Here is a 279,804-nt window from a genome sequence, read left to right on the forward strand (position 1 = left end):
ATCCAATAATGAAGCATCTGGGCCTGGAGCTTTCTTTTATATAATACATATTATATATATATATTTTTTATTTTTTATTTTTTATTTATTTATTTTTTTGCCTGGAGATTTCTTTGTGGAAAAGTCTTTAACTGCACTATCAATTCTTTAATCAATGCAAGGTTCCTTGGGTTGTCTACCTTTTTTTTTTTTTTTTTTTTGGGTTGTCTACTTTTTGAGTTACCTTCTATTTCAAGAAATATGTCCATTTCATCTAATATGTCAAATGGATGGGCATGAAGTTGTTAATAATGTGTCCTTAGTATTCTTTTATCTTTTAACATCTATATAATCTGTAGTGATGTCACCTGCCTCGTTCCTGATTTTGTTAATTTTTTTCTCTCTCTCTTTCCTGACTAAATTGAGTTTTATCAATTTTCATTGATGTTCTCAAAAAACAAATTTTGATTTGATCTTTAAAATTTTTTTCTATTATTTTTGTTTTCTATTTCATTGACTTTCATTTGATCTCTGTTATTTCCTTTCTTGTGCTTACTTTGGGTTTAATTTGCATTTATTTTTCGATTTTCCTTGAGGTGGAACCTGAGGTCATTGACTTGAGATCTTTCTTATTTTCTATGATAGGCATTTGATGGTATAAATGTCACCCTCAGGACTGCTTTAGTGACATTTCATGAGTCCCCTTTTGCTGCACTTTCATTTTCATTGAGTTGACAACACTTCGTAATGTCTTTTTGATTTTTCTTTGACTCATGAATTATTTAGGAGTGTATTACTTAGATTCCAAACATTTGAGAATTTCCAAGGATCTTTCTGTTATTAATTTCTAACTTAATTCCACTATGGTCAAAGAATATAATTTATGTGACTTGAATCCTTCTCAACTTATTAAGTTTTGTTTTATGGCCCAGAACATGGTCTGTATTGGTGAATGATGTGTATTTGAGAGGAGTGTTCTACAAATGTCACGCAAGTCAAGTTGGCTGGCAGTATTGTTAGAGTCTCCTATGTCCTTGCTGGTTTTGTGCCTGCTTGTCTGATTAATTGTTGAGAGAGGGTGTTGAAGTCCTTGACCAGGACAAAGAATTTGTCCATCTCCTTTCAGTTCTGTCAGTCATTGCTTTGTGTAACTCTGTCATTCTTTGTAATTAGTTGGCGTGTTTGTTTGTCAAAATGAGTTTCTTCAGGGGCACTTGGGTGGCTCAGAGGTTGATTGTCTGCCTTTGGCTCAGGTCATGATCCCAGGGTCCTGGGATCATCAGGCTTCCCCAGGGGAGCTTGCTTCTCCCTCCGCCTATGTCTCTGCCTCTCTTGTGAATAAATAAATAAAATCTTAAAAACAAAACAAAACAAAAAAAATGAGTTTCTTCAAACTGAGGAGTGCTGGCAGGGAGGGGGTGGGGGAAGGGATAATTGGGTGACAGGCATGAAGGAGGCATGTGATGGAATGAACACTGGGTATTATATGCAACTGATGAATCACTGAACTCTACCTCTGAAACTAATAATACACTATATGTTAACTAATTAAATTTTAAAAATACAATTTTAAAAATAAAATAAAGTTTCTTGTAGGCAGCACACAGTGAGGTCTTGCTTTTTAATCTGATCATCTCTACCTCTTAATTGGAGTGTTTAGACCATTTACATTTAATGTATCTATTGGTGTGGTTGGGTGTGAGTTAATCAAATAATCTTATTACTTGCTTTCTATTTGTCTTACCCATTCTTTCTATTCATTTCCTCTTCTTCTGCCTTCTTTTGAATTCATCAAGTCTTATTTAGTCCCGTTTGTCTCCTCTGTTGGCTTTTCAACAGTGACAGTTTATTTTATTTTAGTGGTTGCTTTAGGGATTTTAACTTATCACAGTTGGTTTTGATTGATTTTTCTCCTCCTTATGGGTCATATTCTATTTCTTTACCTGTTTGAACATTTTTGATCAGATGCCAGATATTATGATTTTTTCCTTGATGGGTGTGGGATGTTTTTATATTTCTATAAATATTCCAGAGTTTTGTTCTGAGGTGCAGTTAAGTTACCTGGACATGGTTTAGTCCTTTCCAGTCTTCTTTTTCTGATTTGTAAGGCAGGTCTGGAGCAAGTGCTCCATTACTTATCCAGGGTTAATTATTTCTGCTACTGAGACAAGACGTTTCTGAGTACCCAATGCCCCATGAATTATCCACTTTTCTCGTCTGGTTGCTGGGCACAGACCCTTTTTCCCCTGTATGAGCAGCCAACATTGGTCTTTCCAATCCTTTACAGTAGCTCTCTTCTTAGCCTTGGGCAGTTTCTGTTCAGGCCTGAGCCCTGCACCCTGCTGTATGCTAGAGGAGCCCCTAAGCACATCTCTGGGTTTCTCTCTCTGGGCACTCCACAAGTCCTCCTTCCTGCACTGGGGCCTGGGAATTCTGTCAAGAAAGCAAGCTGGGCAATTGTAGGACTCAAACTAACTGTTTCCTATCTCCCTGGGACCACTGGTTGTTCACTGCCTAATGTCCACAGTCCTGAAAAACATCGTTTTGTGTATTTTTGTCCTTTCCTTTTCCCCCCTCCTTTTTGGGTTGTTTCAAGGCAGGAGGATAAATCTGGCCCCTGTTACTCCATCTTGGCTAGAAGTGGATGTCTGCCTTTTGATAAACATTCTTTGATAGACAGAAACTTAAAATTTCCAAGTAATGAAATTTATTGAGCTTTTCCTTTATTTCCCTGATGCTTCCATTGCTTGTGAGCTTAGAAAATTTTTCTCAGCATGAAAGCAGACAAACATGCATCTACATTTCTCTCTAGTTTTAGTTTTAACCATTTTTTTTTCATACTGAACTCTCTAATTCTCCTGGCATGTATTTTGGTATTTGGCATGGAGTGAAAATCTCATTGCTTTTTCTTCTTCACATGCACATCTGATTTTCTCAACCTCCTTTATTAAATATCTCACCTCCCCCCTTTCATTGATTGAGATACTTTCAGATGCTTATGTATATATGGTATTGTGCCGATAAGTACTGTAGAATTGGAACAAATTTTACAACCACCAAGAGCAGAGGATGTGGAGTTGTAATTCATTGTCTACAGTTGAGTCCTCACTTAGTGGCTGTGTGACCTTGGGACTTGGCTTAACCCATTCTGAGCTTTAATCTGCTCTTCTGCAAAATACAAATGATGAGAATATTTGTTTCTTGGGTTTGCTGTGAACATTGCATAAGGCAAAGCAAAAGAAGCTTAGCCGGGCCACGGGTCTGCAGGGAACACTCAGCACATATCAGCTACAATACCTTCATTTTGGAAATCTGCTCTTAATTTTCAAAATTTTTTAGCTATTCCTGCCTATTTTCCCTCTTCTATGAATCTGAGATTCATCTTTCCAACCACCTCCCCACCCCTGGCTCACCCTTCTCTCCCAAATAAATCCTATTCGAATTTTGGTTGAAAATCTGGCAAACCTATACATTAATTTGGGAAGAACTGATTTTTATAAACTTCCTACTCAAGAACAAGTTGTATTTCTCTCTCTCTCTCTCATTTTTTTTCAAAGTTCATTTTTATGTTTCTCATTAAACTTTGTCCTTCTCTTCCTACAGACCCTGGACATTCCTAAGAGGGTTATTGCTAAGTATTTTACGTTCTTTGTTTTGTTTTGTTTGAGAATAATATTTTTATTTCACTTTATCTTCTTGCTGGTCACTGCTACAAAATAATAAAAAATGTCTATTTAAAATATGTATTTTGCATCTGGCTACTTTCCTGAGTTCTCTCATTTATTCTGAAAGCTCTTCCGTTGACTCTCTCGGGGCTCCTAGGAATGTGGTAGTTTGGTTTCCTCCTTTCCAGAACTTATACATCTTATTTCCGTTTAACATCTTTCTCATTGTCTTCAGTTTCCAGTGTAGGGCTGAAGAGTAATGGTAAAAGCAGGCATCCTCATTTGGTTCCTGTCTTGGACTGAAATGCCTTCGTTTTCCACCACCAAGCGTAGATAAAGGAAGTGCTTATTTATAGTTTTCTATAGTTTGTTGAGCTTTTGTTTTGTTCTGAGAAATAAGGATTGATTTTTGGCAAGGGCCCTCCCCACCCCCCGATGTTTAACAATTATGAACTATTTAAGATACACCAGAAGGTATAAATAAAAATAGGAAGAACCTGCATCTACCCACCCACAACTTGGCTGAAGAAATAAAACACGATGAACCCTATCTCAGTGCTCTGGGTCGCCCCTTCACAATAAAATCCCCTTTCCTTGCTGGAGAGGACTATCCATCTGCAATGTGTGTTCCTGACATTGAGGCATATATAATTTGTTTTCATAGTTTAAAAAATGTTATGTAAGCAATTTTCCTTCTGCAGCTTACTCATTACCCCCAATGTTAGATTTTTAAAACCTCGCCAGTGGTTGCACTGAGCTGTAGGTCCTTTTTTTTTTTTTTTTAAATTGTGCTCCATCCATTTGTGAATATACCACAATTTACGTAGCTGCTGTGCTCTGGATGAAGGCTTGGACTTTCTGTAATTGCCAACAGTGATTGATCTGTGCCAGGAGAGGAACTGGCATACCTCCTTGAGCTGACCAGGTGTAGCCAGCCATCTCTGGACACCTTCTCCCAAGTTTAGGTGTCCACCATCAGGCACACCGAGTTTTGCTCCACCTGCTTGCCACCTCCCTCCCTCCTTGAGCCCTGGGGGAGGCTTGCAGATAAGTCTCCTCAGAGCAAGGACCTCCTCCTCCTCCAACCACATTTCCACCATAACACCACAGACACAGGGGTTGCAAAACGTTCTCTGTCGCTTTGGGCTTTGGATGTGGCGTGCAATCAAGGCCAATGTGTTGTATTTACTTGTCATGCCCCTTCCTTCTCCTTCAATTTTTTTGAGGGGTGGGGGGCAGGGAGTTTGTAGACCACCGACAGTTTTGAAGAGTCTAGGCTGTGGTCTTGAAGGAGGTCCCACAATCGGATTTGTTGGGTGGTTTCTCCATGATTAGAATCAGGTTGAACTTTTGGGCTAGAATATCCCTCAGGTGGTACGCCCTCAGTGCGATCCCTTGCTGGGCTGTCCATCTGCTTCTCCATTTCCAAGGTACTTTGTGCTTTATAAGTCATCGGCTGGGTGCCCTCTTCTCTGCAGGGAGACGGGATTTGGTGTCCCGCTCACTATCCACACTCGTTTCCCCCTAGCTGGTCGTGACCCTCGCCTTCCTCCACTGTGGCACCAGTGGCTGCAAAGGGGAGCCCTTCTGGCCCTGTCAGTCATCATCTGCTTGCAGCAGCTGGCTCACTTCTGGAAACATGAGCCCCTCCTTCCCCTGACCAGAATCTGTCCTCTGCCCCCTCATTTGTGTGGGCTGGCATCTCGCAGCGGTGTCACTGTGGCCTTTCACTCCCTACTTCCCCTACATTCGTTGACCATCGGGGCTCTTCTCTGTGAACTCCTTATCCCCTTTGCTCATTCTTTCCTTTCAACCGATTGCCTTTCTCCTGGTGGCACCCAGAAGTTCCTTATATTCGTGTCCAACACTGACCTTCAGCAGGGATGTGCCACGAATGCCCACGCCCAACACGGCACAGATATGAGAAGAGTTGGCAGGCCGCAGATGGAGGCCCTTGTCTGGAGCCCCCACCACCAAGCTGAGACTTAATAGTGACCCAGCTGGGGGCACTGCCTCCTGGAATTCCAGGTGGGTGGTGGTGAGGTGGCCACTGACAGAGCCCCGTGTCCCCCTGGGGAAGCTGAAGCCACCTGCCCTCCCCGTGGCCCCTCTGCCTTTGTGGCCTTGAGCTTCATGTGTTCATTTGCCGGGGGGCCCCTTCCTGCTACTCCACAGCCCCCATGAAGCCGACGAGACCTTTGAAGCTCAGTCACTGGGACCCTGGTTTCTAACCCAGAGAGATTCATGTTCTTAAAACTTTCTTTCCGCCTGTGGAATTTATCAAGGTCTTGTTTTATGGTTTGGAGGGTTTACACCTGGTTTAAGAAATTCCCCTGTTCTGACGGCTTTCCAGTGCTCTCCTGTAGCTGCTTCTTAGAGTTGGAATGTTCTCCTTCTCAGATTTAGGTCATCAGACATGGGGCAGAGGGCTGATTTTCTGTGGCCAGTTTGAGGAGGAGGTGCTCTGTTTTATTTATTCTAATCTGTCCCCATGATTCCCCTCCACTGTGCCACAGTAGGCGTGCCTGTGGCCCCGGGCATAGGCCGGTCCTCCGTGTCCATGTCTGTGTCTGTGTCCGTGTCCCTGTTTGTCTGTGTCCTTGTACCTGTCCATGTCCATGTCCCTGTCCATCTGGGAGCCAGTGCCTCCTCTCACCTGGTCTGGGTTTCTCCACCGCCCCCTTTCCTTCCCACACTTGTTCGAATCAGCGTGAATTTCCATGAGTCCCTGTGGGAATATAGTTGAGTTGCCCTGAATTCATATATTAATTTAGGGATAATGAACAGTGTTAAGATATTACTGCTTCCTCTTAGGGAACAGATAACCATCTCTAGGTATTTGTGCCTTTTAAATATTTTTTAAAGATTTTTATTTATTTATTAGAGACAGAGAGAGAGGCAGAAGCAGGCTCCATGCAACTTTTAGATATTCTCAATAAAGTGATTTTATTATCTCTGTAGTTGTCTTGCACATAGTTTGCTAGATTTATCCTTATTATCATAGTTTTTACATTTCTGTTGTACATGGTATTTTTTTTTTGCACATGGTATTTTTAAACACTGTCCTCCATTTCTCGATCCTTCTATCTCATGCTCTCATGCACCCACAGTGACCTCTTAATTCTAATAATTCAGGATTGCAGGTTTTCTTATTTTTTTGCCTTTTTTTTTGTAGATAATTATTTGGTTGTGCATAGTGGCAATTTTTTAAGGCACAAGTAGGTAAAATAAGATTCTTTTTTCCTTGCCCTCCTGTCATCTTCTTTTTTTTCCTAAGATCTATATATTTATTTGAGAGAGAGAGAGCAGGAGGGAGAGGGAAAGGGAGAGGGAAAATCTCAGGCAGACTCCGTGCTGAGTGCAGAGCCTGATGTAGTGCTCCATCACAGAACCCCGAGATCATGAACGGAGCGGAAACCAAGAGTCAGATCCTTAACCAACTGAGCCCCACCCCGCCCCCCCCCCCAGGAGGTGCCTCTCCTGTCATCTTTTTTGCGTTTTTTTTTTTTGGAAGTATCTCTTTTTTTCTTGACCCAAAGTTCTGGCTAGGGCACCTGGCCAGCGAGAAGGAAGCTGAGAAGCTGACTCTTGCAGCATTTCCCCGGGGACAGTGATGCTTGCTGTAAGTGTTTGGAAGATGCCTTCCTTGGGTGCAGGAAACTGACTTCTTTTCCCAGTTGGCTGAGGATTTTCTGCACCAGCTGTGTTCTGTTTCCTCTGAGCTCCCCCCAAGCCCCTGCTCCGTCAACGCCTCAGGAATCACCACATTGGGGGACTTGCTAATGCAGAACTACGTTCGTGTTAGGGAGGATGATGTCCTTTAAAGAAATTCTTAGCACTTTTGGTGGCTTGGTAGCTCCATCTCTCTCTTTTTTTTTTTTAAGATTTTATTTATTTATTCATGAGAGACACAGAAAGAGAGAGAGAGGCAGAGACATAGGGAGAAAGAGAAGCAAGCTCCCTGCAGGGAGCCCGATGTGGGACTTGATCCCAGGACCCCGGGATCACGACCTGAGCCAATGGCAGACACTCAACCATGGAGCCACCCAGGTGTCCCAGCAAAACTAGTCTTTGACTCCTGAGCTTGTGCATTCACTTGGAACTCCCATTATCTTCTCTTTCCCTCATTGACTCCAAAGCTTCTCTTTTTTTCTGGATTTCGGTTTCTGGCTCATTTTTTATTTATTTTTTTAAAAGATTTATTTATTTATTCATTCATTCATGAGAGACACAGAGAGAGAGAGAGAGAGAGAGAGAAAGAAGCAGAGACACAGGCAGAGGGAGAAGCAGGCTCCATGCAGGGAGCCCGATGTGGGACCTGATCCAGGGACTCCAGGATCACGTCCTGGGCTGAAGGCAGGTGCTCAACCGCTGAGCCACCCAGGTGTCCCTCTAGCTCGTTTTTTAATTTCTTGAATTAGATGCTTAACATTAGTGCTTGGGGTCCATCCCCAGAGCTTTCTCCAGGGACCAGTTCAGGCCCAGGCTGCCTACTGGTGGCCATTCAGCGGAGCCTGGCCTCCCAGGTTTCTGCCTCCAGGCTGGCCTCAGGTGTGCTCACATTTCTAAATATATGCTAATAAGTCACCTGCCACAGTTAGGTCCACTGGGCTGCAGGGCCTGGTCGATGGATCCCCGTGCTAAGCGCTGGTCGAAGCAATGCCTCTAAAGCTTCACACGTGCTCCCCGTTTGCAGGAACGGCCTATCACCAACTCCTGTCTCTCCCGCCTGACTGGTTCAAATCTGCTCCCAATCATTCTGATCCTCCTGACCTGTCAGCAGCTGAGATGTGCTTCAAAAGCTCCCACTCAGATCCCAGACCTCTTCATGTTGCCTGCGGTTGTGGGTTACTAGTTAGTTCACAGGCTCTGCCTCTGCATGACTCCTGGGAGCTGGTCCTCCTGCCCCTGCACTGCTGGGCGCCCCGGGGGCAGCTGTTGCCTCTCAGAACAAGGCGCTGTGTGTGGGGGTATGGGACTGGTGGCGGGGGTCCGTGGATCCCACATCTGCTGTTATGTTAAGGTGTTCGTCCTTGAGTTATTGCAATAAAGCTCGTTGGCCATTAGTGCATTTCTGTATAGGTGCACCGTGTGGGGCATGGGGGTGCACATGTGTGTGGGAGGTGTGTGCTTGTGAATTTGTGAGTGTATGTGGGGGGTGTGCCCCCACATGGGATGTGCATTCACATGAATGTTGGGGTGGGCAGGCGAGTGCACATGCACTCTGGAGAATCACATGGGGCGTGGATAGGTGTGCTGGGGTGGGCAGGCATGTGCACGTGCATTCTGGGGAGTCACATGGGGCGTGGAGAGGTGTGTTGGGGTGCAAGCACATGCACATGCATTCTGGGGGTTCGACTTTGCTTTCGGGGTCCTGCCACCCCATGCAGACTGCAAGGGCGTCCTCCCTCTCTCCCTCCACCCTGCAGAGGCTTCTCGGAGGGGGTGGGTCCGGCCTCCGAAAGCTTCCTCCATGAATACTTCGCTGTGCAAGGCTCTACGTCTTCATCCAATTTTTGTGATTTATATTTTCCATAATTCTGTTTGGTCAGGATTTTCAAATTTATTACACAGTTGTGCACTGTGTTCTCTTATAATATAGAAAGAACAGTCTGTGTTTGCTGAGTCTGCTCTCACTGAAATGTGCTTTCCTGCTCCTTTCCTCTGGGGGCGAGAGGCCCTCAGGCTGTGTGCACCCCCTTGTTCTGAACCTGCTCCTGCCCCCACATTTCCGGGGGACGCCTGTAAGGTCTCTCAGTGTGTTCCCGCTCCCCTTCCCCCAACCCCTCCAAAGACAGAGCTCTTCTACCCCAAACTGGCTTCGAAGCAGAGTTGGGCAGTGGGGGAGCGCTCACGGGTGGGGGGCGCTGAGGTGGAGATCTGGGTCATATGAGCTTGCAGGGGTGGGGGACCGATGTGGAAGCTGCTGGCAGAGCCGGGGCCCAGGGCTGGGTTATCTCCCCGGCTGACCCCTAAAGGGAGCACCCAGTGTCTCTTGGCGCTCCCACCCACAGGGCGGCCACCCTCACAGTTCTGTTCTCCCTCACCCGGCGCTCAACCCCCAACCCTGGGCCCCAGTCAAAGAGCCAGCACACGCTCTGTGGAGGGGAATCTGCCAGCTTTATTCACAGACCCCCGGAGATGGGGGCAGCCAGGACAGAGACATGTGGGGTGCCTGGGGGCAGGCTCTCCGCCCTCAGGCCGGGGGGCCAGACGCTGCCATGGGGGCAGCTCAGGCCGAGGGTCTCTGCCTCTGGGAGCTTCTGCGGCTGCTTCACTTCCAACGCCCACCAACTTTGCCCTTGGCCGGGGCCCCGGCCTTCTTGCTACTGCAAATGGAAGCGAGTTGACCTTCAGTGACTGGGTATTTGGGACCCCCGCCCAGCCCCTCCTTGGCCCGCGGCAGACCCCAGCCCCAACAGCTCTGCCCACCCAGGCTGCTATCAGGGTGAAGTGCCCTGTCTGGCCTCAAAGCCACGGGCACACATTCCAAGCAGCAGCGACTCACCTGTACCTGGACCGGTTGGGCCTGGGCGCATTGTTCCAGGATTGTTAGTGTGGTTAGGGGAGAGACCAGTGAGCCCAGGACACCCCCAACCCCTGCCAGGAGCTCGGGCTCCAGAGGCCACACCTCGGGTAGACCCTGAACCTGCCAGGGAGTCCTTCCCTGCAGATGGCTCTCATTGTCCCAGTTACTTATGCCTGGAAAGAACCTCCCAGGTCACAGCCACAGGGGCAGGAGAGGCTACAGTCATCTACCTTGGTCCCTGACTCTAGACCAGTGGGCCGGGCCTGGTCGACTCAGGGCCTGGGAGGCCTCTGTCCCAGTTCCTTAGTCACCAGTTAGAGCTGGATTAGAGAGCAGGAGGTCAGCACCCTGCAAGGTGGCCTCCTTAGCAGCCTGCCATGTCTGTCTGAGGCCCTTTGCACACCAGGGAGCCAGGAGAGAGCTGGGTGCTGGGTCAGGGAGCCATGGGTAGGGGGACAGGGTGTGTGGCTGCAGAAGCTGAACATTTGGGGCAACTTCTGGCAGTCTGGAGAAGGCCACCCAATTCCTGAGGATGGCTTCAGGAGAAGCCCTGGTACCGGTGACCATGCCCACGACCTGTGTCCTGCAGGGGTCAGCTGAGAACCTTTACACGAACACACATGCACATGCACACCCGCAGAAGGGCTCTCACGAGGCCTGCATCAGCCACACACAACAGAGCCCGGGATGAAATGGGGGTCACCTTCGCCTCTCCCCCTGGGTTGGGGAGCCTAGCCCTGGGAGCAGCGAGGGGGCAGGGGCCAGTGGAGGAGGGAGAGATCTCCAGGTCCATGCAGTCCTGGGAATACTGCACTGTGTGAGTGTGGACTGGCTGAGCGACCAGGCTGGGAGGCAAAATCCCAGAGCAGGTAGCTGGGAAGCACAGGCCCTTGTGGGTGAGCACGGTGCAGGCTTCTTGAGGTCTTTCCCAGATGCTGTGTTCATAGGTCCCCCAGACCCCGGGGTGACCTCGTGGACAGAGCATTCACTATCCTGAGGAACCAGTGGCTCCACCAGGATTGCAGGGAGACTGATGACAAAGCCCAGGCTCCTGACGGCCTGTGCCGCTCACCTCTGCGGCAGAACAGCATGGGGGTGTCCAGGAGATCCTTCTGGAGGGAGCCCAGAACCACCCATATCCCTGAGGCCTATGGCCGGCCCTCCCCACGGTCTGCCTCCTCCTGGGCTCTGGGGTGAGGACAGAGCAAGAGGAGACTGCGGGTCCCAGGGTGCACGGCCCAGACACGCAGGCTCCAGTGGCCGGCTGGTTAGTTTTGTTACTGCTCTGCGAGGGTCGGCTGCCATCGGGATGGGCTGAAATCACCAGCCCCGTGGCGCCATGTGCCCGGCACAGAGCAACAGGTAGGAAGGCTACTTACTGCTTCTGGGCCTGATCGATGCGGCTTCTGAGATTGGTGATCTGTAAACAACACAGGTGACTTACCTGACAGGTCCTAGTAGGGCCAGGCCGGTTGTGGCCAGCACGGCCTTCTTCATCGGAGCCTTGCTGCCACACCAGGGCCACTTGCTCCCTTACTGTGTCCTGGCTCCTCTGCTTGGAAGACACCAGCTCTTGGCCCTTGGGACTCTTGCCTCTGACTTACTTTTGGTGGCCCGCACTGGAGACCCCGGGGCTGAGACACACAGCAGCCGTGGAGCTGGCCACTTACCTGCAGCCTGCGGCAGGATGTGGGGCAGGGGCGTGGGGAGGGAGGCCAGGCTCACAGAGCCCCTGATTCCAGTGGCTGCTGAGCAACCAGTCCGGTGGCCCACTTGCTCCTTTGCCCAACTGCTCCCTCCTCCTGACATCCCAGAGGAGAGGCTCAGGGGGAGGCAGGGTGCTTCCCCACCTGCCTGCAAAGACGGCAGGTCAGCCTCAGAAGCCACGGGCTGCAAGGGGTGGGGAGGAGGTGGGGGCAGGAGGCTGACCTCCATCATCTCCACGCCCACCGCCACCGCCATCCTCAACGAACCAGGTTTGCCATGCGAGAGGCTCACCGTGCATCGCACACCACGAGCCTGGTCCAGGGTGGACTCTGGCTACTTACAACTTGGCCAGCATCTCCACTCTGGCCCGCATGTTCATGATCTAGAAAGACCAAGATGGTTAACAGGCTGGGCGGGTGGCTGAGGCTTGGGGGCCTTGCTGTGTGCTGGGCCAGGTTAGGCTGGGGCCCTCATGGCTCTTCCAGCCCCCCGAGGACCCACTGTAGGTCATGCACAGGTATGTCAGGAGGCAGTGGGTCCCTGACCTGACCCCAGAACCCAGAGTGGGGTGGTGCACAGGTGATGCCCACTTCTGCAAGTCAGCCCTCCCAGGGGACCCTTGAGAAAGGGCTGTGCTGCCCCCGAGCCTGAACACTGCTGGGCCACGGGGATGCATAAGCCAGGATTCACTAGTCCCTGGACGCCCTCTGTCTTGGTGGCCTGTAAGATCAGCCATGAGAGATGACCCTTGCGTGTGAACTGTCTTCCACCAGGGACCCTGGAGGACATTGAGGAGTTGGGGGGACCATGCCTCTGATGGCGAAGCTGGTGGTGTCTGTGTTTGCACGGAGCAAGTCAGTTACTGGAGGGCCTCCGAGGGGACTGTGTCTGCCTCGGACCGCTGTTCTGAGCTCTGAGCCCCTCCCAGGCAACTCTATACAACCATCCCCCTGATGACTCGGTCCCAGACCTCTTTCCCTGCTGTTGGGTGGGGGTGCGTGCCACCCTTCAGCTCGCACTGACCAAGGAGGTGACAGCACAGAGACCCGAGCCTGGGCACCCACCACCACCAGGAGCTCTGAGGGGGCCGAGGTCTCTGGCCAGCATGGCTGGGACCTGGCTTTGCAGAGAAGGCTGTGAGGGACACCACCCCGGTGCTGGAGAAACCTGGTGCAATCCTGGGGTGGACTCTCCAGAAGCCCCAGGTGATTCAGAACCTGGACCCCGAGGCCACTCGGCCCTCTGCAGCCTCCTGCTGCCCTCCAAATAGGGCTGATTGCCCTCAGAGGGAGCCCCCAGTCCCGGTCCCCGGCAGGAGAGTGGCCTTAGCCAGGCTCCATGGGGATGGCCATCGTGGGCTTCTCTCAGGCCAATGTCCCCTGTGGGTGGCTGAGCCCATGGGGCCTGAGGTTCAAGGCCTGATGTGTCTGCACTCACATCATATTTCTGGCGCTTCAGCTTCTCCCCAAACTCAAACTTGTCTGTTTCCAGTTGGTAGAGGGTGTCCCAGAGCTCCTTGGCCTTGTCCCTGTAGGGATGGCAGGGGTGAGCCTCGGGGAAGCCCTGGAAGGCAGGACCCAGGCCAGCCACTGTCCTCCTCCAGCCACCACAGGGAGGCTGGCAGGCTTGGAGGACACTCTGGCCATGCCCTGGGGCCACCCCCCACTGCCCACAGGCTGTGACACCCGCCCTACCTCAGCTTGTCCTCACTGAGGTGGTCAATGTTGAGTGGCTTGCGTCTCTCTGCCAGAACCTTCTTCTTCATCTCCCGGGCAGTCTGCTTCTTGCCTCTCTTCTGGTCAGCCTGAGGGGACAAGGCAGAGGGGCCTGGGCTCAGGTGGGGAGTATTGCACTGCTCAGTGGCGGTGGCTGGGGGCACGGACAGAGGCCGGGGCTCCAGGGCCCATGCTCACCTTGGCCAGGTAGCTGCTGTAGTTGGCGCCCATGGAGGACAGGGCTTTCTTCTTCTTCAGGTCATCCTCGGCTCTCCTCTTGGCATCCTCCTCCTCCCTCCGGGCTTTTTCTTCCTGTGGAGACCCCGGTCCCCAGGCCCTCAGTGCTGGGCTGGAATGTCCCCCCACCCCAGCAAGCTTTAAGGACCCACCCTGGGCTTAGCACTTTCTGGAAGCTATGCAGGACATGGGGAACTTAGCCCACTGTGTCTCCGCTCATTGGCTGGTGTCGGGATGCTTAGGAGGAGGACAAAGGAGGACAAGGAACCTTTCTTGGGTCATTGTTCTGGGGTCTGGGGTGGGAGTGGGGGGGGGTGGTGGGAGCTCACCGCCAGTCTGTTCTGGCGCTCTCTCTCCTTTTCGGCGCGGATTCTCTGCTGCTCGGCTCTCTCTGCGCGGCGCTTCTCCTGTGGCCAGAGGAACAGGTTGGTGAGCCCAACCTTGCCAACACCATCACCCCTCCTCAGAGAACCCAGCACCCCCACCTCTGCCTGGAACTGCCCGCCGCACTCACAATCCTCTCCTTAAGAGCAATCAGCTCCTCTTCCTCCTTCTTGCGTGCTTCAAAGTGGCTGTCAATGAGAGCCTGCAGCTCCATGAGATCCTTGTTCTGGCGCTTCTTCTGGATGTCCTGTGGTGGGGACAGAACCCTTCTCTCAAATCTTATCCTGCCAGGCTCATCTTCCCTTTGTTCCAGCAGAGACACCCTGCCTCCTCTGGCCAACATGAAAGCTGAGGGCAGCAAGGGACCTTTTGTCCTCTCCCTGTCCTCATGGCTGCTGCCCTCCTCGGGGGCAGGAGGCTGCTTGACCCCTTAGCTCCAGGGTAGGAATGGTGCCCTCCCTGTGGGTGAGTCCAGGCCCTGCACAGCCCTGAGGTCATCAGCACCCCTGGGATGGACTGGCTCTGACTTGGCTCTGTTGTCATCCTCAGAGAAGTTCTGCATGAGCCAGACAGAGAGGAAACTGGTGAGTGAGGTATTTTATTAAGTAGACGGATGGATGGATGGATGGATGGATGGATGGATGGATGGATGATGGATGAAGAAAAGGATGGGTGGATGGATGATGGGTGGGTGAGTGGGTGGATGATAACTAGATGATGGATGGATGAGTTGGTGGATGATGGATAGATGGATGGAGGGATGATGATAGGTGGATGGATGGATGAAGGATAGGTGGATGGATGGATGGATGATGAAAGACAGGTATATGGACAATGGATGGGTAGCTGGATTGATGGATGGATGGATGATGGATGGGTAGATGGATAAGTGGATGGATGGATGGATGGATGGATGGGTGGATAGATGGATGATGGATGGGAAGACAGATGTCTGACACTGCAGAGGTTTCCTCTGGTCCAGAAATAAATTAAGGCAGAATTGCCGGCAAGCAGGAAGTGCTAGCTCTGGCTGCTTGAGAGCAGATGACCTTCACAGGCTCCTAGTGTGGAGCCTGTAGGGAGGTCGGGGGGGTGGAGGCTGTGTTGATCTGGGTCCCACAAACTTACATCGAAGTCCACTTTCTCCCCTTCTGGGATCTTAGGAGCAGTGAGTCTGAAGAAGAGAGAGAGGCTCGTGAGTAGGGGCAGGTGGAGACCCTATCAGGGGGTTGGCCCTCCTGCCCTCTTGCCCGGGCACCCAGCTGAGGGCACACTGCCTGACCTTTGTTCTGGTCAGGTGTACACCCCACTGTCCCCAAAATGGCCCGACCTCTTTGAGAACGTTCCAGTCTCTTTTCATGTCCTTCTGTTTTTGATAACATCTGGACACGGAAAGGGCCGTTTCTCCCACATCTGTCTAGGAAGGGCACTCTCACTTTCTCTCTCACACAGATAAAGAAATGCAGCTAGGCCGGACCAGAGGCAGGCTGGTCACTGCAGGCCCCCAAGGGCTGTTGGCCTCTGCAGTCAGGAACAGCTATCTGGACGCTTTGCATGTCTCCGACCCATCCTGAATCCTTCTTTCTGGGGACCCAAAGGAAGGGGGCTGGGTCAAAAGCAGTTTGGGGAAGAAATGAGCCCCCCAGATCGGGCTGGCTGTAACCGCCGTCAGCCCCGGGCCCTGCCCCCGTACATTCCAGATGGAGCAAAGAGTTAAAACAACAACACGGTTTTTCAAAACAAGCCACAGAAGAAAGTGGAACTGAATATGGACCCAAATGCTGGAACGGGAGAGGCTTTCCTAAGCTCAGAAGCATCAGAAGGTCCCGCTAGGGGAAAGATGGCCAGACGACTCCACGCAAATGAAAAACTTATGTATGTGAAAAAAAAAAAAAAAAAGCAAAAATTGAAAGGGGAAAAAAAAACCCCAACCCAGACTAGAAAAATATTTTCAGCAAGCACAGAGAAGACTTATATCCTTGTGCAAACCGATGGCTGAGAACACGTGGAGACGTCTCTGCCGTTAGATAAATGGGCAGGAGGCGCGCGCTGCCAAGTCTTGGGAAGAAAGGCGGCCAGTTAGCAAGCGCGCGGGAAGGGCTCCTGGCCATCGGAGGCGTGCGAACACAAGCGGCCCTGAGAGGCCCCCCTCATCCATCAGTGTCCCCGGGCGCGGCAGCGCGGGGCACAGACCCGCTCACGTCCACGGCGGAGCCCGCGCTGGCACGGCCCCCGTGGAAAGCAATTTGGCAGCGATCGTCAAAAGCCTGAAGAACGTTCATACTCTTTGACCCAGTAATTCCAGTTCTGGGAATGTGGCCTAGGGAAATAACCCGAAAGACGGAAAATGCTTTCCATCCAGCATTATTTATGATAGTAAAATATTGGGGAAAGCCTTAATGTCCTGCAGAAGAGGAACGGTTAGAAAAATTATGGTTTGTCCAATTGATGGAATATTATGTGGCCATTCAAAATATTTAAGAAGACTATGTAAAAACACGGAAAAATACTTATGAATAGTGCTAAATTTTAAAAAAGCAGAATTGAAGGTTGTATAGACAGTACGATGTTTGAAAAACAGCTCAGAGTTTAAATCTTTTTTTCCGAGCCCGACGCACGGAAAGAGTAGGAAGAAATAAGGCTTTTATTCCTCCCTGCTCCTTCCCGCAGTCTGGCTGGCGGGCCGGGAGAGTTATAGACGACTTTTTTTTCTTCATTGGACTTTTACGTATTTTCCAAATTTTCTTTAATGAGGTGTTTTATTTTCATAATGAAAACACAAACATTTTTTTAAAACTAGAAAATATCTGGGACCCAGCAGCTTTATTTAAAATTGCTGAAAAATAAAGTGCAATGGATGGAAATGTGCCGGCTGTGCCCTCGACACGCTGCCGTGTCCGTGGACCCCCGAGGGTACCCCATGTGGGAGCAGACCCCGGGCGTCCTGGTGGGCAGCGCAGGGCGCAGGCGGGATGCTCGGAGGGACAAGGGGGATGAATCACGCCCTGTGCACTTGCAAGTGCTCATCCAACACATTAGATTCAGAATCGTGAGGTTAAAAAAAAAAATCTCTGAAATGCTCACAAGTGGGTAAAGCAAGGGAAAGACCCTCCAGACAAGGAGACGGCTCCCCAGAGCCCCAGGGCAGTGAAAAATGGCAGATCCACCAGTGGTTTTGTTCTGAAGGGGCCACTGGGACCCTCCCTCCACCTACCTCTCACAGCTGTCTCTCAGCTAGGACCTGGGGGGGACCCTACAGCAGGCAGGCAGCGGTGGGGGTCCAGGAGCCCAGGAGGGAGCTCTGCGGCACCCCTCTCTCTGGCTTGTCTCACTCAACCCCCTGTTCCCCATCCCTCCTTGGCCTCCTCCTGCAGGAAGTCCTCCTTGCCCACCCTGGACGACCAGCCCACAGCCACACCTCACTGGGCCCCCAGAATTCATTTCTACTTCTCACTGGGGATGCGGCACCCAGGTGAACTCTGCTCCCCACCTGTGGGAGAAGGCATAAGCTGCCCCCAATGATCCCATTATCACCACGCGCCTTTGTCGGACCTCTAGAGCTTTAAACATCAAATCAAGGAGCAGAGACGAGGCTGCTCTCTCTCAGGGGTTTGGGGTGTCCTCCCCACAGAACCCAAATGTGTCATCTTCCCAGATGATCTCCTCCAGTCTCCCTCTGTCCTCCCTGGTGTCTGGACCTGCCCGGGCCCTGCACTCACCTGGGTCTTGGCTTCTCCTCTGGTCACCACAGCGCCGACGTGGGGAGAGGGGAGAGAAATCAGGTGAGCCGGGGGGCCTGCTTCTGCCCACGGGCTCCTGGGGACCTCCGGCTAGGGGCTGGGGGCTGGGGGCTCCTGCCTGGAGTCCTGCCTGCTTCCCCCTCTCCAGCTGAACCTACCACCCATGCTCCTGTTCTGCCAGCAACAAGAGAAGGTCCCTGTGGGGTCCCAGAGGAGCTCAGGGTGCACAGACTAGGATGTGGCGCAGGAGGGGGGATACGGGAGGAAGGAGGTGCTGGAAGCCAGAGGCACAGAGCCCTTGGGGGCCAGGCAGCGGGGGCTGCAGGGGTGGGGCCATGGGGGCCAACACCAGCTGGGGTAGCACCCTTCTTCCCTTGGTGCCCTGGCCGGGACCCCATCAGGGTCCTGCCCGTCTGGGGACTGGGCGGAGGAGCTGGCCGCTGGCTTCTTTGAGTCTCCATGGGGGGTTGGTGGAGCCCACCCTGGGAAGCCGAGACCCTCCCTAACACTGGAGCCTTGGGGCTGGGGGTGTGTGGTCCCTGGGCCTGATTCCTGGGCTTATTGGGTGACCCAGTGGATCTGGAACAACCAGCGTGCCCGGGGCCGTTGAGGCCTTGCTCATCTCAGCCCCAGGCAGAGGGCCCGGGGTGAACCCTCAGGTGGAGCCCCCCACGGTGGCCCACGGGGCCGCAGCTGAAGGGGCTCCCAACCTCCCAAGGGAACCTTAAGAGGCTTTTCCTCCTGAAGCTCCTGGGGGGCCACAGGGCATCCAGACCGAGGACCAGCCGCCCACCTGCCTGCATGGGCCTGGCTGCCTCTGAGCACCCCCACGCCCAGGCCTGGGGAGGCCCCGCTGGCCAGCTCTCGGCCTGGGCTCTGCACAGCTGAGCAGGGTCTTGCCCTCGCCCTCAGTCTCTGCTCTCCACAAGGCCCTCTGCCCATCTGAGAACATGGCTTCGACTTCCTGCATGGCCTCCTCTGCCCTCGGCAGCCCAGGCGTGGGGCCGGGGTCTGGCTGCATATGCACTTGGTGTATCCCCCTCGGCCGGGCTTCCCCTGGATGCACAGGGGCCCACTGCAGGCCCACAGACGGCGCCTTGGCCATTTTGTAAGTGGGCTTGATGTCACCCTCTCCCTACACCTTGGGGGGAGGGGGCTGTGACCTGGGGAAACTGAGGAAGAGAAGGGGTGTGGTGGGAGCAGGAACCCCAGAGCAGAGGGGCAGAAGGAAGGGGCTGAGGTGTGTTTGCCCTCTCTGGGGGCCTAGCTGGAGCGGGCCCCAGGGGCAGGGGGTAAGGGGGGCGGTGCCACGCTGCAGAGCGGTGGCCAGCGGGGGGCAGCCTGGCATCCCCGCCTCCTGCAGGCCTCAGGGTGGGTCCCGGGGTGCCCGGTGACATTGTAGCCCCTACCAGCCAGATCCCTGGACACCTCTGCCTGCACGGCCGGGCGTCCACCCCACAGCACTGGGCCAGCATCCCCTGCATCTTCCAGGTGGCCTCTCTGGGGCCAGGAGAGGGAAAATGTCAGGGTGGTGTGCAGGGGTCGGGCCCAGCCCAGAGGCCCCCATGGCCCCACTGAGCGGAGGGGCCCTGACTGGAACCTGCGTCTGCCCCACTCCACTGAGGCTCGGCCCACCCAGGGGCCTCCTCACACCCGGGTGTGTCTGGCCCTGGCCTAGGTGGTGGGGAGAATGCCTCCTCTGCACTCAAGGCCCCTGGCTGTTCCAGGTCACTGCTGTCCTGCCCGAGGTCTCTGCCGACTCTCCGCTTCACCCCGCTTGGCCCTCATGCTCCCCTCAGCCTTACCCCTCCTGACCCCCCTTCTCTGAGGTGCTGTATGGGGCAGGGCAGAGGCGCCCACTCTGTCTCTCCTCCTCTGCTCTTCTCCACCCGACCCTGTTGGTCCCGAGGGTCCTGGTGGACCTCAGCACCGTTTCTGGCCCTGGGCTCTGTGCTCCAACTCGGGACTAGCCGCCCCCGCCTTCCTGCTGGTGGCCCAGGAGGGGCCTCACCCCCACAACCCCTGCATGGTGCATGTGGCTGGGGGCCTAACCTCTCTCACTGTGCTCTCAGCCCATGGGAAGGTGGGGGGTCAGGTAGGGAGCAGGAGGGGGGCGGCAGGGGGCGTACCTTCCTGGACCTCTTCTGCAGGAACAGCACCAAGGGATGGCGGGAGGAGAGAGAGAGAGAGAATCACCTGTGAGCCTTGGCAGGGGCCGTGGGAGGGGCAGATGCAGGCGTCTGAGTGCAGCCACACTGTGAGTAGGTTACACCGCCCCTCTTGCTCCTGCGTGGCCCGAATGCCCGCTCACACCCACACGTGGTCACACGTGTGCACAGGCGCCCACACGGGACTGAAGTCATGGCACATACCTGGTTCATGAACTTCATGGGGAAGGGAGGGCACAGAACAAGAGGCAATACCACGCGTGGGTCAGAGGTCAAAGGAGGAAGGATCCGAGGTTAATGGAAACACCAGTCATCATTCAGGAGGGTCAGTGGCCGAGGACAAGGGGCAGGGAGTGTGCGGGAAGCCAGTGAGACATGGTCAGTGTTGGCAGGCAACCCCCCCAATTCCATCCCTGCCTCGCTGACCTGATGGGGAACCAAGGTTCAAGGGTAGATCTGAGGGTCGTCAGGGTCCCTGCCTCTCCTCAACACCCAGGAGGGCCTAGCAGGGCCTGACAGCCTCTGGCTGGGGCCTGGTCAGGTGGAGGGCAGGACCTACAACCCAGGGAAGCAGACCCAGAGGGTGCCTCGCTTCCTGCCACCCCGAGAGCAGGGCCCACCTGCCCTTCCTGTCCTGCCTCCCAGGGCACACAGACGTGGGTGCCCCCCTCAGCTGCTCTGCTGGTGACCCCTCTGGTTGTCCACCTGGATCCCAGGAGCGGCTCACAGAGCGGGTCGAGGAAGATGGCCAGGGAATGACATGGTCCCTGTTGGGGGCCGATGGGCTGGTCCTTCCATCAGCCTGTGTTCACCTACCATCTGGCCTGGGGCCCTGACCCAGTTAAGGGGTCAGATTTGGCTGTGGGCTCTCAGTTACCCACCCTGGGCTGGAGGCAGAGGTTCAGGGACAGTGAGGCCAGGCCCGCCCATCACCAACCAGGGTCCCTGTGCTGGGGCATGAGCTCCGTCTGCAGCCCAGCCTGAGTCCGGGCCATGCATGGCCCTCGGGGACCCTCCGCCCCACCCCTGCTCTGGTCAAGCATTGGCCACGGTTAGTGGGTGCTGTTAGGGCCACATGTGGGAGTTCTCTGCTGGCTGGCACCCCGCTCCTCCCTGCCCTCTCCCCCACCCTGCGTGGGTTCCAGCCAGGCCCTGAGCCCCACATGGGGACCAGAAGTCCTGTGTCCTCATACCTTCTTTGTGGACTTCTGTAGCTAGAGGGGCGCCGGGTGTACAGGCAGCAGGAGGAGAGAGGAGAGGTTAGGCCAAGGGCACACTGCATGTCCTTAGGGGGTAGGGGCACAAGGGCCAAGGGTGCGGGGGTGGGGGCTGGGGTCCTGGACCCACTTACCTTCCTCCTGGGCCTCCTCTGGGATGGGGGCAGTGGGCATGGGAGGGGGAGAAGAAACAAAGACAGTCATTAGTGGTGCACCCGTGGTGGCAGGGAAGGAGGCCAGCCCCCGGGAGAGGGGACAGCTGGTGTGGGGGGGCCAAAGGTGATGAGCCCAGGAGACCTGGGCCTGGCCCCCGCTTCAGTCCCGTGACTACTCCTGGACCCCAGGATTCCCACCCCTCGCTCCCTCCTTGGGCCTCAGGACCCTGCCTGCCCACCCCAACGGGGGGTGCCTTCTTGGGAGGATCTAGCCAAGTCCTGCTCTGCAGGTGATGGATGTGAGGATGGACGGGACGAAATCCACTGTCGTAGGGAAAGCGCAGGGACGTCTGGGCAAGCCACAGCCTCTGAGTGAGCCTGGGGTGACGTGGATGCTGAGGGTCTTGGAGGAAACGGGGGCAGGGGGCCCTTCCTGCCCATCACATGGACCTCCCCGGGGAAGGGGCGGCCCCCCAGGACCACATGTCCTGCTCAGAAATGAGTCTTTCCACCTTTTCAGCACAAAAAGAAATGTTTTGCTCACGTTGTTAGGGTAGCCAAGTGTTTTCAAAATATTTTCAAAACATAGCACCCAGAACGCCTCACGGCCGAGCCCTGCCTGATGAAGTTGCGTGAAAGCCTCCCCAGGGTTGAGCGGGTGCCAGGGATTCGGGGGGAGCTCCCACCCGCCTTGAGAACCACCTCTCTGTGCAGTTCCCAGGTGCGGCGGCTCTCCTGCACCCCACACCTGCCCGGGCACGACCAGGAGGCTCCCACAGATGCCGGGCCACACGAGGGAGGGGTCTCCAGATGAGCCCGGAGGTTAGGGCCCCAAGGCAGGGATGCTGAGAGACAGGGGGACACAGAGGCAGCGGGACACAGGGAAGGAGAGACACACAGGGTCTGCACAATCCGGCCCTTGGTATTAACGAGGGTGAGTTGGAAACCACGTGTCAGCTCTGTCCACACGGCACTACCAGGATGGGGATTAGTGAACAATTAATTAATGAGTTTGTCTAGTAGTGGATGAGGAGATGGGAGATTAGCAAGTGGCATTAATGATGGGGAGGACAGGCAGGTAACCCAAGTACGGGCTCCGAGAAGCCTCATGGGGGTGAGGCCGTGACCCGAGCAGAGTGGGGCAGCCGGGGTTGGGGTGGGGGACATGCAGAACTGCCAGGATTACCTTCTTCCTCGTACTGCTCTGCAAGGGGATAGAACACAGGAGCTGTGTCAGGGGGCGCCCCCGGGATCCCGCTGCCCTGCCCCCAGGCCTCTGAGGATGGAGCCTGGGGGGCCTCGGGCTCTGGAGGAGGTAAAGCCTCCGGCGAGGCCAGCGGCCCGGTGGGGTGGAGATGGGGTGCGGGGCCCAGTGCCTGGATGGCCAGGTCCCCAGGGAAAGGTCGTGGGGCCAGAGACCCCTGGCCTGCTCCCAGACAACTGTGGAGGGCAGGTGGGGTGTACGGGGTGGGGTTTAGACGTGACCACATCTGGGGATGTGTCCTTAGAGGAAGAGGGGTCCTCTTGCTCAGAGGAGGTTGGTCTAGCGCAGCAAAGCTCAGACTTCCTTCCAGGGTTCCCAGGGAGGACCGTGCTGACCACCGTCAGGCGGGCCTGTCTCGAGTGTGACTTTTCCTTGGGGGTTGGGGGCGGACGCAGAGGGAATATTATTTGACACTTACCCTCGACTTGTTCACTGTTGTGGGGGTCAGGGGTGGGGGGAGAGAGAGAGAGAGAGAATGGGTGAGTGCAGCTTTCACTCAGTGGCCTCTGCACACAGCCCAGGTCCAGGGGCGCACGCAGGGCGCGCAGGGCACGCAGGGTGGGTGGTTCCTCGGGCGGGTACTCACACTTCCTCGTCAGACATGGTGGCGGGACTGTTTCTGGGGGGGAAGGAATGGGACCAGAGTCAGAATGGCCTTGGTCTGCAAGTGTTGGAAGGGGTGAGCACTGGGCGCCGAGGGCTGGGGGTGTGAGGATATCCAAGGACAGGGTGGAGGCCAGCTCTCCGGCCTTGGGCGGGCCTCCTCCTCAGGCCCCCCCAGGCCTCCTCGCCGCACTCAGATCCCACCCCGCCCCCCTTCCTGCCCTGGCTCCGGCCTGGAGTTTGGAATCCCGGGGCTGGACGGGATATTGGAAGGTCGTGGTGTCCACCCCCACCCAGGGCCGACATCCTCTCTATAGCATTCCCCGAGGAGGGTCATCCAGAATGCATGGTGCTTGTCCAGCCTGTTTTGGACTGCAGAAGAGTCCTGCTGATGTGGCTCGAAACCTGCTGCTCGATGGTCTCTGCCTTTGGGCTGAGGTGTCCGGGGTGGGGGTGGGGTCCCTGGCGGCCCCTAGATCACAGTGTGCCGGGCCTTGCCGAGTCTTCACACCCTGCCATCCCTGTGACAGCCCTTCCTGCTGTGAGACCGCAGCTCCCTTCCCCACCTGAGGGTCTCCTACGGGGACCCCACGTCCTCCTACGTGGGTTCCCTGGGGTCCTCCACAGCCCTGGGCCGTGCCCTCTCCCCAACTCTCCAGAGTGCACCACCCCGCCACAGAGCAGACTGGACCCTGGGCTCACGGGGCCGGGGTCTGAGCTGTTTCTGCACGTGTCCCCCAGCCCAGGGCCCTGAGCAGGAGCGGAGTGGACAGCCCCCTCTGGCCGGCCCTCCTCAGCCTGCGTTCCCAGGCCCCGTGGATGCTCTTGAATTTGTCAATGTCTGCAGGGAAGCTCTGTGCCCGGGCCCTGCGCACGTGTGCAGGTGCGGCCGGCGCCAGGCCCCTGCGCTCGGGGACCCTGGTTCCGTGAACTGGCCACCGCGCACGCCTGAGGCGGTCCGGGGCCTGGGAACGCTCTGAGCAGCTGCATCAGAATGTTGGCCCGGGGCTGAAAACACAAAGTTCATGACAACATATTGCAGCTCAGTTGAAGACAATAGCTGTGCCCCCCCCAGGGAGCTTCGTATAAGAAAAACACAAGCTCATCATCTAAAGATGCATTTACATCACATCCATCGCTAAGGTGGGAACAGTTTTCCGAAGCCTCTGTCAAGAATGTTAATTTTCCCAGTGCAGTTTAAGCTCTAGGCAAAATTAACCCCCGGATCTCTGCTCCCCGAGTCCCAGCCCAGAAACGGCCGGGCTCCTTCCCGAAACAGGACTCTGCTGCCCCCTCCAGTTCCAGCCTCCTGCCTTGTGTGCCGCTGGGGGTCTCAGCCTCCTGGGGGGCACTGCCACAGCCCCTCGTCCCCCACCTTGTCCCTGACCCAGCCCGGGGCCTCACCCTGCTGGCCCCCCTCAGCCCTGGCAGGGCCCTACACCTGTCGGCAGCCTCAAGTGGGGGCGGTGGTGGCCCGAGCCCAGGGGCCGGTTATTTTTAAGGAGCCAGTGGCAGCTGAGATGTCCAGAAATAGGCACCCAAATTAGCCAAGACACCTCTGTCCAGAAACCCAAGACGCAGGGAGGGGGGCTGTGCGGGTGGCCGGCACTCAGGGCTCCGCAGGGCCAACTCACCCCGCGCCCCTGCAGGTGTCCCAGGCCCACCTAAGCTCCCGCAACTCACCCTCCTGCCTTCTGGGGTGCAGGCCAAGGGGCCACCCAGAGGACCCCGTAACCCCAGGCAGGGTGCCTGGAAGCCCCACAGTGTGGGCAGCAAAGCCTCACTCGCACAGGGAAGCTGAGGCTTGTCCAAGGTCCTGTCCCCATAGCCGGAGGGAGCCCTGAAGGCCACACCACGGAGCAGCTCTGTCACCTCAGCTCGCTGTCTGTCAGGGAGGGGTCAGGGTGGGGTGTGCTTGCTGGAGGGCAGGGGACAGCATTTCGACAGCTGGGAAGGAAGTCAGTTGTCCTTTTCGTGCTCTGCCCTCGGTGAGCGGTGGGGTGTGAAAATAGCCCCTGAGGTCAGAGCTCCTCGGAGACACGCACCCTCCTGCCGTCCTCCCCTCTTTCCCAGGTGACACAACGGTGCGGGGGACGGGGGGCCTTGCCCTCACTGGCTGTGGGCCCCAGGCCGTGTCGCATCGGCCCTCGTCCTACCCTGAGCTGGCTCCTTGCCCTGATGCCCCCCACGATGGCCGAGGGCGCAGGGAGGGCGGGAAGTCCAAGGAGCAGGGGCGGGGCCTCTGGGCACACGTGCTCCCCCTCCTTGGGCAGCTGTACGGATCCCAGGTGCCCATTGCGTGCCCCCCCCGGCCCCATTCACTCCTGTCCTTGACCTGTGGGAGCCGTCCCCCAGGTCCCCCTCACCCTCTCCTCATGGAACCGCTTCTGGGGCGAATGACGCAAGACCCCTCGTGTTTGTCTCCACACATGGTGGGGTTGGAGGCAACGACCACATAAGGCCCAGAGCTCCCGGCTTCTGCGAGGAGCTGGCCCGGCCCCCCAGCTTGCCGAGCCCCAAGGGAAGGCCCAGGTGGCCCCGGGGGTCGAGCCAGGGCATAGCAGTAGGCGGCCCTCGGAGCTGTGGGCAGTGCCCAACCCGGGCTCCTCATCTCCCTCCAGCCTGCTGCCCCTGCTCCCTCCAGGGAGCCCCCACCTGCCTCCTCGGGCCTCCCTCGCTGCTGGGCTGGATTCGGAGCTGCGTCCCCCATGTTCAGAGAATGTTACCCTCCATGCCAGCACCCTTGGGACCCTGGGGTGGCTTTGTGGGTTCTCTAAGCTGTCACGCTCAGAGCTAAGACACATGCAGACATGGCACCCTGAACCCTCAGCACCCCGGGACCCCAGATGCGTGTCTAGTGTTGGGCCAGCCCTGCCCAGCCCTGGGCCATACCAACCTGTGGCTGAGTCTGGAGAGAAGAGCTCCCTGTGGACAGGACCGGCTCAGGCACTGCCCGCTCGGCTCACGCCCTCATGTTATAGTGACATTTGATCTTGCCCAGCAGCCCATTGGCCAGGGGCTGGGTGGCTGGGCTCGTGGAGCAGGCGGGAAGGGGCTGTGCCCATGTAGGCCCCTTACCAAGTATAGGAACAGCAGAGGAGGAGGCCTGAGGAGGCGAGGGTGGGGGGGACATGTCTGGAGAAGGAGACAAGGTCCACCCTCCTCCCCCGGGAAGTGTCAGCTTCTATTTTTACCCCCCCACCCCCACCCCGACAGAGGGCACATTCCTGATGGGCTGAGGAGGGGTGGCAGGAGGGACTAGGTGGCCCCAGGGACACAGCCCAAGGCTCTTCTGGGTCCTCAGACTGGGGCTCTTACTCCCCAGCCCAGCTGCCCTCCCCCGGAGATGTCCCTACATGCCCACCTGCCTCCCCCATCAGAGCACGTGGCCTGAGGTCTCAGGGACCCCCATGGAGTAGAGGGCCCTGTGAGCCCCCAGCCAGGCCTCCAGCTGTGCCTTGCTTAGTGACCAGACCTGGGACATGCAGGACAAATGGGCGAGATGGTAACAGCCCAAGTAGGATCTCCAGCACTGAGGGTCCTCCCGAGCCCTAACCCAAGGCCAGAGCTGCACTTCCGCCATCAGTCTGGCAGCTCCTCGTGTCAGGGTCCAGACCCCGGGCCTCTCTCCCCACGGCCAGGTTCAGTGTGCCGCTCACAGGCGCTCCACCATGTCCCCGTGGAGCCTGGCCGTTCTGTCCTTGGGACTCCAGGTGGCACCATCCACCCGGCAGACATGGTGCCCGGGCCTCGGATGGTCCCTCGCTTGCTGGCAAGGCCACCAGCTTCAGTGGCTCTGCCTCTCGGATTGGGGAAACTGAGACACAGAGATGGGCCAGAGCCATTGGGCACCTCAATCCAGACCCAAGGGCTCTGGGCGAGGGGCTGCCAAGTATGGACAGTGGGGTCTGTGGGATGGCTTGACCCAGGGCAATAGCTGATGGGCCAGCCTGGGCCTGGGGTGAGCCCTGGGCAGATGCAGGTGAGGCCTCTGCCCTCTGGAGGCTTGGAGTCAGAGACGTCAGTGTGACCGGCAGGAGACTCACCGGCCCCGGTCCCACCTGGCTCTGTGCCCCCTCTGGGTCCCCAGAGGCTTCTGGAAGATTTGCGTGGCACCTCATTCAATCCCTACAAATTGGAGATAAGGCCACAGGGACCCAAAACAGGAGAGGCATGCCCAGAGTCACACAGCGAGGAGGGCAGAGACCCTCTCCTGCCCACCTCCCTGAGGTCTGGGCTGCTGGGGACACCCCTGCCCTCCTCGTCTGAACGTGTTCCTCACATCTGATACTCTTCCCTCTGTTCTCTCTCCCTGCCCAGGTGCTCAGATGGACAAGGGCTTGGAGGGCTTCTGGGCCAATTCCACCCAGTGGGACCTCTCAAGGGTCACTTCTGGGGAGGGCTCCCCAAGTGGCTCCCGGGGGACCGCTGTGACCACCTCCTCCGCGTGGTGGGGCTTCCCTTCTCAGGTTTACCAGCTTTGCTAGCTTCTCTCACTCTGCTAGCTGAGAGCTGAGGACACCCCGGCACACACAGACACACACACACACACACACACACACACACACACACACACACAGATGTGGGCACACACAGGTGGGGACGGTGTGTTTGGGGGCCTTGGGCCCCATCTGCAGGCCGTGCTGGGGCTTGGCCTGAGAAGCCCCGGGCACAGCCAGCCCCACTCACACTGCCGGTGCCCTGCTCCCGGGGGCTGCCGGCCGCCCCTCATGCAGGCCCGGCTGGGCATGCCACGGGCCCTGCAGTGGCCCTGCTCGGCCAGCAGAGGAGGGTGGCTGCCCGTTCAGTGGCCTCGGCCTCTGGCAGGTGCTCTTCCGTGATCAGGCTGAGCCAGAGAGCGGGCGCTGAGGTCAGAGGAATAGCACAGGTTTTATTTTGGTATCCGTGACCTCCTCCTCGGGGCACCAGGCCCGTGGTGCCACGGGACAGTATAGAGCAGGCACTGCTGGACAGGCCGCAGGCCTCCGAGAGCCTTCGACAGGTAATCCACACCCCGGTCCACCTGGCCCGGCCAGGCTGGGGTGAGGGGAGAGAAGCAGGGCAGGGGCCTGCCCAGGGGGCTGGAGGGGGCCTGGGGACCTGGGCTGGAGGCAGGGGATGGGGGTGGCCCAGCTCTGGTTGGGGCAGATGACCGAGCTCAACCCCAGAAGGGGGTTGTCTAGGCGGGCCTCAGGGACAGCACAGCCCGGGGACAGTGGGGGTGGGCTTCTGGAGCTGGCAAAGCTGATGAGGCCGCAGAGCAGGGAGGAAGCCAGGAGAGAGCGAGGTGCCCCCCGACCCCCCGGCTCCAGCTGTCTTTGGGGGTGACCCCAGGGTGGGAGAGCAGGAACCCTCGGTCAGGGTCCTGGCCCCAGTTTGTGTGGATGGACTGGCGGGTCCCAAGGGCTCATGAACCGGTCCTGGGCTCCCATGCTGGTGCCAGCCCCACGGGCTTACGCTCTCCCAGGCCCCAGATAGAAGCTGCTGACGCAGCCCTTGGGGGACGATCCTCCCACAGCCCTGTGCCTCTGCCACCCCACACGCCTCGGTGCTTCTGCACCATCTGTAGACCACTGGTTTGCTCTGCCTTCCGTGCATGGGGCTGGCACTCGGTGGCTGGCACTCGGTGCCTGACTCAAGGAGGCTGGGGCGATTGCGTGGGGTTCTCAGGCGGGCAGGACCGATGGCACAGGGGCAGTCCCTGAGCATTCCAAGCCAGGTACCCTTCGGGCAGTGGCCCTTCTGATCCTCTGGACCCTTTGGGTGGGCGGACCCTGACTCGAAGGCTCTGAGAGATGGGGGCCTGACATCGTGGCAGCAGTAATGTCAGTGGTACTCGGAGGAGACAAACTGTGGGTGCTCCTCCCCGAGGCTGGACCAGGGTACTGGCTGGCTGGCTGCCTGGCACCATCCACCCCACCTGCCTTTCATCCCGTGGTGCCATCCATTATTCTGGTCCTGTCTCAGTGCCCAGGAGTGGACCTTGCATGGCCACCTCTGCTGCTGCCCTTGGTGGATGTCCCATCCAGCAGAGTGGGAAGGGAGAGAGGCATGTCGACTGGGAGATGCTCTCCAGTGGCAGAGCGTGGCCCGGGATGCAGTCTCTAAAGGGGGCCGTGGGTGAGAAGAGATGGTTGTGGTGGCTTCGTGGAGTTTTAACACTCCTGACTTGTCCGTATTTACAGCATCCTCGGGGAGACAGGCAGATTGTGATCCCAAAGACTTCAAAAACAAGACATATGAACAGAGCCAGGCCTAGAACACCTGCTCTTCGAAGGAGGTCCCCAGATGATGAGGGCAGCAGGGCCCAGGGCTCATGAGCATGGCCCCCAACCTGTCTCCTCCTTCACTTCTGACCCACTCCACCCCCCATTTGTTCCCATATATCCATTCTCACATTCACTAGCTTCCCTCCTCCCTTCCACTGTCCATCCAACCAGTGTCCAGCTATCCCTCAGCGCACCCACCTAGCCAATTGCCCACCCACTGTCCATGCGGCGAGCACTGATCCAACTGCTTCTCCGCCTCTTCTCCCACCTGCTGTCCTCACAATGATTCTTTGTCCATTCACCTTCTGTATATCCACCCATCTGCCCATCCATCTAGTCTTTATCTACCTAACCATTCCTTGCCCAAGATTCATCCACTCGCCTTTCTCTTTTTTTTTTAAGATTTTATTTATTTATTCATGAGAGACAGAGAGAGAGAGAGAGAGAGAGAGAGAGAGAGAGAGGGAGGGAGAGGGAGGCACAGACACAGGCAGAGGGAGAAGCAGGCTCCATGCAGGGAGCCCGGTGTGGGACTCGATCCCAGGTCTCCAGGATCAGGCCCTGGGCGGAAGGCAGGTGCTAAACCGCTGAGCCACCCTGGCTGCCCTCCACCAGGCTTTCTATTTATACATCAGTCCATCTACTCATCCATCCCTCCACCCCTTCACCCATCCATCAACCTACACTTTCATCTATTATCCACCCATCCATCCATCCATCCATCCAATCATCCATCCATCCATCCCTCCACCCATCCATCTCTCCACACACTCATCATCCACCATCTACATCTGTCCATCCACCAAATCTTCATGGAGCATCTCCTGGGTCCTAGGATGGGGGAGAACCCCAAGGGGGGTGGGTTTTTTTGGAGGGAGCACAGGCTAGGGTCAAAGACCAGAAATGCTCACTGGTGTAGTAAAGTTTAATCAGGGCAGTCAAGGGGAAAGCATCGCAGGTATTCTGGAAGAGGAGGACTAGACCCCAACCATCACGTGGGTCTCAACATAAGCCACCACACACCTCAGATCTCAGAGTCTAACATTGCAGAGGGTCATGGGATGGGACAGAGTGTCTGAATCTGGAGGCCAGAGGTCTGGGGGGTAGCATTGTCCAGGGTGGGTAGGGAGGGCTTTCCAACCGGGCTGGCCCTTCTCCCTTGTCAGTCTTCAGTTAGTGAACACAGAACCACCATTTGGAACACACAAACTTTATTGCACTAGAAGGAGGAGGCTGCAAGCAGGAGGCGGGGGGTGCAGGGCCTGAGAATGTGGTACGGGTGTCTCTGTCTCTTGACCTGGAGGTCCCCCAGCAGGTGTTCTCTCTCTGCTCAGCCTGGGCCTTCCTTGGGAACCCTTGGCCTCTGCGGGATGGCTCCTTGGGTCAATCACCAGTGATAGTCCCTTTCCTGCTCCTGCCATGCCAGGCAGAGTGGGAGGCAGGGTGGTTAGAGAGTGGGAGGGGAGAGAAGTCAGGTGGTTGATGAGCAGAGGGGCGATGATTGTGGTGGGTGATGGAGGGGCGCGGGCAGGCCAAGCGGGCCATGACGGTGGCTCTCATGGCAGGGCCGGGGTGGGCGTCTGGTGGACTCTCCCCTGCAGACGTGGACGCTGCTGCCAGAGGCACCTGTAGTCTCAGGAGAGCTGAAACACAGGTGTGGGTGGGAGCGTGAGGCTGCGGTCTGGGGAGGGGATACCCGTCATGCCCTCCATGCCCCCAGCCCATTTCCGTAGGCCACCTTGCCTACGCTCCCCCCCGCCACCCCCAGGGGCAGCCTCCCTGCTCCAGACACAGAAGCCCTGTGTCTGCTTCCACCGTGGAAGCTTGTTTCCCGATGCTGGGCCCCGGGGCCCCGGGCCTTTGCAGAACTCAACGTGGAGGGAGCTCTGCCCATCGCCTGCTCGCCTGCTAGCCTGGCAGCCCCAGAGCTAGACCTGGCGTGCCCCTGGTTCCTGGGGTCCTGGGCCCCCAGAAGCAGGCACAGCCAAGAGGGAGCCCCAGGCAGACCCCTCAGGCCCCTCCCCAGGCAGATCTGCTCCTGCCTGACAGAGCCAGCCCCCACAGGGCGGCAGCTCCGGGCCTCCTTCCTCCCACAAACCGGCTGGCCTCTGGCTTGGCCCAGACGCCATTTGTCAACGTCCTTGCAAGCACGTGGCGCCCAGAAACCAGGGCGGGAGGCTTGGCCAGGACCACCCCAGCCAGGATGTCTGCGGGAATATCCCATTTAGCGTAGCTCAGCGAAAATTGCTCCCACCTCCCGGCCAATCTACCTCTGATGATGCAGCCTCAGCTTTCCTGAGCCTCTGGCCGCCACCCTCACCGCTGGCTCACAGTGGACGAGCCTGTGGTCAGACTGGCGACGGCGCGGCGCCCCTCACGCGTCTGCGGGCAGGCGCTCTTCCTGCCCTGGTGGGCCGCCGGCCCAGCACGTGCCTCCCCCTTGCAGCTTGCCCGTGGGTCTCACGGCCTAGGCTGTGCACCCAGGTGGCACCCTCGTCCATCACCCACTGAGTGACTTGGGCCTCTGTGACCTCCTTTCTAAGCAAGCCAGAGGTGGAGCCACCCCACAGACTTGCTGACACAGACAGACTTGCTAGGGACACACCTGGCAGGTGCCAAGGGCTCAGGAAGCAGAGCTTCTGGTGGTCAGGTGATGACCCTGTGGCCTCAGGTCCTCCCATATAATGGGGGAACCACATGTCCCTCACGGGAGGGGTGCAGGCAGTGAGGGGGACTAGCCTGATGGCTGTCCCTCTCCTCTCCAGGGAGTGACGATGCTCATCGTGGCTGGCATGTGTCCCCAGGGGCCCTCTGGACCCCCACCACCCCTGCTGCCCAAGCCAGGGAAGGACAACCTGCGTCTGCAGAAACTTCTGAGGAAAGCCGCCCGGAAGAAGATGACTGGGGGCGGGCCCCCCACACCGCTGGGGGCTTTCCGCACTTCCCTGTCCCCTGTGAGTGAGGCCAACCATGACCAGGAGCCCACGGCCCCGCGCCCTGCAGAGGCCCCACGGCCTGTGGCCACCCTGCCCCGCTCCCCACGCAGCTCCATCATCCACCACGTGGCGTCACCTCTGCAGAAGTCCGTGTTCCCCTTTAGTTTCACCCAGTGCAGGAGCCTGGCCGCTCACTTCAAGGCCACGGGGCCCCAGCTGGTGACCCCGACCCTAGATCCCACCCAGGCCCCCAGTGGCTTCACACAGGTTTCAGCCCCTGCAGCAGGTGTCACCCACGTCAGCCACGTGCACATCCGGCTAGTGCCATCTCCACAGGCTGGGACCCCTGAGCCCTGCCAGACGGCCCCAGACCAGGGACCCGGTGGGCAGGACCCAGGCATGACCCCGTGCCCTCCTGGGGCCCAGCCCCCGGGCCCCACGGCCCACACCCACTCACTGCCTCCTGAGGCCCAGGCTGTCTGTCGCCGGCCTGAGGCACCCCCAGGCTCTGAGACCTCCGTGTCCAGAGAGGCCGGCACCCAGCCTGTGGTGCCTGTAGCCCCTGCCTACCGCTCCCCAGAACCCTCACCTCACAGGCCAGCCTCTGAGGCTCCCAAAGCTGAGCACTGGGAGGAGCCCCCCATGGCTGGCCCCACCACAGAGGCTGAGCTAGTCTCCAGACCCCATGGGGCCTCGTCCCCTGCCCCACTGTCAGGCCCACACCCGTGCCCTGTCCCAAAAGTTGCACCCAAGCCCCGGCTCAGTGGCTGGACACGCCTCAAGAAGCAGCTGATGGAGGAGGCAGAGGTGTCCTCGTTTCCAGGCCCGGAGCAGAGCCCAGAGCATGGGGAGCAAGAGGTGACAGCCCCCATGGGCCTGGTGTCCCGGCCCCCCGCCTCCAGGGCTTCCAGGATGTGGGACGCGGTGCTGTATCGCATGTCGGTGGCCAAGTCCCAGAGCAGCCCGGCTGGGCCTGGGGAGGGGGCTGGAACCCTGACTCGCCTGGGCCGCCTGCCCTTCCTGTGCAGGCCACGATTCAACGCCCGGAAGCTGCAAGAGGCCAGCCGGCCCTCCCCTATGGTCCACTCCATCCCAGATCTGACCTCCAGGCCCAAGAACTTCAACCGGACGGCGGCTGGCTGGAGGCTCCAATGAGCGACCCGGGCAGCACCAGGGCCCAGGACCACGGTGTGGACGGAAGAGAGAGGGGGTCCAGCTGGGAAGCCATGGCCACCAAAGAGGACACCAGGGCCCCACAGATGCTGGGTAGCCAGGGGGGCAGGTGAAGGGATAGCAGGAGGAAGGACCGCAGTGCAGGGGGGCTGGGGCTGGGACAGGTGGGGTGAGGGTGGAGGCCCATTTCCAGAGGCAGGGTCTGCCCTGGGGTGGAACCGGGGGTGGGCTGATGGGGTACAGGCTCACATGAGAGGGAAAGCACGTGCCATGGTGAGGAGGGGTGAGGATAATTTGACTCACATGGGTGGCCCTCAGCCTAGGACTTGGGCAAAGAGGTACAGGGTGGGTGCCCAGGACTCCTGAGGGCTGTAGGCAGGTGGGGAGGGCCTCTAAGCATGACATGGACTCTGAGGCCTGATAGGGCGAGGAGCATTCTGGGGCTCAGCTCTGCGGTGCCCCCACCACCATGAAGGACTGGGAAGGGATTTATGTTCACTGTGCAGAGTTCTGGGACCAGTCAGGGTCGGAGCTGCAGCTACATCAGTGGCTTGACTGATGTTTTAGGGAGCCAGACCCAGACTCTTGCCAACAAGGGGGCAAGGTGTGAGGGGGCTCACCGTGGGGCCGAAGCGAGGATGTCTCGCTGTGTGTTGGGGCCCAGCTCCGATGGCCAGGTGGGGAGGGTGTCCTCAGTCCCAGGGCAGGAGAGCCCAGCAGAGTGGGTGAAGCAGTGAAGGGGACCCCAGGCTTCATGCAGCTTTGGGGCTCCCTGTCTACTGTCAGCTGGGGTCTGCCTCAGGGCAAGGGCCAGGGGCTCTGATGGGTCAGGAGCAATGGAAGAGGGACATGGAGGTGCCTGGGAGTGGGACGCAGGAGGGAAGAAGCAGCCAGTAGGCAGCCAGCTGTGTCACCCAGGGCGTAATGGGTGCTATAATGGATCCTGGGACCCAGGCCACTAATAAAGTGTGTCTAACCACAACAGCTGACCATGTTTCTTCACCAGGTGATGGGCAGGGCGGTGGAAACTGGAGTAGACTCCCACTGGGAGAGTGAGACTAAGGTTCTGGCCCCTCGAAGACCCAGACCGAAGCTCCCAGGACCCCTTTCCACCCACCTCCTCTGACACTAGTCCTAAAGTGGCCGGGATGAGCTCATCTGCCTCCCAGGAGGAAGTTGGAGTGTCCCTACACAGTAGAGCTGTGTATGGCTGAAGCCAGCCACCCAAGAAAAGCATTCAGTTTGGTGTAAGACCGGGCTTGGGCAGGGGAGTCTATTGGGCAGGGAGACCAAGCCAGGCTGGGGTTCCCGCCAGCTTCGAGGCCAGGCATTCGGCCCCCACAGGCCGCCCTGGCAGCCTGTAACAAGCAGGCCCTGTCCATACTGCCACGGTCTCAGAAGGGCACATGTCACACACACAACGCCTCATGCTTGGGCCACTGCCCTGGACTCACCAGGAAGGACTGCCTAGGGCACTGAGCCCTCATCCACGAGCACCTTCTCATACTTCCCATGTCCAGTGGCCACGAACTTGTATCTCTTTCCAGATGGGGTGCTCTGCTGGGGAAGGAGAACAAAGGTGAGAACAGAAGGGACATGCTGCTGCCTCTGGGAAGCCCTCCCAAATGCACTGAGCAGAGACCCTCTTTACTCTCAGCTTTTGGGCCTGCCCTCCCTACATCAACCACATTTAGACCCTACCTTAATTGTCGATGATGTCTTGGAGCCTCCTTTCTGCTCCCAGAGGCTTTTCTTGCTCATGTCTCCAGCTACAATATCCTGGGGGCAGAGGAAGGACATGTCACAGATGCAGGCCTTTGACTGTGGGGCACTCGAAGCCCTGATCCTCTTTCCTGCCTAGCCTTGTCCGACTGGGGCCTGGGCCTGCCCACCTGCCTCCTTATGGGAGAGCCCAGGGGAGGAGGTAGGAAAGGAAAGGTGGCACCATCTACTTGCCCTGGGCCAACCAGTTTCCCCACATGACCTTCCACTCTGGGGGCCACTGGGGGCAGCCTGGTGAACCCGCCCCCCAAAAGTCCTAGTGCTCTGTCTACCCACATGTCAGCCTAGACAGTCTCAAACTTGCCTTACCAAGGAGACCCTGCCTGGCCCTGGGATGGTTCCTACCTTGCAGGAGGCAGCCTTGGCAGTGGACTGAGCCTGCACCTCTCCTGTCTCCCATCGGCTCTTGGTGCTTGCCACAGCCATGCTGGGCAGCTCAATGGAGGGCTGGCGGACTAGCTTGGGGGTCCGGCCAGCAGTCTGCAGAAGAGAAAGAGCCCAGGACCACTTTAGCGAATAGCCACATGGGACATGTCAGAGAGGCCAGTGTGAGACCCTCCAACACACAGACAACTTCCTCTATATCTTTGTATTTCCATAGAAGTGCTTTCCCAGTGAAGGGCTAGAGCAGGGCATGCTGAAAAAAAAAAAAAAGAAAGAAAGAAAGAAAAAAAGCATATTCCTCCATTTGGTGTACTCATGAAACACCCTCTTGATCTGAAAAGCACAGGTAATATGGTGGTTTAGGAGACAGATATGCCACTGTCATGCTGCTCATGGCAAAGGGCTGGAAGAGCATGGATTAAAAGGAGAGGTGTTGGTTGGAGAGAGGGATATCGGTAGGATGGACAGGTGTTGGTTGAATGGAGGGGTGTAAGTTTGAATGAGTGGTGGTTGGATGGAAAGGTGTTGGTTGGATGAAGGGGTCTTGGTTGGATGGAGGGGTCTTGATTGAATGGAGGGGTCTTGGTTGGATGGAAGGGTCTTGCCTGGATGAAGGGGTATTAGTTGGATAGAGGGGTCTTGGTGGATGGAGAGTGTAGGTTGGATGGAGGGGTCTTGATTGGATGGAGTGGACTTGGTTGGATGGAAAGATCTTGGGGGATCCCTGGGTGGCGCAGCGGTTTGGCGCCTGCCTTTGGCCCAGGGCGCGATCCCAGAGACCCGGGATCGAATCCCACGTCGGGCTCCCGGTGCATGGAGCCTGCTTCTCCCTCTGCCTGTGTCTCTGCCTCTCTCTCTCTCTCTCTGTGACTATCATAAATAAATGAAAAAAAAAAAAAAGATCTTGGTTGGTTGGAGGGATCTTGATTTGATGGAGGGTGCGGGTTGGATGGAGGGGTCTTGCCTGGATGAAGAGATACTGGTTGGTTAGAGGGGTCTTGGTGGTTGGAGAGTATAGGTTGGATGAAAAGGTCTTGGTTGGGTGGAGGGGTCTTCATTGGAGGAAGTGGTCTTGGTTGGATGGAGGGGTCTTGCCTAAATGAAGGGAGTAGGTTGGAGGAAGGGGTATTGATTGGATGGAGGGGTCTTGATTAGATGGAAGGTGTAGGTTGGATGGAGGGCTGTTGGTTGGATGGTGGGATATTGGTTGGATAGAGGGGTCTTGGTTGGATGGGGGCAGGATATTGGTTGGATGGAGGGTGTAGGTTGGATGGGACATGGGTGCATGAATGGAGGAGGGACCCAGCAGAAGAAGAAAGGCCTAAACATACCTCGATGGCCTGGGTGTATTGCTCCAGCCGCTCATCAATCTTGGAGATGGGCAGGGCTGGCTGGGACTTCTTCACACTGTTACTGGAGGGTAGGAGAAGGGTTACACCCATGCTCCCTCACTTGGCTTGTACACTCCACCCCAAGCGCCTACCAGAGCTCCCTCAGGGCCCTGGATCTCTGGCCCCTGGACCTCTCCAACCCTCTCTTGGGGAACCCCAAGTCCTAGTCTGGAAAGCAGCAGGCACACCTCTTCCTGATGGAGCGGTTCAGGGACTCGGTTCTGTCGACGAGCTGCAGAGGGCAAGCAGAGATGTGAGCCTTCAGCCAGAGCCCACCACCTCCCTCCCATTGCCCCAGTGGCTCCCATCTACCAATCCAGCCCTCCACTGATTCATTTCTCAGGGTTGTGCTGAGTGCCTGGCTTGAGGGGATAGCAGAGAAAGAGCAAGATGTGCCTATTCCTGGAGGTGATGTGTGGCTGCCTCTCTGGGGCTGTCATTTGGTTGTGATTCTGGGAAAGAGGAAAAGGCAGCAGGCTCTGGGGCTTGACGTACTTTGGTGCTGGGGCTCAGGGGAGGCGAGCCCTGTTCAGTAGAGCCCTCCAAGACCAGGGGGCTGGGTGTCCTGGGCTGCTGGCATTTCTGGTGCTAGGAACAGAATATCTGAGGTTATATGATGAACACCCCCTTTGCACCCCTCCTGCCCCCCCACCCCAGGACCTGTTGGAGCAAACATTTTCCCTCCCTGGGCCGCAGGCCCTTTCCAGCCCTGACATGCTCTGGCTCTCGAGTTATCTGCAGTAGGGACTGGTGAGTCTGGAGGAGAGTCACTTGATCCCAGGGCCAGCAAGCCCCTCTACCCTCTGAGAATGGGGGTGCTACAGAGTCCGGGGCTGGGGGTGGGCCCCTTTTCTAGGCCAGCCCTACAAGGCCCACAGAACACATAGTCATGAGAGACACAGACCCAGCCCACCCCAAGGGGAGGTCCCACCACCTGCTCATCTGCCTCCTCAGCTTCTGCTGGCCCCAGGCTGCCCTGGATGGTCCCCTCTGGGCTCTTGGGATCTGTCTCCTCTGCTCCCAGCCCCTCCTGGAGCTCCGAGCTAGGGCTCAGGTGCAACTCCTCCAGGGGCACTCTGGCTGGGCTCTGCTCATCACCATCCTGGTTCCCGCAGGCGTGCTGGTGGGGCCTGGGGAGGAAGAAGGAGGCAATCCCATAGAAACTCATTCAGTTGCTTGCCTCAAGTCCCTTCCTGTTTCTAAACCTCAGTTTCTCCATCTGAAAGAGGCTGGTCAGACCAGCTGAATGCCAAGGAATCCTGAGACCCCAGCCTCACTGGGGAAATGGGTCCAAGGATATTCAGAGGCAGCCCTCCATCCCTGGGGCCCTTTGGTGAACAGCGCCCACGGCCCCAGCTCAGCCGCGCAAGACTTTCTGTCCACTGTGGGCCACCCGACGTGCAGGATCTCTGGACAGGCCCCAGCCCCCGGCCGTGCTTGTCCGTGTCCACCTGCTGGCCTCGGCCCCCACTTGGCCTCGGCCCCTGCCCTGCTCCGTGAGGGAGGCAAGTAGCTTGAGGAGGATGGGTTTTACACAGGAGTGGGGCGGGGTCTGTGGGAGGTTTCAGGGCTGGTCAGCTGGATGGCAAGGCAAGGGCAGAGGTCACAGTTAGAATCACACCCCTGAATAGAGGGGCTGCCTGCACTGGCCATGCCTGCCTGTGGCCAGCGTGGCTCTGCCTTTGCGCAGAACTGAACCTGGGTAAGAGGGGAAATTCTCGCATTTTCCATGATTTCACGCCCCTTGGGGTTGGTGCCAGCCAAGACCCAGACCCACCGCCCAAGGTGGGTCAGTCCGAGCCAGCAGCAGGCACACAGAGGGCCCATTCAGCTGCGGCGGGCACCAGGACCGGGCAGGTGTGGGGCGGGGAGGAGGCCTGCTTGAGAACCCAAGGGTTTGACAGAAGAGCCAAAGTGCCCCCTGCTGTTGGGAACGGCTGTGGCCTGTGGAGGGAGAGGAGGGAGCCGGGCTATAGCCAGGGACACCAGTGTACAGCCCGTCCTTGCTGACCCCAGACCCATCTTAGAAATGCAGAGTGTGCACTGATTCCCAAAGGCAGATGGGGGAAACTGAGGCACAAATGGGGACCGGTGGGCAGGGGGTCGGCCAGGACCAGGGCCCCAGCGAGGTAGCTGATTCCTGGGGTGTGGGAGCTTGCTTGTAGGGTGGAGGAAGGGTGGTGTGATGATTGGAGGGGTCTGAGCTAGAGCTCGAGGCTCCTGAGGGGCCTTGAGAGGTGGGAGGTGGCCCAGAGACGGGAGAGACATGGGTCTGGTGACACTCAAGGCAATGGGGACCCTGCCCCTCAAGCTTGAAGCTCCTGAGCAGAGCTTGGACCCTGCCCACAGTCAGGGGCCCTAAGCACGCCTGCAGGGTGTGGGGAGCACTCGACCCCTGAATCGGGGTGGGGGTGAGGCTCAGGGAGCAGTCCCCCATCCCTGGGCCCCAGGGGCGCTTTGGCCCCCACCCCCGCCTGCCCCGTTCAGACCAGCAAACACGTCTGCACATCTGGAAAGCTTGTCCCTCCAGGCCGGCTCACAGGCCCGCACATCTGGAAATACCTGCTCCCCTCCGTGGGAATGGAGATCAGCCAGCCCCGAGGGAGGAAGGGGCGGGCGGGCGGCAGGGGCGCAGAGCCTCCATTACGTAAGTGGGCTGCAGATGTGTGCTGATGTGGCAACACCCGGCCCGGGCCGCAGCTGGTCTGGACGGGGCCCAGGGGCCCTGGGGAGCCCAGGAATGAGATTTCCTCCCCAGCCCTCCCCGCAGCCCCTCGGCCCGCCGCCCCGCCGTCTAGCTCTCTTCCTCCCTTCCCCCTGTTCCCAGCTCCAGGGCATTTTGCGGGGCTGGTGGCTTTCTCAGGCACAGGTTGGGGGCTTGGGGGAAGCCCCTGCCTGGCAGCCCTGTCTCCAGACTTTGGCCCCCACTTGCCTGTCCTCCTCCTGCTGCCCCTCCGGACTTTCGCCCCAAGGGGGCTCCCCACAGTTGGAGGTCTCCCCGGCCCCCCAGTCCTGTGGCCGCTGCTCTGGCTTCTGGGACCAGTCGCTGAAACCCTCGTCCTCATCTGGTTCAGGTGCCTCCGAAGGCTTCAGGCTGAGGCTGAAAAAGTAGTACAGGGTGCTCAGAGCTGGGCCAGGCCCCGAGGGGCAGCGCTATTCCCATCACCCACACCTGCTCCCTTCCTTGGACCCTGGGCTCCAGGGCTGGGGGACTCTATCTGCTGGAGGCAGCACCCCATGGCTGGGCTGAGCCTCCCCATTGTCAGAGAGTCCCTGAGGGCAGGGCTGTGTCTCCCCCACAGTCTGGAGCTCTCTGAGGCCAAGGTTGTGTCTTACCCTCTTACCCAGGACCCCCCAGAACAGGGCTCTATCTCCCTTATGAGTTAAAAGTTCCCAAAGAGCTAGGCGCTGCTTCTCCCACCAGTCTAGGGCCTGTTAGGACCTGGGCTATGCCTCTCCCATCAGTCTAGGGTCCCCTGAAAGCTGGAATATGCCTCCCACACCAGTCTAGGGCCTCTCAAGAGCTAGGCTAAGTTTCCTCCATCAGTTGAGGGCCCCCCCAGAGCTGGGCTGTCTCTTCCATCAGTCTAGGGCCTCTGAGGATTGGGCCATGCCTCCCCCATCAGTCTAGAGTCCCCTGAGAACTATTCTATGCCTCCCCCATCAGTTTAGGGTCTCTTGAGACCTGGGCTATGCTTCTTCCATCACCTCAGGGCTCCCCAGGAGCTGAGCTATGCCTCTTCCATCAGTCTAGGGTCTTCTGAGAGCTGGACCATGCCTTCTCCATCAGTCTAGGGTTCTTGAGAGTTGAGCTGTGTCTCTCCCATCAGTCTGGGTCCCCTTAAGAGCTGAGCCATGCCTCTCCCATCAGTCTAGGGCCTTCTGAGAACAAGGCCATGCCTCCCCCATCAGTCTAGGGTCCCCTGAGAACTATTCCACGCCTCTCCCATCAGTCTAGGGCCCCCTGAGGGATGAGCTATGCCTTCCCCAGTAGTCTAGGGCCTTCTGAGAACTAGGCTATGCCTCCTCCATCAGTCTAGGGCCTTCTGACAGCTGGCCATGCCTCCCCCATCAGTCTAGGGCCCCCTAAGGGATGGGCTATGCCTCCTGCATTAGCCTAGGGTCCCCTGAGAGCTATTCCATCCCTCCTCCATCAGTCTAGGGTCTCTTGTGAGTCAGGCTATGTCTCTCATCAATCTGGGGACTCTCAATAGCTGGGTTATACTTCCCTCATCAGTCTAGGACCTTCTGAGAACTGGGTCATGCCTCCCTCATCAGTCTAGGGCCTTCTAAGGGATGGACTATGCCTCCCCCATTAGTCTAGGGCCTTCTGAGAACTGGGCCATGCCTCCCCTATCAGTCTTGGGTCCCCTGAAAGCTATTCCACGCCTCCCCCATCAGTCTAGGGCCCCCTGAGGGATAGACTATGCCTTCCCCATTAGTCTAGGGTCTTCTGAGAACTGGGCCATGCCTCCCCCATCAGTCTAGGGTCCCCTGAGAGCTATTCCATTCCTCCCCCATCAGTCTAGGGCCTCTTAAGAGCTGGATTATATCTCTTTCATCAGTCTAGGGTCTCTTGCGAGTCAGGCTGTGTCTCCCCTATCAGTCTAGGGCCTCTCAATAGCTGGGTTATACTTCCCTCATCAGTCTACGGCATCCTGAGAGCTGGGCCTGCTTCCCCCATCAGTCCAGGGTCCCCTGAGAACTGGGCCATGCTTCCTCCATCAACCTAGGGTCTCCTGAGAGCTGGACCATGCCTCCCCCATCAGCCTAGGGTCTCTTGTGAGTCAGGCTGTGTCTCCCCCATCAGTCTAGGGCCTCTCAACAGCTGGGTTATACCTCCCTCATCAGTCTAGGGCCTTCTGAGAGCTGGGCCATGCCTCCCCCATCAATCTAGGGTCCCCTGAGAGCTGGGATATGCCTTCCTCATCAGTCTAGGGTCCCTCAAGAGCTGAGTTACACCTACTCCATCAGTCTAGGGTCCCTTGAGAGCTGGGCTATGCTGCCTCCATTACTCTAGGGCCTTCTGAGAACTGGGCCATGCCTCCCCATCAGTCTAGGGTCCCTGAGAATTAGGCCATGCCTCTCCCATCAGTCTAGGATCTCTTGAGAGCTGAGTTATGCCTCCCTCGCTTAGTCTAGGGTTCTTGAGAGCTGAGCTGTGCCTTCCTCATCAGTCTAAGGCTCCCCAAGAGCTGAGCTGTGCTTCCCCCCCTCAGTCTAGGGTCCCCTGCCTACTGGGCTGTGCCTCCTCTATCCCCCTGGGGTCCCCGGTCTTGCTCTACCCCCTTAGCTGAGCCCCCAGGGCTGCGGTGACATGCTCCTTCCCCAGGAAGCCCCTGCACCCAGTCCCCGCATGGCAGGCCTGAGATCTGGCTCTGGTGGGCCCCCCTCTGCCCCCAGTCCCTGCCATCTAGACGGAGGACCCGGCCGGAGGGGCCATGACCGCTGCAGCACCCCACCCCGCCCGGAGCTGCTGACTCGGAGAAAATGGAACAAAACAGCGGCGGGAGGAAGGGGGGCATTATTGTAAAAACAGCCCAGCCCGGCCGCGGGGGCCTCCTGGGCCCAGGGAGGAAACGAGCCGGCCTGCGGCCCCGCCAACTTGGACGCAGCCTCCATGAGTCACCGGCAGCAGGGAGCTTGGGCGGGGGGCTCCGGGGCCAGGGCCACGCAGCTGGGGTCAGTGTCGGTCCAAGCAGGGGCCGGGGCCACGGGGGGCGGCCAGAGCCTGAGTCAGCGCTCTGGGAGGCGGGCTGGGAGGGGTGGCCGCACGTGAGTCCATCCGGCCGGCCGGCCAGCAGGCTCGCTGGCGCCGGGGGTTTTGGGGACCCTCACCCTGAGACCTCTCCCCACTCCTGCTCCTGGGCTGAGCCCCTCCATGGGCTCACCTGCTCGGGGACCCCTGACCCGGGGCCCAACCACCAGCACACTGCTCTGCCCACGGGTGCAGGGCCAGGCGAGCTGGTTGGGTGGGGGTGGGGGGGACAGCTTACAGGGTCTCCTGCTCAGGCAGCTCGGGGGACTGGCCGCCTCTGTCCTCGTCCTGGGCCCGGAGCTGCCGGTCCCTCTCCCGGCGGCGCCGCTCCCGGGCGGCCTCCTCCTCATCTTCCACGCTCCACTGAGTGGTGAGCCTGGGGAGTAGCAAGACACAGTCACACCACTGCCCGCACCCTGCCAGTCCGGTCCAAGCAGGACTCTCCTGTCCGGGTCGTGTCCTTAAGGCAGATGTCATGTCATGAAGGTGCCCTCGGACCCAGGGGGCAGCTCCCAGGGCTCTGGAGGCCTGGGGACGGAGGGGCTCCTGTGTCCAGGCAAGCCCAGAGCCACCCAGTGCTGAATGAGACCCCCGTGTCCCCTCCACCGGCCAGGTTCCTTCAGCCTCATCAGAGCCAGGACCCAGACAGGCACAGTCCTAGGGCTGCAGAGGGCATGGGACAGGGCTGTTGGAGGGGCCTGAAGGCTGGTGCCCCACGTCCTACCTGAATCAAGGGACTGTGGCCTCGGCCAGTCAGGTGGTGCCAGGCCGGGCTGGGGTCTGGCCAGGGGCAGACCCAGCGAGGCAGCCACCTTGTCACCCAACCACCCCAGCTGGGATGCTCCCTCCTGCTCCCCAAGGGCCTGGCCTGTTGGAAGAAGGTGGCCCCTCAAAAGGGCCCAAAACCCACAGAAAAGGCTGCCTCCAGCCTGAGCCTGACCTCTCTCTGGGCTGTATCACAGATGAGGAAACTGAGGCCTGCATGAGAGAGCTTCCTCTCCCAGTGTCTGCTGACCTCATGGATTCTCAGGGTCCCTCACTCAGGACTGCACGAGGTGGGCCTGGGACCCTGGCCCTGGCCCAGCAGCTCTCATACCCTTGGTGTCCCGGGAGGGAGCTCCCCAGGCCTTGGCCACCGACATGGCCCTGTCCCCCCAGTCTCCCTGGACCCCAAGAGGGGAGTCCTGGTCTCTGCTTTTGCAGGGGTCTCAGTCCTCTCCTGCCGGTGTCCGCTGCCTGACCCTGCAGCCTGCTCCTCCTGCCTTGGCCAGGATGGCCGGCTCCATGGTCTCAGCAGCCCTGCCAGCCATGATCTAATCTCTCCTCAGTCCTCCCAGACAAAAGCCAGGCCTCTTCACGCCTCCCGCTTTGGGCCCACTCTCCCCACCACGGCCCCCCGGGGATCCCAGCCGTGCTCAGACCTCAGCACCCCGAGTCTGCCCACCCTCACTCCTCAGCACTGCCTCTGGCTCCCACCCCTGGGGCCCCGGGGAGCCTTTCCTGCCCCACACCTGGCTCCCATCCTGCTCCAGGGCCTCGGCTCAAAGCCATGGGGCCATGTTTTCTGGAGAGGTAGCACCCAGGGTGCTCTTGACTGTTGGGGACCTGGGGTCCGGGGCCTTGCCCACCATTCACACCGGCAGGCCCTCTGAATGGAGGGTGGGAGCAGGTGGGTACAGGGGGAGCTCGTGCTAGGTCTCTGGCTGCAGGATGGAGAGAGTGGGCCCAGTGGCCTTCTTGGGGGGCAGCCCCGGGGGCACCCTGGGAAGGATTCCTGGTCCTTCCTGACAAGATTGGGCATCTTGCTCCCTTTGCTCCCATGTCTCGGCTGCAAGTGCCTATGGGCATGTCTGTGTCGGCCAGTGGGCGGTGCGTGGGTGCTTGTGCATGACCAGGCGTGGTGTGGGTGGCCCCATCCGTGTACTTATGTCCACGGCCTCAGGCCCGCCCCATGCCCACTCTTAGGAACTCCCATGGGCGGTTTCTCCTGCTCCCCAGACCCTTCCACCAAAATCTGAGCACAGGCACCACACTGCGTCCCGTCACCCCTGACACAGATATGCACAGCACCTCTGGGGGCCACTGTATGGCAATGTGTCCAGGCCACAGAAGCCCCATGCAGGCTGGTGCTCTGCAGAGACTCCCCCACGGACACGCACCGCGTCGCCGGGCCTCCCTCACACACACAGACGCACACGTCCTCACGTGTCCATGCTCCCAAACGCCCCACAGCACGTACATGCTTGCACACCCTCAGATGTCCACCTGCACACACAGACTCAGAAAACAAGGCGCGGGGCAGAATGGCGGAATGGCGGCACCCTGGTTCCTGGTGCTCCTGCCATCGCCCCAACAGTGGCCCGGGAGGGAGACTGAGGCATGTTTTCTGAGAGCAGCATCCCTAAGGAGCCGGCCCTCCGAGGGCCACCCTTTGCCACCTGCCGTCTGCCTGTGCTTCCCTGAACCTCCCCAGGGCAGGGTAGGGGTGCAGGGTAGGGGTCTCTGGGTGTCTCCCCCAGCCCCACGCGGGGAGACCCAGCGGCCTGAGGACAAGGAGTCCTCCCCCTCGCCTGCTCCCTCCGCCAGCCCCAGGATGTGAGTAATGCAGCCCCTCCTGGCCCCTCCCGTGACCTCACCCTCACTGTTCCACAGCTGGGCTCCGTTCTGGGAACTGAGAGGGGGCGGCTCTCCTGGGGTGGGGTGGGGGCCTCTGGCCTGGGAAAGGCGCCCCCCTTCCCCGGCCAGCAGCCCAGACCCCTTGGCAGGCTGAGCGGAGCTGTCAGGACACCGGCGATGCCCCCCCTCCGCCCCCGCCCCATGGCCCCTGGCTCAGCCCGAGTGCAGCTGTAAGGGATTTGCTGTTCCTTAGCAAATGCAATTAGGCTGTTTCCTGTGTCTGTTCTGGCTCCGAGCAGCCAAGGGTCCAGCCCCAGGGGCTGCGAGTGGGGCTCCGCACCCCCAGCAGCAGGCTCTGCCACGGGGCCTCGCCCCACTCACCAGTGTGCGCAGACCCCGGCTTCCCCATTCTGGGTGGGGGTCCCCAAGTTCAGGGGCTGCCCCTGCTGGCCCCCGCTCGAGGCACCAGCCCCCTCTCTCCTCCCGCTGCAGCCCCTCCTGTCTCTCTACCAGGGTCCAAGGATGAGATGGTCCTGAGCCCGCCTGGCCCTCCCTGCCGTCTCACCTCCTTCCTCCTCCTTCCTGCCCCCCTGCCCCCCCTCCGGCCCTGCGCCTAGGGTTGGTCCCAGCTTGACTCTGCCCCCTGCAGGCGGATTGTGGGTCACCCCACCTGTCCTGGTGCCTAAAGGTCAGCCCAGAGTCATGGGGAGAGCTTGGCAGTGGGGGGGGCTCCCCGCCAGAGGAGTTCTTCCTTTAGGCCTACAGGGGACCCTCCTGGCCGCAGGTGTCCCCCACCACAGCGGGTAGAAGCTAGGAAGTGGGACCGGCACCCCACGGGGAGCAGGGAGCACAGGTCTCCGGTGGCCCGCCTCCCCAGGGTCTCCTACACTTCCACCGGGGTGGACACTTGCAGTGCGACTGGTCCCTTGAGTGGCCAGAGAGCCCATGAGCAAGGGACAGAGTGAGGGGCATGAGCTCACGGAGAGGCCTTCTTGTGTTGGCTTCCAGGGGTCCCCAACAACCAGAGAGCAGGCCCCCAAGGGCAGAGGTCGGGAGCCCTGTCAGGGAGCTTGGGGGAGGGCAGCTGTGGCTGGGCCACTTGGAGGGTGCCCCTTGCTGGTCAGGCAAGGCAGGGTCCTCCCTGTAGTGCAGGGAGGATCTGGGATCTGCAGGTGTGGCACTGCCAGGGTGCTGGCTGTCACTCATCCTCACAGAGAGGCAGAGGGTGCACCTGTAAGGGGGGAGAGCCTGGAGTGGGTGGGGCAGTGGGAGGGGCACGCTGCTGCCCCGGGCCAGGGGTGCGGGTATGGGTGCTGCAGCTGCCGGGAACCTGGCTTCTCCACACCCCACCCGCCGCCCCTGGCTGGGGCCCAGCCCACCCTCCCGGCCATCCCCCTCCAGCAGCACCTTTCTGGGTGTGTCTCTGCCCCGCTGGGCATGGGGAGAGACAACCTCTTTCCTCGAAGGCACAGCCTGGGGGGAGGGGGCCGGTAGACACTACCCCCCCTCGCCCCCGGCAAGCCCAAACCCTGCCCAGAGGGAGCCCAGGAGGCCACCTCGAACTGAGGTCTGAAAGATGAGCCAGGGAGAGGGTCTGCAGAGGAGAGCCGAGAAGGCCAGGGGCCCAAGAGCTCAGTGTGGCCACAGCCAGGGAGGGGCAGCTGTGGGCAGCTGGACAGGAGAGTCTCTGAGTCCCCAGGGGACAGCCCTGAGAGGTCCTGATCAGGCCTTCTGATTAGCATAGGGGGGCAGGAGGGGGGACGCAGGCGTCCTGGGGAGGTGGCGTGGGCAGACAGCAGCCTGTAGAGCTGCCACGTGTCTCCATCTGCCCCGCACCCCAGTGAGGGCTTGGGCAAGCAGAGTGTGGGGTACATGGGGACTCTCAGGGACATGGTCAGGAGGGCCTGCCAGTGAGCAGGGACCCAGGCCAAACTGGGGAGAGCCCGGGGGATCAGAAACCCCTAAGGGAGCTGGGGAGGCACCATCAGGGAGCAGGCCTGGGGGGCAGAGAAAGGCCTGGAGGGCCCCCTTCGTGTCTCCCTCCTCCCCCATGCTGGGTGCTCCTAGGGGTTAGAGCTGCAGGGATGGGGATAGCCTGGGCCTTCACCCCACCCTGGGGCATGGGGGGAGCTTGGTGTCCCTGCTGAGTGCCCCATTCCACCCTGCTGCGCAGTCAGCCCTTCCTGACTCTCCCCTTCCTGACTCTCCCCTTTATGGTCCCTCCCAGGAGAGGCGGGGCAGGGTGGGGGCAGATTAGGTCTCTGGGAGACCTCCTGAGGAGGTCACCTCAGGAGGAGGGGCGGGGCCAGGGCATGGCTGTGGCTTTGGTCTTTCTGACATCCTTCCCAGGGTGATACTCCAGGTCCGGCCTCAGCTCCCCAGCTATAATAAGGGGTGCTGACATTGCCCAGCCAGGTGTGGACTGAGACCCCTCTCTGGGCCACCCTAACTCCTGCTTCCTCTTGGGGGTGCTGTTGGCAGACCTGGGCCCCCCAAAAGGGAAGCTGGCCCACACCCCACCCCACATCCCTCCTGGCCCTGCTGGCAGGTCACAGCTGCAAAGCCTTCCCAGAGGAGGGGACATCTGCCTGCAAAGCTGGCTTCCCCACCATCCCAGGGGGTTGGTACCCCAAAAGGCACAGGCCAGGGGCACAGGCTGATCCAGGAGACATGGGGCTCAGCAGCACCCTCTGGGAGCCCACAGCTGGCCAGACAGAGGCCAACCCTGTGATGACATCCACGTACCACACGTGCCAGCCCAGGGCATCATACAGCAGCCCCGAGAGCAGGGCTCTAGCTCCTTCCCAGCCCCTGGGGAGATTCTGGGCTCTCCGAACCCTGCCTCAGGGGAGAGGGAGCAAAGGTCCAAGCAGCCTGTCTGCTGGCATCTTTCCATCCACATGAGCCTTGAGCCCCCAGGCAGAAGGGGTGTCCCCTTCCCACCACGAGGCCGGCCCCTCCTTCATTAGTGTCCTCTCCATAGGGCCCTGGCCGAGCCTCTTTGTCCAGCAGCCCCTCCTCTTCCCCCGGTAGGGCAGCACTTGGGGGCCTCTTATTTGGGGGAACCCCGAGCTCCCCCACATAGCCCCCAAAGCCAAGGAATCCCCCTTCTGCCCGTCTTTCCTGGCCGACCACAGGGGCAGACTATTGAGGGTAGTGCTCTGTGGTCACCAGGGACCCCTCAGGAGCACTGGTGCCAGGCCCTGCTCCACCTGAGATCCCCATCCCTGGCCTCAGAATGCCACCTGGCTCTCACCCCACTTGGGGGGCACCATCACCCCTGCGGATGGCCAAAGACTGGGGCTGGAAGGTCTCCTCCCAGGAAGGGGAGGCAGCACCCACAGCCACCACAGCCACCATCTCCAGCCTCCCTCCCTGAGCTAGCTGGGCTCCTGGTCCCCCTTGATGACACCCTGATGTCTACAGCCGGCTCAGGTCTGCAGTCCAGCCCTCTGCGCATAGGCCTGGGCTGGCCTGTCCCCCCATGCGTCCCTCCCCTCAGCCTCTGGCTCCTCCCCTCCCTCCCTGAGCCAGCCCTCTGTCCTGCCAGGTACTGAGGGCCCACACACAGCCAGGTCCCTGCCCTCTGGGACCCTAGGGGCCGACCCCAAGCAAGGCTCAGGGACCACAGAGGAGGGCCCCATTCTGAACCAGGGGGAGTAGCCTGCAGGAAGTGCCCCCAGGGCAGGGGCGCCCATGCCTGTGCCCGGCCTGGCAGGACGGGGGACGCGGTGGGCAGACAGACGCCCATCAGAGAGGGTGGCGCAGCAAATTGGCACGCGGGCGTCCCTACCCCTTCCTTCTGCTCTGTCGCCCCCCACCACCCCCTAGGTCCAGATGTAAACCCCACACCCCTCCCAGGGCAGCATGGTCCCAGCACACCCCACGTGGGTGCCCCTTGGGAGTCATCTGTCCCTGTGGCCACATCCTGCTCCAGCCCCGCCAGGCCCCAGCCCTGCCCCAGGCCCCTGACTGCTGCCTGGTCACTGGCTACCCCCCCCCGCCCCCCCGCCATCCTCACGTGTGTGAGCTGCCCCTGCTATAGTGTCCTGGCCAGACCGGTCCCTCCCGTGAGTGCCCTGGGCAACGCCCAGACCCCAGCCTCCGGCCACAACCGTCACCCCAGACCAGCCATGTGCAACTGCCGGGACCCTTGAAGGCTCTGGGGGGCCAGCCTCCCAAGGCCAGTCAGGGCAGCCGCAGCCCAGACCCACCCATCACATCACCGGCCCCCAAGGCATCCAGGCTGGGAGGGCGGACCCTCATCGTCCGCTCCAGTGGCCCAAAGGGAAGTGGGGACTCACTGCTGCTCGGGGGCCCACACCCTGGCAGACGGCTCCAACCTGAGGGAGATGGAGTCTATGTCCCCAAAGCCTTCCCAGGGGGGCTTTGCCCGCTCAGGAGTGGCTACAGCCTGGCTCCACAGAGCACCGACCTGGGGGCCCCGAGGACCTCTGGACCCCAGGCCGCTCTCTCCCAGGCCTCCCCTTGGTGCACAGAGGCTGGTCGGGGACCGTCCACTTCCACCCCACAGTAGGGGATCCAGAACCAAGCTTGAGGTCCTGCTGGCTGGTCCATTACCTCCCTGTTGCTGGGCGTCCTACCTCCTATGATGTGCTCCGTGCTCAGCCTCTTGCCCTGGACCCTGTGGGCCTGGGGTCAGAGGTCCAGGCCCCGCTCTCTCCAGGTGAGGCTGCTTGTGGGACTCCGGCGTGGCTGTGAGCGGCACCAGCCCTGTGCCCCTCTTCCCTCTGCCCTACGCACTGCGCTCGCCACGCAGTCCTCCTGCGAGTCCCTGACCACAGCGCCGCAGGGGTCTGGGCCAAGTGTCCCGGCTGCCCAGGAGGCTGCCCGGCCCCGGCCCCGGCCCCTCCCCAAGCCGCATCCTTCGCGGCAGCGACTCGCCCCTGCCCCCTGCCCCCTGCCCCGCCTGTGCGGTGCTCGGGCCCACCTCGGGGCCACACGGCAGACTGACCGCGGGGTGCTCCCGCCTCACCTCCGGGTCCGACCCAGGCTCCTCTCGGCGCCGGCCGGCCCTCCGGGGGAGCCCGTCACTCCCGAGCCAGGCTGGGCGGCCTGGCACGGCTCTAGCACTGCTCATGGGCCAGGCTTTGGCACGTTCCGGGACACGCGACCGGTGGCTGGCACCAGCTAGAGCCTCTGCCGCCCTCCCCCTCGTCCTGCCCGCTCGTACCCGGGTGGTTCTTCCTCAGCCCCAGGGTCCAGCGCACGGCGCTCCTCCTCAGTCCCACCCCGGGGTCTCAGAACCTGGATGCCCCCACGGCGGGAGTCACAGCCTGGCCTCCAACAGTCGGCTGCGGGCTCCCAGCTCTGCACACCCCCCAGCTCTGCCCCCCGGCTCTCCCCCCCAGCCTGCCCCCCAGCTCTCCCCACCCGGCTCTGCATCCCCAGCTCTGCCGCCCCCACCCCGGGCTCTGCACATCCCCCACCCGGCTCTGCCCCTCCAACTCCCCCCCCCCTCGGCTATGCACCCCCAGCTCTGCCTTCTGGCTCTGCACATCCCCCCAGCTCTGTCCCCCCAGCTCTGCACCCCTGGCTCTGCCCCCTCCCCGGCTCTGCCCCCCCAACTCTCCCCCAGCTCTGCCCCTCAGCTCTCATATCCCCCCAGCTCTGCCCCTGGCTCTGCACCCCTGGCTCTGCACCCCCAGCTCTGCTCCACCTGGCTCTGCCTTCCCCAGCTCTGCAGCCCCTGGCTCTGCACCCCTCGGCTCTGTCCCCCGACTCTGCCCCCCTGGCTCTGCACCCCCAGGCCCCGAGTGTGCGGAGCAGCCCAACCCTCCGCCTGATGCTGCTGGAGCCCTGGGTGCCCTGCCTGCCCCCCACCCCGGCCCCTCCTCTGAGGTGCTCCTCACTGCCGCCCGCCCCCATGGAGCATCTGGGGAGTGCTGGGGGTGGGCCTGAGGAGCCGGGGCGGTGCCACAGGACTAGCCTTGATCAGTGTCCTCGTGCCCCCCCCTGCCTTGTGTCCTGTGATTCCCCAGAACCCTCTCCCACCTGCCCCCCAGGCCTCAAACCTCCCTGAGCCTCAGCTCCCTAGGCACAATAATGGGTACACGGGCTGGCCTTGGGATGGTGTACTGGCCGAGGTCGGGTAGGACTTGCCCAGGTCACTGTCCCTGAGGACCCTGCCCAGAGCTGGGGGCTATGTGACCCCTCACGACTGGCCTGTGGCTCCTGCGGTTGCCCCATTACAGGAGAGGATGCAGAATGGAGTGGGGTGGCATCCGACCTGGGGCTCCCCCAGCCGCCAGGGAAGGCACATTGGGGTTTTAGCTCCATGGCTCCCAAAGGCTGGCGCAGGGTGGCAGGAGGGTCGGGTGGGGAGAGCGTGCACCCCGCTGTGCGGCCCCAACCCCGGTACACGAGTCCCCCTCTGCACTCTCTGTCCTTCCTCCCCGTGGGGGTTCTCTCTCGGCCCTTGCTTGGCCTCTTGGCCTTCCCTCCCTCCTTTCTGGCTGGTGCCTCCTCCCATCTCCGCGGTGGGCCAGGAGTGGGCAGTAGACGGGGCCGCCCCACCTCCCACACTCAGCACCCACACCACCTGGCCGTCGGGGCCTCCTCCCCTCTGCTGCTGGGGACAGTGGGACAGATGGTGCAGAGTGAACAGCCCGGGAAGGACAGGGTGGGAGGGGACATGTGGGAGGAGACACATAGGATGGACACTGTGGGAGGGGACACATGGGAGGAGACACATGGGATAGACAGCATGGGAGGGGACACTGTGGGAGGGGACACTGTGGGAGGGGACACATGGGAGGAGACACATGGGAGGAGACACATGGGATAGACACCGTGGGAGGGGACACTGTGGGAGGGGACAGTGTGGAACAGACAGTGTGGGATGGACAGTATAGGACGGACAGTGTGGGAGTGGACACGTGGGAGGGGCTGCCGAGCCTCCACAGCACCCACGCCCCTGGAGCACCCCATGTCTGCCCTGTCCATCCCTTCTCTTTGTTGTTTTCCCTCCACTTCTCCTTCCTATTGGCCATCATCCCATTCCCTTGTCCCATCGAGTCCTGTCTCTTCTGTCCCCCTCCTATCCCTGTCTGTCCCATTGTTTCCCACCCCATCCCCATCCTACTCTTGTCCCTGTCTCCCTCCTATCTTGTCCTGTCATTCTATTCCCATCACTGTCCCTGTCCTGTCCACATTCCATCCTGTCCCCATCCTACCCCCGTCCTGTCCCTATCTGATCCCCATCCCATCCTGTCCTGTTCCCATTCCATCTTGTCCCTGTCCTCGTATTTACCTCTCCCTGTCCCTGTCCGCATCCTATTCGCATCCCATCCTATCCTGTCCCCATCCCTGTCCCCATCCTGCCCTATCTAATCCCCAATCCATCTTGTCCTGTCCCCATCCCATCTGTCCCTGTTCTTATCCTGTCCCTCTTCCTGTCCCCATCCTATCCCCATCCCATCCTGCCCTGTCCCTGACCTTTTTCTGTCGTTTCCCTATTCCCGTCCTGTCCCTCTCCCCATCCCTGTCCCCATCCTGCTCTATCTGATCCCCATCCCGTCTCTGTCCCCATCCTATTCCCATCCCATCCTGCCCTGTGCCCATCCTATCCCTGTTCCCATCTCTTCCCTGTCCCTTCCCTGTCCCTGCACACCCTCTTTCTGCCCTCATGGGGACCCCTCGTCCCTCACCCCCTCTTCTTTGTCCTGCTTCACTCTCTCACTTTTTTTCTCTCTCTTTATCTCTTCCTCCCCCCACACCTGCTAGGAGGTATTTTGGGAGCGTCTCACAGCCTGCTGGGCACACGGCCCCCTGGCTCCCAGCCTCACCTCAAGCCCACCTCAGGACCTCTCCCTTCCTAGGTGGGCAGCACCCTCCCCACCTCGTTCTCACCTTCCAGGGCCCGCGAACCGATCCCACGCTCTCCCTGTCCCCGGGGGCTGCCCAGGGCTTCCCCCAGCCCCAGCTCACACTTGCCCCAGGACACCTGTGTAGGTTGGACCCCAGCCACCAACCTGTGCTGAGCCACTCTGAGATAGACGAGGTGCTCCTGGGAGCCATGCCCTCTCCGGCCACCCTTCAGGGCCCAGGAGCCACAGGGTGCCCTCTCGAAGCTCCGGCAGGGGCTTGGCGGGGGCAAGTCCTCAGGTGCCTGGTGCACCCAGGCTGCTGCTCGCTCACCGCCCTGTCCTGCTCCGGTTCGCAGGATGGGACTGCAGCCTGAACCTCAGTGCTCTGGGCTCCGGCCCTGACGCCCTGCCCAGGGGGCTGGGCCACTCAGTCCCCGCACCCCCGCGATGCCAGCTCGCCGGGGTTCCTGGCGCAGCTCTGGCCGACAGACTGCCTGGTCCCAGGGCAGCACCACCCACCAGACACCCAGGCTCTGCCAGGGCGAGGGCCAGCCCCCCTCCCATCTGGGGCCCTGGGTGGGCCCGAGGCAGCCACGCCCCTTTGGACACTGGTTTGGAGGCCTGGCTCCCCCCCTCCGCCGCCACCCGCCCTGCCGCCACCGCCTCTTTGGGCTGGCCCATCCTTTGCCCTGCTGGCCACACCAGGGTCCCCAGAGGCCTCCCAGACCTGGCTGCCCAGGGTGGGAGGCCAGGCACGGAGACTGCCGTCATGCCTGCGGTGGATGTGTGCCCAGAGCGACGGGCAGAGGGGCTTCACCAGGGCTCCCCCGGCCCACCGAGCCTCTCCAGGGGGACTGGGGTCCCGAATACCAAGAGACACTGCAGGGTGACCCCTGCAGCCCCTTCGGTCTGTGCCAGCCAAGCCCCCGCTCCACAAAGCCAGGCCCCCAAAGACCATTCAACCAGGTGGGCGGCCCAGAATCCGGGAGGTGAGGGGCTCAGGGTCCCCTTGCTGCCCCCAGCTCACTCCTAACATCAGCCTGGCCCAAGCTGTCGATCACCCAGGGGCATAGGAGGGAACCGCGTGGGGAGGGACGGAGCCGGCCTGGGGGCACTGCAGAGGAGGGTCCCTGGCCGTTCCTGCCACCTGAAGCGTCTTCCTAGGCTCTGACAGCTGGTGAGGACCCACATGGGCAGCCACAGAGATGGTGCCAAGGTTAGAGGGTGCTACGGGTGGGTCCCCCCTCCTGGGCCCGTTTTTAATGGACTTAAACTGGATTCAATTTACACCCGGCCCTGCTGGCTTCCACATGAGCTTGTCACTAAGAGACGCCGCACCCTGCCCCTGGCGTCCCCCTTCCCACCCCACACCCAGGCGGCCCCCCAGCGAAGTGGGGAGATGGTGGGCGCGGGTGCCCCAGGGCAAGTCACCAGCCTCACTGAGCCTGGCTTTCTGTCCGTCAAATAGGCACACAGGGCCGTTTGCCCGGGCTTCAGGAAGCGCGGCCTGTGAAATGCAGGATAGGTGCTGATGTCAGGGAGGGTGGCAGGGATGCCAGTGGCCACCTGGCCACCTGTGGGTGGCTCACACCTGTGAGCGTCACCATGTGAGTTGTGTGGTTCGCTCACCACAGCTGGACCGGACCCCCTGGTGTTATTCTCTGGGAGACTCTCTCTCGCCTGCCCCCCACCTGGCCCCCCAGCCGCAGGACTTCGTGGGGAGCTCAAAGGGATGCTTCCTTCTCTCTCTGGCCCACTGGCCTCTGCAGGGCCTCTGGGTGCCCAGCACTTGCTCCCCCCGTGGACTCTATGACTGTCCTCCTGGGCCTCAGTTTCCCCATTTGTTAAGCAGCACTGATGAGCCTCTGGGATTGACCCGGGCACCACTGAGTCCTTTCTGGAGGGGGACCACAGCAGTGACTGCTGGGAGGACACATCCCAACTGGGCAGGAGGAGGAGCCCTGCCCGAGGGTCCCCTGGTTAGCAAGGCCAGGACTCAACAGGTGTGAAGCTCAGGAACTGACTCGCAGGCTCACCTCATGAATGGACAGGGTGGGGCTGCAAGGGAGCATGGCCCGCGGGGGCCCCATACCCAGCTGCTGGTCCCAACACCGAGGGGTGGCCCTTGGGCCGTGCCTGGGTGGGGCCAGGGGCGAGCTGTCACTCAGGGTCTGAGGGCCCCAACCAGACAGAGCTGAGGGGCCCAGGGCTGCTCTCAGCCCACCTGAACACCTTGTCTCTCCTCCCTCCCAGAATCAGGACGTGGGTACAGCTGGGGATGCTGACATGCCTGTCCCTCCCTCCAGGAGCATGCAGTCTGCAGCATGCTCCGGGCCGTCGAAGGAGAAGCCAAAGCAGGCTGCATGGAGGAGGCAGTATTTCAGCTGGGCCTTCGATGCCTGGAAGGGTAGAGGAGGAGGAAGGGCATTGCAGGTGGCTCAGAGTGATGTGATGAGCAGCCTGTGTCATGGCTCTGAGCCCGCCTCTGGCCTTTTGCTTCTGCTCTCTCTCTCCTCCTCTTCCAGGTATAGGTACCACCATGCCACTGCTTTACAAAGGAGGAAACTGAGGCCCAGAGATGCTAGGGTCCTGGCCCAAAAGCCTGAGATGCTGGAGCCAGGGGTCCAGCCCAGGGACGACCTGACTCTGAGGCCCAAGCACTCACCATGGCCCCGCAGCACCTCCCATGCAGGGCTGGTGCTCTAAGGGGGCTGGTGAATGTGGCCGCAAAGTCCTGCGTCATCATCTGTAAAGCAAGGGGTGACAGGGTGGTCGCCAGGGGCCAGCGGGAGCTCAGGCGAGGCCCAGGGAGCAGGGCTGAGGACCCACTTCCCGCAGCGGGCCTGGGCAGAGGCCCCCGGACCAGGGGAAGGTGCCCGGGGAGAGCAGCCCTGCCCAGGCCGGCGGGCGGGTGCGCAGGAGGGAAGCAGAGCGCACAGGGCCGCTGGGCGGGAGGACGACACGGCCTCCTGCACACCCGCGCACCTGTGCCACAGCCCCCCGCCTGCCCGGGGTGCCCGGCCCTGCCCGCCCTGCCCCCGCCTGGGCCAGGGCACCTACCTCACCAGCTTCTCCAGGCCCCGTTGGCTGGAACTCCTCCTCAGGAGGGCCGAGCCGCTCATGCTGCTGGCGGCCCCGCCGGCCGGCGACCTGGCCTGACCCCAGCCCTGGGGACGCTGCTGCTCCTTCTTCAAAGGCCGCCGGCCTCTGTCTGCTGGCCTCCCCCTGCTCCTCCTCCTGCCACCAGGACCCCTCTCCCCCTCCTCTCTCCTTTCTCTCCCGGCCCCCGCCTTCGCGCCCTTGTCTGTGTCCCTGGATCTGCGCTGTCTCCCCGTCTGTCGTCTGTCGTCTGTCTGGCCGTCTGGGCTCTCTGGCTGACGCCCCCTCCCCGTTGGCTCGCCCCGTCTCCCTGTCTGTGGCCTGCTCTGTCCACCCTGGGCCCTCTGGCCCCGGTAGGGGCGGGGGGGGGCCTCCTGGGCCGGCTCCCCGCTAGTTGCCCCCCGGGCGTCTGGGTGCCCGTCTGTCCCCGTCTGGACGGCCTCACGGACTCTGTGGGTCTCTCCTTCAGGACGTTTAGCAGCTGCTTCCCTTTTGTTCCCCCCAGCCCCCCTCTCCCCCCTCGGCCTCCTCCCCCTCCCCCTCCCCCTCCTTCCGAGACTAGTAAAAATGTCAGAGAGAAAACCCTCCAGCCCCGCAGCCCTGGGGCTTAGCAGGACCTCAGCGGCCTGGGACGGGCACAGTCTCCCCTCGGCGGCCAGCGCCCCGGCCTCACTCCACTCTCCCCCTGCAGCTCATCCCCACCACTTGCGGGGCATCCAGCCCCCCCCATCTGCCTCTCCATCCCTTTGTGCCTCTCCCCTCACCCTGGGCCTGCCCTGGCCAGCCCTCTGGCCCTCCTCTTGTCCTCGCCTTTCTGGATCTCTTGGGTCAAGCCCCCCCTGCCCTGCCCTGCCCCCCCCAGCCTAGCCCTCTGCTCCCTCCCTGCAGGCCCCCAGACCCTCCCTGCTCCCACACTCAGACCCTGTCTCCTCTCCTCTCCCTCTGTGTCTCTCTCTGCCCCTATCTCTGTGCCCCTCCCTCCCCCTCCCGCCCTCCCCCTCCTTTCCTCTCCCCTCCCTTCCTCTTCTCCCTCTCTCCCCTCCCTCCCTCCCCCTCCTTCCCTCCCCTCCCTCCTGGTTCTCCAGTTTTCCCCTGTTTATGCCCAGCTCTCTGCTCCACTTATCACCTCGAGGGGGAATCCTCTCTGCTCCCCCAGTGGGGAGGCTGCTGCCCCCCCCGAGCACATGCCTGGCCACACTGGAAGGTCAGAGCAGAGAGACCCCCAAGGCACAGACTAACACGGCCTGCCCTGTTGGGTAGCAGAGAGCACGCTCCCAGGGTGGCTGGTGGGCACAAGGTCAGTATGGTGCCCTGGCCGGCGGGCCCCCTGCCCCCTGTGCTCTGGCCAAGGCCTGGGAGGTGCAGCCCAGCCCACTGTTCCTCCGGTTGGGCTTAGTCGCCATGACTCACTGGAGAACGCTCGCGGGCGAGTGACCGGACAAGGCGGGTACTGGACTCATGTCTGCAGGGCGTCACCGAGCCCAGCTCAGTGCCCAGCAGTTATGTCCAGCAGCTTGCCCGGCTCACAACCCTCACAGCCACCGCACCTAGGTCCTGTGTGGGGAAACCGAGGCTCAGACAGGTATCCAAGTTTGCAGAGCTGGGGCTGACGGAGCCGGAACCATGAGCCCGTGTGCTGACTGCCTGCCCAGACCGCCCTCCATCCCCCATAGCACAGAGGAACGGCCCCTCTCACTTCCCCAGCTAGCATGGCCTCAGGCTAGGCCAGGGGACCAGGGCTGAGAGCACCTGGGGGATGCAAGGCTGGACCAGGGGAGGCTAAGGTCAGGTAGGCAAGCGTTGCACCCATAGTCACTGTGCAGGCCGTGCGTGGCGCAGTGGCAGCCACATGGGCCCATAGCTCAGATCCGCAGTGACTCAGGTGGTGGCTGGCTGGCACAGCCTTGTGGGGGTCACGAAGTCTGGCTCTGATTCCTCCCTCACCCTCCACATACCAGGTGGGGTCCTGTGGCCAGTCCTGGAGGGGAGCTCACAGCTATCCCCTCCCACAACCCTGGGGGCAGCCAGAGAATGTGGGGTTGTGCCACAGAAGCAAAGGTGCCCACCAACCATCCCCAGCATCCATCCAGAGCTGCAGATGCCTCAAGATTCTAGTGGAACACAGAGGAGGGAAAGGGGAGCAGGACCACCAGGTTGGCCCTCAGGTTGAGCCAGATCACCCAGAGGAGGTGAGCCTGTGCCTCATTTCCATCTTAATCTGTGCATCTCCCCCTTGCCTCTTGTTCTTGGATCTGGAATCCCAGTCAGAGAGAGCCAGAAGGAAACGTGCCAAAGCATAGTTTTGTTCAAAAGAAGGAAAAATTTCACCCATCACCCATCTATCATCCATCCATCAACTCATTACCCATCCACCCATCATCCATTTATTATCCACCCATTCATCCACCCACCTATCTGTCCACTCCCCATCCATCCATTCTCCCATTCATCATCTACCCATCCACCCATCTACCCATTAACCAACCATCCATCCCATCCATTCATTTGCTCACCCATCCATCATCCGTCAACCCTTTATCCACCCACCCATCCATTCATCTATTCACCTTCCATCTATTCATTCACCCATTCATCATATATCCATCCATCCATCCATCCATTCATCCATCCATCCATCCATCCACTCATTAACCACCCACCCATCCATCATCCATCATCTATTCATTTACCCACCCATCCATCCATTCACCCATTCATCATCTATCCATCCATCCACCCACCTACCCACCCATCCGTCCATCATCCAACTATCATCTACCTATCCATCCATCCATTTTCCATTCATCATCCCATCCATCTAACTATCTATCCACCCATCCACCCACCCATCCATCCATCTGTCCACCCTCCATCCATCCATTCATCATCTATCCACCCATCTATCTATCCATGCATTTATCCATCTATCCATTAACCACCCATTTATCCATCAACCATCTATCATCCATCCATTCGTCCATCCATTCATCCATTCACCAATTCACATATCCATCCATCATCCATTTATCATCCATCCATCCATCCATCACCCATTCACCCATCCCTCCATTCATCATCTATCATCTATCCATTCATCCACCCATTTTCCATCCATTATCCTCCCATCCATCCATCCACCCACCCACCCATTCATCCATCATCCATCTATCCATCCATCCACCCATTCATCCAATCATCCATCCATCTACCCATTCTTCCATCCATCTGGCTATTGATCCAGTCATCTGTCCACCCCCATCCATCCATTCACTCATTTATCATTTATCCATCCATCCATCTACCCATTAACCAACCATTCAGTCATCATCCATCCATCCATTCATCCATCCATCTACTCACCCATCCATCCATCATTCATCTATCATCTATCTATTCATCCATCCACCCATCCAAACATCTGTCCACCCCATCCATTCATTCACCCATTCATCATCTATCCATCCATCCATCTACCCATTAACCAATCATCCATCCATCACCCATATATCACTCATCCATCCATCCATTCATCCATTCACATATCCATCATCCATCCATCCATTCATTCACCCACCCATCCATCATCCATCTATCCATCCTCCATTTATCCACTCATTCATCCATCCTCCCTATATAGTTATCTGTCTTTCCATGCATCATTATTAATCCATCAACTTCTCAGGATATGTATCCATTCAATCATCCATATAAACACAATATATCCTTCCATCAATCCATTCAAGCATTTATCAATACATATATACCCATGTCTATTCATCTCTCTTTACATTTCTTCATTGAGCAAGTATCCACCCATCTATTCATCCACATACTCATCCATCCCTCCATGCATCCATTCACTTCCGACACCCACTCATCCATCTGTTTATCTAAATGTCATAATACATATAAAACACTTAGAAGAACCACTCAGCTAGCCATTCCACCCACTGGAAACATAATTATCACTAAATATATAATAATTACTCTTATGTATATATTCAACCACCAATTTGTATATCTATTTGCCTAGCTATCCAACCAGTGAGCTGTTTATTCTTTAAAACATTCTTCTATCTCTCAAAATATTTTTTGTCCTTACTTTCATTCATCTCTCCAAATATTTTACTACTGATCAATCATATTCACACACACATTCAAATATCTGTCCATCCATCCATATGTCCATCCATCTTCCCTTCTAGCAAGCCATGTATATGTGCATAAATTCATACGTGTTTATCTTTCCATATATATATTTGCCCATTACTTTGCCCATTAAGCCATTCAAATGAGTTAAAACTTAAAATAGTTGCTGCAACCTAGTAAGCCTTCCATAAAGATCACTATTATTTTTATCTATACTTTCACTCATCCGTATCTCATCCAACTATCAATTTATTATATTTATCTTATTATAACTCCATTTATAACAATTTATAACATCATAAATAACAATTTATTATAACTCCATTTATATTCATATATTTATTCATCTATCCATATATTTTTCAACAAACTTATTGAACACTTACTGTACCCACTTTTTAGGTACTGCAGATTTAGCATTAACAAAACCATGCTCTCACAAGGCTGACAGTTTAGCTGGAGCAACAACAAAAATAAACAAATAAGTACATACTGTAATATATCAAATGGTGATAAAACTATAGTTTTATATAGATAAAACTATAGATAATGGTGATAAAACTATAATTCAGGGCGGGAGGATATGGAGTCTTGGCAGAGATTGATATTTTATATATGATAGTCAAAGAAAGCCTCATAGAAAGGAATAATCTTTTCCTTATTTGAAAAGAAACTTGAGAAATATTTAAGATAGCTATATACACTGGTAGGAGGAAGTGTTCTAGAAAGAGAGAAGAGTGAGTGTAAAATTCCTGGCGTAGGTGCTTCTCTATTCATCAATCTGCCTCTTCAATAGTTTATCCAGCACCAATCATATGTCTGTTTACTATCATATTTCTATTTATCTATCACTTCCTGTATTTCTCAGTCTGTCCATCTAAAAATCAACCCATTAACCATATCCATCCACATGTCTTGATAAACTTCTATTAGTCTATCCAATCATTTATTTGTCAGCATTCCATCAATTTACCCATCAGCGTACCCATACTTCCATTCCATATGTCCATTCACCAGTTAATCCATCCATCCACCCACCCATCTATCCATCCCTCTGTCCACCCATCTACCCATTCACTCAACCAATTATCCAACCATCCATCCACATATCTATCCATCTGTCCATCATCCAGCTATTCATTCATTCACCCATCTACTCATCCACCACCCATCACCCTTCCACCCACTCATCCATCTCTCCATCCATCACCCACCTATTCATCCATCCATCCATCTATCCATCATCCAACCACACATCCATTTACCCATCCATCCTCCCATCCATTCACTCATCTATCCATCTACACATCCATCCATCTCCATTCATCCATCCACCCATTCATCCCATCTACTCATCCACCCGTCTATCCATCTCTCTACCTATATCCACTCATCCATCCATCTGTCCATCAATCATCCAGCTAGCCAGCTGTTCCTTCCTTTAGGCACTTTTCTTTCATTCATACTTTTCTCCATCATAAAGTCTTTTAGCTTTTTCTTTCTTCATTTGTGATAACCTTGTAGCTCAAGAAGATAAAAGAGAAGACAAGCTCTTCATGTCCCAGTAGGCTGAGCATTACAGCAGAACCTAAATAGAGGCTGAAGAAGTAGGAATCTGTCTTCTTGCTCAAACATTCTCAACACACACACTCTCACAAAGCAGTATCCCAATGAAACATGCAACAGGCAGTGGAGCCCAGGTGTGGGTGGGAAGAGAGGGTAAGGAGGTGGCCTCCATGGCTCCTGAGGTGACCCTGGATAGAGAAATGTCCCTGACTTACAGAGAAGGCAGCCTCCAAATGCCCTGAGCCCTTATCTGTCTTATGTGGCTCTCAGCCCAGCAAAGGGAGAGGGGCCAGGGTAGTGGGGTGGTGGGTGTTGTGAGGAAGGTGAGATTGGGTTGGGGATGAGACTGAAAGACTGAAGTTTCTTTCTAGGTTCCTCCAAAATCAACTGGCTAGATTCATCTGTCCTATTTCTCTTTTGAGGGCAGGTAGCTGGGGGAGGAAGAGAAGACACCCTTTGGTTACCTCAGAAGCAACGCCACAAAAATAGCCAGTTACATCCAGGAAGAGGCATAGACATCTGTGAGAAGTGGGAAGGAGCAGCCTCTGAGATCCCGCCTGACAGGCACAGAGCAGGGCAGTGACCCTCCCCTCTTCCTCCCACACAGCTTGTGCACAGCTGAGGAAGCTGAGGCTTGAGGTGGGCGGAGAACCTGCTACTTCCCCCCACTCCTGTCATACCCCGTACTCCTGCTGTCTTTTGTGTGTCCACACAGCTGCCTGTACTGCAGGCTCCAAGGCCCAAGTCTCTCCCACTCCTGCCAGGGGATGTGGGTGCCTCAGAGGGCACCGTAGGCAGGCTCTGAGTTCCCAGATAGCCCCTCCTTCCCAGCCAGTAGGACGAGACAGTGGTCCCTACCCCACCCCACCCACTCCCAGTTTCCCAGCTTGGAGGCAGTTAGCAGATGGAGTTTGGAGACAGTTGGCCTGGCCTCAGGAAAGGATGAGGGGCTTTCCTCCCCACCTCCCACCTCTACCTCTTATCTGCCTGTGTCTGGCACCACACAGCTATACTGGCCAGCAGGCTTAGGAGGCCTGATTTCCTCAATTTCCTAATCTCCTGGCCACCCTATACCCCACATAGGCCCTCAGCCCCTCTCTCCAGCTTCATGGGAGTGAGGTAGGGGCAGGGGCTGAGGGCCAGTGGCTGTGTACTCCCACCTACCAAAGGTTTGAGAACTCCCTTTGCTGGTTGCCCTCGATCCCCAACCTCCAAGAAGGTGTTAGAAGCCCCTGGAAAGAGGATTTCTTGGGAGAGAAGCTTCTAGAATGAATCAGGTTATTCTGACATTGCCATGTCCCATTCCTATCTTTGGGGAGGTCCCTGGAGCTGTCTTCTTAGCTATGCCCTATTCTGGATAGTTTCCAGGAGGCACCTCCTTCGCCCTGGTGGGAACCCGCAGGTGCAGAGCCATCCACAGGGCTATGTGGTGTTACTGAGCGACTCCAAGGGGCAGCCCAGGCACCCTGGGTCCCCTGAGGCCTTGTCAGGTCCCCAGGACCCTGATTGTGAGCCTGCAGGGGACACAGGTCCCCCAGAGAGGGTCCCTACAGGCCAGCATTGTTAGGAGACACACCGAGCTAGGGCCAGCCAGCATCCCTCCAGGCTGGGGACAGTGCCTCTCAACAGCACACTCAGCCCTTCTAAGCCTTGGTTTTTCCCTATGAAGTACCTCACTGGCTATGAAAAGAGCTGATGAAGTCTGGCACACGGGGAAACTGAGGCTCACTTGTCCCAGAAAGAGGTGCTGAACGTGGTCCTGGGACCCCGTGCCTCTCCCCCAGGCCCTGGGAACTCAGACCCCAGGAGATCACAGCCCAAGTTCTCAGCCAAGCTGCTGGAACCCTCATCTTCCTGACCCAGGGCTCTCCATAACTCTGGCACCCTCTGAGGGAAACTGAGCCAGGGGCAGGCTAGTGGGGTCGTGCATTGGTCCACATTGCCACCCCGCCTGGTGCCTGCCCCTTTCTGGTCCCGAGACATTCCTGGCACTGCCCCCGTGTGGCTCCTGTGTTTTGTTTTTATGAGAAGGCAGATGGGGACCAGGGAGGGAGGGGCCAGGATGCAGGGGAGGATTTCCGGCTTCCTGAATCAGCAGGGCTGGGGGCTGCAATGTCCCGGAGTGTGGTGTGGTGTCCTCTCCCTGTCCCCCACCTAGGGAAGGAATGTGACAGGACCCAGATGGAAAGCAGGAGGAAGCCAGTGACCTCCGTGAGCCCCTGCCCAGGAGGAGGCATCCATCATCTGGGTTGAGCTCAGCCTCCCCCTCTCTGAGAAACTTCCGGGCGCCTGAGCCCCCTGACCTGGAGGAAGGAGGAGAGGAGGCCCATCTGGGCGTCCCAAGGCCTGAGCCTGCTCTGACTGCTGCTGTCAGGTCTGGCCCCTGGGCAGGGTGGGGGGAAGGAGCCCCAGGGTGCCACCCCTAACCCACCGCCTTCCAGCCTGCCACCAGGGCCCGGTCCTGGTCCCACCCTCCCTCCTCAGGGGGTGCTCCAGAGCCCTGCATCCTGGCTCTACCAAGTATCATCCAGCCTCCCTGGGAGGGCCAGTGGGTGGACGGGCCACCAGGACATCTGGCTTCTTGGGGGTTTCTGAGCCGTGGGGTCTTGCCGCTCCAATGCCACAGGCCCTCCCCCTCTGCCTCACTCTGTGGTGCAGGAATATGAAATCCAGGGCATTCCTAGCCTCTTGGCCAACTCAGCCTCTCCCTTCCAGCCCTGCCACCACCTATAACCCTGAGGGGACCTGTGTCCTCCTCTCTCCTAAAAACCCTGGAGCCCAGAGGGCAAGCCCAGAGAGTCTGCAGGGGCAGACAGCCCAGCAAGGGATTCTGACTAGAGTGGCCCCGAAGGTGGTCCCTGCCCTCTCCTGCCACGTAGCTTTGCACATGGAGAGTTGATGAAGGTGGCATCCCTGAGTCACCTGGGACCAGGAGCCATGTCCTACCCAAAAGGCAGTGGGGGTTAGGAGCCTAGGTGGTAGAGAGACAACTGTTCACCCAATTGCTGTCCCTGTCAGGGTCATCCAGAGCTGGAGCAGCCCAGCAAGCCTAGGTGGGAGAGGGCAGGACAGGGCTCCCAGGACAGAACTAGGGTTCTCAGGACTGAACCAGGGTTCCCAGGACAGGCCCAGGCCTCCCAGGACAGGACCAGGGCACCAGGACAGGACCAGAGCACCCAGGACAGGACCAGGGCTCCCAGGACAGAACCATGGTTCTCAGGACAGGACCAGGATTCTCAGGACAGGACCAGGGCTCCCAGGACAGGACCAGGCTTCCCAGGACAGAACCAGGTTTTCCAGGACAGGACCAGGGTTCCCAGGACAGAACCATGGTTCTCAGGACAGGACCAGGGTGCCCAGGACAGGATCAGGGCTCCCAGGACAGAACCATGGCTCTCAGGACAGGACTATGATGGTTCTCAGGACAAGACCAGAATTCCCATGACAGGACCAGGGCACCCAGGACAGGACCAGGGCTCCCAGGACAGAACCAGGACTCCCAGGACAGGACCGGGTTCCCAGGACAGGACCAGGGCTCCCAGGACAGGACCAGGGCACCAAGGACAGGACCAGGGCACCAAGGACAGGCCCAGGGCTCCAAGGACAGGACCAGATTCCCAGGACAGGACCGGGATTCTCAGGACAGGACCAGGGCTCCCAGGACAGAAGTAGGGTTCTCAGGACTGAACGAAGGCTCCCAGAAGAGGCCCAGGGCTTCCAGGACAGAACTAGGGTTATCAGGACTGAACGAGCATTTCCAGGACAGAACCGGGACTCCCAGGACAGGACCGGGTTCCCAGGACAGGACCAGGGCTCCCAGGACAGGACCAGGTTCCCAGGACAGGACCAGAGTACCCAGGACAGGACCGGGTTCCCAGGGCAGGACCAGGTTCCCAGGACAGAACCAGGGCTCACAGGACAGGACCAGGGCACCAAGGACAGGACCAGGACTCCCCGGATAGGACCAGGGCTCCCAGGACAGGACCGGGTTCCCAGGACAGAACCAGGATTCCCAGGACAGGACCAGGGCTCCGAGGACAAGACCAAGTTCCCAGGACAGGACCAGGGCACCCTGGACAGGATCAGGGCACCCAGGACAGAACCAGGGCTCCCAGGACAGAACTAGAGTTATCAGGACTGAACCAGCGTTTCCAGGACAGGACAGGGTTCCCAGGACAGAACCAGGGCTCCCAAGACAGAACCAGGGCACCCAGGACAGGATCAGGGCACCCAGGACAGAACCAGGGCACCCAGGACAGGACCAGGGCTCCCAGGACAGGATCAGGGCACCCAGGACAGGACCAGGGCTCCCAGGACAGGACCAGGTTCCCAGGACAGAACCAGGGCTCCCAAGACAGAACCAGGCACCCTGGACAGGATCAGGGCACCCAGGACAGGCCCAGGGCTCCCAGGACAGAACTAGGGTTATCAGGACTGAACCAGCGTTTCCAGGACAGGACAGGGTTCCCAGGACAGAACCAGGGCTCCCAAGACAGAACCAGGGCACCCAGGACAGGATCAGGGCACCCAGGACAGAACTAGGGTTATCAGGACTGAACCAGCGTTTCAGACTGAACCTCCCAGGACAGGATCGGGTTCCCAGGACAGGACCAGGGCTCCCAGGACAGGACCCAGGACCCATGACAGAGGCAGGTCTCACAGGCCAGTGTGGACCATGGGAAGTGACAGATGCTCAGGGAACCTAGGGTATGGTCACCAAAGTTGAGCTGGAGGAGGCTTTGGAAACCTGGGGAAGGGACAGGACAGCCAGGTAGTGCTGGGAAGGTCGGTCTGACACCTGGTGGGACTGGGAGTTGCTGGGAGTGCCGACCTTGGAGGGGAGTGAGGCCAGCATGACCGGAGCAGGCCTCCAGTGGCCCCCAGGGGGCATGGATTTTGCTGCCCCGTGGTAAGTGGTTCCACGGGGGGGTCTGATGGCTTCATGGAGAAAGAGCACGGTGGGCCATGGCCTGGAGACCCCCAGGAGAGGGCATCGTGCCAAGCTGGGGAGTGGGCCGGGCTGTGGCCAGGGTGAGGCCTGTCTGTGGGTGCAGGGCAGGGAGGACCCAGCACAGCATGTCTGGCCCTGGGGGGGTTGGGGTGCACACGGGGCCTCAAGGGGGTTGGGGTTCCAGGATTTGGACACATCAAAGCCAGGATCCCTAGGAACAGGAACCCCCCCGCCCTGGCACCATGTGGACTTTGGCCTCTGCGCACGGTGTGGGGTCAGGACCCTTCTCAGCTCCACCTGGGAGGCCCCACGGAACCACCCTGAAGCCCAGTGGCCCTGCTCTGCTCTGGGGTACCCCACGGCCCGGCAGCCAGAGCGAGGAGAGAGCACTGGGACCCAGACCACAGGTGGATGGAGTAGGGGCCCACACCCCACCCAGGGCGGGTTTTGGGGGGGTGCCCCATCCTGGGACAGTCCTAGAGGGAGATTCCATCCTGGGTCATCTGAGGGAGGTGGCCCCATCCTGGGACAGCCTGAGGGAAGTGGCCCCATCCTGGGTCATCTGGAGGAGGTGGCCCCATCCTGGGAGAGTCTGAGGGGGGTGGCCCCCCACTGGGTCATCTGAGGGGGCAGCTTGCTGCCCAGTTGTAGGGATGTGGCCTGACCTGGCCAGGTGGGAGGGGCGATGTCCTGGTGCAGGCAGTGTGGGGTGCTCTGGGGGCAGATCTCGTCTGAGTGCTCCAGCCCCATAGACCCTGCCCAGCCTTGGCCTTCCCAGGGGCTGCTGGGTGGGGGCTTTCCAGGCCACGAGTCCCCCCCGGGCACTGGGACTTCTCACCACCATGGACAGGAAAATCCCCGGTTCCTTAGTCACCTTGTGAAATGAGAACCTGCCTCACCCTGGGTCTCGGTTTCATTCTGACACCACACTGCGGGGATGACGTTTGCGGGGTCCCAGGTTCTAGGGCCTGGGGGCAGCCGGCCCTTGTCCAGCAGGGCTCCTGACCGAGCCAGCACAGGTGCAGCCCCGCCTCCCGCCTGCCCAGGCCTCGGCCAGGTCCGCGCTGTCCTGCTTCTCCTCTGCCTGCAGGACAGCTGGGAGCGGGGGGGCCAAGGATGGGGCCAAGGAGGGAGGCGGGGTGCCGGAGCCAGACTGCCCAAGCCGTGCCCTTCTATGGGCATGCGGTGGCTGGAAGAGCACGGGGACGGGGCTGACGTGAGGAGCCATTTCTGAGTGGGGCACAGCTGTTTGTCGGTCGCCCCTGGGCAGGACACAGTGAGCTCCACGGCCCCACCCACCCCAACGACGGGTCCCCCACGAGGGGCCCCCACAGCCCCAGCCTGGCACTTGCACCCTGACCCCCGCTGCTCTTTCCAGAAGCTGCTCGGCCTCCCGCCTCCCCCTAGCGCTTGGTCCCCGAAGCCCCCGAGCCAGGGCGCCGTGGGGGTCAGCGCAAGGAGAAGGTGACCATCCGCCCCCCGATGCACGCGCACACACACACACGCGCACGCGCGCGCACACACACACACACACACACACACATCTTTTCCCTCATTATGAATAAAGACATTGTCACAGGATCAAGTACCTGGCCACCAGCCTCCAACAGAGGAGCCAGGGTTAGAATCCACTTAGCAAGTCAGCCCTGAGGCTGTGGGGAGCCCCCCACCGCACCCGGCTGCAGAGGCCTGGTCCTGGTGGCCCCCCCAGGCCTGCCCAGCAGCTGCTCTGGGGCAGGTGACAGCGGTCCCCGCAGGGCCCTCATCTCCATGCTTGTGGCTCTGGCCCGGGGCGCCTACTCCTTCCCTTCCGCTTGCCTGGGCAGCATCCCCAACTACGGTCCTCCAGGCCTGGGGGCCTCCACCCCCACCTGCCCCCCCCATCTGAACATGGCTCTGCCCCATCGGAGCCCCACCTGTCCCCAAGACGCTGCCTCTCATCTCTGCTGGCATCTGCGCCCTGGAGCCGTCAGACCCCCACGCCTGGCTCAGCGGGGATGCCACCCGCCCGCCCGCCAGCAGCCCTCCTCGGTGCCTGCACAGGCTGGCACCCAGCGGCGGCTCCGCGGGCCCTCTGCCCGGCTCTGGCTGCGGCGGCCCAGGTGGGCCTTCCTGCCAGGGCACAGCCTCAGCCCATGGCCCCCTCGCGTCCCATCTCCAACCTCCGAACAGGCACCAGCCAGCATCCTCAGCCTCCTCCATCACCGAGGTAGGGGTGGGGAGGAGGCAGCTTGGGGGAGGGAGCCCGCCTGTCCTCAAGCACAAACTTTGAAGGTCTTGGGGAGAAGCATCCCCCGTTGGGCAGTCCTCCTGGCCCCGGGCCCCTCCCTACCATCCCCCCCCACCTCCTGCCCTCAAAGCTCTGGCCTGCTTGTCCAAGGCCCCATCCCAGTCCCTGCGTCAGGTGTCCAGGTGTCCCAGGGACTGGTGGGCGAAGCTGGCCTGTCCCACCCAAGCGCAGCTGCAGAGGCATCCACTCCCCGCACGGTGAGATGGGGGCCCAGGAAGGCCCCTGCGGCCCCTGTGCCACCCGGAGTCCCCCCATGGCTCCATCCACCGCCAGGTTAAGCGCTCCTGACCCCTGCCCCCCGGCCCCCATGTAAATGCAGCAACTTCTGTGCACCCGAACAGACCCTTACCCGGCATCGTTCTCTGCCAACAGCTTTTCCTGCTCCTCGGAGCTGGGGTGGCTCGGAGCCTCGGCCATTGGGCTGGCGTCGGGCCGATTCGCACCGTGCGTGCGCCCTGTGGCTCTGGGTGCTTCCTCAGGCGGCTGGCCCCAGAGCCCCCACCCCCAGCCGGGTTTCACTTCCCCCTTCCGGCTGCAGGTTGAGGTTTGAAGCACACTGGGGCTGAGGTTGGGTGTTGTTTTTTAATTTGTTGATGCAAGAGCAGAGAAAAAACCAACCATCAGGAAGTGTTAAGCAAGTTGCAGGGGCAGGGGTGACAGAGAGGGGCCCTGAGAAGGCAGCGATGGGTGCAGGGGCTGGGACAGTGTCCGATGCCTGTCGGGGAGCGCCCAGGCCTTCATGGATCCCCCCATAGTCCTGGCCTGGTAGCTTCTTTGTGTAAGGCTGGCTCCCCATGAGCACTGGCCAGTTCTGGTCCCAAGCCTCTGCCTTAAGCATCTTGGCCTCCCTGTATGGACTGTCCTGGGTGCTTGCAGAGCAGAGTGTAGATGCACTGACCGCAGGCCCCCCTGGCTGGTCTGAGCTCTTCAGGGACAGACAGCTGGGGACCTGCGGGAAATGGACCCGCCCCCCGCCACGCTGCACACCCCACACCTTCTCTTTGCATTTCCTTTACTTTCCTGAGCTGCTGGGCTCCTCGCACTCTGCTGCCCTTCCCCTGACCCCTTCACCCCCAGATTCGGGGAGCTTGTGGCCCACCACACCGGGCAGTGTCACCAGGCACTGGAGGCAGGGGAATCAGGAGCTCCCCAGGGAGGCCGTTTCCACCTGCCACTGTCCTCAGCTGTTGGGGGTCCCAGACCAGGGGCTCAGAAGTCAGTGAGGGGTGGTGGGCGGTGGTGAGGGCCAGAACCCAGAACCAGCCGTGGAGGCATTGCACACTTCTCTGGCAAGCCGAGCTGACCTGGGGCCCCCAGAAAGGAAGGGGGGAGCACCGGGCCATCCAGCCACACCCTGGTCAGCCAAGGGCCTGAAAAATTCAGCTGGAAGGGACTTGCAGAGTTCTGCGGGCAAAGGGAGGCAGAACCAGGACAGGGCCCCAGAGGGTGCATCCATCAGGTGGGGCCTGCCTGGGGGGCAAGCTGATGGGTGGCTGCGAGCCCCCTCACACCCCACTCCAGGAGGCCTTCCTACTCACCCCAGGGACTACAGGGCAGGGCTTGAGACCCAGACCAGGCCCAGGGCCGCACAGGTAAACCCACAGGGCCCCCAGGGACCTCTCAGCCTGAGGCCTCTCCTGTCCCCTCTGGTGTTTCCAGGGGTCACTCGCTTTCCAACCTGGATGAAGATGTGGTAGCTGGATGTCCATCTGCATGGGGGCTGGGCCTCAACATCCTGGCCAACATCCCCAGGGACACAGGCTGTGCCAGGAGTCCCCCACTATCGAGGTCCCTTCCTGTGGCCTGCAGTGAGGTTGGCCCCACACCCCAGCTGGGGAATGTAGGGGCCTTGCTAGGTGGGTGAGGGCAGGTGGAGGCGGGCACCCCAACATGTGGCTTCCCGACCCTGCCATTTGCTGCCTGAAAGCTGGACCAGCGCCTAGACTCATGGAGCCTGGGATGAAAGGAAGATGTGGGGCCTCTGGGCCAAAACTTATGAAGAATCTCACAAGGGAAACAGGTGCTTGAAAGCAGGTGCAGGCTCTTCCAGGTCCACGAGTCCGGCTCTGCCTTGATTGGCCTCTGAGGCCTGGCCTCACCTGCCCACCCGCCTGTTTAATCTCCTCTCAGACCCTTGGCACGTGTGACCACCCCCCAGCCCTGGGAGCGTGCCGCCCTCCTCCCTGCCTACCCCCACCCCACAGACCCAGGGAAGCCCAACCCCCCCTGCTGGGGCCAAATGCCTAGGGGGACCCCCTGGCCCCCAGGACCTCAGAATAGGCCCCGACTTGGGAAGGAGGTCCTTGCAGGTGAAGTCATGAGGGGGGCCTCACCCGATGTGGCGGTGTCCTTATGGAGATTTGAGTCAGACTCCCTCACAGGGAGAGGCAAGGTGAGCAGGTGAGCACGGAGGTGAAGGCAGGGGTGCGGCTACAAGCCAGGGAGCCCCTCCAAGAAACCAGGAAGTCACCAGTAGTGGGGGATAGACCGGAACAGACTCTACCTCAGTGCTTCAGAAGGGACCCACCTGCCTGCACCTGGAGCTGGGGCTTCCAGCCTTGGGGACTGGGGTCGGGGACAATCCATTTCTGCTCTGGCCTTGGGACTCCAGATAGCCACCCAGCCCCTGCCTCCCCACCACCTGCTGGGGGCAAAGGGCAGGAGGCAGCTCCCTTCTCCAGGAGTGCCAGGTGGGGCCTGGGGGTGCACAGGGTGCCGCAGCGGCTCAGACACTGCCGCTTCCTCCCCAGGGTCACCCAGCCTTCCCCCTGCACCCCACAAATGGCAGAGGGCATAGAAGTCAGCACAGGTGGACAGTCATCTGGCCCACAGTCTGAGCTCCAGCTCTGGCCCTGAGACCTGCTCTGCAGCTCCCCCAGAATCCTGGGTCACCCTGCTGCCCTTGGCCCTCTTCCTGGTATCACCCACTGGGCCTCCCATGCCTCCCTTTACAGGCAGCACCTCACCTGGCCCTCATCTCCACTTGGCCCGGACCAGTGGGCACAAACAAGGGCCAGGGCATCCCGGGGACCCAGCGTCCATCCAGACTGGCAGGACTGCCCGTGCCCTCCGAGGAGATGGTCTGCCCAAGACACAGATCCTCCATCGTTTGTCTCCTTGACATTGTTCAGAACCACAAGAGGGTGGTGTAGAGAGGATGGAGATCTTGTCCCATCCGTCCTCATGCCTCCCAATCTGGTGCAGTGTCCAGTGACACAAGTGACCCAGGGCATGATCAAGTGAAGCCACAAGCCGATCCAAGGCTGGAGCAAGCTCTGTGGGCGGCAGGGTGGGTGCCAGGCAGGCATCTCGCACCACAGGTGCTGAGCCAGGGAGCACGGGGCCCTGAGAGCCAGGCCAGGAGGGGGGTCTGTGCAGGGCGGGCAGCACAGAAGGACCTGGGGGCTTCAGTGACTCCATGCTGTTGGTGAGACGCCAAGGCCACTGTCTAGGGGCAGCTGGGTCCATGGGCAAGGTGGCCTGGAAGGCCCAGGGGCAATGGGTCCCTGAGGGAAGGAGGGTCAGGACCACACGCTCCAGTGACACTGGGTGACAAGACACGAGGGAGGGCATAGGAGGGTGGACAGAGGAGCGAGGAGAGGTCAAGAATGGGGAAGGGGTCAACACGCAGAACAGGTCAGGCCAGAAATGGACAACTGATCGGTCGGAATCGGCATCCCAGCAGAGCACAGGGGTGAGACAAGGCCCTTGAGGCCTGAGCTCAAGCCACTGTGGGTGAAGGAGTGTCACCACGTGCCAACGTCCAGGGCCAGATGGCAGGTGGCAGAGGTCAAACCATGGGCCTTTGGAAAGGCTGGGCAGCGGGATTGGGGATGATTGGGGCAACTGGCACTGCAGGTGGGCACGCGGGGCAGTGGGAAGGGTGCTTTGAGGGTTCAGGAAAGAACACTGAGCGGGTAAATAAATATGACCATGTGGAGAGGAGAGTGTCGTGGGCTCTCCTACATGTTCAGGCCTGGGGGCACAGCCAGCCGCACAGGAGCTGAGGGCTTCGCAGGTGATTGAGGTCACACGGGCTCACCAGGGTGGCCCTGATCCAGGGTGCCCGGGATCCCTACAGAAGAGTGATCAGGATACAGACACGCATAGAGCCAACCCTGTGAGGACCCAAGGAGAGCACAACAGTCCATACACACACAGAGAGGCCCCAGGAGGACCCCATCTGCCTGCACCTGGACCTCGGGCCTTGGACTCCAGGACAGGGACAGTGAGCATCTGTGGCCACGGGCATCTGTTACTTGGGGAAGGGGGACCTCAGGGGCTCCACCTTCACTTTAGTCCAACCCTGGGGCCATTGTGGGTGGGGAGGAGGCCCTGCAGCTGTTCCAGGACCCCACAGTCCCTGCTGGCAGGGGAGGGGCGGGGAGGGCCGGGGAGACTGGGAGAGATCCTGCGAGGTCCAGGGGCCAGGCTGGGCACACACGCCAACAGGAGCTCAGGGGCAGAGCCTCACTGGCCCCCGAGACTTGTGTCCAGGAGGGAAAGGGCAGCATGTTGTAGGCTCCTGCCTGCCATCTCCAGGATACGGGGCAAGGGATACAGGGCAAGGCAGCGAGAAGTCAGGGTGCCCAGGATACCCTGGGGGTCCGGGTGGTTGGTCAACCAGCTCAGGCATGAAGCAGGGAAAGTCTGGGTGGGACACGATTCGGGACATGGATGCCCCGGGCTGGAGGCACTGCAGGAAGGCCAAGCGAAGGTGTCCAGGGCCAGCGGTGTGAACGCGCTGGGCTCGCACAGGCAGGGGTCGTGGGGGGACGGGATGTCTTTCCCCTACTCCAGCATCCTGCAGACGAATCACCAGGGGCTTCCACAGACATGAGGCAGGTTTGTTGTGGGGCTGCCTGGGGTGACTCTGTCCCCTTCCCTCCATCACAGCGAGCTGGGTCCTGGAGTCCTGGTGTGAGGAGCACGAAGAGGCTACAGGTGCAGCCTGGGGATGGATGGAGACGGGGACTCTGAAAGGGAGCTGGGGGCAGACAGGTTGGGGATTGGGGACGCCAAGCCATGTCCCTCCTCACCCAGCCTCGGTGAGGCGGGTGTCTCCTTCTCCCATCTGACAGCTGGGGACCAGGTCAGGGAAGGTGAGATCCCAGAGCTGGGGCCCCTGGGGCCAGGTGAGGGCGGGAGCGTCACCACTCAGCATACGTGCCCCTGGGCTGTGGCCACTGTGGGAAGGGGTGACAGGCACTGAGTTCTGACTTGGCAAAGGCAGGCCCAGGTCACTGGGGTGAGAGGATCCTGGAGGGACCTGGCAGGTGGGGTTAGGGGTCAGCAGGGAGGGTGGGCTGGCATGTGTCTGCACCTGCAGTTGCCTGAAATCCCCTCCCAAGTGAGGGGCGGGTGCAGGGCCGGGGGCTCCTCCCCAAGGCTGGCCTTGAGGGATTCAGAGGTGGAGGGTCCCAGGTGACCGCAGGTGGGCACGGTGGGCAAAGCTGTCTGGAGGGTCTTCCTGTGGGCAAGGCCCCTTCTCGGGACAAAGGCTCTGCATCCAGGAAGGACGTTGGCGAGGAGATGGGGAGAGGCTGGCGGCCAGTGTGGCTGAGGGGGGCCCCACCACTCATGGCAGCAGGAAGCCAGGGGAGCAGAGGTACATGGCTTGGGCAGTGGACACCCAGACTCTTGTCCCGTCCCCTCTGGTAATGGATGCCCAGGCCCAGACGTGCCAGGCCCTGGGGGCCAAGGGCTCACAGAAGCCTTCTTGGAGGAGGTGACATCAAGGAGACCTGAGGGTGGGGTGGGGGCAGCCGAGGGACAGCCCAGGGATGCTTCCAGGCCGGGTGCTGAGGCAGCTGGTGTCTGTGAGCCTGGAGACGAGCCACGGGTCCCTCCCCACCTGGCCGCTGTGGGGCGGATGCTCCCTTCTCCAGTTGTATAGTGGGGGAAACTGAGCCCAGCAGCCTGTCAGGAGGAGTCGGGGGGGCGGGGAGTCCCCACTGGGGGCAAAGGCAGATCTGGGCCCAGACAGAGCGTGGGCTCAGGGACCACAGAGAGGAGGTCGCAGGGGCGCGGCGGGCTGGGGAGAGGGTCGGGCTGCGGAGGCGAGGCGGACGCTCGCTCACTCACAGAGGAACTCTGGCCCCAGGGCCCCACTCGGGCTTCCCCTTGGCCTGCGGGGCTGGAGATGAAGGGGGCCGGGAAGCCCCACTGAGTCGTGTCCCCTCCTGGGAAGCCCCTGAGCCGGGCCAGTCCCAGTCCTTCCAGCTCCACGGGGGCACCGCCACTGTCCATCCCCGTGTCCCGGGGTAGCCCCCTCACCCCCGCTGCCATACCCCTGTCCCTGCGGGCCGGCCCTGTGGTCCCTGCCTCCGCGCATGGGCCACGCCCACGTCTCCACATCCCATGTCATCTGTTCTCATGGTTGCTCAAGAATTTCATTGTGTGGAAGGTCAAAGAGAAGTTTCACATTGTAGAAAGGGTTTCAAACTTACAGAAAAGTTTTGAGAATAAGAACAGTACAAAGGAGACCCACACCCTCACCTACCGACTCACCCGCCTGGCTCCTGGGCACCCGAGGACCGCGTGCCTGGCCGGCTTCCTGGAGGCGGTGCGGGGTGTCCTGCCCGCCGGCGGCGCAATCTGTTTGGCACAAAACTCCGCTTCTGTCACACCTTCCGCTCTGCATCCTTCTCACCTGCTCCTCAGATATCATTGCTGAGCTCAGGCCCTCCCCCACAAAGCCCTCTGTGCGGGACGGTGTCAGAGACCAAGGCCTGGGCGCTCCTCAGGGCCAGCAGACGCAGAAGGGGCTGTGGGCCCGAACCACCCCACACAGGTGCGCACACACCCACCTGGCCCACCCATGCCCTTCAGCACTATGATTCCAGGGCCACCTGTCGTGGTCCCCCACCCCCACCCCACCTCACTGGTCACAGTCCAGCCAAGGTCCCCCCAGGGTTTCCTGGGGCTGCGTCTCCACCCTGCATCACCCACAGGGTGAGCCAGGTCTCCTGACCTTTGCCGCCCTCCTCCTCCCTTTGGGGGGTCCTTCCTGGGCAGCCCACCTCCAGCAACAGCGTGGTCCTCCCACCCACCTGCCCATCGTCCTGGTCCTCATCATCAGGGCATCAGTACCTGCACCCAGAACCCCATCTGCAACCCGGACCCTGGCACCCCACAAACCCACAGCCGAGAGCCAACCCCACTACCAGGCCCCGGCTCTGAGCCCCCCTCTCTGGAGAACAGCCTGGGCCTGGGCCTGGGCATCCCATCTGCCCCATCCATCCACCAAGTGAGGGAACTCGGCCTCTTAGATGTCTCCCCATCCACCACTACCCTCCCTCCCTCCCAGGAGGTGGCCCTGGTTCCTACGCCCCCTCCCACCTCCAGCCTCACTTCGCACTGCCTGTTCCCCACCCCACAGGGATCTTTCTAGAACGCAGAGCCCTCACTGAGAGCCAGGTGCTGGGCCACGTGCTCGCTCGGCAGAAATCCCCGCCACTCATGGCAGCAGGAAGCCCCGTTGCCCGAGGCTGTGCATCTGCAGGCCCTTCTGCCTGGGGCACCAGGGCGGCCGTGCTGATGCTCGGTGGTCTGGTCCCCCATCGCCTCACTAGCTCAATCCCGTCTTCATTAGAGAGTAACAGACACCCACAGATCCCCTTCCCACCCAAACCCACATGGACCACCTGGCCCTGCTCAGACACCCACCCTGGCGGGGGGGGGGGGTCTCTACCTGGAATTTTAGGTTTGACGTTTCCTTGACTTTAAAAAAAAATCATTTCTCCATGCAATGAGTCTTCCCAAACACAGTGAGCTGAGTCTCGTGGGATCCAGGGCCCCAGGGTCCCTGCCTCCCTCTCCCGGTGAGCGCGGCCCCTGGACGGCTGCCCAGGTCACTTTGTCAGGTCCCTGATGGGGCACCGCCTCTATCACTCTATCCAGCCACAAAAACCTGTTCCTTAAATTCCCACCGTTGGCCCCGCACCAGATGCACCCCAGCCCGGAACATCCCTGGGTTCTCTCCACCCCACCTCTGGGAGCGGGGGCCCAGGGATGGACTAGGCTGGACCCCAAGCTTCAGGGTCTCCGAGGAGACCCTTCCTCCTCCTGAAAGGATGGACCCAGGTCCCAGAGCTGCAGGGGGCCTGGGAGCAGAGGGGCAAGGTCGCAGGGCAGGCTGATGTGGTCCTCGAGGCGACTGACGGCCTGGAGCAACTACCCTTCCCATGTCCGGCCACTGGCATGTCCCTGGGCGAGGGTTAGGGCAGGCAGCCTGGCCTCCCCGAGCGCCCCTCCAAAGATGGGAGGAACCCTGGCAGGTCACCGTGTCATTCCCGTGGCCTTGCTGCAGCAATCCTCATCAGGGCCTGTCAGGGACATCGTCCCTTGACGTGTGAGGCAGACCAAGGCCTTGGGGAGGAGTGGAAGCCAATGCAAGCCCCCCACCCATGGGCCTGCTGGGGGGGTCATGTTGGCCTGTCACCTATTGACAGGAGGGAGTGTGGACCCCACCTATTGCCAGGAGGGAACGTGGACCCCAGTTCAGAGCGTGTCATTGCTCCGTGGTCACAAGCCACCCTGGGAGAGCTGCCTGACCTGGGACTGCACCCCCCGTGGGAGGAATGGGAGCTGCCCACAGTGCATGGCGGGGTCATGCCTGCCCTGGCCCCTGGCCTGGAATCATGTCGGATGGACAGGGTCTCTGGGCCTGGAAGACCCCCTTAGGATGACCGTGCAATGGACAGATGATCTCCTCTCGAGAACTCTCACTTCGATGGGACGCAGGCCATCTGCCTCCAGGCCCGCTAGGTTGGGTGTGGTCAGGGCAAGCATTGGGGGACACCCGGGGAGCTGACCACTCGGCTCAGACCATACTGCATGGCCCCAGGTGCAGGCTGGTGGATTCCAGTCCTGCGAGTGCCCCGCCCCCAGCATGGCCTGCAGGCCCGGCGGCCTCCCCGCTGCCCTTACCCCGGGCTGTCCCCAGCACGCTGCTGTTTGCTGGGTGCCTGGAGGCCATCTGTGGGCTGTGAGGCTGGGCAGGACCAGACCAGACCAGTCACGGGGATTGGAATCCTTTATTAACCACTGAGACGAGCCCTGTCCTCCCTCCCTCTGCGGGGGGAGGGCCACACCGGGCAAGAGGGTGGCAAGTGGCCTAGGACTCAGTCTCAAACATCTTCTTCCTGCCCTCCATGCCAGACTTCTCCTCGATGTTCTTCCGCCAGTCACCCACGTCACGCAGGTCCCGCTCCTGGGGACAGGTGCAATGGGGCTTAGGAAGGCACTGCAGGCCGCCCTTGGCCTCAGTTTCCCCCTCCCGGGGCCCAGAGCCCAGCCGTGGTGGGGGTCTGCTCAGTGGGCTGGGGAGGCGCCGCGTACCTTCTCGGTGTCCTCCTTCTTGACCTGCTTCAGGTTGGCCCTCAGGTCCATGCACACCTTGTGCTTGGAGCCCAGCAGCGCCTTGAGCATCGCGTCGGCAGACATGCGCACCCTCCTCAACGGGGGCCTCTTGAACTTGCCTCTCAGGTCGAACAGCTTCTGGTTCATGTCCTCCAGCTGCGGGGCAGAGGTTAGGGCTGGGTGGGTGGCAGTGGCTGCAGGGCCCCCTGCTGGTCCGGGGAGCCCCTCACCCGTCCACGCCCACCCCATGCCTGCTTACCTCCTTGGTGCTCTTCTGAACCCTCACTTCCATGTCATACTTCTCCTCCTCGGCTGCGTCGATCTTGGCGTGCAGCTGTTTGCAGAGCTCCTGGGGTGGGGGCAGCAGGTGGGGTGGGGCAGCTGTCCACCTGACCTCCACCTACCCTACCGGCCCTCTTGACCAAAGGGGAAACTGAGGCAGTAGGCCAGAGCACCGCTCGGGGAGGGTACCTGCACTTCGGACATGGAGCCGGGCAGGTGCAGAGGCGGGCAGTGCTCAGACAGGTAGTTCTGCTTCTCAGACTCACGGCGACTCTCTTCTTTCTCCAGCTCCTGGGCGGCAATCTGGAGCATGACACTCTAGAGGGGCAGGGAGCGGGGGCAGGCGGTGAGGGACTGTGGTGGCCCAGTCCCACTGGCACCCTGGGATGGCCCTCTCCAGGGAGCACCTACCTTCAGGTGCTGTCTCCGGGCCGTGATGGCCCTGTTGCGTTTCTGCAGGGGAGGGGGCAGGAAGCAGAGTCAGGGCTAGTTGGGGTCCCTGGCACCCCCACATCCCTCCACGCTTGCTCCACCAGGCCTGTGGACCCTGCCTGGATGCAACTGAACCGGGGGGGGGGTCCCAAGGCCCTGCTGGGGGACCGGGCCCAGGACACCTGTGACCAGGTGGCGGGTGAGGCTTAAAGGCTCAGGGAGGTAAAAGGAAAAGGGGCGGTACCTCAGGGGCAGGGGGAGGGGCAGGGGATCCCTGCAGGGCCCAGGAGGTGGGGGGCAGCCTCGGAAAGAAGAAGCGATTCTGGTGACCAGGCCCCAGCCCCACATCCCCTGCCCTGTGAGACGTGGGTAGCCACTTCCTGTTTCATTGAGTCTGGGTGGCTGGGTGGGGCACTCTCACGGGGGAGGGCTGGGCAGCTGCCCCTGTGCTCTAACCTATGACCTATCCCAAGTCAGGCAGGTCCCATCCCCTCTGTGTTTCATGCCTCCCCCCCCAGCAGGTACTCACCTCCTCACTGTCCCGGGGAGGCAGGGGGGTTAAGGGGAGAAAAGAGACAGGTTAGGGACATAGATGGGACAGTATGATGGGGGAGTGGAGGGTGGTCAGAGCCAGCCGGGGAACTGTAGAGACCCCCGCCTGGTGGGGAGGGTGGGGACAGCAGGGGGCCCCCAGCTTTGGGCTGCACTTACTCCCCCATCCTGAAGTCCTGGGCTTAGAGCCTGTGGGAGAGAAAAGGCATGGGTGTGAGGGCCATGGCCCATCCTGCCCTGGACGCTGGTTATCCAGGTGGGGGCCACCCTGACCCCAGCCCTCTGCCTGTTGCCCTGCCCCCAGCTCTGACCTCCTTGGAGGCACCGTCTTGGGATTCCCAGGGTAAGAAGAGGAGAAAGTGTTCCTAAAATGTCCCAGGCGGGGCCCGGGTTGTTGCAGCTGTCCCGGGGGGGCGGGACGGGCCAGCACAGGTGGCCACGAGAGCCTTCCCACTATTTTTAGCTCTGCTCCTTCGGCTTTGGGCCCAAGTGCATGCAAGAAAGTGCTCCCCGCTTTGGCCTGGGGTCCCTCGACCCATCAGATCTCCTCCCTGTGTCCCACCCAGAAGGGAGGGCTGGTGATCTGGAGGCTGTCCACGACCCCTGGCCACCCCCCACCCCAGCCACCTCCCAATGCATCGCCATCTGGCTCCAGGCTCCATGGAAGCCACCCCCCCTGAGAGGGCTGCTAGAGGCGGCCCCCAACCCCCAGGACCCCACCCTGGGTCGTCCTGGGAGCTAGCTCAAGGAGTGCCTGTCCTCGGCCTGGGCTGGCCGGGCTGGCCTCACCTAGTGTCTGGGCAGCAGGGCCGGGAGCGAGGTCAGGCCGGCAGCGGCAAGTTGGGCTGGTGGGCCCAGGGGGAGGGGTATAAATGGCCTCCCCAGGCTGGGCCCCTGCTCAGAAAGGGCATGGAGCCCTCCTCAGACCAATGGGGGCACAGGGGCCTCCCCACCTGCCCAGGCCGCCCGGCCCGGCCCAGCCGCGTGCTGTCGTCCCGTCCAAGAAGTCTTGGTGGGGGGGGGTGCTGAGGCTGGGCTGCTCTATTTAGAGCTCAGTGACATGTTCGAGAAGCCTCCCTTGTTCTTGCAAGGAGCCCAGGGTCAGCTGTACATGGCCTTGCTGGGCCACTGCAGGGCAAAAGCTCGAGGTCGACTGAGAGGTCACTCAGGTCCTGAGCCCGGGGCCACTCCTCAGTTTTCCCTCTGCTTCCCCGGGGGGGGGGGGGGGGGGGGGGGCGGGGTGTGTGTGTGTGTGTGTGTGTGTGTGTGTGCCCGCGCGCTGGGAGCAGCCCCCGCAGCTCACTGCTGCCTCTTAGCCAGGCCAGGTGCCCCAGGCATGAGCCTGCCACGTCCTGTCCTTTCTCCAAGCCGGCCCCAGCTCCGGGGCAAGGCCTGAACCCCCCAAACATGGCCCGTGGCGGTGGCCAGGGCCTCCGAGTGGGGGCTGCCCTCCCCCGGCTGAGATCCGGTCCTCCTGGGAGCGGGAGGGAGGGTGCCTGGACGTGCAACCGGCCGGAACACCCTGCCCTGGGGTGGTTCCTGGCTCACTCGGAACCCGTCCTTCAACCCGGGGATGGTGGCACCACCCGCCTGGGAACCTCTCCCTGACCCGAGGGGCCTGGGGCCTGCCTGGCTGCCCGGGCAGGCCCGGCGCTGCTGCCCTTCTCACCCTGGCCCGGGCCTGCGCCCCCCGCCCGGGGCCCCCACCCAGCAGAGACATCCGGACAACCATGACTTGGCATCCTCTGAGCTGGGGGTGCGTGGCCCCAGCCCTGCCGGCCTCACGGGCCGTGGGGAGGGTCAGGGGGAGCTAAAGCCGTCCAGATGTGTGGGGATTAGAGCTGCATTCCTGGCCAGGGCTGAGCCCCCAAGGCCCGAGGTGACTTCTGAAGACATCTACTGCCCCCTGCCGTCCGCAAGAGGAGGCCTCACAGCAGCCGGCAGCCGCTGGAAGGTTTGGGGCCCTGTGGGGGCTGCAGCGGCCCCTTGGGTTGGGGTCCTTTCCCTGTACTGTCACCACCCCCAGGATACCTCCTGATTTCCCCCTGGGTCCCCGCGGGGCCGGCTGCAGCCTGCCACCCAGCACGCCGTCCCTGACCCTGCAGCCCCACTGACAAAGAGGGCTCACCACCTCTTCACACCCTCCGGTTGGTGGGGCTTGAGGGGACTCCTTCACTCCACCAAGGGGTCAGAGGATCTGTGGCTGAGGCTGGAGAGAGTCCTCCCCCCCGCAGCAATGATGACCCTCCTGCGTGTCCCTAAGGGCTCCGGAAACACAGGCAGCCACAGCAAGAGCAGGCATTTATTACAGCGGAGTGGTCCCCCGGGGCAGCCTGGACAGTACCCACACTTCAGCCCAGGGGTGCGTTCAGGAGCCGGGCAGGGGCAGGCGTAGGCGGGGTTTCAGGGCCAGGGCTCGGTCCACCTCCCCAGGGAGCTGCAGGTGGTGCCACTGGGCAACAGGCCGCCGGGCATGGGCCAGCATGTCTGCCCAGTGCTGCAGGGGCTGCCCGGAGGCCCGGGCGCCGAGCAGGACCTTGCCCACACACTCAGCCCGAAACTGTGGGCCCCGGGCCCAGACAGCCAGCACCAGATCCACGCTCTAGGCGGGGGCAGGACAGGGGGCATGCAGGAAGAGAGAGATAGCTGTCAGTTTGGCCCCAAGGGGGGGGGGGTGTCCTACACACCCCTTCCTCCAGGCAGCCCACCTGGATCTGGCTAAAGGGCACCAGGAAGGAGAAAGCTTCGTTGAAGTAAGGGGAGGCTGTGCCCTTCCTAGACGATGTCCTTCTCTTCTTCCACTTTCTCTGGTTCAGCATGAGCTGGACCTTCACGTAGGGGTCTGGGCAGGTGAAAGGGATCAGAGGTGTCCCCGGTGTGAGGGCCGAGCTCAGGGCCCCCTCTTCATGCGGGTGTGGGGGCAGGTATGGCTCTCACCTGCCAGGCCTGGGCTCAGGCCTCGGGCCTCCAGCACGACCACGGTCAGCCGGCCTGAGCTGGGCATGTACTGGAGCAAGAAGCACAGCTCCCCCCACGCCTCAGGCTGCAGGCGGTAGGAGGTTCTCAGGGCGAGGGGGGACAGTGCTCAGAGTGCCGGCGGTGAAAAGGGGTGCAGGCAGTGATAGGGATGCTCAGGGTGCAGGTGATGAGGAGGGGCTCAGGCTGTGGGAGGTGAGGGGGGCCAGGGTACAGGAGGGGAGGGGACTTGGGGTACAGACAGTAGTGGGGGGCTCTGGGTGCAGGAGGTGAGGGGCACTTGCAGTGCAGGAGGTAAGGGGGGCTCAGTCTCCCCTGAGACACACAGGCCAGGGCCAGGCCAGAGCCGGGCAGTCAGTGGCCTCACCTCCACAGTGCCCGGTGGGCCCAGCTGGTACCAGTGCTCCAGAACGTGGTGCAGGTCCACGGTGCCCAGTGGCAGGCTGAGCTCGCCCAGCGGCTCGTGGGCAGAAAACCGCTTAAAGCTCAGCACCTGCACCTGCAGGGTGGTCTGGGACAGCTCTTCCTGTGGCACCTGCGGGCAGGCTGTGAGCTGGACACCCTGTCCCCTCCACGGACCCTGGCCCAGGCTTCCCCACCGGCCCTCCCAGCCCCAGACGCACGTGGAAGCAGCAGGTCTCCTGGAACATGGGGCAGAGCGTGTCACGGTGCACCTTCGTCTCGTGCCTGTGTCCTGCCTGGGTGGAGAGGCTGACGCGAGCGTACGGATCCGCCGTGCTGCCAGGGCCCCAGGCCCTCAGGTCTGTGGCCTGCTTGAGGCCCACTCTGACCTGGGAGCCAGAAGTGGCTCAGCCCGGGGCCCTCCCCGGTCAGCCCCGCATCCAGTGCCTGCCCGGCACCCAACACCCCTCCGGACACCAGCAGACCCTCTGGGCCAGTCAAGGGGGCCCCACACCTCCTGGCTTCCGAAGTCATACTCCAGGGAGAGCTGCAGGCGCCCCCAGTGCTGGGGGCCCCCCTCCAAACTGTCCACATCCGGCTGCACCTGGAGTGTCGGTAGGGAAACATGCCCCATGCTGATGGGAGGCGCGGGCAGCAGTGCCACGTCCCCAGCTGGGCCACACAGAGACTCACATTCCCAGCTCAGGGCCTCCAGGATCTCCCCAGATCCATCTCTTGCACCACTGCCTTTCTCAAGAGCCTCCTGCAGCTTCCCATGGCCCGTGGACTGACCCCTGGGGCTGGCACTCAGGGCCTCCGAGCCTTGGTCCCACTTGCCTCCCTCTTACCTTTGCCCACCACTTCCCGACCAGGAGGTCCCTCCCTGCCTCTGCTCCTGGGCAGACCAGACCATGGCTGGGGGCTGAGCTCGCCCCCCCGACCGTCCTGGGCCAACCTGAGCCCCCGAGGCCGGTTCCTGAGCCGCCCTCTGGGACTGCCGAGCCCGGAGCTCGGCACTGGGGAGCGCCGGTGCCCAACTCCTCACCAGGTGGGCGCTGGTGGTTGTGCCTTGGGGACTGCTCAGGCCCACGGCCTCTCTGTCCCTGGGCTTCTTCCTGTGACCATGGTGACGCCGGCGGCAGCAGCAACAAATGACACAAAGGAGGCAGGAAACCGTGAGGACACCAGCAGCCACAGCGACAGCAATGAGTGCCCAGCGGGGCCCTGGCGGTGGGCGTAGAGATGGAGCTGAGATGCCTCTGTGGGCAGCAGTTGCCCCCACTGGGCCCGCCATCCCCACACCCCTCCCAGGGGGTCCCACAACTCACAGGGGAGCCCAGAGATGAGGTCCGGAATGAGCCCAGGTACAGCCGAGGTGCCCTCCGGGGCCGGGGTGCTGCGGGCACCTGGGGAGCGCCCCATCTCGCCTCCCTGCTGGCTGGGAACAGACAGACAAGGTGGCCAGCTCCCCTCTGGGGATGGCCCCTCGGTCCCCGGCCCACTGCCCCATCTGCCCAGCGACAGCGGGCCCGGGGTCTGCCCGGGCAGGGAGGCAGTGCGGGGTGGCCAGGGGCAAAGGCTCTGAGCGGAGCCAAGGGGAGGGAGGCGCTGGGCTCTGGCCAAAGTCCCGGCTTGGCTGCCACAGGCCCAGCCTCCTGGCCACCTCCCCAGCCCCCAGCCCCCAGCCCCAGCCAAGCAGGCCAGGCCTTCTCATTAGGGAGCCTCCTCTTCCAGGAAGCCCCCTCCTTCCGGGCCTCTCTCCCCCAGGCCCTGGGCCCTGCCTGGGGGCTGTCACCAGGGTCCCGACTCGTCCCGGGCCCTGACCTCAGGCCCGCCATGGTTTGTCGGTCACACGGGTGGAGTCACACAGGTGGAGCCTGTTCACACACGGCAGCCCCTGGCCCGGGAATGACAGGGGAGCGTGGAGATGGGGGTTCTAAGGGGCCAGGGGCTCTGCTGGGGTCATAGGGGCACGTAGGGGGAAGAGTGGGGGTGGGCTGCTGGGGAGAGCTTGTCCAAGCAAGCCTGGGCTGAAGATGCTTCCCCGGCACGGGCGCCGCGCCAGCAGCGCCTGGGGAGCAGGGTGAGGTGGGGGCAGGTGGGGACAGGGTGAAGCTGGGAGAGGCCAGAACATTCCTTGCAAACTGACTCAGCAGCCTGCTGCCCAGACCTGCCCACCTGCCGACCTGCCACCCTTCTTGCTGGTGGGAAGGAAGGCGGGCCTGGTGCAGCCTACCTGCCTGGGGCCCGGGGCGGGAGCACACCTGGCCAGGCTGGCTGCTCCCACCCACAGCAGGGACTTGGGATTCTGAGCAGGGGGCTGGATGCCACAGTGGGGGTGTGCTGGGACCCCAGAACCACGGGAACAGGACCCCCCCATCCCCAAGGCTCAGCTCCTCCTGGCCTCCCCTCCTCTGGGGAGCACGGAGAGCCAAGGTCACAGTTCCTCCTACTGGGGGCTCCTCCTCTTCATCCACAAGAGCCTGCTACCCCTCAACTCCCTCCAGGAATAATGGGGTATTGGGTCTGCACCCCACATGGGGAGAGAAAGGCTGGGCCAACGGCAGTTCGTTGGAGGAGCTTTAGCTCAGAGAATGCCCAGGAGTCCTGCTCCCAGGCCCGGCTCTATCACCCCTCGGAGGGCTGTGTGCACATCCTCCCCGTGGGGTCTTTGGCCCAAAGGTGACAGCCAGGAGAGGAGCAGGAGGCCAGGGAGCCACAGCCCCAGGAAGAGATGTCAAGGCCCCGCATGCAGGAGGAAAGCGCCCTCAGAGACAAGGCCCAGGCCTGGTGTAATGCCCACCGTCGCTGTCTTGAAATTCGAACCATTTTAAACAAAAGACTGCACGTCTTCTGCGCGGGCTCTGCAAACGATGGAGCCCATGCCGCTTGGGTTTCCTTTGGGTGAGCCCCTGCCCGGTGCAGGTGTTCAGGGACACCCACAGGCCGCCGCCTCTATGCCCCCGTCCTCAGAAGGACACTCAGGTCTGCTCAGCATCCTGTGGCGGCAGGTGGAGGGCCCCGGGGGGCAGCGGGTGGCCGGGGGGCGGTGGGGGGGAGGCTCGTGGGAGTCCTGCAGGGTCCCTGCAGCAGGACGCTGGAGGCCAGATTCAGAGCCCCCAGCTCCCACGTGGAAGTTACAAGCAACCTTGACTTTCTGAAACGTCAGAGCCCGTGTGTATTCTGGAATTAAAATAGCTTCACTGGAGACTTTTACAGTTGAGAATTCCAGGTACGACGTCAGCACAGAATCTGTGTGTGTGCGTGCATGCGTGTGCATACCTGTCCATACTGTGGATGGGCACGCGTATGTGCACAGGCGAGGGTGCCTGTGCCTGTGTGTGCCTCTCCCCTGCCCCTGGGTGGCAGCCTGGGCAGGCACTGACTCACGGAGATTTGGTGCTGCAGGCCTGCCGGGATTCCTGGGCCATCCCAGTGAAGGGGGACCCAGGACATGCCTGAGAGCAGGCCCCGAGGGCCCCAGGATGCTGAGAGTGCTGCCCACAAGCGCCGCGGGAACCCAAAGCCTGGGGACGAGGCACAGGGTCCCTCAGGACCGCCAGGTCCCCATGGTGGTGAAGGTTCAGGCAGACACGCTGCCACCAGGTGGCGCCCATGGCTCCGCTGGGCCCAGGCCGCAGGTGGCTCCCCGGATCGCTCCAGGAATGGGGAACCAGCAGGCAGATAGCCCCGGGGCGGCTCTCGGGGGCCCTGTGCCCACTGCCCGGTCTCCTGCAGCAGTGGCTGAGCGGCTCTCCCGGTCTGCGGCTGCCTGGGGCGGCGGGGTGTGGGGGTGGGGGCAGGAACCATCCTGCCCACAGCTTCCCGGGGCCACCTCAGCTCCAATTTCTGTGGCCCCGCGGGGACATCCCTCTAGCACCAAGGATCTTTGTCCCAGGAAAGAGAGCCGGCGTCCCTCATCAGGGGACTCCCTGCCCCAGACACCTGCCGCAGGGCGCTCCCTCCTGCCACTGTGCAGATGCAGCCATGTGGCTCCTGCGGGGCAGCGCGGCCTCCCGGCCACCTCCCTGCACCGACCCCACTGATCTTGCTGTAACGGTCCCTCCCTCCCATCCCCATCCTACTCACCCTTCAAGGCCTCCGTGAGCCCACCTCCTCCAGGAAGCCCTCCAGGTCACTCCTTGCCCTCCAACGCAACCTACCGGGTGGTTTGTGCTAGACTCCCCCCACCCCGGCCTCTCCCACTCAGGAACCCCGGTTCTCCCAGGCTGAGGGGCTCCATGTCAGCTAGGGGCCTGGCACCCTTGAAAGCCAAGCCAACCGCTCCCTTTCATCTTCTAACTAGACTCGATTGTACTATGGGAGTGAGTTTCTGTGGGTCCTTCTCCCGGAGAAGAGCAGAGCTCCCCCAGGGGTTGGGGTGGGAGCCCCCCAGGTGTAGCACACTCTCACCTGCCACCTGCACTTCCTGCAGCCAGCCGGGCCTCCAGGCCTTTCTGTCTACCCCGGGCATGCGAGGGCTGCACTCGGAGCGGCGGCCAGGCCTCCAGTGAATGAGAGAGTCTTGAATGGGGGGCGGGGGTGAGAGGCAGGGCTTCGGGGAGCCCCACCTCAGCGCCAGAGCTGCTGGCCCTCAGAAACCAGGGAAGTCCCGTGGGAGGAGTGTCCCTTCTGAGACCCGGACACAGGCGTCCAGGCTCCGGGACCTCCAGGGGCACCTCCAGGGACCCTGGGGTCCCTTGGGTCATCCCAGAGGCCTCACGAGAGGGTGTTATGGCCTATTTGGGCTGGACACTGGGAGGGGTGGCGGGAGGAAGTTCAGGCTGGACTTGGGTTGAAAAGGTTCTACACCCCAAGGGGCGTGCACTGAGTCACCAGGACTGGGTTTGGAGGAGCATAGCTTTCCAGTGCTGCTGGAACCAAGCACACGGACGGGACGTGGCCGGACGGGACGTGGGCTGTGTGTGCTGGGCAGGGCTGGCCGGGCGGTGCGTCACCAGGCGACTATCTGAGCCTGCCTGGCTCCGCCAGTGCCCAGGCTTCTGGAGGTCACTCCATCCCTGCCTCTGCCTCTGGCCGGCTGGCCCCATCCCCAGAGGTCTCGGTTCCTGTTGGGCCAGCAGGCCTGGAGACCTTGCCCACCTCCCCCTGCGCCTCTTGCTTTGGAGGACCCAGCCGGGCCTGTGATCTCAGCCTCTGCTCCACTCTGGCCGGTTCGTCGGGTCTGGTCACTCCAGCTCAGCTCCCTCCCTGGGCCCAGCCCAGGGTGGCCCTCCCTGGCCAGGGTGTCTCTCTGAACCCATTCCTGCTGCGGCCAGACACGGAGCTGGTTAATGCTTAACAGGACAGCGGGTGACACCGGGCCGCCAGCCGGGCTAGTTGAGCAGGACTTCCGGGAGGGGACACAGCAGGTGGGAAGCAGGCGTGCCTGGCCCCGTGTGGCTCTGGGGACACGTCCCCTTGTATGGGGCTCGGCTCTTTCTCCGAGTCCTACCCAGGGACAAGGATTTGGGAGAAGCGGCCAACATCTTGGGGACCAGGAGCCGGGCGTTGGGGGGCAGGCGGGCACCCGTGCTTTGGGGGGCAGAGGCAGCGCGGGCCACACGTGCTGTGGGGCCGTGGTGTGCACTGAGCCCATGTGCCCCGCGCGGCTCTCCCCAGCCCCACTGTACCGTCTTTGTGCCTTTCCCAGGATACGGGCGCCTCCATGGCGAGACGGGCGTCTGAGGTTCCAGGGCAGGAAGGGGAAAACCAAACAGAACTGGCAGCCCCCGGCCAGCCCCGCGGCCCCCGAGACGGCGGCTTGGCAGCCAGCAGCCACACGGAGGCCCTGGCGGGGCTCCTGGACGGGGGTGCTTCCTTTGAGGTTGCCTGGGGAATGTTTGAGGTTGGAACTCATGGCAAACGCTGGCTCGGGGTAGCCGGGAGCTGCTGGCACAGAACCGTGAGACGTGCCAGGACAGCACGTGTGCACCCTGCCCGCGCTGACCCCGGCGGCTGTACCCCCACTCTGCCCAGCCCTGGGGTGCTCCACTTGCCACGGCCCTGTGCGGCGTGGGGTCCCCCGCGGCTCTCAGCCTGCGTGTGCCCTGGTGCTCTGGGTCAGGCTCTCCATGCCCTCTTCCTCCGGGGAGCCGGGACCCCATCATCTGAGTCTCCGGGAGCCTGTGCCCCACTCGGCCCCACGTCCCTGAACACCCGCTCTGAGGTGCGAGTTCCTAGAGCTTCCTCACTCCCTCTGGGGGTCCCTGTGCCTTCTGTAAGCCTGGGTTCCTGGGGGACACGAACCCCGCTCTGCAGAGTATCTGGGAGTTGACTCCCTGCTCGCCAGGAAATTGACGGGACGCCTCCCTCGTCGTCCGACCACATGGGCAGAGCATGGAATCCATCTACCAAAGCCCCGTGTCGAACACTGGGATCCTCTGCGACCCAGGCATCAGTGCCCTCCGGGGACCACTGGCACCCCTCCCCACAGACTGCCTCTCCCACGGGTTCCAGGACTGTGGTGGCCAGGGCCGGCTCCCCCACGGCTTCAGCTAGGCCCCCTTCACTGGCTCACTGGGGGGCACCCTTCATGAGAGCAAATCCCTGGGGACACAACCGACCACCTTGGCTTCTGGCTGCCTCCTCCCCTCCTACCCAAGGTCTGGGCACGGGGACTCTCCGTTCTGCGGTCACCCGTACCCACCCGTGCGCCCCTTGGGTGCCTGAATCCCCTGCTGACGCATCTCCCGTAGGCCCGAGTGCCGGGCAGGCCTGGTGGCCTCGTTGCTGTGGTTTGGACGCCTTCTGCTCCTTCCACCCCTGCCTCTGCATATCACCCTTGTCTCTGGCTATGTGCGCTATTCATCCGTGTGCTGGGCCGTCTGCCTGCCCTGCTGCCCGAGTGTCTGGGACGCCCCCTCCTAGGCCTCCCAGGAGCTGCACCTCCACTCAACACGCCTGGGGTCCTGAACCCCCTTAGCCTACCTATGGAGTCCCCTACCCCATTGCACAGTGTGTATGGGTTCTGAAGCCCACCAGTCTGAAAGCCTGGGTCCCATACCCCATTAGCTACAGTATAGGGGTCCTGTACCCCATTAGCCTGAGTGGGTCCTGAAGCCCTTCAGTTGGAGCCTCTGGGTTCCCATGTCCTCCCCCCGACCTCCGCAGGCTGAAGAGCTGAGCTGCCCACACCCCAAGCTTTAGTGTCCATGGTCTGGTTGCCTGTCATCTCGTGGACTCTGTTTTGAGGCTCTGGGGTCTGTACCCTGTTCCCTGGACATCGGGGTGACTTCTGTGCCATCCAGCCCTCTCAGCCTGTCCGAGCTGGATGGTGTACCCCATCAGTCTGGGAAAATATGGGCCGGGAACCCCACTAGTCCTGCATCTGGGTGCCTCTGGACCCCAGCCACATAACACCCGGCTTGTGAGCGTGGGGTTCTGGGAGGTGGTGGTCTCCTGCTCTCCTGTCTGAGGGCCTGGCTGCCCAGGCTGGGTCACCTTGGCAGCTGGGTAGGCTGGCATCCCACCACCTGAGCTCCGTGTGGCTCTGGGTAACCGCACATCTCAGCAGCCTGCTCTCCCGAATGGACAGGAACTGGGTACCTACTGCTCTAAATTTTGAGATTCCACTACCTGCCTCTGAATAGGGGTCTGGGCCTCCATTCCCAGGTCCTCCCAATCTGGCTGCATCACTTGCCTGAAGGCTCGGGCCCCGGGACCCATTGTTCTGAGGCTCTGAGTGTCCGGGCAGCCCTACCCTGCTCCTCCCAGCTCCTCAGTGACAGGACTTCAACCGTCACCCAGACAGAGCTCTGACCCCCATTTCCAGGGCCTCCGGGCCGGCCTCCCCCAGTCACTGAGCATTCCCAGGGTGCCAGCTCCTAAGCTCTCTTCTCCAGCTGCCTGAACCCCAAAGTCACCAGAGTCCCAGGCTGCCTAGCGCCCACCCACCCACCTGCCTCTCACATAGGCCCACTCTCAGGGTCCCAGGCCCTGTGTGTGGACACCTGCTGCCCATGCATGGGTGTCTGGCACATGGGAGCCCATTCAGGCTCGTGCTGGCATCTCGGTGTCGAGCTCCTGTGCAGCTCTAGGCAGGCGACTCTGCTGTCAGAACATTTGGGAGGCTCTGTCCGAAGCCTTCACACGTCCTGGGACATCTGAGGGACACGACCTCCCACCCCGTGGAAGGGTCTGGGTCCTGGCACCCCTGATCATGCACAGTGGATGCCCAGCACCCTGTGTATGTGAGAACTGGAGACTTGCCCTTTGACTGTGGTGTGTGAGCTCTGCAGCTTGCACCCCCTCCTGAGTCACACTCATGACTCTGGATTTTGGGGTGCCCTGTTCCCCTCTCACCAAGGCTTTCAGCAGCATGTACCCTCCGCGGCCTACACCCCATACCTCACGTAGGCCCGTGTTCCCGGGTCCTGGGCCCCACCAGCCAGTTCCAAGTTCTACTGCGTCTTTGGACGCCCGGGGCCCATTCATGGGTGTCCGGCCTGTGTGAGCCCATTCATCTTGTCCCAGCGCCTCTGTGCCCTATTCATGCGTGGCTCTGGGCAGGCTGCACCCCGTCCGCCCACGTCTCAAAGACAGTCTGTGCTTTGTCGCCCCAGTTCCAGGAACAGCTGCCGCGCAGCCAGCAGGCACATTCCGGGGTTTGGCCGAGGGCCAATGCAAACCCTGGTAATGCTGGCACCGGCAGCAAGCGGGGGCAGGGGCGAGGAATGACCGTAGGGAGGGGAGAGCGGGGACCCTCGGTTTGGGAGCCCTCGATCAAAGCCTTCCGTACATGGTGCATGTCCTGGACAGGCTGCCAGCAGGAGTGGCCGTGCGCACGTTCCAGACCCCTCTGCCGAGCCCGCCGTTTCCTGCCGGGAAGGGTGGGGGCGACCTGGCTGCAAGACATGTCCACCTCAGCTCGGGGCAGGGTTGGGGGTCCCGGGCCAGGGGTGGGGGCCGAGGCTGCTTGCAGGGGTTGCCATCTCTGGAGGCAGCAGACCCCGACCCCGGTCGGCTGCCTCCCTATTTGGGAGCTGTGGGGCCCATGGGGAGACGGGCCCTTTTCTCCGGTGCCCCCCCCTTCCACCGTCGGGCTCCCTGCAGCTGACCTAGCACTATCTCCGTTGTCTCCCTGCTTGTGTCAGGAGTAGGAAAGGAGTGTGCCCGTGATCTCTTCTTGCCGAGGGGGTTCCTGGGTGTCAGACAGTTGTCCCAGCTTCCCAGGGGTCCCTGTGCGAGCCAGGACCCAGAGACGCCCCCTGGTTGGGTCTGCGAGGGGAGCACAGATCTATGTTTTCTGGGTGTGAGAAGAGTCGGTCCAGGCTTTCTGATTCGGGTTCCCTGGGTCGGGGTAGGACTGGTTTGTATCCTCTGGGCATCTCTGGGTGTGCTCCTCCTGGGGATGCCTCTCTTAGCACTTAACACCGGGTTGGAGTGTCCTGGCTCTTCCACACTGTCCTCCCCTCCGTCCCTCACTCCCTGTGGGCCCTGGTCCTGCCCCTACCCACTCCAGCCCAGCTCAGGCATGGCCGCTGGCCCGGTCCCCACCACCACTGCCACCCCCCAGCCTTCCCCGGAGATGTGGCAGGCCCACCTGGGTTTCCGGCAGATGCACAGGACCCTGCTCTCAAGCAGATGTGGGGAGGTGGCAGGGGGACCCCAGGATGTGGGGACCCAAGCCCAGGGGGCAGTGCGGGCCATGGGCTGAGGCTGATGGGGCCCTGGGAGGGCTTATAGACAGGTCTGCAGCAGGTGTACCCCCTTCCTATTCACCTCTCAGGTTCCTGAGCTGCAGGTGGGACAGTGAGCGGGGCACACCGAGCCTGCGGTGGCTACATACCTCACCACTCACAGAAACCCCACGGTCCATGCACAGACCATGGACAAGGGCAGTGACGCCTCATAACAGAGACACGGGAGCCAGTGGTCCCTACACAGCCGTGTTCTGGGCCTGCAGGGCCTTCGGGGTGTCCGCAAGGTGTGTTGGGTGCTCCCCAGCCTCCCTCCCAGCACACGGCTGGCGCTCCACGGGTGATTGTAGGGAGGCCTGGTTGGCCCAGGACCCTCCCCACAGGTCCCCAGGGCTGCCATCGCCGGTGGCCTGAGGCCCCTGGAGCGCGCAGGCCCTCGGAGCCCCTTCCCCGGGTGGCAGGGTGGCGGGGTGGCCGGCCGGGCCGGATCAGTAAGGTTCCAAGCTCCCCCTGCTGTCCGCAGGCCGCTCCTGGAGGCCTGACCTCCCGCTCCCGCCCGACCCCGTGCTCCCTCCCTGCCGCCCGGCCTGGCTCCGCCCGCTGCCCAGCCCCGCGGCCGCCCTGGCAGGCGTGTGGGCGCCCCCTTCCGTACGCACGTCTCTGCGGGCCCCTTCAGCCGGCAGCGGCCAGACCCTCCTCTCAGAGGCCGCCCCGGACCCCGAGCGGCCAGAAGTCTCATCCTGGGCCCCCTCCCCACAGAGTTCCCATTTGGGGACCCTCTTCCTGGATATCAGCCCTCCCGGGGGGCCCTGCTCTAAGCAGAAGCCTCTGACCGGAGGCCTGCCCAAGCAGCCCTCCACCCTGGGACCCCTCCTGCCCCCAAACAAGCTCAGGGCCCTGCTGGCGGGGACCCTGGAGAGTCGGGTCATCGCCAAAAGAGGTTTGACTTCCAGATCTCAGGCCTCCCTTCCAGCCCCCCAGCCAGAGGGCCACCTGATGTCCGAGACGTGGAGGCATCAAAGGCGAGGGATGGAGGCACCATGTGGCTGGGAGGGAGGGAGAGAGGAACCAGAAGGGCACAGGGTCGCTACCCAGCACCCAGGCCCTGGGACCAGCTGAGACGATGGGGTGGAGGAGTGGCTCCTCGGGGGCAGGTGAGGTCACGAAATGGGGAGTGGCCTGCGGCAGAGGAGCAGCTGGGACGAGGGGAAGAAGCTCCAGCCCCCGGCCCACAGGCCCACTGGCCCACGGGATGGTACAGAGGGGCCTCCCCTCCCTTGGTTGTGAGGTGCCACCCTGCACCCAGCCGGGGCCTCAGAACCTGCAGGCTGCTCTCAGGAAGCACAGATGACTCCCCTGGCCTCTGCACCAGGAGATCTGATGCTCAGAAGGCCACGCCGGGTGCCCCCCAGGCTACCCCATAGACAACTCGTCCTGCCCTCACATGGACTCAGACACATGAGCCTGCTCTGGGGGCAGGAGTCCTGGTCCCACAAAGACCCCAGGCTCATGCACACCCCACTGCCTAGCCGGATGGTCACACACAGACTCCTGCAGGCACTGCCCTGGCCCTTGGGCAGATGGCCCTCCAGCCAGGGCATGATTGGGCACTGGCTTGGTGGCCCCGTGTTCTCTGGCTGCCTCTACCCCTGCTTCTAACCGCTGGACCACAGGCCTGGCCCCCAAGGAGGCACACAGGGTCTCAAGGGGGAGGCACCCGGCCCAGAACCAGCCTTGTCCAGTGGGATGGGGGAGAGGCCTCTGCTGCCCAGCCAGTCCCCAGCCCTGCCTTCTTCTCTCTGACCCACGAGCACCATGGCTCGTGGCTACATCTACAGGTGGAGAGCCCACCCTGGCCCCAGTCTGTGCTTCCAGCTCTTTTGCCAGCCTCCCAGTCCAACCTCCAGCCTCCAGCAACCCCCTGGGCCTCCCCGTCCTTGTGGCCCTCCTCGGCACTGGACCTGGCCAGGGGCAAGAGACCTCTCCACTGACCCTGACCTTGGAAAAAGGAGCTCCCAGGGTCCAAGCAGGCCCACCCCACAGAGCAGCCCCTCGACTCCTGCAACTGGGAGTCGGGGCACGGAGCCCAGGCCCACACTGCGGCAGATCAGGGGTGCAGACAGCTCCTGGGCAGGGGTCCTTGTTCTCAGGATACTCTGAGACCTAAAGGACTGCGGGGGAAGGAGACGGGGATGGGAAGGGTGGGGGCTGCAGGCTGAAGGAGTAGCAGGTGTTCAGCACAGAGGCAGCAGCACAGGCCCATAGACCTGCCTCTGGCCGTGGGAGCCCCAGGGATCCAGCGGCACGGCCCCTTCTGCACCAGGAGCCCCTGACAGGTGCCCAGCTGCCCTCCCTTTTACCCCTCTGCTCAGCCCTGAGCTGGCTTTGCACCAAGATGGCACAGGATTTGCTCCACCCAAGTGAGCAAAGGGCTAGTTCCTGCTGTGGAAGCACCAGCCTGCTGTGGCTACAGGTTGGGGATACTGTGTGTCCCAGGACAGGGACCCTGGAGGGCTGGGGCCTGCCCTGGAAGGGATGTCCTCAGACCCCAATGACCATGCCTTCCTGTCCTCCCTTCACCCATCCATCCCCTCTTGCCCTTCCCCCCACATCCTACTCCCTGCAGTCTTGACCCAGGCTCACAAGAACCCAGCTCCTGAAGCCAAAGAAGTTCTGGAAACACAAATCTAGAGGATGAGCCAGGGTGGACATGCCTGAGGTCAGCTCGGGAGTGAAGCATAAGTGGTGGTGCCCAAGGACTCTGCTGGTCTCAAGGTCCCCAAGAAAGGGACATGCAGTTCTCCCAGGAGCTTTGGGCCATGTGGATTGGGGGCTCCTGAAGCCATTCCCCAAGACCTTACTGGGGGAAGATGCAAGGGGCCTCATGTGCTGGAGGGACCAGACACTGGGGGCACACTCAGGCCACCCCAGTGGCAGGACTCATCAAGATGCTGCAGAGCTCCGAGGCCCCTGGACGTCTCTCCACGCTGGTGAGTGGGGTCAGGCCTGAGGGCCAACCAGAGGATGTGGGAGCTCCACTGACCAGCCCGAGGCCCTGGCCTGCTCAGCAAGAGAGAAGGCAGGGGTGGCCACGGGATGGGGGCCCATGGGCCACAGCAGCTCCACCCACTGCTCAGGCTCTAACCTGAGCAGGGCCAGGGTCCTGTACCTAAGGGGACCCAGGTGGGACATAACAGGGTCCCACAGTGTCCAGGCCAGGCTCTGGAATAGCAGAAGATGCCAGAGGCCAGGACCCTGGTGCCTGAGCCTGCCTCTGACCCCAGTACCGGGCAGAGCAGCACCCACCGCAGGGGCCTGCAGGCCAATGAGGGAGATAGAGGCGAACTGCACAGGCCTCTGTGATGGTCACTGACTCGTCCTCATCTGCAGGGTCTGCTGCTGGAGTTGTGGGGCCCACTCTCACCCCCTCTCTGGGGCTCCTGGGTCCCAGGGTGTCTGTGGTGGGCTTCAGGACCCCGTGGACATCCCTGGGAATGGGAACCATGTCCTTTGGGGCCACATGGGGAAAAGGGGTCCCTGAGACACATGCTGGCCCCCCCTCACAAACACTTAGTGGTCCAGGAGAGCTCCCGGCCACCCTGCCTGGGCCCGGCCCCCACGCAGATCCTTGCTCCCCTTGAATCCTTCTAATGGGATGGGCCCAACTACCCCAAAACTGCCAGGCCCTCTTCCCCTCGGCCTGCCCGTTCAGACAGTGCATTGCAGCTGGAGAATCCTGCACACAGACCAGAGTGCTGACAACATTAGGATCCCAACCCAGATTCGGTCACTGTCAACCAGCAGCCCCTCGATTCACTGTCCAGATGAATTTCAAGCAAGACCCAGACACACATCATTCGGCCACAGGCCCTCCGCTCTCCATGGCAGTGCCTCCCCTCCCACCATCACATCTGGAAGGTACTCTGGTCATCCTTGTAGGTCCTCACATTTTCCCATGTGCCTCACAAATGGGTTTGGGGTGACTTCTTCACATCTAGATCCCACAGAACTCATGTCCTACCATGTCTCTGGGGCCCCCTGTTATTAGTAAGTCCCCCGTACAGTTCTCATCATTGAGTTTTTGAAGGAAGAAGTTTATGTGTCTTACGGGGTTTCCACCATCCCAGATATTATGGATGTTGTTTCCACACTCTGCATTTCTCATTAGACCTGATTGATTTGAGGTCAAGTTTTTCAGCAAGACTGCCTCAGAGGTGGAAGGCACATGAGGGCTGGTGTGTCCCCTCCACTGTCAGTGGGCGGGGTGTGGCCAGCTGGAGCCACCTGCCATCAGGTTCCCCATCTACAGTTGTCAAGGTTTTAGCAGCTTCTAGTGAAACTTTGGGACACTTGCTGACACTTGGCCAGCAAGCCACAGCAGCCATAGACCAAATCCTGCTCACCACTGTTTTGTAAATAAAGTTTTATTGGAACATGGCCTCACACATTTGTTCACATACCATCTATGGCTTCCTTCGTGGTACAATGGCAGCAGTGGGCTGGGTCCTAAGATCCCCCCTCACCCCACAGCTCCACTGTCCAGATTTCTGGCCCTAATTCCCAGAAGTTGAATACAAAAAAAAAAATCACTCTTGTGCTTCTGTTATTTGGCGAAAAGGGTTTTGCAACTATAATTAGGCCGATCAGTGTGACTTAAAAATAGAGATTCTTCAGGTGGGCTCAATCTAATCACACAAGGCCTTTAAAAGCAGAGTTGTTCTTTAGCTGGTGTCAGAAAAGGGCATCAGAGCAGTTCTCAGGGAGACTTGACATGGGGTAGGAGGCTTCCCCAAGACTGAGTGATGCCCCTGCTCACAGCCAGCCGGCACACGGCACTCGGCACCCTGCGTCCTGCACCTACAAAGGGCCAAATGCTGCCGACAGCCCGACTGGGCTCAGAATAGGTTCTGACCTTGCTTCCCACCTATGAGGCCCTAAAACAGAAAGTCCATCAGAACCACCTGGACATGTGTCCTTCAGGATGAGGCCGTGTCAGCTGTAGGGCCACTTGCTTTGCGGGCATGGGGAGTGAATGCAGAGCTGGCTCTGAGCAGCCAGGGCCTGCAGAGCCCAAGACATTGACTCTCCAGCTCATTATAGAGCAAACGTGTCCCAGATGGCAGCTTCTCTGCCTTGGCTTTCCTGGTATTTCCTATGTGGTGTAAGGAATTACCACAGACATAGTGGCTCCACTGAGACAGCACCCTGATGCTGTCCTCCCATAGCCTTCATGGGTCGGCAGGCCCAGCATGCCTTGCTGGGCTCTCTGCAGGCAGGCGGCTGGCTAGGGCTGTGTTCTCATCCGAAGGCCCCACTGGACAAGGACCCACTGCAGTTGTCGGCTGAGCTCATGGCCACGAGGCAGAATGCTAGGCAGACCTGTGTCCTCCCAGTGAGCCCGTGGCACAGAGAGGATCTCCCGCAGAGAAGCTTCTGGGCTCTGACCACAGAGAAGGCCTAGAGCCTTCTCGAAAGGCTCGCCTGAGTGGCTCGAGTCCAACAGGAAGACCTCCCTGATTAACCCAAAAGCAACTGCTTAAGGGCCTTAGCTAACTCTGAAGAATCTCTTTGCCTTTGCCCTAGTCCTGGCGGGCAGCGAGTCACCGGCCCGGCGTGCATCCAGGGCGTGGTGCATGCCTTCATGACTCATGGGGTCACCACGAGGTGTGTCCCAGTTTGCTGTCCCCGTTCTCTTCACTGGTGCCCAAACTGCCTGTCTTTGGCCAAAGGGAACCCCTCCCCATTGACCAGTGAGTCGTCCTGAAGTGACACAGTGGACTGGACAATAACCGTGCATCTTGTGCAAGTGTTGTCTGGTCCTGGAACCAGCCATTTCTCCAAGGATCCTGAGAGCTCTCCACAGGGATTCTTGTGCGTGTTCAGAGGCCCCACTTTGGACAGCAGAGTCCTCAAGGCTGCTGATTTGGCCACTGTTTCTAGGTCTTTTGGGAAATAGAATTGGGAAATTCATGTTTTTTTCCAACTTTTTTTTGTTGTGGTGGTGGTAAAATAACACATAGCATAAAACGTACTGTCTTCATCTAAGCCACAGCTCAGTGGCTCTATGCACATTCACACTGTTGTGTGGCAGTCCCTGCTGTCCATCTCTAGGACTGTCCATCATCCCAAATGGAGACTCTGTCCCCAGGAGACACTGCCCCCATCCCTCCCCCAGCCATGTGACCACTGTCCACTCTTTGCCCCCAGAAGACACTAACCCTGTCCCTCCCCCACTGTGACCACTGTTCACCCTCTGTCCCCAGGAGATAATGACCCCTATTCCTCCCCTGGCCCAAGTGACCACTGTCCACTCTCTATCTCTGTGAATCTAGGGACTCCAGGGACCGAATGAGGGTGTAATCTTGCAATGTTTTTGTGACTGGCTTAGGAAAAACATATTTTTAAAAATAAAATACATTCTGGAATCACACTGTATTTCTAATTCGAGTGTGGGATTTCAAGATTTTTCTTGACTCCTTAAACTGTATATTTCAGTCTGTCTTATGTTGGAAATCTTGTTTCCTAATGGCACTTAAAACGATTACACACATACAACCCACTGTGACAGATGTCCTCAAATGACTGTGTTTTAAAGTGTCTTGAAATAAACTTTCTGGATGGTTAAATCACCAACTGGATGGCCAGCCCAATTCACTTTTTCTCACTGTCTCTCACTTGGGGACTTGCTTTTGCCACTTGGGCTTTCTTGTGGTTTATTTTTTTTTCTTGTGGTTTATACTACCTCACACATTTCTGTGATTTGAGATCACAGTGGACACAGGGCAAGGCCACCCCCACTCCCTGGCTCCTTTGGGCTGTTTCCTCTCTTGCCTGTAGGAACTTCTAGCTGCCTCCTGTTTAAAATGTTGTGTTTTCACACCCCAGACCTTTGGTAACACAACGACTGCTGGTGCCCCTGTACTTCCCACCGCAGTCCTGGAGGTCAGCTGGCCACACCATGTGGACCTCTCCCTCCTTCATCTACCACACAGGACTCAGTGAGTGTGGGACCTGTGGCTTATTCATGTGGGGCATGTGGGGCACTTCCAATTTTGTGCTTTTACCCCGTGTGGCCATGCCTGGGCTGACATAAGTGCTTCATGCACATTTTGAAGCTGTTGGGATTGTCCTCATTCAGAGTGGACCTGGTCCCAGATAACACCTGTGTCCTTGGGCCACAGTCTGGATGTTGCCTTGTCCCAGGAGTACCCTGTGGCTCTCAATCACTGTCTTCTCATGCATTTACCCAGAGCACAGCACTTACTCCACATCCTTGGGCCCAACACCAATGGGTACGTGCTTTCCGGTGAGCATTACACATGACACATAGATCTTCCACTTTGCACCTTCTCTGTGTCCATCCGTGTGCCTCTACCTGACCTCCTTGTTTCTGACCTGCCAGTCCCTCCCTCCCTCCACTGCTCCTGCCCAGGAATCTGTCCATATCCGCAGCCTGTCCCACTTCTCCTTCCACACAATGTGGGCATTCAGATGCATTGCTGTCGGCTCCACCCATTGGAGAGGCTTTCGTCCTCCAATATCTTTCATGGCCACCTGTGACTGGACATCAGGCAGCTGCCATGTGTTTCGCCTTGCACCTGCACCTGAGCCAACCCTTCCAGAAGGCATGCTCAGGCTTCCTCCTTCTCTTTTTCTTGGTCATAGGGGACTGCCCTGTGGCCACAGGCATGAGCTGGGTTGGGAGGCACTATGGTGGGCGACATGGTGGTCTAGACTAGTTGGTCATGTAGCTTACATGTGCACTCTGGTTCTGCTTGGGGTGGATCTTGGAATACCATTTCCACCATGGATTTCTGGTGGTCCTATGACGGATGTGCACAGACAGCAGAACCCGTCCATCCAGCTCACATGGGCAGTTCTGTCTCTGGCAGCAGCCGCAGCATGCAGAGGCTGCTTCTCAAAACATACATGATTCTGGGCTGTATCCCCATTGCATCTGATTCCTTGGTTGACACTTCGATACCATAAGATCTGGGATGCCTGGGTGGCTCAGCGGTTGAGTGTCTGCCTTTGGCTCAGGGCGTGATCCCAGAATCCTGAGATCGAGTTCTGCATCGGGCTCCTTGTGAGAAGGCTGTTTCTCCCTCTGCCTATGTATCTGCCTCTCTCTGTGTGTCTCTCGTGAAGAAGTAAATAAAGTATTTTTTAAAATACCATAGGATTTGTGGGACTGTATGCTTCAACAGGCGAGGCTTCTCGCTCTGTAGCCTGGGCCTTCCCCAGGGCCTGTCTAGGCTGGCAGCCTTCTGTGCCTCCCAGGTTATGGGCCAGAGCAGAATTCCCAAGTGTGGAATATGTTTCCTCCAGAGCCCAACAGAGAGGATAGGGCACTGTTCACATTCACTCAGATCAAAATGAAAATAGAGAATTTTACTTTTAATAGCTCTAGAGTCACCTGGTCTGAGTGCTGACCCATCACCAAGATGGACCCATACACCCCAAGACCACCCTTCTCTGTGATTGCACATAAAGAAGTTTCTACATTCTGCTGGGAGGCAATTAAGGAAATGAGCAGGGACTTGTAATTTATAGCAAAATGGAGAATACAGGGCTTAAATATCTCCACACACAAAATAGCCACATGGGAAACTGATCCTTTTAAACACTACAGCTAGGCTTTCCAGAGAACAAAGGCAATCCCCAGAGAGTGGGGAGGAACTCAGTGTCTGAATGGCCAAGAACATTGTTTTGACCAACTCTGCTGCTGAGAACAACTAGAAAAGCTGGGGGTGGGGGGTGGGGAATGCCCTCAAAGACCTTTTCAAGACATTAGAGAGCTTATCATGGTTATTATCTGTCCAAGCCAGAACAAAAGAGGGAAGGAGAGGGGGGTAAGGTCAGCCTCTGGGACCACTTTTTCTCTTTGGGAGATAACACTTTCCTGCAGCAATTTCTGTCACTGAAATTTTGAGGAGTTGAGGAGAGCTACGAGTCGTCTTCCACAGCGAGAAGGACAGTGTCTTAGAGACACTGACAGGACCCTGTGCCACCCTCAAGGAGGAAGAATGAGCTGAAGTGGATTCACCCTTTCAAGAACTGAAATCCCACTTGGAATCAACTCAATGCTTGCCTGAACTTAAATGATTCTCCTTTGTATGGTCACCCAAGAAAACCCTCTCTGGAGGTGATAATATCCTGCAGAGCTTCTAATTATCTCTTGGATTTTTTAAGCAGCAGGCCTGGTGCTCTATCAGAAGTGAGCACACATGGCAAAACATGGGGACTGACTGTGAACAGAAGTAAAATAAACAATAGGAAAAGACCCACGAAAGATTTGGAGCTAGAAGTGTCTCTAACATCACTACTAATAATCCTCAGATTGTGATGTGCAAGAACTTAAGGAACCAGGTGGAGAAATTTGGCAGAAAACTAGAAATTATGAAAAAGAATCTAATGGGATTTCCACAAAAGAAATCCCCTCAGTGGTGTTTTGATGGATCTAACAGCAAATTAGATGCAGCTCAAATGAGAATTCTTAAACTGGAAGAAAGACAAAATGACTTTTAAAAAACACAGAAAGGAACAGAAGAGCTATACAGGACATAATGGAAATATCTCACATGTAATTGGACTTTGGAAGGAAAGAGTGGCTAGAACCCAAACACTATGTCAAAGACATCATGGCTGAGACTTTGCAAAATGGACCCAAGCACCAAGTCACAGATTAAAGAAGCCCTATAAGCTCCGAAACAAAAACAAAAACCCCACAGCTAGACATATTACAGGTACTAAGGACAGAGAAAATCTTAAAGAGGGCCAAGTAAGAAAGATAAATTACCTGAATGGAAGCAACAAGTAAACTGTCAGCCACCTTCTCAGCAGAAATACTAACAAAACCCACAAAAGATGGAGTGATTCCATCGAAGACTGAAAACAAAATCTACGGACCTAGAATTCTATACTCATTGAAAATATAAAATATCCTTTAAAAATAAAGCAAAAAACTCAATGACAAGAAAACACATAACCTGATTTAAAAATGAGCAAGAGACCTGAATAAACATTTCTCAAAAGGAAACATACAGATGGCCAACAGATAATGAAAAGCTCCTGGGCATCACTCATCACCAGGGAAATGCACATCAAAGCCACATTGAGCTATCACATTGCACCTGTCAGAATGACTAAGAATATAAAAGACAAGAAACAACAGGTATTCATCAGAAAGGATGTGGAGGAAAGGAACCTTCACGCACTGTTGGTGGGAATGCAAACTGGTGCAACCACTATGGAAAATAGTATGGAGGGTCCTCAAAAAAATGTAAAAATAGCAATACCATGTGATCCCCAATTCTACTTCTGAGAATTTACCCAAGGGAAATAAAAACAGGATTTCAGAGAGATCAACACCCATGTTCATTGCAGCATTATTCACAACAGCCAAGAGATGGAAACAACCTAACTCTCCAATGGCAGATGAATGCATGAAGAACATGTGGCACATGCATACAGTGGAATATTATTTGGGTTTTAAAAAAAGAAAGCAGTCCTTCTACTTGTGACAAGATGGATGAACCTGGAGGATATTATGCTCAGTGAAATGAGTCAGACCCAGAACAACAAACACTATCTAATCCCACTGAGATGTGGTATCTAACAAAGTCAGTGTTATAGAAACAGAGTTGAATCCTACAGTGTCGACTACAGTAGGCAAATATACAATCAAAATGATGATATGTAAGAAACTTTAAAAATATGACCCCTGGTCAATAAAAATAACAGTTAATTGAAATAGATTCCCAAATGACTCCAAGTTTGGATTTAGCATTCTTTAAGCAGCTATTATAAATATGTTCAAGATTTAAAGGATAGTCTTAATACATGAACATAAAGGAAAATGTTGAAGAGGAATTAAGATTGTATAGAACCAAACAGAAATTCTAGAACTCCAAAGAACAATGCAGAAATGAAAAATTTACTGAATGGCCTTACTGGCAGTATGACTACAGAAGACAGTATCCGTGTAGTCAAAGACAGACCAGCAACAATCATCGAGAGAGAGAGAGAGAGAGATCCAGTGACCTATCAGAACATATCAAATAGTTTAGTGTAAGTGTAATTGGACTCCCCAAGAGCAAATAGAGTGAGAAAGTCACAGAAATAAATATTTAAAGAAAACTGGATGAAAATTTCACCAATTTGACAAAAAACATTGACTTTTAAGTTGAAGATCAGTCAGGATATTTAAAAAGAAAATCATATCTAATGATACATTACCTACCAGGGCTAACAGTACAGATTATGTCTGATTGCTCACCTAGAACAATGCAGGCCAGGAGACAATGGAACGATATTTAAAAAAAAAAAGATTTTTATTTATTTATTCATGAGAGACACACAGAGACAGAGACATAGGCAGAGAGAGGAGCAGGCTCCTCGCAAGGAGCCTGATGTGGGACTCAATCCCAGGACCCCGGGGTCATGATCTGAGCTGAAGGCAGACACTCAACCACTGAGCTACCCAGGTGCCCCTGGAATGACATATTTGAAGTGCTTTGATATACACACACCTGTCAACCAGAATTCTGTATCTGGGGAAAGAAGCCTCAAAAATGGGAGTGAAATAAGAGCTTTTAGATAAAAGGTGAGAGGATTTATTGCCAGCAGACCTGCATGAGGAGAAATACTAGATGATCCTCAAGGATAAAGAAAAATGACACTAGAGAGAATCTCAGTGATCCACCTGATGAAGACTAGTTGTTGCTTAGGGATGGATTGGGAGGGAGAAACAGACACTAAAAGGATGTGAAGACATTTGAGGGTCTAATGTATATCAAAAGTTAGCAAATTGTACACTTTAAATATTCACAGTGTAATGTACAGTAATAAAGCTCTCTTTTAAAAGCTCAGGAAGTTTTATAATGGTAAGCTCAGGAGATCTGTAAAAGTGTTTTCTGACTCTGAAAATGTTGTACAGGACTTGACTGGTGAAAACCAGTGAGTAAATAATTAATTACAAGGTACAACCAGATATTCAGGGCAGCTTAGTCATGGTAGCCCCAAGCTGGAAACAACTCAAATGTCCATCAACTGTTGACGGAACAAATAAATCTGCCATAATCGAGTCCAATAATGACAACAGATCTACCACTGAAACACACACCAACACGGGTGAATCCTGCAGACATTATTTTGAGTGAAGGAAGCCAGATGAAAATTAATACCTATGAAATTAGAGCAAACAAAACTCATTTATTGTTGACAGAAGTCAGATCAGTGGTTGCCTGGAACAGACACACGGGAACTCGAGGGTAGGCAGTACAATGTGGATTAACTGCAAAGGGACATAAGCCGATTTCTTGGAGAAATGGAAATGTTGTATATCCTAGTAGAGTCAGAGTTCAGTGAGTGTGCCTATTTTAAACCAAATCATGCTCCACAGACTTAAAGTCTGTGTATGCGATTGTATTTAACTATATCTCAACAAAGTTGGCGAAGTGCATCCCCACAAACAGTGAAAACATTATGTATGAAGCTGGAGAGCATCTGTTATTCAGATCTAAATGGCTCCTGAAACTCAGTAAGGAAAGAGCAGGTAATCCTACTGAAAATTCAGTAAGTGACCTGAACTGGCACATCACAAAATAACATTTCCAAATTTCATAATTATATTAAAAATGTGCTATTGACAGTCGGGGAAATGTGAATTGCAAGTATAATAATATGACACTCCCTACGTGGGTGATAATATAAAACTGAAAATGCCACATGCTAGGAAGGATGTGGGGCCTCAGAGGCCCTCCTACGCTGCTGCAGTATATCCATTTGTGCAAAAACAGAGGGTGATATTGTTGAAACTGCCACTTGAGTACATCAAAACTTATCAAATATTGATAAGTTCATATATACATGTGCCTATGTGCATATGTACATATATATACACTTATATATGCATGCATACATATACACAGATGCAATGCATGCACATACATATACAACACATGCATACAAGTGCATACATATGTACTGTGTGTACATATATGCACGTGTGCATGCATATATGCATGTGCATGCAGATTCATATATACACGTGCCTATATAAATGTACATGCATATACATATACATGCAGGCACACATATTCTGCATGTACAGCACACGTACACATGCATTAGCACATATGTATGCAAATGTGTGTATGCATCCATCCATACCCACACATTCCCACACACATGTACATATATGCCTCTGTGTGTGCACACATACTATATGCACACATGTACACAATGGATATGCAACCATATACATGTGCACGCACATGCTTATGCACACACATACATGTACACACGCGCATGCATATATACATGCACACACACATGCATACACACATCACGTATCAGAGATATATGCTGGCTCATTTGCATCCTTCATAATGTATGCCTCTGTAACTCACTCACTTTCATTGCCTTGGAGTACTCATTGTGTAACTATCCACATTTATTTATCCACTCTACTATTGATGGATATTGGACGATTACCAAGATTTTGGCAAAGATGGTACTGGGATGGTATCAGAATAATATGCATCGGGACAGCCTGGGTAGCTCAGCGGTTTAGCACTGCTTTCGTCCCAGGGTGTGATCCTAGAGACCGGGGATTGAGTCCCGCGTCAGGCTCCCTGCATGGAGCCTGTTTCTTTCTCTGCTTGTGTCTCTGCCTCTCTCTCTCCTTGTGTCTCTCATGAATAAATAAATAAAATCTTAAAAAAAGAATAATATGTATCAATGGCTAGCAGTTACTAGGTAAGCAAGAAGAGGTTATGGTTGCACGGGGATTCTGAGACATTTCTGGAGTGCCAACCATGTCCCGTGACTTGACCTGAGTGAGGATTGCATGACAGTTTCCTCTACAACCCTTTGTTGAACTGCATACATGTGGATTATGCATTCTTCTTCATACTTCACCATATGAATGGATGAGTGCATGATGGATGAAGGTACATCTATTGTTTGCATCCTCAATATTCTAAAGATGCCTGTTATCCCCAAAAGGACCTAGAGATTAAATGCAGTTTGGATCAAAATTCTCACTGACGTTTTGTGGGAATTGATAAACTAATATCTATGAAGAAATGTAAAGGGCTAGGAGGACCAAAACTCTGGAAGAATGAAAAGTCAGGAGAATGTCCCCAAGCAGACATCAGAGCACACAACTAAGATAGTATGGTATTGGCATGCACATTGAATGAATACCAATCAGAAGGGGGTAGAATGGAACTCCAGAGGCCAGGCCATGCGTATTTGAACAGTAGACATAGGGTGATGCTGGCGCTACAGGACAATCACTCTAGCACGTGGTGCTGGGACAAGAGGGTATGCATGTGGATGAAAAATATGCAAACCATTTATGTAGGTCAATGTCCCCAACATTTAAGAAAGACTATGGGAGAATATTTTCACGACCTAAGGCAAGAAAAGCTTTACTTAAACTAAATTTGAAAGGAGAATATAATCGGTTTATTTTACTACATTTAAATCTAGTTAACTCTCTAAGTTCCACTCTAAGTATCCAGACATCATAAAAAGGGGTTTAAGGAAAAGCCACAAATTGGACAATGTGTTTGGAACACACTTAAAAGCAAAAAAGTAGTGCCCAGAATAAATGGTCAACTCTCGCAAATCGGTAAGGAACCAGAAGAAATAACGCAATAGAGAATGGGCAAACTATTTAAACAGCCATTCTGCAAGCACGGAAATTCAAATGGCCGTTAAATGCCTAAAAAAGATATTCCCCTCATGTGTAATCAGGGAATGCAGATTAAACTTGCTCTCATCAGTAGACATCTCTCCAAAGAAGACACACACGTGGCCAACAAGCACGTGGAAAGATGCTCAGCCTGGTCAGCCATCAGGAATGCGCAAATCAGAGCCTCCATGAAGAGCACATTGCACCTGCCAGGATGGTTATAATCAAGAAGGAAAACAGCACAAGTGCTGATGAGGGTGGGGAGGAATGGGAGCCCTCGAACACGGCTGCTGGAGACACAAAGCAGTGCAGCCGCCGTGGGAAACAGTCTCATGGACCTTCAGAGGTTAAACATGGTGCTACTGTATGACTCAGAAGTTTCCGTCCTAGGGGTCTACCCAAGGCAAATGAAAGTGTACCTCCACACAAAGACATGCACACGAATGTTCACAGCTGTGTTGCTCACCAAAACCACTGAGTGCAAACACCCGAATGTCCATCAACTGATGAAAGGAAAACAGAATGTTTTGCGTGTGCATGATGGTGCATTATTTGGCCACTGAAGGAAATAAAGCCCTGACACACACTACGGCTTAGGTGAATCTTGAAACCCTGTGCTCAGTGAATGAAGCCAGTCACCAAAGACTGGCATTGTTTGATTCCCCCTCCCTCTTGTACAGAAAGTCCAGAATAGCCAGTATGTAAACACGAAAGTAGGTGAGTGGTTGCTGGGGGCTGCAGCGATGTTGGGGGTAGCAGCCAAGGGGTACGGGATCTCTTGTGGGGTACCGAAATGTTCATGGTTGCACAAGCCTGTGAATATATGAAACTCCCTGAATTGTGCATTGTATGGCATCTGGATTAAACCTCAGTAAAGCTGCATGAAAAAAATCATGCCAATCTACCATTACTCCATTCCAGATAGGTAAAGACGTAAATGCCTGGTGGAACCAAGCTCCATGTGGGGTGCAGAGGGTCAAGAGCTCTTGCCCTCTGCCACCACAATGGGAACTGGCGCAGTGGTTTGAAAAACAGCTGGGCATCACCCAGAAATGTGAAGACGCACCACCCAGATCAGGATACAGAACAATGCTGTCACCAGCCTCCTGAGGGTGATCTACCCTCCCACCCTTAATGCCTGTTGGCCCTGACCTAATCCTGATCCCCGTCGCTGGTCCCTTACAGAACATCCTGACACATCAGAGACGCACCCACGTGGCTGCGGGGTCAGTGGCCTGCTCCCTGCTGCCGCCGGTGTGCGTACATCTCCAGGTGTGTATCCGTTCCCACATTGAAGTTCATTGGGATTGTTTACAGCATTTCGTGATTATGTCGAATGCTGCTTTCAGCGTAGGCTCTGGGGCTGTTTGGGTGAGCATCCTCTGAAAGCTAGGAGCTCTTTCATGGCTTCAGCTGTCGTTTCCAGCCAGGCTCCTGGATTTCCTCCTGCACACGTGTGGTTTAGGGGTCAGGGACCCTGGATCTGGAGTGAGTAAATGCAGATTGTTCCCCTCTCTGCGGCTCTCTCCTACCTGGTGTTTCCTCTCTCACCCCAAACTCTGCCCTCAGACACTTGAGTTCACCAAGATAGAGACCCTCAGGACCAAAGGCCCCCAGGCCTTGCCCTTCTGTTGAATCCCATCAGGCTTCTACCTGCTTATGGTTCTCCCAAGTTCCTTTAGGAAGTCAGAAGATACACAGTCTGTCTATGGAGAGCTAGTCTGGTTGAAGCTACTTGCAATTTCTGGGGCCAGGTTGCATGGAGGCCTTAACGATACAGTTGACAAGCCCGATCTAACACACCCATGTAGTACTCTGTATCCGATGGTTAGAGAATCACCATACTCCACAGGCATACATTTGTGACAGGTGATGACAGGTGAGCCCACTGAGTCAGTCTCATGTATCTCACTAAGTCTGCATCACAGTGACCCCAGTCTCTGATCATATTACAAGCCAGTTAGAAAAACAAAACCAGAGCATCTAAAAGGCATTTTTGAGCCTGGAAAAAAAAAAAGAGATTCTAAAATAGCTGGAGAGCAAAGAATAACTTATAATGGAAATTAGATAGAGCTCAGCACAAAGCAATTATAACAACAGAAAACGCTATGAAAGAGCCTCAGTCATGTGGCCGGCGCTGTGCTGTGCTCAGAAAACTGGGCACTCTCCGCTGGAAAGGACTGAGATCACCGGGCTGGTAACTGTGCGTATGAAGGAGAAGACAGCAAATAACCACCCTCCCAGAATTTGAGGGAAACATTTTTAAAAACATAGTAGGAACCAATGACATTGAAAACAAAGATGTATCAGAAGTGCTCACAAGACCCGAGGGGGATGGGGGAGAGATGGAGAGAGGATAAACCTACAACATCCCCAGAGACAAATACAGGTGCATCCAACATTTTACAAAATCACAAAAGAATGCTATCAACAACTGCATACACACTAATTTGAAATTGCATTTGGGATGAACAACCTTCCAGAAAAAGAACATTAAACCGATTCAAAAACAATAAGACCCAAATGTACCTACAGCTTGGAAGATGTGACATCAGAGGTAGAACACACCATAAAGAGGAAAGAAAATCAAAGAACAGAGGTCCCAACCTCACAACAGGGCCTCTGGTGAGGATAAAAACGAGTAGGTTTTACCATCCCTTTTATGAGTCTAGTGTAACTTCAATACCAAAACCAGATGAGAACTGTCAAGAAAGAACTACAAGCCAATCTTATTTTAAATGCAAAAATCCTAAGTGAAATGTCAGCAAATCATGTTCCGGAAACGTGTAACAAACTCCCCGACCAATGTGGGTTTATTCCAGGAGTGTGGGAATGATGACGTTAAAGACAGCAGTAATGGAAGGTCGTGTCCAAAAGGGGATTCAGAATATTAATTCTTCCAGTCCATGAGCATGGAATATTTTTCCATCTCTTTGTGTCTTCCTCAATTTCTTTCAGAAGTGTTCTGTAGTTTTTAGGGTATAGATCCTTTACCTCTTTGGTTAGGTTTATTCCTAGGTATCTTATGCTTTTGGGTGCAATTGTAAAGGGGATTGACTCCTTAATTTCTCTTTCTTCAGTCTCATTGTTAGTGTATAGAAATGCCACTGACTTCTGGGCATTGATTTTGTATCCTGCCACGCTGCCAAATTGCTGTATGAGTTCTAGCAATCTTGGGGTGGAGGCTTTTGGGTTTTCTATGTAGAATATCATGTCATCGGTGAAGAGGGAGAGTTTGACTTCTTCTTTGCCAATTTGAATGCCTTTTATTTCTTTTTGTTGTCTGCTAAGGCTAGAACTTCTAGTACTATGTTGAATAGCAGTGTCAATGTTACCCAGGGCAATTTACATGTTTAAAGCAATCCCTATCAAAATACCATGGACTTTCTTCAGAGAGTTGGAACAAATTATTTTAAGATTTGTGTGGAATCAGAAAACACCCCGAATAGCCAGAGGAATTTTAAAAAAGAAAACCATATCTGGGGGCATCACAATGCCAGATTTCAGGTTGTACTACAGAGCTGTGGTCATCAAGACATGTGGTACTGGCACAAAAACAGACACATAAATCAGTGGAACAGAATAGAGGATCCAGAAGTGGACCCTCAACTTTATGGTCAACTAATATTCGACAAAGGAGGAAAGACTATCCACTGGAAAAAAAAGACAGTCTCTTCAATAAATGGTGCTGGGGAAATTGGACATCCACATGCAGAAGAATGAAACTAGACCACTCTCTTGCACCATACACAAAGATAAACTCAAAATGGATGAAAGACCTAATTGTGAGACAAGATTCCATCAAAATCCTAGAGGAGAACACAGGCAACACCCTTTTTGAACTCGGCCACAGTAATTTTTGCAAGATTCATCCATGAAGGCAAGAGAAATAAAAGCAAAAATGAACTATTGGGACTTCATCAAGATAAGAAGCTTTTGCACTGCAAAAGGGACAGTCAACAAAACTCAAAGACAACCTACAGAATGGGAGAAGATATTTGCAAATGATGTATCAGATAAAGGGCTAGTTTCCAAGATCTATAAAGAAGTTATTAAACTCAACAGCAAAGAAACAAACAATCCAGTCATGAAATGGGCAAAAGACATGAACAGAAATCTCACAGGGGAAGACATAGACATGGCCAACATGCACATGAGGAACATGAGGACATGCTCCACATCACTTGTCATCAGGGAAATACAAATCAAAACCACAATGAGATCCCACTTCACACCAGTGAGAATGGGGAAAATTAACAAGGCAGGAAACCACAAATGTTGGAGAGGATGCAGAGAAAGGGGAACCCTCCTGCACTGTTGGTGGGAATGTGAACTGGTGCAGCCACTCTGGAAAACTGTGTGGAGGTTCCTCAAAGAGTTAAAAATAGACCTGCCCTACGACCCAGCAATTGCACTGCTGGGCATTTACCCCAAAGATACAGATGCAGTGAAATGCCAGGACACCTGCACCCCAATGTTTATAGCAGCAATGTCCCCAGTAGCCAAACTGTGGAAAGAGCCTCGGTGCCATCGAAAGATGAATGGATGAAGAAGCTGTGGTCTATGTATACGATGGGACATTGCTCAGCCATTAGAAACGACAAATACCCACCATTTGCTTCGACGTGGATGGAACTGGAGGGTATTATGCTGAGTGAAGTAAGTCAGTCGGAGAAGGACAAACATTATATGTTCTCATTCATTTGGGGAATATAAATAATAGGGAAAGGGAATATAAGGGAAGGGAGAATAAACGTGTGGGAAATATCAGAAAGGGAGACAGAACATGAGAGACTCCTAACTCTGGGAAACGAACTAGGGGTAGTGGAAGGGGAGGAGGGCGGGGGGATGGGGTGACTGGGTGACGGGCACTGAGGTGGGCACTTGACAGGATGAGCACTGGGTGTTATGCTATATGTTGGCAAATTGAACACCAATAAAAAATAAATTTATAAAAATTTTTAAAAAGACAAAAAAACAAAAAAGGGGATTCAGAATGATGCCTGATGTCTCGTTTGGGGGGGGTAGGAGTCTGCTCGCCGAGCTGTCAGAGGGACCGGGTTTCGGCAGTGAGCTTCCATTCCTGGGAGAAAGACAACACAAAGCAAACCAGCAGATGGGGATACCTGCCCTGAATACAAGTACAACACCCCTACGCTGTCACACAGCGTCCACCTCTGCCAGGGGCCCTGGCTCTTAGCAGCTACTGGTTCAGAGCAACACCTGCTATGGGGGGTTGGGGGTTGGGCAAGGTCTGTTTTCTCTGTCTCTACGTGCCTCTCTCTCTCTCTCTCTCTCTCTCCAGTTACAAATACAAGGTAATTCCTGACAACACTGCTCTTTCATACACATTTTAGGACCAGCTTGTCTGGTCTCGTGGGAAACTCTTAAAATTGAGCAGAATTAGGCAGGTTGCAGATGAGTCTGCAGACAGTTAACCCCTCCTAGTGCGAAGTCTTCATCATTGGGAATGTGGGTTCCGTCCCTCTGCTAATTAATTTCCTTTCAATCTCCTGACACGTTGTTTATAATCATCTCCACAAATGCCATAAACATGCCCGTTAGGTACCCTTTTTGTTACTATTGTAAATGATGTATGTAATTTTTAAGTGTATTTTCAGATGCCCTTAGGTGGTAGAAAGGCATTTCATTTTTGTGGTTGTTGTATATTGGTCTTTTATCTAGGAACCTTGCTAAATTCTCTCATTTTGTTTTTTTCCCCCTGTACATTCTCTGGGTGTCAGTAGTAATATCCTCTGAAAATGCTAACAAATTTCTTCTATCCTTTCACATCCTAATCCTTTTTCTCCCTTCCTTATTGATCTGGTTCGTCTGTAGACTGGCAAGGCTTTCTGCCAATGCTGAGGAACAGACGGTGACAGTAGGTATTCTTGTTATATCCTTATTTTGAAAGGGATATTTTTAATATTTGTCATATAGTATTTGCCATAGATTTCTGGTGACTGTTACCAAGTTAAAGAAATTCCTCTTGGTTTCTTTTTTTTTTTAAGATTTTATTTGTTTATTCATGAGAGACACAGAGAGAGAGGCAGAGACACAGGCAGAGGGAGAAGCAGGCTCCCTGCGGGGAGCCCGATGTAGGACTCGATCCCAGGACCCTAGGATCACAACCTAAGCCAAAGGCAGACACTAATCACTGAGCCACCCGGGTGCCCCAATTCCCTTCAGTTCCTGATTGGTTATGATATTCATTAAAAAAAAATAATGATTAGGTGTTGAATTTTATAAGGAAAATTTCCACAGCCTGTAAGATGATTATACAGTTTTCCTTCTTTTTCTGTTAATGGATTTTCTTGAAACACGTTTAGAATTCAATGTATTGCTTTTGACTAAGTAATATGTTCACATGACTCTAAACTTAAAGGAGTATACGGTCAAAACTCCCAATGGCCCGTTTTCCCTGGCCACCTCCGCATACCCCCTTCCTCCTAGAAGACTCCTATGTCCCCAAGTTCATTTGTGTCCAACCTGAGAAACTCTGTACAGTAAAGGAACATTTTAAAAACATTATTCAGATTCCTCTTTTCTATGCATACTGTACTAATTATTCTGTGCCATATTTTTTGGTTTTGCTTAACAAGTGTCTCAGAGATCATTGCCCAGAGTATATATAGGGATGCTTATTCTTATTTCTAGTGTAGCCACATGGTGCTCCAATGCACAGGTGGTCCATACATACCTAACCAGCCCTTCAGGGATGGACGTCCAGGCCTGGTGGACCCCCACTAGGGTGCGTGGTGTGCACTGATGCCTCTGTACATGCTCTGTCTGCATGTGTGCAAGGACATCTGTGTGACAAACCCTGGATGAGAACTGCTGTGTAAAGGTTATGTATGTCTGAAATTCACCACATTTTATCAAATTCTCTTCGCAGAGGTTGTTTTGATTTATATTCCCTCCAGCCAAGCACCTTGGACCTCTTACCCCATTCTCTTGTTGAACAAACCTGTGTGCATGTTAAAGGCTTTGTTTTGTTCTCATCTGATAAGAGATTGATGGTATCTCTGTGTTCTCATCCACATTTCTTTTTTTGTCTTTATACATTTCAGCCAACTATATTTCCTTTCCTCTGAATTTATGCTTATCTTGGTTATCAATGTTTCCATTGGAATCTTTTTAAGAAAATTATTTATAGGAGCTCCTCATACATTAGGGAAATGAAACTTTTGTGATCGTAACTCATTCTGGGTTTGTCAGTGCCCTTTTGACTTTGCCTATTTAGGGTTTTACCTACTGAAACACTTAACAATTCTTTAACTTAATCAGACATAAAAGAAAAAAATGTAGGGAGCCAAGTTCATGAGTCTTTCAGGGTTTTGGCTTCTGGGTTTAGTGTCACCCTTGGAAAGCCTGTCCCCACTCTGAGATGCTAAAGTGACAAACATAAAAAATAATAATGAGGACGATGATGGCTAACTCACATCTAGTGACTCATCTGGGCCAGACCATTTATTCCGGGAGGTAATTCTGCCATTATTCATCGAGCAGATGAGGAATGGGAGGCACCGAGTCGTGACTTTCACAGGCTCACAGAGGTCATGCCTGGCCCAGCCAGGGTTGGGACCCAGACCCTCCACCTCCAGACTTCTCATCCACTCAGCGACACTGCCACCCACTGTCTGCTGTGCTCCTTGTAGAGTTCCACTACTATTAAACCATCCATCTATCTGGGATCTGTGCTTGTGGACGTGAGGCACACATTCCTCCCCTGGCTGTGAAATAATGGTCACATTGCCACTTCTTTCAACACTCCATCTTCCTCTAATATGAAATGCCTCATGACCTCAGCCTCCACCTTGTCTCTCCTTTGGTTGTGCTCTGTCCGCAGGGAGCTCAGTGATTCCCGTGGCCTTAAATTCCATGGATCCACAGACCTCATCCCAGACCTCTTGCCTGAATTCCTGAAGCCAACTCTCAGCTTCATGGTGTGGGTGCCCCTCCCTCAAGCCCCACGTGCTCCCACCCCAGCCTTCTCCTTCCTCTGATGTCCGCAGCTCCCTTGGGGGACTTGCCAAGTCATACACCTTAACCGCTCCTTGCCTCATACCCCACTCAGCATCCATCAGCAAAACCTGTTCTCACTCAAAACATACAAAATATATCGAAACAGTTATCAGCAGCTGTGCCTTATTTCCCTCCAAAGCTCCAAGCAGGGTCTGGTAGAAACTCCCACCACCAGCTCCCGGCAGGCCATGTCTCTGTATTGAATGACATTCCAGAGACAGGAAGGTCCCTGTGACCAGGTCACAGTGCCACTTGGGTTGAAAGCAGGAGCCCCTGAAGTTCTGCTCTGGTTCTAGAGATTTCAAACTAATTCAGATCTAGTGCTCAAAGGCAGAGATGTGACCCCGCACACACTCATCTTCCAGTAGGCTCAAGGGTGTCTTGGGTCTATGTTGAGGGGATGAATTAGGAGGTGAACTTGAGGCCCAGGAAGGCAACACTTGCATCAGGGCTGGCTACTGGCAGGTTAAAACGCCTCTGAGCACAAAGGGAGTGCATGGATGCCCCCTCCCCTTCCTGCTTATCAGAAACACACTATCATCTGCTGGCACAATTTGCCTTCTATTTAGTCCATAAAAATTCATCTCTGTAGTCTTTTGCAACAAATCTCAATTAGATCCCAACACAGAACCAAGCAAAAATTGGCTTCACCACTCTAGAAATAGTTGTGGCCTACATGTCAAAACCTCCTAAGGAAATAAAAAGGAGAAGAGAAACAGAGTGGCTGAGATAAAGCAGCAGGAACCAGGTTCACCCTCCATCATGAAACAAAGAAGCAAAAGTCCTAAAATATGGGAGAGGGGGATGTTTCTCAAGTATGGAATGCCTGGCAATTGCAGGCAATTGCCTCTTGAGTGAGGCAAGCAGCATGTGAGATCAGGAGTTGCACCAGCCACCTACCTGGAGAGAACTTTCAGACCATGATGGTGGTGTGAGTGGAGCCTGACAGCAGGAGTCAAGGGAGGTCAAGACCCCTAGAGTTTACAGGAAAAGACCAGGAGGAGGGAGAGAAAACCCAGAGACCAAGTTTTCAGCTATGATGGGGGCATGTACTTGGGGAAACCACCCAAAGTGAGAAAAGGACCATCCAAAAGAAGATGAAAGTACAATCATCAGAGCTCACACAGTGCCAGGAATAGCCAGTGCCCTCCCCAGCCAGAGCAGATACACCTCAGAGCTGACAGGGACCTGGGTGGAGTGCCTAGAAAGATTTTGCCTCAGCAGCAGGACAGGATGAGCACTAGACTAACGCTGTTCTGGTTCTGTCCAACAAGGCTTTTGATTAGGACCCAAGAGGACCAAATACAACTGCATCTTAGAAGAAAGCTCAGGAATGTTTGTAAGAGAACAAAAATATGTAGCACCCAACAACACAAAACCCACAAGACCTGGCATCCAATCAAAAATTACCAGAATGCAAACAAGCGGGAAAATATCAGGAAAAAAAATCAATCTCTAGAAACAGATTCAAATGACAAAGTGAAGAAATTTATACATAGAATATTAAAACATTTATTGTAATTATGTCCTATATGTTTGGGAAGGTAAAGGAACATATAAACATATTAAAGAGATAGGAAAGTTAAGAAAAGAAGACCCCTCTTTGGAGGTGGAAGAAGGCAAAGTACAGTCTAAGACAAAAACGAGAGCAAATGAGAAAATGTTGGATTAGTAAACTATCCACATGAAACTTAGAGAGAAAATAGACTAAAAAAATGAGTAGAGCATCAGTGATCTTTGAGACACCTCTAAGCAGGATAATGAATTGCATGTTATATTGCATAAAATTGAAACCCAAAAGGACAGGAAACAAAAAAAATATTTGAAGAAATATTAACTGGAAGTTCTCTAAATAAATCCACAGATTCAAAAATTTAAATGAATCCAGGCACGATAAACATGGGTAAATGACACCAAGGCACATAAATTAAAATTGCTTAAAACCAACAAAAGGAAAATTTTAAAGACATCTGTAGAAAAATGACAAGTTACATATCAAGGAATAGAATAAGAATGACAGTAGGCAGTGTCAGAGACAATGCAATTTAGAATATAGTAGTACAGCCATCTTTAAAGCTCTTAAAGGAGAAAATGAAAATCTGAATTTCTAGTTTCAGCAAGAATTCCTTCAAAAATGAAGACAAAGAAGATACTTTTTTTCAGACATAGAAGAACTGAAAGGGAGGGTCCTGGGTGGCTCAGTGGTTAAGCATCTGCCTCCGGCTCAAGGCATGATCCTGGGGTCCTGGGATCAAGTCCTGTATCAGGCTCTCTGCAGGGAGTCGGCTTCTCCCTCTGTGTCTCTGCCTCTCTCTGTGTCTCTTATGAATAAATAAATAAAATCTTAAAAAGAAAAGGACTGAAAGGACGAATAACCAGCTGATGTGCATAAAAGAAAATTCTTGAAAGAAGTCCTTTGGGCAGAAGGAAAATGACCCCTGATGGAAACCTGGACCTACACAAAGCAGTGAAGAGTACCAGAAATTATATATATGGAGGTAAAGAATTATTCTATTGAAAAATGTCTTTACAAGATAATTGGCCTTTCAAAGTAAAAATTGCAACAATGTGTTGTGAGGTTTATAATGCAATCTAAGTAAAATGTATGACAACACTAGCACTGAGGCCAGGAAGGGCAGACAAATAGAAGTAGCTACTGTGAAGCTTCTACACTGTGCAGGAAGTAGCATAGTATTGCCTGAAGGTGTAGAGTAGTAAGTTAAAGAGACACATTGTAAGTCTTGAATTGACCAGCAAAATAACAAAACAAGGAGTTACAGCTAAGAAGCTGTCAAAGGAAATAAAATGGAATCATTAAAATACTCAACTGGAAAAAGAAGAGGGAAAAAAAGAACAAAAACCTATGGGATAAAGAGAAAACCAATAGCAGGATGATGGATTTAAATCCAACCTTATCAATGATCACATTAAATATAAATGGTCTAAAATCCCAATTAAAAAGGCAGAAGTTGTCAGATTGGATTTAAAAAATAAAAGCAAGACTCAGCTGTATGCTACATTTAAGAAAGTTGCGTAAAATGTTAAGACACAAATAGATTAAAAGTAAATAGATAGGAATATATATACCATGCTAATATTCATCAAAAGAAAAGAGAGCTGTTTATATTAACTTCAGGCAGGGGCACCTGAGTGGTTCAGTTGGTTAAGTGTCCAACTCTTGATTTTAGGTCCCATAATGAGCTCAAGGTCATGAGATCAAGCCCCACATCAGGCTCCACACTCAGTGCAGAGTCTGCTTGAGATTCTCTCTCTCCCCCTACTCCTCCCGCTGCTTGTGCTCGCTCTCTTTCTCTCTCTCTCTCAAAAAAATAAATAAAATCTTTTAAAAATATTTTTTAAAGCTTCAGACAAAGTACATATTGAGCAAAGCATACTCCCAGGCATTAAAAGGTTATTTCATAATGACAAGTGGGTCTATTCATCAAGAGAATATAATATTCTTAAATGTTAATGTACCTAATAACAGTGCTTTAAAATACATAAAAGAAAAACTATTGGCACCAAAAGAAGAAATAGACAAATCAACAACTATGTGAGGAGGTATGACAGAGGAAGTAAGCAGAAAGTCAGGAAGGCAGTGAAGAGGCGATCACCACTGCCAATCCAACCGACATAACTGACATCTATAAAATATCCCACCCTGAAAACAGCAGAACTCACATTCTTTTCAAGTACACATGAAACATTTACCAAGATAAACCATATTTGGGATCATAAAACTATTCTTAATAAACTTAAAAGGATTCAAATCATACAGAGTGAGGCCACAACAGAATTGAATTCTAAATGCCAAAGAGAACAGTATGTGGAAAATCCCTAAATCCGTGTGTGATGGGTGGAATTCTAAGATGAACTCATGACCTGTGTCCTCCAGTGTGACTCCTGTGATGAATTTTATGTTAAATGGACAAAGGGAGGGGCACCTGTGTGGCTCAGTGGTTGAGCATCTGCCTTTGGCTCAGGGCGTGATCCGGGGTCCTGGGATGGAATCCCACATTGGGCTCCCCACAGGGAGCCTGCTTCTCCCTCTGCCTGTGTCTCTGCCTCTCTCTCTGTGTCTCTAATGAATAAATAAAATCTTTTTTAAAAAATGGACAAAGGGATTTTTGCATATGTGATTAAGGTTACTGCTCAGTTGACTTTAAGATAAGAAGATTATTAGGGTGGGCCCCACCTCATCAGAGTTCCAAGCAGGAGATCTGAAGCACAAAAGAGAAGAGATTGGTCATTATGGAGCAAAGGAGCAAGAACCTGACAGGAGCTGTGGGGAGCTGAGAATAGTGCCAAGCCTGTGGCCAGTCGGGAGGCACAGTCTTCAGTTCTCCAACGGCAAGGGCCTGAGTCTGGCCAGCGACAGGCATGAGTGGAGAGGACCCTTGGCTCCAGGTGGGGGCACAGGCCACCAGTACCCTAATTTCAAGGGTGCCCTGCCCAATCCTGGGCCACAGGACTGGATAAAGATAAGGGGTGTGGTTTGAAGCCACCATATGTGTAATAGGTCGTGTTGCAACAGAAAAGACAAGCAGTACAGAAATTAAGTAACATGCATCAGAGAACTCAAAAGGAAAATTAGAAAGTGTTTCAAATGGATTGAAAATGGAAACACAACATAAAAGTTCATTGGCTTTGGGAGGCCTGGGTGGCTCAGCATTGAGCATCTAGGTCGTGATCTGGGGGTCTAGGGATCAAATCCCACATCAGGCTCCCAGTGAGGAGCCTGCTTCTCCTTCTGCCTCTGTCTCTGCCTCCTCTCTTTCTCTGTGTCTCTCATGAATAAATAACTAAAATCTTTAAAAAAATTCATTGGCTTTAACATGGATGGACCTAGAAGGTATAGTCCTGAGTGGAATAAGTCAGAAAAGGGGAAATGCCATATGATTTGACTCATATGTAGAATCTAAGAAACAAAACAAATGAGCAAAGAGGCAAGAGATAGGGGAGGGGATGAGGGACAGGGAACAGAAGAGGTGGGGGATGGAGGAGGGAATGAGGGATGGGGAGAGGGAGACGGGGGCGGGGGACGGGACTGGAATGAGGTGTGCACTCATCGTGACAAGCACTGAGGAGTGATGCATGAAATCGGTGATTCACTATATTGTGCACCTGAGACTAATAAGCACTGTATGTTAACTATACTGGAATTTTTTAAAAATGAATTAATTTTGGCTTAAGTCATATGAGAAAAGATGAGAGTTCCCCCAACTCAATGACCTCAGCCTCCCCTTGAAGAAATCAGAGAAAAAGAAAAATGAAGAAAGGAAGCAACCAATGTGAAAGCAGAAGTCTACGAAACAGGAAACAGAAAATCAGTGAAGCCAAAGCTGTTCTTTTTAGAAGATTAAACAATTTAATCAAACTCATCAGATTGATCCAAAAACAGTGGGAGCAGACAAGACCGTCAGCACCTGGAGAGACACCTTGGCTGGCAGCACAGATGCAGCTAAAAAACACAGAGTAAGGAGAGAGGAGGATGACTGCCTTCCAGCCGTTCCACCTTGGGCAGAGATGAGCAGACCCGCAGTCGGCCCGAGCAGGTGCACAAGCCCGCTCACCTCCAACCAACCTGAGAAATTGAAATCGTAGTTTAAAGCCTTGTGTCGAAGGACGTTCCAGCAACAGACATCTTTGTGGAGGATTGTACTGAACATTTAAGACAAAGTAACATGCATCCCACAGAAACTATTCCAGGAATTTGAAGAGAAGAAAGCTCTGATCCCATCGCCAGGCACAGATGGGCATTATAAGAAAAGAAACGACAGGCCACCAATGGAAATGCACAAATCCTTTTTTTTTTTTAAGAATTTATTTATTCACGAAAGACACACAGAAAGAGGCAGAGCCATAGGCAGAGGGAGAAGCAGGCTCCTCGCAGGAACCCCGATGTGAGACTGATCCTAGGACCCCTGGATCATGACCTGAGCCAAAGGCAGACGCTCCACCATTGAGCCACCCAGGCGTCCCTGAAATGCACAAATTCTTTTTTTTTTTTTTTTTTTGAAATGCACAAATTCTTAACAAACGTTTAGGCAATCAAATCCCAAAATACATTAAACGGGTTATGTGACCAAGTGGGGCTTATGCCAGGCTGTCTTAACATTTGAAAATGAAGGAATTTAGTTCATCATATTAACAAACAGACTAAAAGATGAAAAAGCATATGATCATCTTCAAAAGTGCAGGAAAAGCATTTTGCGAAGCCTGCCCTCCATTCCTGATACAGGTTACCAGAAGACAGGGGCTAAAAGGGGAAGTCCCACCGCCTGATGACAGCATGCATGAAAAACCCAACAGATGACCCTGTGCTGAGTGTGGCAGGACGGAGCGCTCTCTCCAGCGGCCAGGAGACAGGGCGGGTGCCAGCTCTCACCCCTGCCGTCCCACGAGGTCCTCAAGGCTCCCTGGTGTAACCAGGGAAAGGAAGACAGGGCATCCGGGGCAGAGAAGAAAGAAATCGTGTCCTCCTTATCTGAGGAACACATGATCATCTGTGTAGAGACCCTACAAAATGTGTGAGTCACTGGAACCCACCGGTGAGTTCAGTGGGGTTGTAGGTTAGATGGTCAGCACACAAACCTCAGCCGTATTTCTCATACTAGAAATGAACATTTTGAAACCGAGGTTCTCAGATGCCTTTTACAAAAGAATAGGAAGTAGAAAACATTTGTAGGTAAGTTTGACAGAAGTCTGGGACTTGTACTCTGAAAACCGTAAAAGACTATAAGAATGGAGAAGCCCTACCAAACGGGCACAAACAGAGTCCAGGGACAGAAAGGCGCCCCTGGGACCGAGGTGCCAGCTCCTCCCAAACTGAGGTAGAGTTAACACAATCTGAATCAAAACCCCAGCAGAATTTGGGGGGTTTTGTAGAAGGTAACAAGCTGATTCCAGACTTTATATAAAAACGCAAGGATGTAAGGTAGCTAAAATCACTCTGAAGAAGGACACTGGGGACTCAGTGATCTGACTTGGAGCCTTGTAAAAGGCCAGCCCGCGGGGTTCCGGGCAGCATCAGAACTGGACCCACACACGTGAGTCGACTGGTGTTCCTCCAAGTTGCCAAAGCAAACCCCTGGAGAAGGGATCACTTTTTAAACAGAAGGTGTTAGGGGTGCTTGGGTGGCTCGGTGGTTGAGTATCTGCCTTCAGCTCAGGATGTGACTCCGGGGTCCTGGGATCGAGTCCCATTTTGTTTTTTTTGTTTTTTTGTTTTGTTTTGTTTTGTTTTGTTTTTGAAAGCAGATTTGTAAGTGGCCAATGAGCAGCAGAAAAGATGCTGAAATTCACACATCGTTTGGGAAACGCAAAAGAAATCCACAGGCCACGGAACTCCTGTTAGAGCCACTGACTTTGAAACCAGGGCCCCCGCAGGTGCTGGGGTGGGGGTGCGTGGAGCAGCGGAGTACCCCACACACCCCGGTGTGAGTCCAGAGCAGGGCCAGCACTTTGCAGACACCAAGTGGATGTCTTTAAAAATTCCCCACCTCTCCCACACGACCCAGGGGTCCCCGATGTCCGACAGGACAGTCAAAAGCGTGCACCCCCCACCAAGCCTGGCATGTGGCAGGTCATGGTACATGCGTGTTCTGGGATGTTACCCGTCAGTGAAAAGTACTGTGCCAGTGATAGTGGTGGGAGTATCAGCGCCCCAAAGACGTGCATGCCCGAACCCCGGGAATTGCGTCCAGTTTCTCCTACCCGGCAAAGAGGAAGCAAGGTTGCAGATGGAATGACGGTCGCTGGGCAGCTGACCCTGAAACAGGGAGATTACCCCGGATTATCTGGGTGAGCGCCGTAATCACAGGGTGCTTAGGCGGGAGGGATGCCACGGGACCACTGGCCGCCGTTGCTGGCTCCAAGGATGGAAGTGGGCCACGTGCCAAGGAATGTGGGGCCTCAAGTGGCCAGAAGGGACCAGCGGCCAGGGTGTCTTTGGAGCCTCCTAGGGGAGCAGGACCCAGTGACACCCGGATTTTGGCCCCTGTGAGACCCAGTCAGGTTTCTGACCCCCAGGTTTGTGAAGTAATATGTTGTTCTGAGGCCCTGAGTGTGAGCTCATGTGTCACGGCGGCAATAGTAAGCTGACAGCGATAAGGTCAGGGATATGGACACATCACAGTCGTCATTCTAGGTGCAAGAAGCCTGACAGCAAAGATGGGCTAGTGCTGTCTGATGACACCCACACCAGCCAGGAAGCACCAGACGGTGGGGGAGGGAGGAGGCCAGAGGGAGAGGGTTGATGCGTGGCTCACTGGGGACCAGTGGGGGCCTCAGGGTGCTCACCTCCACCCACCCCGGCCCTGGAGGTGCATCCCTGGGCGCAGCTATGGGTCAACTAACTTGATGAGTGATTAGACTGACTTTAAAGAAGAGGATTACATTCAGGTCAAAGGGGCGTCAAATGCAGTGGTGCAAGAGGTGCAGGTGCCACAAGCCTGGTGTTGGGTGGTTCAAAGGAAATGCGCTGTCGATCTGGGCTGGCCCCCCCATGTCAGGGGCTGGGGGGCTTCTCTGCATAGGGGGGCAGTACCTCAGGACAGGAGATGGCCCCGGGTGGGCGTCCCTCAGGGAAAGGCTGCAGGTGAGGCAGTGGCCAGGCTCAGCAGGGGTGAAGTGCACAGGGGGCAGGGCCCTGGGGGGAGCCACATAGATCTGGGTCCTGCTTCCAGGGGCACCAGGGACCATGGTGAGACCAGAAGCACTGGCCCCAGGAGTGTCGGGGGCTGGGGAGAAACACCCTGCGACGGGCACTGCCTGGAGGGGAGACCGCTCTGTGTGCCCCCTTGGTGGTCGTGGGGCTCAGGCTCAGCAGCCAGGCCCCCAGGCAGCCCTCCTGATTCTGGTATCAGATGGTGGCCATGCCTCGGTCTCCCCACTGTGAAGCGAGCCTCTCACCAAGGAGGGGGGTGCGGAAGCGGTGCTCCGCTCTGGTGAACTCAATATGTGTGCAAAGTGGTCTCCCCGGCAAGTCGGGGACCAGCCTGCGAGAGGGACAAGGAGCCTGACCCCCTTCCCCAGCCAGCCTGGGGACAAGCAGACTTTCACTGTGAAAACGGCGGGGAGGAGCAGGGCCAGGCAGTCGGGACTGTGGGTCACCTCCACAAGGACCATGGCCAACGTCCAGGCTCAAAACAATGCCTGCCACCACCTCACAGTCAGAGCAGGGAGTCCAACGTGGGTGTCACTGGGCTAAAATTGGGGCAGCCCCCCTGGAGGCTCTGGAGCAGGACTGGGGCAGGCCTTGGGCAGCTTCTGGAGGCACTGCCCTGGTGGCATGTGGCCCGTCCCCGACACGGGCAGCAGCCAACTGTCCTCCGACCCTCCCTCTCTCTGGCCCTCCTGCCTCCCTCTCATCAGGACCCTCTGATCATGGTTAGGGGACCCCCCAAACCACCCAGGATGATCCCCTGGCTCATGGTCCCTCACTCAAGTACAGCCGCTAAGTCCTTCCGTCCTATGGAGCCATGTCCTCACGGTTCTGGGGATTAGGGTGTTATGCTAGTCAGGGTTCTCCTATCAGCTGTCTGCCTGTCATTCTGTCTACCTACCATCTGAAGAGGAATCGGGTCCCAGGATTATGGAGGCTGGTGCATGCCAAGAGCTCCTGTGGGCAAGCGAGTTCTAGTCCAAAGGTGGGAGGAGTTCCCTCTTCCCCAGGGGAGGCTCAGTCTTTTGCTCTATTCGGACCTTCAACTGAACAGGCCAGGCCCACCCACCCTGTGGGAAACCATGGGCATCACTCGGTCCACCAATTCACGTGTCAAAATCTCATCCAGAAACACCTACATAGACACACCCAGAATCGTGTTTGACCAAATGTCTGGGGTCCCCGTGGCCCAGGCCAGTTGACACATAAAATTGACCCTTACAGACATGGGTATCTCTTGGGGCAGGGGGGAGGTGCACTATTCATCCCAGCACAAGGACAGAGGGACTGGGTGTCAGGAAGGGACAGAGCAGGGCAAGTGGACTGGGGGTCAGGGATAGGGTGAAGCAGTGCTCTTGCTCTGTTCCCCATGGGGCCTGGACCACACTGGCTGCCGGGTAGGTCCTGAGACCTTCCATGGTGTAGGGGGGTGGGGAGGAGGAGGGAGGTCAGAGGTCCCAGCAGGTGGGGGACAGGCAGCAGTGGTCTGCACGGGGAGGGGGGGAGCCTGCAGCGAGGCCCATGGGCTGTGGTCACTTGGAGGGGCTTTCAGGAGCCTCCGTGCAGCAGAAAGGCACAGGCCCGTGGGCAGGGGGCCAGCGTGGCCCAGAGAGGGGCTGCCTCCCCAGGTGGTGCTACAGGGTGAGCATCGGACAGGGCAGGTGGAGCCCAGGGCTGGGGGGAAGACCAGCTCCCCCACTGCACCCCCACCCCCACCCCAGAGAGCAGACGCTGCCCCGCCCGGGAAGGAAGGAAGTTGCTGGCTGAGCCTGCTGACCACGGGAAGGCCTCTCATCACATGCTCCGAGGTCAGCAGGGCCCAGTGGGGCCTTTCCAGCTGCCCCGTGCCAGGCGCCCCAGGACCCCGCAGCCATCGCGGTGACCTGTCTCCTTCTGACTCTGTCTTCCCTTGCTGGGCTCTCCCTGGGGACCCTCCTCCCTGTGTCACCACTACATCCCTGCAGGCTGGTCCTTCCAGAGACGAGCCATTGCCCCCACCCCACCTCCAACTCAGGGTCAGAGGCGTCTGGCCCCCTTCCTGTTGGCTCACCCCCACCTCCTCTGCTCACTTTGGGGCCTTCACACTTGCTGTCCTGTCCCTTGGCTTGGACGCTTGTCCCTAGTGGTCAGGAGGCTCACTTTCTCCCTGGGCCATCACCCTAACCTCCCACCTAAGCTGTGATAGGCCCCCGGCCAGAGCCCTGTGCCCCTCCCTCGATTGTTCCTACACCTGCTGCCCCTCCTGACTTTGTACATCCATCACTCATGCCCACGGCCCCACACCCCCAGGCCATTGACTCCTGGAGGGCAGGGCTTGGGTTAGGCCCCCTCATCGCACACCCCCAGCACCCACATGGTTCCACACAGGTACCTCCCTGGTGGGGCTGCTCCATCCCTGGGCCCCCCTGCAGACACTGTAAAACTCCTGAGGGGAGACCCCACACACAAGCCAGCCTACATAGAGAAGAAGGAGCAGGTACTCCCCAGGGATCCCCCAGAGGCCTCTGCCCAGGGCCTGGGCCTCACCCTGCCCTCCTTTGAGAGCTCTGAGTAGGGACACTGTCCTCGAGGCTCAGATCAGTGAGTGGAGGGCTGAGGCCAAGGGAGGGTCAGCACCCCCACAGGCGTTGCCTATAAACAGACTCAGCCCCTTACTTCAGCACTTGAGGCTTCTCACCACACCCCTTGACCTTCCTGTCTTGCCTCCAAATCTGCAGCCCCCCACCATCCATGCCAAGCCAGGAGGGGCTGCACAGAAGTCACCTGCCCCCTCACTGGGGCCCCACCCAGGTACCCTTCCTCTGGGGTCTCCACTCACCAGCCAAACCCCTTCCACCCTCAGCTGCCCTTCACAACCTCCCTGGCCTCAAGCAGGGTCCCCACACTTCTCCCATGCTCCGTGGCTCCTCCCTTCAGCCGGTGGCCAGACACGCACCTGGGGAGCAGGGGTGCAAGAGCATGTGGCTCCGGGGAGCAGCATGTAGGCTGGTCTGTGCAGGGGGCCGTCAAGGTCCTTCCCTGTCTTGGGGTCGGTCCTGGGGGGTCCCACGGTTGTCCCTGTGCTTAAGGGGCAGCTGTGGCTCCCGGCAGGACATGCTTCCACGGGGGTCTTTGCCTGAGTTAGGAGGTGAGCTGGAAAGAGGAGCATCATCGGTTAGAAAATACAGAGAGAGGTCAGAAGGAGGTGGTCCCCGTCCTCGTTCAGTCGGAGGGGGTGGGCTGTGCCTGGAGCACCGGGCACTGTGCCCCATCCCTACAGGGTACGTCTGTCATGATCCCGTGTTATGGACAGGAGGCCAAGGCCCATCCTCCCTGTCCCTTCGTTCGTGGACTGTCTGAGCCAGCGGCGCCGGAACGTGGCCCCCAGCACCCCGGCTGGGGGTTTACGGAGGAAGAATCAGGGCATTGTTCACAGGACACAGGGGCCACCTGCCCCCGCCCACTCTCCCTGCCCTCTGAGTCACTGCTCCAAAGAGAGGGGGCGTTGCAACCCCAGACCCGTTTGTCTGGCTGCCTGGGAGGGGCTGGGCGCCGCAGGGAAGCTGGCATCCCCCGGAGCAGGCAGGTATTGACCGCCAGCCACCGGCCCGGCCCTGGGAACAAGCCCAGCGGCCCTTCTGGCCGTGGGCAGAGGGTGGAGGGCTGCAGGGCTGATAACGTCTGTTCCGGGGCAGGCCGAGGCAGAGCAGGTTTTCCCAGCAGCGGAGGTAAGCTGGGACCTGGCCCCCACCCACCTGCGCACCCACCACTGCCAGGCTGTCCCCTGTGGCACCCCCTGGCCCGATGCTCTGCTGCAAGGACATCTCTGGGTGAACTGAGGCAAGATGGCCTGGCCCCCTTTCCAGGGGAAAAGCCAGGGCCCCCAAGAACAGCTGGCCCAGAGTGACCTCTTCCCAAGAGAGAAGCGAGCTGCGGCCAGCTGCCTGGAACATAGTCACTGGTCACATCTGGGGTGGAGCTGGATGCGGATGTTGGGGCCGTGCCCTCCACAGCATCAGCCTCCAGCTGCCGAGACACAAGTCACACCTTTGTTCCGTGGGACACTCAGAGGCCAAGAGTACTTAGGGGAAGCCACAGGCATTGCCCAGCTCTTCCTGACACTCACAAAGCTGCCACCGACAAACAAGCAACCCGTCCAACCCAGCCCAGTGGACTTGGGGCAGACAGTACATCCGTCATGCCCATCCCAGCTCAACCAGCCTGCTCATGCCACACAACCCAGAACCCCGGCCCCAACTCATCCTGCCCAGGCCCCATGGCTCGATCCCACCCACCCAACCCAGGCCCGAGGCTCCATCTCATCCTGCCCAGGCTCCATGTCTCCATCTCACCCAGCCTGGCCCCCGTCGCCATATCCCATCCCTCCCAGGCCTCATGGTCCCATGCCACCCACCCACCCAGCACCCATGTCTCTATCTCACCCAGCCTGGCACCCATGACCCCATCCCACTCACCTAGCCTGGCCCCCATGGCCATATCCCATCCAGCCCAGGCCCCATGGCTCCATCCCACTCATCCATCCTGTCCCCATCCCACCCACCCAGCCTGGCCCCATGCTCTACCAACCCCACTCAGCCCCCATGGCCCACCTTCTCACAGCCCGGCTCCGTCTCCCCACATCCAGCCACCCCACCTGTCCCATCTCTAGCCCCTCAGCTCAGCCTTCCTCAGGGCATGCTTCCCCTTGCCCCGGGCTCCAACATGGCCACTCAGAGGCACCGGGCTCCAGGGTTCAGGCCTCTGCCCCTCCTCTTACCTGGTCCTTGGCCCTAGCTTTCATACATGTGCCCCTGCCCCCGCTCCCCCGTCCCCCGTCAGCCTACTCCCACGACCATCCCTCCCCAGCCTTGCCCTGACCTTGCCCCTTGTGCCGAAGGACCTCAGGGACGCCTCTACCTGCAGGTCCACCCCGCCAGCAGCATTCACTCTCTGGGCCCCAAATAGAGCGACTTCTTGCTGTGATGTTCCCCATATTGACAAGTGACAACGTGGGGGGTGACAGGACCTCGCAGGGCAAAGGGGCATCCTGGGTTACCTGAGGGGGCCTCGTCCTTACTGGGTGGGGGGATGGGCAGGAGAGTGAGGGCAGAGGGAACAGGCTGGGCTGCGGGCTGTGAGGGCAGAGGAAGAGGCCAAGCCAAGGACTGTGGGTGCCTCCTGGGGACCCTGAGGCAGGAACTGGCCCTGCGACACTCCTGCTGGCCCCCAGAGCTGGAAGGGTACACTCGGCCACCCAATTAGTACTCGCTACAGCAGCCATAGGCCACCAACAGGCAGCTCTGTTTCTCCAGTGACTCATGTCACAGCCAAGCTGACATCCTTATTTTCAGGAGAAGCAGATGAGGAAACAACGAACGCCACCCTCATCCTCTTCCTCACCTTCTGCATCCACACTCCTAGTGTCTGACAGAGGATCCCTGACCCTGGGCCTGGCCAGGCCTGTCTCCCAGTGCCCCTCCCCCTAGAGAGCCCCCCAGCCACTGTCACAGTGCAGGCTGCCCAGGTCTCTCCTTCCCCAACACCCACTGCTCTAACCAGACCCTTGCCCAGAGCCTGCCCAAACCTGCCATCACCTCCACCCCTGCAGGGGGAGGGGACCTCCTCCCTGCACACCCAGCCCGGTTACCATCATCAGCCTGGCTCACAACCTACCTCAGGTGCACCCTCCCCAAGAAGGCTTGCCTGAACCCAGTTCTCCAGGAGACAAAACCAAGAGAGTGTGGACACACACAGATTTCATTCAAGGAACTGGCTCTCCGTCATGGGGGCCTGCAGGCTGGAGACCAGGGAAGAGCCCCATATTGCTGCTGCAGACAGAAGGCCACCCGTAGGCAGAATGCTGGCCTTCTGGGGGGGCCTTACCCTGTGCATTGAGGGCCTTCAACTGATTGGGTGTGGCCCACCCACATGACATAGGGTGATCTAGTTTCCCAAGTCTCTGATTGGAAATGTGACTCTTCTCCAAAAAATGCCTTCGTGGAAACACATAGGATAATGCGGACTGAGGTGACACCAAGTTACCCCTCACACCATCCCGCCTAAAGCAGGCCTTCCCGGTCTCCTCCTCTGCCAACAGAGGCTCTCCAGGCTGCACTGACCGGCAAGCCCCGTGCAGGACAGAGGACACAGCAGCCCCTGGACGAGCTCTGTGCAGCTCCACCATACTGAACCCCAAACCCACATCCTCACTTGAAAGACTCAGACGGCCCACACCCAGGTCACCACCACAGCCCACCTGTGTCCCTGCGCCCCAGCACCCACCCCCACCCCAGGCCACAAGGCCCGTCCGGGAGCTGGGGTCCCACAGATGGAGTTCAACACATGCAACATCCCATCCTTCCGTGGGGTACCCGGCTTCTCCCCCCCGGAGAATCAGGGCCAGGGCAGCTCTGCCCTCCCGGGACCTGGCCAGAGCACATGGCTGCGTGCACACTGCCCTGTCATCCGCCTGATCCCACCTCACATGTGCTTCCCGCCTCCCCGAGCCACAGGGGCTTCTCTCCGTACCTGGGGCTTGCTGGGCTCAGTTTCATCTTAGGGTCGTGCACCTGCTGTTGTGTTCCCCAGCCCCCAGCCCACCTTTGTTCTGGGGCTGGCCCCTGCTCATCACCCAGCAATTGTCCTAAAGACAACCCCGCCTCACTCTAGAATGGTGGCCCCAGCTGTCACTTGGCCTGTGCCACAGCTTATAACTAGGCCATTTATTGCTGAAGGACTTGGTTCGGGTCTAGTTGCCCCAAGAAGGCAGGTCCACGTCTGTCTTGTTCACTCCCAGTGTGTAGCACAGTGGCTGGCACCCTCCAGGACAGTGGGTTTTGATAGGATAAAGAGCTTGCACCCATTCCAGGCTCAGGGACACTGCAAGCTCTGCATTGGGGCTGCTGAGGGAGGGCCTAGACCCGGGGGCTCCTGGGGGCCCCTAAGGGTCCCACGTGGCTGCCAGCCCCTCAGCCATCTCCCTGGGGCAGCCGTGATAGAGAAAGGCCAGACTCAGGGCTCAACTCTTGGAGCTGGAATGTATAGCCCAGAGGGCCTGTGAGACACTGGGACCTAACTGTGCCCAGGCACCCCTCCTCCTTCCACCTGTGCCCAGGTACCCCCCTTCCACCTGCACCTGGGCATCCCTACCCACCCTCCTTCCACCTGTGCCAGGGCATCCCCACCCACCCTTCTTCCACCTGCACCTGGGCATCCCTACCCACCCTCCTTCCACCTGTACCTGGGCATCCCCACCCCCACTCCTTCCACCTGTACCTGGACATCCCCACCCCCACTCCTTCTACCTGTGCCTGGGCACCCTTCCCCTGCCCTAACTGTGCCAGCCACTCCCACCCTCCCCCACCAGCTGTCCAAGGTCAGCTGACAAGAAGTTAATTCCCTCACAAGGCCTCTTGTGCAGCCCTAGCAGAACTAATAGCCTGGGCCTGTGGCTGGGGCCCCAGGGCACTGCACCCTCACCTTCCTTCTAAGGGCCGGAGTGGCCGGCTCTGAGGGCTGAGTGTGGGGTGACTCAGGCCCAGGAGGAGGGTGGGTCAGGACAGTGGGGGTAGGCATGACTCAGCATCTCAGCTGCTCTCTTGCAGCCTCGTGGGAGGACCTGGTGAGAAACCACTTCCTGCCTCATCTTCTCCCTGGGGTTCTGCCCTTTGGCACATCCCCCTCAGCTCTGGGGCTGTGCTCAGGGCCTGCAGACCCCCCTTCTCCCTCTGGGGTACCCAGGAAGCCACAGGTGCAGAGCGCCAGTGAGGAATGACAGGCACTTTGCAGCCTGCTTTGCACTGGGGGCTGTGAGGGTCTCGGAGACTCCCGGGGACACCCAGGCCTGGGGCAGGGGGCCAGGGCAGAGAAGAGCCAGCAGGAGCCCCCGTCTGCCTCCCTCTTGAATGGATGGGTTCGGGGAAAGGGAGAGAAAGGCTTCAGGCGCAGTGCCCAGCAGTGTTTGCGGGGTTCGTGGCAGTGGGTGCGGAGGTAGTTCATTCATTCTCAAGGCTCTGAGCCTCCCCTGCGTGCACCTGCCACTAATCATTCATCCCTTCTATGGTCCTGGGGACAAGCTTCTCCAGGCTCTAGGGAGCTTTCCTGTTGGGGCTTCTGTCAACAGCGCTGCATGTGCATTCTCGTCCCTGCCTCGGTGGCTGGGTGCATTTCAGTTGGGTGTGTGCCTAGAAGAGGTGCCAGTGGCCAAGGACAACCCGGGACCAGCGTTAGTGGACAGGCCACACGGTTTTCCATCCCTCGGACCGGCACGGGCCAACTGCTCTGTGTTCCTGACCACAGCTGGGGTTTTCCAGTGTCTCCACTACAGCCACCCCCACAGGCGTGCGGGGTGCGGACCCGGACTTGAATCTGCACATTGCTGACGGGAGTAGGGACAAGCACTGGTTCGTGGGTTTACTGACAGCCGGGTTTCCTCTGTGTGTGTGCGAAGTGCTGGTCAAGTCCCAGGGATTGTTTCCCTTTCTGTTGGGTTGTCCGCCGTCTTATAGGTTTGTAGTTGCCACTACGTGTAATGAGAATACGTGTGCTCGCTTCGGCAGCACATATGCTAAAAAAAGTAATGAGAATACGTTTTCTCTCACCATGACTTGCCTTTTCACTCTTAATTCAGTATTTTTTGAGGAACAGAAGTTATTCATTTTAATGCGGTCTAATTTATCCTTTTTCCCCTAAGAGAGATTGGTGCTTCTCTCTGTTAACAAACTTTAATTTCTAAAACAGGTTTATATTTACAGAACAATTGGCTGAGGGTAGAGTTCCCGTAAACCCATCCTTCATATGTTCATAATTTCCCCGCAACTAACGTTTCTCGTTGGTGGCTGTCAAAGTTGGCAAGCCAATATTGTTCTATTATTAACCAAAGTCCATCTCTGACATCAGGGTTCACTCCCTGCTCTGAATTTCAGGGGTTTGGACAAGTGTACAAAGTCCTGCATCCACCATGCACGTTCCACACAGTTTCCCTGCCCCGAAAACCTGTGCTCCTCCTATTCCACTCTCCCCCTTCCCTTCCTGAACCCCTGGCAACCAGGGATCTCGCTACTGTGTCCATAATTTTGCGTTTTCTGGGATGTCACAGAGTTAGAATCACACAGCACGTGGCTTCCTTCGATTAGGGAGATGCACCTAAGATGCCTCCGTGAACCTTCAGGGCTTCATGGCTCACTTCCTTTTTGTGCTGAATGGACCACAGTTCGTCCATCCACCTGCTGAAGGGCCTCTTGGCTGCTTCCACGTGTGGCGTTTATGATACAGCTTCTACAAGCATCCATGTGCGGGTTTGCGTGTGGACATGAGTCTTTGCCTCCTTCGGGTGAGTACCAAGGAGCGCGATGGCTGGATGGAATGTGTGTGGACGTTCAATACGTGCCCAGAGCAGCTGCACCATCCTGCGTCCCCACCAACAGTGGACATGACGGTCCCCGTTGCTCCACGTCTTCACCAGCAGTTTGGGCTGTCAAGGGCTGGATTCCGGCCCTAGCAGGTGTGTAGTGGGGTCTTGTAGTTTTGATGTGCATTTCCTACGTGGCATGAGCATCTTCTCGTGTGCTTCTTTACCCTCTGCGTGTCTCTGGTGTGGTGCTCGTCCAGGCCATTGGCCCATTTTTTAGTGGACTGTTCATTTTCTTACTGTCTAGTTTTAAGAGATCCTCCAGTATTTTGGAAGTCAGTCCTTTACCAGAGGCGTGCCTTTTAAAAATGCACTTCCATCTGCAGGTTGTTTTGTTATCTTGACAGTGTCTCTTTCAAGTTTGGCACTTTTTTTGTGTTTTCTCCTTAACAAATACGCATCGGTTAAATTCATGATTCTGAGCTTGTGAAGACATTCCCCTTTGTCTTCTCTCTACAGCAGTTCCCATTGGCGTTCAAGTCTCCGATCCACCTGGAAGGCTGTGTAGGGTGTGAAGGAGGGATCGACATCCTCCCGGCCTCCTGTCTGTTGATGGAGAAGATTGTCCTCCATGTGTGCGACTCCCCTGTTCTGGACGTCTACTTGTGACTGCAATGTCAATGCCACACTGTCTTTGTCATTGGGTCCTTACACCCAGCCTCTCCCTGAAAGTGCTCCCCTCAAGGTCAGATTGCTAAATCCAGTGGTTGGCATGCAGTCTCATCCTCCACCCAGTCCATGCAGAGCCTCCTCGAATTGCTCTTTGCCTGGCTTCCAGGCTCTCCTTTCTTGGTCTCTTCTGTCCGGAGTGGCTCAGGCTCAGTCTCTGTCGCCATTCCCTGTCGATTCCCCCTTCTCAAAGTTGAGAAGCTGCAGGCCCTCCTCATCTCTGTCTACACTCAGCTCTGGTTGCCCCCAACCACAACCCCCAGGTCCCAGAGCTGCTGCCTCTCCACAGTGCCCCTTGCACATCTGACAGGCATGACCTCAACCTGACCCCCCCAAAACTGAGCTCCTGGTCTTCCTCCCAGATCCCCTCCCCCTGCATCACTTCCTGTCTCTGCCAGTAACAGGCCTTCCCTCAGATATTTTGCACAGACCTGAGTCAGTACTGACCCCTCTATCACAGACCACTGTCCAGTCCATCGCAAAATCCTACTGGCCTGGCCTCAGAAATGCAGAATCTGGCGGCTTCTCACCGCCTCCTCAACCACCACCCTGACCCAAACAACATCCGCACTGGCCTAGGCACCTCAGCCTCCTGCTGTCCCCTGGCCACCCCTGCCCCTGCCCCTTCTCAGAACAGTGGTGTGATGCTGGTCCGGGCCCTCCTCTGTATCTGCTCAGGGCCCTGCAGGGTGGCCCCTCTGCCCCCGCCCAGTGTGCTCAGTCTGCCCTTGCCCAGTGAGCTGACCCATCACCTTTCATTGCAACCTGCTCCTCCTGTCCACTGTCTGCCTCTGATCCCCTGGCCTGTCCCCTGCATTTTCTTAGCACCCAGAGCAGTGCCTGGCACATGGCCGGTGTTGGACAGTTGTGTCGGGGAAAGACACAGGGGTACACAGAGTTCCAGGGGGGCTGACCCGCGAGGCGTTGGGAGTGGAAGTGAGAAATGGCTTCTAACCCATTCTCCTTCCCTGACTCACCCATGCCTACCCTACCCATCTGGGCCTTGGTTCTCCCTACTAGAGAGTCAAGGGTTAGGCTGGACATCCTCTGGCGGCCACCACTAGGAGCCAGAGACACCGGGCTCCTCACTGGATCCAGCTTTCTGGGACCCTCACACCTGCTGAACTGACTTAAGGAGCCCTGTTCCCAGCAGGTGTGCCCTGGGGCCCCCGGTCAGTGGGCACTGGCATGCCCATAAGCCCTGTGGTTGTATTCTGGGCCCACTGCCCTTGGTCCAGCAGGGGTGGGTACCTCTTCCTGGCCTTGCACCACATTTGGCAGGGGCAGGGGACAGGGTGCTCTTTGGGATCTCTGCACCTCACTGAGGCTACAGGAATTCAGGGACCACAGGCCCCAGGCCAGAGCAGCTGTGTAATATGGGAACACGGCTTTGTCTGGTGCCAGCCAGTGGAGGCCCAGCACAGCCCACACCCCAGCCTATGCAGTCATGGCCTGTAGCACTGCCCACCGGGGAGGGAGCCCCGGGCTGCCCTTTGGGAGCAGCTGCAGGGCTGGGGGTAGCCTCTCCCACTCCCTTTCCACCCCAAGGCTCTCCTGGGTGTTGAAGAGGTAGGGAATCAGGGCAACCCTGAGAGCCTTGGGGGAAGGAGCACGGAAGCCAGCCAGGGACGCTGAGCACTGCTCGGGGCCAACAGCTTTGGAGGGGGCACAAGCCAGGGTCTAGGGGGCCCATGTGTCTCTCCCACACATCACTGTCCAGCAGCCACTTCATGCCAGGCCCTGCTCTGGGTGCTGGGGGGTCATGGGAACAGCACAGAAATGATGTCCTTGCTCTGCACGGGACGGCTGGACACATGGTCTCTCCAGCCATGTGTCCAGCCATGGCTTTAGGCCATGAGGGGTCCCTTCTCGGCAGCCCCCACTATCTTCGGGGGAAATCCCAGGGTCTCAGCCTCAGTGGCACCTGCCCCAGCCAGATACAGCTGGCTGCCAGATCACCCTGTGACCTCTCTGACACACCCTCCAGCAGCTTTGCTGGCCTTGTAAGGGCTTCTGTGGAAGAAGCAGATGGGCCTCTCTGAAGGTGTACTTTCTCATACATCTGTATCTGAGCATCGCAGGACACGCATGGTCTAGTGGGTGCTGGGGACCCAGGGGGACGCCGGCTGGGACCAGCTTCAAGTGTTTGTGGTATCCAGCCCATCCAGACCCCAAGTGATGCATGTGAGATAGCAACTTGCCAGGAGGGAGGTGATAATGCCCCATGCAGAGCTCCCACTGTGGGGCCTGCCTGGAGCACAGCCAAGGACCTGGGCACCCGGGGTCTGATTCGGAAGGCAGGGAGTTTGTCTGGTTGGTCCTGGCTCTAGCCCTCACACCCAGAACCACACCAGGTGAACCCAGCATACACGGTGGTCACAGAAAAGATGGGAATCCCAGTCTGCCTGTCGTGGGCCACTGAACCGGTTCACCCCGTCCAAGTGAGGTAGCTGCAGCACCACTCAAGAAGTGCCCTTGGTGAGGGTTCTCTAGCGTTCACCTCCTGCTCACATGCCAGCTCCCCAGAGAGGCCTGCTCCCAACCAAGGCCACTTCCTCGCACATTCTCCTGATTAACTTCCTCGCCACATGGACTCTCTGAAATGACCTGCCCAAGCTCCCTTCCTCCTGCATGCCTGCCCCTCCTCTGGCTGGAACTGGGGCTGGACAAGTGGACGGGCCCATCCCTGCGGCAGCAAGCTGGACATCACTAGTGACTAGGGGAGGTGGGGGCCCTGAGGGGGCAGTGGCTCACTGTGGCCTCAGCAGGTCTGGGCACTGGCTCCAGTGAGGGACTCACTCTCTCCCGAGGCCGGTGCAAAGGAGCCCAGACTTGGAGGTGAGAGACCTGGCTCCTTACCTGACCCCGCGGCGCACGCAGCATCCCTCGAACGGGGACCTGGAAGGGGCAGTGGGCCCCCAGGGGCAAGACGACCCAGGGCTGCCCAAGGAGGGTCAGATGGGCGCTGCTCGGGGAGGTGGAAGTGGGGGGGGACGGAGGGTGAAGCCCTGGCGATCCCCAGGATTGAAGGAAGAGTGGGAAGGAAGAGGCTCGGGGGGAATGAGCCAGGGCGGTGCAGCAGGTGCAAGGTGGGGGCGTGGGCAGGCGGTGCAGCAGGTGCGAGGAGCGGCGTGGAGAGGGAGGCCGGGGCCCGGGAAGGACTGCGGGGCCTCACGCGGTGCCCAGCCCGCGGGTGTGGTGCGGGGAGGAGCCCGCGCTCGGGGGCCCCCCGGCTGCCGCCGTCCCGAGTGCCCCGCCGGCTCCCCGCGACCGCGGCGGCAGCACCGCGCACCCCCGAGGCCGCGCGCGGGCGGGCGGGGCGGGGCGGGGCGGGGCGCGGCGGGCGGTCCCGGAGCCGGGAAGCCGGCGTGCGCGCCCCCGAGCGCCGTGCGCGGACCCGGCGGGGGCCCGGCCCGGATGGCCCCGCCCCGGCCCCGCCCCGCGCACGCCGGCCGCGGCCCGCGTGACCCTCCCGGTTGCAAACAGTGCGGTCAGCTGACTCGGCAACTGCGCCGTCATCCCGGCTATAAGCGCACGACCTCGCGGCGCTGCGCTCCGACCCGGCCGCCGCCACCATGCAGCCCCCCAGCCTGCTGCTGCTCGTCCTCGGCCTGCTGGCCGCGCCCGCCGCCGCGCTGGTCAGGTGAGGCCCCGCGACCCCCGCGCGCCCCGGGTGCCGCCGTGCGCCTCGCGGGGCCTCGTCCAGGGCTCCCGCCCCCCCGCGGCCCTCTTCTCCCCGCCTTGGAGTCAGCCCCGGGGGGCAGGAGGCTGCAGGAGGGAGGATGCGGGGACCCGGGCTGACCGAGCCCCCAGCACAGGTGGGGTTGCAGTACGCGCCCTCCGCGCCCCGCGGGTGCAAGTCTGGAGACCCGGTGTGCGTCCCACGCCGCCCCCCGCCGCCAGCTGTCAACTGGGCGTGGTCACACTCGGGCGGACCCAGGGGCTCCTAGCGCAGGGCTCGGCCGGACCCCCTCTGACCTTGGGGGCCCCCAAGTGTTTGGGAGACAGAGGGGAGCTACCCGGGGACAGGGCCTGGGGCTGGGTGAGCGCCGGCCGGCACCGGGCTGCACCAGGCGTCCCCGCCGGCACCGCCTGCCCCTGCAGGGACCGCGCCTTCCTGGGCCTGGAGGCCCGTCCCCTGTACGGGGGCCTGCGGGGGGCCTGCATCAGGGCTGCGCCCGGCGCGCCAGCCAGCCTGAGGACTGGCGCCACCCCCCCTCCCACTCGTGCAAGGCAGCCTGCTTTCCCAGGTGGGGGAGGGTGCAGTGGGCCAGCCCCTCCTGCTCCCGCACCCACTCTTGCCCCCCCCAGGGGCCTGTGTGCCTGGCCTGGGAAGGCATCCTTCCACCTCTGCTGTGGGCTTTTGGCCCGTGCGCAGGTGGGTGAGGCCACAGGGCCGTGAGAGCTGGCTGGGGGCCGAGTGGGACTCAGCCTTGCCAAAGGGCTGTCCTGCGTGGGCTTCACCACGGGCTTGGCTTGGGGGCACGTCGCCCCAAATGGAGTCTTTGTGAGGATCCAGCTGCAGGGCTGAGCCTACCCTGCTGCCACCCACAAGACCCCCACCCCCCACCCCCCAGGGCAGGTGGCTGTGGGGAACCGAGTCTGCCGCCATGTGGGGTAGTCAAAGCAGAGCCCTACACGCCTCTTCCAAGACGTGTGGGACCAGTGGCATCAATGCCTGGGTTATAGGAGGGCGTGTCCCCTTCACCCAGGCAAGAACCTTGGACTCTTCCAGCCTACCAGGTCTTGGGCAAGAGTCCCATCTTCCTGAAGCATGCCCTTGGCTTGCCAGGAAGGGCCAGCTGTGACCTTGAACTCCCAAAACCCCTGGGCTGGGAGGACCTTTCATCCAGCTGTCTGCATGTGCTCTGGGGTGCTTTCCCGACCCGCCTCCTGCACCCGTCGGAGCGGGGTGCCAGCTGAAACCCGGGAGGAGCCAAGGATGCAGGCCAGGGGAGGCGACCCCGGGCACCTGACCTCAACCCCTGGCTCTTTCTGCCCAGGCTGACCGCCAAGGCTGGGAGGCAGGGGCTCGCAGTGGGGGTGCCATGGAGTGCCTCAGAGGAAGGCAGACCTGAAGGCACAGACCCCCTGCACTCCAGCGCAGTCATTGCCTTCCTGGGGTCTGCACCGTGAGAGGGCAGAGGACACGCCAGCAGGAAATGGATTCACTACTGCATTGGCAAGGGCCCTGGAGGGAGACAGGGTCATGTTGAAGGATGGCCAAGGAGGACTTCTCAGATGTGGTAGCATTGAAGACCTGTCCAATGGCCAGGCGAGAGCCAGCCCGGGAAGGCACACAGGGAAACTGAGGGCATGTCTGCGTGGGGTCTGTGTGGAGAACACCATGATTCCCGAGGGCCGAGTGGATGGGTCACCTCAGAGGGCTTTGGGCAGAGGTGACACTGATGCCCCCAATGGACCCTGCAGGCCGCTGTCCCAGAAGAGACCTGAGCGGGCACAGTGGGGACGAGGGGTGGGGGGTGCTTCTGGAGCTGCCAGTGGCTGAGAGTGGGGGGGGTACAGAGCAGACCTGAGGAAGCTGGGAGCCCTGATGAACCCTGCCCCCTCTTCTCCACAGAATCCCTCTGCACAAGTTCACCTCTGTCCGCCGGACCATGACAGAGTTGGGGGGCCCCGTGGAGGATCTGATTGCCAAGGGCCCCATTTCAAAGTATGCCCAGGGGGCGCCCGCAGTGACTGGGGGACCCATTCCTGAGATGCTCAGGAACTACATGGACGTGAGTATGGCGGTTGTCCGCTTGGGGTGGGACTGGGCTGGCAGCTAGCAGTGATTCCGGCAGGAGATGGCTTTTAGGGAAAGTTCTGTATGGGCAGCCAAGAAACACTCTTCTCAGCTCCCAGCCACCTGTGGCTCTGCAGGATTCACCTGCTCAGGGAGGGGTGGGGCCTCTGCTTAGCCACGCCCTCTCCTCCTGGCCCTGCCCCCCCTCCCTAGGACTCTCATTTGTGTCCCCCTGCTGGACCTGGTCCTGTGGGGGCTGGCAGGACAGGTGGGGTGTCCGGGGCTCCCCCGCCGTGCTGTGACATCCCCCAGTGCGTATTACTGACCATTAACATCAGGAGTCGTCTCGTTCCTGAGGCCAGCCTGCAGGAGTGGGGGACAGGGTCACTCTCTAAGGATAAGCAAGCTCGGTCCAGGGCCATGAGCTGGGGGTAGAGGAGCCTAAATCAGACCCAGGCCCTCAGAGGCTGCAGGGTCCTTGAGCTCGGGTCACCTGGCCTGCCTGCCCAGGCATAAATAACTGTCTGCTCTGGAGCTTTTTTTGTTTTTGTCTGTCCTGCTGGAAGGCCTGGAGCCACCCATGACCCAGTCATGCCTTCTTTTCTTCCTCTTTGGTCAGTGGCCAGTCCTGATCATGCCCAGTGCTCCTGGAGGGGCAGACAGGCTTGAGGTGGGATATTTTGTAAGCCCCACAGTAAGCTGGGGCTGGGTCAGCCTGGTCCCAACTCTGGGGTCAGGCCCTGGGACCCAGCCTGGCAGCCCTAGAGCTACCCCTGATTGGCAAGGACCTAGCTCTGGTCCACTTGGGTTTGGGACAGGGGGCCGTGCCCTGTGACCTGTCTGGCCAGAGCCCCAACGGTGCTAAGAAGCTATGGCCTCCTACGCATGTGACTTGCCCCGGGGGGCGGAGGGGGGAGGGCGGGGGAGCGCCTGCCTCGAGGCCTGACTGACCAGTTCCTGATCCCCCAGCTCAAGCACATGTGTACATACATAGGCACACACGGAGATTCGCTGAGTCATCCCCCAGCCCCCCCAAATCTGGACACTTTTGCGAGGTCATGAGACAGCAGCTGCTGGCTCTCCCCGGAGCCAAGTGTCAGGAGAGAGATTCTTGGCTGGGATTGGACCCGGAATCCCATGGTGACCTGGGCCCAGGCTCCCTCCCTGGAGAGGGGGTGCCCAGGCAGGCAGTGCTCACATCTCACATCCAAGTGCCTGTGTCCTCTGACCTGCGAGAGCACCTAAAGATGGGGTTTCCCTTTGAGGCTCAGGGGGGCTTGTGCCCCCTTCATGCTCCCCTGAGCCGTGGGTCAGTACCTGGGGCTTCCCCCGGGCTGCCCTCCTCCCCTGTGTGCCAATGGAGAAACTGAGGCCCAGACTAGTGAATGTAGAGTGTAGGTAGTGAGAGATTGAGCCTACACTTCCAGCCTCCAGGATGTACCTCCTCCTCCCTTTGGCCACCAACGCCTCAACCTAGAAGTCCTCCAGGTTTGACCCTATGGGGCAAGGGCAGGGAGAGAATGACGTGGCCCCCGTCGTGAGGAGGAAGTCTTCCCTGCTGGGGCCCCGGGGAGCTGAGACAGAGGGGTCTTCCAAGTCTCAGGGAGGACCAGCTGATGTGACTGCTGCTTTCATCTCTCAAAGGGGTGGTTCTCCGCCACCCTGATGTGGTCAGACAGGAGTGGAGCTGTGCCCAGGGGCCTGGGAATCCCAAGTGCCCAAGGGTATGAGGACCAAGGGCTGGGGAGGGACAGAGGGTGTGGTCAGCAGCAATAGGTCTGGACCTTGGGTGTCCCTTCTCTGTCTTGAGTCTTCCGGAGTCCGGCTCCCTCTTAGGCCCTCTGGGGACATGGGTGCCCTCCCTGCGCAGCCTTAATGGACCCTGCTCCCCTGCCAGGCCCAGTACTACGGCGAGATCGGCATTGGGACACCCCCGCAGTGCTTCACGGTCGTCTTCGACACCGGCTCCTCCAACCTGTGGGTCCCCTCAATCCACTGCAAGCTGCTGGACATCGCCTGCTGTGAGTCAGGGTGCAGCCTTGTGGGGCCGGAGGAGGCAGGCAGACTATGGTACCCGGCCCCCACCTCACACGGGCGTGTGTTCCCCCCAAGGCTCTGGGGCCAGCAGGGCAGGCCTGGGGCTCTCAGTGGCTCTGCCTCAGCCCTTCTTGGACACCATATGACTTCTGCCTCTGAGCCACACCAGCCAGGCCTGGCCCCTCCACCCTGCCGCAGGGCACCCCACTTTCTGGGGCTGTTTGTGCCAGCCTGCCTCTCTTCCAAGGATGGGGCAGACCGGTGCTGGCTGAGACCAAGGCTGGGGGGTCACGGGTCCCCCCAACACTGGGGGAGTGGCTTGGTGGGGGCCCCATAGCTGGTGGCCAGGGCCTGGCCAGGGTGGCGAGCTAATGGGCTTCTCGGCTGGCACAGGGATCCACCACAAGTACAACAGTGGCAAGTCCAGCACATATGTGAAGAATGGCACGTCCTTCGACATCCACTACGGCTCGGGCAGCCTCTCTGGGTACCTGAGTCAGGACACCGTGTCGGTGAGTCTGCGGTGAGGCTGCCTCTGGGCCCGGGGATGCTCAGACGGCTTGGCGACCCCGGCCCCAGCCCAAGGTAGGGCAGCTGAGCCAGGATGGCAGAGACAGCTTGAGCGAAGGCTGGAGCTGAAGAGCCTGGTGGGCTGCGCTGGGCAGGCCTCGGGAGCAGAGCTGGCCCCGTGTGTCTCGGAGTGTGGGGACGGCCAGGAGGGCTATAGGGGAGAGTGGGGCCACCAGGATGTGGGCATGAGAGCTGTAGGTGGGAGTCCAGGACCAGGACCTGGGGAGTGGTTAGCAGCCAGCCGCCGGGCAGAGGTGCCAGTCCGAGGGGCCTGGCTTCTGTTATGATGCCTTGGGTTTGAGGTGCCTGCTGGGCCCTGCGGGCTAGGCCTGGAGACACGGACAGGGTCCTGCCACTGCCTGGGGACTTGGGGTCGGGGAGGGCAGAGACATGCTGGGAGCCCTTGTCAAAGACGCTGGAGGGCCTGCTGCGCACCCTGCCTGCAGCAGAGACTGTTTGGGGTGAGGCGGGTGGTGGGCAGGCCCTTAAGGGTTCTGCTTGCACCTCTGTGACCTCTTGGGGTGCCACTTACCTGGAAGGGTCTGGAACAGGGCAGAGCAGAGCCCCCTCCCAGCCCCAGCCAGACCGGAAGGCGGCAGGGCATGGCCAGGGTCCAGCCAGCTGGGTCTGTCCCTTGTGTGGGGGGTGGGCTGGGCCATGGTGGTCGGGGACCTTCCTGCAAGGGCACAGCCCCTATACCCACCTGCCTTATGGAGTCCCCTACTCCTGTCTTTGAGGGCCCAAAACAGGATGTTGCCTAGCATACTCCCTGCTCCCGGTGTCAGGGTGTCAGCCTCAAACAGCCGTTTGTCCCCACATCCTGCCCTGTGTCTTTATCTGGTGGTTGGCTGGTCCCAGGTGGGGGAGGGGTGGCGGGGCCTTGAGTCTGCTGAGCTGGGTCATGGGGTCGGGTCATGGGGTTCCGGCAGCCCGAGGGCCGGGGCAGGCCTGGGTGGGGCCAGAAAATCAGGGCTGAGCATGGAGCCTACCCCTCTGTCCTGACGACCGTGGACACCCACGTCTCTGCCCCCAGCTGTGTCCCACCCGGCGTCACCAGCCCTTCCTTTGGGGTCCTCTGTCTTGAGTCCTGGGTGCGTGGCCCTCTGACCCCCACACCCTGGCCCACAGGTGCCCTGTAAGTCGGCTCTGTCGGGCCTGGCTGGCATCAAGGTGGAGAGGCAGACCTTCGGGGAGGCCACCAAGCAGCCGGGCATCACCTTCATCGCGGCCAAGTTTGACGGCATCCTGGGCATGGCCTACCCCCGCATCTCCGTCAACAACGTGCTGCCTGTCTTCGACAACCTGATGCAGCAAAAGCTGGTGGAGAAGAACATCTTTTCCTTCTACCTGAACAGGTGGGGTGGGAGGGGCCCAGAGCTGTGTGGCTGAGCACAGGGGGCTGGGGCTGTGCCTCCCTGGCCACTCACCAGGCACCAGGCCTCAGGCTGCGGCTCCTGACCTGTGGCTGTGACTGGAGGGGGTTCTGACCACCCCTTGACAGACGAGCGGGCGGCTTTCTGGACAGGCTCTGGGGAGCTCGAGCTGCAGGCCCAGGCTCCCGCGCAGCGGGCCTCACCGCTGCAGAACCAGACCCTGGTCAGGGGTCGTGGCAGCTCCTCCTGGGTCAGCCCAGCCTTCCCGAGGTCTGATGGTGGGCCGATGTGGCCCCTGGATCACCGACAGCCCGGAGGGGACAAAGCTGTGAGCCCTGGTCTGTGGTAGGACCTCTGGAGGTGAGGGACCTGGAGGCTTTCCAGGGAAGGTGACCGCCACCCCCCTGCAGCTGCACCAAGTGTTCTGGTGGCCCCACACAGAAGGGTGGGTGACCTGTGTGCAGTGTCCTGGAGAAGGAGCTCCTCAGTCCCCCCAGGGCGGTGCCAGAGGTCCCGATGTGGGTGTGCCCAGGGTGGAGGTGTGGGCAGTGTGAGCAGATGGCCCACGCTGCCTGTCACCATGCTGCATGCCCCCTCCTCACCCCACAAGCCACTTGCCCTCAGGGTCCAGCCTCAGGCACTTCCAGCCAAATGCCAGCCCCAAACCCTCCCCTCCTGCCCAGCCCCAGCCCTCGGCAGTGAACACTCCACCGCTGCTTGAGGCAGAGCTGTCCTCGGGAGGCTGGATGACCCCACACAGGTGGACCAGGGCGAGGGATTGGCCAGGCCCAGGCGCAGGGCTCCCTGGGTGAGGGGGTGATGGGGCAGGGCTGGTGTGGGGAGCACCCAGGAGGCAGCCGTCTGGTCTCCACACTGATTTTGGAGGCAGGGGGAGAACTGGACATCACAGGTGTAGAGGGAGGATGGGGTTTGGCCTGGTGCTTCTGAGGGGGAGCAGCCAGGAGGAAGGTGGTGTGCTCAGACACGGAGTCTAGAGGGGAGCCAGGAGGCCGGAGCAGTGTGAGCTGAACACGAGAGCTGGGTGAGGGTGAGGACATCCTGGGGAACACCCGGCACAAGGCCCTAGGAAAGGAATGAACTTGCTCAATTCTTGGTGCTATGCAATGCCTCCTCCTGGAAGCCCTCCCGGGTTCTTTTTTCCTCTGACAGATGAGGTCCCCTTCCTTGGCTTCTAGCTTTCACTTCCCCATTTGCCAGCTGGCCTGACCCTGGCCTTCTTCAGCTGGCAGACCAGGAGCCTCTGCGAGCTGAGCAGGAGCGCGGCCTGCAGGCCACACCGGGTGTGGGATTGGAACCCCACCCATCAGGGAGAGGAAGTCCTCTTCCTTCTTGTGACCCCTCTGGAGCTTCCATCCCTGCAGCCCTACCCACCCCTTCTGACTTGGCCACAGCCTGTGTTTGTCCTGCCCAGCGGTCAGGCTGGACCCACGGCCGGTGGCTGACTCCGCTTTCTCTTCTCCCAGGGACCCCAATGCGCAGCCTGGGGGTGAGCTGATGCTGGGTGGCACGGACTCCAAGTACTACACGGGCCCCCTGTCCTACCTCAATGTCACCCGCAAGGCATACTGGCAGGTCCACATGGAGCAGTGAGTGCTGGGAGGGGCCCCACTTGGTTCTGCCGGGAGCGTGCTTTGTGTGGGGGACCCTTGCTGCCCTCCGTCACCAGGTCTCTAGCTACAGCCCTTGGGAGCAGGGGCTCCAGCGTGGAGACGGAGAGATGGGGCAGGCTGAGCCTGCACCCCACCAACCCTGGATGTCCATTGCTACCTCCTGGCGCCCCACTGAGCCCCTGGGCCCTCAGCTCGGGGCCTCCTCCACTTGTGGCTTCTAGGCTGGCACCTAAAAGGTCACCTGCTCTTGGCCTCTTGAGCTCTAGCAAAGCTGTGGCAGAGGTGGGGGGGTGCCTGAAGGAGGGGACTGCCTGTCAAGGCCCACCCTGAGCCTGAATGCAGGCCGGCATGTTCACACCCCTTCCCCGCAGGGTGGATGTGGGCAGCAGCCTGACGCTGTGCAAGGGAGGCTGTGAGGCCATCGTGGACACAGGCACCTCCCTCATAGTGGGCCCCGTGGACGAGGTGCGTGAGCTGCAGAAGGCCATCGGAGCTGTGCCCTTGATCCAGGGCGAGGTGAGTGGGCCGGGCAGCATGGGCAGGGTGCCTGGGCCACAGCCCCCTACACCACACCTGAGCTGTTCTGTTCTCTCTCCCTCAGTACATGATCCCCTGTGAGAAGGTGTCCACCCTGCCCGATGTCACTCTGAAGCTGGGCGGCAAACTTTACAAGCTGTCCTCAGAGGACTATACACTGAAGGTCAGCACGGGTGGGCTGGGGGCGGGGCAGGGGGCGGGGCTGGCCACAGGCCAGGTGCTTACCACCCTGGCTATCCCAGGTTTCGCAAGGCGGGAAGACCATCTGCTTGAGTGGCTTCATGGGCATGGACATCCCCCCACCTGGCGGGCCTCTCTGGATCCTGGGTGATGTCTTCATCGGCCGCTACTACACCGTGTTCGACCGGGACCAGAACCGGGTGGGCCTGGCCCAGGCCACTAGGCTCTAGCCGCCTGCCCGCTGGAGAGGAAGGAGTCCAGCAGGAGGAGGCCAGCTGCCCCACCCTCCCGGCCGCCCCTGCCACACACACTCACGCTCAAACTCACACTCATAACCCAGCTCCGTAGGCGCCGGCCTGCCGGGCTCGCCGTTCTGTTCTGTGGTTTTCCCCAGCCCTGGTTACAGAAATGCTGCCTGCCCGCCCGCCCGCCCGTCTGTCTGTCTGTGCGATGGGGGGGGGGGGGGGTTGTGTGGGCAGCAGCCAGTAGGCTGATCCAGAGCATGGAGCCCCTTCACTAACTTGGAAGCCCCAGCCTGGCTTGGCAGCCGATCAGTTGTGTGTCCCAGGACCCCTCACCCAAGTAGTTCCTCCTCCTGCCCCCCCCCACCCCCTGGTCTGTGCTTCGGGCCCGGCTGCCCAGGCAGGACCTCTGGGCTGAGCCCCCACCCCGGGCCAGGCTGTTTTCTGGGTTCCTGCCCCTGGCCTGGGGTCGGGAGCTGGGTGCTGCTGGCCCCACTTGCCTTCCTGTGTAGGCCCATCGAGGAAGGGGCCGGCCAACGCCTAGGACAAGCAGGAAGGAGCAGAAGCAGGAAGGGTCGGGCCAGGGGACAGAAGCCAGCCTTGTGATGCCGTTGGGGTCATTCTGGAGCTCGACCCCAGCTAGGAGGGCATTGACTGGTCCAGGGTCAGGGAAGGAGGGGAGGGGGTGGTGCCGTCTACTCTGCAGCTCCCCGCTCTTGAGCGGCCCGGAGCCAAAGTTGACTTGAAAATACAGTTGTTTGGGCCTCTTTTTTCTGTGTTGGCGTGTTTTGTGTTTGGTGGGAAGGAGCTGGTGGGGCTGGTGTGAGCTGTTGTTGCAGAGAGCTGACTCACAGCCAGGCGGGGGGAGAACGTTTGGAGGTGCCCTGGCTCCCAGACCCCAGCCCCCCTGCCCTGCACAAGGGACCTCACCAGTGGAGGGCTGGCTGGTCCTGAGGCCTGGGGCAGTGACCAGCAGGATGTGGCCTTGGCAAGAGGCTGCAGGGCAGGACTAGGCAAGGTTGCCAGAGCCTGCAGTGGGCACAGTGTTCAGGGCATGGCCCAGGTGAGTGCCTGCCATGCATCCCTGGGGAGTGTCCCACCAGTGGGGCCCTGGCCTTCCCCGGTCCCCCCAACCCCCCATTAGAGCCTAGGACAGGAGCCTCCAGGGTGCTGATTGCAAGTGGGCAACCTGCCTCCCTCTGGGCCTCCTGGCCGGCACCTGCATGCCGTCTCTGCAAAGCAAGCCGATGTTGGACAGGCCAACCTGGGGGCCTGAAGTCTCAGGGTTCAGGGATCCCAGTTCGGGATTCCTGGGCTGCAGCGACCTCCTTGGTGATCTGGCCTCTTGGGAGTTTGCTGAGGCATACTTGGAAGCATCTGCCAGGAGGATTGAAAGGATAAATAGGAGTTTGTGAGCCCTTGGGATAGAATTCTCTCTGGGATCAGCAGCTCTAGACTCTTGTCTAGAGCCCACTCCCTGCGGGTGTAAAGGCAGGGAAATGGCAGCTATGACAGACGTCGCCGTCCTGGTGCCTTCTCAGCCTTCAGGGCTGTGGCTGTCCTTGGCCCGGCCCTAGGGGTCAGGGAACTGCACCCCAGCACTGAACCCCAGCTGGCACCTTTAGCAAACACTCAAGCAGAATTGCAAGGAGGCTCATAAACATGTGCCCTGTGTTCTCTGCACTTGAAATACGAGCAGGGAGCAGAGCTGCAGGACCTGGCAAGGCTGCTGGGGAGACAGTGTCACCCAAGCCTTTGTGCGCGCGGACGCCTGGAGTCAGAGCCGGCCAGGAAGAAGGCAGCCCCTCCCCAACACCCCTGTGCCTCCTCCCAGCCTGGCCTCACAGGGCTACCTCCACCCTGCACACCCTGTCCCCTCTGGTCTGGGACACAGGGACAAGCACAGCTGGAGGCCCCTGCCCGTACTGAGATGCTGTGTAGATGAGCATAGGCTGAAGCCTCCAGACCCCCAGCCAGCAGGGCCCAGGACCAGTATGACTGCCCTGGGCTGCTGGCTGGGAGCCTCTGGACCCTAGACTCTGACTCCGGGCTCAGATCCAGCCCCTCTGACCCAGCCCTAAGCCTCCAGTCTGTCTTTAGAAGGTGGGTAATAACAGGGCACTCCTCGCCAGGGCTTTAGCAGATCCCCGCGGGGAGCCCAGCTCAGCGCCTGGCACTGGTCCTGGCTGGCCTGCCATGCTCTGCACCAGCCCAGCGGGCCCCGGTGGGCATTTCCTGCCTCTTGCCCTTGTCTGGAGGACACCCGACCTGAGTCAAGTGCCTTCCCTCACCTACTGGGTGGAGGCCAGCAGGGGCTAAAGTACCCTCCCCACTGCTGCTCTGGGCTCTGGGGCCCTCAGAGAGGCAGCCTCAAGACCGCCTGGAGCAGAGGGCCCTGACTCCACCCTGGGACCTGAAGCAGGCTCCGGTGGGCCGGGCGCCCCTTTCCTGCTGCCTAAGGACAAGCCGGACTCTTGTTCCGACCAGCCCCATTGGCCACTGCCTGCAGCCTACCTGCCTGGAGTGGCCCCAGGACAGAGCCTGGGGCAGGTGGGGCAGTGCCCGGCCCCGGGAGACCTGGTGGCATGGCGTCCAGACCGCAGGTAGGCTCCGTCTTAGGTCAGGCTCATCCAGAGGCCTGGGGGTCCAGGTGCCTGTTACTGTGGCCCTTGGGAAGGGGCCAGCGAGGGAGAACTGACTCCTGGTACCCCCATAGTCCCTATCCTCCCTCAAGCCTGTGGGCTCTTGGACTGGGCCTGGCTCCACTGAGAGTGTGGCCAGGATGGGGTGGTGGCCCCAGTGCTTGGTGCTGGGGAGCCCTCCCACTCACGGAGGGTTTTATCAACCTCCTGGAGGTTCCTGGGGTTCTTAACAGCCACCAATGAGGCCTGGCAGGGTGGCCGGGGGCAGGGCTAGAAGGGGAGGGTTCGGGGAGGGGCTGGGGCCTATCCAGAGAGGTGGGTTCCCAGAACCTCAGACGCATGCAGAGGTAGAGAGAGCAGGGAGGCAGAGGATTGCAGGACAGCAGCGGCCCCGAGAAGACCCAGGCTCGGAGGAGAGGCTCGGGGAGCCAGGGGAGGCTGGTTGAGCTGGTCAGGGGGAGCTGGGGAGGCAATCTAGGACCACCGCACATAGGTGCAGCTCCCAGGGAGCTTTGGAGGGCCTGGGGTCTGTGGAGGCTGGTGGGCTGGTGAAGAGGACCCAGCTCAAAGGGCACCGGCATGGCAAGGTGGGTCTCCAGGAGACACAGAGAGGGCCAGGGCTTCTTTCTCCCTTGTACACGGGACTCACTGGGACTTGTGCAGGAAGGAAAGGTTATATGGGGACAAGTATGAGAGAGAGAGGGCCTAGAGGGAGGGCAGGTCCCCGGAGCAGGCTGGGGCTGGGCCAGTAGGCGTGGGTCAGAGGAAGGGACATCTGCAGGGAACACAGCCCAGGTGGGACAGGCAGGCTGGCAGAGCAACATGGGCAGGTGAGTGGACTTGTCTCCAAGGAGACAAGTGTCATTGGGGGGCTTGGAGGAGAATATCTGGCCCCATGCTTAGAGGGGACCAACCAGTGAGAGATCATGGCCTTTGAGGCCAGACTCAGTGAGGGATGCAACCTCAGGGGTAGGGCCTGGGGCTCTGGGCTGGGGTGCACGAAGTCAGATCTGGGGAGAGGGGGTCAGGAGCTTCCACGGGGGTGGGGTCAGAAAGGACAGGGCCATGCGAGGGCCACCAAGGCTCAGGGAAGGCCTAGACTCCGTGGACCCACAGCTGGGGCCACAGGGAAGGGCAGGACTGTACAGAGGTGCTACAGTTGGGGAGCTGGAAGGGGCTTGGTTGGGGATAGGGGTATGCGCGAAGGGGAGCAGGTGGGGTCGGGATAGCTGTGGGGATGTGCTGGGAGGGGCACCGGCTGGGGTACCCGGGCTCTGGGGAGGGTGGGGGCTCCGCCAAGGCAGGACTGAGATGTGAGGAGGGGAGGCCAGCAGGAGGATGGAGATGCCCCCTCCTGGAGAGGCAGAGGCCACAGGGGCTGGGGGCTCAGCAAGAGGGAGGCCCAGGGAGGCGGGCGGCTCCGCCGGGCGACTGGGGGTGGCAGTGGGGGAGGCCCCAGCCCCGCGCGGCCCCGCCGGCCCTGCAGCCCCCGGGTCGGGCTTCCGGCCGGCGCCCGGGCCCCCACCCTGCGGGCGGAGGAGGCGGGGAGGTGGCTGCGCCCGCCGGCGCCCGTGAGTCAGGCTCAGGCTGCAGCCGCGCGGCCGGCCTGGCGCTGCGGAGGGAGCGCAGGAGCGGGGACAGAGCGCCGCCAGCCCCGCGCTCCCCCCGCCGAGGCTGGGCCGCGGGGACACGGAGCGGCCGGGCACACAGGGGCCGCGGGCCGGCGGAAGGACGCGCGGACGGCGGCGCAGGGGTCGGGCCGCCCGCCGAGGAGCCACCAGCAGGTGAGGGCGCGCCGTCCGTGCGGCTGCGGCAGACCCCGGCGGGGACCCCCGGGGGTGCAGGGCGCCGCCGCCCGGGTCCCCGGCTGAAGAAGTGCGCGATCCGCAGAGTGTCCTTGCGCGTCTGGGTGGCACCGGCTGGGTGGCTCCCTGCGAGCGGGCAGCGCTCGGGGTCCTGGCCGCCCACTCTGGGCCGGGGTGGGGGGCGGGGACGACGCGCAGGAGTTTGGGGCGCCCGCAGCGGCCGTTTCCATACCCCGGCGATCCATTGCATCCGAGCCCGCGTCGGCTGTGTGTGTGCACGCTGCGTGTCACAGTGCGGAGCTGTTTACCTGGAAGCATCTCAGCGCACGGGTGTGCCCCGGGTCTGGAGAGCCGTTAGTGCCCAATGTGTCAGCGGGTGTCAGCCTGCAGGTGCTCCAGAGAGCTCTGCTCGGTGGCCAGACAGTGGCTGAGACGCTGTCATTGTGGGTTTGCGTGCCCTGTGTGTGCCAGGGTGTTTGGGATGGATGCTGGCGTGCTCTGTTTATTGCAACAGCCTGTCGGTCGGGGCATTGTTGGGTATGGGGGGGGGGGTGTTGCTGCTGTGTGTCAGTGGGTGAATGTTTGTGCGCAGATGGCAAAGTGATGAAAAGCCCCCGATGCTTCTGCCAAGGCTGCTGTGAAGGGCTTTGGCATCAGGGTGGCTGGGGCGGGTGGGGGAGGTGAGTGGCAGCCTGGCAGCTGGCTGCCTCGGTGGGGATTTCCATCTCCTTTGGGGCTGCTCGTGAGTCCGCAGGGGAGATGCTGCAGGACGACAGGGCAAGCCCTGCAGGGCGGGCAGGACCTGGCTCATTCTTCCTCTCCTCCTCCCTCCAGGCCCAGGGCCCCGGCCAGTGCCCAGCCCCGCTGGGAGCCCCGGCCAGCACCACGGACGGCGCCCAGGAAGCCCGAGTCCCCCTGGACGGGGCCTTCTGGATTCCGAGGCCCCCAGCAGGCTCACCCAAGGGTTGCTTTGCCTGCGTGTCCAAGCCCCCGGCCCTGCAGGCTCCAGCGGCCCCGGCCCCTGAGCCCTCAGCATCGCCCCCCATGGCGCCCACCCTGTTCCCCATGGAGTCCAAGAGCAGCAAGACAGACAGCGTGCGGGCCTCTGGAGCCCCCCAGGCCTGCAAGCACCTCGCTGAAAAGAAGACCATGACGAACCCCACGACAGTCATCGAGGTCTACCCAGACACCACCGAGGTCAACGATTACTATCTGTGGTCCATCTTCAACTTTGTCTACCTCAACTTCTGCTGCCTGGGCTTCATCGCACTGGCCTACTCCCTCAAAGTGAGCTGGGCGGGGGCGGGGGGCAGGAGGAGTGGGTGCTGGCAGGTGGGGGCCGCCTCATGGGATCCAGAGCCACATGGGCACTGGCTAGCTCTAAGCCAGCAGGGAGGGGCTGCCCGTCCCCATGCTGAGCTGAGGAAGCTGCCAGGGTGTCTTGACAGGGCTGAGGGGCCACAGGACTGCATTCTCTACACAGCCCGCTTAGTCGTTGTGGAGCAGTCCCAGGGCCCGACATCCTGTCCTCTGGGCGGGGGTCATGGAGCTGCCCCTGGGCAGGTGGGGACGGAGCCAGCACATTGGTGAAGACCCTTGGAGCCCTTGCCCTGCTGACAGGAGGACGGTGCAGAAGACCTCCTCCAAGCCCTCAGAGGGAACCTGAAACCAGGCAGGCATTCGGGAGGCCACGATAGACGGGGTCTCTGATCAAGTCCCTGCTTTCTGCCTTCCCACTCTTATGGTTTCTAGACTGTCCTGGTGGCCAGGGTGCCTGGGGAAAAGAGACACAAATATGTCCCATGCACCCCTGACCCCACACCCTGAGTGGGCACAACTTCCAGAAGCCCCTCATTGTTGTGAGAGGAGCTGGCTGGGAGCAGAGCTGGGTGCCAGGCAGACAGGACCACATGTCCCCGGGACAGAGCGGGAAGGAATGGACCGAGCTTGCAGGAAAGAGGCTGTGACCCACTCACATTTGAGGTGGAGAGCTCTGTGCAAGTGTGTCAGGACTGAAGAGCTCTGGGCTATCAGAGCCCAACCAGCAGGACCCATCTCCCTGTCACTCCGGAAGGGCTGGGCTCGCGTCTAGCCAGATCATCACTATCCATGGATTTGTGTGTCCAAGACCAGGTGCACTTTGCTGATTGCAGGGGCCCAGTGACTTGGGGGCAGTAGGGTGGGGCTGCAATGGAACATGGGGGCTGGAGGGACAGGAGGGTCTAGGCCAGGGAGGCTGGCCCGGGAGGAAGGATGGAAGCTGGACAGCTCTGCCTCTGTGCATCTTTCAGCCCCACCCCTGCCCCAGGCATCACACTCCCTGGCCACCTGGCTTTCTCCACCTCCTGACTCATCATCAGCATCACCCACCACCAGACGCACCTTCGCCTCCAGGCCTGTGTACTGAGCTCAGGGCTCCACCATGTGTGAGTGAGTGAGTGTGTGTGTGTGTGTGAGTGCATGTATGCATGAGTGTGTGTGCCCAGGAAGGTGCGAGTGTGCATGTGTATGAGTGTGTGTCGGTATGGATGTATAAGTATAATTCCACATGTGAACGTGTGTGCATGAGTATGTGGCTGTAAGTACACGAATGTGTGTATTTGTGCATGTAAGTGTATCAGATGTGGGCTTGAGTGTGTGTGTGTGTGTGTGTATAGGTGCAACTGTGCTTGTGTATGAGTGTGTGCATGAATATAAGTGAGTGTGCCTGTAATTAAATGCATCATGTGAGTGTGCATGTGGGTGCATGAGTGTGTGTGCATGTGTGTGCTGTGAGGGCAGCAAAGGGAAGGGGTCCCTAGAAATTAGGGGATGGAGGTCCTGGGCCAACCTCAGCTCTGGCTCTACTGGAACAGTGCCAAGCAAAGGGAACAGTTGTGGGGAGGCTGGTAGGCAGCTGGTGTGTGGCTCTGCCTCCCCTGGTGCCCTCTTGCCACACCTTGATGATGGCCTGTGGACATGGGCTCCTGTCCGGAAGCTGTCCCCTCCTCCCCTTGGCTCGGCTATGGGCACCGGTTGGCACAAGGCAGGTCCATCTGGTGCAGGTTGTAGGTAGGTCACAGATTTCTGAATGGTGCAGGATCTGCACTGGGGTGGGGGTAGGTGGGTAGAAATCAGTGCTTCTGGGGGGGGCAGAAGGGAGCTATGACGCCACCCTGGAGCTGTTCCCCCATGTCCTTCCTGGGGGACAGCCAGGGCAGCAAAGTTCAAGGCTTACCAGGAAAGGAGGTGCAAGGTGAGTCATCTCTGGCCGGGGCAGGGGGTGGTCAGAACTGGCTGGCTCGGGTTCCTGCAGCTGGGAATTTGTCCATCTGTCCATCCACTGCATGTCTCCTGGCCCGCTGCACCCTACACCATTTGTGGCTGGTCATGGGCACTTCCAAGGGCGCCTGACAGACTTGGGGTCAAAAGGCCTTGGCCAAATTCCCAGCCTGGTCCTTAAGAGCAGTGAGCTCTTAACAAGCCACCTTCAGCTCAGCTCATTCCTTCATCTGGTCACAAAACAAACTGAAATGAAGCAACTTTTTTTTTTTTTTAACTTACTTATGATAGTCACAGAGAGAGAGAGAGAGGCAGAGACATAGGCAGAGGGAGAAGCAGGCTCCATGCACCAGGAGCCTGATGTGGGATTCAATCCCGGGTCTCCAGGATCTCGCCCTGGGCCAAAGGCAGGCGCCAAACCGCTGCGCCACCCAGGGATCCCTGAAGCGACATTTAAGCAAGCACTCACGAGCAGGGCAGAGGCTGGCGTTCGGGGTTGGGGGTGGTGGTGGTGTGAAACAACATTGTGTCCCTGTCTGCCTTCACCTGTCCGTCCACCCATCAAACCATCCGCCCACCGTCCCCGCCCACGTGGGCCAGTTCAGGCCAGCGCAGGCTGGGTCAGCCACACACAGATTGCAGCCTTATATGGCTCAGCCTAGTGTCCGGGGGAAAAGAGACACAGAACGCCAATTCTCCACACTCGCGGTAGGCATGAGCTGCTCCTAATGACCAGCTGGCTCCCCCTTGTCAGCCAAGTGAGAGCCAGGATCTTCATCTCGGCATTCAAGGCTTTTTAAGATCCTTTCTCAGCCATTTCCTAGCCCGACTAGAGGCACCCTGCCCCAGCCCTTCCGTGAGCTCACCTCGGTTTGCAACATGCTGCTCCCACAGCCTGAGGGGCTGTTACGAAATCTAGGTCTTCCATCCAAAGACTCCACTGACTCACTCTGGCTGAGCCCTCACGTCCCATCAGAGACTCTGTGACCCCGTCATGGCTGCCCATCCCACCAGACCCACCCTTTCATCTTGCTGTCACTGGTGCCAAGGCAGGGCTGACCATCAGAGTGGTCAAAGGATGTTGTACGAATAGGTGGTTGGACAGAGGACACCTTTGTGGACGAAGTGTCCCAGTGCTTCAAAAGAATACTTCATTCCTGATTTGGGACAAGTTTGGAGTCGGGTGTGGGAGACTTATGGGAGGAGGCACCATTTTCGCTGGGCGAGGGTGGTTAAGGGGACAGGTGCTCTAGATGGAAAAAACGTAAACCAGGACATGAGGGTGGGGTGATCTGGGAGGATTGCAGGGCCACCATCTTCTGTGGAGGACGAGAAGATAGTCCTGGAAAGCCAGCCATGGCCATGCAGTGAGGATTTGGAAAACTACATGAGTTGTTTGGATTTCATTGTGTGGAAGACACAGAAGGGAAAGATGGTCAGAGCTGCAAAATCTGCAACCAGTGTGGAGGAAGGGGACAAGAGAAGCCCAGAGGCAGAGAAAAGTTAGGGTCTCAGTGTGATGGCCAGAAAAGGGAGCCCATGGCTTGAATTAGGGCTGGGAAGGCAGGCAAGAGGGGAGGAGCACATATAATGACATGGTGGCTGCTCAACCCTGGCTCAGAAGATTGTGGACTTCCCAGTAATGAAAGTGAGAAAGATTGATTAAGATGGGGGAGACTGTGCCAGTTTTTGTGTATACATATCTGCCCACTACCTGCTTCCTGAATATCAATATCATCCACCCACCCATCCAACCATCCATGCATCCCCCCATCCCCCCACCCACCCATCTATCCATTCACCCAATTCACCCACCAACCCAACATTCACCCATTCATCCACCAACCTACCTGCCCATCCATCCACCCATCCACTCACCCACCCATCCATCCACCCAGCCATCCATCCAACCATCCACCCACCCACTCAGTCACCCACCCATCCACCCACCTACCTGCCCATCCATCCAATCATTCATCCATCCACCCACCATCCTTCATACACCAATCCATCTTCTTTTATTCCCTTCAACTCATCCAAATAGTCACCCAACCCTCCATTCATCTGTGTTTATACATGTTCATCATGCTTCCTCCTCCCTTCCCTGTCTTCCCATCCCACCCCACCTATTTTATACATCAGTGCACTTAACTATTCATCTAACATCAATTTCTCAGTAACTTTCTCCATCTTACTTACCAATTCTACCTATCAGCCATCCATCCATTCTCTGACCCAATACATCAATACATCAATACATCCACTCATCCTTCAAGCCATCTACCATCCCTTCTCTCCTCTAGCTGAGCCATGTGCATCCATTCATCATGTACCTGTCTTCACACTCATCCTTGCTCACCCCCACTCTATTACTCCTTAAGTCATCTCATCCATCCATGCAATCGTTGCACTATCTTTTTTGTCTATTTTCCCTCCCTTCTCATCCATCCACATATCCAACTACACTTCTTGAACTTTGTGGAAGAAGAAAGTATTGAAGAGAGGGAAATCCTAAGATTTATCCCGGGTGACGGTGACCTCCTCCTGAAGAACATCTCTTCACAACCAGAGAATCTTGGAAATGGATGCAGCTCTCCCCACTGTCTTTCCAAGACTTCCTGGGCTCCAACCCACTCCCTGCATCTTAACATCCCTTCCCAGAGACCACGGGGACTGCCACCGCTTCTGTTTATGCAAAGCACCTATTCTCAGATAATCCCTGTTAATTTTAGATCAGAGAGACCGATCAGAGTAGAGCACACTTAAATCCTCCATTGATCATACAACTCTCTGAGACCAACTTCCTCCTTTATCTTATATATCCATTTATTGATTCCAGCTTTATGAGATACAATTGACATGCAACATTGTATAAGTCCAAAGGATACATTGATTTGTGCATTTGCATACATTAATACACGATTTGATACACGTACCTGCAGCAGGATGATTGCAATAAGGGGGTCTGTTAGCACGTCCATCATCTCACATAATTTTTTATAATAAATTTATTTTTTATTGGTGTTCAATTTGCCAACATACAGAATAACACCCAGTGCTCATCCCCTCAAGTGCCCCCCTCAGTGCCCATCACCCATTCACCCCCACCCCCCGCCCTCCTCCCCTTCCACCACCCCTAGTTCGTTTCCCAGAGTTAGGACTCTCTATGTTCTGTCTCCCTTTCTGATATTTCCCACACGTTTATTCTCCCTTCCCTTATATTCCCTTTCCCTATTATTTATATTCCCCAAATGAATGAGAACATATAATGTTTGTCCTTCTCCGACTGACTTACTTCACTCAGCATAATACCCTCCAGTTCCATCCACGTTGAAGCAAATGGTGGGTATTTGTCGTTTCTAATGGCTGCATCTCACATAATTATCATTTTTGAGGTTTATAGTTTTTTGGTTGTAGGAACACTTAAGATGTGCTGTTAGCGACTTTCAATCAAATAATATTTTTTCCGATCCTGTTTTGTTTTAAATAATTTCAGACTTACAGAATAATTGCAAAAAGAAACACAAAAGAATTCCTGTATGCCCTTTGCATAGATGTTCCCAGTCCTAGGCATTTCCTTCTCTCTGGCCGCTGGCCTCACCTCCTCCCTCTGGCTGCAGGTTCGGGACAAGAAGCTTCTCAACGACCTGAATGGAGCGGTGGAAGATGCCAAGACAGCCCGGCTGTTCAACATCACCAGCTCTGCCCTGGCAGCGTCCTGCATCATCCTTGTCCTCATCTTCCTGCGGTACCCACTCACCGACTACTAAGACCCCACCGGGCACCGCCGGCCGTGGAGACAAAGCACTGAGACATGTTCATTTTCACGACTGATGTGATACGGGATGCCGTGTGGGGCAGAGCAGGGCATGTGCCCTGGAGTCCCCCCTGAAGCTGTGAACCGGGCAGCGAGGCCGTCAGAAGCTCCGTATAGTACAGGGGCAGCGAGCTTCGGGCCGGCGCACCCTCTCTGCCTCCTGACCCTCTGCCTCTGCCTGTTTCTGGGGTCTGTGGGTGTCTCCCTGCGCTGCTGCACCCTGGCTTCCACTGGCTGCCCTCCCTGACCTCCTGTGCTCCCCTCCCAGGCTCCTGGGGCCCCTCTGACCTGACACCCAGCAAGAAGGGCTTCTGTGGGAGCTTCCCGGTTTGGGGGGGCTGCCAGCATCTGGGGACTCACTCTATCTTCCCTGACCCCATCTCCTCCAAGCTGTGACCCTGCTCAGAGCTCTTGTATCTGTGAACTTTCAATAAAATACCTGTCTGGCTCCAGCCCAGCCTCTGTCCCACAGCCGGGCAGGGTATGGGGGGAATTTGGTGGCTTTGGCAACCCCACTGTGTTGCTGCCTGGTGGTCCAGGCCCCCAGTGCTGACTGCCGGGGAAGGTTTGCTCTGTGACCTGGCAGCCTTCTGCCCACCATGCAAGGGGGACTGAGGGGAGCTTTGGCAGAGAGAGCCCCAAACACCAGCCCCCTGAGATGAGGCAACACAAATATAGCTGGCCACCTGGCTGTTAGAGCAAAGAACACCAGCGCATCCCCCAGGAGGGGACCGAGCCCTTGTGGCACAGGGTCATGGCTGGTCTGGGAGACCAGAGGAAGTTCCAGGCAGCTCAGGTGTAGAGGGGGAAGGAGGAAGGCCTGCAAACTTTACCCCCAGGCCCAGGGGCGGGCTTAGTATTGGAGGGACCAGGAGAGATTTGTGGGCTTTGAGGATGGTGCTGTTTGGAGCATCAGGACCCCTTGGAGAGGCCAAGGCGGGGCATGGGCTGCACAGAGGTGGGAACCATGGCGTGTGGGCTGGGGCAGCTACAGAGGGGGTCATCGTGTCTCAGGGGAGAGGCTGATAGGATTTGGTGATGGTCTGGATGTACAGGTGAAGTGGGCAGGGAGGAGCCAGAGGGGAATCCCTGCATGTCCGACTTGGCCAGGGCTGTGCGCTAATATGGGGACATCAGGAGGCACCCTGTGGGAGCAGGAGAGCCATCTGGGCTGAAGCTGTGGTTTGGAGGCTCTGCGGGGAGCCTGGGCTGCCTGAGCAGTGACAGCCGGCACAGGGCCTGAGGAGCACCACCCGAGGAGCATCACCCCTGTTTGGAGGGCTGACAGGAAGAAGGGGCATCCCCGTAGGAAAGCTGGGAGTGTGGGGGGCCATGGAGGGAGAGGCCAGGGGTGCCCATTGAAGTTAGGGGCCTGAAGTGAAGGAAGGAAGCAAGGCAAGGGGCAAAAAGCTCTGCTTGGAGGGATGGGGACATGGCAACAAGTGGCCATGAAGGGAGAAGAGAGGTGGGGATGCCATCAGAGCAAGAAGCCATGCCCAGGGCTCAGGGTCAGTGGTGATGGAGAGTCAGCAGGAGAAGGCGAGGTGACCAGGGCGGTCAGGGGGGCGTGGGTGCAGAGAAGGTGCAGATGGAGCCCGGTCGAGGCAGCATCCAGGCAGCAGGAGACAGACTTCTCCTTCACCCGGGACCGAGGCAGAGTCGCTGGGGGATGCGGTAGGTGTGTGGACCTGGGGCCAGGCATTGGGGTTCCCCTCTGGCCTCCCTGGGAAAGGGGGGCAAGCCAGGAGCAGGGCAGGGCCTAATGGGGTGTGAGGTGCTTGGAGTCTTTCCTGGGCAAGAGACCCAGGGCAGGGGGGCCATGCCCTCAGTCTCCAGGGCGGCAACAGGGTCAGCTGAAGGTGCGCGTCCAGGAGCTCCATGGTTTTCTACCCGAGGTGCCCACTGGGGAAGATCCACCAGAAGGAAGGTGTCTGGGGGGCTAAAGAGCGGGACACCGGGCTGGGCATCTGGTGAGGACAAGAGGGCATTGGGCAATCATGAAATGGCCAGGCTGCTGGGACCTGAATCCTGGTGGGTCCACAGGTCTGCGTGCTGAGGCACGTAGAGCAGGGAGGCAGGGGTGTCTGTGAGAGGGCCAGTTGAGGCAGGGCTCCTAGAAAAAGCAGATCTGATCTGCGGAAGCATTTCCCAGGTAAGAGTGTGAAGAGGCTGGGCATGGGGACTTCAAGCAAACAGGGCCTGGGTGGTTGGGAGGTGCGTGGGTGAGTGAGCAGGACCCCAGCCTCCGGCCAGACCCAGAAGCCCAGGAGAGGTAGTAAGCAGGCATGGGATGCCATGCCATGACCCCTGACCCCAGACAGTGGCAAGATGTGGGTGGGGGGAGCTGGGGCCCTACAAGGTTGCACGGAGTTAAATTGTGGCCACCCCATACAGGGGAGCAGGGAGCCCTCCAGGTGGCCCCCAGGAGGAGCATCTGGACATCTGCCCGGCCTGGCGTCAGCTCCGACCTGGATGCCCCCAAAGCTTCCAAGGGCACAGCCAGTGGGTTCCCACCAGAGCCCAGCAGCTTCCTGGAGGAGTGAGGGTCAGAGCATCATGGGGAGGGCGTCTGGGGAGCTGGGGAGTGCGGGTGAGCTGAGGCCCTCCCCCGGTGTCCAGCTGGCTTTACTCTGCTCAGGTGGAGCCAGGTAAGTAAGGGCGAAATGTCTTTGCTCTTGTTCCTGAAGCTTTTGCTACCAGCATCTGGCTGACCCCCGGGACAGGTACCCGGAGGAAATGCATCCCCACCACAGGGGCCGCAGCCCGGCTCTTCCGTGGAACATGCCCTGCCCAGTTGGGCTCATATAGCTGCAATGATACAGTGGCCTTGCAACCAGCAAAGGCACCCTTAGCAGGGGTCTGCATCCTTCCTGGGCAGCATGCTGCCATGCCTTAGGGGCACTGTCTTCCCCACCCTTGGGCTCAGGAGAGGGGCTGGCACGCGCTGGGCGGGCCGCCTGAGGCACTGTCACCCCAGCATGCGGGTGGGTGGTGGGTCCAGCCTCCCATTCTGTGTCTTTGCCCCTCCAGCCCTCCCTGGCCTCCTCAGCCCCCATCCCCCAGCTCCCCCTCCCTCTGTTTTTTTTGGTTTTGCACAGCGTCTGGCAGGCAATTGCCGCTCAATAAATACTTAACGAATGAGCCCGTCACCTAGGCTTGCTGTCTTCCTGTCCTCCATCTGCATCTCCGGTGAGGGACTTTCCCTGCCCTCCCCTCCCCCATGCCACCTGCTGGGCCCCACACTGCCCTCCTGACATCTAGCCCACGCAGTCCAGTTTCAAAGGATCCAGACCAAGTGGCTGAATGACAAGTGGGTCTAAAGGCCGAGACTGACCATGTGCATGTGTGTACTTGTGTGCATAGTACGTGCACGGTGTGAGGAGGGGTGCTGTGCAGGTGGCCCCCAGCCTCTCTCACCTTGGCCACAGGGGCCACATTCTCCAGCCCGACCTTCTTCTCCAGACACTGGAAACACAGAATGTTCTTTCTTCATCACGGGTTCTCAGGTCCCCTCATGCTCCCACTGAATAGAGATTCTGGGTCGGGGGGGGGGGGGGGGGGCACAGGGGTCGGCAAGTCTCTGACCCTGACAAGCTGCAGGGCCCACCTGCAGATGAAGATGTCCTCAATCGATTTCCCCAGGGGCAGGTCCAGGGGAGGCTATTCTGAAGCAGAAGAGACACCGCCAAAAAAAAAAAAAAGAGAGAGAGACACCGCCCTGCCCTGGAGGCACCTGCTGGGCTACGGACAGAGAGGGAGCAGCCCCGGGGTGGTTTGAGGGGCAGACGAGGTGCGCCCCTAGAGCCCAGCCCAAGGCCCAAAGAGCAGCGGAGCAGGGCAGCAGGGCAGGAATGTCAGCTCCCATGCACCTTGTCTCCTTCCCCTTAAGCCATCCTGAGGGAGGCAGGGTGGGGTCTCCTCCTGGCTCCAGCCTGTGCTCCCTGACACTCATGACACGAGCATCTTTGTCATATGCTTGCTGCCACTTGCATGTCCTCTGGCTAAATGCCTGTTTTATTAGCTTAAGCATGTCCTTCCTCCCAGGCCATGGGTTTCTTCTTGGTACCCTGGTGGCTCCGTCTACGTCTTATTTCCGTCCCTCGACGGCCCAGCCCTGTCCTGCTCGGAGGCTCTCAGAGCGCTCTTCCCTGGCATCTTCTAATAAACAGAACATCCAGTTTCAATACGGTCCCAATTACCAACATTTTCCACTGGGTTAGGACCTTACTCCTGGGACACAAAAAGAAGGGAATGTAAAGGAAAACACACCAGTCCATTTGCTGAATCAGGGGTGACATCAGGGTGCTGATGAACTTCTACTTCTTGACACCGGTGGTGGTTATGTGAGTTTTTGTTTTATAAAAGTCGTTAAGCTGTGTGGACACGCCTTGTGTTCCCCGCATGACCCGCAGGCATTTATACAAATATATTCATGAATGCCATCAACTCAGGCACGTATTAACATACATTTTCATATATGTATAGAAACAAATCGGTACATGTGCCCAGCCTTGTTTGGACCCAAGTGATTTCCCTGGGGAAGTTACTCTTATATTTATTCATAAGTAAGTACAATGCATGGAAGAGGCTGTCTCTGGAAGAAACCGCTCAGACAAGACTGAGATGTGCACCTGCATGTGGGTCACTGCACCCAAGAGAGAGGGAGCCACTGGAGGATGGAGCCAAGAAGGTTTGTGGGGAGAAGGAGGTACCTGGGGCAGGGGCTGTGAAGATGACGGGAGGCTAGACACAGGAAGGGGGTTTGGTCCAGTACGTACATACGGTAAGATGGATGGGAGTTGGTGAGAAGTGTCGAGGGACAAAGGGAAGAGCCACAGTGCTGAGTGGGACTGGGGAACTGAGACACCCACAGCTGTTCCCACAGGGAGGGTCGGCCAGCCATAATACCCCAAAAACAGCAAGCTAGCCAATGCCCCGATCCTGGCTCTTAAGGTCGCTGAACCCCTGCAGGGACTGGGCTCCCTGGGGAGCAGCCAGCAGCAGGTGGCACCCGGGCTGGGACCATGCCCCGCAAGATGACCTGGAAGCAAAGATCTAAGGAGGCGTGACCCCCACTCCCACCCAATCAGGCCCGGCTGAGCTTCAGAGTATGTCCTGTCAGTAAAGGTTAAATCCATCGACTACGACAGGAAATCATGAGTCCACCTGCAGATGAGTAAGCTGGAGGCGCAGTGAGCACGGGGGTTGGTAGGGAACCCGGGGGACCAATCATAATCACAGGGAGAATGAGACCCAGCAGGCCGTGCATCGGGGCACCCACCACCCCTCCTAGGCTCTGCCGCTTTCCTAGCGCGGTTCCCAGGACTGGGGAAGCCATGCCCTTACCATTTACCAGTTCCCGTGATGAAAGGACATGGCAGGGGACACGGGCAAGCATCCAGAGGACATGTGCAAGACCAAGTGTGTGGGAAGGGCGTGGAGCTCCCACAGCCTCTTGGGGTGCATCCGTCCCCCCAAACCTACACATGGTCCCCGGCCTGGAAGCTCATCAGACCCCATGCTCTGGATGTTTCAGAGGCTCCTCTGGAAAGGGGGGGTGGGTGGAGAGCAGTAAGCTTCTAATCAGGTCTGGTCTTTCTGGTGACCGTCCCCCCAGGAACCCCCACCTTGAGTCACCTCCGTAGAACAAAAGATGCTCCTGTCACCCAGGAGTTTCCAAGCGATTCAGGAACTCAGCGTCAGGACCCGGAGTCAAGGACCAAATACCAGAACAAAAGATGCCGCTGGGGCTCTCCTCGCTGGAGGCCACGGGGACCCAGGGCCGAGGGCCGACAGAGATGGTGGCGGGCATCACACGCTGCCCGGAACCCTTACACCAGTGCCACACAAGCCCACACCGAGGGACGATCAAAACAGAATCATCCTGCCGCCTGCTGAAGCCTTGGGGCCACAGGAGTCCGGGGAAGACGGGGGCCACTCCCCACCACAGCACACGGGTCACTACATACAGTGTCGCACCCCACTCCGCGGTCTGCTTTCCATGCGCCTGCGCTGTCTTTACACAAACCCACGTGATTTATGTCCCATCATGTCTTATTCGTGTTTTTTCTGCCAGAATTAATGCTTTTGCTAATAGGATTCATGAGCTCCTGCCGCTTCTCGCCCTGTTCACTGCTCCCTCCAAGGTTTGGAGTGCTGTCCTTGGTGATTGCTTCATGGGCAGTCCCGGCCACCTAGCAGGTGTCCTCTCCTGCAGGGGACCATCTCCAGGGTGCACCTGTCGGTCCTTGAACCCCGGAATCTGAATTACCATAGCTTAATAGTTGAGTCCAAACACCTACTTGACCTCCCACAGGGGTCTTCTCCCTAATTTATTCACTTTTCTACTTTTGATATTCATTTAATTGTAGAATCAACTTTTTTTTTTTTTTAATTGTAGAATCAACTTATCCAGCAGGGGGGAAAAAAAACCCCACTGGGATTCTGATGAAATCTATAGATACATCTGGGAGGAATTTCCATTTTTCTAAGATTAGATTTTTCAAATCAGTAAGTGTGCCGTAAAGTTTCATTTATTTAAGCCCTTTTAAAAAATGGTTGATTTATTTATTTAGGGAGAAGAGGAGAGAGGCAGAGAGAGAGAGAGAGAGAGAGAGAGTCTCAAGCAGACTCCCCGCTGAGTGAGTTGGGAGGGGTGGAGGCTGGATCCCATGACCCTGAGACCAGGACCCCAGCCGAAACCCAGAGTCGGACACTAACCTGACTGAGACACCCAGGCGGCCCCACTTAAGCCCTTTTAAAGTGTTTTGGGGAGAACCAAAACACTCTGCAGTTTTCTGCATCGAGGTCTTACAGTGCTTGTAAGATTTATTTCAGATACTTGATTTTTATGCTATTGTAAATGTTACGGCGTGAAATACTCTCTTTCCCAAGGGTCTGCTGCTGATGTAAAGAAATGCATCTGACTTCTAAGGAGCCATCCTGTATTCGGCATCCTTACAAAGGGGATTTTTATTTTCACGATATTCTTTGTAACTCCTGGATTTCCCACATATCCAACGACCACAGCGTCTGTTTGCCTGCAAACTTCCAGGCCCCGCTCTTCCTTCCTAATCCACAGACGCCGCCGTGTTTGTTTTCCGTTGATGCACCGACTTCAGTTGCGCTGTGAAATAGAGGTCACCCTCTCCCCGCAGATACGTCTTTCCAGGCCGCACGCTTTGGGATGACATTTGCTCTGGGTGTTTGTAGATCTCCGTTACCAGCTTAAGGAACTGCCCTGGTATTCTCAATATGCTAATATTGACATTTTTGCTATAATGCCACAGACAGGAGAAACTTTGCAAATCTGCAAAAGCACGGACTGCACATTAGAGAGCTGATGGGAACGCAGATGTGGGGGCAGACGGCGAGCCAACAGTGAGCACCAGGTCCCCATGGTCCCCTCAGGACGGGCAGCCAGCGCCCCAGGCAGTGCCCCTCCATGCACCCGCCGGGCTTATTTCTACGGTATCCTTAAGGGCGTTCACTCCAGATTCCACCCAATTTAATCATCCAACCCAGAGGGTAGACATTTCCAGACTGAGGAGCACAAAGGGAATGGTTTCCCTGTTTCCCGATTCACGTTTCGGGCTCCCCAGGTCCGCTACCTGTGGCTGTTGTGCCTCCTGGGAGAGCAGCTGCCCATCCCTCCAGCAGCTCCCACACAGGACTCCCCGCGCCCCCTCACTGTCTTCAGGGCTTCCAACACTTCCCCTTTTGTTGTGAAAATGCAAATTTCAATCATTTAAAATCATTAAGATGTTGGGGGTGGGGTGGAAGCATTTGCGATGGCTCTTCACTTACTCATCGCTTTGGGGCTATTTCTCACTTTATGAACATGCATCGTAACAGAAACGGCTCAGTTTTATTTATTTTGTATTTTAATTTTTTGAAAAGGTTTTATTTATTTATTCATGAGAGACACAGAGAGAGAGGCAGAGGGAGAAGCAGGCTCCCTGCAGGGAACCCCATGTGGGACTCATCCCAGGACTCCTCCGGGATCACGACCTGAGCCAAAGGCAGATGCTCAACCACTGAGCCACCCAGGTGTCCCAGAAATGGCTCAGTTTTATTAAACTGATATAGAATATGATTGAATGGTTTTCTGCACCTTTTGATTTGATTATGTGATTTTTCTCTTTTAATAAGTTCATTTGCAAATCACAGTATTTGATTCCCCCTGGTATTCGAACAACCTTGCACGCCCCAAATAATTCTAAAATGTTCATTTTGCTTTATTATCTTAAAACGCTGCTATGTTTGTTGTGATTTCTCTTTCTTGCATCTGCTCTCAGGAGGGTGACAGACTTACCACTTTCCTTCCTCGCACCGTCCTTGGGTGTCAAGGTAATGCACATCTCGAGTTATCTCAAGGGTTTTTATTTGCATTTTATATTTGCTGCCTTGCTTATGTTTGCTGCAGAAGCCATGGGACCTAGGTTTTCTTTATATGGAGGTTTTGATTTCAATTTCTTTTTCTTTAACACAGAGTGTTTTTTTTGTTCAGTGTCCCATTTACTTGTTCCCATCTCTGATCTCCCACGGTAAACACCTAACTCATTCATTTTTGAATAGACACCAACTGCTTTCCAGTCTGGGACTCTTCCCCATAAAGGCTCCTGACCACCCGTGCTGCCTTCAGGACAGCCATTTCTGTTTTATTCTGTGCAGTGACTTCTTCACTCTTTGGGACATTGAATAAATAAATATAAGAAATGATAGTTCCTTATTGCGGTTTCAGGCCTAGGTGTGTTCCTAGCATGACTGTATGCGGTAGATGGCGTGATGTCATACACGGTGAGCTGTGTGCCACATCGAGACACCACACCGCAGAGTGGACAGGCTACGTGTCCCACCTCTGTCCCACCTGCTGCTGTGTGTGGAACTGCCCTGCACTCCACGTCCATCCTGCCGTCCAGCCTTGTCCATCCTGCCATCCAGCCTCAGGTCCTCTGCATGTGTGTGGACGGCCATGCTCTCCCTGGGTCCTCATAAGGTCATCCCTCTTCTTACCAGGACCCCAGTCACCCTGGATCAGGGCCACCCCAGTGACCTCATTTTAACCTAATTACTTCTCTTAAAGACCCTCTCTTGGGGCACCTGGGTGGCTTAGTGGTTGAGTGTCTGCCTTCGGCTGAGGTTGTAATCCCAGGGTCCTGGGATCGAGTCCCCATGGGGAGCCTGCTTCTCCCTTTGCCTGTGTCTCTCATGAGTAAATAAAGAAAAATCTTTAAAAAAAAAAAAAGATGCTTTCAACTGAGATCACATTCTGAGGTCATGAGGGTCAGAGCTTCACATATGAATCTGGGGGGGACACAGCTCAGCCCACAACAGTTGCCTCTGAGTGACTTTCTAAGAGTCGCCAGCGTCACAGAGGGAGGGGACACTTCCCTCGCTCACCCACGACCCTCCCCTTGGGATGAGAGGATTGAGTGGGGGACAGAACCAGCCTCTCAATGGGCTGCTCCAGGTCTGACCCTCAGAAGCCCAGGGCTGGCAAGCACTCATGGTTTCTTCACCAGGAGAATTTTATCATGTTTCTGAATCCTAGTGTAAACAATGGACTTTTGGTGATAATGACATGTCCATGTAGGCTCATGGAACATAACAAATGCACCACCTGGGGAGATGTCGAAAGTGGGGACCATGTGTGGAAGCAGGTGGACACGGCAACTGGTACACTTTCCACCCAGTTTTGCTGAGCACCTAAAAGTACTCTAAAAAATAAAGGCTATTTTAAAATAAATAACAACTATTTTTTAAAAACTAGATCCAAAAATGAAATATTTAGAGGCATCTGGCTTGCTCAATCTTTGAGGGTCTGTCTGCCTTTGGCTGAGGGCATGATCCTGGAGACCGGGGATCGAGTCCCACATCGGGCTCCCTGCATGGAGCCTGCCTCTCCCTCTGCCTGTGTCTCTGCCTCTCTCTCTGTGTCTCTCATGAATAAATGAATAAAATATTTTTTAAAAGGGACAAAATGAAATGTATGGTGGAAAGCAAAACAATTTAAAAAGCCGAAACAGTTTTGAAAATGGAAATACAGCGAGAGCAGTGGTATTCACTGCCTATAGCCACATTTGCGTTGGGACCCACGACGTCGCTTGAGGACCACAACCCCCCCCAGCTCTGACAGAGACACAAAGGCAGCCGAGTGGGGGAGGGACAGCCTTTCTCAACAAATGGAGGTGGAAAGCTCAATAGCCATATGACAAAGTCCGAAACCCCACGGTTGTACGAAATCAACTCTCCGCCAACCATAGGTTCAAACCCAAGCTGCATGACTGTAGTGTATTTTTTTAAAGATTTATTTATTTATTTATTCATGATAGACAGAGAGAGAGAGAGAGAGAGAGAGAGAGAGAGGCAGAGACACAGGAGGAGGGAGAAGCAGGCTCCATGCCGGGAGCCTGACAAGGGACCCAATCCCGGGACTCCAGGATCCCACCCTGGGCCAAAGGCAGGCGCCAAACTGCTGAGCCACCCAGGGATCCCAACTGTAGTGTATTTAAAAGGACATGTGGGTGACCGTCTTGCGACCTGAGTCATAAACACAAATGTGTGTAAAAAACAAAAGTAACCCGTGGAACTCCCTGCATCGTGGGCATAACAGGTGGTCGTGAAATCTTACGGCTCTTGCCCAAAGCAGGAAGGAAAGCTGACGTCGGGGACATTTGTCTTCTTCAACTTCTTCACCAAGAGTTTAACCATTGGAGGAGCTCATGGTTATCATCACTTCCCCTAGTAATAAAGTGACAGGGGCTCTACCCTCAGCAGAACATCAAGGGGAGCTCCACAGATCACCCCCAAGGGAAATAGAGATGTGTCTAAAAAAACACCAATGGCCACGTAGTCTCCGGCAATGGCCCAATGGTCATTTCAAACAAAGCGATGTTTGTTCAATAAAATCTACTAAAAGCTGGTACAAACTGAGAGTCTGTAGTATTTGAGCTAAGAAGCTAAGACGTATGCCCTCCTCCCGACCCAGCTCCGCTCAGCTCGAGACCCCGCTCAGCTGCGACCATGAACATGGGCCGCCTTCCCCACTTTCCCAGGTGGCCACCCTCGTGGGGGCAGGCTGTCCCCACCCTTCATCCTGCCCCAGCCACCTGTGTGTGAGGCTGCCTTCTGGGTGAGTGTGTCTGAGAGGTGTGGGCACCCCTTTCCGCTCAGACCCCCACCTGTGGGACCTGAAGATGTCCCTTCTGCAGGGGGAGGCTGGGGGATGCACTCTGACACCCCCTGGACCTCAGACTCAGAGCAGAGAGATATCCTGCTCTCTCCTTTGGACGGCAGGTGGGGTCCTAGGCCACCTGCCCCTGGGTGTGGGGTGAGGGCTTCAGGAGTGTTAGCCCTGTGCAGGAGCCCTCAGCACCCACTGCCCACTGGACGGCCAGGCCCCTGCCTCCTGCCCTCCGTCTGAAGTCTGGGAGGAGCGGGAGTGCGTGGGTGCCACCACGGGAGAGTGCCTGCATCCACCTGCTGCTGCACCTGCGTCAGAAGGAGACACGTGACCTTCAGCATCGTGTTCACTCAGCAAAGTCGGGGGGTGGGCATCGGGGGCTGAGGGCAGTGACCCCTGCATGCCAGAGTTTTCTTGATCAGAGAGCGGCTGTAAGAGGGCTTCTGAAACCCCAGCGAGATCTATTGCATGATACGTCCCCTTTCTGTGACTTCACCTCCGCACGGTGTAGCAGCAGTAGAAGCCAACATGTTTGGGGTCTGGGCCCCTCCCTTTGTTCCACGCTGACCGCCCCTACTTTTACAAGCTCAGCTAAGGATTTTAAAGCATTCTGTTTACTGCACCCCACAATTACATTCTTTTAAGAAAAGATTTTAAGGATCCAGGATTTTCCAGGTCATGTGCCTTCTGGTGGTTCTAGAACCAAAGACATCCGAGGGCGGGTGCAGCCCTGGAAGTCCTGCCCCCCACCTCCACCCCCACCCCCACCCTGGGACTTCACAGAAAAGAGCCCTCCCGCCCTGGGGCAGGGCAAGGAAGACAGGGACTGGGAGGCAGCAGACCTGCCCTGTCCCACGCCCCCGCCGCAGCTTTGATGTTGAGGCTGATGCCTCTAGCGCAGGCTCTCTGCAGTTCCCGGGCATCTTCCCGGGGCAGGCCCAGCGGCTGGGTGTCCCAGGAAGCCACATGGCCCCAAAACATGTGTGCACCTGCCAAAGGGAAGTGCCGGAGTCTTCCCGTGGGACAGGCATCTTTCCTGGCACTGGCTAGTTGAGCTGTGGCCTCTCTTGTCCTAGATGACACTGAAGAGGCCCAGGACAGCCAGATGGGTCTGTGGGCAGCGTCCCTGCAGCCAGCGGGCCGTGTGTTGGGCCACGTTCTCCAGAGCAACGGAATCAACAGGATGTGTGGGTAGAGAAAGACACTTATTTTAAGGAATTGGCTCGTGACATTGTGGAGGCTCTGTGAGCCCAAAGTCAGAGCCGGGAGACCAGCCTCACAGACTCTGGTAAGAGTCACATGTTGAGTGCAAAGGCGTCCTGCTGGCAAACCAGTAGGAGCCAATATCGCTGGTGGAGCCCACAGGCTGTCCACTGGCAAAATTCCCTCTTGCTTGGGGAAGTCAGTCTTTTGTTCTACTCAGGCCTTCAACTGATTGGATGAGGCCCACCCACACTGTGGACCTTCATCTGCTTTTACTCAAAGTCCACAGATTTAAATATCAATCTCATCCAAAAAATAGATGCATCCAGAATAACGTTTGACTGAATATCTGGGCACTGCGGCCCAGCCAAGCTGACACATAAAATTAAGCATCTCACTCGGGAATGGGTACATCACATCTTTGCTCTGTGCCAGACCAGTGATCCTCCCCCTGGATGTGAACTTCAAACCCATTGTCCCCTGCGTGAGTTCATCAAGCCGTAGACTTGCAAAAATTCTTCTCTTCCAAATCAGGCCTGTGAATTGGTCCCTTAAATCTTACTGAAGTGGCCCTGGACAGTCTCTGCCCTGGAGGGCACCCTCTATTCTGGGGCCCATCACCCCACATGATCTTCACTCCAGCACAACATGAAGGTCATACTCTGTAAACCTCTCTGCTCGCTCTCCTAAGGGATAAGGCCTATGTGGCTTCTCTTCCCCCTTTTAGTCCTGGCTGCCAGGGAGCTCACAGCAAAAACTGGGCTCTTTGGTGGTCATGTCCCTGGACCTGGGGCCATGATGTCATGGAGCCCTCCAGTCTTTCTTTCCTTTGGGGGTGGGGGGGGCATATTCTTGCAGAACTGGTGCTCTGAGATCATCTACACCCTCTGGGTGTGTCAGCTGGCTTCCGAGCAAGGCTGGGCGGCATCAGACCGGGGACAAAGTGACATTGCTTTAGATGCCAGCTGCGACTTACTGGCTCTGTGGCTTAAGGGAACTTCCCTAATCACCAGGTTGCCTGTGGTTTTAAAGATACATTTAGGACAAAGTGTGTAAACATCTCCCTATGGCCGGTTGGTCATAGTTCTCAGGTGAAGGGAGATGCTAAGTTAGGTCCAAGTAGAATGGGCACCGCTGGTCGGGAACAGCCGGACAGAAAGAGGCAGCCTTTCTGATGCCCAAAGCTGGTCCCCAAGACATGAGGAAACTGGCAGTCTGGGGGTCAGGGGCTGAGGGCTGAGCCTGCCGGAGAACAGCTGGGAGGAGTCACCCCTGGCCAGCCCAGGTCCTCTCCAGGGCTCAGGGAGGTGCTGCCCCAGCCCTGCCAGTCCAGGCCTAGATCCAACAGTGGCCAGGAATCTGACCTTCCCCAAACCCAACAGGGCTTGGGGGCCCAGGAAGGAAGCTGACACACACCCCAATTCTTGCCTCCTGGCTGAGCAGGTGCCCGCTCCTGTGCGTGAACCAGCAACCTGACCTGTGCACCCCAAAGGCCTGGGACAGACACGAGCCCCAGGCAGGCACCCCATGCAGCCTTGTAGCCACCTCCCCAGCCGTGCACTCCCAGCGTGTGTGTACATGTGCATCTGTTGCCTCCTAGGACAGAGGGCGTGCCCTCTCCCTGGCGCCTCTGCCCTCCCACGATCTTTAATAAATTGAAGCCCCTGGCACTGGCTCAACCTTCCATCCTGGCTTCAAGCAGGACAAGCAGTCAGATGGAGGGGTTCGGATTGCACCCATGTCACCTGTGCCCTGGGACCTTGCCCAGATGTGTGCCCACTCCACGTCTGGTGCTCCACCCTCAGCCCCTGGGATATGCAGAAACAGCAGGACCAACCTTATTGGAGAACTGGGTCAGCCAGGCCCTCCCGGAGCAGGAACCTGGGACAAGGGTCTGCTGGGTCTCCAGGGCAGAGTGGAGAGCCTGGGACATAGCAGGTGCTCCATAAACACGAAGGAAGAAAATGGACAAGTGGAATACAATGACAAAGATGTGAGGAAGAGAACCACAATGAGAGCAAGGCTTCTGGGTGCAGAACATTTTATTTAAACGGATTGAAGGCCCAGCTGGACCTTAAGAACCTCAGATATAGTTTGTGCCCCTACTTCTGATCTTGGCTGCCCAGCTGGCTCGGGAGAAGCATGAGGGAAAGGGCAAAGAGTGAGAGTCAGTAGGAGCCCGCGGGCACGGAGGGTCACCTCCTGGGCTGGACCTGGAGAGTGTTCGTGGAGGAAATTTCAGGCTGTAGGTGTTGGAGACCAGGAGGGATGGAGTGAGGAAGAGGAGGCTCTTTCTGGTAAGTAACAGGAAGGGGAGTCACAGGACAAGCAAAGGACCATGGCAGGGTCATTCTCTTCCTCAGGATTCAGAAAACTCTTCCTGGGTCCGGAAAGTACCCAGAACTGATGAAGATCTGCTCACTTCCTGGGAGATTGAACTTACTTGAGGCCTCTGGTCACCATCTCAGACTTTGCACTGGCAGCAAACAGGGACACAGCAGCTGGACTGGGAACAGCAGGGTTTGCAGCAGCAGGACTGGGAGCAGCAAGGTTTGCAGCAGCAGGACTGGGAGCAGCAGGGTTTGCAGCAGCAGGACTCACAGCAGCAGGGTTTGCAGCAGCAGGACTGGGAACAGCAGGGTTTGCAGCAGCAGGACTCACAGCAGCAGGGTTTGCAGCAGCAAGACTGGGAACAGCAGGGTTTGCAGCAGCAGGACTGGGAGCAGCAGGGTTTGCAGCAGCAGGACTGGGAGCAGGATGACCCACAGCCCCCCTTGGAGCCCCCACAGGACCCACAGCCCCCCTTGGAGCCCCCGCAGGGGCCACAGCCCCCCTTGGAGCTCCCACAGGAGCCACAGCCCCCCTTGGAGCCCCCGCAGGAGCCACAGCCCCCCTTGGAGCCCCCGCAGGACCCACAGCCTCCCTTAGAGCCCCCACAAGATCCACAGCCTCCCTTGGAGCCCCCACAGGACCCACAGCCCCCCTTGGAGCCCCCGCAGGACCCACAGCTAGAGCAGGGACAGGCCGGCACACAGCAGCACACGGGCTTGCAGCAGCAGACAGGCACACAGCAGCTGGAGCCACAGCCCCCAGAGCAGCCACAGCAGGTCATGGTTCTGGTAGGTGGAAGGTAGAGCAGGTCAGAGGAGCAGGTGCAGAGGGGAGGGGTTCAGGTGTGGAGCCTCCTGGGCCGGGGGCCCTTATATACCTGCCCGGGGTCAGGTGAGATGCTGGGCGCACGGTCATTTCCTGGTTCCTGTTTGTGCCACTTCCCCAGGGAAATCACATCCGCTTGTTTGTCTTCAATCTTACAATAACCTCAGTGCTCTCACAGTTCTGCGCTTCTATAGCCCATGATTTCCTCTCACGTGTTCCCTGAAAAACAAGAAAGCTTCTGTGTCCGTTGAAGGCGATGGGAGCAGGGTCCTTGGCTTTGAGGCCGTGTTCATCTTTGCTACCTGTGTTACTTTTCTGTGGCTCCCAGAACAGATGACCACAAAGGCAGTAGACGTTGATTGTCCCCCCGTTCTGCTGGAAGTCCACGGTGGAGTCAGCAGGGCCGTGCCCTCCCTGACAGCTCTGGGGGAGGATCCCTCTTGCCTCCTCCAGCTCCTGGGACCGCCAGCATTCTTGATGCTCCTGGCCTCCAGCTGGTGCCTAACTCTGACTTCATGTGGCCTTTCTCCCTGTGTGTCTGCACCTCACCTCTCCTCCTCTTTTCTCTTACAAGGACACCAGCCATTGAATTGGGGCCTCACCTCAACTTGACTCCACCTGCAAAGACCTGATTTCCAAATAAGGTCGTATTCTGCAGTTCCAGGAAGACACTGTTCAACCCACTGCACTGCCTCATCACGTTCCTGATGTGATTCCTGATGCTGCCCTGGCTGTGAAAGCCCAGGAAGTGTCCTAGAAGGCAAGGGGGGATGGAGTCCAGGGAAATACTCTGGACCAGTCAGTCCCATCGTGCCTGTCACCTCTGGGAAGAACAGGACTGAAGGTCAGGACAGGACTCAGGATCAGGATGGGACTCAGAATCAGGACACGACTCAGGTTCAGAATAGGACTCAGTATCAGGACAAGACTCAGGAACAAAACAGGACACAGGACTAGAAAAGGACTGAGGATGAGGACAGGACTCAGGACAAGGATAGGATAAAACACAGTCTCAGGACAGAATCCAGGATTGGGACAGGACTCAGGATTGGGACAGGACTCAAGATTAAAATAAGATCCAGGATCAGGACAGGATTCAAGATTAAAATAAGATCCAGGATCAAAACAGTTCTCAGGATTAAAATAAGACCCAGGATCAAAATAAGAACTCAGGATCAAGATAGGATTCAGGATCAGGACAGGATCCAAGATAAGACCAAGACTCAGGATTAAAATAAGACCCAGCATCAGAACAGAACCCAGCATCAGGATAGAACTTGTTATCAGAATAGGATTCAGGATCAAAATAGGACTCAGGATCGGAATAGGACTCAGGATCAGGATAAGGATTGGGATAGGATTCAAGATCAGAATAGGACTCAGGATTAGAATAAGACCCAGGATTAGAATAGGACTCAGAATCAGGATAGAACTCAGGATCAGGATAGGATTCAGGATCAGGATAGAATTCAGGATCAGGATAGGACCGAGGATCAGGACAGGACTCAGGACAAGGATAGGACTCAGGATTGGGATAAAACAGTCTCAGGACAGAATTCAGTGTCAGGACAGGGCCCAGGGTCACATAGGACTGGCTGACTCAGGGATTGTTTATTCAGGGCGTAGAGGTGGTATATTGATTCACCCCTTGATACAGACCCCACTCTCCAACTGGGCCAGCAGAGCTGGAGAAACAATGGAAACGAGCCACAGCTCAAAACAGCGAGAGTGGCCATGGCTACTGTCATGCTGGATTGGAAGGGGGGCCCTGTGACTGAGACCCTGAGAACCAGGCTGTGGGGGCAGCCCTGCCTCCACCCCAGGTGCAGGACTATAGCCATCAGCACAGGGACACCACCATGGCCAGCTCTAGGGGAATGTCTGGAGAGATGGGAAGGACATGCTCTCGCTGATGGCATCCTTCAGAAGCTGAGGGGCAGGGGTGCCCACATGATGTGTCCTCGAGGGTCAGCCACAGGGAAGAAGGACAGAGGGAGGACCTGGAGCACCACACACACCCCTAGCACTATTGGTGGCACAGACTCAGGACCAACTCCAAAATCTGCACAGCCTCTGCAAAATGGAAGTGTAGAGCCCCTCGTCCAAAAACAGTTAAGAAATTCAAGAGGAGATATCACCTCACACCTGTTAGGACAGTTGCCATCCAAAGGCCAAGAGATGACAAGCGCCGGCAAGGATGTGGAGAAAAGGGAGCCCATGTGCACTGCCGGTGGGGATGCAAACCGGGGCAGCCACCCCGGGAAACAGTGGGGCTACCGTGTGACCCAGCGATCCACTCCTGAGTGCGCACCTGCAGGGAATGAAACCACTATCTATCTCAAAGAGAGATCTACACCCCACATCACTGCAGCATTATCCGCAGTAGCCAAGACGTGAAACAGCCCAAGTGTCCCTCGATGGACAAACAAATACAGAAAATGTGATATAGACACAGAGGAATATTATTCACCCTTAAAAAAGAAAGGCAATCTGGCACATATTCTAACAGATAAACCAGGAGGACATTGTGCTAAGTGAGATAAGTCAGAGAAGGACAAATACCTCATGGTATCCCTTATATGTGGAATCTAAAAATTAAAAAAGACGAACTCATAGAAACACAGAGAGTAGAAAATGGATTGCCAGAAGGATGAGGGTGGGGGGAGAGGCTAGTGAGAGAGAGAAATAAAGAATTCAAGGTGGGGGCAACAGAGCAAGCTGAAACCAAGCACTCCTCCACTCCTCACCTATGCGTCCACCCATACAGCTACCCACCCCCCACCCTTCGACTCACCCATCCATCCATCCAGTCATCCACCCACCACTCATCCATTATCCATCCAGCCACCCACTACTCATCCATCCATCCACCCATCCATCCAGTCATTCATCCACCAAACATCCATCCATCCACCCACCCACTACTCATCCATCTATTCACCCACCCACCATTCATCCAACCATCCACCCACTATTCCTCCATCCATCCATCCACTCACCCACTACTCATCCATCCACCCACCCACCACCTACACATCTATCCACCCACATCATCCATCCACCCACTATTCATCTATCCATCCATCCACCCATCTACCCTTCCACTCACCCACCAACCATCCACCCACCATCCATCCATCCATCCATCCACTCACTCACTCACGCTCATATTCACCCACCCACAGTAAAGGCTGCCTGCAAGCCCCGCCCCTATGCCCTATTCCCGTCCACAGCCTCTCAGGATGGACTGGGAGCTGCAGGATGCCCTGGGGGGGGCGGGCTGGGCCTCATGGGGGAGGGTTCCTTGTAGACCCCCACAGGCAGAGGGCCACCCCACCTTCCCTCCCTCCAGTCATGTGTCCCTAGGCTATCCTGCAAACTCTCTGGCCCTCAGTTTCTTTGTCTACAAGACGAGGTTCAGTAATGGAAGGGCTGCTTGCAGGGTGCGAGTGAATGAAAATGAAAATAAAGCTGCTGGCCCCCAGGCTCCCAGTGGGAGCACAGGTGTCAGCTTACTCTCGCTTTCCCTGGACTCTGGGTCACTGTTCCGGCACAGCCCCACCCCCAGAGAACAGCTGGGCCACCCTGCCGCCCCCCAGAGCACTGCTGCATCCCCAGGCCCCACCCCCCCAGCACAGCCGCCCCCATGCCGCCCCCTCCCCATCCATGGGGGCCTGAGGGTTGAGGGCAGGATGCTTGGAGCAGGGCAGGGGGCGGAACAAGTGGTGCGAGCACAGAGCGCCTGAGGCCCGTGCTCGCCCCCTGGCGCCCATGAGGCCCGGCCTGCAGACACTCGGGGACGGGGAGCTGGCCTGCCCGGGGGCTCGGAGGCGCAAACCGGCCTCTGCTCCCACAGGAGAGGGCCCGGGCATGGCCCCGCTTGGTGGCCTTTCCTGCAGGGAGCAGAGCTGGGTATTGAAGCCCCGAGCTCATGGAGCTTCCGCGGGGCTGACCTCACCCCCCTGGCAGGGACCCGGCAGGGCAGTGTGACGAGGGCAAGGTGCCCACCGCAGGTCAGGCAGCCAGGTCCTCCTGCAGGTGCCCAGTGCGGTTCCGGCGGTCAGCCGCCCTCTGGGTCGCCGCCACGCCTCGCCGTCCCTCGGGGGCTCGGCCGGGCTCTGTGGGCGCTGGCCAGCAGGCCTTCACCGGCCTCTGGGCGCCCTCCCCGCTGGCCTGCCCCCTTGTTCAGCCAAGTGCCCGCTCCCATGCCCCCATCCCCATTGCTCAGGGGCTGTGTCCTGGGTAGACTCTGGTCCCCACCGTGACTGTCGCCAAGTTACTCATGCTTCCTGCTCCTCCTATTCTTCACTCTAAAGTCTCTGTAGTCATCGCCGCCCCCCCCCCTCCCCCCAACACACACACAGGAGCACATTCCCTGGCAGGTGCAGGCCGGTCTCTCCAGGTACAGCAGGGTCTGCGCGCTCCAGAGGGCGCCACCTGGCGGCAGCATCTGCACACGGCGGGCGGGGCGCCGGCGGTGGAAGGGCCGCTCCTCCCCGACTGAGGCTCCTCTGCGGGGGGAGACTGACCCCCGGGGCCCGGGTCTGCAGGAGTGCGGCCGGACTCCCAAGGGGCCATGTCCCCAGCTGGCCAGGCGGGACAACTGACATCCCTGGAGGCTCCGAAGCGACTCTGACTTTCCTCTCCTGACCCATCAGGGTAAGACCATGGGGAACCAAACCCGGAGGATGTATCCTGGGAAGTCAGTTTCTTCCCTATCACCATGGTTTTGATGCTTCTTAAAAAAATAAAATCACACATCCCTAAATTGTGGTTTCTGTGGGCTCCCCTTCCTGGGGCCACGAGCCGAGCCAGAGGTCTGGTGGAGGTCAGCAAGGATTTCTTCAGAAAAGTTCGGGCAGTGCCCGCCCACAGGGAACATGTGTGGGGAAGGCTGAGTAGCCTCCAGCCGCCAGGGGAACCCAGGCCGCTGCTGCTTCCCCCAGAAGAACTTTGCTCCAGCCAGGCCTCCAGCCTCTCCCAGGTCAGACAAGGACTCCCTGCTGCACAGCCAGCAGCACACGCATCAGCACACTGGCATCCTGTTCCTTGTCCCTGGGTGCCCAGCAGGGATGGGGACACAGTAATGGGTCCAGATGACGTGGGCACAGCCAGCGGTACAGAGGCAAGTAGCAAACACTGTAGCAACCAGCACACCTTGTACCATGGGTCTAAGGGGGCAGCAAGGTGGGCAGTGGGCAGTGACCCTGCAGTGAGCACAGGTGGGCAGTGACCTACAGTGGGCAGTGAGGTGTGCAGTGGGCAGTGACCCAACAGGAGGTAGTCAAGTGTACAGTGGGCAGTGGCCCTGCGTGAGCAACAAGGTGTACAGTGAGGAGTGACCCTGCAGTGGGCAGTGACCCTGCGTGGGCATCCAGGTATGCAGTGGGCAGTGACTCTGCATGGGCAACAGCTGTGGAGTGGGCAGTGACCTGCAGTGGGCAGTCCGGTGGGCAGTGGGCAGTGACCTTACATGAGCAACAAGTATGCAGGGGGCAGTGACCATGCATGGGCAGCAGGCCATGAAGCCAGCAGCAAGCAAGCTCGCCCCCCCCTCCCCGTGGAGGCAGGCAGCTGCAGGTAGTCACACTGGGGTCACTTCCACCACATGGTCACCCGTGTGACCTGCTATAGAAGCACCCAGCAGCAGGGATGGTCGGGCTTGCTGTCTGGGGCACAGAGCAAGGGGAGCATAGATGCTCAGGGCCGTGCTGATCACCCCCACCTCCCCAGGACCACAACATAAGATCGTGTCATCAGCATCCTGGTGTTGGGTGCTCCCTGAACGCCGAAGCTGTGTGAGGACACCACCACTCTCGTGTGCAGGTGTGGGAGCAGAGCTGGGCACCAGGGCTCCCCTGCTCAGGTGCCTGGCAGGGCGGGGGCCACAGGAGAGAGGGACACACGGGCTTCCAGCCGGGCCCACAGCATCGGCCCTACACACCCAGGACCACAGGGTCCCGCTGGCCTGAGGATGGGTGTCCCTCTAGAACCTTCACCAGGGATACAGCCACTGGTTCCTGCACGAGAGCCTTCGTGAGCGCCACGGCCCTGACAGCGCACGGCTGCTGGTTCCAGCACAGGCTCCGTGCATCAGTGGGGACGGAGGCGGCAGGACGCATGTGCCTGGGGAATGGTGACCGTGACAGGCGGGGAAGGGGCGAGGACAGAACTCAGCCACTGAAAAAATAAAAAAAATTTAAAAAATTAAAAAAGAGCTCAGCCACCGCACGACCATGCGAACCGTGTCTCTGGTCGGCGCCAATGGCTCGTGCGGGTTCATCGTCCCGCCGCCGTCCACGCTGCAGGTGAGGAGCGACATGGAATTCCACTGGCCACCTGAGAGCTCGAAGCATCTGTCCCCCGAGCACATGAGGCTTTATCCTTAAGGAAAACAAATACACGCGTCTAAAAATCATCCAAACCCGGTTCAAGCCCCACAGGTTCCAAGTGTGCTAAAACCGCGTGAGCGCAATGTCAGCAGCGTGTGGCCATTCCAGCCCGAGAACTTCAGAATTAGGGCACCAAAGCCACCCCAAGGGTCAAAATAAGCGCTGCCCACGTGTGAGAGACGTGGCACCGTTTCATCGGCGAGAGAGCAGCCGCGGGAGAGAAGGCACGAGAGACGGGCGACACCGAGGCCCCGGGGCGAGGCTGCACCCCGGGCACACGGCAGAGGCCCGACCACCGGCCCCCGACGGCGCGGGGGCTGCGCCAGGCCGCCTGTCCTCTGCCAGGGCCTGCCCCACACCTGCACCGCCAGCCCGCGCTCCGGCTGACCACCCGCGTGGCCGGGCCACGGGCTGCTGCGTCCCCCAGATGGGGCCGTGCGGACATGGCGAGCCTCGCGTGACGGCGCAGACCGTCCCGGGGGACCCGAGAGACCTGCGCAACGTTAGCACAAATGAAAGGGAAGGAGAGGGAGACACAGACGCGGTGTCCTGTAAACAGTCTGATTTCTCGATGTAAACCAGATTCTGGCCCGGGACGTCAGGTAAACATCTGTGCCAGAGCCCGGGCCCCCCACCTCCGGGGAGGCCCCGCGGTCTGCATCGCCTACTCTGGGACACGTCAGAGTGACCGCCGAGACATTTCGTAATTAGGCAAAATTGGTCTTGCATTCCTTCCCTAAATCCCCAAGATCTCTGCAATTTCAGGTCTTCTCAAAAATGAAAACATTTGGTAATTCAATGACACAAGTGAAAAAAGCATAGGATGTTCTGTCAACTGGAAAATACCAATTAGGGCAGCAATCCTGATTTTCCACCCACCTCGGGCTGAGCCGGGAGCTTATCTCCGGGGAGAGGAATCTGCCGGGACCGGGGGCCCTTGTGCCATGGCTTCCCCTGAGAGCGCTGCTGGCGGCCCGGCTCCGAGGGCGGGGGGCGGCTGGGGGGCGCGGGGCTGAGGCGAGCCTAGCCCTGCTGTGGGACCGGGCGTTTGGGGACGGGGCCCTGACTCTGCATCGGGCGCTGTGGCAGCACCAAGGACAGTGGCGTGGGCGCGGGGCAGCCCATGGGGGTGGGCGTCCCTGCAGGCTGGCCGTGTCCCCGCACCTGCTCCTGTCCTGCCACAGCCCCGGCCACCCCGTGGAGGTGGCCTAGTCAGTGAGCACCCCCACACCCCAGCCTGCGCAGCTCCTCCTGCGCAGAACCCAGCTCAGCTGTGGTCCCGTCCTGCCCCGTGTCCTCCCATCTCCCAGGTGTGCCTGGATCCCGCCCGGGCTCAGCGGCCTAAGTCGGGGCTTCGGCATCTCTCAGTGCTGGGGACCCTGGATCCTCGGCATCTCTCAGGGTTGAAGTCCCCGCTCGTCCTCAGGACTCAGTCGCAGGCAGTGTCGCTCTGTGCATGTGTGACCCTCACCCTAGGACCGCTTTGAGGCCATGTCCTCTCTCCTTGCCTCCATACAACCCACGAGCTCAGCATCATTTTCACATTGCAAACGGCTGAGTAAAAATAAGAGGAAGAATAATACACTGTGACACATGAAAATTATATGAAGTTCATATTTCAGTGCCCACTCATGATGGTTTACCAGAGCAGAGCTCACCCGGCATTTCCAGACTGTCCGTGGCCACCTTCTTGCTATGGGGGCAGAGTTGTCACCCCGTTGACACAAAATGAATAAATCTTTTAGTATTTCTTTTCTTTTCTTTTCTTTTCTTTTCTTTTCTTTTCTTTTCTTTTCTTTTTTCTTTTCTTTTCTTTTCTTTCTTTTTTTTTTAAAGGAAGAGATGGGACACCTGGGTGGCTCAGCGGTTAAGCCTCTGCCTTTGGCCCAGGGCATGATCCTGGTGACCCGGGATCGAGTCCCACATTGGGCTCCCTGCATGGAGCCTGCTTCTCCCTCTGCCTGTGTCTCTGCCTCTCTCTCTCTCTGTCTCTCATGAATAAATAAATAAAATCTTTAAAAAATTAATTAAAATAAAAAATAAATTAAAAAAGGAAGAGAGTTTCCTTGGAGCCCAGGTGAGGAGAAGGGTGAGCTCTGGGGAAGGAATCCATGTTCTTTGTTGTGAGGAGACCTACAAATCGTCAGGACAAAGGACAGCCTGGGTGACAAACCTTATCTCGTGCATTTAGCGTGTGCAAGGTTGCAGGCTCGGAGCTACAGGAACTGAGCTCGGGGAGATTTTTACACTTATCTTTAGTTCAAAATGTTTCTTTTAGGTTATTTGCTAACGAAGCAGATGTACAGTGTGTGCTCCGGGCAGAAATAGAGCATGTGCTTTGAGGTTTGGTGAAGTCATTCTGACCTTGGTAAAAATTAAAGTATAGCTTTCCTGGGGGCCCAGGGCCCACTAACATTAAAAGCTGAAATTTTCCTTTATCACCCCAGAGACCATGTGGCCTGCAGAGCCTAAAATACCTATTTTCTGGCACAGCTGAGCCCTGAGCTAAGTCCACACGCAGAAGCTTCCCCGGGTCCCGAGCAGAGAAGGCACCAGGCCCCATTTCCTCCTCTGCAGAACTGCCATCCCTCTTATGTGGAGTTGATGTGCCTGTAGAAGCGGTTTGCTTCATCTTGGTCCACACGCACATGTTTCCAGGATTCCCATTCGAGACAGGTCAGCAGTGGGGAGACCAGGCAACTGCGATGTGGCCCTGGTCTTCATGGGCAATCTGATCAACCCACGAAGACTCAGAAGTTGGGTCTCACAGAGCCAGGTTTGAGCCTGGACTCTGGGCTGGGGGTGCCCAGCTCCAACCCTGCAGAGGAGCGACCCTGAACACACTTCTTAGCCTCCCCAAGCATCGGGTCCCATATTTCAAATGAACACGGTTATAAACCACTGGTTATGGGTGTGCTGTCTTGGGACTTTTTTGTTTTGTTTTTGTTTTATAAAGATTTTATTTATTTATTCATGAGACACACACACAGAGGCAGAGACACAGGCAGAGAGAGAATTAGACTCCACTCAGGAAGCCCGATGTGGGACTCGATCCCAGGACTCCGGGATCACACCCTGAGCCGAAGGCAGATGCTCAACTGCTGAGCTACCCAGGCATCCCATTGGGGGTTTTTTTTGTACATAATTGGTAGGTTCCATGAGGTGACAACTACAGTGTCATCGCTCCCCCCACACACACACACACACGGGTCTGGGCATGCAAACAGCACCGCACACTGATGCATGGAATGGTTTCATGTGAACGTATGGCTGAGTCAGAAATGGGGATGTGCTGTGGTCACACTAAAGAAAGAATGAACCCCAACCCAAGTATTGGTTCCAGTGTCAAGAATAGTGACACCACATGCATAGGGAGAAGGTGTAAAGGGCTGTCGCCATGGTTGGGCTTCTGGGGAGAGCAGTGTGGCTCCAGGAAAGGAGCCGGTGAGCGGCTTTAGCTAGGGGTGGGGTCCTTACATGGGCAGGTGGCCGCAGGGAGTCTGCTAATTTGGACCACCCCTATCAGACCCCTGCCTGCCCTGAGCTGACTCTGGACACATCGTTACCATCACCCAACTGTGCCCAGTGGTCTCAAGACAAGCCCGGGGTCCAGCATCCGCACCCCCCGCCCCACTCCACGTGTGGGGAAACTGAAGCTCACGGGAATTAAGTAGCCAGCCCAAGGTCACACGTACTGAGGGGCCCAAGGCCCAGCACGTCGGAACGTTCTGATTGCATCGGACACGTGCATGAACATCAGTAACGAATCTGGATGATGTAATATCCCTTCAGAGCCAAACACATTTTCTTCTGGCAGCAGGAGAAGTACAGCGGGTCACGGTGATTCAGTCAAGGCCGGCCTGTTGTTTGCCTCGCTCCCCACGCAGTCCCTCGCCGGGGCTCCACCGACAGCCTGGGCCCCTCACGTTGGCCGGCCTTCCCGGCGCTCGCTCGCTGAAATCTCTCCCTGGAATGCTGGCTTCCAAGCAGCTGTGTCCTGCCTGGTTTCTCACGCCACGCATGCAAGGTTCAATGTTAGAAATCCCTCAGGGAGTGCCACGTATCTGGTTCCCTTTCCCTGGCAACCTGGACCTTCAAGTCCTGCTCTCTTAGGGAGTCATGTTAGTCAGGTTCCTCCAGAGAGACAGAATGGACAAATGCACAAATATGTATTTATTTATATATGAAGTTACGGAGGCTGGTGAATCCCAACTCTGCAGTGCAGGCTGATGACCCGGGAGGCCTGATGGCGCAGGTAAAACCAGAGGGCCGTCTGCTGGAGAATATCCCCTCACTCTTTGGTTGTCTCTAGGCCTTCGACTGGTTGGATGAGGCCCACCTGCCCCATGGGTGGAGGGCAACCTGCTTTCCTCCAAGTCCACTGACTCAAATGTTAATCTCAACCCCAAATGCCAATAAACTGACACACCAGAGTAACCATTACAAAGCAGTTAGCCTTCATCTTGTGATGTCCAAAGTAAGGTTTTTCAATAAGACATTCAGCTCGAAAGTCAGGCTTGTCGACAGAGGGGGAATATCAGTGAGTCTTGAGAACCAAGCCTGGGAGACTTAGACGATGGTCTTCACTCTGGCATGGACGGGCCCTGAGCACGGCGTGGGAGGGGAGGAGAATCCAGCCCTGAAGACGAAAGGGAGCAGCCTTCCCGTGTGTACGTGGGACACAGACAAGGCCGCTTCACTAATAAAACTCACCCAACGGAAGAATTCTGGTTGCAGGTGCCAGTCATGGCGGTGTGACTGGGCTAGAGCCACTGAGCTGTGTGCACACTTGGACATGGTTAAGAGAGTAAATGTTATATTGCGTGCATTTTAACACAATAAAAACGTGTGTGTTCAGGGAAGCTTTACTGAGGCAAATACGGGTCCAACAGGCTACACGCATTTAAAGGGTATAATGTTGGGACGCCTGGGTGGCTCAGTGGTTGAGCTTCTGCCTTCAGCTCAGGGTGTGATCCTGGAGTCCCGGGTTCGAGTCCCATATAGGCCTCTTTGTGTGGCGCCTGCTTCTCTCCCTCTGCCTGTGTCTCTGCTTCTCTCTCTCTCTCTCTCTGTGTCTATCATGAATAAATGAATTTTAAAAAATCTTTTTAAAAAAGTGTATAGGGATTCCTGGGTGGCGCAGCGGTTTAGCGCCTGCCTTTGGCCCAGGGCACGATCCTGGAGACCAGGGATCGAATCCCACGTCGGGCTCCCGGTGCATGGAGCCTGCTTCTCCCTCTGCCTGTGTCTCTGCCTCTCTCTCTCTCTCTCACTGTGTGCCTATCATAAATAAATAAAATAAAAAAAAAAAAATTTTTAAAAAAAAAAAAATAAAAAAGTGTATAATGTTACAAAATTTGACACGTGCTCACCCATGAAACCGTCAGCATAACCAGGAAAGGAAGCACCCATCACCCCAAAGGTTCCTCACGCCCTTGGTCGCCCTCCTCCCGCCACCTGCCCCACCCGGCCCACCCTGCCGCTGGTCTCCCTGCCGCTGTGTTTCAGAGAAGTGGAATTGTTAAATACATCTGGCTTTCTCACCGTCATCTCGAGATTCGTGCAGGTTCTTGCGCGTGTCCCGCCACCTGTCGGGGGGCCTCTGGGCGTGTCTGGGTCTGGGCTGCTCCTGGGGATGCCACCTCGAGCCTGTGCCCGTGAGCCTCTTGGTCACAGCCTCCCACTTCTCTCCATAAGCTCCTGGAAGGGGGAGCTGGGGTCACCCAGGAGGTGCTTGCTTGCCTGGCTGAGAACCCCCAACCGGTCCTCCAAAGCAGATGCCTCCCTGCACCTCCCGCAGCCGCCCCCGCCGCCCACCCTGCCACCCCCGCCCCAGCGCAGGACCGGCTCCCACCTGCTCGCCAGAGCCCGCCAGAGCCCGTCCTTGTAATTACGGCTCTCTCTGACGAGGACGAGCTGTGGCCCTGATTTCCCGGGACTCGCTGCCTCATTTTCCATCTGTACGTTTCAGGGAAGTGACTGTTCGGTTTTTGCCCATTTTTAAATTGGGATGTTTTTTCCTCCTCATTTGAGCTTTGGGAGTTATTTTTACATTCTGGCCGTGAGCCCTCTCTCAGATCGGTGGCTTGCAAATATTCCCCCCCATCTGTGTGCTTGTCTTTTCCTTCTCTCCACCGTGTCTTCTGAAGAGCTGAAGCCGCAGATTTTAATTTTGGCGGCATCTAATTGATCAATTTGTTCTTTTCCAGATCACACTTCTGGGGCTGCGTCTAGAAGTCTTTGACCGACCACGTTCGCAAAGACCTCCTCTGTAGTTTCTTCTAGAGGTTTCTAATTTCGTGCATACACCTAGATCTGATGCATTTTAATTTCTGTGTACCATGCAAGCCATGAACGGATTTTATTTTTTGGCAGGTGAGTAGCCAATTGTCGCTGGCTACCAACCAGCATTGAGAAGACTGTCCTTCTGGACTCCACTGGACACCTTGAAGCATTACTTGAAATCACTTGTTCGCAAGTAGAGGTTGATTTCCACACTCTGTGTTCTGTCTTCAGACTTATTTTTCTCTCCTGATGTCAACTCCACACCATCTAGTTGCAGAAGCTTTGTAACGAGTCTAGAGCCCACGGACAGGGGCTCCTCCAATTTTTTTCTTCTTCTCAGAGTTCTTTGTTTCCCTGTGGGTCCTTTGTGTTGCCACAATCACCATGAATTTTGTAACCACTGTGGCAAGTTCTACTAAGGAAAGAAGCTCCTGAGATTCAGATGGCTGGCGCCCTGTGTCTAGAGACCAATTTAGGAAGAGCTGTCACCTTACCAACATTGGGATTTTGGCCTGTTGACAAGACATGGATCTCAATTACTTTGACTTTACTTTGTATCAGCAGCACACTGCATTTCTTACTGCATGGGTCTTGCACACTTTTCCTCTGATATATTCCTAAAGATTTTATATTTCCATATATATTTTTAATGTTTTTTCCAATATTTCAGTTGTTAATTGCTACAATATAGGAATGCAATCGATTTTAACAGCTCTATTAAGATACAGTTGAGCACTGGGTGTTATGCTATATGTTGGCAAATTGAACTCCAATAAAATATATACAAAAAAAAGATACAATTCACATAGCACACAATTCACCTGCTGATGGTGTGCAATTCAATGGTTTGAGCATGTTCACAGGTAGAACTTTCCACATCATCTCACCATCTCATGGTGCAATTCTAGAACATTCTCGTCACCCAGGAATAAGCTCCTTACTGCTTAGCCAGTGCTCCCCATTCCTCTCACCGGACAACTCCAATGGCTAAGCAACTACAAATCTACTTCTGGTGCCTAAGCACCCGCAGACTCTGGACACTCAGTGGGAGTGGACTCTCACACGTGTGGTCATCTGTGTCTGGCATCTTTCACTATGCACGATGTCTTCAAAGTCCACCCACGTTGTGACCCTCAAGTGTCAGAGGTTCACTCCTCTTGTGGCTCAGTAATATTCCATTGTGTGGATAAAGCACATTTTGGTAACGCGCTCATCAGCAGATGGACATTTGGGCAGTTCCCACTGTTTGGTTGTTAGGAACAAAGCCTCTGTGAACACCATGTACTGGTCCTTTTGCCGGTCACTGGACTGTCACTGCCAGGATCCCATGTAACATTCGAGGTGACTGTGAAACTGGTTTCCAGAGTCCCCACATCATTTTATACTCCCACAAACAATACACAAGGGTCCCCATTTTGCCACATCCCCGACAACACTTACTGGATTCCCATCTGCTGAAGCTTGTGCGTCCATGTCTCTGAGGAATACTGGTTTGTGGTCCAACTGCTCTTGTTAAAAGGGCAATTCTGACTCCCAGGACTGCTCTTGATTCTCCTGGTAGAGTCTGTGGAGAGGCTACACGATGCCTCTACTGAAGGTGTGGTGAAATCTGCCTGTGAAAACATTTTGTCAGGACACTCGTAGCTACAAACTTCATTTCCTGAACAGACATCAGGCCATTTGGTTGATCTATTTCTTCTGTGGAAAGTGTTGGTGGGTCTTGCATCTTTCAGGAAATTGTCAATGACATCAAAATTGTCAATTTTTTTAAAAGAATTTATTAATGAGAGACACACACAGAGAGAGAGAGAGGCAGAGACACAGGCAGAGGGAGAAGCAGACTCCTCACAGGGAGCCCAATGTGGGACTCGATCCCAGAACCCCAGGATCACACCCTAAGCCGAAGCAGATGCTCAACTGCCGAGCCACCCAAGCATCCCGAATTGTCAAATTTATTGATATGAAGTTGTTCATAAGTTGTTACCCTCTCCAGTATCTGTAGCATCTATAGTGCTGTCATCGCTTACTCCTGATTCTCTCTGTCTCTCTTTCCTTTATTGATTAGATGGGGAAGGGATGCCTCAGTTTTGGTGAGTCTCTCAAATTCCATGTGATGAGGAATCATGGTGGAGCTCAGTGCGGGTTGGGTTAGCCCTCCCAGACCCTGGAGGACAGAGCCTGAAGGGGCAGCTGGCTGGCTGCTGTCCTGTATGCAGTGTTACGTGCTCTGCAAAATCCACCTCATGTTTTGGTATTATTGTCCCGAGGATCATCTCCCCACACCAGTCATCCTGGGAAAAGGCTGATCCTGGGGTAGGAAGATTCTCAGTCAGGAGGGAGGAGGGGATCTTCTTGACTCTTGGCCCTGTGTCAGATATGGGTTTGTGGGTGTCCTGCTCAGGCACGCCAGGCGTTGCCTCAGGGTCAAGGTGAGAATGGGTGGGAGTTCACGGAAGTCAGCATTACCACACTAAACTTGGCATTCTTGTTCTGAATCATTTGGATCCAGGATAAGCATGGACACTCCTCCCTGCTTGTGTGATTGTAGGCTCCATGTGCCAATTTTTTCAGAGTGAAAAAGCAGACCCCTCCAAAGTAGACTCAAACCATCACTTCTTAGGGGACAAAAAGCTGCTCTGGGCTTTGAGCTGTCAGCTTTCCCAGATTTTTCCCGACAGGGTTCCAAAAATACTGAGGCCCTGTCAGCTGGGCACCCTCTGCACCTGCCCAGCTGGTCCCTGGACCCCCACACCCTCGGGTGGCCAGCTCTAGGTGCCTCTGCTGCTGGTACTGTCATGGGATAAGGGAGGCCTTCATTTGATGACTCTTCAAATGACCAGTGTTGGGATGCAAAGCCACTCTCTACCAGCCCACGCTGGGTACCGTGGGTAGACCTGCAGCCCTTCCAGAGCAGAAGAGTGAAACTGCCCAGGGCCTGTGAGCAGCTGTTATTGAGCAATTGAGGCAAGTGAATCACATGCAGGTCCAGCCTCAAGGTGGGGAAATGGAGCAGAGGCCCCCATGGAAGGAGAGGCATGTGCGTGCTGGCACCTGAGCTGCGGCAGAGCCTAGCACGGGCCTCCCGGTCGTCATCCTGACTGTATGGCCCTGTGGAGGACCCCTGTCTTACTGTATGCATCCTGTGCAAGGGTTTTAGGAGATAGTCATGCACACTGTTATAAAATGATACTAAGGCCTATTTCTGACTTACAACAGGATGGACTTATCTACTTACACCTGCTGACCACTGAAGCCTCTCTGGCTGTAGAGGCCGAACTAGAGAAGGGCATATAACTGATGCAGCCCTGAGCAGTGGACACTGTGCAGGGAAGGGAATCAGGTCATTAGGTTCCCACCTCCATGGTGACAGGCAGCCTCTTCCTTTTTTTTTTTTTTTAAGATTTTATTTATCATCCATTCATGAGAGACACACAGAGAGGCAGAGACAGGCAGAGGGAGAAGCAGGCTCCCTGTGGGGAGCCCAATGTGGGACTCTATCCCGGGACCCCAGGATCACGCCCTGAGCCAAAGGCAGACGCTCAACAGCTGAGCCACCCAGGCGTCCTCGGGCATCCTCTTCTTAAACAGACATCCGGTTGGCCAGCGGTCTGACCCATGCTGCAGCCTCTGACAGAGACTGCCATTGCCCCAAGTCTTGACTTGCTCCAACAACACACTTCTGAGGCCACACTAACCCGAGACTCAATTAGCTTCTCTAATCCTCCACACCCAGGAGGCTCCACCAGCAGAGCTGAAGATCCATGAGCCCAGCATTAGGGTTCACCTCCAAGCCCCAGCCCTTGCTTCCCTGCCACCCCAAGAGCAGAATCCTGTGGGGCAGCTCATCTCCACACACACCCATGTCCAGTGCCAGTGTCCCCCTCTCTACAGATTTCCCAAGTGAGAGCTGGAGGCCAGGCAGGGACAGAGGTGGAGGGAGAGTGAAAGGGTCCCCAGACCTGTGTCCTCTTCTGTAAACTGGGGGTGACTTGAGTCCCATTACTTCCTAGGTTTACTTTTACTTATATGCAAAACAGTAAACATCCAATGCGTGACCTAATTGTACTGACTAATGTCATTATTTTAAGACTAAAATAAACAAACAAATTTCTCCGGGTCATGGCATAAATAGACACAAGGAAGTGACAGGTGCTAAGAGACACCCCAGGCAGGTATATAAGGGCCCCTGGCCCAGGAGGCTCCACACCTGAACACCTCCCCTCTGCACCTGCTCCTCTGACCTGCTCCACCCTCCACCCACCAGAACCATGACCTGCTCTGGCTGCTCTGGGGGCTGTGGCTCCAGCTGCTGTGTGCCTGTCTGCTGCTGCAAGCCCGTGTGCTGCTGTGTGCCGGCCTGTCCCTGCTCTAGCTGTGGGTCCTGCGGGGGCTCCAAGGGGGGCTGTGGGTCCTGTGGGGGCTCCAAGGGAGGCTGTGGATCTTGTGGTGGCTCCAAGGGGGGCTGTGGGTCCTGTGGGGGCTCCAAGGGGGGCTGTGGGTCCTGTGGGGGCTCCAAGGGGGGCTGTGGGTCATCCTGCTGCAAACCCTGCTGCTCCCAGTCCTGCTGCTGCAAACCCTGCTGCTGTGAGTCCAACTGCTGCAAACCCTGCTGCTGTGAGTCCAGCTGCTGCAAACCCTGCTGTTCCCAGTCCTGCTGCTGCAAACCCTGCTGCTCCCAGTCCTGCTGCTGCAAACCCTGCTGCTGTGAGTCCAGCTGCTGCAAACCCTGCTGTTCCCAGTCCTGCTGCTGCAAACCCTGCTGCTGTGAGTCCTGCTGCTGCAAGCCCTGCTGCTGTGAGTCTAGCTGCTGCAAGCCCTGCTGCTCTCAGTCCTGCTGCTGCAAACCCTGCTGCTCTCAGTCCAGCTGTTGTGTCCCTGTTTGCTGCCAGTGCAAGGTCTGAGATGGTGACCAGAGACCCCGTGGCTGGGAGATATGAACCACTGTATTCAAATGTCTCCCACCTCCTTCTACCAGTTTGTCCCAGTTTTGTGTTTAAAACCAAATGCAAGGCATCTTTAAATAAAATATTTCTCTAAACCCAGAGCCCTGTCTTCTTACTGCTCTTTTATCCTAGCTAACGCTCACAGATATCCTCCAGGCGCACCCCACCCCCGGCCCCCGGTGTATCCTGACTGGCCCCTTGGTGAATACTCATGCACATAGGTGAGGTATTAAGGAGCAGGGCAAGTGATACATGGGGGAGCCTTTCCAAAAATAGGCAGGAAAAGGCTAAGGAATGAACATATAAAAGGGAAAAGAAGCGATAGGGACAATGAAACCAGAAGGCCACCATATAACTGATGAGAACCTGAAATGGAGCAAAAATACTTGGAGGGCAGGGGGGAGAAATAATTGAGAGAAGTTCTCGCAGAATTAAAGAAATATTTCATTTCAAAAAAAAAAAAGGAAAGAAAAAAACCTTAGCTGAAAGGACTGGAGAAGAAAGATGCTGCCTACCATATGTGTCGATAGTGTGCATACATGACAGAGATGAAGCTAGGATGTCCCAGGAAGAAAGTCACGGTCCAGGATGAGTGCCAGGTTGGCACCTCATGGCCCTGGAGCAGGTCTGGAGTGCGAGATCCATGCAGGCGCTGGTATGCATGGCACAGAGGAACACTTGATATAAAGTTTCATATCCAGACAAAAATACTTGGAAATGTGAGGGTCTAACGTGAAGGTGTCAAGAAATGTTCCCATAAAATAAGGGAGTCAGGAGGGACGCCTGGGTGGCTCAGTGGTTGAATCTCCCTTTGGCTCAGAACGTGATCCTGGGGTCCAGGGATCGAGTCTCACATCGGGCTCCCCATAGGGAGCCTGCTTCTCCCTCTGCCTGGCTCTCTGCCTCTCTCTGTCTCTCATGAATAAATAAATGAAATCTTTAAAAAAGAAAGGGGTGGGGGGGGGAGTCAGGAGAATTGTCCCATAAAACCCCTCAGTGAAAACACTAAATAATTAAAGAAAAATATCCACTAGGTACCAGAAAAGATCTGATAAAATGAGATGATCAAATATTTTAGCTAAATGCATTATCTTTTTTTAAAAAAAAAAAAAAAGCAAAAGCCAAAAATAAATAAATAAATAATAAAATAAAATTTAAAAAAGCAAAAGCCAAATAAGAAAAATTCTATTTTTTCCATGTTCTGTATGATAGTCATGTGTGGGACTAAAAATGAGAGTTTGTAAAAGCACAGGTTTGGTTAACTTAAACACATAAACATTGTTTCATGTAAATTAAAAGTGAAGCGTAATCACCATAAGAATAAAAACAGACCGTGTACTTGTTAAAGCGGTAGAAAGAAACCTGGTTTATCCAACGGTCTGTGGTAATGAAAAAATCAGAAACAAGAGAAGAATGCAGCTCAGCGGCAGACACGGTGCAGGACGGCAGGAGCAGGTCCTGGTCTGGCAAGGACATCACAAGAGGGTGGATTAACCCAACAGAGGTTATGGGTTAAATTAAAATTAAAAGATCCCAGAAAAGGCGATCTACAAGAGCCGCGGCGTAGTTGACAGGAACCAGCCGATGTGTCACCCGGGGGACACTCGGGCAGCGGTCTCAGCAACAAGGCATAAGTGGAGCTTCCGAGAGTCAAAGGGTCGGTACACAGAGCACATACTCCGCAACCCCAGGGCAAAAATGTTAGAAATTAAGTCACAAAAGGGGTAGTTAAAATACTATATGTTTATTAAGTTCGGGGTTGAAAGAGGTAATCACAAGTGAAAATATGAAATCATTGAAAGTAACGCTAATTAGACAGTACATGTTAGAAGGAAGGGCATGCAGAACGCGGAGCCCGTCCTTGCCGGGAAATGTACGGTATCAAATAAATAAATGTGGCATCAAATAAATCAATCGCAAGTCATGAGACTGGTGACCTGTCTGCTCAACTATTTTCCCCGTTTCGAGTTAGGTTGTTTGTCTCATCGTTGTGAGAGGTTTATACGTATAGACGCATCCTGAACACAATCCTTTACCAGCTCTGTGATTTGCAAATACTGCCTCCCAATTTGAGGTTTATCTTTTTATTTTCTCAGTGGCGTCTTTGTAACCATAACAAACTTTTAATTTACCCGTGTTTTCTGTTACAGATTACGCTTTTCGGTGCGTATCTAGGGCCAAGGCTGCAGATACCTTCCCCCCGTGTTTTCTTCTATCAATTTTGCTGTTAGCGCTCACATTTAGGTCCACCTGGCATTAATCTCTGCGACTCGCCGGAGGGAGGGCTCCGGACTTACTCTTTTGCGTGCGGATATCCAGATGTCCCTGCAGCACTGTTGAAAAGACAATTCTTTCCCCGTTGAATTGCCTTCGTGCTTTTGTCGAACACTCACGGACATTAAATACGAAGGTTGATTTCTGGATCCCCCACCCCCGTCCCACTGCACTCCTGCGTGCGTGTCCTCTGACACCAGCGTGGCCCCATCTCGGCTGCTGTGACTGTGCAGCCAGTTCTGAGATGGGGAAGTGAAAGTCAGTCTCACTTCGTTCTTTCTCAAAATTATTTGTCTGTACAGGGTCTTTTCTATTTCCATATAAATACTAGGGTTGATTTGTGAATTTTTGCACAAAGACCTCCTGGGATGGTGATAGGGTACAAGTCATTTTGGGGATGAATTTCCGTTGTCCAGGAACACGGTGCGTGCCCCGTGTGCTGGCCACCTTGGAGTTGCCAGCCACGCCGGAGACATCAGCCCTCGGGTCTCACACCTCTTGTGCCACAGTTATTCTTAAGTATTTCATTCTTTTTGCTGCTGTTATGAATGGAACTGGTTTCTTTTTTTTTTAAGATTTATTTATTTATTTGTTCATGATAGACATAGAGAGAGAGAGAGAGAAAGAGGCAGAGACACAGGCAGAGGGAGAAGCAGGCTCCATGCCAGGAGCCCGACACGGGACTCGATCCCAGGACTCCAGGATTGCGCCCTGAGCCAAAGGCAGGCGCCAAACCACTGAGCCACCCAGGGATCCCCTGGTTTCTTAATTTTATATTCAGGGTGCTCATTGCTAACAGGGAAATTCAGTTGACTTCGGTCTGGGGACACCGTACCCTGCAGCTTTGCCAGCCGGGCTGGGTAGCTGTAACAGGTGCATGCACATGTCCTGCTCAGGGCTCTCCGAAGTTCGGGAATCTGTGGTTTGTCATCTTTCACTAATTTGGGGGAAACTGTGGCCATTGTCTCTTCCAGTACTTTTTCTCACACGTGTGCTCTCTTTTCTTCCTGACGCCGGAGTCAGGCATATGCAGGAGTTCTTGCACGCTCAGCTCAGGCAGTTCTCCAGCTGTGCTTCATCTGGGACAACTCTGTGCACCGGGCTTCGGGTGCGAGGCTCTCTCCCTCATCCTGCACGGGCTGCCGGGGATTCCTGCGTCATTTCCACTCAACTGTTTTCTGCGAGTTTTCATTTACCTTCTGGAATTCCTGCCCACTTCTCACACTGGATCCTGTCGCTGGCCTACAGTGATTGTCAGACGTCTGTGAGAGAGCCTCAACGTGTGTGCGTGTCCTTATGCAGCCACCTGATGGCAGCTCCTGCCACTCAGTGGTCCTCTGGACCTGTCTCGTTGTCACCTCATAAACCATCAGGAGCGCTGATGCAGTGCATTATGTACAGCAGAGGCGAAGGCTCCCTGGAGTCCAGAGTGAGCCTACAGGCCCTGTGGCCGTGCCCTCGGGTAGGCTCCACTGGTGTGGCCACAGGGCACACAGGTTTGGGGTGCATCTTCAGCAGTGGTCATGGCCTGGGGCTTCAGAGGGGTCTCCTCAGTGTCCCCGCTGCCACCCCCATTGGTGAGCCGGCTCATGTGTGGACCACGAGAGGGGTGGTTTCCACATTCTTACTGCTCCGTTCACTCATTTATGCAACAAATATTGACTGAGCATCTATTATGTGCCAAGCACTGAGCTTAATATGTCTTTATTCCAGGAAGATGAAGACAGTAAACAACCTGTTTATGCAATCCCGAAACTTCACAAACTATCAATCTATGAGAGTCTCCAGCATAAGCTGCAAAGGCCTGTAAGTTCAACAAAGTTCAAAGTCTAAACACTCAAAGCTCAACATCCAGCTTTTAGAAATAAGGAAAAAAACTTGAAGAGCTGGCAATAGTTTTCCCTTCTGAGAGATAGCCACCAGAGATGGACGCTGAACTTCAGATAAACATGAAACATTCGAAGAAAGCAGCTGCTACTGTTTTATTTGCCGCCATGGCACGGCGACGGGATGGAGAGTCAATGGACGAGGAACGTCTAAGGGCAGAGACACTACAGTGAGCAAACACCCCACGTGGGATTCAACACCTCAGACCAACAGATCTTTGTGCACTGTGTATAAAAAATGTGTGACATCCCTGATTCATAAGCTAAAAATCGTGGGGTGCTTATAGGGAATTCCTAAGAGAACAACTAAAATAATTTAGTAAAAATCATTTTTATTTAATTTTTATTTGAAAAAAATTAGTTAAAAAATAATATTAAGAGCCTACTCTCTCCCCAAATGTATTTATCTTTTTTAAAAGATTCTATTTATTTATTCATGAGAGAGAGAGGCAGAGACACAGGCAGAAGGAAAAGCAGGCTCCACATAGGGAACCCGATGCAGGACTCGATCCTAGGACCCCAGGATCATGCCCTGAGCCGAAGGCACATGCTCAACCACTGAGCCGTGCAGGTGCCCCTCCCCAAATTTAAATAGCGAGAAAGACCTTGTTCTACACTTGGAAAGACTTTATACTTGAGTTCTGCAACCATGAATCTACAAATTTAATTCTGTCCAACTTAAAATAAAGGACAATTTCCATGTCACCAAGTTACCCTCAGAGTCTTTTTGAAGAGTGTGTCCACGTCTGCTCTCATTGAAGATGCTACAGTTTTGAAAGCAAAAGGAAAAGAAGGTGTAAAAAAAAGAAGGTGTAACGGAATGATTCTCCAAACAGACATGAGCACAAAGGATGGTGGCCCGTGGGTCCGGCAGCAAGTGCACGGACTCAGAATCAAATTCGAGCAAGGCCACGTGGAACTGGGGGGCAGACAGACAGACGGAGGGGCGGACAGAGGGGCGGAAGGTGATCAAGTCCATGGAAGAGCCCGCAAGGCCATTGTCGTGATGGCAAAGTTATCTGGAGCAAGATGTGTAGGTCCTGACTTAAACAAGGCAGTGAGCTAAAGAGGAACCAAAATCTGAACAGACATAGGGAAGTACGAAATGTCCCACAAGATGCGTGATGGGCGTGGACATCACCTCAGGGCAGGAAAATAGGAGCACAGGGCACAGTGGCTGTGGGCTCAGCTCCCCCCCAGTGAGCATCTCTCCACCGAAGGAAGTCCCGGTGAAGGGCAAGCATTCAGATAAAAATGAAAAACAACAACAACAACAAAAACATCTCTAGCAAATGTAACAATGAAAATACTAATATCCCCAATATCCACCTTGGCCACAGAAATCCACATGTAAGAGGCTAGCAGCTCAACAGAAAGCATTCTGTGCAGGGAGGAGCATGATTTCGGGGAACAGCGTGGGTGACACCCACACACCTTTCCTCATTATCTTTATTAACACAGTAAATTGCTTGGATTTTTACTAACTTGATCTGCATAGAATTAACACAATTCCTATCAAAACACAGGGAAAGTCTTTTTTATAGAAATAAACAAAATGATTCTAAAATTCATAGAGAAGGGTGACACCTGGGTGGCTCTATGGTTTAGCACCTGCCTTTGGCCCAGGGCGTGATCCCAGAGTCCCAGGGTTGAGTCCTACATCGGGCTCCCTGCATGGAGCCTGCTTCTCCCTCTGCCTGTGTCTCTGCTTCTCTCTGTGTGTCTCTCATGAATAAATACATAAAATCTTCAAAAATAAAATAAAATTTATAGAAAAGGACAAAAAAGCTAGAATAGCCGAACTTTTTTTTTTTTTTTTTTTTAAAGAGAAGAATCAGGTGGAAGGATGAGCAGAGAGCTGAGCTCAAGACTCCTGCAAAGTGGCAGTGACTGTGTGCAGCTCCGAGACAGGCAGGTGCACCAGCAAGCCCAGCAGCAGGGTGGTGGCGGCCGGACCCCACAGGCAGGGCCAACAACGTCCTACACAGGTGAGGAATGACGAAGGAAGGACAGTCTGTTCAGGAAATGGAGCTGCAGCAAGTGGACGTCCGTAGGGGAAAGAAAGACCCTTGACCTAAACCCCCCATCACCTTGTTAAAAAAATTAACTCAGAGTGAAGCATCAACTTAAGCACAAAATAGAAAACTTAAAAAAAAAAATAGGAGAAAACCTTCAGGACCTGGCGCTGGGCAGAGCTCTTAAACGTAACATCAAAAGTGTGACACATCAATTTTTTTTTTTTAATCAATGAAGTAGACTCTGTCAGGATTAAAAACTTCTGCTTTACGAGAAGAACACTGTTAATCACATTGGAATGAAAGTAAAAAGAGAACTTTTGTCTTGCTAGAGCCCCGGCTAGGAGCTCCCGACCAGGAGAAAATGTTTACAGGCCACATGTGACAACGGGCGGCTGTGCACCCAGAACGTAGACGGGACGCTCAAGCCAGGACAGTAACGAGACAGACAGAACGGGGATGGACACGGGAGACTGGCCATCGCAGGGGGTGTGAGTGGTGAACAAACACATGGAAGGGCCCGACCCTGCTCGCCACCGGGACGAGCGGATGGGCCCCGCCGTGAGAAGCTGCCGCTCGCCCGTCAGTGCCACTGAAAGAGAAAAAGTTGTGATGTTGCCCAGCGCCGGTGACGTCCAGAGAAACGAGCTCACGGACAGCTGCCCAGAATGCGGAACGCGACAGCCACTCTGCAAAACAGTTTGACAGTTTCTTAAAAAACAAAGCGTACACTTACCACATGGCCCAGCAGTCCCACTTATCCCGGACACTTATCCCAGAGAAATGAAAACTCATGCTCGCACACAAAACACCCGTACATGATTGCTTGGAGCAGCTTTGGGATAACCCGTCACTGGAAATAAGTCTCCTTCCATGGGTGGATGGAGACACACACGGAGCATGTGGACACCGGGGGGTGCACTTATCAGGGGTTGACACGCACCGTGATCTTGAAGGATCTCACGGTCATTCTACTGAGTGGTGAAAACCCCAACCACGAGCAGCCACAGACCGTGTGATTTCCATTCACGCCTCATTCTCAGAATGACTACATCTGAGCCACGGGAGGCAGGTCAGGGGTGGAAAAGTGACCATGACTAGGGCAGGATGGACAGTCGTGTCACCGTGCCGGCCCGAGCCTCAGGAGGCTTCGGCAAGGCCAGCTCCCAGCGTGGATACAGCTGCCCCCTGGCTAGGACTCCCCCAGTGGGATGAATGGTTGAAGGGTGCATGGGATGTCCCTGTACTATTTTTGAAACGTCCCATGAATCTATATCTATTTCAAAATAAAAAAGATTCTTTATTGAATTTTGAGTGTTAAGATGAGAGCATATTGTGTCCCTGTTCTGTGTGAGAAAGGAAAGTAGGACCAGGGAGGTATGTACTTATTCCTGCAAAACCCACAGGGAAGGAAAACCAGAAACAAAGGACAGGAGGCAAGAAGGGAAGTCATAACCCTGGCCCCAATCTCATGGCCCATTTTGTCAAAAATGTGAAATCCACACAATTGCTAAGGATGGCGGGCAACCAAACGGGAATGACGGGAGAAATCTGCCAGCCTTAACTGACTTCACATTGGTGACTGCGGCCTGGACGATCCCTCGCCCTCCACGGGGTGGCCGGGGCTGTCGCAGGACAGGAGCAGGTGCGGGGACACGGCCAGCCTGCAGGGACGCCCACCCCCACGGGCTGCCCCGCGCCCACGCCACTGTCCTTGGTGCTGCCACAGCGCCCGACGCAGAGTCAGGGCCCCGTCCCCAAACGCCCGGTCCCACGGCAGGGCCAGGCTCGCCCCAGCCCCGCACCCCCCAGCCGCCCCCCGCCCTCGGAGCCGGGCCGCCAGCAGCGCTCTCAGGGGAAGCCATGGCACAAGGGCCCCCGGTCCCGGCAGATTCCTCTCCCCGGAGATAAGCTCCCGGCTCAGCCCGAGGTGGGTGGAAAATCAGGATTGCTGCCCTAATTGGTATTTTCCAGTTGACAGAACATCCTATGCTTTTTTCACTTGTGTCATTGAATTACCAAATGTTTTCATTTTTGAGAAGACCTGAAATTGCAGAGATCTTGGGGATTTAGGGAAGGAATGCAAGACCAATTTTGCCTAATTACGAAATGTCTCGGCGGTCACTCTGACGTGTCCCAGAGTAGGCGATGCAGACCGCGGGGCCTCCCCGGAGGTGGGGGGCCCGGGCTCTGGCACAGATGTTTACCTGACGTCCCGGGCCAGAATCTGGTTTACATCGAGAAATCAGACTGTTTACAGGACACCGCGTCTGTGTCTCCCTCTCCTTCCCTTTCATTTGTGCTAACGTTGCGCAGGTCTCTCGGGTCCCCCGGGACGGTCTGCGCCATCACGCGAGGCTCGCCATGTCCGCACGGCCCCATCTGGGGGACGCAGCAGCCCGTGGCCCGGCCACGCGGGTGGTCAGCCGGAGCGCGGGCTGGCGGTGCAGGTGTGGGGCAGGCCCTGGCAGAGGACAGGCGGCCTGGCGCAGCCCCCGCGCCGTCGGGGGCCGGTGGTCGGGCCTCTGCCGTGTGCCCGGGGTGCAGCCTCGCCCCGGGGCCTCGGTGTCGCCCGTCTCTCGTGCCTTCTCTCCCGCGGCTGCTGTCTCGCTGATGAAACGGTGCCACGTCTCTCACACGTGGGCAGCACTTATTTTGACCCTTGGGGTGGCTTTGGTGCCCTAATTCTGAAGTTCTCGGGCTGGAATGGCCACACGCTGCTGAGCTGACATTGCGCTCACATGGTTTTAGCACACTTGGAACCTGTGGGGCTTGAACCGGGTTTGGATGATTTTTAGACGCGTGTATTTGTTTTCCTTAAGGATAAAGCCTCATGTGCTCGGGGGACAGATGCTTCGAGCTCTCAGGTGGCCAGTGGAATTCCATGTCGCTCCTCACCTGCAGCGTGGACGGCGGCGGGACGATGAACCCGCACGAGCCATTGGCGCCGACCAGAGACACGGTTCGCATGGTCGTGCGGTGGCGGAGCTCTTTTTTTATTTTTTTAATTTTTTTTTTTTCAGTGGCTGAGTTCTGTCCTCGCCCCTTCCCCGCCTGTCACGGTCACCATTCCCCAGGCACTTGCGTCCCGCTGCCTCCAACCCCACTGATGCACGGAGCCTGTGCTGGAACCAGCAGCCGTGTGCTGTCAGGGCCGTGGCGCTCATGAAGGCTCTCGTGCAGGAACCAGTGGCTGTATCCCTGGTGAAGGTTCTAGAGGGACACCCATCCTCAGGCCAGTGGGACCCTGTGGTCCTGGGTGTGTAGGGCCGATGCTGTGGGCCCGGCTGAAAGCCCATGTGCCCCTCTCTCCCATGGCCCCCGCCCTCTCAGACACCGGAGCAGAGGAGCCCCCTCTGCAGTGCCCACACCTGCACACGTGGGCAGCCCCTGCACACATGAGCAGCAGTGTTCTCACACACCTTCAGCGTTCAGGGAGCGCCCGACACCAGGATGTTGCTGACACAATCTTCTTATTCAGCTTATTACATGTTGTGGTCCGCGGTAGAGGCGGGTGGTCAGCGGGGGCCCCTGAGCTTCCCTGCTCCCCCTTGCTCTGTGCCCCAGACAGCAAGCCCGACCATCCCTGCTGCTGGGCCCTTCTATACCAGGTCACACAGGTGACCATGTGGTGGAAGTGCCCCCAGTGTGACTACCTGCAGCTGCCTGCCCCCGTGGGGAGGGGGGGTGAGCTTGCTTGCTGCTGGCTTCATGGCCTACTGCACATTCAGGGTCACTGCCCACTCCATACCTGGTTGCTCACTCAGGGTCACTGCCCCCTCACACTTGACTGCCCACTGCAGGGTCACTGCCCACTGCACACCTCACTGCCCACTGCAGGTCACTGCCCACCTGTGCCCACTGCAGGGTCACTGCCCACTGCCCACCTTGCTGCCCCCTTAGACCCATGGTACAAGGTGTGCTGGTTGCTACAGTGTTTGCTACTTGCCTCTGTACCGCTGGCTGTGCCCACATCATCTGGACCCATTACTGTGTCCCCATCCCTGCTGGGCACCCAGGGACAAGGAACAGGATGCCAGTGTGCTGATGCGTGTGCTGCTGGCTGTGCAGCAGGGAGTCCTTGTCTGACCTGGGAGAGGCTGGAGGCCTGGCTGGAGCAAAGTCCTTCTGGGGGAAGCAGCAGTGGCCTGGGTTCCCCTGGTCACCGGAGGCTGCTTGGGGAGTATGGTTGTCTGTTAACCTCTGTCTCGGTGGGACCCGTCACGCAGCACAGGTCTGGGCCATCAGCATCCTCCAACCCACCAGAGACCCTTCTGAGCTTTGTGCCCTCAGGGCCCAGAGTCATCCTCCCTCGAAGAGACCCCCTGCCCAGCCCTCCGCCTGGTCCTTCCACTGCTTCTCCTTGTCTACTAGGTGTTGAGTTCCTCGCCCCACCCCTGCTGCCAGCCATGTCCCTGCTCCTCTGTCTTTACTTGTCATCTGTATTCCGGAGACCCCAGCTCCCCTGCGGCCACCCCAGCCCGACCCCCCCAGCACGTGCACAGCCCTCTCTGTGCCTGGCACTCTGGGCACCTCTCAGACACCTGCGTCCCCCCACGCACTCCAGCCACCCTCCCCCCATTGTGGGAGCTGGTGCCACGGGTCCCTGGTGAGTCGCTGGCCTGCTTGTCCTGCTGGGGGCTAGCTTCACACCCATCCATCAGAGGGCCCTGTCATTCCTGCTCCGAGATGAGCATCTCGGGCTGATGGCCCCCTCGGGCCGTCACAGCCACCATCACCTGTAGGGTGCCCGGGGACTTGGCCGGTGCCCCCTATTCTTCCTGTTCTGACAGCCCGTCTTCACAGGGCAGGGACTGGGGCCTCTAACAAACACACACCAGCCCCTTGCGCTCCCCTCTTCAAAGCCTCAATGGCTTCCTGCTGTACTTAGAATAAAAGCTAAAAAGCATCCGCAGAGGCCGGACCGGTGGCTGTGATGTGGGTTTTCTCCTGGGGTCTGTGTGAATATATGCACGGGGCAGGGGGTGGCGGCCCTCTGTGATGCTACATCTCCCAGGGCAGATTTGGGGTGTGGGGCAGACTTTCCATTCTCCCGTGTAGCTCATTAATAAATAAAGTTAGTTCAGTGTTAGAGCTGATGGCCTGTGGATCTCTACCTCTTTGTTCAATGTGGGCCGGTTGTTTCCATACGTGGCCGCCAGTGTCGTTGGCGATGTCAGGTGCAGCGAGGAAGTTCGGGGTTTGTGTATTTACCTTGTCCCAGCTGCCACTGCACGTGTAAACCTTGTCTCCGTCCAGATGGAAGAGGACAGGGGCACACACGGCATCCAGCCCCCGGGCCGTGCTGCTTCTCTTTCTCAACCAGACCTGCCAAGACCTTGTCAAGCACCAAACACCAGCTCCCATTCTATCAAGTCTTCTGGTTTTCTGTTTCTTTCCTATTTCTTTAATTTATGGCTTTATCTTTATCAATCTGCTTTTTTGCTTGCTTTCTTTCTTTCTTTCTTTCTTTCTTTCTTTCTTTCTTTCTTTTTTTTACGTGTATAAAGTTAGAAAGGTCTCAAACTCCTCCATGAAGTGCTTTTCATGAAACAAGATCACAGTGTGCATGTTGCCTCACATCCTGACAAGATTCCTTCACTTTGTGAATTGCTTTCTTTGCGAAAGGGCTAGACAATCATGGTTACCAGGTGAATGGTAGAGTGGTCAATAAAGTAAGAGTGAAAACGTCTCCCAGCCTCCTCGAATCCCCACCTCGCCCTGCTGACCTCAACCCGTTTTCCTGCTCGTGTGGACACAGAGGCCGACACCTCGTGCATCTCTAAGACAGGAATACTTTCAGGTCACATATGTCAAGGCAGCTCATTCTGTCCCACAATATTCCATCATGTAGGTGTGTCACCGCACATGAAACAATGACCCTGTTGGTGGAAAATCACATTATTTCCAGATCATCTGTTTTGTATTGTTTTGCTGTTTCCATGACACATAATGCAGCCGTAGACGTCCTTGTTTGTTGAATATCCTCATGCGGACACGCTTCGGCTCAGACCAAGATCCAAAATGGGCCTCAAGTGCCAGAGCATATCTGCAATTCAAATTAAAAAGCTGAAGACAAAAGGACTAGCAGAACCAGGGACAAATAATGTAAACGGGAAATTCACGTGCAAGAAGAAATATTGATGGCCGGCGCACGTAGGAGAGAATCCGGGGGGTCATGCAAATAGAATGGAAAGCGACAAATGAGCTCATCCATCCCGGGTTGACGGGACTCATCACGGCCCGAGGGCAACCCATGCATCCCAGGTGCTCACTGAGCACTGTTCCAGCGTTCGCAGGCCACGTCCCACAGCCGAGACCCCTTGGACTGGGGCAGGCCAGGCAGCCCCAGTGGTTGGGGCGAGTTTGAACCTCTATCCAGTAATTTGTCATAGCAAACAAGCAGTGAGCACATCCACCCTTCCACTTGGCACACTGACGTGGGGGTGCGTTCTCCTTCCACACCAGCGCCCCCAGCAGCATGATGAGCAATGGTGGTGGTGTGAGAATCTCCAGTAACTCCTTGTTTTACTGACATGGTCTGTGGTTGCATATTTTTAATTGATGCCTCCATTGGCTTTTGGAAAATAATATTTCTCATGCATCAGTAGGTTTTTCCTACCATTGTTTGACATTGGGTTTTGTAATAAGTGGCTGCTAGGTGTTATCAGGTGCTTCCTGGGTTATCGATAGAGAACATTTGTTGCGTCCTTTGTTTTCCAGCAACGAGCCGTCTTTCCTATCAACACCATCATTTCTTTATAGGGAAGCCCCCAGTGTGCGTAGTGTTCATGAGGGGCAGTAGCTTCTCCCCAGCGCTTAAGGTAAAGGAGCTAGACCCTTCACGTCGGCAGCTGGGGATAGGTGAGCACAAAAGGTGTCCGACCTTTCCCAGGGCCCTCGCCATGCAGGAGACCCAGGGCTCCTGACCTCACCTGGATCTGCTCAAAGGAGGTGCTGCACATCTTCTATGGGTCTTCCGTAAGCAGCCATGGCCTCATACAGGCACTGTTGTGCAGGGATCGCCAACACTAAATTCATGGGGACAAACACACCAGGCCAGGCACCACTCAGAGCTGGGAGCACGGGGAAAAGATAAATGTCAGCTCCTACCCACCTCAGGGCAGGCCCAGCAGATCCTGCAGTCACTTCTGCAGTCGTTGCACCACCAGCAAGACAAGGGCCAAGGGGGCACCTGTGGCCCTCTGTCCCACTGAGAAGCTTGTGGGTATGATGCCCCCTTTCTAGGCAACTGCAGGAATCAGCTCATCACTAGGGATGGAGAGGCCCAGAGCTGAGGGCCCCATCACATTCTACTCTCCAGTCCTGATGAACACAGTCAGGTCAGGGCTCTACCAACAGCCACCACCCCAGGGCCATCTCCTGGAACCCGTCACTGTGACTCTGGCACCGGCAGCCAAGCTCAGGGCTGGCCAGCACTTGTGTCTGTCCACACAGACCAAACGTCAGAATCAGGCCACCTTTCCATGAAGGCCGCCAGCACTGGGATCCTGGCTCTGCCCCTGGTCTGCAGGGACCTTGCTTGTGCCTAGAGACAGGACCCGGGCTGGGTCGGCTGTGCAGGCAGGGACAGCAGCTCCTGCTAGTCTGCTTATTCATGCCACAAGCTGAGGGGTCTCCTCCAAGCAGATGTGCAGAGACCTCGCTCCTTCCTCCATGGGTCTTGGCCATTGGGAGTCTATCATTCCCATCCACATGGGACAGAGGGAGACAGATGGACAGATGGACAGAGAGGAAGACAGAGCACAGAGTAAGGGGCAGGAAGTAATTCTCAATAGACAACAGCTGGGGACGGGGGGGGGACGGGGGGTGAGGTTTCCCAGAGCATGTAAAACTGTATAAAGCAGGCCGTCTCTAAAAGAGCTGAAAATCTACTTGTTTGGGCTATTTTTCAATAACAAGTGTGTAAAAGTTTAAGTTTGGTGCTGGTGGGTTTCTGAGCTAAGGGATCACAGCCCAAAGTGAAGAAGTAAGCAGCGGCAGGGCCATTACCCAGAGGCTGGCTTTGGGTCTCTCTCCTGACAATCACACAGTCCCTTCCTGTGAGCCCATGTCAGGCTGGTGGTCCGGTGCCAGGGGAAGGCCACCAGAGAGACAGGGTGGCCCTGCTGGATCTGAAGCTGGAACCCTCACCTGGCATCTGGGCTCTGTGTGCCACTGGACACAGGGGAGGATGGAAATCCTGAGGATGGCCAGGGCAAGGCCTGGGCGTCAGCGTCCTGCTGTGTGATGGAGACACAGAGAAGGAGCCCCTGTGTTTGATTTGCATGCATTTCCTTCCTTTCCAACGTCACAAGAACCTACACAAGACCTAAGCTGGTTTCTCCCTCTTGCCAGAGCAGCAGCCAGATTCGAGCTGTGTGGTGTGGGGAGCCGGACCACCTGACTCAAGACGAAGCAAATAGACAAGCAGATAAGGATCATCACAGGTCCAGGACCTCTTGCCCAGGGGCCTGCAAATTTCCCCTCGGGAGGGGGGCAAGTAGGGGCTTACAGGCCCAGGGGACCCTTAAAATGTGTGATGCTTTTCGGAGGGTTCAGTCCAAGCCCACTGACCGCTGTGTCCTCACTCAGGTTTGTCCTGCCGAAGTGCCCAGTACATCCTGCCCGGTGCTCGGAGCTCAGGACAATGGCTGCTGGCTGAACGTCAGCAGCTGAGGGCAGACAGTGCGTGGGAAGGAACCATGGGTGACATGCTGACAGTGCCTACAGCACGGGCACCCGGGGGCAGGGAGGGTCTGGGTGGGTGGTTCTGGAGATGGGGTCCAGCATCCTGCATGCAGAATACAAATGATGAACCTCCAGGAAAAGTCCCAGTACTTCTCTGGTCGGCCTGCTCTAAAGGGAACATCCCAACCCAGCACCTTATGCTGTCTGGTCTCCCGCCCTCCCTGGGAGATCATCCTCCCCCCCCCACCCCACCCCCACTGCTGCTGTGGCCACTGCACCTGCCCTGCAGCCAAGGCGCCTCTTTCTTTTGCCAGACAGCAGTGCCATCTGGTGGTCAGCTCTACACCGACTCTTTCCCGTCTGCAGAGAGCATTTCAGAACACAGGACCCTGTGCAAAGTGATTTTTTTTTTTTTAATCACTCAGCCAAATTCAGATGCCCACATCAAATTCAACAGTAAAATGTTAAAATCCCTCTGAGCACTCTTTAAAATGCAGCTAGGATGCATCTGTGCTTGTACAAAATGTGCAAGCACAGATACCTGCGTAGAAACTGAGTACAGCTTCACAGGTGGGACGTGAAGACCCACACAAACTGCGGTTGGTCGAGACTTAAGCTGGTCGTCCCATCCTTTCTGCCTGGAGTGTCCTAGTGGGGACAGCTGTGTGAACAGCCAGCAGAGTCCACACTTCAAATAACGAGCCTCCAAGGTTCTGCTCTGGACTCACAGCGTCCTCCTCCCCACATCAAGGGGACTGTGCCCCGGGCAAGCAGGGAACTCAGAAAAAAAACCCTCTTGCCTCTCAGTGGGCAGTCTGTCTTTCTCCATGGCCAGAGTGGGTCCTGGTGTGGAGGGCGAGGACCAGCGGGGCCCTGGACGTCCTGTGTCCCCTGCTGTTTGGGACAGTCCAGCCTCCAGAGCACCTTGAATCCAGGATCAGGAGCCCCAACCTCCCTTCTGCTAGCTCCCACCGCCTTGTGAGCTAATTCCTTAAAATAAATTGAGGGGGAGGGAGTGTACACATACCAAGAGGGCAGACAAACGCTGTTGGTTCTGTGTCTCTGCAGAACCCAGATGCACACTCATACCTACTCAGAAACAACAACAAGAGAGTCCACTCGGGACAAGAGCAGAGCTGGCCAGGGCCCGGGAGCACCTGAGGGCAAGGTCAGAGCCTGAGGTGCAACACGAGCCCGAGACTCCTTCCGTGAACCTAGCAATATACACTTATGGAGGGCCACTGAATGCCTCCACCTGACCTGGTAGCCGACACACTCAGGGAACCCACAGCACAGCTCTATAATTTTTTAATTTTGTGATTTGGGTGCTTTCTCTGAACTGTGAGCTCTCCGCTGGCAAAACAAGAAAGAATGTTGGTTTTCTTTATTTGGTGCCACAGGGAGGCCCTGGCCCTACAAACTTTGACCTACAACCTCTTGAAAAGATGCGCCAGCAGGTGCCAGGACACAAGTCCATCTGGGCATCTGACTCTACGCGGGCGTCACGCAGATTCTATTTCCTCTTCCCATCACCTCCCTGGGTTCTGCTGATTATTTACATCCTATAACTGGCTTGAAATCTTGTACTCATTATTAATGAAATACATCACCGTGCACAGCTTTCTTCTCGGGTCTCTGGCTTGATGATCCCGAAGGCAGGGTGAGTGTGAAGCCCGAGCCCTGCCCAGAGCAGCAGAGGAGAGTCTTTGTCCCTTCTCCCACCTGGGAGGGCAGGTACAGGCAGGTTAGTGAGGGGGACAGAGCCCAGGACGCGGGTCCCTCCCTGGGACTCCCACGGCTGGCTGCAGCACTCTAGGGATGGGAAACAGGCACTGATGGATTTGGTCACAACAGTAACCCTGGGGCATTGGCTGGTGGGCAGAAAACCACCTGCACTCCTCTCTCCCCACTTTGCAAACAGCCACCCACCCTGTCAAGGTCCTCAGGCTGCAGCTGTAAACCAAAGCAGATGTTTTTTTCCCCCTAAAGGAGCTTTCTTCCAGCCGGGGCTTGATGCTCAGTGAGATGCAGAGGCCCGGCGACCAAGCTGGCCTTGTCGTCCGCCAGAGGGCGCAGCGCGCCAGCCCCAGCCCGCTAGGTGGGTTCCCAGGCCGCTTGGGGTAGGGGGGCATCCAAACCTGCAGGGCTCTGCATTTTGGACGGGGGTGGGTTTCTCCCCACCTCCCTGTCTGGGTCTGTCCTCATTCCCTGTGTCTCTGCATTAAATGGAACAGGGAAATGGAAATGATTTTTATATCACTTTAAAAGACCAGCAAAACCTCAAGCTAAAACACAATCGTTTATGGTGCTTTTACGTTCAAAAGTCAGGAATCCAGAAAGGTTACAAGACAGGATGCCTCCTTCCACTGCGGTGACTGTCCTCTGTGTGCCCGGCCTGGGACCCTGCTGCTCCTCTCTGGCACCTTAGCAAACACAGGACTTCCTCCTGCACCCTCCCATCCCCATCGCCAGAGGGACAGCGGGTCTTGTCTGCAAGCAACAGTGCCCCCCACCTAGGTGGCATCATGCAGCATGAGTTGGATTATACAGATTTCCAAGCAAGACAAATGTGTTTGAAGATAAAAGTTTCAGACATAAAGTCATACAAAGCTGCCAAAGTCACTTCAGTGAGAGGTCTTTTGGCCTTTAAAGCTCTATGCACGCAGATGGCAACGGAAAAGTCAGGACAATATTCCCTGGAGCTCGGAAAGCAGCTGTCAGGGCCTGGGCACAGGGGCCAGGGGTGGGTTCCACAGGACGAAACACTGCTCTGACCCCATGAGGGACATTGGGTGGGGGTGATCGCATTAGAACAACCTATGGTAGGCAGCCCGGGTGGCTCAGCAGTTTAGCAACACCTTCAGCCCAGGGCATGATCCTGAGACCCGGGATGGAGTCCCACATCGGGCTCCCTGCATGGAGCCTGCTTCTCCCTCTGCCTGTGTCTCTGCCTCTGTGTGTGTGTGTGTGTGTGTGTGTGTGTGTGTGTGTGTGTGGTGTGTGTCATGAATAAATAAATAAAATCTTAAAAAAAAAAAAGAACAACCTATGGTGAGATCCACTCCCTGTGCTTAAGACTACTGTACAAAATGACAGTTCTTTTGTAAGGGGAGACATTGCCACTGATGTGCTCACTGAATTTGCACTCCATACAGACACACAGAGCCTCCACTTTTGGGATCTCATCTCGCTCGACCGGAATAGTGCCTCAACACCCATTATCAGTTAGTGTGATTAAGGACAAACATCACTGCCTGACACTGGCTTGCCTAACTGTCCACCGTCCTTAATATGAAAACAGCCAGATGTTAGTATTTTAATGCTCTGAGTTAACAAACATCGTTTTGATGTGACAAGTAGATCCACACTGTTTGAAACTCCCAGTGGAATCTCTGAAATGCAAGCTAATAAAAATGTAAAGAGACTAGGAACAAGCTGTCAGAGAGTGAGGACTCGAGTGCGTGGTCTTCCACAGAATCCACAGGACCCGCTTCTGGCCACACTGCAGCCCTGACGGGGGACGACGCCCATGGAGACAGTCCACATGCACCAGCAGGCCAAGCGGGGTGCCAGTGGGCAGCCCTGTGTCACCCCAGTTCCTTCTGGAGCCAGAGCCGGTGGGGGGGGCGGGCAGGAGGGAACCCGGGCAGCCACACGGCATCCAGGAGGGAGGGGACCCAGAATCACAGGCTCAGCGTCACCTTGGGGCCTGGTCTGCAGCTCTGGCAGCCGAGTCAGCCACTTCAAAGACATCCAGCTCTGGTAATCACACTGCCAGCTACGCGGCCAGATAAGGAGCCAGGCCGCCCACCCGCGAAGTTAGGCTCCAGAAAGCCCCATGTGACGGAGGCAGCAGACTGCAGCACTGACCTTGCATTTCCCTCTGTGCACCCAAATTCCTGCTCTTGTGCTTTAAGTTCATCAATAAAGAGTGAACCTGTGAAACCCCAGCCTGCACCCCCAACCCCAAAGAGTCAGAGACCAAGGTCCACGCAGCCTCCCTCTTGACCTGTGACCTTGCTGTGTGGCCACAGGTGTGCATGTGCCCTCCAGGAGCCATGAGTAGCAAAAGCTTCCCCAAAGTTCCCCCATGGCTGGTGCTGAAGTGTGTCCTGTGACATAGGACGGACCACCAGTGCTGGTCCTGCTGTGACACCAGCCCCTGTGAGGAAATGCCTGTAGTGGTCACCAGCAGTGGAACAGGCCCAGGTGGGGGCCCCAACATCTCCTTCCCTGGGACCTAAGGAGTCGCACATCCTATACTGGCCTTGACACCTTGGGTGGAAACATCTTTCCCTGTTTCAGACTCGCTGTGTGAGCCTTTGTTCTGCTTAAACATGTGTATCTGATGGTGTATCTGATGGTGGCTGGTCAAACCCACTGCTCTATCTGTCCCTGGGGGTGGAGAGGAAGGGTCCTTCTGCTGTGGCACAAGAGGGTGCATGCAGGCCAATGGCCCCACGCCAGCTGCCAGCAGGGACCAGCTGGCCGTGGGAGAGCACCACCCGCTGCTGAAACTGACCTCACTCTGTCTCTCCTTCGTGTGAGCAGAGTATTGTCCCATCCGGCGCGTGACTGCCTTGTGTTTTTCTTGGCGACCCCAATACGGAGAGGCAGGGGACAGAAGTGCTTAGACGTCTACTCCTGGTGACAAGCAACAGATGCCACTTGCTCAACACATACTTCATATGATTTCTATTCTTTTAAATGTGTTAAGGTTTGCTTTATGGCCCAGAATATGATCTATCTTGGCAAATGGTCCGCATGCATGCTTGAAAAGAATGAGCTTTCTCAACAAACAAATAAAAAAAGCTGAAACAGACCCATAAATACAGAGAACAAACTGGTGGGTGCTGGATGGGAAGGGGAGATGGGCAAAATGGGTGAAGAGGGTGAGGGTACGGGCTTCCAGTTATGGAGAGAATGAGTCACGGGGATGAAAGGTACAGCACAGGGAATATAGTCAATGGTATTGTACCAGAGGTGTGTGGTGAGCACAGATCTGAAACCAGTGTTAACACTGTGCTAACTAGACTTCAATTTTTAAAAATCACTAAAAAGAGAGTAAGTTTTCTCTATTCTTGGGGAAATATTCTATAAATGTCATTAGGTCAAGTTGCTGATAGTATTGTCAGGTCTTCTACATTCCTACTGACCTCTGCCCACCTGCTGTATCACGTGCTGAGAGCAGCATCGAAGAGTCCAGCTATAATCGAGGATGCATCTTTCAGATCAACTTTTGCCTCTTGTGTTTTGGAGCTCTGTTATTATGTGCATAGTGTTTATGCTTATTTTATTTTCTTGGTGAATTAACCCCTTTATCATTGTGTGACATCCCTCTTAGTGTTACTATGGCATATCTTTCTCCATCCCTTTACCATCGATCCAGCGTAGTTGTGATACTAAACTAGGTTTTTTTACAGAGAATGTATACTTGGATATTGCCTCTTTACCCAATCTGACAATCTCTGTCTTTAACTGTTGTGTTTAGAAGACTCACATTTGCAGCGATTATTGACGTAGATTAAACTCTATTATTTTGGTAGCTGTTTTATATTTGTCATGTTTGCTCTTTTTTTTTTCTTCTCTCTTCTTTAGGTTTAATTCAGCAATTTAAAATTTTTTCCATTGTATGTCTTCTATTGACTTATTTGTATCTCTTTTTTAAAAACATTTTTTTTAGAGTTTGCCCTAAGGTTTACAATATACACTTTAAAATAATCTAAGTCCACCAATAAATAATATTATACTGCTTAATGTATATGGTAAAGGCCTTATGTTCCCAGATTCTCCCTCCTATACCATTGCAGTGGTTGTCATATATCCCACTTTTACATAAACTGTGATCATCCAGTTCATTGTTACTATTACTATTTTAAACAGTTAGCTACCTTGTAGAAACATTAAAAATAAAGATAATATATTTTACTTTCATTTTGTCCATTTCCAACATTCTTCTTTTTGTAGACCCAAGTCTCTGACCTATATCACATTTCTTCTGGCTGAAGAACTTCCTTAAATATCTTTTATAGGGTAGGCCCACTGAAAATGAAGTCCCTTTGCTTCTATTTGGGAAAGTCTTTATTTCTCCTTTCCTTTTGAAAGATACCTCTGTTGGATATAGATTCTGGGTTGATTGTTATTTTCTGTTAACACTTTAAAGATATCACCCCATTATCTTTTTTGTGTGGTTTCTGATGAGCAGCCTGCTGCATTTCTCATCCTTGTTTCTCTGCAGATGATGTAGTTCCTATGCTCTGGCTGCCTTCAAGATTTTCCCCATTGTTTCTGGCTTTCAGCAATTTAAATATGATTTACCTCAGTGTGTGTGTGTGTGTGTGTGTGTGTGTGTGTGTGTGTGTGTTTGGGTATTTACCATGATTGATCTTCTCTGAATTGGTGTGGTAGCCATCACTGATTTTGGAAAATTCTCACCATTATTTCTTGAAATATTTTTTCTGCCTTCTCTTTTTCTTTTCTTTCCCTTGACACGCAGAGTTCCATCACACAGATACATCTCAATTTACTTATCTGCTCTGTAGTTCATGGACATGTGAAGTGTTTCCAGTTCTGAGCATTAGGAATAAGTGACTGAGTATTTTTGCATGGTTTTTTGATTGACATTAGCGTTCATTTCTGTTGGATATATATAACCAGAATGGATTTGCTGAGTCATAAGGAAACCATTTTCAAATGTGATTGTGCTGGGGCACCTGGGTGGTGCAGTGGGTTAAATCTTCAGCTTGGGTCATGATCCCAGGTCCTGGGATAGAGCCTCACATTGGAATCCCTGCTCAGCGGAGTGTCTGCTTCTCCCTCTCCCTCCACCCCTCTTCCCAGCTCATGCGCTCTCTCTCTCTCTCTCTCTCTCTCAAATAAATAAATAAATAAATAAATAAATAAATAAATAAATAAATAAATAGTCTTTTTTTAAAAAAGGTGATTGCGCCAAGTTCTGCTTCTTCCAACAACGCATAAGAACCCCAACTGGCCCAGATCCTTACCACCACGCAGTACTTTGTCATTTCACTTTAGCTGTTGTTACACGCGTGTGGTACTAGCATGTTGTGACTCATTTTGTACTTTTCTGATGACTCATGAATCTGGGCAGTTTTTATTTTTTTATTTATTTTTTGGGGGGGGGCAGTTTTTATTATGTTTAGCCAGTTGGCTACTCTCTTTGTAAAATGTCTATTCAAATCATTTGCTCATTTTTCTATTGGAGTATCTGTCTTTTAAAGAAATTATTAATGAGAGTCATTATTATGATTATTATACTTAATTATTCATGGGATCCTGATATTTGTGCTTCATCAAATATATGCTTTTTCAATATCTTCTCCAGCTCTTCTGCTTGCCTTTTCATTTTCTTAAAGGTTTCTTTTTAGTGACAGAAATCTTAAAATTTATTATGTCCCAAACTATTATATTTTACCCTTTAAGAGAACATGGAACATAATATTGCTCTATGTTTCCCATAAAAGTTTTATAGCTTTTAATCTTTCACACCTAGAAATGCAATGCATCTGGAATTGACTTCTGTGTATGATGTAAGAGTCAACTGCCTTTTTAAATGGATAGCCTATCTCAAAATATTTATTGCACATTGAACTAAAGCATCACCTTGGTTAAAAATAAGGTTGTTATACAATATGCAGGACAAGTACTGGAAACTCCATAAGTGTGCCATCCAATATCGTAGCCATGTGTGGCTGTTTACATTTAAAGTAATTATAAATTAGGGTGCACAGTGGTTTAGCGCCTGCCTTTGGCCCAAGACGTGATCCTGGAGACCCGGGATCGAATCCCACATCGGGCTCCCGGTGCATGGAGCCTGCTTCTCCCTCTGCCTGTGTCTCTGCCTCTCTGTGTGTGTGTGACTATCATAAATAAAAAAATAAAAATAAAAAAAGAATGTTTTAAAAAAATAAAGTAAAAAAAATTAATAAATAAAGTAATTATAAATTAATTAAAAATAAATTTCATTTCCTCAAACCCATTAGTCACATTTCAAATGCTCAACAGACTCATGTAGCTAGTATCTCTGTAGAACATGTCTATTATCCCAGAGCTTCTACAGGACGGGACTGTGGGCTGTTCCAATAATCATCTGGTCTACCTTCCCTCCCAGCCACATTCTCTTATTCTCTGTTCCTACTAGGTTTGATATCTGGTAAAGAAAACCAGCTTTGTTCTTTAAGACTGCTTTGGCTTCTCTTGGTCTTCTGAGTCTCCACATAAATTTTAAAATCAGCTTTTCAATGTAAGCAAAGTTAACTTTCTGGGATTTTGATACAAATGGCATGGATTCCATATATAAGTTTTGGAAGGATTGACATCTTTATAAAATGTGACTTTTCAAATCCATAAATGTAATCTTTGGCTTTATTTACTTAGATCTTTAATTTTCCTTAAAAATATGTCACAATTTTCATTAGTTCTTTCCTTGGTTTTATACGTAGGTAATTAATTTTAATATTTAAAATTTTTTATTTTATTTGATCTATTTTAAATTTTATTTTTAAGAGATTGTTGCTTGCCATAAGACATGATTAACTTTTATATGGATCCTATATCCATCTATCTTGCTATATTAACTTTTTGGTTATAATAGATTTATTTGAACTTTATACATTAAAAATTGTGTTATTAATTTTAGCAATTTTATTTCTTCTTTTCCAGTATGTGTTTATAGTGCTATTTCTTTTCCTTGCCTTTTGAATGAGTGGGTTGTATTATTCAACATTCAACTGACCCAGGGGTCAGGCACATTCAGGTCTTGTTTGCGATTTTAGGATAAAATGTTTAATATTTCAACATTTAGTTTAATCTTATAGATTTTTTAAAAATCAGGTAGGAATGTTTACTTCTAGCTATAGATTCTAAAATTTTTATTATGCTTTGGTTTCCAACTGGGAGCTATGTTACCCCACGAGGACATTTGGCACTATCTGGAGACATTTGCTGTTGTCATAATTTGGAGTGTGTGGTGCTCCTGACATCTAGTGGGTAGAAGCCAAAGGTGCCTGTAAACATCATACAATGCACAGAACAGCACCCGGAGCAAAACCTCACCTGGGTGCTTCAATGTTAAACTGCCCTCACAAACCTGGAGTCCATTCCACTTGGTCATGATATCTTATTTTTTTTTAATGTTGTTATATTTCTTATCTAATACTTTGTTAAGTATTTTTGTGTCTGTATTCAAAACAGAGTTGGCTTTAAGTATTTCTTTTTCAAAATGGCCTTGAGGGTTTGGGGGATCATAAAATATCATGTCTTCCACTTTGTCTATACTCCAAAAAAATATACACAAAATTAATACTCTTCCCTTTTTTAAAAAAGATTTTATTTATTCATGAGAGACAGGCAGAGGGAGAAGAAGGCTCCTCACAGGAAGCCTGATGTGGGACTCAATCCCTGACCCCAGGATCATGCCCTGAGTCAAAGGCAGACACTCAACTGCTGAGCCACCCAGGCATCTCTCACTTTTTTTTTTTTTTTAATGTCCTTTTTTTTTAATGTCACTGAGGAAATCATCTGGATCTGGGGTTTTCTTTGTAGGAAGATTCTAATGGATTCAACTGACTTCACTGACAGAACCATTTAGATTTCCTATTTCTTCTTTATTGACTATATAAATTATAGTCTTGAAGGAGTTTACCCATTTATAGAAATTGCCAAATCCTTTTATAATCTTTCTGATGGTTATAGGATCTATAACCATGTGTTCTTTTTCATTCCTTTTCATTTACTTTTCTTTTTTTTTTTTTTTCTTGATTACACTACAAATTTTTCCCAAAGCATGACTGGCCTGGCAAGAACATAAGATGGTTAGATGCCAAAATCCATTTAAAAATTGGGGTGAACAAGTGCATGGGAGCCCAGCGATGGGGTTCAAGCGCCGGGCACAGCAGAGGCTAAACAGCAACTCTGGAGTCTTAGCACTTGGGACCCAGAAATCCCTTTCACCAGCTGGAATGACACCAACCTGAGCCTGGCCTGGCATGAGGAGGTGACGTGTGGTGGGCAGGCACCTTGAGAGGCTGGCTCTGAGTTTGACACCTGCTTCACCTCAGTGCAGAGGAGAGTTATTTGGACTCTCGGGACAGTGCTGGATGCCACTGACCAAATGTGGCTACCAATAGTGAGGACCAGGAGCCTCAAGGAGTGGCACTAGGGGGTCTGACTGGCCTCGATAAAGCAGAAACTGCTGCCAAGCATGGCAAGGCCCAGGTAAAGAGCTGGAGCCCCTGTGATGTCCCACCACCTCCAAAGGAGCCTGAGTATCCCTTCTAGAACAACATAAGCAAGGATCTCAAGGATGCAGGCCTCACTGAAGGTCAGCTACCCTCCTGTGAGAGCCTGCACGACATGATTGCTGGAGTTCTACCCTTTTGGAATGAAGATATCGCTTCCCAGGTCAAGGAAGGGAAACTGGTACTGATTGCTGCCTCTGGCAACCTACTTCAGGGCATCGTCAGGCATCTGGAGGGTTTTTCTGGAGAAGCTGTCATGGTGCTGAACCTGCCGACTGGTATTCCCACAGCCCGTGAACTGGAGGAGAACGTGAAGGTGGTGAAGCCCACACAGTTCCGGGGGGATGAAGAGAGTGCGTGGAAAGCCACGGAAGCTGTGGCTGCCCAGGGCAAGGCCAACAAGGGAAGACAAGCGGGTAGACTGTTTCCCAAGGACACCCTCCCTGCCCATCCCATTCCTCTGAACTTCCTCCCCGCACATGTCACACTGACCACATCTGTGGGCATCTTAAGTTTTAGTGGCAGATGAGAACCTGTGGCTCCTAATTCCATCAGGCATTTTGTCTCTTGCACCCCTTCCCTTCATATAATCTCGTCAGAATAGCACTTCTGGGACACGGGACCTCAGTCCAAGCTGAGGCATGACACATGAGAAGCAAGAGAGCCTCTTTGAGTTCCCAGGACCCAATTCTGTCCTATTCGCAAGTCAAGGTGACTGTCCGGGGTCTCTGGTCATTCCAGAAGAAGCTGAATGTAACTTGCATGGTGATTAAAATAATCATTTCCCCTCAGACCTTGGAAGAGGTGGCTCCAGAAGACTGGGATCAATCTGAACGCTTATATGTTGCATTTACTTTCACAAATACATATATATATATATATATATATATATATATATATATATATATATGATAACATAAAAACCCTTCTGGGGTCTCTAGTGGCAATTGAAATATTCCCACATGTGAGACCTAGGTGTTCATCCTTCCTTGTTTTTTAGAACCCCTCCCCTGCCTACTGTTCTATGGTAGTGACATGCCTCTCGATCACGTTCAAGTGTGTCTTTCACTGTATCTGTTTCTGATTATGTTCTAGTTGCTTGACCCTGTCACTCGGGCTCAGTGCTCATTTTAAGCGTAACTGTATGAAATCTTTTTTCCAGATCAGCATACTAAGGCAATGATGTGAAAAAAAAAAAAAAAAGAGAGAGAGATTGCATTGTAAGTTGTTATGGGTTGAATGGTGCTCTCCTTCCCGAAAAAACCATATGGAAATCCTAAGCTCCAGTACCTTAGAATGTTACCTTATTTGGACATAAAGTCTTTACAGAACTAATGCAGTTGGAATGAGGTCATTAGGGTGGGTCCTAGTTCGATAAGACTGTTGTCCTTATTAAAAAAAAAAAAAAAAAAAAAAAAAGAACATTTTGAAGGACACACGTACACACAAAGAGACCACCATGTGAAGGTACATGCAGAATTGGGGTGGTGTCTCTACATGTCAAGAACCACCGAGATAGACAGCAAAGTCCCAGAAACAAGGAGGGGACACAGAGCAGGTTCCTTCTCCCAGCCTCAGAAGGAGTCCATAGACACTTTGACCTTGGACTCCAGCCTCTAGAATGGGGACTATATATTTCTGGGGTTCCGGTACTCTGCTGTGGCAGCTTTAACAAATTAATACCCAAGTGTGCAGTGAAGCTGTGACACCTAAGGGATACCAGCCAGTTCTAGTGGCCTGGTGCTCTGGCTTCAGAAGGCCGAGTCATGATACGGGACACGTAAGCACAGGACTGAACCCCATGTCGGAGTCTCCTCATGAACACGTGCCCGGTGGGGACAGATGCCCTGGGCTCTCGGTGCACCTGTTGGTTCTGGGTGGATTTGGTTGCTTTCTGATTTCCGAGAAACTGTTTATCTGGGAGTTTTCTTTTACGTCCATCCTAGCATTTTACTGCTGGGGGTCCTCACCCTGGAATCTTGGAGTCTGTCTTCTCTGGTGAAGAGGTCCTGCTAAATCCCTCACATCGGCACTCCCGCTTGCCCATCATCCAGGAGCATATTTAGCCTCGAAGCTACCTATGTATGTTGGCCGTGGCTAGCTTCCATTTCTGAAGCGATTGTTGACCTCAAACCTCTCCAGTATTATATTGCTTAGTCATAAGTTTGTGATTTTTTTTTTTATTTTCTAGCAGATTAAATATATTTAATTTTATTTTTCTAAAGGTCCAAATCCTCGTGAACTTCTTTGACTCTCCCTCCTTTTCTTTTCTTTCCTTTTATTCTGATGCTCCAAAAGATAGCCTTTCCCTCTGATTTATTTTTGGGTATGTGATTGTTGTCACTGGGAGCTCACAGGCAACTGGAATACGTTTGTGGAGGTACCAGGGACGTGAGCGTAAAGTAAGGTCTTGCAGGAATCACTTGCATTCGTTTTGGCCCAAGGAGCTCAGGGGGTTCCATGAAGTTGTGGAATCTGAAACCAAATTCTCAGCCAGGATTTGAGCCACGCAGATATTGAAATTCCAATGTTGAGTTCCCATATGGTTATACTTATCATGTCCCTTTTCCGCTGCACCCAGACACACAAGGGGACCCTCAGTTTCCTTGCCTTTGGACACCTTACTTTACAGTTCAGGCTTTCAGTGATGCTGTCCCCTCTGGGGACACGTGTTCATGTGGAGACTCCGACATGGGGTTCAGTCCTGTGCTAACGTGTCCTGCATCATGACTTGCCTTTCTGAAGCCAGAGCACCAGGCCACTAGAACTGGCTGGTATCCCTTAGGTGTCATCGCTGGCTTCACTGCACACTTGGGTGTTAATTTGTTAAAGCTGCCACAGCAGAGTACCACAGACTCTGTGGCCGGAACCCCAGAAATATATAGTCCCCATTCTAGAGGCTGGAGTCCAAGGTCAAAGTGTCTATGGACTCCTTCTGAGGCTGGGAGAAGGAACCTGCTCTGTGTCCCCTCCTTGTTTCTGGGACTTTGCTGTCTATCTCGGTGGTTCTTGACATGTAGAGACACCACCCCAATTCTGCATGTACCTTCACATGGTGGTCTCTTTGTGTATATGTGTGTCCTTCAAAATGTTCTTTTTTTTTTTTTTTTTTAATAAGGACAACAGTCTTATCGAACTAGGACCCACCCTAATGACCTCATTCCAACTGCATTAGTTCTGTAAAGACTTTATGTCCAAATAAGGTAACATTCTAAGGTACTGGAGCTTAGGATTTCCATATGGTTTTTTAACCCACAACAACTTACAATGAACACCATCCTGGCCCCCAGGCAGGCCACACCGTCACTCCCACCTCTGTTTTCCTGATTTGCTCGCTCTCCCTCTCCCGTGCACATCTTTGCTGTGATGTTATAAGGCAAACGTCATTCTGCTTCTCCCACAAACACCTGTGCGCATGTCTAGCAGGGACCACCTCTCAGAACACAACCCCAACATCATTAGGCCACCCAATGCAGTGAACATGCTTCGATGATGTTGGCTTGCCCCCAGGGATTCAAATCCTGCAGCTCAGTCCAAAGTGATGTGTGCTACCATGATCCCAACAGTTCTGGACACATATTCTGGCCTAAACCACCACTGCCACCTCTGTGTGTCTTTTGTAATGCTCATCACTTGCCGAAGTGGACAGGGCTATTTCTCCCATAAGGTCCCCTACTCTCTGAATCTGACTGATTGTACCCTCAGGTGCCGTTTTTCCATCTTCTCTCCTGTCCTGGATTTCTGTAGACTGTCCATAGGGTTGGAGGAGACTCATAGCAGAGTCAGGTTTATCTCTTTGGGGGGCTGTACCCTCCCTGCTCCATCACGTGGACAAGGGCTCAATGTCACATGGTCCTAACTTAAGTTGGAGACCAATGAATGGCTCAGGGGTCACCTGTCCCTTTCAGTTCACCTGATTCCTTTCAGCTTGTTGATGACTGTAGGTCCATCTTCTCCTTGGGCTCAGGACATGGCTGTTTTCTGACTCTACCTTTGCATCTTCATCTGAGATCCTGTCATCAATTATTCGGGTCCCTGAGATGCAGCTCACTGAGGAAGGGGTTCCTTTCTGAAATCCAGGATATTGGCTGGTGCTCAAGCAACCTGTGATGAGGAAGGGGGCCCTGGGACTAGTGGACCCCCTGAGGTCGGTGAAGATAGCCTTCTGCAAGGACTGGTGCACTTGACCCTCCAGATGTGGGGCTGGACAGCTACCCACAGGGGCTCTGGGTGGCCTGTCTGGGTGTCCCCCAGTTGGGGGCTGCCACTCCTGATGGGACTAAGGATCCCAAGTGTTTCTTTTGAAAGAGGGAACCCCAGGACCTGGGTCTTAGTTGTGAGGATTTACCCCCTCCCTTTCTACAGGTTGGATGGCTGGTGACCTCAGGGAGGCCCCAGGGGCTTACCAGATGCAGATGGTGGACTTGACCTCATACAGTCTCCCAGGCTGGAGGAAGCCCTTTTTGGTGTCCTCAGACCTGCCACCAGACCTCTCAGGGGTGAACCCCTGTAGTCTCATGTGGCTCAGTGGGGCAGTGGTGACAGCCACTGGGTGAGCAGAAGCCTCAGGCATCAGTGGGACCACCGAGTCAGGATCGCAGAGTCCAGCAACCCCAGCCCTTCTCCAGCCCAGCAGAAGTCCTGGAGTGGGGCAGGAGAGGTGGCAGCATCCCTCTGTCTCGCATCCTCCAGGTGGCTCCTTGGTGGCAATCCAGGTCATCCGTCCCATGGGCATCGGGTGGCACAAGCAGAGGGACATAGACAGCCAGCCATCCCGTGGGGTCCCTGGAGCAGCCACGCCTGCCCAGCCAGGCCTTGGCTCTAGCACATCCAATCTAACTCCCTGTCCTGTGGGTGGGTGAGCTCCACCTTCCTGATCTTGGTGTGTGTGTTGGGGGGTGGGGGTGGGGTGGGACACAGGGACCAGTGCCCTGGGGTTTCAGAGGGAGGGGATGACTGCTGATTGCAGGGAGGGGCATGCCTCTTTCCCACCCACCCGACCTTTCCCAGAGTTCTCCAGCTGGAGGCGAACTTGCCACCTGGTGGCTTGGCCCTCTGCTAAGTAGGTGGCACCACTGAGGAGGCCCAGGGTACAGGGAGAGGAGCAGAGTGGTGGATGAGGCCACACACCTGGGAAAGGCTGTGCTCCCGCCAGTAGGTCCGGACCTTAGGGAGCCTCTGTTGTCGGCCCAGGGGTCTGGAGGACATGGAGGAATAACACCTGGGATGGGCTCCATCCACAAGCCAGCTGGCCTTCTCCAGCGGTGCCCCCCTAGGGAGGGTACTGGGCTGCCGGCGCCTGCATCTCCACCCCCAGGTCCAGCCTCAGGTGGTCAGGTGGCCCTGCCAGCATGTGCAGGGGACAGGGAGGGGCCCAGTGGGCACACTCTTGGTAAGTGGGGCAGAGGGCATCAGAGCACCTGTCTTCTCCCAGCTCTACAGCACAAGTGTCCCCCTCGCACCCCTCTGGAGGTCACTGCTGAGTGACCAGAGGCCCAGGACAGCAGCATCTCCCTCCACCCCTTCGGGAAGTGGGGGCCTCACCCCCAGCTGCTCTAACCCACACTCACAGTCCCCAAGTGCTGGGCAGTGCCTGACCTCACAGCTCCCCCCCCCCCCAACCCCACCCCATGATCTGCATTTCAGCCTCAGGCAGTAGAGAGGGAAGAGCTCTAGGGACTGGGGACCCATCTGAACCTGATATCCTGGGGCAAAAGGAGGGCCCTTCCCCCAGCTGGGGGCTAAGGCCTGGGCATGGCAGGTGGCATCATTGCAAAGGCCCTGGGGCAGTGAGTGGATAAATACCAGAACAAGAAAAACGGAAGTGGGAAAGGAAGTTGAATAAAACTCTTTGAAGAGAAGTTTCAAGAGTTTTGAAGCCTCAGGTGAAGGGGTGGGTCCCGGAGCTCCCAATGACCTGACCCGGACTTGGGGGCAGCCCTGCAGCAGGGCTCTCAGGAGTGTTCCAGCCCCTGTCTCCCCTCATCCTCTTGTGGGAAGAGGGAGTGAAGGGGACAAGGAGATGAGGGGGTGGAGGGGTCTGTGGGGCCCAGGATGCAAACTCAAAGCAGTCACTGCTTGTCCATGAAGGTGAGGGGCCCTGCGGGGGCTGAGGCAATATCAGGAAGGCTGATATCTATTCACCCTGGGGGAGGGTGTGAGCACTAGAAATAGTGAGAGAAGGAAGGGGGGAGGGGGAGGGAGGGAAGGTGGAAGCTCCTGTCCCCAGCAGGGCCACTGCAGAGAAGGTCACTCTGAGGCCACAATGAAATGAGACAGAAGGAGGCACCTTCCTAAGTCTCCTAAGCACAGACAAACCAAGGTCGCTGGGCTACCCACAAAGTAGCCAACACCCCCACCTCCTCCCCGGGGCTGGGATGAGCAAGGCTGGGATGAGCAACTGACCTCCTCTCAGAGGAGACAGAGATGCTCAACGCTGAGCAGACTGCTTTCTGGGAGCATCGATCTAGTGCGCAGCCCCGGACCCGCAGACCCTCCCCAACCTCCCAGCCCAAGCCCAATCCTACAGCAGGTTCTATCTGGAGCACTGAGATGCTCCACGGGGGGACCCTCCGACTTGTCCCACCACTAGTGGATCCTGGGGGTATCTGGCATTGACCAGCTTTGGCAATGAGGAGCCCAAGGCTGGGGGATGCCAAGGACTGTCCATGTGGTGTGAGTGTCCTGGGGTGTGGGAGACGGGGGAGGGGGGGCGGGGGGGAGTGCTGCCCTCCCTCCCCTCCCCCATGAGTGCACTGGGGCAGTGAAGAGAGCTCAGGTCTCAATCCAGTAACAAACTAAAAGCACTTCAGGTAAAAGTAACATTGTTCACCAGAAACAGAAACATTGTTTCAGCCGCAGGCCCCTACAGCCTCCTGGTGCCTGGGCCTTGGGGGAGTGGGGGGGGGCGGGGTCTGCGGGTCCACTGTCCCTTCACACCCGACCCCACAGAGGCTGTTGCAGGGACAGAGCAGTCCCCTCCCCCCGCACCCTGCACACCCCCCCCTCCCCAGCTCTCTCTGCCCACTCACTTCCTCACTCCCTCCTGTGACTCTCCTGGGGTCCCTCTGCTCCCGGCTCTATCAACAACCGAAAAGTGGAAATAATGCTCAGTTCACATATTTCTACAAAGACCAAGTCTTATTCTTACTTCAGAACCACTGACAGCCGCTCGGCCTTTTGAGACTGCCATGCCAGGGCTGTCACCAGCGTCCAGGGCTGGAACTCAGCCCAGCTGCCCTCCTGCGGGCCGGGAACCTCCACCACCATCTCCTGACCTGCAGCGCCCCCTGCTGGCCCCTCATTGCCAGCGGTCCTCCGTCCTACACCCGATGGGGCTCCCCACCTGCACCCCAGAAGCAAAGGTGAGGCACTGACACTCCTGTGTTCAGCAGGCCAAGGTCATGAGATCAAATATTGATCGAATATTGCTACGGAGATACATGGACAGTGGGCATCGCAGGGGGGTGTGACCCATAGATCAGCATCTCCGATGGCTCTGATGCCTGGGCCATGGTCATGGGGGCATCAGGACTCTGGGTCAGTCCTAGAGAAAGAAGTCCCCTAGGGCCAGCACTGTGGACTTCGAGGAGTCCTTCTGGGGGTGTGGCCTCTGGAACCGCCATCAACCTTGTAAGCACCCAGTTTCCACGTTAAACCCCTCCAGGCTCCTGATGCAGCCTTTTCCTGGAGCTGCTGAAACACAGTGCCGCCAGGGGTGTAGACCACATGCTCATGGGGCAGTCTGGAGGCCGGGAGCAAGCGATGAGGTGCTGCAGGGTTGATTCTCTGAGGCTACGAGGGAGGGTCTGTCCCTGCGACCCAACAGCCTCTGATAACACCAGCCTCACCCCACCTCTGTTCCGTCCTCACAGCATGCTCCCTGCCTCCGCATCTGTGTGGGTTTCTCCTCGTACAGAGGATCCGGTCACAGCGGATCAGGGCCCACCCCACTCTGCTACAATCTTACTTCCTAATCAGGTCACATTCTGAGGTCATGGGGCTCAGGACGCCAACATGTACTTGACCCTCGGAGCCTAACGCCATGAGGGCAGAGGGCAGAGAACCGTAAATGTCAGCTTAGTGTACAAAAGAGGTCAGAGGAGAAAGGCCTGGAACAGGCCCCTGGGATGGAAATGATGCTTTGGGGAGTTACAGAAAGGAAGGACAAGACTGAGCTTTGTGCTTGTCAACTGTTTATTTGGAAGACTGGGGATTAGGTTTGGATATACAAGGAGCCAGAGGGTCGTTGCAGCTCCTGAAAGGAAGGGCAGCTCTCACGGTCCCAGGGGTCCAGGCTGCCTCATGGGTCTCTGGGGGCCAGTTGGGGTCTTCAGTCAGGTGAGGGGCAGAGAGGGAAGGTCCAGGAGAAGAGGTAGGGGATGAACCAGGAGGTGGTCCCAGGGTTCCACCCATCTCGATAATATGTTACCTAAACTGGGGTGTGCAGATGAGGAAGTCAGGGAGTGAAGTCGTGGGGAGGTGAAGTCAGACAGGCCCAGGGCAGTGGGCTGGGCAGCCTGGGCCCCTGCATCAGCACAGGCCACTGGAGGTTGGTGGCCAGAGCCTCAGATCTTGCGCTGACAGCAAATGGGGACACAGCAGCTAGCCTCAGAGCAGCAGGGCTTACAGCAGCTGGACTGGGAGCAGCAGGGTTTGCAGCAGCTGGACTGGGAGCAGCAGGGTTTGCAGCAGCTGGACTGGGAGCAGCAGGGTTTGCAGCAGCTGGACTCACAGCAGCAGGGTTTACAGCAGCTGGACTGGGAGCAGCAGGGTTTGCAGCAGCTGGACTGGGAACAGCAGGGTTTGCAGCAGCTGGACTCACAGCAGCAGGGTTTGCAGCAGCAGGACTGGGAGCAGCAGGGTTTGCAGCAGCTGGACTCACAGCAGCAGGGTTTACAGCAGCAGGACTGGGAACAGCAGGGCTTGCAGCAGCAGGACTCACAGCAGCAGGGTTTGCAGCAGCAGGACTGGGAGCAGCAGGGTTTGCAGCAGCTGGACTGGCAGCAGGATGAACCACAGCCCCCCTTGGAGCCCCCACAGGACCCACAGCTGGAGCAGGGACAGGCCGGCACACAGCAGCACACGGGCTTGCAGCAGCAGGACTGGGAGCCCCCACAGGACCCACAGCCTCCCTTGGAGCCCCCACAGGACCCACAGCCTCCCTTAGAGCCCCCACAGGACCCACAGCCCCCCTTGGAGCCCCCACAGGACCCACAGCCCCCCTTGGAGCCCCCGCAGGACCCACAGCTAGAGCAGGGACAGGACGGCACACAGCAGCACACGGGCTTGCAGCAGCAGACAGGCACACAGCAGCTGGAGCCACAGCCCCCAGAGCAGCCAGAGCAGGTCATGGTTCTGGTGGGTGGAGGGTGGAGCAGGTCAGAGGAGCAGGTGCAGAGGGGAGGTGTTCAGGTGTGGAGCCTCTTGGGCAGGGGGCCCTTATATACCTGCCTGGGGTGTCTCTGAGCACCTGCTGACTTCACTGTGGCTGTTTACACTACTTCCTGGGATGTGCTTATTTGTTTGCTGGACTTCAGGTTCTCATTGGCCACCTCCCCATCGCATCTGGACTCTGCAATTATCCTGATCACCTGCCTTCTCTGCTTTCCCCAGGTGACACGTAGAGGATGGCTTTTTAGAAGATCACCTTCCCCGAACAAAAAACACCTTCCACTGAATCGGCCAGTCTCTCAAATACAATTAATAGCACTTATTGTTTTACATCACTTCCAACTCTTAAAATACAAGATGGTGGTGCAAAAAGAGAAACTCAAAATATAAGGAAAGATGTTAAAATAACCAGTAATCCCATCACATAATGGCAACCTTTTGATTAACTTCTCCTTATCTTACCTGTTCCCCAGATAGCTCTATTTCCTTTTAAATTATAATCTCTGTGTAACTATGGTTTTCAGTTATTTTTGCCGAACTTTTATCGATGTCACAAAAGAGGCTCAATTGAAGAGAAGACTTTATAGCCTTATCCCATCTTAACATACCGATGAGCCGGGCAGCCCGGGTGGCTCAGCAGTTTGGCGCTGCCTTTCGGCTCAGGGTGTGATCCTGGAGACCCTGGATCCAGTCCTATGTCGGGCTCCTGCAGGGAGCCTGCTTCTCCCTCTGCCTCTCGGTCTCTCATTAATAAATAAATAAAATCTTTAAAAAATGTTTTTTTTTTTAATTTAAAAACTAAAAAAAAAAAAAAAAATTACCGGTGAGCCCTAGCTAATTTTGCCTTTTGGCTTCTTCAGGACATCAGAGTGCTCACAATTTCATTGATTACTTTCATTCCTTTTTAGTGAGGGTGATTTTTTTAAATTATTTTACTGTAAATTACATTTTGTTTGAATTTGCTATTGCTTTAAGAAGTTATTTATATCTCAAGGAAAGGAATTTCTAGCCCTCAAACAATGTACTTTGTTTTCCACAGGTGTTTATGTGGGAGTTCAGGTTAGGATGTATTTATTTATTTAAGATTTATTTATTTATTTTATAGAAAGAGACAGAGTGTGAGAGTGGGGCGGAGCGGTGGACAGAAGGAGAGGGAGAGGGGGAGGGAGCTCTATCCCAGGATCCTGAGATCATGACCTGAGCCAAAACCAAGAGTCAGAGGCTTAGCCGACTGAGCCACCCAGGCGCCCCTAGGAAATGTTTAAATAAACAGCAGCTCTATCTGTGCGGCCAGGACACCCTCTCAGCACAGCTTTCCAGTGGGGGCTGGGTCTGAAGCTGGGGCCTTCCACCGATAAAGCTTACACTACCCACCAGGTGCAGTGAGTGCCAGGTGGGGACATCCCAGGACCCCAGAGTGACAGCAGAGCCCAGGGGTTCTAACCGAGCTCTCTCCCCAGTGCCCCTGCTGCCTGGCGGCTCGGGGGGCACAGAATATGGGCCCCATCCTCCTCCAACCCAGGCCACAGAAAACAAGAAACTTCCCCTTTTGTTTCCACGGAAGCGGAGGGTCTAGGTAGACAGGACTGCCCCAACTTGAGGAAGGTAGAGGGATGTCCTGGTGACGTTGCCAACGGCCACAGAGAGAAGAGGGAGGGAGTAAACAAAAGATGAATCAGTCTCAACACAATCTAGGAAACAGCAGTGCATTTCCTACAAATGGTTGAGCTGTGTAGCAAATTAAAATATGCATAATAATTTTAATAGGGCTCACAAGGGACACGTAAAACTATAGAATACATTTTAAAAGTAAGAGTGGATCATTTGGAGTGAATACCAATTGCTGGGTCGTAGGATGGCTCTATTTTTAACTTTTTGAGGACCCTCCATACAGTTTTGCACAGTGGCTGCACCAGCTTGCATTCCCACCAGCAGAGTCAGGGGGTTCCCCTTTCTCCGCATCCTCGCCAGCATCTGTTGTTTCCTGACTTGTTCATTTTAGCCATTCTGACTGCTGTGAGGTGGGATCTCACTGTGGTTTTGATTTGTATTTCCCTGATGCCGAGTGATGTGGAGCATTTTTTCACGTGTCTGTTGGCCATGTGTAGGTCTTCTTTGGAGAAATGTGTGTTCATGTCTTCTGCTCATTTCTGAACTGTATTTTTTGTGTTTTGGGTGTTAAGATTGATAAGTTCTTTATAGAGCCTTTTATCTGATAAGACGTTTGCAGATACCTTCTCCCATTCTGTAGGCTGCCTTTTAGTTTTGTTGTCTGTTTCCTTTGCTGTGCAAAAGCTTTTTATCTTGATGACGTCCCAATAGTTCATTTTTGCTTTTGTTTCTCTTGCCTTGGGAGACATGTTGACGTGGATGGAACTGGAGGGTATTATGCTGAGCAAAATAAGTCAATCAGAGAAAGACAAAGACTGTATGATTTCACTCATGTGGAATTTAAGAAACAAAACAGAGGAGCATAGGGGAAGGGAGGGAAACATAAAATAAGACAAATCAGAGAGGGAGACAAACCATAAAAAGACTCTTAACCACAGGAAACAAACAGGGAATGGAGGGGAGCTGGGTAGGGGGACAGGGTAACTGGGTGACGGGTATGAAGGAGGCACGTGATGGGATGAGCACTAGGTGTCAGGTGCATCTGATGAATGTCTGAATTCTACCTCTGAAACTATTAATACGCTATATTTTAAGTACATGGAATTTAAATTAAAAATTTTAAATAAATAAAATTTAAAAAGAATAAGGCAGAGCAGAGGCCTGTGGCTGAGGACCAGAGAGCATCGCAGAAGGGATAAATGAAGCAGAGAGCCCGCAGCAGCCCAGGGGTGGCCAGAAACGGAAGAGCAAGCACAAAAGGAAGGTGTGGGAAGTTCCCAGTGTGGGTGGAAACACAGGGAGAGGGGCTGACGGACACGGGGGGCTGGGTGACCTAGCCCCCTGAAAAGTGGTGAAGACCTCGGTCAGTGGAGCTGAACTAGGCTAAAAATACAGGAAACCCTCCATGGCCCGAGGAAGATCTGAAAGTTTAATCTGAAAGAGTGACGTGTTGGGGCGCCTGAGTGACTCGGTCGATTGAGCGTCAGACTCTCGATTTCGTCTCGGGTCATGATCTCAGGGTCGTGAGATCGAGCCCCTCGGGGGCTCCATGCTCAGCAGGGAGTGTGCTTGGGATTCTCTCTGCATCCCCCTCCCCACTCTCTCTCTCTAAGGTAAATAAATAAATCTTTGGGGGGGAAAAAAGGAGTGACATGTTCTGGGAAAAAAAATGGACACAGAATGCTCCAGAGTAAGACATATGATTATTAAGTTACAGAATTCCAAAGATTAACCCCCCACCCAAAATGTTGCCCCAACAGCGAATTCCCAGCCCTCTGTGGCATGTGGTGGGGCGGGTGCCGACGTCTGGCTGCTTCCAGATGTCCTGCCATAACATCCCAGGCCCAAACATATTGGAGCAATATCTCCAAACGCCTGATAAAAAGGAAGCATGACCCTAGGATGGTGTGTGTATCTCTACAAAACATCATGTAAGCAAAAGAGAACAGGCAGGCAGTCCCAAACATGTCTGAGCCCATGGCACCCCCGGGCGCCTTGATCAAACGGTACTGGAAACCATCCCCCTGGGATCGGCTCCAGGGAATGAAGGGCGGCACGGATAAGCACTGGGGGTGAGCGCCGAGTCCCACAAGATGAGGATTAACGTGGAGCAATTATACAAGTCACAGCCGCCACAGAGAACTTAACTGTAATCCTCGAGTGTAGAATTATGAACTACAGGATCTTCCTCCCCTGCTCTGATTCTTCTTCTATCTTCCGAGTGAGCAAGGGGATTAGAGTCAACTGGGATCACAAGTTCCTTTGAAAACTGTTTCTCGTTTAACTTTCCGGTTGTTTGCTACCATCCTGCCCCTCTGACGAGGTGGGGCTAAAGCCCCTCTTGGTTTTCCCACATCCCCTCCATCCCCTAAAAAAAAAGACCCCTCTCATGCACCTCAAATATATCGATGCATGTGGGCACATCCTGAAAAAAATATATGCTGTAGTTTTTATATTCTTATTTTTCAACTGACGTGGATGCCGGCGACAGATCTACGTCAGTGCCTTCTCTTGCTGAGTATTGCATTTTTTAAATTAAGCCACATTTCTTTACCATAAATCCAACACGTGTTTTCTCTGATATGCGGTTTGCCAGCATCAGCACATGCCTCATTCTGCTTATTCTCTCCGTTTTGGACACCATCAGGGCTCCCAACTGGCCTGCCCACGACATGGCCACTGTAAGCGTCGTCCTACGTGGCGACCTGGCCATGTCCTAAGTGTGCGGGCTGAGGGGGCACCTGGGTCTAGCCCCCTGGAAAGGAAATCAGTGCCAGGCCCCATGTCAGAGGTCTGCTGGCGGGGTTAACGGCGGCACCATATAGCAAGCCCTGAGAGCGTCTCCTGACACACAGGAGAGGTCACGTGTGTGACCTACAACTGTCATCACCCAGTCGGGATGCTCTCTATGGGGGGCCAGGTGCCGGCCATGCCCTGTCCCTTGGCCTGCCCACCTCTGCCCTGCCTTGCCATTTCGCGGAGGCAGTGAGTGGACTCTCCCTTCCTCGCGATCCGTGAGACCTGCTTCTTCCACATAATTCAAGAAATAGCAATGATTTTCCTGTAACATCCTGAGATTGTTGGAATTGTAGAGGCTTCCCAGATCACTTTGGAGAGAACGAGACTCTCCTTTCCATTGCTATGTCTTTGTCACAGAAGGGTTTACACGGGGAAGGGCAGGTCTGGATCGGGAGCACTCCCGGGTGGCTGGCACTTTTGTCATTCCTGTGCCCGTCCCCTCACTTCCTACCTCCTGAGGAAGAATACTCTTGCCCTGTGAGCGCTGGGCAGGAGTTCTGCAGCCTAGCTCAGCCCTCTTATTCTAATTTCCTCTCTGTCCATTCTGGTTGCTGTTAGAGACGGCCACATCATCTGCCAATCACCGGTTTGTCTTTTTCCCACAGTTTTGATGGGCCATATCTTCATCTTTTTTTTTTTTTTCATATCTTCATCTTACATATAAATTTAGAAGGAACGTATCTGAACTTCCTTCACTAAGTGTCGCATTTGGTGTGGGGTTTGGACAGGCAGGTTTTATCAAATTGTTAAAGAAGATCCTTCTGTCTCTCCACTTTCGGCAGAAAAGTCATAAGTTGTTCATTGGCCCTTTTGTTACACCTGCTGAGATGATCGCGTAAATTCTTTTCTCCTCTGAGCCCCGTAGCAATGAGTTATGAGGATATATTTTCTGATGGTGAGCCGCCCTAGTCTTCTTAGAATAAACCCTCCTTGACTATGACTGGCTATTTTCAATAATCTACCTGATTGTTCTAATATTGGATTTAGAAATTGTGTGGATCTACAATTTTTTTATTGTTTTACAGTGCTTGCCTGATTTTTGAAATGAAAGTTATAATAGCTTCATGAGAGAACCTGCTCAGCTTCCCTTCCCTTTTTTAAAAAATTTTATTTATTTGTTCATGAGAGAGAGACAGACAGGCACAGACAGAGGGAGAAGCAGGCTCCATGCTGGGAGCCCAACGTGGGGCTCGATCCTGGGTCTCGAGGATCACGCCCTGGGCCGAAGGTGGCGCCAAACCGCTGAGCCACCCAGGCTGCCCTTCCCTTCCATTTTATTCCCAACATTCAAAGAGGGGTGGAAGGTCTGTTAGAACTCGTCCATAAAGCTGTCTGGGTCTGGGGTCTATGGGGCTTACATTTCTGGTAATAATTTCACTGTCTTTGATGGTTATCGATCTATTTAAGTTTTCAATATCTTTTCATGTGAAGTTTGCCATGTGATGGGTTTTCTTTCTTTTTTTTTTTTCAGAAATGTACCCATTTCTTTTAGATTTCAACTTACCAGCAAATTTGCTCCCCAAATTCCTTTATGTAAAATCTGTTACTTGTGGATTATTTAATCTTGCCCAGTTATATTTCATCTGCATTTTACTTCCTCTTCTGCGGCTCAGTTTTATGGATATTTGTCTTATTACTTTTTTCAGAGATGCAGAGTTGACTGTTACTTATCTGTCATATTTGTTCTGCTTTTTTCTTTTTTTTTTTTTTTTAATTTTTATTTATTTATGATAGTCACAGAGAGAGAGAGAGAGACAGAGACACAGGCAGAGGGAGAAGCAGGCTCCATGCACCGGGAGCCCGATGTGGGATTCGATCCCGGGTCCCCAGGATCACGCCCTGGGCCAAAGGCAGGCGCCAAACCGCTGCGCCACCCAGGGATCCCTGTTCTGCTTTTTTCTTATTTTGGTTTCATTCTGTGCTTTTTCTAGCACCTCTATTTGAATGCTTGCCCTGTTTTCATTCTTTTCTGTCAAGCTCTACATTTTCCTGGGTGGCCCTGGCTCTGGATCTCCTCTGACCTTCTCAGCAAGGCATTGGCTGGGGCTGCATCATCTGAAGGCTTGAGTGGGGTTGAAGGAGCCATTTCCAAGATGGCAAAAAAACAAACAAACAAACAAACAAACAAACAAACAAACAAAAAACCACTGCAGTTGGCCTCAGTTCTTCACCATATGGGACTCTCTGTAGGCTGTGACATGGCATCTGATTCCCCCCACCAGCAAGGGTAGTGACGAGAGAGAGTCTACATGCCTTTTATGACCTCTCCTCCAAATCACACACCATCAGTTCATTCCAAATGAATCATTATGTTGTTGGTATTTTCATCTGCAGCCCTGCCCTAGGGCTTCAGACTACCTTTCCTTGTTCTGCTAAGTCACTTAGCACTTCACCAACTGACACAATATTGCCCCAGCACCTTTGTTTTCCTCTTATTGTGAGAGAGGCACAAAAACTCATGTGATCAATCCTGTAAGCTTCATGGGAAGCCCACAGTAATTATCTGGGAGAAATGCCTCCTCTCCCTTGGAGCCTCCTCTCCTAATGGAGCCTCCTCTCCCTTGGAGCCTCTCCTCCTTCTCCTCTGCTTTGCATGTCAAACACTCTGATTTATCTTAAATCCTTTTTTTTATTTATTTATCTTAAATCCTATGTTACAAATCAATGGGTGTCTAATAATCTGGAGCTACAGACCACGGATGGGCATCAGGACCTTATGAATTCTTGCAAATTTTATGCAAAATTCTATGTTTATAAATGCACATATATATAGACATGTCTAAGGAGTTTCTCACTTGAATTTCAAAGAGGGGTATATGAATCATAAGCATGGGCCTACAAGTATGGTCTCCAACATGGATCACAGAAAAGCATATTAAAACATATTTGTGTTTCAGCCTCAAAAATGTGAAAAAATTAGCAAATATGCAATATGTGACCAGATAGATATTATGCATATTACAGAAATATACCTATTTCAGGGATGCATGCTATTTAATAAAGCTGTTTATTGAGAAGTTTCTCATCACAAAGGGCAGAGTCTGCTGCTGTGTTTATGGTTCAGCTGGAACATTTTAGGAGCCTCCCCTAAAAAATTTGCCCAACTGAGTGAAGATACCCCAGAATCCTAGAAGCCTAGAAGGGGAATCCCAGCTCATTACCTGAGTCCTGTCCTGATCGGGAACCCTATTCTAATCCTGGACTGTCCTGACTCTGAGTCCTATCCTGATCCTAAGTCCTATTCTAATCCTGAGTCCTATCCTGATCCTGAATCCTGTCCTGACCTTGAGTCCTGTTCTTCCCAGAGGTGACAGGCACGATGGGACTGACTGGTCCAGAGTATTTCCCTGGACTCCATCCCCCCTTGCCTTCTAGGACACTTCCTGGGCTTTCACAGCCAGGGCAGCATCAGGAATCACATCAGGAACGTGATGAGGCAGTGCAGTGGGTTGAACAGTGTCTTCCTGGAACTGCAGAATACAACCTTATTTGGAAATCAGGTCTTTGCAGGTGGAGTCAAGTTGAGGTGAGGCCCCAATTCAATGGCTGGTGTCCTTGTAAGAGAAAAGAGGAGGAGAGGTGAGGTGCAGACACACAGGGAGAAAGGCCACATGAAGTCAGAGTTAGGCACCAGCTGGAGGCCAGGAGCATCAAGAATGCTGGCGGTCCCAGGAGCTGGAGGAGGCAAGAGGGATCCTCCCCCAGAGCTGTCAGGGAGGGCACGGCCCTGCTGACTCCACCGTGGACTTCCAGCAGAACGGGGGGACAATCAACGTCTACTGCCTTTGTGGTCATCTGTTCTGGGAGCCACAGAAAAGTAACACAGGTAGCAAAGATGAACACGGCCTCAAAGCCAAGGACCCTGCTCCCATCGCCTTCAACGGACACAGAAGCTTTCTTGTTTTTCAGGGAACACGTGAGAGGAAATCATGGGCTATAGAAGAGCAGAACTGTGAGAGCACTGAGGTTATTGTAAGATTGAAGACAAACAAGCAGATGTGATTTCCCTGGGGAAGTGGCACAAACAGGAACCAGGAAATGACCGTGCGCCCAGCATCTCACCTGACACCAGGCAGGTATATAAGGGCCCCCGGCCCAGGAGGCTCCACACCTGAACACCTCCCCTCTGCACCTGCTCCTCTGACCTGCTCCACCCTCCACTCACCAGAACCATGACCTGCTGTGGCTGCTCTGGGGGCTGTGGCTCCAGCTGCTGTGTGCCTGTCTGCTGCTGCAAGCCCGTGTGCTGCTGTGTGCCGGCCTGTCCCTGCTCTAGCTGTGGGTCCTGCGGGGGCTCCAAGGGGGGCTGTGGGTCCTGTGGGGGCTCCAAGGGGGGCTGTGGGTCCTGTGGGAGCTCCAAGGGGGGCTGTGGGTCCTGTGGGGGCTCCAAGGGAGGCTGTGGGTCATCCTGCTGCCAGTCCAGCTGCTGCAAACCCTGCTGCTCCCAGTCCTGCTGCTGCAAACCCTGCTGCTCCCAGTCCTGCTGCTGCAAACCCTGCTGCTGTGAGTCCAGCTGCTGCAAACCCTGCTGCTCCCAGTCCTGCTGCTGCAAACCCTGCTGCTGCTGTGAGTCCTGCTGCTGCAAACCCTGCTGCTCCCAGTCCTGCTGCTGCAAACCCTGCTGCTGCTGTGAGTCGAGCTGCTGTAAGCCTTGCTGCTCCCAGTCCAGCTGCTGCAAACCCTGCTGCTCCCAGTCCAGCTGTTGTGCCCCCATCTGCTGCCAGTGCAAGGTCTGAGGCTGTGACTCCAGCTGATCCAGGTTTCCCCAGCTATGTCCTGTGCTTCATTGTTAAGTTCCAAATCACATCTTGGGATCCATCACCCTTGTAGAAAGAAGCCAGATTTGGTTTCTAGTTCCTGAGGAAAAGCCATTCTAATGTTCACTGTCTCCTGACAAATCCATTCCCAAGTCACCTTCTGCCTGCATGTCCCTCCTCTCCCCTGACCTCACCCTGATTGGTCCACTGACAGGCATGGGCTCCAGCTGAAGTCCTGTTTTCACTCCAAGAGGATGTAAGTGTTGGTGTTCCACTGGGAACAAAGTTGTGGTTAAAGAGACTTCCTTGGAGCTGCTTTGCATGTCAAACACTCTGATTTATCTTCAATCCTATGTTACAAATGAATAAAAACATCATGTTGACAAATTGAAACCCATGGCTTGTGTGTTTCTATCATTGGTCATTACTTCCACTAATGGTCACTGCTGTTCTCATTCTCATCCTATTCCACACTTGAGGAGGTTGATGGATCTGTTTTTGGGGGGTGCTAACACCCCACCCCCAGGATAGGCTGGCAGTCAGCCTGGCCTCACATCTCCTCTGTGGCCTGTCTTTTCTATCCTCAGGACACTCTCTTCCTCACATCTTACCAGCCATTGATGTGATGGAGACAGGACAGTCCCCAAGGCCAGGCCAACAGAGGCCTCACAGTGTGGGACAGTCTGGGGCTCTAGACTGTCCCTTCTCTTGTCCCAGGCCTGTGCCACCTCCCTCCTTCTCCGACCACAGGCAGAGCTGAATCCCTGTCTTAGTCAAGTGGCTGGGGCCTGGGAACCAGACATTGCCACTCATCATCCACATTTGAGGACCGTGGTACAACCAGCCTCTTGCCACAGGAAACTCACACACTGGCCTAAGGAAGGGAGTTCACCTTCTGTATCCGCGTCCCAGCCCTTAACCTATCTGTTCCAATCTGCATAATACATAAGGGATTGTCAAGAAAAAGAAAAACAGTGGCTGTTTCCCAGACTGAGGGCCTTGGGAAATCATACTCTGAGGCCTCCCTTGTTATTTTGAGACCTCCAACCACATTCTTTCAAAATTCTTAAAAGGCAGTATTAATAGAGATGAGTTATTTCAAGTCATTTGAAAACACAGTAATCTCCTGGTGTGATACGCTCTCAGCGTACAAAAACACAAAAACAGAAATCTTAAGCTGTTTTCAGTAATCGTTTTATTGGTGGCAGCTTGGTATTATCACTCAGACAGTTTGAGTGTCCCAGGGGAGAGCAAATTAGGTTGGTACCAGAAATGTGGTTGTGGGTATGGGGTTGATGAAACTGACTAAAAACTCTACAGTGCTGAATTTGAATTAAAGATGTCACTATGAAATTACAATGTAAGCTATCTTTTGAAAAAAATTAGTTTCCTATTTCACTGAAAAACCTAGAAAAATGGCCAACCTGGTAGCTGTGAGCACTCCTTGTGCCAAGCCTATTGTTGTTAAATATCATCTCTTGTACATAAGTGGAACCTCAGTTCTCTGCAGAAATGGGATTGGAAATGAACCGAGATGAATCTGGACATCTCATTATCCCAGAAAGCAAGGAGATGACAAAGACTCCTCAGGTCATGAAAAGAAGCAGGGTGTCAAATTCAAAGAGATCTCCAGTAGATAAATTTGGGTAATGTGAACACCAAATGTTTAAATGGACTGATACAGAGGCACGTGGGTGGCTCAAGCATACAATTCTTGGTTTCAGCTCAGGTCATGATCTCAGGGTCATGAGATGGAGCCCTGCATTGGGCTTTGTACTGGGCAAGGAGTCTACTTCAGATTCTCCCTCTCCCTCCTCCTCCTCCTCCTGCTCTCTTCCTCTCTCTCTCTCTCCTTCTCTCTCTCTCTCTCTCTTTCTCTCTCTCAAATAAATAAATGAACATTTAAAAACAAAAAACAAAAAAACAAAAGGACTGATACGCGTCAAGTATCCTTAAATCAATGGGATGCCTGGGTGGCTCAGCGGTTGAGCTTGAGCCTCTGCCTTTGGCTCAGGGCGTGATCCTGGAGTCCCGGGATCGAGTCTCACAATGGGCTCCCCTACATGGAGCCTGCTTCTCCCTCTGCCTGTGTCTCTGCCTCTCCTCTCTCCATGTCTCTCATTAATAAATAAATAAAATATTTTTTAAAAAGTATGCTTAAATCTATGAGCACATAATAATGCACAAATAATAATACAAATAATATGCAAAATGCATAGTGTCATAACTATAAGGTGTTTCATGTAACCAGGGTACATGGTACCATGAGGTAACCACACAAGAAAAACCTTACAGTAGATATACACAAAATAAAGAGACAGGTTAATTACTTTAAACATAAATGGATTAAATTCTTCAAAAGACACAGACTTACTAGATTTATTTTTTGTTTGTTTGTTTGTTTTTTTTTTTTTTGACTTACTAGATTTAAAGAAAAAACATAAAAGACCCAACTCTATGCTGCCTACAAGGGATTCACTTCAGCTTCCAGATCACACATAGGCTGAAAGTAAATGGATGGAAAAAGATATTTCCAGCAAATGGAAAGCAAGAGAGTCGGGGAAGCTGTACTCCCATCGGAGAAAAGAGACTCAAGTCAAAATGGTAACAAGACACAAGGAAGGTCATTATTAATGACAAAGAGGAGGGATGCCTGGGTGGCTCAGCGGTTGAGCATCTGCCTTTGGCTCAGGGCATGATCTTGGAGTCCCGGGATTGAGTCCCACATCAGGGGACTCTCTCTCTCTCTCTCTTTCTCTCTCGGTATCTCTCATGAATAAATAAATTAATTATAATAATAATAATAATAATAATAATAATAAATGACAAAGAGGATGACAAGGAAGCTATAACCCACCCAGCATCACAGCACCTAAATGTATGGAGCAAATAGTAACAGATCAGAAAGTAGTGACAGACACAAGAGTAGCAGGGAACCTCAGTGCCCCCTTTCATCAATGGACAGATCACTCGCACAGAACATCACTGAGCTTGAACTGTTTTACAGCAAATGGACCTAACAGACACCTACAGAACAGCAAACACATGCTTCTCAAGTGACATGGGACATTCTTCAGGATAGATCACATGTTAGGTTACAAAACAGATCTTGAACACAGGAGGATTGAAATTGTATGGAGCATTTTCTCTGACAGCCAAAGGCAGGAAAGTAGAGAACAGTCATGGGAAGAAAATGGAAACATTCACATGTACATGGAAAGTGAGCAACACACTCCTGAACAACCACTGAGTCAAAAAGGAAATCAAAAGAAGCACCAAAAAATATCTTGAGGGGCACCTGGGTCGTTGAGCATCTGCCTTCAGCTCAGAGAGTGATCCTGGGGTCCTGGGATCAAGTCCTGCATCGGGCTCCCTGCAGGGAGCCTGCTTCTCTCTCTGCCTGTGTCTCTGCCTCTCTCTCTCTGTGTCTCTCATGAATAAATAAATAGAATCTTTAAAAAATATATCTCGAGACAAAAGAAAATGGAAGCACATCATACCAAAATATATGGGATGCAGCATAAGAGGTTACTTGCCATGGCTTGAATGTTTCCATCCTCTCAAAATTCATATTAAAATCTTAATTCCCAAAGATGATGGTTTTAATAGGTCGGACCTCTGGGAGGGGCCCAGGTCATCAGAGTGGAGCCCTCCTGAATGGGATTGGTGTTCTTCCAAGAGACATCACCGAGCTCCCCAGCGCCTTCTCCCACAGGGAGAACACAGGTGGAAGCATCATCTATGAGCCAGGAGAGGCGCCCTCACCATCCACCACACCCAATCTGCTAGCACCATGATCTTGGACTCTGTCCCACCACTATAACAAATAAGCTCTGTTGTTTAAGAGCCACCCAGGCTGTGATATTTTGCGACAGCAGCCCAACAGACTAAGGCAGAAGTTTACATGACAAATACCTAGATTAAGAAAAAAGAAAGATGTCAAATAAACAACTAATGTTACATCTCAAGGAACTAGGGAACAAAAGAGCAAACCAAGCCCAAGGTTAGTAGAATGAAGGAAATAATAAAGTTCAGGGTGGAAATAAATGAAAGAGACTATAGAAAAACAACTAAAAAGATCTGTGAAACTGAGTTAGGCTTTGGAAAAGATAAAAAAAAAAAAGTTGACAAAACTTTAACTAGATTAATTTAGACTCAAATAAAACCCGAAATGAAAGAGGGGACATTATATCAGATCCCACAAAAACACAACTTATCCTAAGAGATTACCGTGAGCAATTACACACCAACAGATCAGAGCCCTCCAGCGTGTGTTTTTTCAACACCACCAAAAACCCTCCAGTTCTCTGCAGTCACAGACTGAGTGTCCCACAAAGTTCACTTAAACCTGTTCTGACATGATCCACCTGGCGCTAGCATCAGCTCTCACAGGTGAAGGGCACAGTCCCATGGGAACGCCCCCCCCCAACAACTTCTGATGCCAATTGCAAGCCCAGAGTCACCTGTGCTTCTAACCGACCAGTGAGAGACCTAAGGTTCCAACAACCTTCCTTGGGTTTGACTGATTTGCTGGAGTTGCTCACAGAACTCAAAGAAACATGTCACGTATACTAGATTAAGGGTGGATTATAAGAGGATAAACTCAGGTACAGGCAGATGGAAGAGATGTAGGAAGCAAGGTTCGGGGAAAGGGCGCAGAGTTTCCATGCTGCCGAGCATACCACCCTCTCCCAAACCTCCCCATGTTCACTAACCTGGAATCTCCTCAAGTCTTGATGTTTAAGAGTTTTTATAGAACCTAATCTGTAGGGCACCCTCTCCCCTTTCCAGAGGCAGGTGGGTGGGGCTGAAAGTTCCAAGGTCTTTCTGGAGACTAGCCCCACCCTGGGGCTATCTAGGGGCCCACCCTGAGTCACCTCATCAGCATTCACTCAGGTGTGCTCAAAAGAGACTCCTAATAAGTGACAAAAGACATTCTTACCTCTCAGGAAGTCCTAAGGTTTTTAGGAGCTTCTTACCAGAAACCGGAGACAAAGACCATATATATATTTTTTTATCATACCACAACAACCTAGAAGAAAGGAATGAATTCCTAGAAACATACAACCGACCAAGACTGAATCATTAAGAAATAGAAAATCTGGGGGAGCCTGGGTGGCCCAGTCGGTTTTAAGCATCTGACTCTTGATTTTGGCTCAGGTCATGGTCGCAAGGTTGTGAGATCAAGCCCCCATGTCAGGCTCTGCAGTAGGTGGGGAGTCAGCTTGAGATTCTCTCTCTCTCTGCCCTTCCCACCATCCCTGCTCATGTGTACTCTCCTTCGAAGGAAGAAAGGAAGGAAGGAAGGAAGGAAGGAAGGAAGGAAGGAAGGAAGGAAGGAAGGAAGGGAGGGAGGGAGGGAGGGAGGGAGGGAGGAGGGGGGAGGGAGGGAGGGAGGGAGGAAGGAAGGAAGGAAGGAAGGAAGGGGAGAAAGAAAGAAAGAAAGAAAGAAAAAGAAGAAAGAAAGAAAGAGAAGAAAGAAAGAAAGAAAAGAAAAGAAAGAAAAGAAAGAAAGAAAGAAAGAAAGAAAGAAAGAAATATGAACAGACCAATAACCAGTCAGGAGACTGAATTAAAATCTCCCAGCAAAGGAAAATCCAAGACAGATTGCTTTCACAGAAACAAAAAGCAAAATAAACAGTGGGGCCACATCAAACTAAATAGTTTCTGCACAGGGAAAAAAAAAAAAAACGAAAACCAAAACAAAAAACAATCAACAGAGTGAACACGCAACCTACAGGATGGGAGAGAATATTTGTAAACCATATTATCTGATAAGGGTTAATATCCAAAACATATAAGGAACTCATATAACTCAATTGCCAAAAAACAAATAACTCTATTAAAAAATAGGCAAAGGGCCCAAATAGATAGACATTTTTCCAAAGAAAACATACAAATGGCCAATGAGTACATGAAAAAGTGCTCAACCTCACTCATCAGGGAACTGCAAACCAAAACCACAATGAGATACCGCCTCACACCTGTCAGAATGGCTGGTACCAAAAAGGCAAGAAACAACAGGCACTGGTGAGGATGCGGAGAAAGGGGAACCTTGTGCACGGTTAGTGGGAATGCAAGCTGGTGCAGCCACTCTGGAAAACAGTATGGAGGGTCCTCAAAAAGTTAAAAATAGAGCTACCCTATGATCTAGTAATTGCACTTCTGGGTATTTACCCAAAGGAAATGAAGTCACTAGCTTGAAGGGATGCGTGCACCCCCATGGTGACTACAGCGTTCTTCACAATGGTCGAGATATGGAAGCAACCTCAGTGTCTGTCAACAGATGAATGGATAAAGAAGGTATAGTTTACATATACAATGAACCATTACACAATATTTAAAAAGAAGGAAATCCTGCCATTTGTGACAACATGGATGAAGCTGGAGGACATTATGCTCAGTGAAATGAGCCAGACCCAGAAGGACAAATACTGCATAATCTCACTTATAGATGGGATCTAACAGCATGGAACTCACAGTAATAAATTACAGAATGGTGGCGGCCACGGGGTGGGCTGGGGGAAGGGGGAGGAGACGTCGGTCAAGGGGTACCAACTTCCCATTGTAGGGCGAACTGTTCCCAGGATGTAAGGCACACCACGGGGACTATAGTTGACGATAGTGTGGTGTACGCTTGAAAGTGACAAAAGGAGCAGATCTTAAATGTTCTCACTACAGAAAAGTGGGGGGACGGGTCAGTGTGCGAGGTGCTGGATTGTTACCTAGATGGTGGTAATCACAGTGTGTACAGGCATCAAAACATCACATGGTGCAGACTAAGTTTATGCATTCCTCATTTATCAACCACCCCTCAGTGAAGCTGGGAAAAATATGCAAGGCCTTCAGTTGCCCTTGGAGGATGTTGGGAATCAATTCGTTATTCTGAACAAGAGGAGATAAGGAAAAGAATCGTGCTTTTTCCTGTTTTCAATACACAAACTCCACCGTATGGCAAGCAGATGGCGAGAGGACGTACGTACCCCAGCCCATCAGTGAGGAACCGCAGGATTAGAAACCCACCGCTTTGCAACCCCAGCAAAAGGACGGGTGTAGGTGATGATGGTGAATCATTACCTATTAAATTTACTGAACACAACCCAGTCGGGCGTAGTGGAAACTTCTAGCTTCAAATGCATAAGTGAGTTGAGAAGACAGGCTTAAGATCATTAGCTAAAACCATCTAAAGTGCTGACAGGGCTGCCACACGGAACACTGAATCCAGGCTATTTACAGGCCCCCTTGTTCCTCCTTTCCTGGGGACAGGGTCAGATGGCAGGTGGCAAGTGGCCCCCGAGGTCCCCCGGCAGCTGGACGTGACCATGTGATTTGCATGAGCCCGTGAGCAGAGACCTCAGTGCAGTTTCCCACGTACGCTTTTCCTTCCTCCAGACCACTAGCATTCCCAGCGCAGCGGCTGCTCCAGCCTGAGTCCCAAGGGAGGAAGTGCAGTGAGCCGGGAGCTGGCCTGCGGTGGCGTGTAGCACGAGCCCGAAATAAGCACTGAACCGTGGGGGCAGCTAGCTCAGCAGCATAATTGGTTGACCCATCCTGCTTGACCCAGAAAGGTAATATAACGAAAGCAGAGAGTGGTGGCCTTGGTTCAGTGGCCAGGGCGGGAGTGGAAAGGAAATTGTTTTCAGAGGCTGGAAAGATGGCTATTATGGGTTTGGTATCACAGTCCCAGATCATGTATCTCTGGGGGGGAAACTCAGGAAACTCAGGGCTGCCTCTACGTAGTGCACTGTGGCCACATTTTGCAGAGCATTATGAGAAAGAGGTGAACTCAAACAACAGGCCTCTGTGCAGGCCAGAAGGACAGGGGTGGGATCAGCCCAGAAATGTGAGGAACTACAGAATTCTCGACCCCAACTGCTCACTGATAATCCTTAGAAGGTCCTGAGCAGCCACGAATGGTTAAAATTCAGATTAAAACATATCTGGCCTTGATGGTGTCCCTTGGTGAGTCCACAGGCTGGGAACCTACAGTTTCCCCCAAATAGGAAGCTACAATGGGGATCCTCTGACTCCCAAAGGCGCCATTTCCAAAGAGCAGAACTGAGTGACTGGTGCACAGAAAGCGCCCTACATGGTCAGTGGTGGTGGTGAAGGTGGTACCCATCAGAGCCCACATGGGCCTCCAAAGCAGAACCAATGGCAGTTGGTGGCAGCTGCCCTGGCTCCATCCCTGCATCACCCCCTGCTTTCAGGAGTGGCTCCTCCACCACTCGGAAATTTCCTCAACAACCAAGACCCTTGTTCAGCATCCAGCCCACTTCCTAGCCCAGACCCCAGGTCCAGTCGAGGCTGGTCCTCATTACCCCAGCACCCCAGACCCTGCATCCCCAGGAACCAGGAAGGGCCATCATGTCCTGAAAACAGTCACAGATGAGGGACCCCTGGTGGCTCAGTCAGTGAAGCATCTGCCTTCAGCTCAGGTCATGATCCTAGGTCCTAGGATCAAGTCCCACATCAGGCTCCCTGCTCACTGGGGAGTCTGCTTCTCCCTCTGCCTCTCCCCTCCACTCCTGCTCTCTCTCTGGCTCTCCCTCTTTCTCAAATAAATAAAATCGAAGGAAAGGAAATGAAAGGAAAGGAAAGGAAAGGAGAAAAGAAAAGGAAAGAAAAGAAAAGAAAAGAAAAAAGAAAAGAAAAGAAAAGAAAAGAAAAGAAAAGAAAAAAGAAAAGAAAAGAAAAGAAAAGAAAAGAAAAGAAAAGAAAAGAAAAGAAAAGAAAAGAAAAGAAAAAATAGTCACAGAGGAGCTGACACATCTAACATCTCTTCCCAGTAGAGCAGCTCACCTGCCTGATGGTGCACTTTCCCCCAACCTGGCACATCCCAACCTGGCACATCCCATCCTCGTGCGGCCCCTCCTCTTGCAGTCTGGTCTATACCTGCACAATCGCTTTGAAGATGAACTCTGGCCTCTCATGGTGCACAAAAATCAGTCCAAAGCCCACCATAGAAATACGCATAAAAATACCTCCGTCGCTCCAAGAAGAAAATCCGAGTTTTCAGAGAGGTCAGAGCAACAGGCTCACTTCAAGCCAGATGTTAAACGTCTCCCTCTCCAAGGACGCTGTTAAGATAATACATATAATTATATATAGTTGTACATAACACATACATCCCTAGCCCTTCATGTAGCCACCATCTATGAAGAGCTCCAACAAATCAATCACTAAGAGACAAGAGAAAACCACAATAAAAAGGGACAAAAAATTTGAACATTTTCCCAAGAAGGATGTGTGTGTCACCAACAAGCACCTGAAAAGAGGGTAGACAACGTTAGTCACCAGAGCAATGCAAATCAAGGTCAGGACGAGGGCCGGTTCTCTGCACGAGGACACATGCGCAGAGAGGGGACAGCACCCGACACTGAACACCAGGAGTGGGCAGAGAAGAGGGAACCTTCTGGAAGGCCAGAGACGTCTGTCCAGGTGCGCGGTGGTGGCACCACCACACGCTGAGCAAAACTCAATGCTGTGGACTTGGAATATGTGCATTTCACTGGATGTGAATGTTAACTTGATTAAAAAAAATTAATTTTCTAGACAATGGAAGTCTGCCAGAGAGGATGGCTAATCAAATGGTGGCCCACCCACTTGGTAAACTGGCATAGACTTCAAAGACAATGAATTTGAATTATGTTAGCGGATGTGTGGGGTTTTTACAAAGCGTGGGTGCCCTAGCAGGAATTTGTGAACTGGGTCTCCTGAAGAGAACTCTGGGTGTGGCTGGTGCTGGGGGCTGGCCAGATGGGGCCCGGGGAGCTGATTGAGTAAGAGAGAGGAATTATGGGTGGTGCATGAAAACTAAGCACTTCAAGATTTTGTTTTACCAATTTAACAAAATATCTGTGCTGACCATTTGGGGATATGTGGCTGCAAAGAGTCTTGTCCTTCAACTTGACACTTATGTTTACAAAAATGAGCAGCAACTGATTTTTAAGCAGGAGTATAAACACCAGCGCCCAGGGTCAGGGGGACAGAGGATCCTTATCAATGAGCAGAAGTGGAAAAGCCACGGATGGCAGCCCCCCAGCCCACCCACCACTGACCTCCTCTCCTGAGGAAGGAGCTCGGTCTCTGTTTACAAAGAAAAATACTCATGAGGAAAGAGCCAGATTTGGGAACCAAAGAAAGTTGACCTGGCTTGAGCTCTTAGGAGTTCATGGGATTGCAGAGTTTAAAAATAACACTTGTCCATAAGAAATAGTGTAAACAGGGATCCCTGGGTGGCGCAGCGGTTTGGTGCCTGCCTTTGGCCCAGGGCGCGATCCTGGAGGCCCGGGATCGAATCCCACGTCCGGCTCCCGGTACATGGAGCCTGCTTCTCCCTCTGCCTGTGTCTCTGCTTCTCTCTCTCTCTCTCTCTCTCTCTCTGTGTGACTATCATAAATAAATAAATAAAAAATATTAAAAAAAAAAAAGAAATAGTGTAAACACATAAAAGGAAGTAATCATGTCTTGAGTATAAACACCTTGGGCAGGTATATAGAGGGGGGCCCCAGCCCAGGAGGCTCCACACCTGAACCCCTCCCCTTGCACCTGCTCCTCTGACCTGCTCCACCCTCCACCCACCAGAACCATGACCTGCTGTGGCTGCTCTGGGGGCTGTGGCTCCAGCTGCTGTGTGCCTGTCTGCTGCTGCAAGCCCGTGTGCTGCTGTGTGCCGGCCTGTCCCTGCTCCAGCTGTGGGTCCTGCGCGGGCTCCAAGGGGGGCTGTGGGTCCTGCGGGGGCTCCAAGGGGGGCTGTGGGTCCTGTGGGGGCTCTAAGGGAGGCTGTGGGTCCTGTGGGGGCTCCAAGGGGGGCTGTGGCTCCTGCGGGGGCTCCAAGGGGGGCTGTGGCTCCTGCGGGGGCTCCAAGGGGGGCTGTGGGTCCTGCGGAGGCTCTAAGGGAGGCTGTGGCTCCTGTGGCTGCTCCCAGTCCAGGTGCTGCAAACCCTGCTGCTCCCAGTCCTGCTGCTGCAAACCCTGCTGCTCCCAGTCCAGCTGCTGCTGCAAACCCTGCTGCTCCCAGTCCTGCTGCTGCAAACCCTGCTGCTGTGAGCCTTGCTGCTGCAAACCCTGTTGCTCCCAGTCCTGCTGCTGCAAACCCTGCTGCTGTGAGTCCAGCTGCTGCAAACCCTGCTGCTCCCAGTCCTGTTGCTGCAAACCCTGCTGCTCCCAGTCCAGCTGCTGCAAACCCTGCTGCTGCCAGTCCAGCTGCTGCAAACCCTGCTGCTCCCAGTCCTGCTGCTGTGTCCCCGTTTGCGCCAGTGCAAGGTGTGAGATGCTGGCCACAGACCTCAGGTGGCCCTTGTACCCCTGTCTCTCCCCTAGGCAGTGACAAGTGCTGCATCCTAGACCCAGAAAGCAGAGCTCTGGCTCCTGCAGATCTGAGCTCTCCTGGAATGGCCAGTGTGTCCTGAGCTCCTGGTGTACAACCCTGGGTCTATTGTCCTCTGGACAGCTGCAGCCTCGTGGCCAGACCTCAGGACTCAACTCATGAACAACCCCAGGGCCCTGTCCCCTCCGCCACCATTCCTGAGCTCACCAAGCCACTTGGTGCCCCCAGAGAGCTCACAGGGAGGATCCTGAGCTGGATGCCCTCTGACCTGGACCCTTGCCGACCCTCTCCTCCCCCCGGCCCACTCCTAGCTTCACCACGTCCCTCCTTCCCCAACCCACCCAGGCTGTCTGAACTGGGATGGCCACTAATCTCTAGCTGGAGGACACTGAGGCATCAGTGCCCTGGGGTCCTCCCTGAGGGAACGGGGTCTCCAAGCCCTTCCCTTCCTTCTCTGTCAATGGTTCAGGTTCTTTGCTCAGTTGCTGGGATTCCCTCTTTGACAAGTGTTCAGTCTGGATCTCTAAATAAATACAATCTGTACCTCCCAGAAGTTTACTCTGTGAGTCTTTGTTTCAGCTTCTACATGATTAAAAACATGTACAACTTTTACATAATTCCACTCCCGTACTTTTGGGACCAACATCCCTAGCTCCACCGTGTTCCCTACTGTATGAGTTTGCTCAGGTGGCCTTAACAAAGCACCACAAACCCTGGCTTGAACCACAGATGCTCACTGTCCCCTGGTCCTGGAGGCCGAAGCCCGAGGTCCAGGTGTGGGGAGGCAGGGTCTCCCTGAAGCTTCTCAGCTTGTGTGTGGACAGCCATGCTCTCCCTGGGTCCTCACAGTGTCGTCTCTCTGTGTCCTGATGTCCACTCGCTATAAGGACACCAGTCCTGTTGGGTCAGGGGCTCCCTGACCCAGAGCCGCGGCTGCCACAGCCTTATTTCCACAAAAGGCCCCCGTCTGAGGCCCCAGGCTCTGGACTTTGATGTGCAAGAACAGTCCTCCCAGGAGCTCAGGCGTTGGGGGCTCATCGGGCAAGGCAGGCCAATGCTGGGGCGCAGGCTGCACAATTGGAGCCCCCGGGCCCGGCCCCGGGCCTGCTCTGAGGGCAGCAGACCCAACAGCACCATGGCCGGAGCCGTCAACTCCACGACATGCACATTTCCAAATGTTCTTCTGAGTTCCACTTGTACGCAGCCTGCTGGGTAAGACAGGCCGACCAGACGCCAACCACAGTCCTCCAAGAAACACCTGCTAGATCACAGAATGATTTTTGGAAGGTCACCGGGCGGCTCCTCAGTGCCCAGGCCTGAGGGACTTTCGGATCCACAGGGGAAGGTGAACGAGTGCCACTGGCCCCCCATAGGCCTGGCGAAGGGAAGCCGCGGGGACCAGTGCTGGCCAGGGGTGTGGCGGGAGAGCAGCCTCGAGGCTGGCCCTGCCAAGCGTCTCCTGAAAACTGGAGGCACATGGGACGTCTTGTCAAGGCAGCCCAGGCTGGGACGCGCCAGGTGAGCAAGGATGCGAGCAAACAACCCAGAAGGAAAGTCACCTGCAAGCAGATGTCAACGGACCCCACAGATGAAGTTCCCGGGAGCCCAAATCACAAATCACAAACTGCACACACAGGCCTGGTGGGAGAGGCAGCAGCCACCGGCGGGAGAGCGCACCCAGCAAAGGCTCCGGTCTCTGCAACCAGCACACATGGCACAGAAGAGGTGCTGCGGAAATCTCTAAAGAAATACCAGAGCCTCTGGAAGGGGAGCAGAGGAGAGCCCACAAACACGGCCACGCACCCGGGACAGCGAACGCGGAAATTCTACAAACAAGAACTACACTAACTGAATTTCACAACTTGCCGGGTCTGGCTCGGCCAGATGAAAAGAGAGTGGGTGCCGGGGTGTGTAAACACCGATAGGTTATCTCTCCTTCCACACGGGAACACAGACACATAGGGACCCGCAGGCCGCCGGGCTGCCGGAGGGGGCAGAGGGAGCGAGGGGCGGGGGTGGGGGTCAACGTTCGAAGAGATAATGTGGGGGAATTTTTGAGTGTTTATGAGAAATGCTAACAGTGAGATTTCTGGGTTGAAAACAGGATCTGTAGAAACACACACACACGGCACAGTAAAGCCGAGGAGAATCCGTCCTTCTGAGCAGCCCCGACGCGGCATCTGCTTTGTCCTGGCACCGGCTGGGAGCAGTGACGCAGATGGGAGGAAAACACACAACAATCTCAGTCTGGGCAGCTGACCCTCTATGGGGAGGGATGGATGAAAGCAAGCGGGACCACTGAGTGACCCTCTATGGGGAGGGACAGTCGAAACCAAGTGGGACCACTGAGTGACCCTTTATGAGGAGGGACAGTCAAAACCAAGCAGGACCACTGAGGGACCCTCTATGGGGAGGGACAGACAAAAGCAAGTGGGACCACTGAGTGACCCTCTATGGGGAGGGATGGATAAAAGCAAGTGGGACCACTGAGTGACCCTTTATGGGGAGGGGCAGTCAAAACCAAGCGGGACCACTGAGTGACCCTCTATGGGGAGGGACAGACAAAAGTAAGTGGGACCACTGAGTGACCCTCTATGGGGAGGGACAGACAAAAGCAAGTGGGACCACTGAGTGACCCTCTATGGGGAGGGACAGACAAAAGCAAGTGGGACCACTGAGTGACAGAGAGTGTTCCAAGGAGGACAATAAAACAGGGAAGTGGAAAGGACTTCCCAGAGGGAAGGTGGCCTGTGTTAAAGGGTGGACCTCCTGGGGAAGGTGTCCATCTGTCAACCAGGACGCAGCAAAGCAGTGAGCCGTCCTGTCCCCCGGGCAGTGCTTTCTCGCCCAGCCAGTGCAAAGGCCCTGAGGCAGGAGGCTGCCGAGAGTGTCGGGGGGATTCAGTGAGTGCATGCCTAAGGGGGGAACGGTCAGCACATCTCTCTCAGTCTGGTCGGATTCAAAATGGCCAGGAAGGCCGGCAAGTTTGAAGCACACAACTAAAAGGTTAAAGACTCTGGGTGTGGACAGACTCTGCACCCCGTGGTTGAAGAACGGGCATCCGTAAGCCCGGACAGCTGTCCACTTACTCACGATGAGCCTAATCTCAGCACAGCCGCAGGGAATGTTCTCCATCCCCTGCAGGACTTTTGAAGACCAACATCAAAAAGATAGCTGGAAAAGCCCCACGTTTCTGGAAATTTAAAGGCATATCTCCCCATAATGCATAGATTAAAGAAGTAATTCCAGCAATTAGACAACATTTAGAAAAGATTCTGTATCAAAACCAGGGAGACAGGCCCCAAAGTAGCAGAGACTTGAAGAGAATTTATAGCCGTACATGTTTACATGAGAACCCAGGCAAGGGGCCTTCTCACAGGATGTAGAAAGTGCAAGAGGAGGTCACCCGGAAAGCAGCGGTGGGAACAAGCGTCCCCTCCTGGCCCCGCCGAGACCCTGCCGTCACCCCCACCCCAGCCGACGTCCCACCTGACCCCTGTGCCCCCTCCCCAGCCACCCACCCTTCGTCACAGGAAGGCCGCATGCAGAGGCCAGCTCAGAGGCCCGGGAGGTCGCCAGGCTCCGGGACACCCACGGAGCAGCTGACCCGGCCTCTCCTATAGCCGACCGTGCCCATGGCACTGGCCTGATTCTCTGAGGGTCCCAACTGGGTGCCAGGGCTCCAGAGATGAGTATACCATCCACCCACATCCCCGTCTTCACTCTGTAGCTGCAGAGAGGTGGGGTTCCTGCTCCCGTGGTTCTGGCCGCTGGCCCCGGCCCTGCTTCTCCTGGGCCAACTGCCTGCGTCCGGATGCTGCTGCTTGGCACCTGGGAACCTGCGTGGGTGTGCCAGCCTGCTCCCCCTGTGATAGGGAGGGCCCCAGCCCCAGAAACAGTGGGCGAATAACTCGGGCCAGATTAGCCGATCCACCCACCCCTGGGACTCTGGTGAGACCTCCCTGGAGAGGTACCCGGAAAGTCAGGTTCTATACCAATGCAGGATCTAGAGACCCTCAGAGCTGGTGCTGGTGTGGCTTTCTGGGAATTAGCCAGGAAGGAAATTTACCCCAAGAGGAGGGATGTTCAAAGTACAGTGTCTCCCAAATTCATAAGTCAGAGTCCTACACCCTGGACCTCAGAATGGGACCACGGCTGGAGATCAGGCCTTTACAGAGGTGCTAGAGGTGACATGGGGTCACCAAGGTGACCCTGATCCAGTGTGACCAGGGTCCTCACAACAAGAGGGGATCAGGACACAGACACTCACTGAGGGATGACCCAGTGAGGACCCAGGGAGAGCATAGCCGTCCACACACACACAGATTGGCCTCAGGAGGACCCGTCCTGCCTGAGCCTGGACCTCAGGGGTGGGGGGAGGGAGATCCAGATAGAGGACAGACAGAGCCAGAGTCAGAGAGACAGACAGAGACAAAGAGACAGAGGCAGAGAGACAGAGACAGAGAGAGATCCTCTGCATGGGGCCCAGGGCTGAGGGAGAGGGAGGCCAAGTCTTGCTTTCCCTCTAAACCCCCCACATTATTTGACCTTTCAAATACAAACTCGCAAGATTTTTCCCCTTTATTTACCTCATAACTGGGAGTTGGGACCTTCCGAGCACCTTCACCGCAGCCCCCAGCCCTGGCGAGCAGCAGCTTCTCTCGGTGTCGGCGGGTTTACTTCCCAGCCCCGTGGAAGGTGGTCATGCGGGTTCGTCTCCATCTGGCCTGTTCCGCTCAGCCTCATGCCCTCAAGGACCGTCCACGTTGCTGCAAGTGGCAAGATTTCAATTACATTGAATGTGATAAAACGCTGGAGACAAACATCCAAACAGACATGTAGGCCACGGGCGACACGGGGACTGTCAGCCCCTCTCTGTCGCCGTCCACAGTCACCAAGGCAGCCGCCCGCTGCCCCAGGCATCAGGGGTGCAGGAAGGCAGGTCCACCACACCAGCAAGATGTCCAGGAAGCCCAACTACAATCCTGGCCCCAAACAGCTTCTTCTGTAACTGTCAGCCGCCCTCACTGTTGTCCTGCGCTCTGGCCAGTCACACGGGGCACCCCGCCGCCAGGCAGCAGCCTCTGTCCCCTCAGGGCACAGCCGAGCCTCCTGTCCCCCAGAGTGAGTCAACCCCCTGGTCCCAGCCAGCTGCTGCCACGGGGCGGCCTGTTGGGATGAGGAGCACACTGACCACCACGTACCTGCCCAGCCCGAGACCACCCTCTGCAAGGGGCTCCCCACCGAGGCTTGTCTTCACGGCGGCTCCGGCCCTGCGGCCCCTCTCGGACCAAAAGCTCGCCCCAAAACCTGCCCTGTGCAGACCCAGCAACACCATAGGCCCCAGGCCCCTGATGCTTTCACACGTGGGTGCAATTCACGTTCATCCTGGTTGCCACCTTCCCACACCCCTGCCCAGCCCACCGCCCTGTGGTCCCCACGACCCTAACCTCACGTCACTTCATCCGGCCGGACCTCATCCAGCCCTGCGCTGGCTGGGATGCATCTGCAAGCTTCTCCGAGGGCAGGCCAGCTCGAAAACCAAAGCTGAATGGTTTGACACTCAACTGTTTTTCCCACAACAACATCTTGAGCTCCCAGCTCTGGGCAAAGAGGGAAACGCTCTGGCTCCACACCGTTGACAGCGTCCGAGGGAGACCAGCCCAGCCCAGCGGCTGATGGCAAGAAAATCGTCACAGTCCCGGGACAATCAGTGGGGTGGGTTTCACAAGGGTCCTCACGACATCACTGGCCCGGGGGCCAGCCTTCCCCTGAGGATGCACAGACACAGGGGCAGCCCCCCAACCCCGCCCCCCACTTGCCAGCTATGTATCCCCAGCTCTGTGCCTCATCTGTAAAGTGGGGTGCATGACGGCTGTGGGGATGAGCCTGCAGTGACCACCTGTGGCATTGCAGGTGGTCTCAGGAAGGCGGCTGAGCATGAGATCTCAACAAAGTGCTGCAAATCTCCCTAAACCTCCTTAAAGGTAGCCTGTGGCCTCATGGACGGTGCTAGAACGCCACCTCCAGGCAAAGCAGAGCTGTAGCAGCACTTCCGAACTAGCCCATTGGTGTGGGAGCCCGTCCTCCAAACAGTCTCCTGGGGAGGAAGCAAAACAGGCTCTTCCCAGGCCCAGAGCCGGTGCCTCCCGAGGGGGTGGGGGCGGCAGGCAGGTGGGGTGGAGGTTGAGGGACTGCGCTATGCCCCTGAATGAAGGGATCCTGCCAGCGCACTGATTGATGCTTCGGAGCAATTAAGTGCAAATTCATGTCTCTGCAAACTCCACGACCTGAGGGGGGGCCGGGGGGCGTTGGAGCGGGAGCAGGACAGAGCAGCAGAGGAGGGAATGCTCAGGCTTCCCAGCCAGACCCCTCCTGCCCTTGCAGCTCGAGCTACAAACCCTTTAGAAGCATGTCTGCCTGGAGCCCGTCCCCCAGAAGCCAAGATGGGGAGCAGGTCCGGGCCTGGCACACACCCAGCTCAGCTGAGCACAGCTGAGTTATGGAAAGAGGGTCCCACTCTCTGCAGCAATCAAGCACTCCTGCCCCCCAGGCTCTGTCTCACTCTCCTTCCCCCGAGATGTTCCCTGATGGCCTGGGGTCTGGTCAGGGGGTCAGGGCAACCATGGGAGAGGACCTGGCAGGAACCATGCAGGCCTCCAGCTGAGTCTCAACACCCCTGGCCCGTCTCCCCCGTGAGGTGTGGACCAGGCACCAGCCAGTCAGGGCAAGACGCAGTGCTCCGAAGTCAAAGTGCAAAAGCACCCAGAAAAACAATGGATGTTTTTAAATTTTAAGAAAACAAACAAAATTTCCCCGGGGGAGTGGCACAAACAGGAAGCAGAAGTGACCATGTGCCCACCATCTGACCCGACTTTCCCCAGCCCTCAGGGTGTCTGCCCCGCGGGCATCTCTCCTTCACGGTCCCCTTGCTATTTGTGATCTGCTGCCGTCCATCTGGACTCTGTGTCCCCCAGTCCCTCTGCTCTGTATGGTTCTTCTCATTCTCCTCTTTCTGGTGGACACAGAGCAGCTTCCAGAGAACTGCCTCTTCCGTGTGCCCAACCCCTTCTCCGGGCATCTGCTTATTCCCAATAGGCATGATGTTCAGGGACCTCTTGCAAAATGGATCTGGACCCGTGTCGGTGTTTCTCCCGGTCTTCAAGGAGGCTTGGGGGCCCTGAGAAGCAGCCATCCTGGCGGGACAGGGTCTGCTCTGCACGGCCAAGGTCAGGGTCCACCCACCCTATCCTCCTGACCCAACCACCCGAGAGAAAGGGGGGCAGATGGAATATATGGGCAAAAAGCTCCATCCCAGTAAACCCTGTATCATCTTATGGTCCAGACCACCCTGCTGAGGGATACCAGACCCATGTCAGAGTGACCTGGAAGGGGAGTGGGCCATAGCACCCAGCATCTGTTTGGTCAAACCTTGGTCTAGACATTGCTGTGAAGGTATTTTGTAAATGTGATCAACATTTAAATCACTTGACTTCAAGTAAAACTGATCACCTTCATAATGTGGGTGGGCCTCATCCAATCAGGCGAAGGCTCTAAGAGTATAAGGACTGAGGTTTCCTGAGAAGGAAGGAATCCCCTTAAGACAGTAACTTGGAGATCTTGCCTTGCCGGCCCTATACATTCTGGACTCACCAGGGCCCACAAGCATGTGAGTTAAGTCCTTCACACAAACCTCTTTACACACACTCATCTGATCAGTTGTGTTTCTCGGGGTACAGGTGAAGCCCTCTGGGCAGAGGTGGGCAGTGGCCTTGCTGGTCTCTCCTGGATTATAGGCGATGGTGGCGCACCACAGCACAGCAGGGGTTGGTGAAGCTGGAAGCTGGAACCTGGAAGCTGGCCAAGACCCAAAGGATTCCTGACCACATCTGAGACCCTTCACGACCCTCCAGAAATAGTCGTGGAGGGGGCACTGCTGTATTGGTCTGGAGTTTATTTTGAATAAAGGAAGGTTTCAAGGCAGAAAACTTGTGTTTCACTATTATTGGGACATCATTTCTACCAAGGGACCTGAGCACTGTGACCCCAAGAAGTGAAGACTGGGGGATGCCTGGGTGGCTCAGCAATTGAGCATCTGCCTTCGGCTTAGGGCATGATCCTGGGATCCGGGATCGAGTCCCACATCGGGCTCCCCACAGGGATCCTGCTTCTCCTCTGCCTGTGTCTCTGCCTCTCTCTCTCTCTCTCTCTCTGTGTGTGTGTTTGTGTGTGTGTCTCATGAATAAATAAATAAATCTTTAAAAAAAAGTGAAGACTGGTCCCCAATCACATGGTGCCCATAGCATCACCCCCTGACCACTATCAAGGGTCCCGAACCCTTTTGTGTATGTGGGTCCACGTGTAATAGGATAGCGGAAATGGGCGCTGGCCAAGTTTTAGAATATTTGTTTACAAGTTCGTTTAAGAAAACATCAATAAGGTGGTCAAAAGCGCAGGTTTCCATTTACAAGACCCACAAGTCCTGGGGATGTGACCCACAGCACGGTGGCAATCACTCACGATGCCGTGCTGTGTGTTGGAAAGTTGCAGAGAGTAGATCTGAACCGTTCTCAGTTCTCATCGCAATGAAGAAAATGTGCAAGAAGTAAATTCACTGTGGTGATTATTTCACAAGGTATCCACATATCAGATCACCCTGCCACACTTTGAAACTTATAAATGTTATAAGTCAGTTATAGCTCAATGTAAGGTGGCAGAAATAAAACTAAATTTTACAAGCAGGGATAATAAAAGCTTAACACTAAAAAAATAAAAAGTAAATGATAAAATAAAAAATAAATAAAATAACATACGTGTCATGGGCTTACACATGATGCTTTTTTTTTTTTTTTTAAGTCACTGCCTCCTCCTCCTCTCCACCCAAACCCTGGTAAAAAGGGCGTAATAGGGGACAGCTGGTTTCTCATCAGCTTCTGTCATCGTCACTATGTGCCAATACCACCCATCATGTAGCTTCCAGAAAGTTCCACCATTCACTCATGAAGGACACAGAGAAAGGGAAACCAGTGTCTTGTTGTAATTGTGAAGATAGTGTTGGCTTTCTGGACACCCTGGTGGGGTGCTGGAGACCCCAGTTTGAGAAACACCAGGACAGTGGTGAGGATAGTGGATTCTGGAGTCAGAGGCCTGGAGTCGAGCATCAGGCCCACCACCTGGACAGTGTGTGACCTTGGGGAATGGCATCATGGCCTCCCACTACAGGGTTATTGGGTCAAGGAGAAGCTGACTGAGACCCCAAAGCCATGACCAGTCCACTCACTTCGAATCACAGAATAACCAGGAAAAGCAGCACCGTGACTGTCTGAGCGAACAAAACTACACTGTAAGCTGGTTATAACCTATTGGCTAGAGGGAGGTTTAAAATAACATCCCTGACATATTTTAGAGGGTGCCACATCCATGAAGAGGGGCAGGTAGCTATGGAGTTAGGGGTGACAAGTGCTGTGGGTTGCATGCACCCAAACCCAGGTCCCAAAGGGGCCTCGGCAGGGAGAGCAGAGGGCCACACGCTGGGCAGAGGCCCCGGTTCCCACCAGGTGTCCCCACTCACACGCTCCCCCGGACAAAGCCCCCCAACCTCTCCCCCAGCCCCTCGCTGAGTCCTCTCCACCCTCCTCCTTACCTCCCTCTGAAGGCACCGCACCTGTCACCTCCCTCTCCATGCAGGCCCCACCCAGGCCCTTGGACATGGTTTTCTTTCTGACTCCATATTGCCTTGTGTCTTCCATCCTCCATCACGACGTAGAGAGACACCAAGTGGTGCAGCGACGGTCCAAAGCTTGGGCATCTTCCTTGGTGCTTATTCAATCCATCACTACACATTACTGGGCCACTCACAGCCACAGCTTGGAGGACAGGCACGCATTCGGTGAGACAGCTGTCCCTTCCTGGGGCTGCTGTCGCTGCTGGCTTAGGACAACCATGTGATCTCCCCCTCCACCAACCCATGACTAGAGGCCAAATCCAACATCAAGGTGTGGGCAGGGCCGAGCTCCGGAGGCTCTGGGGGAGGACGCTTCCTGCCTCTTCCACTCCTGGGGTTCCGGGCGGCCCTGTGCCGGTGGCCACATCGTCCTGTCTCTGCTCCGTGCTCATGTGGCCTCCTGTGTGTCTGTCTCTGCTCTTCCTATTCAGACACCCATCCTGTTGGATTAGGGCCCACCCTAGTGACGTCGGCTTTATTTGATTATATCCGCAAAGACTTTTTCCAATTAAGGTCACGTTCCCAGGCGCCAGGGGTCAGGACTTAAGCATGCATTCTGGGGGACACGATTTAAGGCCATGCTTTGTCCCATCAGACTTTTTTGGGTTCCATTGTAACCACTTGTTAACACGCCGGCTGTGTTGTGTACTCTCCTAGGCCACAGAGACTTGAAACCAGGCTGGGGTGGAGGCAGAGACGCGGCCCTGGGAGATGCACGGAGATGCACCGTCTGGGGTCTCTGCTCGCATCCCTGCCCCAGGCACAGCCCGCATGGGTCTTACGCTCCCATTGGAGAGACAAACAGGAAACCCTGACAACCTCACAAAGCGGGTCGCCCTGCGAGAACAGGAAAGCAGGTAGGAGCAGAGGGCCAGTGCGAGGAGAGGCAGCAGTGGGGCGGGACCAGTTGCCGTAGCTCACAGCCCACTGCTGCGGGCGGCAAAAGTGCACACTCACACGTTTCAAGGGGGCAGAGAGGATGGATTGTAGGCAAAAGGCACAGAAAAATAGCTCTTCGAGGGACATCAGCCCAGATCAGGAAGCCCTGAGGGAACAGGCCAGACGAAGGTTTGCGGGGAGGCCCAGCGCTCCGCAGACCTTAGGCCGGCATCCCCTTTACATAAAGAACACCTGCAAACCGGTAAACATGAATGAATAAAACACAACAGGCAACAAGTAGAGCCCCTCCTGAGAGAGACAGAGACAGAGAGACACCGAGGGAGAGCGAGGGACGGAGCCCACGCCCGTGGATCACGTGGCCGAAGGGTGCCGCCAGGGGAGCCCTGGAGGAGGCGAGTTGCAGACCAGGACCTGGGGGCCCCCCTCCTACCCGGGGGACTGGTTGGGGCGGTGGGCAGACCGCAGCCAGGGCCGGGGGACAGGGGTCTCCCGTGATCAGCCACACTGTTCATACGAACGTGCACAAATGACTATGGCTGAGCAGACGTCTATCAAGAACAAATTCCGAGGGGATAAAGCGGCCGCAACCCCGTCCTCCGTGCCGCCTCGCACGGGGGCCCTCGGAGTCCCCACCTGCGCCCCTGAAACACCTGCCACGCTGTTTCTGTTGACGTCATACCCACGAGAATGAGGGGGCATCTCCACCGTGTTTGACGGGTGGGGGACGTCTGGACTTGAAACGCACCCTATTTCAGCAGGAGGGGAACTGGCAGGTGACTCTCCACGGAATAGCAGCAGACAGGCCAGGGCCACGGCTGGGGCTGCGTCCCCTGGGAAAGCCCCCGGGGCCACCTCGGGGTAAGCGAACCAAGGTGCCTGCACACCGTGGGTAGTGATGCTTTAAAGACAAAAACCACAGGGACGCCTGGGTGGCTCAGCGGATGGGCGCCTGCCTTCGGCACAGGTCCTGATCCTGGTATCGGGGATCGACTCCCGCGTCGGGCTCCCTGCGGGGAGCCTGCTTCTCTCTTTGCCTGTGTCTCTGCCTCTCTTTCTCAGTCTGTCTCTCTCATGAATAAATAAATAAATCTTAAAAAAAATAAAAATAAAGACAAAACCGCAGGTGCACAACCAGAGCTTGGGTGTTCCAAGCTGCCCCTGGAATGTCCTTGGGAAGCCGCTCTGTGGTCTTGACCGGGGATGCTTGCCTGGCCTGGGGGCAGGGGGAGAGGAGCAGCTAAACGTGCAGAGGGACTATCCTCTTGCAAACTGCACAAGCCAAACCAGGATTGCCCCTGGGCAGGGGTGAAGACCTCCCTGATGTCCGGTGCCCTGGGCTTGTCCTCGTGCTAGCCACAATCGAGAGGTGACTTTTTCCTGACTCACTCCCCTCAACTGGAAAAGAAGGTGGCAGGAGCAGCCAGATTCAAGAACCCTTCTGCCCTGCACGTCTACACTGCACGTGGGACATTTCTCTGTCACACAGATGGGGTCTTGTCTCAGATTTCCTGTGCTAGGACCTTAGAGAGCCATGTGATACAAAACAAAACTGGCCCGATTTTCTCCAAACAAATTTTTACTTTTTGAAAAATTTTGTTTATTTGAGAGAGAGAGAGAGAGCACAAGCTGGGCGTGGGGGGGGGGGTGTGGAGGGAGCAACAAAGGGAGAGAGAGAAGCAGACTCCCTGCTCAGCAGGGAGCCCAATGCAGAGCTCAAGCCCAGGACCCTAACAGCATGACCTCAGCCAAGAGCAGACACTTCACCTACTGAGCCACCCAAGTGCCCCCCAAATAAATTTTTAAAATTCAATGTGTCACATCCTGTATCTTATCAATCCCCCAGGTCAGGCAGTGCATGTGCGTGTGTAGGCAAGTGTATGGGCTGGGTGTGCGTGTGCTCATGATAACAGTGGCAGGGACTCACACGACACTGCGATGGATCCTTTTCCCAGGGATTTCATTTCCAGACCTGCATCTGCCCTACCTGCCCCAGCTCATGGCTCATGGCTGGGACCCAGATCAGGCCTCCTGCAATGCTTGGATGAGCACCATACACCCTGCCTGAAGGTCGGGTCTCCTGCCTGTCCCTCACCACTGCCCTCCCTGCACCAACCCTCCCATGGTCCCACCAGCTGCAGGCCAATCCTTGAGACCAAAGCTCAGCACCTGAAGCCCCAGAAACCCAGCCCTGCTGCCTGCTTTGCTCAAGGTCTGCTCTCTGCCTGGGGTGCCCTTCTCTCTCACCCTCCAGAGGGTCCATCCTGACCCCAGTGAGCTGGGGGGCATCCTAGGCAGGACCTCAGAGTGTGTAAATGTCAGGCATGACCCAGCCCAACTCAAGCCCCAAAAGCATACTGAGATCCCAAGGATGGGAAGGCGGGATCCACAGGCACTGTCCACGCACGCTCGGGGCTCTTGGCAAGCCTCACTTTCCCCACAGGGCTGGAACCATGACCATCCATGTGTACAAAGGAGCAGAACAAGGCAGGAGAGAACCAAGTACTCAAGGGCCCACTCCTGGAAAGGAGCAGACCTGGTGTCCGGCTGAGGGCATCTGGCTCTGGATCCCCTGCCTTTGGCGGCTATCCTGTGTGGCTGATGGCCACAACCAGGGAGAAACAAGCTGGAAGGGCACTGGGCAGTGGAGGGGCTTCACCGGGCAGGGGCTGGGTCAGCTGTCATAAGAGGTGCAGGAGGTGCACCCCTTCCAGTCACCACCTCCACCCCTCCTCTCTGCACACTAGCTTCCTGGAAGGCCAATCCACACACACCTGGAAGCCTCTGTGTCTCCATGGAGAGTGTAGGCCCCTCCCGCATAGCTCCTGGGTCTCTGGACCTGTGGACAGACAGTGTCCCCTCCATTCATGTCTAGAAGGGGTAAGGCAGCTCGAGGGAGCAGCGGCTCAATGGGATGAGATGCAAGAGAAGAGCAGGGGCCACACCAAGAGCTCAGGGTCAGAGATGAGTGGACAAGGGGCAATGGTCCTCACAGGGGGACCAGACAGGACCTGACAGGACCAGCCTCCCCTGCTGCCATGGGAGCCTGCCTGACACATCTCTCCTTATGCTGCGGAGCCCTTAAGTGTGGAAACACTGCAGCTTGGAATGTTGCCAGTATTTGATGAAAACAATGAAAAGGATAAACATAGAAAGTGCATGTAAACAAATGTGTGATTATTTGAAACAAACAAGGAAAAATTCAGAATTTCCCTGGAGAAAGTACAAATAGCAACAGGAAGTAACCATGTGACACCTGGGCAGGTATATAAGGGCCCCAGCCCAGGAGGCTCCACACCTGAACACCTCCCCTCTACACCTGCTCCTCTGACCTGCTCCACCCTCCACCCACCAGAACCATGACCTGCTCTGGCTGCTCTGGGGGCTGTGGCTCCAGCTGCTGTGTGCCTGTCTGCTGCTGCAAGCCCGTGTGCTGCTGTGTGCCGGCCTGTCCCTGCTCTAGCTGTGGGTCCTGCGGGGGCTCCAAGGGGGGCTGTGGGTCCTGTGGGGGCTCCAAGGGGGGCTGTGGGTCCTGTGGGGGCTCCAAGGGGGGCTGTGGGTCATCCTGCTGCCAGTCCAGCTGCTGCAAACCCTGCTGCTCCCAGTCCTGCTGCTGCAAACCCTGCTGCTGTGAGTCCAACTGCTGCAAACCCTGCTGCTGCCAGTCCAGCTGCTGCAAACCCTGCTGCTCCCAGTCCTGCTGCTGCAAACCCTGCTGCTCCCAGTCCAGCTGCTGCTGCAAACCCTGCTGCTCCCAGTCCAGCTGCTGCAAACCCTGCTGCTGCGAGTCCAGCTGCTGCAAACCCTGCTGCTGCCACTCCAGCTGCTGCAAACCCTGCTGTTCTCAGTCCTGCTGCTGCAAACCCTGCTGCTGTGAGTCCTGCTGCTGCAAACCCTGCTGCTCCCAGTCCAGCTGCTGTGTCCCCGTTTGCTGCCAGTGCAAGGTCTGAGATGCTGGCCACAGGCTCAGGTAATTCACTCAACTTCAGATTTCCAGGATGCATCTTGGTCTGCCTGCTGTAGCCCTACAGCTGTAATGCCATCATACCCTCTGGAGTATTCTTTCTTCAGTCTCCTCAGCTGGGTGGTCAGTGTCGGGCTACAGATGATAGCAGATAGGGATAGCATCAACCTCACATCCATCACCTCCTAATGGAAAGCTGGCATTCCCCTCCTCTAGCACAACCTGGAAGTGAGTCCCATATTGGAGCCTCAAGCTCAATCAAGCCTCCTGGGACCCCTCAAACCAAGGCCTCCTGACCACCTGCAAGTCCTTGGTCACTTCTGCCATTTTTGTTGCATTTTTTGGCCCAAACCAGGCATTGTGAAATCCTGCAATAAATACACTCCATCTGCACAAGACACCTTCTCATGGTGCAGTTTTCTCTGGCTCCCTTCTAACAAGTGAAAGCCCCACCTACGCCTCTACCCTATCACCCCTCCCTGGAGTATTTTGCTCTGGCCTGCTCACCCCTGCAAGGGAGGGTGTGTAGGACCCAATACAGGATCGTGAGGTGGGCAAACGGTTCCCTCAGATAATGAATTCAGTGAGGGTGCACCTGGGTGGCACAGTTAAGCATCCAACTTTTGATTTTGGCTAGGTCATGATCTCAGGGTCCTGGGATGGAGCCTGGCATCAGGCTCTGCACTCAGAGTAGAGTCTGCTTGTCCCTCTCCCTCCCCCTCCTTACATGTGTTCTCTGTCTCTCTCTCTCTCTGTGTCTCTCTCTCTCTCTCAAATAAATAAATAAATAAATCTTTTAAAAAAGAATTTGGTAAAGTCATGCAGGGCTCGGGGGGGGGGGGGGGGCGTGTCTGAGGACACAGAGGACACTGGCTTGGTAGTCAGAGCCAAAGGCTGTGTGACCCTTGGCAAGCAATGTGTCCTCCTGGTGCCTCGATTTCCTCATCCGTAAAAAGGAGTCAATAGTTCATACCTCGCAGCATTGAGGTAAATGCTGAGTGTTCAGTCCATGCCAAGTGCACAGCAAACACCCTGGCCAGCACACCTGCTCATAAAGGGGCACAGACAGGAGAGGGGAGAGGGCTGAGGCCCAACACAGGAGCTCAATCCCTTCACTGGAAGCTAAAGAGCCAGCATGTGATTGCAGGTGGGGGAGTGTCTAGGATTTCTGTAAGTTCATTCAATGGGTGGGGGTCACTGGAAGCCTAAACTTGCAGGCAGAGCAGTGGAGCAAATAGATACTGAGGGGTATGGATCAGACAAAGGCCGTGTAGGGATGAGGATGGGGCTCTGGGGAATCGAGTGGAGACTCAGTGCTAAGAGAGGGTATATTTGTTTCCAACTCCTGTGTAACGAACTACCACAAACTCTGAGGCTTAAAACAATACACATTTATTACCTCCATTTCCTAAGTTCTAGAGTCCAGGCACAGCAAAGCTGGGCCCTCTCCTCAGGCTGTCACAAGGCCAGCATGAGGGTCAGCCGCACATGGTTCCCTTCTGGAACTTCCAAGCCCACTAGGTGTTCCTTGTGATTGCAGGATTGAGGCCCCATTTCCTTGTGAGCTGTGTGCCCAAGGCCACTCTCATCCACTAGAGACCTCCCACGGTTCCTTGCACTGTGACCCCCATACACTTCACAACCTGGCTCTCTGGTTCCTTTCAGGCCAGCAGGAGGTGCGTCTCTGACTTCTGTCTCCAGCATCTAGACTTCCCTTATAAGAGCTCCCTGATCAAGGCAGGCCCACCCAGCATAATCTCCTGTTTGATGAACTCGGCTAATTAGGAGCCTTGATCACATCTGTGAGCATCCCTTTTGCCGTATCGCAGAACAAAACCACAAAGGTGATAACTCACCCTAACTGCAGCTCCATCCACACTCACAAGGAGGTTATATAAGGGCAAGGGTCACTGAGGGTCATTTTCTACTTCTGCCTATCACAGGAAGAAAGACAAGTTTGGGGATATGAGGACAGGTCTCATTCACAGAATCCATAGGACCTCAAAACATCCCAAGTACAGTCAGATGAGCAGGCCTGGAGTTCAGGGCCTGAGTGCAGATCCAGAAGCTACCAACCATGACAGTGGTAACAAAACCAGGAATGAGCAAGGCCAGATAACATCAGCTTAAGGTCGATTATAGGGTGTAGAGAAGAGCAGTTGAGGACAGAGCCCTGTGGAGCAGGAGCATCTGGGAACATGAAAGGTGAGAAGAAACAGAACTGTCATGGAGGCCACAGACTGAGAGCAGCTCCAAGGAAGCCCAGTGAGCTGGGAGCTGAGTTTTCCTGGACTTTACACACAGGAAGATGTGATTGTAAAAAAAAATCCTAAGGAAGGACACCTGGGTGGTTCAGTGGTTGAGCAACTGCCTTCAGCTCAGATCGTGATCCTGGGATCCTGAGATCAAGCCACATGTGGGGCTCCCTGCAGGGAGCCTCCTTCTCCCTCTGCCTATGTCTCTGCCTCTCTCTGTGAGTCTCTCATGAATAAATAAATAAAATCTTTTAAAAAAGAAAATAAAAGAAAAGAAAGAAAGAAGAAAGAAAGAAAGAAAGAGAAAGAAAGAAAGAAAGAAAGAAAGAAAGAAAGAAAGAAAGAAAGAAAGAAAGAAAGGCATAAAAGTTAAAGATTAGGATTCAGGATCTCAGGAAAACTCTAAAAAGTAAAAAATCCTAAGGAGTCTACAAACAAAAAACCCTTGGAGTCAATAAATGAGTTTTGAGTCTAGTAAAGTCATGAGATACAAGGTCAACACAAAAAAAAATCAACCATATGTCTATTTGATAGCAATAAACACCTGGAAACCAAATTTAAAGCACAATATCATTTACAGTTGCTCCAAAAAATAAAATGCATAGGCAAAGTGTAACAAAAAATATATATAGACACAGTGTGCTGAAAACTACAAAATGCTAATGAAGGAAACAAACAAAGATCTATAAAAATAGAGAGATACACAATGTTCATGGATTGGAAAACTCAACATAGCTAAGATGTCTATTCTCTCATCCTGATCTACAATGAAAGAGAAAGTTCCATCAAAATCCCAGCAGGACTCTTTGTAGATTCAGACAAGCTGATTCTAAAAAATTATAAAGAAAGGTTAACTACAATAGCCGCAGCAATCTTGAAAAGGAATATAGTTACAGGAATAACACTACTTGACTTTAAGCTACAAAGACTAAGACAGCCTGTGGCATGGGGGGGAAGGAAAGGCATGTAGACCAATGTAACAGTATAGAGGACAGAATGTAACAAGTAGGGAATCAAATGTAACAAATAGAGAAGAGAATGTAACAGAATAGAGACTACAGAAATAAAGCCACACAAGTAGGGCCAGATGTTTGTTGTTTTTTTTTAAATTGTATTTATTTATTTTATGAGAGACCAGAGAGAGAAGCAGAGACACATGCAGAGGGAGAAGCAGACTCCCAGCAAGGAGTCTGATGTGGGACTCAATCCCAGGACCCCGGGATCGTACCCTGAGCCGAAGGCAGACACTCAACCACTGAGCCACCCAGGCATCCCCAGATGGTTTTTTTTTTTTTACGATTTTATTTTCTTTTAAAGATTTTATTTATTTATTCGTGAGAGACACAGAGAGAGAGGCAGAGACCTAGGCAGAGGGAGAAGCAGGCTCCCTGCAGGGAGCCCGATGCGGGACTCCATCCCAGGATCCGGGATCACCACTTGAGCCAAAGGCAGATTCTCAACCACTGAACCACCCAGGTGTCCAGGGCCAGATGGTTTTTGACAAAGATACAAAACCAATTCAATGGTAGAAGGATGGACTTTTCAACAGGTAACACTGGAATAATTAGCCATTTGTAGGAGGAAAAGAATCTTGACCTAAACCTCATATTTTATTAAATATTAACTCAAAACAGATCATAGGATAGAAACCACAAAGCTGGGACCCCTGGGTGGCTCAGCAGTTGGGCACCTGCCTTTGGCTCAGGTCATGATCCTGGGATCCAGGATCGAGTCCCACATCAGGCTCCCTGCATGGAGCCTGCTTCTCCCTCTGCCTGTCTCTGCCTCTCTCTCTCAGTCTGTGTCTCTCATGAATAAATAAATAAATATTTTTTAAAAATCACAATAAAATGTCTAGAGGAAAACAGAGAAAAATCTTCAAGACCTAGGGTTAGACAGATAAGGCGTTCTTAGAACACTAAAGACAATCCACAAAAGAACAACCTGATGAATTGGATTTCATCAAAATTAAAAAGTGTTGCTCTGTGGAACTCCCATCAAGAGGATGGAAAAACAAGCACAGAGAGGGAGAAGATATTTGAAAATCACAAATGTCAGAAACGGTTTGGCTATGAAGTATATAAAGACCTCTCCAGATGCAACAGTGAGAAAAACACTCTTACTTAAAAATGGGCAAAACATATGAAAAGACTTTTCAGTGAAGATGTGTGAATGGCTGGGATTCACTTGTGAAGATGTTCGGCATCGTGACCATTAGAAAACGCAAATTTTTTTTTTTTTTTTTTTTTAGAAAACGCAAATTAAAGGCACAATGAGAAACCACAACACACCTGCACAATGAGAAACCACAACACACCTAAGTGGCTTAAATTGAAGTTACTGGAAAAACCAAGTGCTGGAAAAAACTAGATCTGTTATGCTCCACCAGGGGGGAATGCAGAATGGTGCAGCCGCTCTAGAAGATCGGTTGGTGTTTCCTATAAAGTAAATCAAACACCATATGACCCAGTGGCTGCATTCTGAACACTCTCCTAGAGGAAATAAAAATAAATGTGCACACAAAAATCCATACACATATGCGTAAAGTGGCTTAATGTATAATAGCCAAAAAATGAAGACACCTAAATGCCTTTCAGTGAGTGGATGGACAAACACACTGTAAGGGGCGCAACTTCATCTTTGGTGTGTGATGCTGACACCTTGCAGGCCCACCTCTCCCTCTTCCTCCTCTGCCCCAAATTTGGACAAGGTGCTCCCCACTATGGTGCAGGCCAGCATTCTCAGGCATTCCCAGCCTGGCCTCACCCTTCACCACCTGAAAACCCTACACCATGTCCTTGCTTAATGCACTGAGCTGTGGGCTTAGAGATGGTAAAGACCGTACATTTTATGTTATGTGTATTTTACCACAATAATAATTTTAAAAAAATACTATCATTGGAGGGAGCTGGGTGAGGGATACAGAGGAACTCTGAAAGGTCTTTGTGAGTCTTGAACATTTCAAACTAAAAGTTAAATTTTGTAAGTGCCCCCCAGGTTTGTATGATGAGTTACGTGATCACCTGTGTATTCCCAGGCCTTGACACCTGGTGGACGCTGCCCTGCTGGATTTCAAGCCTTCCCAGACTGATGACCTGCTCATTCCTCCTCTTTCTTCCTCCCGGAATGAGGATGCCTGCACCTGTTAATTTATGCATACCCCACCGCTGCACTTTGGAAGCAGATAACTTATGCTCTAGTTTCTCTGGCCCTCATACAAAGAGGAAATTTGCCCCAGGATGGATCGTATCCAGAGTATCAACCATACTTGATTCAGAAGATCAAATGATGAGATTTGGGACTTTTGAGCTGATGGTGTTTAACATGATCTGATGCTGTAATGGGCTGGGAAGTTAGGGAATACCAAGACGTGGTGAGTGTATGCTGCACATGGGACAAATGCAGATGTTTGGGGGTCACAGGGCAGACTATCGTGGCCTGAATGGTGGCCCCCCAAATATAGATACCTGTCCAAATTCCTAGAATCTGTGAATGTTACTTTATGTGACAAAAGAGTGAATGTTATCTTATTTTGAAAGTCTTCACAGATAGAACTAAGTTAAGGATCTTTTTTTTTAATTTTTTATTATTTATTTATTTATTTATTTATGATAGTTACAGAGAGAGAGAGAGGCAGAGACACAGGCAGAGGGAGAAGCAGGCTCCATGCACCGGGAGCCCGACGTGGGATTCGATCCCGGGTCTCCAGGATCGCGCCCTGGGCCAAAGGCAGGCGCTAAACCGCTGTGCCAACCAGGGATCCCTAAGTTAAGGATCTTGAGGAAGGGGCATTGCCCAGATTATAGGGCTGACACACATACCATTAGATGTCTCTATAAGAGAGACAGAGATGGACAGCCAGACCAAGAGGAGGCAATGTGACCAAGGGAAGTGGTTGGAGTGAGATGGGAATAAACCCAAGATGCCACCATAGCTAGAAGAGGACAAAGAAGAGATTGTCCCCAAAGACCCCCAGGGAGTATGGTCCTAACACCTCAATTTGGGATCTGGTCTCCAGAAGTGTGAGAGAATAAATTCTCTTGTTTCAAGCCAAGCTGCATGACATAATTTGTTAGAGCAACCACACCCACCTACCTAATACTTGCATTGAGAAATCATGGATCTGGACCCCAGCTCTTGGGCCTGGGTGACACACCTGGTGGGGAGCTCTTTCCTGTTCCAACCAGAGTTGCCCACAGAGCTTTCTGCTTTTTTATGGAGATGTGCTATCCTGTAAGCCAACCACTGACCACAAGAGGCCACTGCATACTTGAAACATGCCAGTGTGTAAGGAACTGAAGCATTTACCTCACAGGATTTTTTTTTTTTGAATTCAGTTTGAATTTAAACAGCCCCAAGTGGTTGGTGGCAACCTTTGAACAGCTCAAAATGGGTCTCTGCTGCTGGCATATCTTGCCCCCAACTATGGATCTTATCTCCCGCACAACTTGCTTCACAGAATCCAGGGCAGGGGGTCCCACGTTTGGACTCTGCAGGAACATCCTGAGGCCACGTGGGCTGCAAAGCATCTGCTCATCCACACCAGAATGAAGAATCACAGCGAGAACAACATTAGGGGGTGGGGGTGTGGTGTTTATTTAGGGAATTCATGGTTCAGTTCCTACCTCAATACACAAATCGGAGGGATCAGGAACAGTAGCCAGCCAAGCGTAGAGGCTGTAGAGCAGGGCCAACTCTCAGTGGCAAAGGGTCCCTAGGATTTAGGGGAGCCCACTCTCTGCTGCTCCCCTGTGACTTGGCTCAAATGGAGTCAGAGATGGGACAGGCAAGAGGATGAGGCTTGGGGGGTGGAGTATCTTCAGAAGGGATGGTGGGCCAGGAGGCTGTCATATCTGCAAGAGTCCAGGTCAAGCCAGGGCCCAGGATGGCAGTGCACAGGCAAAGAAGTGACACAGGCAAAGAAGTATGGTTCCCCAAGAATAGGTAAGAGGGACTTATATCCACCATGTGAAAGATGTCTGTCTTCTACAGCAGCAGAACTGAGTCCTCCTCAGTCTGTAGACCAAGCTCCCACAAACCGAAAGATAAAGGCTCCAATAGTGAGCTTCAGGAGGGGATGTGTGGGAAGGAGCTGATTCGGGGGAACCACAAGAATACAGGTTTCACCAAATATTGAGAAAGAAGCCTAAGGTCTGGGTCAAAGCTTTAGATCTTGCACTGGCAGCACACAGGGACACAGCAGCTGGACTGGGAGCAGCAGGGTTTGCAGCAACTGGACTGGGAGCAGCAGGGTTTGCAGCAGCAGGACTGAGAGCAACAGGGTTTGCAGCAGCAGGACTGGGAGCAGCAGGGTTTGCAGCAGCTGGACTCGCAGCAGCAGGGTTTGCAGCAGCTGGACTGGGAGCAGCAGGGTTTGCAGCAGCTGGACTGGGAGCAACAGGGTTTGCAGCAGCAGGACTGGGAGCAGCAGGGTTTGCAGCAGCTAGACTCACAGCAGCAAGGTTTGCAGCAGCTGGACTGGCAGCAGCAGGGTTTGCAGCAGCTGGATTCACAGCAGCAGGGTTTGTAGCAGCAGGACTGGGAGCAGCAGGGTTTGCAGCAGCTGGACTCACAGCAGCAGGGTTTGCAGCAGCTGGACTGGCAGCAAGATGACCCACAGCCCCCCTTGGAGCCTCCACAGGACCCACAGCCCCCCTTGGAGCCCCCGCAGGACCCACAGCCCCCCTTGGAGCCCCCACAGGACCCACAGCCCCCCTTGGAGCCCCCGCAGGACCCACAGCTAGAGCAGGGACAGGCCGGCACACAGCAGCACACGGGCTTGCAGCAGCAGACAGGCACACAGCAGCTGGAGCCACAGCCCCCAGAGCAGCCAGAGCAGGTCATGGTTCTGGTGGGTGGAGGGTGGAGCAGGTCAGAGGAGCAGGTGCAGAGGGGAGGTGTTCAGGTGTAGAGGCTCCTGGGCAGGGGCCCCTTATATACCTGCCCGGGGTCAGGTGAGGTGCTGGGCACACGATCACTTCCTGGTTTCTATTCATGTTGTCTCCCCAGGAAAATCGTGTGTCATTTTAAAATAACATAAACATTGCTTTATGCCTGTGACACACTTCCTTTTTACACAATGTTTCCGCTCTAAATCTCCAGGGTCAGAGTCCTCTTCACCCCAGTGATCATCAGAATCCTATTCACCCCAGTGATCATTTGGGTACAGGTGATATTGGTCTGTTCTTGCCCACGACCCTTTGTATCCTAGTTAGGCTTCTCTCGCTATTCCAGAAGGACTCACCAGAGTTTTCTTTTTAGTGGTTTCTTTGTTTTGTGGAGACATTTATAAAGCTTGGACTCTTCTAGTTCATGATCCAAATCGAGCCTGATGGAAAGCTGCATTCTGCACTATGTCTTGGAGCAGAAGCTCTGAGAAACATCTCTGCCCCTTGTCTAGTATCAGGGAATCAGATTTTCTCAGGCTCCTGGGTCACCAGGCCTCCCTGGAGCTTTTCTCTTGTCTGTGACCCTGTGACAGGACTTGCTTCTGCTCTTCTTGGGGTTCAATGTTCTCCAGTGTCCATGCCCCTTAAGGCCCTGTCCTCTGCCCCTCTGCTGGGTTTTGGGTTCCTGCAGGAGTTCCCCTCGCTGTCCTGCACTATCCCTGCTCCCTGCACAAGATGGGGTCTTTTCCTGGTCCCGAGCCCAAAAGGCTCAGGGGCTTCTCTTATTTCTTCTCCCTTGTCCTAGCTTTTCCCTCCTGTTTTCCAAAGTTTTTATTGTGGTGAAATACACATAACATAAAATTTACCATCTTACCCATTTTTTAAGTGCACATTCAGTGGCATTCACACTGTGTGCTACCATCACCGCCATCCATCTCCAGAATCTTCACTTTGGAAACTGGGACCCTGTCCCCAGGAGACACTGACCCCCATCCCTCCTTCCTGTGACCACCATCCACTCTCTGTCCCCATGAATCTGGAGCCTCCAAGGCACTCACATGAGTGGGTCACCCAGTTTCGTCCTTTGGTGCCTGGCTGATGGTCAGTTCACATTGTGTCCCCACGTTGCATCCCAGTTGTAGCAGGTGTCAGAATTTCCTTCCTTTCTGTGCCAAGTGACCGTCCATGTGTGGCTGGCCCATACCATGCTCCTCCACTCATCTGCGATGATACTTGGGCCGCGTGTGCCTGGTTGCTGCTGTGAACACGGGGGACACAGGTCTTTGGGGGATATGGGCAGAAGGGGGGGCAGCTAGGCCATCCAGCAATTATCTTTGTAATTTTTTGAGGAACTGTCACCCTGTTCCGGAGGCTGCACCCACTAACATTCCCGTCGATACTGCCGGGCCCTCTGATGTCTGCACATCCTCTCCCGCACGTGTGTGTCTCTGTTCCTTGGACAGCATCGTCTTCCTGGGTGTGAGGTGCCCAGGCTTTCTTCCTCGGGGAGCTGCAGGTGCTCAGCGGGCTCTCCCCCAGCTCTCACCTGCGCACGGTGTAGCCCCCACCCCCGTGAGGGATCCTTCACAGATTCTGTCCCTGTCCCTCTGACTCCTAAGCACTCAGAGATCTGTGGAGAGAGCTGGCAGTGGCTGAGGACTCTAAATCAGGGGGCGGGCCCTGCCAGACACAGTCTGTCCCGCCAGCCCACAGGTACCGCTCCCAAAGGTCTTAGCAGTCCACTGGCCCCTCGTCCTCGCTCTGGGGCATCGTGGCCTCTGACTGTCCAACAGGCACAAGAGCTGCCGTGGGGCTCTTCTCCCCTGGGGTGTGCCGAGTATACGTGTCTTTGTGTCGCTGACTCTCTGGTGGGTTTTACAACAATATCTATGCTTTTGTAGTTTGAGTCCTTTGAACCAATGAGAGGAATGGTCTCTTTTGTGCTGCCCTCCATCTGAACAGCAGTAGAACCTGCACGGCCTCTCCCACACACAGCGGAAATTATAATATGGAAGAAAAAAGGAATACGCACACCTCAAAGAAAAGACAACTTTCAGAAACCTAGCGTTTGCTGCCGAACAGAAGCGGATGGCCAGCGCCGCCCCCCAACATGCTCAGCTCCCTGTGGACGTGGAGTGTCCGTGAGATGTGGCCCCTCGTTATCCACCATCGGAGGCTGGAGTTGCCTGTTACTGTAGCATCACCGACTCTTCTGACGGACCCAGGACATATCCTTCAAAGAGGAATTGGTTCTTAAAATGTCACTGCATAGATTCAACAGCCGTCTAGACTCAAATAAATAAAGAGCCGATAAACTAGAAGACACTTATGCCCACAGCCCAGAGCGCAGCAGCACCGGGAGAGAGACAGGCGGGACACACTCCAAAGCAATATTGAGGTGGGACAGCGTGCTTCGTGTGTAATCAGAGTCCTGAAGGGAGACCGGGAACAGAACGAGGAGCATCTGAAGGAATATCAAGACACACACGTCTTCATCTCCATCAGAAGAACACGAACAACCTAATTTAGTATGCACAAGACATGGGCACAGACATTTTCCCAGAGAGGACGTAGTAATGGACAATGCCCCAGAACAAGGCACGACATCACTGGTCACTGCAGAAATGAAAATTAAAGCAAGATACCGTCTTCCACCCATTAGAGCATTTGTGCTCCGCAGCAACAGGTGTCGGCACCGTGGGTGGGAACGTCACGTGGACGGCCAATGCAGAACATGATCTCTTGTGAATTCTTAAAAAGTCAAAAACATACGTTTACCATGAGACCCATGAATTCCAGCCCTAGGTCTCTACCCAAAAGAGGGGAAGCATGCGGCCACGTGAGGCTCTGCACACAAAGATTCCCAACAGCTTTATCCACAACAGCCACAAAGTGTAAACGACACAAATGTCCACTAAGCGGTGATGGGTAAACAAAATGCAACACATCCACACAGAGGAATCCTCTTCAGCAATAAAAATCAATGGGGTCTGCATAATGCAGCAACACGGACGTGCCTCAGGTGCTCAGGGAAAGAAGCCAGACACAGAGACCACATATGATTCCACTTACATAAAACGTCAGGAGAAGGTGACTCCACAGAAACAGGGAGCCCCTTAGCTTCCTGGGCAGGCGGTGGGAATAGAAACCGACTGACTGAATAAGTGTAAGGGATCTTACTGGGATGAAGAGGATGTCCCAAAAGTGAATTATGCGGATGGCTGCACAACTTTGTAAATTTAATGAGAGTCATTCATTTGTACGTTAAGTTGTTTTAATCACCCAGAGAAATCTCTTTCATGTAACCACTGCATTTTGCAAAGGCAATTTCCAGAAGAAGAAAAGTAGTGCATTACCAATTACTACATTAAGTTTAAAGCATGCAAAATAATGCTTAAAGAACACACATAAGGGTACGTGGATGGCTCAGTCGGTGAAGCGTCTGCCTTCAGCTCAGGTCATGATCTCAGAGTCCTGGGATCGAGTCCTACATCAGGCTCCCTGCTTCGTGGGACGTGCTTCTCCCTCTCTCTCTGCCCCTCCTCCCTGCTTGTGCACTCTCTCGCGTGTGCGCTATCAAATAAATAAATAAAATCTTTAAAAATATATACCCGAAATAAATTTGTTCAGACGCAGAGTGACATTAAGCAAAGGGCTCTGGTGTCTGAGCAAAGGGAACTGGTGAGGACCCCACATCGCCACTCTCTGCCTAGAGGCTGCTTCCGGGCTGCAGGTACAGAAAGGGGGAACCAGAGAACACAGTCCTCCCTGAGCTGTCGAGCCAGAAATGGTGTTTGGGATGTCATGTCGGCCATGAGTTGTGCAGAAACAGCACGGAGGAGCCTCAGAGACTTTCGGAATGAAAGAAGACACACACAACAGAGAAATGCCTAGGATTCCAATTATGTGCAACTCTGCAAAAGAAAAGTCTCACTTGTGGTGGCAGAAAGCAGGTGAGCGTTTCCTGGCCAGCAGGGGTGGCAGGTACTGAGTTGAAAGGGACACCAGGGAACATTCTGGGCCAATGGCAATGTTTGACATCTCATTTGTTTTGTGGTGACCCAGGTGTACAGTTTTGTTAAAACTGGTCAAAGCTGTGCTGCAAATGGGTGCATTTATTGTACATAAATTCTATCACAATAACACTGAGAGGAAAAACCCCTCTATGAGGGAAATAGGAAAAGACTGAACATAAGTAAATGCTTACCATGATCTTGCGCTGGAAGTTTCTCCAGCAAAAAGGTATCAATTATTCCTAAATTAATCTACACTTTACTTCAATCCCAATAAAAGCTCCATCAGGATTCCTTTTTGCAGCTAAACCGAGAGATCCTCAACTTTGTGGCGGGGGTAGATCTGTGGTGGTTGATGTTCTTTCATATGTGACGGAATAACACCCACTTCCATCCCCTTCTGAACCCTTCTGAGTAAAATAATGAGTAGAGTAGAAGAACTCCCCAGGTAAGAGAAGGAAAGAGGACACAGCAACCACAGAGCATTGGAAATCAAAGAGCAGAGCGGTGAGCATTTGCTGACTCAACAATGAAGGAGAAGCTTGAGCAACAGCCCTGCTGCGGAGAAGCCAGAGCCAGCAGACATGCAGGACCACCACTGGGACCGAAGGTGTGTAGGGTCACGGGGACGCTGAGGCAGGGCACAGGGGATGGGTGTGTCTAACACCAAGCAGATTCGTTGAAATTCTCTACAAGAAGGAGAGGCTTAGATCATCTTCCCACTCATGGGGAAATCAAGGGACACAGGACACGCTGCATCCAAGAGTGCCATGCTGAGATGGGGCAGGGAGGGTACACGGAAGGACACACACAAACTTTGAGACCCCGGCCTCTTCCTTCACTTCCTTCTGACAACCCTGGGGACCAGCCATATCTCCACGCAAGAGAGTGATTCCTCTATGGAAAAACAGAGGGTCCCAGAGAACAGGGACATGGATCCTGCCATTGGGGGGCAGGTTCTCCCAAAGGTCAATAGGCGAAGCCAAGGATCACCATGCTGTAGGAGCACAGCACCCCCAAGGCACCTTGGAGAGCATTTTCAGGCTGCTAAGATGACACTTCAAGCAGAGTAGAGCCATGAAGCACAGTAGTGGGCTGTCCAGAAGAAAAACACAGTGAAAGAGAAAGCTTGAAAATGGGAAGTCTGGTAGCCAGAAGTAGGACTCGGGAGGGAGAGGCCAAGAGCCAGCCTTGAACAGCGATCCCAGAAAATTGAACGGAAAGGCAGAGATGAACCATAGAAGAATAAGACAAGGTGGTCGGGGCCCCAGCTGAGTCCCCGTGTCTCAAACAAGCAAACAAACCTGCAGGGCAAAGAGAGGCAGACAGAGCAGGACAGCACGATAACAAAGATCTCATTCAGGACGCTCGAGGATGGAAAGACCTCCGCTTCTACGCCCAAGGACGGCAGCATGGTATCGGAGTGACATATCGGAAAAAAAGGAAAAGAGACCCAGAGCCCAGGCACACCGGGTGCAATTTCAGAATAACGGTTTCCCAGGAAAGATCCTCCAAGCTCCCAGAGAGGAGAAGCCACAGAGGGCGCACACAGAGGCGGAAGTAAGGGTTCAGGTTCACTACCGTCGCTCAAAGAGCCAGAAGGAAATAGAGCAACTCCATTCCTGTTCTAAGGGAAACTTTCCAACCCAGAATCGTGTATCTGGCCAAAGTACCAATCAGATTTGAAGTGAAAATTAGGATTCATTCTCAGAAATGCATGTTTTCTGAAGATGGAGCTTCCATTGCTTTCTCCGTCAAGAAACTACTACAAGAGTTGTTCCAGTCAGAAAAGGAAGTAAACCAAATTAAATCCATGGGATCCAGGGACTCCTGGATGGCTCAGGGGATCCCTGGGTGGCTCAGCAGTTTAGCACCTGCCTTCGGCCCAAGGCGTGATCCTGGAGTCCTGGGATCGAGTCCAGCTTCGGGCTCCTTGCATGGAGCCTGCTTGTGTCTCTGCCTCTCTCTCTCTCTCTCTCTGTATGTCTCTCATGAATAAATAAATAAATAAATCCACGGGATCCACTAATGGGAGACGGATGTCAGAGAGCGCAGAGGGCATCTTCCCGAAGAGGAGGGAGCCCCAACCCCCCACGGCATCATCCCCAAGGAAACACAGCTGTAATTAGGGAATGCCCAGCAAGCAGAACGGATGACCAGGGTATTGATGATCACTGTCCCAACAGCTGGGATGAATCTATGGGCTAGTCCAGGAGTTGGTGCTGGGAAGGCAGGTAGCAGGGGAGTCAGGAGAGCCCACAGATAGCATTTAAACAGGAACGCCAATAGATAGAAACACTGTCGTGTTTTTTTTTTAAACAGTGGTTGAACTAATAGCAGACAAAGCTGGAAAATCTGAGAGGGATGGAGCCACCCACTGCTGTCTCTGCTACTATTTGTGCTTGTTGTTCACTTCACGGTGTTGCTTGTAACTCAGATAAAAGTCAAATGAAAGAAAAGAAAGAGGGAGAGAGCTGAGGACACAGTGAGTCTACTGGCTGTGAGACATGTTGTAGGACCACAGCACGGTGCTGGTCCATGGATGGGGAGACTCTCAAGTAGAACAAAACACAAGGTTCAGGATTTTGAAATCTAAAAAAGCCCAGAGAATCCAGAGGTGGGACAGAAGCCAGATCCTGAATCTATAGCTTCAGTCACTACAGCTGACACAGAAAGGACCGAAGGCAATCAATGAACAGAGTAAAAATGCAAAAAATGTGACACAATTATAAAGTTTGTCACACCTATTTTTAGTACCTGGCCACCAGAATTTACCTGAGAACAGAGCATAAACAAACATAAGGAAGTGAACATATGCTCAGATATATAAAGGGCCCCGGCCCAGGAGGCTCCACACCTGAACTCCTCCCCTTGCACCTGCTCCTCTGACCTGCTCCACCCTCCACCCATCAGAACCATGACCTGCTGTGGCTGCTCTGGGGGCTGTGGCTCCAGCTGCTGTGTGCCTGTCTGCTGCTGCAAGCCCGTGTGCTGCTGTGTGCCGGCCTGTCCCTGCTCTAGCTGTGGGTCCTGTGGGGGCTCCAAGGGGGGCTGTGGGTCCTGTGGGGGCTCCAAGGGGGGCTGTGGCTCCTGCGGGGGCTCCAAGGGGGGCTGTGGCTCCTGTGGGGGCTCCAAGGGGGGCTGTGGCTCCTGTGGCTGCTCCCAGTCCTGCTGCTGCAAACCCTGCTGCTGTGAGTCCAGCTGCTGCAAACCTTGCTGCTCCCAGTCCTGCTGCTGCAAACCCTGCTGCTCCCAGTCCAGCTGCTGCTGCAAACCCTGCTGCTGTGAGTCCTGCTGCTGCAAACCCTGCTGCTCCCAGTCCTGTTGCTGCAAACCCTGCTGCTCCCAGTCCTGCTGCTGTAAGCCCTGCTGCTCCCAGTCCTGCTGCTGTAAGCCCTGCTGCTCCCAGTCCAGCTGCTGTGTCCCTGTTTGCTGCCAGTGTAAGGTCTGAGGCTCTGCCTAAGGACCTCTGGTAGTTCCTAAAGACCCATGTTTCCACTCAAGTGACCTATAGAAAAATCCTGGATCCCGTAAACACTTCCTCTTCAGGTACTGAACAACTAGAGTCATCTGGCTTGGAAGTTTCCCCCCAGCCTTTGTGGGAAGGGAATGGACTATTCCCATACCCATTCCCTAAAAAGAGATCCCATCCCTCAAGTACCTTGCCTCTCCTCCCACATGCCCTAATGCCTGAGCCAGACTATATGGAAGTGGCTCACAGGGCAAGGAGGTGGCTGAAGTCCCTGTTTATGTCATTCTATATGAGGCACAAAATCTTTGCTTTCTGCTACTCACTAGGAGCTTTATGGCATTAGCATGCAACCATCTCATGTAACTGGCCTAATTAACACAGTTGTATTAAGATTCCAACGGATCTTGGTGAACCACTAAATAAACTCTCTACCCATAAGCCTTGGTCTCATGGTGACTTTTCTCTTCCATCCTGTCTCATTAGCAAAACTGACCATGTTTCCCTTGTCTCACTGCTTAAGGGGAAACCATTGCTCCCCAGTTGTTCACTGCTGTCTCTCCACTGTGGGCCCAGTGGTCAGTCCATATACATTTGTTTAATTAATGAAGGAATCACTGCATGTATGTATGAATGAGTAAAGGATTAGTGAATGGATGAGTGAATGAAAGAGTATCTCTTATTAGTATAGAGAGAGTTCCAGCTGCATCTAAATGGATTCAGAGTTTGTCTTTGTTGGAATAATGGATGCTGTTCCTTCCCCATGAGATGATCTGCCTTAGAAGGGATCCAGTGTGTGGTCTCTGTGCCCATCCAGGCCCCAGAGCAGGAGTCAAGCCTAGAGAGAGGGAAGTGAGGCTAAAGTGATCTGTGTTCCTGAGATGTTCTATAGGACAAAAATAGAAATTGTGCTGTATCAAGGACCAGAGATGGTGTGGCTCAGCATAGAGTATAGAGCACTCTCTCCATCTCTAGGCTCCAAGTCAGTAGGAACCCACCACTCATAGATGTCACAGCTTTGGTTCAGCACCAGGAGGAACAGAAAGGGATTTCCTCAACCTGATAAAGGGCATCTACCAAAAATCCACAGCTGACCTCACACTTCATAGAGAAAGCCTGGATGTTTCCCTTCTAGGTCAGGAACAAGAAGGAAATATCCAGTCACCACTTCTATTCAATGTTGCACTGACGGTCTACCCAGGGTCATAAGGCAAGAGAAATAAATAAAAGGCATCCAGGTTAGGAAAGAAGAAATGAAAAATCTCTATTTACAGAATATATTATTTTACATATAAAAAACTCCTAAGAAACACACATACACACACACACACACACACACAAATAAATGAATTCAGTAGGTTGCAGGATACAACATCAATACACAAAAGTCAGTCATATTTCTATATACTAGCAGTGAGCAAACATCATTCAAATTAAGAAAAGAAAAATTAAAAATAATAAAAATAAATAAAAATAAATTAAGAAAACAATCTTATCAAAAAGAACAAAAGACTAAAGAATAATCTTAACCAAAAAAATGCAAGACTTGCTTACTGAAAACTGCAAAACATCATTGAAAGGAGTTAAAGACCAAAATAAATGGAAAGGCACCCAACATTCATGTATCAGAAGACATATTGTTAAAGTGACAATCTTCCAAAAGTTGATCGGCAGACGGAATGCAACCCTTATCAAAATAGCAGGTTGTTTCTTGCAGAAATTGACCATCTGATCCTAAGATTCAAATGAAAATAATTCAAGGAATCTCAGATAGTCAAAAAAACCTTGCAAAAAACCCAAAAAAACAAAAGTGAGGTATCCACACATCCCAATTTCAAAGTGTGCTTCAAGGCCACATTATTGAGGCAGTGTGGTGCTGGCATAAGGATAGACTCACAGATCAATGGAATAGAACTGAGAGTATAGAGATGAACCCTCTAAATTATGTTCAAATGATCTTCAACAAGGGTTCCAAGATAATTCAGTGGAAGAGTCTTTTCAATAAATAGTGCTGGGATGATGAGATATCCACTTTCAAAAGAATGAAGTTCTCTCCCTCTCCCATCCTGTGCAAAAGCAGCAACACAAAAAACCCTCTAACTGGATCAATAACTTAATCATAAAAGTTAAAACTATAAACTATCGGAGTGCCTGGGTTGCTCAGTTGGTGAAGCGTCTGCCTTCATATTGCTACTATGAACATTAGTGCCTACAGATAAGAGAAAATATTTACAAATCAGACATTGGCTTATATCCAGAATATACAAAAACTACTCAAGAAAAATATTTATAAGACAAATAACTCAAAATTTAGCAAAGTATTTGAATAGGTATTTTTCCAGGAAGATACACAAATAGCTAAGAAGCCAATGAAGAGATGCTCAACATTATTAGGAAACAGGGAAGTGCTGATCAAAACCCAGGGAGGTCCCACTTCACGCTGTCTCAGATGGCTATGATCAAAAAGACAAGTAATAATAACAAATGTTGGTGAGGATGTGGAAGAAACTGGAGCCCTTGTGCATTGCCAATAGGAGTAAAAACTGGGGAAGCTACTTTGAAAAATAGTTTGGCGGTTCCTCAAATGTTCAACAGAGTTACTGTAGGACTCAGAAATTCCATTGCTCAATGTCCCCAAGAGATGTGAAAACTGAAGTCATGCAAAGATCCATTCACTAATGTTTATAGTAGCACGAATCACAACTGCCACAAGGTAGAAATACCCACATGTCCACCAACTGATGCATGAATAAACAACATATGGTATATCCACACAATAGAATGCTATTTAGTCCTAAAAAAGTATAAAGTTCTTATACATGGTACAACATAAACAAAACTTTGAAAAAAATTACACTAAGTGAAAGAAGACAGACACAGAAGGCCACATATGATCCCATTTATATGAAATGTTCAA

The 279,804-nt window shown here is 55.2% G+C and overlaps 7 protein-coding genes and 5 long non-coding RNA genes across 35 annotated transcripts; 4 read left to right on the plus strand and 8 right to left on the minus strand.

Annotated features, from left to right (window-relative positions):
* Positions 1 to 9,745: 9,745 nt before the first annotated feature.
* Positions 9,746 to 26,417, minus strand: TNNT3 (troponin T3, fast skeletal type). Of its 2 annotated transcripts, XM_072790418.1 has the most exons (15): positions 26,260 to 26,417; positions 23,347 to 23,379; positions 23,179 to 23,192; positions 22,683 to 22,700; positions 21,476 to 21,493; positions 20,086 to 20,100; positions 17,936 to 17,954; positions 15,345 to 15,390; positions 14,347 to 14,463; positions 14,162 to 14,239; positions 13,794 to 13,907; positions 13,575 to 13,684; positions 13,318 to 13,408; positions 11,553 to 11,593; positions 9,746 to 9,973 (listed from the first exon to the last, which is right to left on the minus strand). In XM_072790418.1, exons 2-15 carry the CDS (start codon positions 23,361 to 23,363, stop codon positions 9,919 to 9,921), a joined length of 753 nt encoding a protein of 250 aa, XP_072646519.1. In that variant the 5' UTR covers positions 23,364 to 23,379; positions 26,260 to 26,417; the 3' UTR covers positions 9,746 to 9,918. The 2 variants fall into 2 exon arrangements, with proteins under 2 accessions (XP_072646519.1, XP_072646517.1); XM_072790416.1 differs by lacking the exons at positions 11,553 to 11,593; positions 26,260 to 26,417 and adding an exon at positions 12,222 to 12,262 and having other exon boundaries at positions 23,347 to 23,378.
* Positions 26,418 to 28,295: 1,878 nt separating this feature from the next.
* Positions 28,296 to 34,723, plus strand: PRR33 (proline rich 33). Its single transcript, XM_072790430.1, has 2 exons — positions 28,296 to 28,365; positions 32,398 to 34,723. The coding sequence occupies exon 2, from the start codon at positions 32,407 to 32,409 to the stop codon at positions 33,721 to 33,723; it is 1,317 nt and encodes a 438-aa protein (XP_072646531.1). The 5' UTR covers positions 28,296 to 28,365; positions 32,398 to 32,406; the 3' UTR covers positions 33,724 to 34,723.
* LSP1 (lymphocyte specific protein 1) lies at positions 30,827 to 70,064 on the minus strand. Of its 10 annotated transcripts, none has more exons than XM_072790427.1 (11): positions 69,906 to 70,064; positions 43,295 to 43,432; positions 40,231 to 40,398; positions 38,233 to 38,428; positions 37,794 to 37,886; positions 37,487 to 37,530; positions 37,239 to 37,320; positions 35,869 to 36,003; positions 35,443 to 35,520; positions 35,196 to 35,298; positions 30,827 to 31,275 (listed from the first exon to the last, which is right to left on the minus strand). In XM_072790427.1, exons 1-10 carry the CDS (start codon positions 69,971 to 69,973, stop codon positions 35,209 to 35,211), a joined length of 1,092 nt encoding a protein of 363 aa, XP_072646528.1. In that variant the 5' UTR covers positions 69,974 to 70,064; the 3' UTR covers positions 30,827 to 31,275; positions 35,196 to 35,208. The 10 variants fall into 10 exon arrangements, with proteins under 10 accessions (XP_072646528.1, XP_072646527.1, XP_072646525.1 ...); XM_072790426.1 differs by having other exon boundaries at positions 35,196 to 35,301; XM_072790424.1 differs by lacking the exon at positions 69,906 to 70,064 and adding an exon at positions 56,562 to 57,118.
* Positions 70,065 to 78,575: 8,511 nt separating this feature from the next.
* Positions 78,576 to 79,762, minus strand: TNNI2 (troponin I2, fast skeletal type). Its single transcript, XM_072790441.1, has 5 exons — positions 79,613 to 79,762; positions 79,391 to 79,519; positions 79,179 to 79,268; positions 78,899 to 79,075; positions 78,576 to 78,770 (listed from the first exon to the last, which is right to left on the minus strand). The coding sequence occupies exons 2-5, from the start codon at positions 79,511 to 79,513 to the stop codon at positions 78,675 to 78,677; spliced, it is 486 nt and encodes a 161-aa protein (XP_072646542.1). The 5' UTR covers positions 79,514 to 79,519; positions 79,613 to 79,762; the 3' UTR covers positions 78,576 to 78,674.
* A 138-nt stretch (positions 79,763 to 79,900) lies between these two features.
* SYT8 (synaptotagmin 8) lies at positions 79,901 to 92,077 on the minus strand. 9 transcript variants are annotated; one of them, XM_072790434.1, is made up of 10 exons: positions 87,977 to 88,123; positions 87,653 to 87,722; positions 84,892 to 85,001; positions 84,609 to 84,787; positions 84,078 to 84,167; positions 83,785 to 83,952; positions 83,529 to 83,696; positions 83,123 to 83,228; positions 82,894 to 83,027; positions 82,470 to 82,787 (listed from the first exon to the last, which is right to left on the minus strand). In XM_072790434.1, exons 1-10 carry the CDS (start codon positions 88,035 to 88,037, stop codon positions 82,554 to 82,556), a joined length of 1,320 nt encoding a protein of 439 aa, XP_072646535.1. In that variant the 5' UTR covers positions 88,038 to 88,123; the 3' UTR covers positions 82,470 to 82,553. The 9 variants fall into 9 exon arrangements, with proteins under 9 accessions (XP_072646534.1, XP_072646535.1, XP_072646536.1 ...); XM_072790433.1 differs by lacking the exons at positions 82,470 to 82,787; positions 87,653 to 87,722 and adding an exon at positions 79,901 to 80,374 and having other exon boundaries at positions 87,977 to 88,492; XM_072790435.1 differs by lacking the exons at positions 87,653 to 87,722; positions 87,977 to 88,123 and adding an exon at positions 91,913 to 92,077 and having other exon boundaries at positions 84,892 to 84,997.
* A 20,784-nt stretch (positions 92,078 to 112,861) lies between these two features.
* On the minus strand, positions 112,862 to 127,517 carry LOC140612632 (uncharacterized). 4 transcript variants are annotated; one of them, XR_012013776.1, is made up of 4 exons: positions 126,668 to 127,512; positions 125,500 to 125,668; positions 123,650 to 123,704; positions 112,862 to 112,991 (listed from the first exon to the last, which is right to left on the minus strand). It is a non-coding gene; the product is annotated as an uncharacterized lncRNA (long non-coding RNA). The 4 variants fall into 4 exon arrangements; XR_012013778.1 differs by lacking the exon at positions 112,862 to 112,991 and adding an exon at positions 121,319 to 121,914 and having other exon boundaries at positions 126,668 to 127,513; XR_012013777.1 differs by lacking the exon at positions 112,862 to 112,991 and having other exon boundaries at positions 121,922 to 123,704; positions 125,500 to 125,733; positions 126,668 to 127,517.
* Positions 127,518 to 129,668: 2,151 nt separating this feature from the next.
* On the plus strand, positions 129,669 to 135,072 carry LOC140612633 (uncharacterized). Its single transcript, XR_012013779.1, has 2 exons — positions 129,669 to 134,079; positions 134,446 to 135,072. It is a non-coding gene; the product is annotated as an uncharacterized lncRNA (long non-coding RNA).
* Positions 135,073 to 138,107: 3,035 nt separating this feature from the next.
* Positions 138,108 to 147,741, plus strand: CTSD (cathepsin D). Its single transcript, XM_072790442.1, has 9 exons — positions 138,108 to 138,298; positions 140,237 to 140,396; positions 142,299 to 142,422; positions 142,832 to 142,950; positions 144,137 to 144,363; positions 145,866 to 145,988; positions 146,384 to 146,528; positions 146,614 to 146,712; positions 146,792 to 147,741. The coding sequence occupies exons 1-9, from the start codon at positions 138,231 to 138,233 to the stop codon at positions 146,957 to 146,959; spliced, it is 1,233 nt and encodes a 410-aa protein (XP_072646543.1). The 5' UTR covers positions 138,108 to 138,230; the 3' UTR covers positions 146,960 to 147,741.
* A 1,800-nt stretch (positions 147,742 to 149,541) lies between these two features.
* On the plus strand, positions 149,542 to 158,948 carry IFITM10 (interferon induced transmembrane protein 10). The gene is made up of 3 exons (XM_072790443.1): positions 149,542 to 149,574; positions 152,253 to 152,705; positions 158,300 to 158,948. The coding sequence occupies exons 1-3, from the start codon at positions 149,557 to 149,559 to the stop codon at positions 158,447 to 158,449; spliced, it is 621 nt and encodes a 206-aa protein (XP_072646544.1). The 5' UTR covers positions 149,542 to 149,556; the 3' UTR covers positions 158,450 to 158,948.
* Positions 158,949 to 172,908: 13,960 nt separating this feature from the next.
* On the minus strand, positions 172,909 to 175,850 carry LOC140612636 (uncharacterized). Its single transcript, XR_012013780.1, has 3 exons — positions 174,343 to 175,850; positions 174,093 to 174,259; positions 172,909 to 173,390 (listed from the first exon to the last, which is right to left on the minus strand). It is a non-coding gene; the product is annotated as an uncharacterized lncRNA (long non-coding RNA).
* Positions 175,851 to 184,590: 8,740 nt separating this feature from the next.
* Positions 184,591 to 186,447, minus strand: LOC140612637 (uncharacterized). Its single transcript, XR_012013781.1, has 3 exons — positions 186,287 to 186,447; positions 185,977 to 186,132; positions 184,591 to 185,507 (listed from the first exon to the last, which is right to left on the minus strand). It is a non-coding gene; the product is annotated as an uncharacterized lncRNA (long non-coding RNA).
* A 39,551-nt stretch (positions 186,448 to 225,998) lies between these two features.
* On the minus strand, positions 225,999 to 256,804 carry LOC140612638 (uncharacterized). 3 transcript variants are annotated; one of them, XR_012013782.1, is made up of 5 exons: positions 256,321 to 256,804; positions 251,267 to 251,446; positions 244,330 to 244,425; positions 226,787 to 234,142; positions 225,999 to 226,434 (listed from the first exon to the last, which is right to left on the minus strand). It is a non-coding gene; the product is annotated as an uncharacterized lncRNA (long non-coding RNA). The 3 variants fall into 3 exon arrangements; XR_012013783.1 differs by lacking the exon at positions 225,999 to 226,434 and adding an exon at positions 235,540 to 235,695 and having other exon boundaries at positions 229,474 to 234,142; XR_012013784.1 differs by lacking the exons at positions 225,999 to 226,434; positions 226,787 to 234,142 and adding exons at positions 234,163 to 235,411; positions 235,540 to 235,695.
* Positions 256,805 to 279,804: the final 23,000 nt, after the last annotated feature.

The sequence above is a fragment of the Canis lupus genome, chromosome 21 (genome assembly GCF_048164855.1).
Source record: "Canis lupus baileyi chromosome 21, mCanLup2.hap1, whole genome shotgun sequence".
Lineage (NCBI taxonomy): Eukaryota > Metazoa > Chordata > Mammalia > Carnivora > Canidae > Canis > Canis lupus.

What these genes read in the sequence shown, in the direction of transcription:
- TNNT3 (XM_072790418.1), bottom strand. An exon ending in TTGCTCTTAAGGAGAGGATT is followed by an intron (nt 14,240 to 14,346) that starts GTGAGTGCGGCG and finishes CTCTGGCCACAG; the next exon opens with GAGAAGCGCCGCGCAGAGAG. An exon ending in ACAGCAGCTACCTGGCCAAG is followed by an intron (nt 13,685 to 13,793) that starts GTGAGCATGGGC and finishes TTGTCCCCTCAG; the next exon opens with GCTGACCAGAAGAGAGGCAA.
- PRR33 (XM_072790430.1), top strand. Translation starts at nt 32,407, where the DNA reads ATGCTCATCGTGGCTGGCATGTGTCCCCAGGGGCCCTCTGGACCCCCA.
- LSP1 (XM_072790419.1), bottom strand. Translation starts at nt 52,329, where the DNA reads ATGTCCCCTCCCACCCTGTCCTTCCCGGGCTGTTCACTCTGCACCATC. An exon ending in GAGGAGGCCCCGACGGCCAG is followed by an intron (nt 43,433 to 52,234) that starts GTGGTGTGGGTG and finishes GCTACTCCCCAG; the next exon opens with GCTCACCACTCAGTGGAGCG. An exon ending in AATACACCCAGGCCATCGAG is followed by an intron (nt 36,004 to 37,238) that starts GTATGTTTAGGC and finishes TCTCTTCTGCAG; the next exon opens with ACTGCTGGCCGGACCCCCAA.
- TNNI2 (XM_072790441.1), bottom strand. Translation starts at nt 79,513, where the DNA reads ATGCTCCAGATTGCCGCCCAGGAGCTGGAGAAAGAAGAGAGTCGCCGT. An exon ending in GCTCCATGTCCGAAGTGCAG is followed by an intron (nt 79,269 to 79,390) that starts GTACCCTCCCCG and finishes CCCCCACCCCAG; the next exon opens with GAGCTCTGCAAACAGCTGCA. An exon ending in TTCAGAAGAGCACCAAGGAG is followed by an intron (nt 79,076 to 79,178) that starts GTAAGCAGGCAT and finishes TCTGCCCCGCAG; the next exon opens with CTGGAGGACATGAACCAGAA.
- SYT8 (XM_072790431.1), bottom strand. Translation starts at nt 88,272, where the DNA reads ATGACCCAAGGGACCCCAGGGTCCCTGGAGGTGCCCCTGGAGGTCCCG. An exon ending in CAACCACCAGCGCCCACCTG is followed by an intron (nt 84,168 to 84,608) that starts GTGAGGAGTTGG and finishes CCGACACTCCAG; the next exon opens with GTGCAGCCGGATGTGGACAG. An exon ending in ATGACTTCGGAAGCCAGGAG is followed by an intron (nt 83,953 to 84,077) that starts GTGTGGGGCCCC and finishes TCTGGCTCCCAG; the next exon opens with GTCAGAGTGGGCCTCAAGCA.
- CTSD (XM_072790442.1), top strand. Translation starts at nt 138,231, where the DNA reads ATGCAGCCCCCCAGCCTGCTGCTGCTCGTCCTCGGCCTGCTGGCCGCG. An exon ending in CCCGCCGCCGCGCTGGTCAG is followed by an intron (nt 138,299 to 140,236) that starts GTGAGGCCCCGC and finishes TCTTCTCCACAG; the next exon opens with AATCCCTCTGCACAAGTTCA. An exon ending in TGCCCTTGATCCAGGGCGAG is followed by an intron (nt 146,529 to 146,613) that starts GTGAGTGGGCCG and finishes TCTCTCCCTCAG; the next exon opens with TACATGATCCCCTGTGAGAA.
- IFITM10 (XM_072790443.1), top strand. An exon ending in CACTGGCCTACTCCCTCAAA is followed by an intron (nt 152,706 to 158,299) that starts GTGAGCTGGGCG and finishes CTCTGGCTGCAG; the next exon opens with GTTCGGGACAAGAAGCTTCT.